This window comes from Phallusia mammillata, chromosome 2 (assembly GCF_965637545.1).
Source record: "Phallusia mammillata chromosome 2, kaPhaMamm4.hap1.1, whole genome shotgun sequence".
Lineage (NCBI taxonomy): Eukaryota > Metazoa > Chordata > Ascidiacea > Phlebobranchia > Ascidiidae > Phallusia > Phallusia mammillata.
Genome location: NC_137253.1, coordinates 18,854,508 through 19,122,973, shown reverse-complemented (window position 1 = coordinate 19,122,973; position 268,466 = coordinate 18,854,508). Strand labels below are relative to the sequence as shown.

General features: G+C 36.5%; 24 protein-coding genes and 1 non-coding gene across 51 annotated transcripts; 10 read left to right on the top strand and 15 right to left on the bottom strand.

Annotated features, from left to right (window-relative positions):
* Positions 1 to 1,600: 1,600 nt before the first annotated feature.
* On the bottom strand, positions 1,601 to 5,484 carry LOC145214033 (melanopsin-like). The gene is made up of 9 exons (XM_080082459.1): positions 5,326 to 5,484; positions 5,087 to 5,253; positions 4,863 to 4,990; positions 4,577 to 4,745; positions 4,287 to 4,515; positions 3,728 to 3,771; positions 2,930 to 2,982; positions 2,161 to 2,222; positions 1,601 to 2,099 (listed from the first exon to the last, which is right to left on the bottom strand). The coding sequence occupies exons 2-9, from the start codon at positions 5,245 to 5,247 to the stop codon at positions 1,677 to 1,679; spliced, it is 1,269 nt and encodes a 422-aa protein (XP_079938585.1). The 5' UTR covers positions 5,248 to 5,253; positions 5,326 to 5,484; the 3' UTR covers positions 1,601 to 1,676.
* Positions 5,485 to 14,744: 9,260 nt separating this feature from the next.
* Positions 14,745 to 18,397, top strand: LOC145212564 (uncharacterized). The gene is made up of 6 exons (XM_080080729.1): positions 14,745 to 15,343; positions 15,413 to 15,518; positions 15,632 to 15,784; positions 15,853 to 16,489; positions 16,631 to 16,775; positions 17,284 to 18,397. The coding sequence occupies exons 1-6, from the start codon at positions 15,226 to 15,228 to the stop codon at positions 18,225 to 18,227; spliced, it is 2,103 nt and encodes a 700-aa protein (XP_079936855.1). The 5' UTR covers positions 14,745 to 15,225; the 3' UTR covers positions 18,228 to 18,397.
* LOC145212563 (uncharacterized) lies at positions 18,344 to 30,827 on the bottom strand. 8 transcript variants are annotated; one of them, XM_080080721.1, is made up of 27 exons: positions 30,723 to 30,827; positions 30,484 to 30,669; positions 30,359 to 30,414; positions 25,928 to 26,047; positions 25,698 to 25,803; positions 25,213 to 25,283; positions 25,099 to 25,155; positions 24,838 to 24,951; positions 24,670 to 24,774; positions 24,485 to 24,595; positions 24,079 to 24,189; positions 23,901 to 24,011; positions 23,288 to 23,398; positions 23,090 to 23,200; positions 22,728 to 22,841; positions 22,431 to 22,544; positions 22,251 to 22,361; positions 22,066 to 22,176; positions 21,438 to 21,548; positions 21,031 to 21,141; positions 20,854 to 20,964; positions 20,587 to 20,697; positions 20,376 to 20,486; positions 20,155 to 20,268; positions 19,290 to 19,397; positions 19,016 to 19,228; positions 18,344 to 18,651 (listed from the first exon to the last, which is right to left on the bottom strand). In XM_080080721.1, the coding sequence occupies exons 2-27, from the start codon at positions 30,642 to 30,644 to the stop codon at positions 18,467 to 18,469; spliced, it is 2,970 nt and encodes a 989-aa protein (XP_079936847.1). In that variant the 5' UTR covers positions 30,645 to 30,669; positions 30,723 to 30,827; the 3' UTR covers positions 18,344 to 18,466. The 8 variants fall into 8 exon arrangements, with proteins under 8 accessions (XP_079936847.1, XP_079936848.1, XP_079936851.1 ...); XM_080080722.1 differs by having other exon boundaries at positions 30,484 to 30,651; XM_080080725.1 differs by lacking the exons at positions 21,438 to 21,548; positions 22,066 to 22,176.
* Positions 30,828 to 40,411: 9,584 nt separating this feature from the next.
* On the bottom strand, positions 40,412 to 75,903 carry LOC145213807 (complement receptor type 1-like). 9 transcript variants are annotated; one of them, XM_080082205.1, is made up of 72 exons: positions 74,986 to 75,903; positions 74,855 to 74,904; positions 74,627 to 74,698; positions 74,476 to 74,550; positions 74,374 to 74,412; positions 74,157 to 74,265; positions 73,955 to 74,025; positions 71,009 to 71,065; positions 70,792 to 70,905; positions 70,519 to 70,698; positions 70,278 to 70,460; positions 70,029 to 70,211; positions 69,757 to 69,930; positions 69,505 to 69,687; positions 69,249 to 69,431; positions 68,982 to 69,164; positions 68,370 to 68,552; positions 68,086 to 68,268; positions 66,893 to 67,075; positions 66,341 to 66,529; positions 66,075 to 66,257; positions 65,796 to 65,978; positions 65,249 to 65,437; positions 64,983 to 65,165; positions 64,432 to 64,620; positions 64,166 to 64,348; positions 63,887 to 64,069; positions 62,041 to 62,223; positions 58,634 to 58,825; positions 58,068 to 58,250; positions 57,789 to 57,971; positions 57,513 to 57,695; positions 57,196 to 57,378; positions 56,764 to 56,946; positions 56,483 to 56,665; positions 55,214 to 55,396; positions 54,842 to 55,018; positions 54,592 to 54,771; positions 54,296 to 54,475; positions 53,771 to 53,953; positions 53,529 to 53,711; positions 53,087 to 53,278; positions 52,545 to 52,733; positions 50,414 to 50,596; positions 50,164 to 50,346; positions 49,916 to 50,098; positions 49,673 to 49,855; positions 48,226 to 48,408; positions 47,907 to 48,089; positions 47,587 to 47,769; positions 47,268 to 47,450; positions 46,946 to 47,128; positions 46,627 to 46,809; positions 46,306 to 46,488; positions 45,987 to 46,169; positions 45,668 to 45,850; positions 45,347 to 45,529; positions 45,028 to 45,210; positions 44,708 to 44,890; positions 44,389 to 44,571; positions 44,070 to 44,252; positions 43,751 to 43,933; positions 43,433 to 43,615; positions 43,114 to 43,296; positions 42,795 to 42,977; positions 42,477 to 42,659; positions 42,158 to 42,340; positions 41,839 to 42,021; positions 41,597 to 41,782; positions 41,129 to 41,224; positions 40,835 to 41,044; positions 40,412 to 40,674 (listed from the first exon to the last, which is right to left on the bottom strand). In XM_080082205.1, the coding sequence occupies exons 1-72, from the start codon at positions 75,126 to 75,128 to the stop codon at positions 40,481 to 40,483; spliced, it is 12,231 nt and encodes a 4,076-aa protein (XP_079938331.1). In that variant the 5' UTR covers positions 75,129 to 75,903; the 3' UTR covers positions 40,412 to 40,480. The 9 variants fall into 9 exon arrangements, with proteins under 9 accessions (XP_079938331.1, XP_079938335.1, XP_079938332.1 ...); XM_080082209.1 differs by lacking the exon at positions 42,158 to 42,340; XM_080082206.1 differs by lacking the exon at positions 43,114 to 43,296.
* A 71-nt stretch (positions 75,904 to 75,974) lies between these two features.
* LOC145213811 (intraflagellar transport protein 57 homolog) lies at positions 75,975 to 81,357 on the bottom strand. The gene is made up of 11 exons (XM_080082218.1): positions 81,172 to 81,357; positions 80,877 to 80,985; positions 80,612 to 80,774; positions 80,434 to 80,552; positions 79,849 to 80,032; positions 79,476 to 79,572; positions 78,048 to 78,142; positions 77,859 to 77,990; positions 77,551 to 77,680; positions 77,000 to 77,097; positions 75,975 to 76,363 (listed from the first exon to the last, which is right to left on the bottom strand). Exons 1-11 carry the CDS (start codon positions 81,221 to 81,223, stop codon positions 76,232 to 76,234), a joined length of 1,311 nt encoding a protein of 436 aa, XP_079938344.1. The 5' UTR covers positions 81,224 to 81,357; the 3' UTR covers positions 75,975 to 76,231.
* Positions 81,358 to 81,420: 63 nt separating this feature from the next.
* Positions 81,421 to 84,172, bottom strand: LOC145213810 (uncharacterized). The gene is made up of 2 exons (XM_080082216.1): positions 82,208 to 84,172; positions 81,421 to 82,036 (listed from the first exon to the last, which is right to left on the bottom strand). Exon 1 carries the CDS (start codon positions 84,158 to 84,160, stop codon positions 82,697 to 82,699), a length of 1,464 nt encoding a protein of 487 aa, XP_079938342.1. The 5' UTR covers positions 84,161 to 84,172; the 3' UTR covers positions 81,421 to 82,036; positions 82,208 to 82,696.
* Positions 84,173 to 84,433: 261 nt separating this feature from the next.
* On the bottom strand, positions 84,434 to 89,350 carry LOC145213809 (uncharacterized). 2 transcript variants are annotated; one of them, XM_080082215.1, is made up of 3 exons: positions 88,775 to 89,350; positions 85,963 to 88,603; positions 84,434 to 85,125 (listed from the first exon to the last, which is right to left on the bottom strand). In XM_080082215.1, exons 2-3 carry the CDS (start codon positions 88,399 to 88,401, stop codon positions 84,436 to 84,438), a joined length of 3,129 nt encoding a protein of 1,042 aa, XP_079938341.1. In that variant the 5' UTR covers positions 88,402 to 88,603; positions 88,775 to 89,350; the 3' UTR covers positions 84,434 to 84,435. The 2 variants fall into 2 exon arrangements, with proteins under 2 accessions (XP_079938341.1, XP_079938340.1); XM_080082214.1 differs by having other exon boundaries at positions 84,434 to 88,603.
* A 1,172-nt stretch (positions 89,351 to 90,522) lies between these two features.
* Positions 90,523 to 91,591, top strand: LOC145214365 (uncharacterized). Its single transcript, XM_080082879.1, has 2 exons — positions 90,523 to 91,162; positions 91,436 to 91,591. The coding sequence occupies exons 1-2, from the start codon at positions 90,754 to 90,756 to the stop codon at positions 91,546 to 91,548; spliced, it is 522 nt and encodes a 173-aa protein (XP_079939005.1). The 5' UTR covers positions 90,523 to 90,753; the 3' UTR covers positions 91,549 to 91,591.
* Positions 91,592 to 92,215: 624 nt separating this feature from the next.
* Positions 92,216 to 96,349, bottom strand: LOC145214364 (beta-2-glycoprotein 1-like). 2 transcript variants are annotated; one of them, XM_080082877.1, is made up of 10 exons: positions 96,163 to 96,348; positions 95,970 to 96,092; positions 95,653 to 95,826; positions 95,411 to 95,596; positions 94,402 to 94,581; positions 94,158 to 94,340; positions 93,639 to 93,821; positions 93,447 to 93,572; positions 93,178 to 93,360; positions 92,216 to 92,444 (listed from the first exon to the last, which is right to left on the bottom strand). In XM_080082877.1, the coding sequence occupies exons 1-10, from the start codon at positions 96,230 to 96,232 to the stop codon at positions 92,302 to 92,304; spliced, it is 1,551 nt and encodes a 516-aa protein (XP_079939003.1). In that variant the 5' UTR covers positions 96,233 to 96,348; the 3' UTR covers positions 92,216 to 92,301. The 2 variants fall into 2 exon arrangements, with proteins under 2 accessions (XP_079939003.1, XP_079939004.1); XM_080082878.1 differs by lacking the exon at positions 94,402 to 94,581 and having other exon boundaries at positions 96,163 to 96,349.
* A 105-nt stretch (positions 96,350 to 96,454) lies between these two features.
* LOC145214360 (RNA polymerase II-associated protein 1-like) lies at positions 96,455 to 114,342 on the bottom strand. Its single transcript, XM_080082872.1, has 24 exons — positions 114,012 to 114,342; positions 112,792 to 112,984; positions 112,530 to 112,658; positions 110,744 to 110,934; positions 110,558 to 110,677; positions 110,294 to 110,411; positions 107,800 to 107,992; positions 106,813 to 106,980; positions 105,285 to 105,439; positions 104,595 to 104,770; positions 104,334 to 104,492; positions 104,153 to 104,258; positions 103,024 to 103,255; positions 102,798 to 102,970; positions 102,574 to 102,732; positions 102,359 to 102,509; positions 102,143 to 102,285; positions 101,964 to 102,080; positions 101,772 to 101,891; positions 97,989 to 98,146; positions 97,333 to 97,459; positions 97,110 to 97,275; positions 96,866 to 97,027; positions 96,455 to 96,805 (listed from the first exon to the last, which is right to left on the bottom strand). Exons 1-24 carry the CDS (start codon positions 114,211 to 114,213, stop codon positions 96,623 to 96,625), a joined length of 3,801 nt encoding a protein of 1,266 aa, XP_079938998.1. The 5' UTR covers positions 114,214 to 114,342; the 3' UTR covers positions 96,455 to 96,622.
* A 7,697-nt stretch (positions 114,343 to 122,039) lies between these two features.
* Positions 122,040 to 127,693, top strand: LOC145214362 (serologically defined colon cancer antigen 8 homolog). Of its 3 annotated transcripts, XM_080082875.1 has the most exons (15): positions 122,045 to 122,160; positions 122,900 to 123,080; positions 123,141 to 123,328; positions 123,578 to 123,626; positions 124,209 to 124,334; positions 124,396 to 124,475; positions 124,602 to 124,746; positions 125,191 to 125,337; positions 125,995 to 126,172; positions 126,236 to 126,297; positions 126,356 to 126,484; positions 126,681 to 126,813; positions 126,873 to 127,047; positions 127,210 to 127,390; positions 127,453 to 127,693. In XM_080082875.1, exons 2-15 carry the CDS (start codon positions 122,952 to 122,954, stop codon positions 127,471 to 127,473), a joined length of 1,743 nt encoding a protein of 580 aa, XP_079939001.1. In that variant the 5' UTR covers positions 122,045 to 122,160; positions 122,900 to 122,951; the 3' UTR covers positions 127,474 to 127,693. The 3 variants fall into 3 exon arrangements, with proteins under 3 accessions (XP_079939002.1, XP_079939001.1, XP_079939000.1); XM_080082876.1 differs by lacking the exon at positions 127,210 to 127,390 and having other exon boundaries at positions 122,040 to 122,160; positions 126,224 to 126,297; XM_080082874.1 differs by lacking the exon at positions 122,045 to 122,160 and having other exon boundaries at positions 126,224 to 126,297.
* Positions 127,049 to 144,571, bottom strand: LOC145214361 (metastasis-associated protein MTA3-like). The gene is made up of 18 exons (XM_080082873.1): positions 144,346 to 144,571; positions 143,782 to 143,849; positions 141,926 to 142,019; positions 141,741 to 141,864; positions 141,624 to 141,687; positions 141,389 to 141,506; positions 141,233 to 141,332; positions 140,178 to 140,277; positions 139,917 to 140,105; positions 139,582 to 139,715; positions 139,438 to 139,511; positions 139,210 to 139,370; positions 132,560 to 132,773; positions 132,363 to 132,497; positions 132,200 to 132,304; positions 131,791 to 131,828; positions 131,629 to 131,720; positions 127,049 to 127,839 (listed from the first exon to the last, which is right to left on the bottom strand). Exons 1-18 carry the CDS (start codon positions 144,374 to 144,376, stop codon positions 127,683 to 127,685), a joined length of 1,998 nt encoding a protein of 665 aa, XP_079938999.1. The 5' UTR covers positions 144,377 to 144,571; the 3' UTR covers positions 127,049 to 127,682.
* Positions 140,361 to 140,433, bottom strand: Trnar-ccu (transfer RNA arginine (anticodon CCU)). Its single transcript has one exon. It is a non-coding gene; the product is annotated as a tRNA-Arg (tRNA).
* A 5,677-nt stretch (positions 144,572 to 150,248) lies between the features above and the next one.
* LOC145212632 (uncharacterized) lies at positions 150,249 to 153,873 on the top strand. The gene is made up of 4 exons (XM_080080819.1): positions 150,249 to 151,412; positions 151,610 to 152,052; positions 152,125 to 152,235; positions 153,125 to 153,873. The coding sequence occupies exons 2-4, from the start codon at positions 151,660 to 151,662 to the stop codon at positions 153,458 to 153,460; spliced, it is 840 nt and encodes a 279-aa protein (XP_079936945.1). The 5' UTR covers positions 150,249 to 151,412; positions 151,610 to 151,659; the 3' UTR covers positions 153,461 to 153,873.
* Positions 153,874 to 154,069: 196 nt separating this feature from the next.
* LOC145212630 (glycogen phosphorylase, brain form-like) lies at positions 154,070 to 164,790 on the top strand. Its single transcript, XM_080080817.1, has 21 exons — positions 154,070 to 154,240; positions 159,315 to 159,454; positions 159,534 to 159,632; positions 159,701 to 159,853; positions 160,025 to 160,172; positions 160,422 to 160,558; positions 160,629 to 160,772; positions 160,834 to 160,945; positions 161,006 to 161,088; positions 161,150 to 161,293; positions 161,366 to 161,605; positions 161,670 to 161,833; positions 161,927 to 162,056; positions 162,121 to 162,222; positions 162,422 to 162,502; positions 162,564 to 162,689; positions 162,757 to 162,878; positions 162,939 to 163,038; positions 163,106 to 163,227; positions 163,325 to 163,532; positions 164,383 to 164,790. Exons 1-21 carry the CDS (start codon positions 154,174 to 154,176, stop codon positions 164,569 to 164,571), a joined length of 2,811 nt encoding a protein of 936 aa, XP_079936943.1. The 5' UTR covers positions 154,070 to 154,173; the 3' UTR covers positions 164,572 to 164,790.
* Positions 164,791 to 166,429: 1,639 nt separating this feature from the next.
* Positions 166,430 to 171,595, bottom strand: LOC145212631 (poly(A)-specific ribonuclease PARN-like). The gene is made up of 11 exons (XM_080080818.1): positions 171,469 to 171,595; positions 171,124 to 171,323; positions 169,928 to 170,033; positions 169,680 to 169,855; positions 168,710 to 168,881; positions 168,295 to 168,486; positions 168,020 to 168,209; positions 167,809 to 167,965; positions 167,637 to 167,746; positions 167,377 to 167,583; positions 166,430 to 167,313 (listed from the first exon to the last, which is right to left on the bottom strand). Exons 2-11 carry the CDS (start codon positions 171,320 to 171,322, stop codon positions 166,831 to 166,833), a joined length of 1,992 nt encoding a protein of 663 aa, XP_079936944.1. The 5' UTR covers position 171,323; positions 171,469 to 171,595; the 3' UTR covers positions 166,430 to 166,830.
* A 275-nt stretch (positions 171,596 to 171,870) lies between these two features.
* Positions 171,871 to 176,069, top strand: LOC145212120 (denticleless protein homolog). Its single transcript, XM_080080154.1, has 10 exons — positions 171,871 to 172,102; positions 173,285 to 173,373; positions 173,504 to 173,540; positions 173,686 to 173,988; positions 174,066 to 174,250; positions 174,310 to 174,421; positions 174,487 to 174,688; positions 174,743 to 174,848; positions 175,184 to 175,418; positions 175,536 to 176,069. The coding sequence occupies exons 1-10, from the start codon at positions 172,048 to 172,050 to the stop codon at positions 175,982 to 175,984; spliced, it is 1,773 nt and encodes a 590-aa protein (XP_079936280.1). The 5' UTR covers positions 171,871 to 172,047; the 3' UTR covers positions 175,985 to 176,069.
* Positions 176,070 to 177,951: 1,882 nt separating this feature from the next.
* LOC145212121 (MYG1 exonuclease-like) lies at positions 177,952 to 185,007 on the bottom strand. Of its 5 annotated transcripts, none has more exons than XM_080080156.1 (8): positions 184,936 to 185,007; positions 183,261 to 183,439; positions 181,957 to 182,069; positions 181,734 to 181,893; positions 180,294 to 180,443; positions 178,570 to 178,692; positions 178,335 to 178,513; positions 177,952 to 178,270 (listed from the first exon to the last, which is right to left on the bottom strand). In XM_080080156.1, the coding sequence occupies exons 1-8, from the start codon at positions 184,988 to 184,990 to the stop codon at positions 178,102 to 178,104; spliced, it is 1,128 nt and encodes a 375-aa protein (XP_079936282.1). In that variant the 5' UTR covers positions 184,991 to 185,007; the 3' UTR covers positions 177,952 to 178,101. The 5 variants fall into 5 exon arrangements, with proteins under 5 accessions (XP_079936282.1, XP_079936281.1, XP_079936285.1 ...); XM_080080155.1 differs by lacking the exon at positions 184,936 to 185,007 and adding an exon at positions 184,595 to 184,865; XM_080080159.1 differs by lacking the exon at positions 184,936 to 185,007 and adding an exon at positions 184,657 to 184,861.
* Positions 185,008 to 185,034: 27 nt separating this feature from the next.
* Positions 185,035 to 196,079, top strand: LOC145212119 (DNA repair protein Ku80-like). 2 transcript variants are annotated; one of them, XM_080080152.1, is made up of 16 exons: positions 185,035 to 185,329; positions 185,390 to 185,503; positions 188,152 to 188,350; positions 188,743 to 188,791; positions 188,859 to 188,987; positions 189,046 to 189,279; positions 189,342 to 189,491; positions 189,563 to 189,666; positions 189,727 to 189,902; positions 191,136 to 191,314; positions 191,429 to 191,530; positions 191,588 to 191,839; positions 192,262 to 192,422; positions 195,317 to 195,429; positions 195,607 to 195,718; positions 195,788 to 196,079. In XM_080080152.1, exons 1-16 carry the CDS (start codon positions 185,312 to 185,314, stop codon positions 195,931 to 195,933), a joined length of 2,238 nt encoding a protein of 745 aa, XP_079936278.1. In that variant the 5' UTR covers positions 185,035 to 185,311; the 3' UTR covers positions 195,934 to 196,079. The 2 variants fall into 2 exon arrangements, with proteins under 2 accessions (XP_079936278.1, XP_079936279.1); XM_080080153.1 differs by lacking the exon at positions 185,390 to 185,503.
* A 649-nt stretch (positions 196,080 to 196,728) lies between these two features.
* On the bottom strand, positions 196,729 to 197,648 carry LOC145212123 (proteasome subunit beta type-1-like). The gene has a single exon (XM_080080161.1). The coding sequence runs from the start codon at positions 197,578 to 197,580 to the stop codon at positions 196,894 to 196,896; it is 687 nt and encodes a 228-aa protein (XP_079936287.1). The 5' UTR covers positions 197,581 to 197,648; the 3' UTR covers positions 196,729 to 196,893.
* A 4,241-nt stretch (positions 197,649 to 201,889) lies between these two features.
* Positions 201,890 to 202,983, bottom strand: LOC145213869 (microtubule nucleation factor SSNA1-like). The gene is made up of 2 exons (XM_080082278.1): positions 202,531 to 202,983; positions 201,890 to 202,334 (listed from the first exon to the last, which is right to left on the bottom strand). The coding sequence occupies exons 1-2, from the start codon at positions 202,707 to 202,709 to the stop codon at positions 202,103 to 202,105; spliced, it is 411 nt and encodes a 136-aa protein (XP_079938404.1). The 5' UTR covers positions 202,710 to 202,983; the 3' UTR covers positions 201,890 to 202,102.
* A 58-nt stretch (positions 202,984 to 203,041) lies between these two features.
* On the bottom strand, positions 203,042 to 213,546 carry LOC145213868 (vam6/Vps39-like protein). Of its 2 annotated transcripts, none has more exons than XM_080082276.1 (22): positions 213,357 to 213,546; positions 212,246 to 212,346; positions 211,902 to 212,126; positions 211,736 to 211,846; positions 211,442 to 211,574; positions 210,924 to 211,067; positions 209,447 to 209,567; positions 209,257 to 209,374; positions 208,864 to 208,996; positions 208,624 to 208,766; positions 208,419 to 208,556; positions 208,194 to 208,335; positions 208,046 to 208,138; positions 207,905 to 207,978; positions 206,916 to 207,014; positions 206,481 to 206,598; positions 206,290 to 206,415; positions 204,417 to 204,565; positions 204,088 to 204,246; positions 203,856 to 203,990; positions 203,695 to 203,786; positions 203,042 to 203,632 (listed from the first exon to the last, which is right to left on the bottom strand). In XM_080082276.1, exons 1-22 carry the CDS (start codon positions 213,427 to 213,429, stop codon positions 203,554 to 203,556), a joined length of 2,706 nt encoding a protein of 901 aa, XP_079938402.1. In that variant the 5' UTR covers positions 213,430 to 213,546; the 3' UTR covers positions 203,042 to 203,553. The 2 variants fall into 2 exon arrangements, with proteins under 2 accessions (XP_079938402.1, XP_079938401.1); XM_080082275.1 differs by having other exon boundaries at positions 212,207 to 212,346; positions 213,357 to 213,534.
* A 14,540-nt stretch (positions 213,547 to 228,086) lies between these two features.
* LOC145212248 (spectrin alpha chain, non-erythrocytic 1-like) lies at positions 228,087 to 248,914 on the top strand. Of its 2 annotated transcripts, XM_080080302.1 has the most exons (50): positions 228,087 to 228,249; positions 228,645 to 228,800; positions 228,884 to 229,009; positions 229,134 to 229,274; positions 229,472 to 229,612; positions 229,690 to 229,832; positions 229,902 to 230,046; positions 230,167 to 230,322; positions 230,504 to 230,632; positions 230,690 to 230,880; positions 231,290 to 231,470; positions 231,740 to 231,931; positions 232,011 to 232,166; positions 232,222 to 232,426; positions 232,499 to 232,680; positions 232,865 to 232,981; positions 233,483 to 233,609; positions 233,668 to 233,790; positions 233,848 to 234,008; positions 235,069 to 235,218; positions 235,283 to 235,414; positions 235,500 to 235,684; positions 235,814 to 236,033; positions 236,148 to 236,330; positions 237,472 to 237,563; positions 237,638 to 237,725; positions 237,833 to 238,006; positions 238,318 to 238,482; positions 238,553 to 238,701; positions 238,858 to 238,982; positions 239,045 to 239,225; positions 239,477 to 239,639; positions 240,964 to 241,095; positions 241,648 to 241,785; positions 241,938 to 242,155; positions 242,244 to 242,351; positions 242,415 to 242,544; positions 243,120 to 243,274; positions 243,490 to 243,679; positions 243,748 to 243,882; positions 243,955 to 244,056; positions 244,407 to 244,543; positions 245,557 to 245,746; positions 246,867 to 247,177; positions 247,273 to 247,290; positions 247,696 to 247,780; positions 247,841 to 248,007; positions 248,075 to 248,275; positions 248,371 to 248,518; positions 248,652 to 248,914. In XM_080080302.1, the coding sequence occupies exons 1-50, from the start codon at positions 228,157 to 228,159 to the stop codon at positions 248,775 to 248,777; spliced, it is 7,563 nt and encodes a 2,520-aa protein (XP_079936428.1). In that variant the 5' UTR covers positions 228,087 to 228,156; the 3' UTR covers positions 248,778 to 248,914. The 2 variants fall into 2 exon arrangements, with proteins under 2 accessions (XP_079936428.1, XP_079936430.1); XM_080080304.1 differs by lacking the exon at positions 247,273 to 247,290.
* Positions 248,915 to 249,181: 267 nt separating this feature from the next.
* Positions 249,182 to 253,526, top strand: LOC145213105 (crystal protein-like). Its single transcript, XM_080081343.1, has 10 exons — positions 249,182 to 249,302; positions 249,374 to 249,585; positions 250,376 to 250,632; positions 250,981 to 251,119; positions 251,196 to 251,404; positions 251,507 to 251,651; positions 251,715 to 251,885; positions 252,052 to 252,204; positions 252,758 to 252,952; positions 253,117 to 253,526. Exons 1-10 carry the CDS (start codon positions 249,182 to 249,184, stop codon positions 253,294 to 253,296), a joined length of 1,782 nt encoding a protein of 593 aa, XP_079937469.1. The 3' UTR covers positions 253,297 to 253,526.
* A 3,815-nt stretch (positions 253,527 to 257,341) lies between these two features.
* Positions 257,342 to 261,699, top strand: LOC145213104 (crystal protein-like). The gene is made up of 10 exons (XM_080081342.1): positions 257,342 to 257,462; positions 257,534 to 257,745; positions 258,549 to 258,805; positions 259,154 to 259,292; positions 259,369 to 259,577; positions 259,680 to 259,824; positions 259,888 to 260,058; positions 260,225 to 260,377; positions 260,931 to 261,125; positions 261,290 to 261,699. The coding sequence occupies exons 1-10, from the start codon at positions 257,342 to 257,344 to the stop codon at positions 261,467 to 261,469; spliced, it is 1,782 nt and encodes a 593-aa protein (XP_079937468.1). The 3' UTR covers positions 261,470 to 261,699.
* The last annotated feature ends 6,767 nt before the right edge of the window (positions 261,700 to 268,466 follow it).

Here is a 268,466-nt window from a genome sequence, read left to right as displayed (position 1 = left end):
ATGCCTACACGACCAAACACAAACAAATCACTTTTCTGTTTTGAACCGGCTACTCTAAAATACGTAATCTACCCAACCTACAGTTGGCAATAGCCTATAGGGCAGAGCGGGCTAAAATGAAGTGATGAGGTAAAATCATGATCCACCAAATGTGTCGTTCACTATTTTGCGCTCCATAACGTTTTAATGTTGCACAGCTATTTCCCGTTTGGTGATTGTTCAGTGCGCAGTAGTGACGCTTATATGTGCCTTTTCAAGCGAAAGAAACTCTTTAACTCAACTTTAACTTTATGAAGTTGGCCTTTTTAAAACGACCTATTTATGTCACCGTGCTCTAAATTAGTTTGTAAGTGGGCATCTGGAGTAATATTTTTGTCAAGGAAATGTTTCGTTTTGGCGTTAATGAGAAATGTTGAGACTAAAAGTATGGAAAATATGTGTTTATTATGTGATTTCATAAATGACAACTAAATTACATTTCCTTGTTGGTTTGGGACACATTCTATAAAAGATAGAAAGAAAATAAAAGCGATTTAATTAACAGGAAGAAAATTATCTATAGTTGTAAACGGTGTCACCCTGATGTTTGTGCCAGTTCAGATGCAAAAAATACAACAAAAGTGAAATTAAAACGCTTCATGAACAGAAATTCATTAGACCTAAATGATACACAACTAAAAATAGAAACCAACTTGAAAATGAGTCTTGCCAAACTGCTTGGCCATAACCAATACTTCCATGGATACAAGCAATAGCATTAGAAAAGAAAGCGCCTCGCCCACAGATGTCGCCTTAATGCGGAAGTGCGAAATATTTAAAAAATGCGTTTCTAAACTTACGATCTAAAAAATCTATATATCTAACAAATGTGTGATGTTTGGATTTTGGTATTGATTTGTTAATCTCTGGAGTCTTCAAACAGTATTTTTAGGCACTGGCCCACGGTGATTAAATCAACGTTTTTTATTGCCCCACAACAACAAAAAAGCTGGACCACGCTGGCTTAGATCAAACTACCTGCCGCACAAGTTTGGATCGAATGCAACCACAGTGGTAACGAAGCTACAACATCGCAAAAAACGGTTTCGGCAAAGATATGCTATTATACTCCACCTTTGTCTATTTTTCAAAGATCAGGTTTCATGTAAACGAAATTAATTGCAGTTTGAATTTCACAAGCGCAGATTACCGATTTTAAATCGATTGCGGAAGAGCGAAACTCATATCCATAGCAATTTTAAATACGTAAATGGCCATTTTTCTAAATTGTGGTTGTCAAACGTTGGTTTATTTTGACCGACGTAATTCCTATGTTTTGTTGGTAAAATATTGCCTTTTTTGCACTGCGGACCGTTTTTAAAACTGAAATTTTATCGCGGACCGGCCTTTAAAAAACTACAAATATTTAACAATGAAAAACAATTAGTTTATCATCCCCGGGATACATGGGCAAAATGTTTTAAACCATTTTACCTGAAAAAGTATACGGCCCGGTAACGAACTCGGCGCGGACCGGTACTGGGCGGTTGTCGACCACTATTCTAGGCTACCTGTAATGATTCGTCTTGTTTTTTTCAAAAAAAACTTTGAAAAGCAAAACACTTTGTATTTACTACAACAGTTTTTTTCAGGCTCAACTTCAAACGATTTACATTCTTTTGCGAACACATTTTTTCTCAGGAGGTCGATGCAAATGAGGTAGTTAATCGATGTGACCAAATCCTTAACATCTTTATTGTTTCTTTGAAATGTGCATTGCTGATGTAAGCTAGTGAACTGTGAATGCATGAAGCCTTTGCGAATATGTAGGTAAAAATAACCAACACGACGTTTATGTCGTAACCCAACGAATTCAATATTGCAACTACAGTGAACGGAAGCCATGAAGAAACAAATAATGCAAGAAGGATTGTTGCAGATTTTAAAATTGCTAGCTCCGAATTGGATTTTTCGCTTGATGACGATGATCTATGTGCAACTTTCTGTTTTGTTTTTCCGTTTGATGACATTCGCTCTAGTTTGGGTGGTACACCTATGGTAGTTGATTCTAGGTCAACAATAAGTTTCCGATGTGTTCTTTCCCCAGCTTGTTTGCATTCCTGCCAATTTTTTATTTATTTTTTGTTAAAGTTTTTAAACCCGATCAGTAACAATCATTACCTCGACCTGATGTTCTTTTGCATGATTCTGCGTCCTGCACGGTGGTTTTGGTGACCCTTTGCCTGTGAACAAAGATATGTTTTAGGTTTTGTTTGTTCACATTGATAATCAAAAAATGACTATGTTGCTTTTGCTGAGATTTTTACGCTTTTCGTTGTGCTGCTAAACTCGATTACAGTAAGTTCAGTGCAGCTTATTACACCTTTTAAGTTAGGACAACTACTTTGCTTGTAATGTGGACCTATTAGTCTGCTCTACTCTATTAAGACCTGGACGAATAGCTGGGATCAACCTTGACGCGTCGATGCAGCGATCACGGCACATTTATATAGAAATCATAGTACGCCAGGCCTATTGAAGGCGTCATACCGAAACAGCCGGTCACCAAGCATTCACCGTATGGCAAGGTGTAGGGTAGAAAAATCTAGCCTGTGGAGGTGATTGGAATCCACGATAGGAGTCTTTCCGGGAGCTGCACACGCTCTGTGGAGAACCTAACGAAAGTTGAATCACAAGCACCGTTGCCTGTCTCTTATGACCGGCTGATATAACGCCTTCAATAGTGTTAATGTCAATCAGTGTGTTTCACCACTAGCGTTCCATGCACCTCAAGTTGAGTACGATTATTTTAACGGATTTGCCAAACAGGCTGGCTCTTTATGAAACTCATATTTAGCCTTCTACCCACCGGGGCACAACAGAACCACGTTTTAACTTAACAATAAAATGACAAAATACAAAGAGGTTAATTTTTTCCTTCATCGCCCACCTTCCGTGCATAGCTCATAAGATTCCGATATTTCCACAATTTGCTTGTTGGACCTACATAGCAACAATTTGTTTGGATATTTAACGTGCACGATTAAACAAGTAGTTATACTTATCAGTAATTCTTACAAAACAGCAGGTAGCAAATCATTTTTTGTCTTACAAGCGACGCTGAAACGAAAACACCAATAGGATGTTGTGCCCTTTGCCACAGGAAACCTTGGTTGGTCGACTTGTTAAAAATACGTTTCTAACGATAAATACATGTTTACCGAAAAAAATTTTTGATTCAGTTTTTATTTCGTGGGTCATACTTAACACTAGTTGCGCTACTACAGCAAAAACAAAGTGCCCAAATTGCTCAACTTTGCAGTGTAAGTTTAATAAAATTCTGAAAAAGTATTCTACCACCAGTCGAACCGGCTTTTGCTTTTACTAAGAAATCATTTGATGTGTATTCGCATATTAAACAAAAAACCCAGGTGCAAGTTAATTAAGCGATGGCAATCGAATTAAACAGCAATAATAAGTGCCGCTTTTTATTGTAATTATTAGCAATGTGTTTGGCGGCTGTTTTGAAAAATAAGCTTTTGGTAACAGTACTCTTTGAGAAAAAACGTATGTTTTGTGAATGAAAACACAAAAATTGCATACTAGCGTCAGGACTAGTCCGTAATAAAACTAGTTAATTATAAAAGATCAGTTAAGTTTGGTTTGAGATGCATATCCCAACATACCTACTACTTATATCTGCCGTTATTTTTTTACAAAAATGGGCTATAAAAAGATTTTACCTTACCGTTTTTGTTGTGGAGTTTCCCTTCCCACAACAATCCGCTTACCCTGAAAATGCGTTTGTATTATTTGTAAGTTTGACGAAAAATAAAATTGTATTTAAAATTGAAGACCAGTTTATACGGGCACAATCCAACAATACATGAAAAACAATACAAAGTGTGTAACCCACCATTCAAGCTAAGCAGTCGATGTCAAGCGCAAATTCATTGTTTATTAAACTATAATCAGGCCTACTTAGTTACATCTACTTCTCGGAGGACATGTCCAGTTTTTTGATAAAATGGAACTTATTATTAGAGGACAGTCAAAAGTCAAAACACTTTAAGGGCCTCATTTTGGCCTTTTTGCGTTTCTAAAATGATTAGGCATTTTGAAACAGTTAAATACTCCACTTATTGCAGCTCACTTTATTGCAGCTTTGTGGCAACAGGCAGCAGAAAATAACGTGAAATAATTGTTAGTTGAAATTGACATAATGCTGACTTCATCCAAAATTAACAAAAAATTTGACTTCAAAACGCCAAAGTGCGTGAGTTGACTATGACAGCTTGTTTTCTTACCTCGTGTTTTGCCAAAGTTTTTCTGCTTTCAGTTACGGTGCAGTAGATTCGAATTAAGCAATAACTAATAAAGATTAGCGGCCCAAAAAAGATGCAAAAGCACATTGATGATATATAGAGCTGATTTGGAACACTCGGAGTAAACCGATCGAAAACACAACATGGCATCAGTGGTTCTTTGATGTAACTTGGGACGTATGGAGTTAGCGGTGGGACAGCCCAAACAATACTGAGAAAATATTACTTGTATATCAGTTTATTTAAAAGCACATTGTGGTACTTTCACTTACCTATACAGCCAAATGACAATCACCATAATGTTCGGATGACGATGAAATACTTTGCAGCAGGTTGTTTTGTGGCAAATCACGTGATACCTTTCAGCCATCATTGCTGTGATTGTAGTTATTACTGATATGTGGACGGATGCGACAAAAAATCCATTTGCAATGCAATTAGCTGAAACGCACGAATGAAAGCAGTAGACATAAACAACAAATTGGTTCGTGTCTCAGCTCATTGTAGTGTTTCTAGTTCTTAATCTTTGGTAAAGTAATTGTTAACTGACTTGCTTACAGTTTAAAATAAAGTTGCCTTTTATAATGTTGACAGATATTGCGCCAGCCACAAATCCCAGAAGAAGGTTTCCCAAGGCGAGATTGATAGTGTAAAGATTAGCAGCCTTTTTGCGAAGGCGGTTGATTCTTAAAACAACAAAAATGTCAAAATTTGAAGATAGTTTCACCAACAAGAATACATGTCCAACATTATCATGAGCAAATTTTCAACAAAATACGAACCTCCAAAAACTGACTATTACTAGGGCATTCCCCGTGATAGAAATTCCACAAGTGATCATAAAGATCCCACACATCACGTACATCATTTCGTCAGCAACGAGGTGAACGGACTGTATCGATTCATTGTGTTGTGAAATGTTTATACTGGTCGTTGCATTCATTGTGTTCTAAAAGCAAAAAAATAGTTATAATTTGGACAAGCTCGGTACACAAATTGAATTAAAAATATTTTCAGTGACCGTTTTAATATCAAAGGGAGAGCGACGAGGCTAAATGGACGATTTTCCAGTTGAACGCAATTAGTTCACAATTTCCCGTTTTACTTTTCGCTTGCACACTTTATGTTTAACATTCATTGCTAATGTAAAGTTAAAAATCAGCACCTTGTAAACTTAACAGACCTGTTAATTAATACTTCTGTGAAGTAAAAAAAGGTGCAAGTAAAAATATGTTTTCTTTAATTAGGCGATTTATAATTAATCGAGTCATGCTTAATATATTAAAAAGTCGTTTGGTCAAAAATTAATATTTCGTGAAAAACGATTGTGCTTCGGAAAAATACGTTGTTGTATTAATACAAAAACAAATGATTAGTAAACGCTTAAATTAAAATAAAGCAAAGAGGCCTTCTAGTTCCAATTAACCTAACTATACCCGCGAGGCATACATGATTAATTTACGCAAACCAAAGACGTACAAATCTGGTCAATAATAAAATCTGTTTGCTGAGTATCACTATACTGTTCTACAAATACTCTTTCGACTACGTGACTGTTACTTAGGCTATAACAATACAACTCCCCTTCACCCAGCAAGGTGACTATAAAATGAACGAGGCCATTGTCAAATTCAGTGGAACAAAATAAAATAAAACGAGAAGCAATTACATGAGATGTTTTGGCATAATCCCCTTCGTCAAGGTTTAGTCTAATACGAATGAATGGCTTTCGCAATCGATCAGCAACAAGGCATAACAGATAACGGAGCGCACATCAAATACTCACTCTAAAGATTTTTCGCTTTTCATCAGTACATTTTAATTAATGTTGAGGTGCTGGCTTTAGTTTAAAACCTCAAACGACGGCATTTGCGTTATTAATTAAGGTTTCACTATTTTCAGATTTACATCAAAAACTTTTTTTTACTCAAACCTTCCTAATTTCCGAGTTAGGCCATACAACAACTCAGTATTAAGTTCGTCTAATTTCTGCAAAAAGAGTTGGGTCGATTAAAACACAAATATTAACATACCCTCCAATAGGACGCTAAATTTAGCATAAAATAAAAACTACATTAAAAAAGCTAAATTTGTTTCTCCTAACTCTTCAACCACTTTTCTGTCTACCTCGTTGTTTCTTCCGTTTACTGAATATTCACTGAAATATGTTTCTTCACAAGTGACTTTGCAACCAATCTTTTGCGTCCGTGATGTGATTCCAGACTACGCTATAGATGTCCAGCAAGTTGAACCAGGATGACACCCCGTAAATCCGATTAATAAGGTGGACAAATTAAATTCTAAATCGCAATATTTTTAATACATTGCTACAATGATGTACAACGTGTGACATGTAAACAATAGCTGCATATGTTTGGTCGAAAATGATCAGTTCTTAAACTTACATCGTTAAAAAAAGCTTTTGAAAACCTTATCAGCCAGGTATAGGACCTGGTAAAAATATAGATAAAATCTATTACCGCATGTGAAAGTCACTAATGGCCCCTCAAGGAGATTTTGGCGATGGCGTTCCAAATTAGTAATTTAATTAAGTTGAACTACAGTGTCACATTTATAGCAAATAAACCTCAGGCCAACTGGCCACTGCGTCTGATTATAGCACGATATGACTTGCTTGTAAGTTTTTTTTAATCGTGCACACCAGAATGGTTTTTTAAATGCATCTGAGACAAAACTAGGCTACTTGTGACAAATACGCTTGGCCTTGAATCGTGACAAGTCACATTCATCAGACCTTTTGCCTATTACTCATATCATTGATGATACGAAATCTTGTGCTACATCACACAAGATTATACGTACGTCAGTCGCAAGATGAAAGCACAAAACAAGATTTATTGTCCATGGAGCAGCTTCTGATTTAAGATAAAAAAACAAGTGATGTATGAACGTTTCATATATGGCCTAATATGCTGTTTGGCCAACTTATTCATTCCTTAATATCATTGCCTTAAGTCTCACTTCGATTAATTACAACGTAACGCTATCTCAAAACACGAGCCAGCAGGTATGTAAATTACTTTGTGCTTTGAGCAATTTGTTTCAGCTTTGAAGTGCTAATTTGGGTTTATACATGCCTTACTACTTGCAGTGTTTTTTAAGGTGTTCAAATTTCTCCAGCAGTTTCCCAAAATTTGGACTTGCAACTACAGTAGAAAAGTAATGGCTATTTTTTGGTATTTAAATGAAACACTTGCGGTCTCTTAAAACTACTTAGCGGTCACCCAAACCAAACCTTAAAAAACCCTGCTTACTAGCATGTGTTTATTTACAAAACATCCATCAAAGTGGTACTTGGTTCATACGGTCACAACGACTTAGAATGTCCGAATATTAATAACAACCATTTGTAACTTAGTTTTGGCTTGGCGAGTATGACAAGTCCCTTAACATTTTTTTCATTAGGAAGAAAACTTAAACGGTAAATAGAAAATTCACATGAAAACCAAATACGACGCCATTTGCCAACGATACTTTTCCAGACGGCTTGGAAAACAGCTTTATGCACCATTTTGCAGGGTCAAAGAATCTGGAAAATAAGCCAAAACATTAGAGAGACGGACAAACACAAATGTCTGTTTTTTAGCCATCTTTTCTGAGGTAAAGCTTCCGCAATGAAGAGTTAATTTGAAAACTAGACCTATCACAAACCCATGGTTAAAAAGAATATTTACTTCCTGTAAACATGACAGGGGTTATTGGTAACACGTTAACAGTACCCAAGCAACTATTGAAACTGACCCGCCATTATAGGCTATTGGAAACGTTTTGAAAGAAAAGAAAAACATTTCAATGAAGCATTGGGTAACAAATAAACATTTAAAACAGAGATAGAAAAGGCTAGACCGAGGGTGTCCAACCTGTTGATCGCGATCGACTGGTCGATCGCGGAGTGATCTCAAGGCGATCGCGAATGAAACCGAAAACAATTTAAAATAGTTGTTTTTTTTCACATGTAACTGTACAGAGATGAATTTATGGTAAGAATTAGTATTGGATCAAGTTTACAGATAGGTTCATTCTACTGAACAAAGAAAATTATACCCACAGCACGATGGAAACGCAAAACGGCTGGGCTTGGAAAAATGAAAGTTGTTCTTTGGTCAAGGATGGCAGTACGGTACGGTACGCTAGGCTACGTAGCAAAAATAAGTAAAAAGTACGGTACGTACCGGTACGAAAAGAAGGAAGAGGTACGGTTACGGTGCGCTCCTCTACGACCCTACCACCGTACCAAAAGCGTAGCTTATACCATACTACCGTACCAAAAGCGTAGCTTATACCATACTACCGTACCAAAAGCGTAGCTTATACCGTACCACCGTACTGGTACGCAAAATCAATGTTGATTAAATGGTCATTTTATAATTTCCATTTGCAGATGATATTGAAACTTGCACCAAAAGTTTATGACAATTTTATCACAATGCTATATGTATCAAGCCAGGGCCTAAAATGTTGATGACGTCACTGCTTTAAAGTTGGTGCTTACGTGGCCGTTCTGCAAAATAAGGATTACACGCAATCTTTGCCCGCAGTTAAAATTGCCAACGATATAACAAAACTGGCGCTTTACCTGGCTAACACAGGTAACCTAATGTCGCTGAACGAGTCCATCGCAGAAAATATCCATTTTTCGTTTCGAATAAGAGAGTTTTGTTGTGAAGTTTCGAATAAGAGAGTTTTGTAGTGAAGTAGCTCGTTTAGACACCTCTCACTTAATTTCAAGTCATAAAACTTGTCTAAATCTGATTCCGATGTTGGTACGCTTTCCACAACGAGGTACGTGGTTAGTCAAGGCAACACGTACCGTACCGTCCTGCTATCCTTGCCTTTGGTAACAAACATTCTTTACATTGGAATCCGTAACCCCCTGAAAGTGGTAACCCCCCTGGGTTACACTAAAGTAATGTTACTGTTTAATTAAAAAACGATCGCCAGCTTGGCAAACATGATATCACTATGCTATCCGCAGTCGAACTTTATCCAAGGGCTATCTTCGAATCATACATGATAGCCTATACCAGAAATATAGTTCGGTTATCACAGAAGTTCTTGTTTAACGAGTACATTTGATTTTCCAGTGTAATTCTAATATATAAGTACGAATTTCTGCGATATTTCAATGAATATTCACAATTGAAATGAACCGCTATTTTCTTCATTGATTTTTGTAAGGGTTATGTAAACAATTCTTCGGTGCTTTTACCGAAGCATTTTTTTTAAATCATTGGTTGCATACGCATTTAAAAGTAAAATGTGGCGCTAGTGTAAGATATAGTGACGAATTGAGTTTTTTTAGTGCGACCACTTGTCGCATTATATCAAAGTTGGTTGCATTTTTTAAATAAGGCCACATGTCGCATTGTATGAAAGTTGTACAGGGAGTATCATTTTCAAAAAAGTCAAAAAAACATATAACTCAAACGTTGATAACAACGTCACAGACGATCCAAGCGATTTGGGATACTTGCGCGTCACCGCACAATGATGTCTGTAATCTCCATCTGTATACGTCCTGTTCCGAGATTTCTTTTGCGAACATTTCTTTCGAACTCTTTTGGCAACAATAACCGAGCGATCGCATGGCAATGACCCGCTGCTATCTCCCGTTCCGACCCCCGAAGACAATGAGAGCGAGAGAAAGACTTCGGCCCGTTTATGAATACAATGAAATCCGCTGTGACGGTTTCTTCAAGCGTAAAAGCGGCGCTAGTGTAAATTAACAGTGTCTTTTTAATTGCGGTTATTACTCTCGGAAAATAATCCCTTTATTTAAAGCAGGATAAAAAAGAAACTAGTAATGAATGGTATTCACAATATATCCCAAGAAAATGCACGAGAAAGTACGCGCGGGGCTAAGGCCAGAAATTGGACACGAATTTATAAAAACTTCAACCGGTTGCGTTAAATGAAAATCATAATTACGTAAATCTTGAAAACTCAAATTATTCAGACTACTTGCAATAACTGCATGTTTTTTACATGACTACATGTATGAAACGTTTGAAACCTGCCACACCTAATCGGTAGAGCTACTTACACTATCTTTCACGTCAGTCGCACATTTAGATAATTTTCGATAGGTGGCGCAAGAGCTGAAATATTTATTTAGCGGCTAAATAGGGGTTGGGTTGGGAGTTAAGTTTTTGAAAATTTTAAATTGAGAACTAATTTTTTTCGTTGGTTTCATTGAATTTTTAGTGATATGCTAATGCCTAATCCCAACCCTAATAGACCTAACCGTAGGCATAGTTTGAGATATACCGTTTTCAATCGGATATGTGTTTTTGTGCCACCTATCGAAAATTAGCTAAATGTGCGACTGACGTGAATTATGGTGTTAGAAGATTTTCCAACCCAATCTGGCGAAAAAGTAACCACCACCCATTGCGCAAAAGATTCGTCGACTCAACTTGAGTATACAGAAGAAAAAAACACGGGTTCTGATTTAAAAAAAATGGTCGGATAGGTTACACATAACTTTAGTTTTTTAGCAAAACTTCTTTACAGAATGCATTAAAAAGAAAATTTGGCGGGTTCATTTTTAGAGCTGCATTAGTTGATAGGGCATGTAGTGAAGTTAAGTGAATTTAGCCTAATTTCTTATGCCTTTTTTGTTTATACTGAAACTGGTCATGTTAAAATGCTGAATTGTCAGTTGTTGAACCTCTCTATAGAGCCGTAGCCGCGTGCTACTGAAGCCCTGGTTACCCAAAAATTGTTACGTTTTATATTCTCATTCAATTTGTGTTTAACGTTAATTAACATGCGCTCAACCTGATCTTATTATAAGTAAGCTTAATTGCTAATTGGAAATAATTTTAATGTACAATGTGATCGATTGATACAGATGTTATTCGAAACTTGTCGGCAGGATAAACTACTCAAACTGCTAAATGTGTAATTGTTGCAGTGACGTCATAATGTATGTGTATGGCTTATGGGACATCGAAACGTTGGCATAGAGGCTGCCGGAAGAGCTAAAAATTTGTTGGTGTATGTATGGCTCATGTTTGCAATATTGTGGTTTGCATAAAAGCCGTTGCGTTGCTATCGACGTTGCCATTGTTATTTTTCTCGTTTTCATTTTGGAAATATTTGTTGCACGAGCAAGAGTGGTCGTTTTGGAAGATCAGGAGGACGGTCGCATTTTTCACATGGGTTATCTGGTGTGCGAACGGAGCGTGGCCAAGCTACACACCCAGTGGCAGTGCAGGATTAAGGGTCTGCTGGCCTGTAGGCACATTTTATAAGTGGCCCGAAAATCAGGGTTGCCAACTAAAAAAATTAGAATTATCAGTGTTGCCACATCATTGTCGCAAAGATCGTTGATGCAAAGTGGCCTGGATTTATTACTTGCCTGTGGGCACGTGCCTACTTTGCCTAATGGTTAATCCGGCACTGCCCAGCGGCCGTCACAGTAGTTTTAAAAAGTTTACTGAAGCATGGCCTCAGCTTGTTGATGTTTTTTGCAAACATTCGAAGAGACGACATCACCCCTTGGAGAACCGAGTGATCTTCAACTCACAAAGTTATATCCACCAACGATGTCGCCCGCCAATACCTTCTTTCGTGCACCAGGCCTTACCAAAAACCTTCTATTCTGAGCCCTTTTTATAACTGGTTTCGGCGATCTTATTGGTTTGATAATAATAGGCAGAAAAAGATAAAACGAAATCTTTAACAAACTCTTTTGCTTAGCATGTAGCCAACACTTAGCTCAACCGAACTTTCAATAACTTAAAGGCATTGTATTACATACTACGCATAAAATAAAGAAATGCACCAAATCTTACACACTGTTGTGGTAACCGGAAAAAATAAACAACACGGAAACTTGACTCGCAGTAATCACCTATACTGACGTCACACACATTCTTACCAAAGCTATGTTGGGCGATAGTGTGAGTGTAGAATTAAGTCACGCTTCACGTGAGGAACAGGAACACTGCGTGAACAAAATGCAACGCACACAGGACAATTATGGTAAAGCAGAATGACGTACAAGGTTACCGAAGTTTAATCCACATCAATTTCATTTTTAATTGACTTTTGGCAGTCGTAAACTATATTTATCAATAGACTTACCAATAACAATCGTTCACAGACTTTACACGATAAAACACACTTTCTAATGTGAGCGACGCAGTACCTTACCCATGGAAGTCTGTAATGAAAAAAAGTGAATCACGTTGCGTTATCACTTATCACACAAAACTGGCAGTTAATTGTCAACGCAATAGATTACAACGCAATAGATTACAAAAGCGGGAATTAATAGATATCAGCAATGACAAATAAGATGTAACTATAAAAGACTATGATGTAACCATACAGCATTGGTTTACACTGGCATGTTACAAATTACAATAAATTGTTATTCTGATGAAAAACTTGTCAAATTGAATCTTTATTGGTTTTAGTTTCGTTGTTTAAATTCTTGAAAGATATGGAGTACATTAAATTGTTCAAACAGTTAACACATGCAGCGGACTGCTGTCGTTATTGGATTATATATATGTATAAATATTATGAAATTAATGTACCAACGGAGAAAGTTTCTGGTAGTTATACCATGAAACGTAAAGACGGAAACTGGCGGCGCGCAGGTTTACGCACAAGGTTACTATTTCGTTTTAGTTGTCTAACAATACGCGTCAAATACAGAAATAAATATCGGCGTCTGAAGAAAACACGGCATTCACTGCTACGTTGGAAGTTTCATTTGCTTTCACTGCTGACGAAAATAGTTTGCCAAGTGTATACCTAATATGCCAGGAACTAACTTTTATTTCAAATTTAAAAAGGTCTTTGTGTCTCCCAGTGTTTTTTTACCATGTAACATTGGTCTGAATGGCTCGTAGAGTGGTAAAGGTAGGCGACCCCTGATATATGTGTTTATTGTTTCAAGGATATGTAGATTAGTGAGATTAGCCTAAAATAGTCAACTAAACAGAAGCCTACGCACAAAGTTAGGCTAATTGACAAGGATCAGAGTATCGTAGCTAACTTTCAAATATTCTGAATTTATCCTGTAATCGTAATGGAAGTGTTTGCGTCGCAAATTTGTCAGGGATTGTGTATCATCAAATATGGTAACCCTATACTATACAAGTTCAAATAAATGTTTTGTTGTGTGTTTAACTAGCCATACTTACCACCTCTTTAATCGCAAAATCAAGTTAATATGACAAAGTGTAAATGTATTTACAATGTTGCTAGATACAAAAATATCCAAAACTATTGGATGCATAAAGAGATTTATGAGGTATGTAATGTTCTTATGTATTGTGTTCAGTCCGTCACAAACGTCATCATGCCAATAACAGGGCTGGCACCGCCGACGTGATCAACCATGCTTCAAATCTCCAATTAGATATGGTCCACCAAGGCTGTTTTAAAAAAAATCTTTAATTGGACGTTCGGTAACCTGTAGCGCTTTTATAGAGGCTCGTACAGCTGGAACCAATTCCACCGGAGTTGCTGGCTAATTTATTACCCACGAAAGTAAGGATCCAGTGTACAGTATTTCGTCCACACAATTGTTTCAAGGTCAGTTCCTTAAAAAATGTTGCGGCATAACATATGCACATTATGCTGTCAGGAATTTAGAACGAGTTGTGTACAGCCTAAATTAGCCTAACGTTTTATTAGAAGTGTACACATGTAGAATGCATTCAGGAAGAAAGCGCTCGAATAGTTTTGCCCTTTGGCACATGATGTAAATAAAAAATCCCATTAATGTTATTAGTCAACTGAAATCATAAATTATTCACGCCAGTCTGAGAAAATGATGGTCTGTTGTAAATAAACTGACGTTTCATTTAATAAGATCAACAAGACAAGTATGTCTTTCTCTACTCTTTAGATAGCATATTATGCTAAACTTTAATATAAATGTTTTGAATGACAATGTAGCCGTAAATCGAAACAAAAAAGAAAGCTAAGTTATAAATAATTAATATCATATTGAAGGGGCACACCAATGTGGATACATTACGCCCAGCTTGGCGAATCTCTGCAAAACTCTATGACCTATTGAGCAAATTAATTATGCAAGAATGACAGGAAGTTCACGCTCTACCTCCTCCAAATGAACGAGTTTTTTGGCAATAAAACACCACGAGCAAAAAGTTACTTAACAAGTCGTGCAACAGTTGCCACCGTGGGCAAAGAGCAAGAGACAATGAAATGACGAATTAAGTGATTTAGGGGTCCATTAATTCATTGATTTTCTTATTTCCCTGTGGGAAAGATGTTTATGTGCATTTCAAATCTAACATGACGTTTATGTTTTAATTAAACGTTAATGTTGCGCAAAGACTCGGTACATCGAAAACATCGAGTGATCGCTCTTAAACAGTAGGCTATAGAGTCTAAGCCTGAACTTTAGTAACAAACTGCCGGTCCGCCGAGCAGTCCGACAATTTGAATGGCAAACTCTACTAATTGCAACTTTAATTAGCATGGAGCACAACGGCACCAGAGTGTACGTGCAGTACCAGGGCAGCAATTGTAGTCAATTAACTGAAAAGAAATAGCATGTAAAATGAAGTATAAATGCAGCATCGATCGCGTCTTGTCAGCTCTAATGCATGTTGGCGGCAATGTTGGGCTGTACACCGGATTACAACATTTTATCGATTGCATCACTCGAAAATTGAGTGTGCATGATGCGCGGCAATCCTACAATTCCGCTAACATCTTTCAAGTATGCGATCAGCACTCAGTGGGTGACGTTTCAAAAGCATTGTGCGAAGGGATGAGAGTATGGGATTTTATGGCGGTTTTAGCACGACAAAAAATGGGTTAGGTTTGACTCGAATCTTGGTTCTTTTTAGGTTTCGTTGTTAAACGTTTTAGAGCACCTGATTGCTAAACTGTTTACAAAAAAAGGATGTCTTGGCACTTTTTGGAAAGGTGGATCGAAAAGGCGAACCAGCATTCAACGCTTATAGGAAAATTTTGGATTACGTTTCTAATTGTTTGTCGAATGGTGATCGTAGCTTCAGTGGGTGAGACTAAGAAAATATGTTAAATACTATTTAAAAATGTTGCAATAATAAAAACAAAACTTCCTACAGGCGATAGAGTGTATAACGACGAGCAAAGTGAATTTAAATGCAACACATTACAACCCGGATGCACTAATGTATGTTTTAACTCGTTTTCACCCATCTCCCATCTTCGGTAAGTTACGCTACATGCAGTGTAGATTGATTTAAAATTTAACTTATGTTGAAATTTAGTTTGTGGAAGTAACAAAATGACTACTGAACTGTAACAAACAATGTAAATTATAGATTCTGGAGCTTTCAAATACTTTTTGTTGCCACACCGTCCGTTATGTTTGTTGTCTACTCCGCACACAAATCAAAAATGAAAAAAGCCGCAAGCAAAAATAAACGAGTATCACACGACGACGAGGATGACGGGAGTGAAAAACAGTTCTCTGGGTAATCTTACGATAAAATTATTCTACGTCCTAGATTGTTTTGTAAAATAGCCCATTCAAATATTTCAGGGCTAAACGGGGAAGAATGAACAACGTGACGTACACGACAGCCAACAGCAAATCACCCAACAATTACCAAGACCTGCGTAAACGGACGTCCCAAGAATCACGTGATAGCAAACGACGCAAAGGGCAAAAAAATCGGGGCAGCAAAAATTACGATATTAACCTTCAGGAAAACAAGCTATTCGATGAAAGCTACCAGGAAACTGGGAAGGATGATCAAGGTGACTCATACCGCAAAAGAATAACGGTTGAACCCCCCTTTCCGATTAGTACCCTGATAAAATTACCCAAGCTGGGGCACAGAAGCAAACAACACGGCGACGGTAGGAGACATAAGAACAACTACCCCTCAAACGATGAACGACGTAGTAGCTCTAACACCAGCGGGTTTGGTACAATCGAACATCCGGGCAAGAACGCTACAAGCAAAAATGCAAACTACTGCAATAATAACAACAACAATAACAACACTGATACTGCCAACGTATTTGTTTGGCGAGAGCCAACCAACACCAATGCACAAGGTAGAGTTGTGTCACCGACAACCGCTGCAAAGCGAGATCACGCAGCTCCAGACAACAACCGAGCGTTAAATGATGTGGTGGTTTGGTTTCCCTCTGCCCCAGAAGACGAAAATTCAGTAAGAGACAAATTGAAATATTTCTAAATATCACCATCGATGTCAGTAGAAAAGAATACCGGCATAGTGAAAAATGTAGCCTTTTATTAAATTTTGTCTCTTGTGATAGGTCCGTCACTGATTTTGTTTGAATTTTTTCAGAACCTGCCACGACTTTCATCTGAAGTAACGTTTGTGAATGACAAAGGGCACGGGCAAAGCCAAAGCAAGCTAAAAAGAGATCAGATAGAAGGCAATAATGATTTTCCCATACGTGCTATGCCGACAGCACCTCCCGAATATCCAGGTAACTCTAAATTGGTGCACTATGGCGCTGGATGGAACACTAGAATTCTATAAAGGTTTAATACTTGTCCGCCCGATGCGAAAGAGCCGGGATTTATTTTATCGATTCTTGCCGACAAAATTGCGACTGCCACACAAGGCTTATTGGCAATGGATGAGCGCAGATATGTGCCTATTGTTCGCAGCACTGTTGTGTGAAAAATTTGATTGCTGCAAACAAAAACAACCCGAGAAAATAATAACATGTTTTCTATCACAAAGGAGTCATTTATCACAAAGGAGTCAAATGATCTAAACAATAGCTTTGCGTTACCAATTAAATGAGTCTAAGCTGAGATTGAGATTTACCCACCTTCACAATTCCCCAGGAAAAGTTTTTATCGATGTTTGTTGGTGGCGTATCATTTGGCTTTAATATCAAACTGACTGATAAACAAATAATTAAAAAAGGAACTTTGGTTTAAATTTGATTCCCGAATATTTTCACAACACGTTGTTTTTGTCTTAAGGTACAGAAGGAGAATTAACAAACAAACCGTGGAATTCTCCGGCTAAAATATCTGCTGAACCAGCTGTGATAAATGATAGCGTAAAGTTGATAGGAAAGACGGATCCAAATTGTTACGACGATCAGCTAAAAATCATGAAACAAAAAGTGAGCATCACAAATATAAAATCTCCATTACCAACATTTGCACAACATTTTCGCTGGTATGTGGCTAGTGTCTTTCTGCGCTTGTGCATGGAGCTTGGATTTGTGTTTTTGCAATTTGTGTTGTTTGGTCTACACGTTCCCGAATTATACAAATGTAGCAGATGGCCATGTCCGAATCAAGTCGACTGTTTTATTTCGAGACCAATGGAGAAGACTATCTTTTTGTGGTTCATGTTTATTTACAGCTGTATATGTGTGGTGCTAAACTTCGCCGAGTTTGTCTATCTCATTTACGCATCGATCACTAAATACTCAAGGAAACGATTGGCCAGCAGTATGTTGGCTAGTGCCAGTGATCGAGTAAAAAGATCCAAGGGGTATCGAGATGAACGAGGTTGGGTGCAACTAAAAGATGGTACCTGGATACTAGGTGGCGATTTGCATCCTGAAGAAATGGACTTGGAAAATCAACAGTATGGTTTTCAGAGTGGCAATTCTGTTCCTTCTCGCTTTCAATACGACGGTTATGGTAATCGGTTACGTGCTGTCAAGTCAGGATGCAAAAAGAAACAAATATCAGGGGAAGCCTACCCTGGTGGTCAGTTTTTATCAGGTCGGGAGAACTTCAACCGCGATTATTTTGCGTTTGTTCTGGATTCCGAAGAAGAAAGGGAGGAACTGGAAATAGAGCTTGACCGCCAAGAGCAAGCAGACTTGAACGACTTTCAAGACATTGGCGGAAACGATCCAAACATGGACGGAAATGCCGATGATGGGGGTGGTGACACTGGAATATAACCTGGATTTTATGAAACAAAAAGTGAAAGACACTACTTTTCATTTTTTAACAAAGGAGTATAGCGGACATGTGCTTGCATGCTTCAATAATCCAGCTAGTTTACATGTAACAGTAGTTGTGCACCTCTTTTGTTCGTGTATTTGCGCACATAAAAAATTGGTACAAAACAGCATTAGAGCAGAAAAGTTCACAAGAAATCTAACAAAAACAGCGCAGTCAAAAATAAATATAAAGACTTTTATGGTGAGAATATTTGGTTGGTGGGTGTGCGCTCGCAGATGTACTGAGCCGTAAAGGTCAAACAAGGCACAGCAACCCACTTTGAATCAATGACTCGCATTACAGCACAGTCACCCCCTCCAGTTAAACTCGCATCAAAGTTGGTGGTTGCTGCGGTGTTCGTGTTGCCATAAACCCAAAGTCCTACCAAAATAAAAACAGTGATAAAACAATCGAATAAATAAAAATCTTGTTTTGGCTTTTGGGGAATGGTTTGTTTGAGTGTTAATCTTTTGTATCGGAACAGCATATAGTATTACAAAATACAATTCTTGAGCACTGGCAAAAACACTTCAAAACTACGGCTTTGTGTTATGATACATAGGCTACATTAGTTGTGTATTGAATATTGATGGATTCCGTCGGGATAGGAGTAGTAATATTAATAAAAGGTTTGACAGCAGCGACAGGGAGCAGTGAGGAACAATAACATGCAGCTACTGATATGAATATATTCATCATTAACTGTAGAAATGTATAGCCCAAAGTATTCAGGAAAAAATCTAACCTGATATCCTGACGACATTGATCCACACAAACTGGACCTGAAACCTCGCGGAATCGGCAATGGCCAAGTTTTGAATTCCAGATAGGTAGAAAGCGCTTGGTTCGCCCAACAAGGATCCCGTGTATAGTTGATTGCAAGCAGACACAGCAAGTACGTATGAGGTGGCCACATCAGTCGGAATGCGAAAGGCTTTATTACTAATCACTGACCATTCTGCAAGTAATTCAACCGCTGTTAAAATTACCGAACTAAAACAATGCACCCAAGCACTTACTACACAATATGCCTTCTTGTACACTTGGTTCGCATACGCAGAAATATGATCCGGGCATATTGTTGCAAACCGTACACTTCGTTTCAGGGTCGGTACATTCGTTGACATCTAAAATTGCGTTCTGTAAGTTACTTCCCAAAGTATGCTTATTATTTAAAACAAAATCAGTCCTGGTAAAACGTTAATTTTAGGTAATATTCTTGACATTAGTAATGTGTGTTAAACTAATTAACAAAAAATCGATATATTTCACACTTGTTTGTAACCAGTTGCATCTTTCTTACTTATCCATGTTTTGTTTGTTTAAATAATATGTAACCACTTTTTACGGTATATGACTGACTGGTTGCAAAAAAAAACACTTTACCAGAGATAGACGGATTATGGACCTGACCCATTATCGGCAGCGATATTCGGCATATTACCGATTATCGTTTTCGGCCCATCGGACAGCCGATAAACGGCACTGACTATGTTACTTTTGCTTGACGCAACTATGTCCCGTCTTCTGCGTTGCCCATTCACTAATCGGTATTAAGGTAAATCAACATCAAAAGCTTTCATGCTTTGACGTGACTTCAGTTAGTTCCGTGTTTACACGGTTACGTTCGTCAAAACGTACAGCAAAGCACGACCTTTGAACTACAATTTTTTGTTACTTTGTCGTGCAACCATACAACCGTTTAACAATGAAGCTTTTTGCCGGTAAAAAGGTACAAATTTAGGCCTTTTAATGCAAACAAAATATCGGCTTCAAATAACGGTTATCGGCCTACTTAACTACCCATTATCGGCCATATCGGCCTTATCTCTACACTTTACACATTGTAAATATCATTTGGGTATCTTCTAAATTTTTACTTGCCTTGATCACAGTTAGTTCCAGTCCACAAAGAAGTGCATTGACAAGTGTAGGAATTAATTCCATCTTGACATACACCACTGTTTTGACAGGGTGAACTGGAGCACTCATTAATGTCTAAACAGTTACTACTATTAACATGATTTGTTGCACAAAAGCATTGCAACCTTTAATGAAGCAAAATTGTGTTTATTTAATACACCATACAACAGAAAGGGCCATACTTGTTTCACAGTTTGTCCCAGCATATCCTGCATCACATGTACAAGCATAGGAGTTTACACCATCAACACAGTCTCCATTAACACAGGGATTGGAGCTGCATTCATTAATATCTAAACAAACAAATACCCCTTTTTACAAATTTGTCATGGCACATACATGTTGTCTATACTAAGCAGTAAATCAGGTTTGTCAAACTACACCTATACCTACTTGTCTCACAGTTGGTTCCAGTATATCCAGTAGTGCACTGACAAGTGTACATGTTAACACCATCAGCACAATTTCCATTAACACATGGATTTGAACTACATTCATTGATATCTGAAAGAAACAGTTTGGCATTCAAACATAGAAAAAATATCTCGTATATTAAAGAAAAATAACTTTTTTCAATGTTTTTACATATTTTTTGTACATTGTCATATTTCTATTTTTTGACAATTAAATATGAAATATTTATTATTTGTTTGTACTTACTAGTTTCACAATTCGTTCCAGTATATCCATCTGTGCATGTACAAGTATACATGTTTACATCATCCACACAGTTGCCATTTATACAAGGATTTGAACTACACTCATTGATATCTAAAGATGTATATATTCAGGTTAAAAAAAATTGTTTGTTTGTTTACAAGCTTTTGGCAATCATACTTATATCACAGTTTGTTCCAGTATATCCTGCATTACAATTGCATAAATATGAATTAATGCCATCCACACAATTTCCATTTTGGCATGGTGATGAACTACATTCGTTGATATCTGAAAGAAACAATTTGGCATTCAAACATATGAAAAAATATCTCTTTTTTAAAAAAAAATATATAAAAATACCTTTACACGTTAATTAATGTTTTTGCATATTTTTTGCAGGTTATCTTGTATTCAATGTACTAAAAACATAATTTTTTACACAAAAAAACATTATCAGTTTCTCAACAAGCAAGAGTTGAAACATTTTTTCCAAAATCCTGTCCACATGGTCTATAAAACACTGGATCACCAGACAGCAAGTTTAATTTAAATTAATCAACCAATTCGCATACACTACAACATACTTGTTTCACAGTTAGTTCCAGTGTACCCGGCTGTACATTGACATGAATATGAGTTAATACCATCTACACAAACCCCATTTACACATGGACTTGAACTGCATTCATTGATGTCTAAAAAACACAACTCATGAATTATTACAGATTAGGTTAAGGTTTAGTTTTTGAGCAGAAAATCAAGTAGATAAAAAAGCTGTGTTTGAACAGAAAATCAAATAGTGAAATAAAAGATTTGCAATCCACTTTGGTTTGTATGTTTATCTAAACATAATTTTGGAACTTCAACACAGGCAAAATCAAAAGAGTTACTTCTCTTATTTACAAAATTTTGTTTAATATTTTTAATTTCAATTCAAGATAGTTGACGCCTGATTAAATGCAACTATTACAGTATAAAAAGTATAGAAATGCGACTTGTGACAAACAAAACATCATGTATTTTTTAAATGACATCTGTTATTTTAACTTTAAATAAAAAAAGTTAGTTACAAAATAGTTACAGAAAAGTATATAGCTTTTCGCATTTTAATATGTTAGTACTGTGCATATAATTTTATTTGAAATGGATAGATGCATGAAAATATAAAGTACTGTAATAGTAAATGCATAAAAGTGTTGTGTATATACACACTTGTATCACAATTCGTTCCAGTGTACCCAGCAATGCAGTTACAAGTGTATGAGTTAATGTTGTCCACACAATTTCCATTCTGGCAAGGTGATGAACTACATTCATTAATATCTGAAATTAAATGCAAGAACATAAGTAGGCAAACAATCCTGTTTTCAATTCTCCAAGTGTACATGCAAATTTACTTGTTTCACAGTTTGTTCCAGTGTAACCAGCAGTACATTGGCAAGTGTACATATTTACACCATCAACACAATTTCCATTAATACATGGATTTGAACTACATTCATTTATGTCTGTATAAAATAAAAATAATAACTGTGTTTTAGTTAAATAGTACACTAATTGGGCAATATAAATCTTACTTGTATCACAGTTAACACCGGACCAGCCAGGTGCACAATTACATGTGTAGGAATTACCAACAACTGTACAGACACCACCATTGTGACAAGGGTTGGGATTGCAATTGGCAACCTCTGAATAAGTAACACATGTTTTGTAAGTGCAATAATGATATAATTTTTATTCCATTGAACACTTTTTAATCTAATAATTTTATATTACCTGCTTACAGTAATTTTAAAACACAAGAGTCACTTTGTACTATATTTTTAAGTACAAATACAAGGTACTGTGCTTGGGTGATTTGAAGAAAATACCTGTTTCACAGTTTGTTCCAGTAAATCCCAAGGGACAGTTGCATTGGTAAGCATTTACTAAATCAACACACACACCATTGTTCACACAAGGATTAGAAGCGCATTCATTGATATCTGCACAAAAATGATGTTTTCTTTTTTGAATTTTTTTTTAAAGAAAAATCAAACACTTCCACTCGTCTTTAAATACATTTGTTTACAACTAAACATTCAGGAAACTATCTGCAAATGCACATCACTAATTTATAAAAGGACTAAAATGTGTTACCGACAATTTTACTACAAATCCAACATATCAAAATCACATGATTTATATTTTATAAGAAGTGGACAGAGTGGTAAAATATTTTTTTAATACATACTTGTTTCACAGTTTGTCCCAGCATATCCTGCATCACATGTACAAGTATAAGAGTTTACACCATCAACACAGTTTCCATTAACACATGGATTGGAGTTGCATTCATTTATATCTAAACACAAACAACATTCTTGTCTTCATACCAAGCAATGTTTTGATATTTTGTTAGTTAGTCAGGAGATTTAAAAATATTACTCACTGTTATCGCAGTTGACACCCGTCCATCCTGCTACACATTCACAAGTATAAGAGTTTACACCATCAACACAGTTTCCATTAACACATGGACCAGAGGCACATTCATTAATATCTGTAATAAAGCGGAAATTTATTTGAATCTATATTATGCAGCACTCCAATACATGATTGTTTTTACAAATATAAACAAATGGGTCCCCAAAAATGTATTGCAACTTGGTAACGTACATGGTGTGACTATTTTTCAGATCCTGAATGATAAACTTACAGAATAGATCAACACAAACAACTTCTTGTCTGTATTTTTATGCATCATTATAATATTATACATTAAGCAGCAGTAAGAACAAGAAAACACTTCCAATCATCTGGGAATTTTATCTCTAGCATTAAAGGTGCTATTTATATCCAGTTCAATCCAGTAATTATAAGTATTACAGACAAGGTGCCAATGAGCAGTAACTTACTTATCAAGAAGTTTGTTTTGTAATAATTAACAAATTGTACCCAAAAGGACCATACTTAATATGTGTTTTGCTTCAGAAGAGGGTACATGACTTTCTAATTTTTTTACACTGTAGGTTATAATAAAAAAATATTACTTTAGTTCTTACTTGTTTCACAGTTTGTCCCAGCATATCCTGCATCACATGTACAACTATAGGAGTTTACACCATCAACACAGTTTCCATTCGGGCAAGGATTCGAGCTACATTCATTAATATCTGCTCAAAGAAAAAGAAAATTTTTTTTTAAGAAAAACAAAATCCTGCAACATTATATTGTACATACTTGTCTCACAGTTGGTTCCAGTATATCCAGTAGTGCACTGACAAGTGTACATGTTAACACCATCAACACAATTTCCATTAACACAAGGATTAGAACTACATTCGTTAATATCTGGAAAAAATGGATCCAGCTATTTTTAAATTTTCATAGTGATAGTTTTAAAAAAATATATATGCTCACTATTATTGAAGTTAATTTTAGCATAACCAGACTACATCATATATTTTTACACAACAAACACAATTTCCGTTGATACAAGGCTTTAGTGTTTTCTAAATTTTTCATGAATGTTTACAAACAAATTAGAAATAATATTAAAAACAGAAAGTTTATCAATATTTTTGAAACACTTTTGAAAACGTGGTAATAAAGTGTTAAAACATAATTTTCACTGTGAAGTACTAACTGGTTTCACAATTGGTTCCAGTCCATCCAACATTACAGATGCAACGGTAAGTATTATCACCATCTATACACACACCATTCTCACAAGGATTGGGGATACAATTATCAATACCTAAAATTGAATAGAACAAATGAAAACTTTATCCAAACAATATTTTGACAAACTTAAACCTTTGTATCACCTACCAGTCTCACAGTTTTTTCCTGTGTACCCAACAGGGCAGAGGCAAGCATATGAATCGTAATAATTTTGACATAGTCCACCATTCAAACACGGTTTTGAGTCACACGCTAAAAAACAATAGTTGGCATTAACACTAAGACAAATATCAACAAACAAACTTTGACTCTTACCCTGCTCACAATTTGGTCCCACTGATGGAAATGGACAATCGCAAGTGTAACTGTTGATGTTATTTTTGCAAGATCCACCATATTTACAGGGGTTTGACAGACATTCATTTATATCTGTAAGTGGGGGCATAAAATTCAAAAAAATGGTTTGTGTAAATTTTTTGACAAAAAGACCAGTCAACAAACTTTATACTTACAACAAGAGAACAATTCCATTGACATGCAAATATTAAAAATAACATCCTAAAACGATTAACTTACCATCACATCTTGGTGGGTTAGTAAATCCTGGAGCACACTTCTCTCGTAGGGATGTAACTAAATTGTGTGAAGTTTTAATTTTGTGGCAAAATAAAATTAAACCAAACAACTTACTGTGGCTTGTTGCCATGTAACAGGTGCGTTCTCTGGAATCCCAACAACAATTTAGCCGACTACATGTCCATCTATGAACAAAAAGTAAATAATTAAACACCTCATGCTTTTTATTTTTATTGGTTTGTGTAAATAATATATTTTTTGTAGTTACGTTTAATTATTTTCTGTAAAAAATCATTATGACATAAAATGTTATTAATATCATCTAAGAGAAATGCGAATCAGAAATACAACAACCAATAGATGTAAAAAGCGACATGCTTCAAAAGCGCTTGGCGACCCCCAGGTTGAGAAACACTGGTCTAACCAATAAAGAATGTTGTTTTTATGTCTGCTTGGGTTGCAACATTCCCTATTAGAGGTTTGTCTCATACTATTAATACAAAAGCAAAAATTTAATTCCAAAAATTTAAAAGTGTTCTTCTCAAAAAGCTTGTTGTTACAATTGTAAAATAATAAAAATCAGTGTAAAATTGTCTAACCTATCCACTCCTTCAGCTGTGCAAGGACTACTTTTTTGTAATGGATCACATATTTTCATAATTTTTGATCCCTGGTAGTTTGGTTGGCCTCCAAAACTTTGCATACCTGTTTTGCACATTTCAATAAAAATCACATAAAAGTACAAAGAATTAGAAAATATTTTTATCATATTACAAAATTTTACAAGTAATGGTTATATAACTTATCCTGACAAACATTTAATACTTACTTTGTCGGGGTTCAAAAAAATACTCATGGTCACCAGAAACTTCATGGTCTATTTTTTTCTGCTGGTTAGTTTCTGTGACTGTGTGAATAGTGGGTTGGAAGGTAAAGGATGGTGTGGTACCTTAAAACAAAATCATCGTGTATGTGCTAACAAAACTTCAAAAATCTTTGTTTGCATTTCCAGTGCACAAAAGTTGGCATCTAACATTGATTTAAAAGGACAAAGGTCTTACAGACAAGTCTGGTTTATTGCATAGGAATTGTGAATCCCAACCATAGCCTATATTTTGTTGAGAAAATCATCCTGTTCACACATATGGGTAAGTAGGTTGAAAAAAAATCTTGTCCAAGTTGGGGTAAAAAATATTACCGCGAACATTTTATTTGTCAACTAAAAGTTTAAAAAATAAAAACAGAAGCCTGAAAAAACATGTACTCAAACCAAAACTGTATAAAATGGCTTTAGTGGATACATCTTTGGAAGTTTTAATAAAAAAATATAACAATAAAAAAGTATAACTGCATGCAGAAACGTACACCACTTGAGTCCAGGCTGTGTAAGAAAAAGTAAAGAAAAATAGGAAATCGTTTAGTTTATGGTAACTCAATCAGTTTATTGCAGAAAATGGAACTTTATTTCAAAAATATTTTAGGTTATATGGCAATCTGGCAAGAAGATGAGCTCCACTTAAACAGTAACTGATAAAAGAGCAAGTTAAAGTAAAAAAAGCAGTGCAAGAGTTATAAAGCCATGGAAAGTCCCAGCACCAATTTGACAGAGTTAAATTCATTCACAAACAGTTTGCTAGCTGCTGCAAGTTTGGTCTGCAATATTTCGAAAACAAAGAAACTGATACACCTTGTGTCTTTTTCATTTCAGAAACTGATACACCTTGTAGCTTAATCATTTTAATTTGTAACAATGCTATTGATGAAATTTCTGTGTTATGTGTGGCTATAAAATGGTTTAAATGGTTCATGTATTTAAACAAAGTTCAACCTCCCACTTTCTTCTTTTAAATGTTCCAAATGTCCACTTGTTTTTTTTTTACCCGACATAGTTTTTCATATCTTTTTCAGGTTTAGAACAAAACGATTTTTGTCAAATAACTTTTTTCTTAAAAAGTCAAAAAGTTTAAAAAATGTTTTTTTACCCTATTTTGCTGAATTTGTTACCAAACCATTAACAAACAATGATTCTGGAACTAAAACTGATTTGCCATTACCAATTTATTTGGCATTTAACTTAATTTCTAATTTTGAAAACGGCGGCTTGGCACATTTTGCCATTGCTCGTACACGATAACCTATTTTGAAACGTTAGCGCATTCCCTATGCTTATTTTATTTATATTGGCCTAATTTATTTTATATTAGCCAATATTTGTAAAACCATAGTCTGTTTCTGCAAGCAGAAACTCATGGGTATCCAAACATGCAATGTTGTAAATAACGCATTTCATGAAATAACAATAAGAAAGTGGGGTGATACAAGGTAAAATACAGTGATCGTTACTCATATTATACAACAGTCCAAATTTCATCAAATCGGACATTGTTAAAAATTCCCCCATATTAGGGGGGCTAGGGTGGTAAATATTGGGGCTACAGGGTAAAACACAACAAACAACACCTATAAATGGCAAATTTAACATACTGCCCAAATTCCATCTCATTCTGCAATTGTTTGAAACATTCACCCATTTTAGGGGGCTAGCGGGGTAAATAATGGGGCTATCAAGTATCTCGTTATCTTCCATCTGTGAAAATTTCTTTCAAATATTTACTACAAATTTTCTTGTTACAATTGCATCATAAACATTTTCGTTTGGTAGTTCGCAAGATAATTTTAATGCAAGTGTTTCGTGGCTTAAAAGAAGTTGATAAAACTGTAATAGAAAGTGTACGTCGACCTTTCCTAAAAACACAGACGATTTTAGAAAGGTATCCTACGTTAAGGCGAGTGCGAGTAGTATTTTTGTCGCCGTATATAAGCGCTATGGTATTGTTTAGCTAGGGAGATATAAATAAACACTTTTTTAAATTACCGCGTACTGTTTATCCGGTCAATCGCATAACAAAAATCTTGGTGAATTGGTTATGTCACTAACAGACAGGGTTGGGTAACGGGTCCTATTAGTCGAGTCTCAAGTCAAGTCAATAGGAGTTCGAGTTTCGAGTCCCAAGTCAAGTCAAGTGATTAGGGGTTCGAGTCAGGCAAGTCTAAAATAGTTATTCTTTTGGAATGGGTCATCGCGACTTTTTATCATAAAACTGACGCAACTTCATTACAGCGAACAAAACCCATCAACGGCGTCCCTTTCTGCGTAGGGTCAACTTTTAATAAAAAACACATTATTTGACACTCGTCAAACAGCGTGGACAAGAACGTTAAACCAATGATACTATACAACGTATACAACTTGGATCACTTGGCCCGCTTGGCCCAGCACTTGACTCGCTTCATGCAATTAAAAAACTGCGGGCCCGCATGGCACGCTTCTCGCAAGTATAAAAACTGCGAGCCCACTATATCTTGTGCTTGTCGCGGCTCTCGCAAGGAAAAACTGCGGGCCCACTATATCCAGTGCTTGTCGCGTCTCTCGCAAGTATAAAAACTGTGGGCCCGCAGTTTTTTCTATTGCATGGGGCGTGCCAACTGCCAAGTGCTGGGCCTAGCGGGCCAAGTGGGCCAAGTGGGCCCGCAGTTTTAGACGTGACCCACCATAGATAGCTGCGTAACGTTTAAACTTCAGAAAAGTTCAAAAGGTCAAAATAATAAAGGTTACAGCCGCAAACATAATCCACTATAGGCTAATACAGTGTTTCTCAACCTTTTTTCTTGCACCGCCCCTTTTACGCGTTCGTAATTAAATGTATAAAATGCATTGTGACATCACCATCCAAATCACGCAGCAAACAAAGTACATAATACAGTGAATATGAAAGAGATATGACAAAAATGACTTTGACGTTTTGTTTCGTTTTACCTGCTCTATCTTTGCGCCTCCCAATCGCCCAATTATTCTCCAGAGCCCCCTTAGTGAGAGCAAACGCCCCCAGGGGGGCGCTGGCGCCCCTTTTGAGAACTACTGGGCTAATAGGTGGTTTATGGTTGCGGCTGTAAACTGTATTAGGCTTTAATCTGCAACAAACGCTAAAATTTTAGCCTCGACGCGGCGCAAATCTGAATATTTATTCAAATTTAGCAAAAAGTTCGGCACGAAAGGAGCCTAAATCTGATTTATTTACCAACCTGGTTAAACTTTTGACAGTAGCTACGCTGACCAAACAATAGGTCTGGAATGCCTATAGTTTTTGCCTCGAAGGTTGTGAGAATTAGGTTAAAATTAGTTGAGTTTTTTTCGATTTATTTGACTTTAGAACCAAACTTTTGTTTCAAGGAAGTCGAGTTCACATGAAAAAATTCTTACTGGTATACGGTTTTACAACCCGAACAACTTATAGTGCGACAAAAAACGTTGTAAACTAGAGTGTCACGAGATCGTTCCAGTAGAAGAAGAATATTGTTTGCCTGACAGCTTTAATTGCATCAAAAACAAACAATGACGCCGCTACCGCAAGACGTCATCACACTACATTGCGATCACGTCGAAATTCGAGCTTTTTAGCCCAACTGTACCGTTTTTCGTTCGTGTAGGCCAGGGGTCACCAAACTACGGCCCGAGGTCATTTCACCCGGCCCGCGATCACATTTTTTTGGTTTGTCAAATCGCATTGATAACTTTGTAACATTTAAAAATTAATCTACTTCTTACGAAAGTTTTCCTGTCGCGATATGTAGAATTGATATTACCTTGTTTTATGGGATTACAACGCCCAGGATTGACCCAAAGCCAGTTTGTTACGTCACAAACAAGACTAAAAGTGTTAATTGTGCGCAAACAATTGCTTTCTTTAGTCACTTGTGACGTAATATGCAAGCGTTGCTTGTAAGATGAGACTAACTATGCAATTTAATAGTCGCATCACAAGATTTTCAATGGGATTATACAAAGACCATGTCTTGGCGCCCCTATCAAAATCGCCTTGCGGGTTAAGTTCGCAAAGACGGCGCTATAGGGCATGTAAACTATCCGGCCCGCGCGAATTATTATTAAACTTATCCGGCCCGCAGTAAAAAAAGTTTGGTGACCCCTGGTGTAGGCGTACTTAATACGTTGGTTACATGATTACATTTGGAGGGTACGACTATAGGTCAAATCTGTTTATTAAAAGGATTCGAGTCAAGCCAGAGACTCGAATCTCCTAAAACCCGAAAAGCAAAACAGATTTATAAACTCTGTTGTGACTTAAATCGTCGCAGTGCCATCAAACTAATAGCAGAAGTTGGCTATTTTCAAACTCAAACAAAATGGCCTTTAAACTGAACAAAAGCTTTATTTGCGATTGTTTATTTTGTACAATCTTACCTTTTTTATAGCATCTAAGAAAGGGATTATCTTCTGACGAATCGTAGCAACATTTCCTGCCATATAAATTTGTATTGTTGTCATAAAAGTTATACAACTAAAAACTCGATTTAAAACTAACTTACATTAAATCACACTGTTTTTTTCGCAGTATGAAAGGCGCGAGACATGCTTGTCTGCCGGTCGAAGAAATCTGGCATGTCGATTCGGTCAATGGAAAAGAAAACAATTGAACGAATCCGATAAAAAATAATCCAAACTTCGTCGAGTAATGCACCGAAGTCATTTTCGCTCTGAAACCGCGAGTCAAACTAAAAACACTTGGTTGTACATTTCAATACTTTTTCTGTACGCAAATACATACCTTTTACGAAGTAATTCTTCTCAGAAGCGATGTATCTACAACCGTATTCCAGGTATAGTAACACATACACACGCCACAATTGGTCCTGCAATATGCGTTGGAAGTCACAAGTTGACCATAAAAAAACAGCAGTGCCCCAAGCCATGCTTGTTCGGTAACGTTTACAGTCCACGTCATGTTTTTGTTTTGTTTTATTTGACAATGTTAGTTGTGTATTGGGTAATATGCCTTGCAGCGACACGTCTCGAGTAAGCGGCAATTAGGACACGTTCGACACACGTGCAAGTGATAATAATTATGGTTTGTCTGTTAAGTTCAACTAAACTCTACCGATTGGGTAATATATGACCCTTAGTATTGAGAAACCCGCGTGTGAATGTCTCAAATGTTGAAATATACTCTGGTAGAGCTTTTCTGCAAAAACGTGTACTAGGAAAAAGTTTCAAAATTGTAAATTTGCAGTCTATTTCATACAAACAAAACTTTTCTGTCGGTGTGTAAGTAAGGTATTACAGACCCTAAAGTAAGAATCGCATTAACATCACACAATCTTGCAAGAGCTAAGATAAAGATGTTTGTCCAAAATTTAATTTATTTACCCGGAAAAGTCAACATGATCTAGGTCAGTGGTTCCCAACCTTTTTTTGTCGGACCCAAATACTTACCAAAATTTTGTTTTGTGGCTTCTCGCGACCCATGGATATGCATTCTTACTATTTGGGTTGTATTTTTGTTTGTAAATCAGGAAAGTTTTTCGAAAATTACTACGCTAGTTTGAAACATAAAAACATCAAACAAAAATTATTCGTTTTTCCGCCAACTTTAGAGCTGGTTCAAAGCATTATGAGCCACACAACGCTTAACAGTGATCTCACACAACCATTATGACGTCACAAACAGAATAATTCACTATCATTCCAAATAGTCATGAAATTGTTATTGGGAAACAATTCATATCCTTGGGAAATAACAAAATAACGCTACGAAACGTAGATGCTCTAATTGTCACAAAAACTGGCGACCCAACAGAATTTACAGGCGACCCAACTTTGGGTCGCGACCCATAGGTTGGGAAACACTGATCTAGGTCTTTTGGGAAATGTACACAAAAAAGTTTCATTTAATATAACGGATTACCACTAGTGTTTGTGATTTTATTTGTATTTATCAGCATGTAAACTGGTGACGTGCCCGCGTTGAAATATAAAAGCTCACCCGAATGGTGTGTAATTACGATTTCGAAGCAAGAGGTTAGGGTAAGGTTTAACATCATTTGCACCATAGTCCGAAAACCAACAGACATCACGGCGTAAACACATTTTAGAGCTTTGCATTCGCATTTTCGTTTTTTAAAACACATGAAAATCAAAATGATCTGATGATTACACTATATTAGTCGTTGTTTTAGCTAAAATTCTTGTCGTTGGTTGTACAATTTCGTGGTTACTTGGTTGTTATATGGGCTTTCCGCCTTCCCTGATGGGGACACATGTTGTTTTTGTCTGTATTTTTTTTCTTTTTTTTCTTCCAACGCTGGCTTGTTATACGCGTTTGGTCAAGAAAGAGTGCTTAATTCATTTTTTTTAATTTACACAGTTTTTAATTATTGATCCAAATTTGATCCTCCTGAAGTTTGACCCTGAATGACCGAGCGGTTTTTCACATATCCCCAAAGCGTTTTTTTAAGCTGTACTGTACTTTTGATTGGATTCACCCATTTTTCATCCCTTAGAAATCAGCTGTTTTTGCGGAGCATAGCCATGTTGTTTCATTAAGTTATCACGCGGATTTTCAGTTTTGGCGAAGGTTTTACACCTTAGACGTGATTTAGAACTCGATAAAGTGCTTCGGTTTCGTATATGTCAAGCAAAACTTGGTTGATTTACATAAAGGTTAAAAATAAACTTTACTTCTGCCAACGCCGCGAAGGTCTATAAATGGTCATCGTCAGCTTGGCCGCCGCATGACGAGAGGTCACTGAAGGTTATCTTGCATTGCAAACACAGTTAAAAACGATGTTTTTACACAACGCAGCGTCCTTATTTTTGACAAATAAATCAATGAGTCAATACTTAAGTCATGTATTAAACAGACAAAACGTTATTGTAGAACACTTAAGGGCTGCGTGCTATTGAAAACTGTGTCAAACGTTCGTTCAGCGTCCGCACCGTTACTACAGAGGTTACCACAGGTCAAAAAGTTTGGGTTAATGCTTTCTAATAATTTGTGCTTAAGAATCTAAAAAAACAGGGCATTTTTTACCGTAAAGTAACTAATCCGCATAAACACGTGTGTAAGCACTAATTGGTTTTTGCCTGCGAAAGGTATCGTATTTGTTCACGTGCACTTGAACCCGAAAAGCATAGTAAAACATGATGGTATACTATAGAGCAGGGGTCACCAACCCTATGCCCGCGGGCACGCGGTCGGCCGTTGGATCCTTTCCAGTCGCCCGCTATAGAGACTGGTTCTGGAAATAACCAGTTGCGCCTCTAGTTTACACAAAATACTGCGCCTTATGTAGATTAAAAGTAATGCAACACGTTTATCTACCATGGGTCATTAATAATGTTATAATGCCCAAAGTGCGACAGATACAATAGTTTCAAAGTGTGATAACCAAAACGTGTGCAAAGTTGGGCAATAGTGCTTTTTTGAAGCGACACAAATGTTATAAGCCTAAAAACACAAATGTTATAAGCCTTATATGTTATTTGCATTCGGAAGATGCTAAAGAAGTTATCAAAATATTTTGTAAACTACTTAACCGACAACCAAATCAACCAGCGACCCACTTTTCAATCGCGATTTAGAGTTGAGAAATACTACTCACGGCTGAAATCGCCATTTTTGGTAAGAATTAGACGTGGTCTTGAGTACTCTTGACTCATTTTTTCAGCAATAACAGAACTGAAAACTTTAATGTAAACAGTGGTTCACAATTAACCCTGCTTTCGTCAAAACTACAATGATTACACGCTACCCACAAAAAATGGCTTGTTTTACCATGCTTATATTTAAAGTTTGAACTGGTAGCCCTCGAGCCATTTGGTTCTCTTAAGGTAGCCCTCGGGTTTCAAAAGGTTGGTGACCCCTGCTATAGAGGAAGGAAGACACAGGACACAGCTGCGAAATCCCAGCGGTTGAAAATACGCTAAAAAGGGAGGGCAACGGTAAAAAACGCAGCAGCTGTAGCCTACCTGGTATTATGGAAAATGTAGGTATTATTATATACATTAGGTTATTGTGGAAACTGTAAAGCAGTAGTTCTCAACGGGGGCGCGTTTGCTCTCACTAATGGATCGCTGGAGAATAATGGGCGATTGGGGGGCGCTGGGAAAAGATAGAGCAGGTAAAACGAAACAAAACGTCAAAATCATTTTTGTCATATCTCTTTCATATTCACTGTATTATGTACTTTGTTTGCTGCGTGATTTGGATGGTGATGTCACAATGCATCACAATGCGCCATTTGTCGGGGCTTGTCTGCGCTTTGATAGCAAAATTTGCAGGTAGCAATTGACTTGTGGTCGGCCGAACCGAGCTAGAACCCGAGTAGGCCTACTTGGTACCGAGCATCACAATTTTTGATGTTTGGGGCTCGGCGACATTAACTAAGCCGTTAGACCAGGGGTCACCAAACTACGGCAAACTACGACGTCATTTCATCCGGTCTGCGAGAGTGTTTGGTCCTAAAATTAAAGCTTGAGTTAAACGTTAAAAGTTAATTTACTGGAAAAATATTTCTGCAACAACATGTGGGTCTAAGTTCACCTAGTTTTACAGAACGCACAAAATGATCCAAAAGTTGTTTGTTTTATCACAGACCAAACTAAAACTATTAATGCCTTCATTATTGTGCGCGAACAAACGGCTTTCTATTGTTAATTGTGACAGAATAAATGATTTTTGCCTGCAGAAGAGATTCCATAATTTCCAAAAACTTTTATTTGGCAGTAGCACGATCTGACTCTAATAAAGATTGCAGTTTTGTTGGTCCCGGAAAGACGCGCGTTAGGGCTTGTAACCTATGTGGCCTTAGCAAGATATTTGTAATGTTATCTGGCCCCCAGCGAAAAATGTTTGGTGATGCCTGTGTTAGACCAGCGCTTCTCAAACTGTGGGTGGCGAAACATAATTTTGGGGTCACAAAACATTATGCGTTATTATGTCATTGTCACAATAAATGGCATACGTGCGTACATTTAATGTTGAAACATCATTCACGTGTATAAGCTATACTAGGAACGCGTTTATTACAATATATGTATAGGCGACCGTGGCGCAAATAAAAACTCTTTTGTGAAATATTCAAACTGCTCTAAACACATTTTTGTGGAACTTAAAAGATTATTACCAGCCTTGTAGCCATATGCGCCAGACGTTTTTATGCGTATTGTATGCAAACAATGCGAAAAACCAGATACCACGAACGTCACAATATAGATTATGACGTGATAAAAACTAAGGTTGTCAATCTGTGTATCGAGTTTGAAACTAATTTAGGCTTTTTAGGCGCCATTAGATGGTATATATATAATAATTTTAAAACACAAGCAAGCAGGCGATTGGCGGCCGTTGGTGAAATAAAGATCTGTAATACGGCCGTCATAGCGAAATGGTTGTGCACCCCTGGACTATACCCATCCAGGGCGCGTAGAAATTTCTGTTTTGAAATGGGGTCGCAGAGCAAGAAAGTTCGAGTAGCCCTGTGTTAGACAATCACTACAAAACCGTACTACGAGTTGATTACTAGCTTATTACACAATAATGTAAAAGGCAAGTCATAAACGGTTTTCGTGATTTGTTTACTGCTGACGCACAGAAGTAGGGTCTCCAAGAATTAAAGTGACTGTTTTTAAAAACGTCAAATAGTGTTAACACTCTCAGTTGCCGTTTGTTGCATAAAAAACGTTGGTGTTTCACTTGGCGTTGGCTTTCCTTACGTGTTATGCAGAAAGGACCTATACATCTTAAATACGTCCCTGGGGCAGGGCCGGATTAACACCATTAGAGGCCCTAAGCACTAAAACAATTTGGTGCCCCTTACACCACTTTTAATTCGAAATATATACGTAAAAACAAAATTATTCATCGAGATTTCGATTTTAACAAAATATACAGCAAGGGTAATAGACTATAAGCCACTCTGCAGAACATGGCAGTTCCCGACGAGATCTCGTGCGTACAGGACCAACATGTCCCGCATGCGTGCGTGCACGACCCGTAAGTTCGCGTGCAAGGCCAATTTCAGCAGGCGCAAAGCAAGTAAAAAAAATCAAGACAGCCCAATTAAATGCCTTTCGTGCGAAATTTCCGCGTGCAACCCCCTAAAATTGGCGTGCAAATTTTTTTTTTAAATAATCGTGCGTGCAGCTGCCACACTCTGCATTACAAAACAAGTATTTTAAATAATTTTCTGAATCCCTCCCTCCCGACTTAATATCAGTCTGAGATCGACCAGCCGATCGCGATCGACAGGTTGGGCACCCATGAGTCTTGACTGTTTTAGGTTTTAACAAACAGAACAACGCAACGTTGTTACGTCATATAGCACGCAATCAATCCCTTTTGTCAGGTATTTTATTTTATTTTCTCGCTTTATAAATAGAACTTATTCATTTTCATTAGATTTTGAATATAGTTGTAGTTTTTTGTTAGATTTAATAATTTACCTAGAAACCATTTCTGTGGTGCCCCTCCTTTACTTGATGCCCTAAGCACGTGCTTATATTGCTTATAGGTTAATCCAACACTGCCTGGGGGCTAAAAATGGGGCAAGTAAAAACATGGAATTGGAAACGTTTCTGACGTCACCATACACCGGGCGTTAACATGAGATGCTCGGTGCTCGACCAAACAAAACAATTGCAGTTTTGGGCCGTCACATGTACCAAGCTAAAAGCACTGTCTGTAGTGAGTGGTATCATGTTGAATTAACCATTAGAACATTTATGATTTAGTGCTAAAACATAGCTAAACATTCGGCTCCCAATTATCGCACTGATATTGTTCGTGAAATAAAATCGCATTTATTTTTGTCAGATTTGGCCACCAATACCATTATGGCTGACCACATAACGCTTCATAATACGGTGTAGCTGCAGCGCGTTGTACCACTATCCCGACAATTTTTTTGCGCTTCGCGCTGCTATTTCCGGCTTGGTGATTGTTTTAGTGCAATTGTGTTACTACGTTGTCTTTCAACAAGCGAAATAAACTCAACAACAACAACCACCAATGCCATTACGCACTATACCTATATCCGTTAAACTTAAAGAGCCCCGGCACCGGAAAATTATTTTTTAATATGTTGTTTGTCGTATTTTTATAAACACGATTTCAGGTTTAAAACCACAAAAATCGAAGTTACTAGTCGAATATTTACGTTTTAAAACTAAAAAACTGACACCTTGCGGATATTTTGTCACACTGACACCTTGCGGATATTTTTGAAAATATGATTGGCAAAACAAACCAATTAAACACAACAAACAATAACAGAGTTAAGTGCCGGGATACCCAATAGGCAACGCTTCAAACAAAGCGATTATAAGTGCACGTAGGTGTGTGAAAATAAAGGAGTTAAATAAAGTGCTAAAAATTCGCCACACAAGTTACAGCAAAAAATACAATTTTTACTCTTGTCTGTGTCGTAATCATATGAGATCAGGGAAAATTAATCCTACATGTCGTTGCAGAAACCTTCGTACGGACTAAATTACAAAGTTATCAATACGAATTGACAAACCCAGAAAATACGTCGGTGGCCCGATGAAATGGCCTGGTTTACACGATGAAACACAGCTCTCCAATGCAACCAACGTAACACCGTGCTCCACGGATGTCAGTACCAAAAGGCAATACTGTAGCGGCCTCTCTCACTACCGTTATCGTGTGCCTTCATACTACAGCGAACCGGACAGATTGCCTTCTTTCTCTGACTCTCGTCTTATGCGGCGTATTCGCTCATTGTGTTATTCTATTACGATGTACCTCGAATAAACACCTCGCTACATTTGGTGACCCCAACTTATGCTTGGAATCTGCACAGCTCCAAAGGAAGACCTGCAGGCTTCATCGGCCGAACTTGTTTACGGCTCTGCCATCACCGTTCCAGGCGATTTTTTCCGCCAAGAACATCACGAGCCTTCACCCCAAACAGTTCTTCCATCGCTGAAGGCCACGGTGCGTCAACTTGTACCGACTCCAATGTCACGCCACGGCCCTGTCCGCACAACGGTCCCCGCAGCATTGGCCTCCACTCCGTACGTTTTCGTACGGAAAGAAGGCCACAGACCCCCGCTTACGCCACCTTACGATGGCCCTTTTCGCGTCATTGATCGAGGCAGCAAGGGTTTCACGCTTGCCATCGGCGAAAGCAACCAGCTCGTTTCCATCGACCGTCTTAAGCCAGCGCATGTCGACCTTACGCAGCCGGTACAAGTGGCCCAACCCCCACGCCGTGGTCGCCCTCCCAATTCCGCGCACCCCACAACGCCGACACAACCGGTGCCATCCGAGAAGGAATCGCATACTTCAGCACCGCCCGATCCGGTTCCACCCGAACCCGTTCCTGCCCTGGCGGATCAACCGGGTCATCAGCCAGAAACTTTACCTTCGGGCCAACATACGCGCACGCGTCAAATTCGCACTCCGTCGCGTTTTATGTGTTAATTTTATTATGTCCGTTTCTGGAGGGGGGTCATGTAGCGGCCTCTCTCACTACCGTTATCGTGTGCCTTCATACTACAGCGAACCGGACAGATTGCCTTCTTTCTCTGACTCTCGTCTTATGCGGCGTATTCGCTCATTGTGTTATTCTATTACGATGTACCTCGAATAAACACCTCGCTACAATACCACATTGCGTTATCCCACACAACTGATAGTTTATTGTTACGTCACAGAACGTAACAGATTGCCGCATAAGTTGGTAGCCTAGTAAAACAACGGGAAGACTTCCATTTCTCGGCCCAGTATCTTACAACATTGCGCGTGAAATGGAGCATTTTGTTCGTCGAACCAGGGCCAGCATCCGCTTGCGCCTTATCCATGAAACGAACAAACTTTTACTGTATTTTCCTGTAAAAGAGCGCCAGGAACATATCAAGAGAACTAACGTTGTTTACCGGTTGGTTTGCAACTGCGGCGCTTCATATATTGGGGAAACGCGACGAAATCTGGCTGTAAGACTCAAAGAACATCGCATGGACCAAAAATCAGAAGTGTGTCGGCACATTTTTTCGAATCCGACACATAAAATTAATTTTGCCGAGCCGGAGATTTTGGACACAAACCAAGACCGCGTAAAACTGTTGTTTCTCGAATCGCTTTCTATTCAAAAGCATGACCCCGAGCTCAACATCGACACAGTTTCCATGCCCTTGCGTCTGTTTAACACCTGACCTATTTCTTCGGTTTTTATCTTTTTCCTACGCCACCGTTCTAAACGCCAGTTCCCTGTTATCGCCTGTGACGTCACTTCACACACCTGGCATTTACCTTTTTTCCTTAGTGCTTTATATACCGTATTCTACAGCTTGATTGACAACCTGCACTGATGATGACAACAGAGATTGTTGAAACGTCTGAACGATGTATTCTATATACACCAGTACTCTGGCAGTAATGTGTATGATCAAAATATTTAAGTTATTTGTAGACTTGAGAGTCTATATGTCAGACCACTATACAAGCAAGGCAATAAAGCGTATTATCTCGTTATGTTTACAAAAGAGTAACTTCTTATTGAAGGCAATGCAAATCACCAAACTTAATGAATAAAGTTTTGATTTTTATTTGGTGTCACTGTAGCAACATTTTATGCATTTTGACTTTTTGTTTTATTGTAGTTGTTCAAGTTTTTTCCTCACCGTTTTTTTGGTTTGTTTTGTTTATGTTTCTTTTTTATATTTTATTGTGGACTCAAAACAACTATTCTGGAATATGCAGGTCTTCACTTCGATTATCTCTCACCCCTGAAAATTTCGGTAAAGTATGTTAACACATGTAATTTCATGGTGCACAATGTAATAAGAATTTGTAAAGTTGATGAAACTAACTAAACAACTTCCTTTATTCCAGTACTGGCCTTGCTATCAAATAAAGTTTTTTAGTAATTGAGTATACATGGACACACGGTACCACGCCCATGGTTTGCGACCGGCCTTGGCGTATTAACGACAGCTGTATGTGACCACCAACTTCACAATAAACTAAAATCATCAGGTTTCAACTATTTTTTTCATGTGTCGCCTACGTGATGGTATTCTTGAATTGATATTTGATTTTTGTCGTACACGGCTATCCTATTGATAGCAGCTGCAGTTTTCTGTTATCAAAAAAAAAAAAAAAAAAAAAAAAAATCCAGGGTAGGCTATTGGATTTTAATACGTCAGTTTAAAAGAAAACGTCATCCACGTGCACCAAATTCGAGGACTTCCAGCATTAGGCATGATAACTTTAAACACTGCAAGTCGGTAAAGCAAGCGCATATTAGGCGTAATTGCTTTCTTCGACTTTTTATTCCGTTACACACGAAAGTATTGACCCTGTATTTCTATGGTTGCTGATGATACTTGAAATTCTTGTAGTAGATTAGTTTATCAAATGTATGAGTATGAGCAAACATATGTATTGTGAAAGCTGCCTACTATTACTTTATCTAAAATACACAAACTAACAAGAAGAATAAAATCTATTTATTGACAGTGATTTTTTGGCCAGAAAAACAAGGCTATGCAAATGAGAATATATTAAAAAAGACAGTTTTCTGTTACACTTGGACGTTCACAGAACACATTCGCGAGAGTACTAGAACAAGATACATCAAACCAGAAAAATGGAGATGTTGTTTCCATAACCACACAACTGTTGGTTAATGAAGCAGTGGGAGAGAAGTTCAATACTGACACTTGTGATCCAGAACTTCCATAAAACCATGCATTCCCTAAACAGAAAATTGATAAGATATATTGTACCAAAATCAATAGCATGTTTATGTACATTTTGTAATTAAAGCCAACCAAAAAAGAAAAGCCAAATAAAACTGTAAGTCAACACTAATGAAATGTAGCCAAATATGTAGAAAACTAAAGTAAAATGCTTACCAATTTTTACAATGTTTAACCACAAGAGCCCAGTACTTAAAACAGTTGGAGTGGAACTAACAGCTGATTGAATGGAAGTTCTCACTGAAACATCAGGTGAAACCAAAGTGGCACTTGAATCCTCCATCAGACAAATTAATGATGCTATGTCATATGAGCTTGCAGTTGTAATCAGAGGTTGGTAGTCAATCACACCAACAGTAATCCATTCTAACATTACAACACATAGTATGTAGAAACAGTATAGTCAGAAATAGATTTTTTTTTAATCACAAAATGATGTCACAAACTTACCACAGAATAGTCCATTGTACTGTGGCTCACACACGCAACAAACAGATTGTCCACTAATGCACAGTCCAAAGTTTTGACATGGATTAAAAGAGCAATCTTAAAAAGGAGAGTGAAGGAAAACTTAGGTAAACACCATAAGTTTAGTCAAAAAAATAAACTCAAAATGCTGATTTTTTATGCTTAGTTTTTCGTGGTTTCACATATTCCTTACCACAGACACGTTTTATAAACTTTTACAGAAGAAAACCAGACCGCATGCATTAAATCAAGTATTTTTTTATAATATACATCAAATCATCAAATCAAATTATGAATCAAATTTTACTGTTCATTGCTAAAAATACACAGGTGCAACGTATCTTTTCAAATAAATGTCAAAACATGTTCAAAAAATATTTTTTTGTTGTAGTAATTTTTTAGATGGTACATAAATAATCAATACCAAATATTCAAGGAACAATAACAAACCTGCTGAACATGTTGCAGACAATGCTGAAAATTGACCATCAGCTTGACATGTGATGGTACTAACTCCATTCAATTGAAATCCTGAATTGCAACTATATGTAACAACAGAATTATAAGAGTATGATGATGGAATGTTAATTGGGGAGAAAACTGCATTCAGCAAATTAGGTGGTGATGAACAGACCACTGCAAAATAAAGAAGCATAAGAAACAAAGAAACCTTCAGATTTTAAAACAAATACCTTCGGTACAAGTTGCAGATAAAGAGGAAAAGTCCCCATTGTTTTGGCAAGTAACTGTGCTGACACCAGATAAAATATATCCAATATCACAGGTGTATGTAACAACTTCATTGATGTCATAAATAAATGGAGTTCGAACAGGAGTGAAGACACCATTTGTGAGAGTCGGTGGTTGGGTGCAAACTGAAAAATCAATTATGGTACGTTTGTTTTACACCAATAAAACAAATAACACAGCAAACTGGTAAATTGATCAGGAACCAACATATTAAACAAGTTCTCCAATTTGACAGGACCAATTAACAAAAACTTCAAATACTTTGTGTGCAAGTTGCAGTCAATGATGAAAATTGACCATCACTCTGACAAGTAACTGTGTCTGAACCATCTAATCGAAATCCACTGTCACATGTGTATGTAACAACTTCATTGATGTCATAAATAAATGGAGTTCGAACAGGAGTGAAGACACCATTTGTGAGAGTTGGTGGTTGGGTGCAAACTGAAAAATCAATTATGGTGAGTTTGTTTTACAAAAATAAAACAAATAATAAAGCAAACAATAAAATTGATCAGGAACCAAAATATTAGACAAATTATTCACTTTGGCAAAACAAAGAAACTAAAACTTCAAATACTTTGTGTGCAAGTTGCAGCCAATGATGAAAATTGACCATCACTCTGACAAGTAACTGTGTCTGAACCATCTAATCGAAATCCACTGTCACATGCGTATGTAACAACTTCATTGATGTCATAAATAAATGGAGTTCGAACAGGAGTGAAGACACCATTTGTGAGAGTTGGTGGTTGGGTGCAAACTGAAAAATCAATTATGGTGAGTTTGTTTTACAAAAATAAGACAAATAATGTAGCAAACTGGTAAATTGATCAGGAACCAACAAATTAGACATTTTTTCCACTTGAGGAAACAAATTAACAAAAACTTCAAATACTTTGTGTGCAAGTTGCAGCCAATGATGAAAATTGACCATCACTCTGACAAGTAACTGTGTCTGAACCATCTAATCGAAATCCACTGTCACATGTGTATGTAACAACTTCATTGATGTCATAAATAAATGGAGTTCGAACAGGAGTGAAGACACCATTTGTGAGAGTTGGTGGTTGGGTGCAAACTGAAAAATCAATTATGGTACGTTTGTTTTACACCAATAAAACAAATAACACAGCAAACTGGTAAATTGATCAGGAACCAACATATTAAACAAGTTCTCCAATTTGACAGGACCAATTAACAAAAACTTCAAATACTTTGTGTGCAAGTTGCAGTCAATGATGAAAATTGACCATCACTCTGACAAGTAACTGTGTCTGAACCATCTAATCGAAATCCACTATCACATGTGTATGTAACAACTTCATTGATGTCATAAATAAATGGAGTTTGAACAGGAGTGAAGACACCATTTGTGAGAGTTGGAGGTTGGGTGCAAACTGAAAAATCAATTATGGTGAGTTTGTTTTACAAAAATAAAACAAATAATAAAGCAAACAATAAAATTGATGAGGAACCAAAATATTAGAAAAATTATTCACTTTGGCAAAACAAAGAAACTAAAACTTCAAATACTTTGTGTGCAAGTTGCAGCCAATGATGAAAATTGACCATCACTCTGACAAGTAACTGTGTCTGAACCATCTAATCGAAATCCACTGTCACATGCGTATGTAACAACTTCATTGATGTCATAAATAAATGGAGTTCGAACAGGAGTGAAGACACCATTTGTGAGAGTTGGTGGTTGGGTGCAAACTGAAAAATCAATTATGGTGAGTTTGTTTTACAAAAATAAGACAAATAATGTAGCAAACTGGTAAATTGATCAGGAACCAACAAATTAGACATTTTTTCCACTTGAGGAAACAAATTAACAAAAACTTCAAATACTTTGTGTGCAAGTTGCAGCCAATGATGAAAATTGACCATCACTCTGACAAGTAACTGTGTCTGAACCATCTAATCGAAATCCACTGTCACATGTGTATGTAACAACTTCATTGATGTCATAAATAAATGGAGTTCGAACAGGAGTGAACACACCATTTGTGAGAGTTTGTGGTTGAGTGCAAACTGAAAAATCAATTATGGTGAGTTTGTTTTACAAAAATAAGACAAACAATGTAGAAAACTGGTAAATTGATCAGGAACCAACATATTAAACAAGTTCTCCAATTTGACATAACAAATTAACTAAAACATTAAATACTTTGTGTGCAAGTTGCAGCCAATGATGAAAATTGACCATCACTCTGACAAGTAACTGTGTCTGAACCATCTAATCGAAATCCACTGTCACATGCGTATGTAACAACTTCATTGATGTCATAAATAAATGGAGTTCGAACAGGAGTGAAGACACCATTTGTGAGAGTTGGTGGTTGGGTGCAAACTGAAAAATCAATTATGGTGAGTTTGTTTTACAAAAATAAAACAAATAATAAAGCAAACAATGAAATTGATCAGGAACCAAAATATTAGACAAATTATTCACTTTGGCAAAACAAAGAAACTAAAACTTCAAATACTTTGTGTGCAAGTTGCAGCCAATGATGAAAATTGACCATCACTCTGACAAGTAACTGTGTCTGAACCATCTAATCGAAATCCACTGTCACATGCGTATGTAACAACTTCATTGATGTCATAAATAAATGGAGTTCGAACAGGAGTGAAGACACCATTTGTGAGAGTCGGTGGTTGGGTGCAAACTGAAAAATCAATTATGGTGAGTTTGTTTTACAAAAATAAAACAAATAACACAGCAAACTGGTAAATTGATCAGGAACCAAAATATTAGACAAATTATTCACTTTGGCAAAACAAATTTACTAAAACTTCAAATACTTTGTGTGCAAGTTGCAGCCAATGATGAAAATTGACCATCACTCTGACAAGTAACTGTGTCTGAACCATCTAATCGAAATCCACTGTCACATGCGTATGTAACAACTTCATTGATGTCATAAATAAATGGAGTTCGAACAGGAGTGAAGACACCATTTGTGAGAGTTGGTGGTTGGGTGCAAACTGAAAAATCAATTATGGTAAGTTTGTTTTACAAAAATAAAACAAATAATGAAGCAAACTGGAAATTGATCAGGAACCAAAATATTAGACAATTTTTTTTCCACATGAGGAAACAAATTAACAAAAACTTGAAATACTTTGTGTGCAAGTTGCAGCCAATGATGAAAATTGACCATCACCCTGACAAGTAACTGTGTCTGAACCATCTAATCGAAATCCACTGTCACATGAGTATGTAACAACTTCATTGGTGTCATAAATAAATGGAGTTCGAACAGGAGTGAAGACACCATTTGTGAGAGTTGGTGGTTGGGTGCAAACTGAAAAATCAATTATGGTGAGTTTGTTTTACAAAAATAAAACAAATAATGAAGCAAACAATAAAATTGATCAGGAACCAAAATATTAGAAAAATTATCCACTTTGGCAAAACAAATTTACTAAAACTTCAAATACTTTGTGTGCAAGTTGCAGCCAATGATGAAAATTGACCATCACTCTGACAAGTAACTGTGTCTGAACCATCTAATCGAAATCCACTGTCACATGCGTATGTAACAACTTCATTGATGTCATAAATAAATGGAGTTCGAACAGGAGTGAAGACACCATTTGTGAGAGTTGGTGGTTGGGTGCAAACTGAAAAATCAATTATGGTAAGTTTGTTTTGCACCAATAAAACAAATAATGAAGCAAACTGGTAAATTGATCAGGAGCCAACAAATTAGACATTTTTTTCCACTTGAGGAAACAAATTAACAAAAACTTCAAATATACTTTGTGTGCAAGTTGCAGCCAATGATGAAAATTGACCATCACTCTGACAAGTAACTGTGTCTGAACCGTCTAATCGAAATCCACTGTCACATGAGTATGTAACAACTTCATTGATGTCATAAATAAATGGAGTTCGAACAGGAGTGAAGACACCATTTGTGAGAGTTGGTGGTTGGGTGCAAACTGAAAAATCAATTATGGTGAGTTTGTTTTACAAAAATAAAACAAATAATAAAGCAAACAATGAAATTGATCAGGAACCAAAATATTAGAAAAATTATTCACTTTGGCAAAACAAAGAAACTAAAACTTCAAATACTTTGTGTGCAAGTTGCAGCCAACGATGAAAATTGACCATCACTCTGACAAGTAACTGTGTCTGAACCATCTAATCGAAATCCACTGTCACATGTGTATGTAACAACTTCATTGATGTCATAAATAAATGGAGTTCGAACAGGAGTGAAGACACCATTTGTGAGAGTTGGTGGTTGGGTGCAAACTGAAAAATCAATTATGGTGAGTTTGTTTTACAAAAATAAGATAAACAATGTAGAAAACTGGTAAATTGATCAGGAACCAACATATTAAACAAGTTCTGCAATTTGACATAACAAATTAACTAAAACATTAAATACTTTGTGTGCAAGTTGCAGCCAATGATGAAAATTGACCATCACTCTGACAAGTAACTGTGTCTGAACCATCTAATCGAAATCCACTGTCACATGTGTATGTAACAACTTCATTGATGTCATAAATAAATGGAGTTCGAACAGGAGTGAACACACCATTTGTGAGAGTTGGTGGTTGGGTGCAAACTGAAAAATCAATTATGGTAGGTTGGTTTTACAAAAATAAAACAAATAATGAAGCAAACTGGTAAATTGATCAGGAACCAACAAATTAGACAATTTTTTTTCCACATGAGGAAACAAATTAACAAAAACTTCAAATACTTTGTGTGCAAGTTGCAGCCAATGATGAAAATTGACCATCACTCTGACAAGTAACTGTGTCTGAACCATCTAATCGAAATCCACTGTCACATGAGTATGTAACAACTTCATTGATGTCATAAATAAATGGAGTTCGAACAGGATTGAAGACACCATTTGTGAGAGTTGGTGGTTGGGTGCAAACTGAAAAATCAATTATGGTGAGTTTGTTTCACAAGAATAAAACAAATAATAAAGCAAACAATAAAATTGATCAGGAACCAAAATATTAGAAAAATTATTCACTTTGGCAAAACAAATTTACTAAAACTTCAAATACTTTGTGTGCAAGTTGCAGCCAATGATGAAAATTGACCATCACTCTGACAAGTAACTGTGTCTGAACCATCTAATCGAAATCCACTGTCACATGCGTATGTAACAACTTCATTGATGTCATAAATAAATGGAGTTCGAACAGGAGTGAAGACACCATTTGTGAGAGTTGGTGGTTGGGTGCAAACTGAAAAATCAATTATGGTAAGTTTGTTTTTCAAAAAATAAAACAAATAATGAAGCAAACTGGTAAATTGATCAGGAACCAACATATTAAACAATTTTTTTTCCACATGAGGAAACAAATTAACAAAAACTTGAAATACTTTGTGTGCAAGTTGCAGCCAATGATGAAAATTGACCATCACTCTGACAAGTAACTGTGTCTGAACCATCTAATCGAAATCCACTGTCACATGAGTATGTAACAACTTCATTGATGTCATAAATAAATGGAGTTCGAACAGGATTGAAGACACCATTTATGAGAGTCGGTGGTTGGGTGCAAACTGAAAAATCAATTATGGTGAGTTTGTTTCACAAGAATAAAACAAATAATAAAGCAAACAATGAAATTGATCAGGAACCAACATATTAGACAAATTATTCACTTTGGCAAAACAAATTTACTAAAACTTCAAATACTTTGTGTGCAAGTTGCAGCCAATGATGAAAATTGACCATCACTCTGACAAGTAACTGTGTCTGAACCATCTAATCGAAATCCACTGTCACATGCGTATGTAACAACTTCATTGATGTCATAAATAAATGGAGTTCGGACAGGAGTGAAGACACCATTTGTGAGAGTTGGTGGTTGGGTGCAAACTGAAAAATCAATTATGGTAAGTTTGTTTTACAAAAATAAAGCAAATAATGAAGCAAACTGGTAAATTGATCAGGAACCAACAAATTAGACAATTTTTTTCCACATGAGGAAACAAATTAACGAAAACTTCAAATACTTTGTGTGCAAGTTGCAGCCAATGATGAAAATTGACCATCACTCTGACAAGTAACTGTGTCTGAACCATCTAATCGAAATCCACTGTCACATGAGTATGTAACAACTTCATTGATGTCATAAATAAATGGAGTTCGAACAGGAGTGAAGACACCATTTGTGAGAGTTGGTGGTTGGGTGCAAACTGAAAAACAAATTTGGGTGAGTTTGTGTTACATCAATATAACAAATAACACAGCAAACTGGTAAATTCATCAGAAATCAACATATTAAACAAGTTCTGCAATTTTATTTTACAAATTAAGTAAAACATTAAATACTTTGTGTGCAAGTTGCAGCCAATGATGAAAATTGACCATCACTCTGACAAGTAACTGTGTCTGGACCATCTAATCGAAATCCACTGTCACATGTGTATGTAACAACTTCATTGATATCATAAATCATAGAATTTCGCACAGGAGTGAAAGCACCATTTGTGAGAGTTGGTGGTTGGGTGCAAACTGGGAAACAAATGTAACATGTTTTTCTTTAATTGACAGAAATAAGGTAGGTTATGAATGTGGAGTTGAAATATGTAAGAGTTGGTACAGGGATGTAAACTGTCATTTCCCAACAATAAAATTTGACAACAAAAATGACAATAATGTAATGGGATTAATAGTATATGAACAACAATGCCCCTGTTAATTAAATATTCAGTCATAGTTATCAGTTAGATTATTGTGTGGTGGCCCCACCACCTTGAACATTTAGGGCGGTGTGGCTGCCACTATGGATTTTTGGTTGGACAAAAACGTTTGTTACAATTTTTTTTAAATAAACTAAATGAGAAACACAAGGGTTCCACATAAAATTTCTGCATATATAATACAATGTGTGGAAAAACATCAATTTTTACTTTTCAACCATCCGTTATTGGTATTGTTAAGACAAAATTGTCAAAATCACTGTAGCCATTTAAACCAAATCAGAGTTAGTACACACTATAGCTGACCAATGCAAGTGACGTTGCAACATGTTGTTGTTCACTAAAAGTGTTGCGCTTATTCCAATTTTTCCGGGGACAAAAAGTACCACAAAAACAAAACACACTTACAGAACATGAAGGTGTGATTTGATTCTGCGGAAGGCATTATATAAAACTAGCTGCCTATGAGGTGAATGCCAATTTCAATTTGTGTGGCACTGGATAATTTCATTTGAATCACACAGTAGCGAATATCAAAGTATTTCTTGCTGTTACAGTACAGCAGTTTTGTTATTACTTGATAAAGATAAGGAAGTATTTTACTGAACAAAAATGCCAGAAAACAAAACAATGTTTAGTTATTGCTTAAAAAAATTAGTAACATTTACCGGATTATAACTTTGAAAAAAAGGAATTGAAGTCAAGTAAATGTGATCATAGGCTAAAATAAAATAATTGATTTACAAGTTTACTATTGTGACAAGACAATGAAGTTAAGACCAACATCGCTTCATCATGATTAGCAGGTTCATCCAGTTATCAGCATGGTCAGTATTTTTGATGATTGGTTTCAAAACATTCTAACATGTCAACAGGTTTTGTAAACTTACCATGTTCAACACTGTAACAGTAGCAAAGACAAACAGATAATTAAACAGACATGCACATTTGAAAAAAGCTTGCAAAATGTGAAATAACAGGCACCCTGTATTTAACAGAAGTTGTAAAAAAATAAGCTAATGGTAATAAACTTTCACACATTCCACATTTGGTTTCTAAATATTCTTTGTTCTCACTTTGTACACAAGATGCAGTTAGGCTTGTAAATGTTCCATCACTTTGACAAGTGACCGTGTCACCTCCAGTCAGTTTGTACCCAGTTTGGCAAGCGTAAGAGACAACATCACCAATTGCATATACCAGTGGATCATGTACAGGAAGATATTGTCCATTTTCAAGTGTAGGAGGATCGAGGCACACTATTTCACAAATACAAATGTTTAAAATAAAAAAATCCTAAAATAAAAACATAATGTTACCTTGGGTACAAGAGGCAGCCAATGCAGAAAATTCACCATTGCTTTCACATGTTACTGTATTGGAACCTTCAAGTTCGAAACCGACATTGCAAGAATAACTTAAGACATCATTAACATCATAAAATGATGGAGAATGTACTGGAGTATAACGTCCATTACTTAAAGTTGGTGGGTTAATGCAACCTATAATACATGAGTATAACTAGTACAGTGCTAGTAATAAAATGAACCATGTCAGATTATATTACCTAATGTGCAAACTGCAGTAAATTGAGAAAACTGGTAAGTAGACAGACAAACAATAGTATCTGATCCATCCAATCGATAACCAGAATCACATGTATATGTAACAACTTCATTCACTTCAAAGTAGGCTGGGTTTCTTACTGGTGATATTTCCCCATTTAAAAGAACTGGTGGATCTGTGCAAACTAAATGTAAAGAAGTGTTATTAGATTTAGTTGTCTTTTTCATGTTCTATATTTGTGCTTTCTATACCTCCTGTGCAAGTTGCAGCTAATGATGAAAATTGACCATCACTCTGACAAGTAACTGTGTCTGAACCATCTAATCGAAATCCACTGTTACATGTGTATGTAACAACTTCATTGATGTCATAAATAAATGGAGTTCGAACAGGAGTGAAGACACCATTTGTGAGAGTTGGTGGTTGGGTGCAAACTAAAAAAATAGTAATAATTGCTGCTGGCTTAAGTACCATATTTGTTGTGTTGAAATTTATTTATAAACATAAATATTAATCCCAAAAATCCTGACATACAGTTGCAGTTAGATTTAAAAAAAAGCACAGACATATTGTGACATTGTAAAATGTTTTAATATTCTTGTGTAAAATGTTTTAATATTCTCAATATTCTTAACGGTGGTTCTCTTACTTTTTAAGCATGCCGCGCATCAAACTATTTCCTTTCACGAACCGCTTTGCAGGTAAACATAACAAAATTTGTTCAAAGAATGTTAATTTTCAACTTTATTGTGGTTAGTAAGGATGTTTTTGATTATGAATACAAAATATGAGCTTTTAAACATTGTCATGCAGACCAGAATTTGTCATGAATCCAAAAATGCCAGGGAATGTTAGCGCTTCAAAAAACAGGGAATATATCACGGCACACAGTTTGAGAATCACTGATCGAAAATAATGATTTCAAACAGTTTCTTTTCTCACAACTTTTGTTCATTTTATGGCTGATTAATAAAGGGGTTGCATCTTATTTATCAAAATTTTTGTTTGAAAAGCGTTAGCACACATAACTAGAAGGGTGGCTTAGCACATATTGCCCTTGCATATACACTATAACCTATTTTAAAACATAAATATATTTCCTATGCTTATTTTGTATTGGGTCCTATATTAGCCATCGTCTTTTATAACTTTAGTCATTTCTGCAGGCAAAAACTCATGGGTCCCCACACGTGCAACGTTGAAAATAATGCAATTCAAGAGATAACCATGAGAAAGTCGGGTGTTGTAAGGTAAAACACAGTGATCGGCACTGGGCTTAAATAATAATACTATGTAGAATACAAACTATAAAATTAGATTCACCCCAGATATTGTTTGAAGTATGTCCTATTTAACGTTTCAAAAAACTGACCCATTTTAGGGGGCTAGTAGGGCAACTAATTGGGTTCGACACACAAACTAAAAAATATATAAAAACCACAATGACTCAATCAATACTACTGCAAAATTTCAGCCCAATCCGCCAATTTTTCGACCACTAGAGGTGTTTTGAGCAACAACCGTTAATGTTTCTGACGTCATAGGGCTGTTAACAAGCCCCTAACTGCCATGGCGCAAAAACGACCACCAAGCAACCCACCAACGAGCAACATACAACTGGTTGCCCTTGTAACACTATTGCTCCAAAGAAATCTTTCGTTTGTGGTGCCCAGTAACATACAAATACGTTTTACACTTTAGGACAGTGATGGGCAACCTGCGGCCCGCGGGCGGCCCTTTGATTAAAGTTGTGCGGCCGCAGAGACACTTGGATTTCAAATGTACTGGCAAACAAGTCCAACTATTATATTTTTTTAAACAGATTAGTGCGCCTGATGCTGTTTTTCTGCAACCTGACAATATGCGAATGTTGAATCAAATGCGAATGTTTCTTGTAGTAAGGTATTTTTGGTATGCAACGAAGTAAAATCACCTTGTGTTATATAAAGGTGCGGCCCGGGATCGAATCATAAACACCCATTTTAGGGGGCGAGCGGGGTAAATACTGGGGTTATCAACAAAAACAAAGTGGGATGCACATCTACATAACTATATCTACCATCTGTGTAAATTTCAGCCAAATCCATCAAACATTTGATGGAAAAACGAGTAGGACAAACTTCGGGGGGAAAATACCCATTTTAGGGGGCTAGCGGGGTAAATACTGGGGTTATCAACAAAAACAAAGTGGGATGCACATCTACATAACTATATCTACCATCTGTGTAAATTTCAGCCAAATCCATCAAACATTTGATGGAAAAACGAGTCGGACAAACTTTGGGAAGAAAAAAAAGAAGAAAAAAAAAGAAAAAACAAAAAACAATTCGAGTAAAATCAATATGAGTCCCCTTCAGGGAAGGGGACCCATAATAACCCTACTTTGTGTGCAGATTGCACCAATGGTTGAAAACTGTCCACTGCTTTCACAGGTGATGGTGCTAGATCCGTCCAATCTGAATCCAGAGTTACAAGTGTAAGTGATAACTTCTCCAACATTGTAGATTAATGGGTCCAGAACAGGTGTAAATTCCCCATTTGGTATTGAGCTTGGATTCTCACACACAGTCACTAAAGATGACAATTAAGCCAAAAAGTAACATTAAAAAATAAATTTCTAATGTATATTTTTTTGTATGAGCGTACTAGACAAATTTTTCAACTTACAGCTAGGGCTGTTACTATTTTTTTTACTCAATTTCAAATGAATTGATAGTTTTACTGTCAAGTAAACCTTAATGTTCAACCAAAATTTCCACAAAGTATTTCCACTAATTCATTATCTGGGAGAAAATAACAGGTTATGTGTACAGCTAATGTTTGATAATTTTAAAATCCCTAGTCAAAACAGTCTTGCAATTACATTACTATTATCATGGTAAATATTTTATATCCCTATTTCCACAACCTTTATAAAATCTTACCTTTTTCACACACAGCACTTAAAGATGTAAATTCTCCACTGTTCTGACAAGTTATAGTATCACTGCCAGACAAACCATATCCAGGGTCACATGTGTATGTTACAGTTTCACCCGATCCATACACTGAAGGATCTCTTACAGGAGAAAACTGCCCATTGGTAAGAATGGGAGGATTAGAACAGGATGTACTTGCTAAAAAACATGGAAATTTTAAATGATTTCATTTGAAAGTACAGTAGAAGTATAATCTTTTTTATAACCAAGGCCCATTTTGCAAAAACAATAACCAAAACTCAGTACTTTACATATCTACTGAGAAAGGTTCTCTTTCAGTGATTATTTCAACATTCAAACATTTTTATTTTACTTTCTCCACTAGCGTTTTTACCATTTTTTCTTAAATCTTACAACACAGGTTTTTCTAAATATAAGATGTTGTTACCTTCAGTACATGTAGCTGAAAAGGCAGAAAATTGACCACTGCTTTCACAAACAACAGTAGATGAACCTGATAAGTCAAATCCAATGTGGCAACTGTAGGTTACAACATCATCAACATAGTAGACATCTTGCACAGGGGACAAATCACCATTAGACAATGAAGGAGGATTTGTACAAACAGTCACTGCAATAGAAGTATTTCAAAAAACTTCTTTCCTATTTGTTAATGATTATGAGTATTACCTTTGGTGCAAGTTGCAGATAAAGATGAAAATTGGCCATCACTTTGGCAAGTGATTGTGTCCGCACCATCTAACCTATATCCACTATTACAAGTGTAGGTAACCACATCATTTATATTATACATGTCTGGGTCGTTGACTGGAGTAAAAGCTCCATTTGTTAAAACAGGAGGACTTGAACAAACTGAAATTAAGCAACAATTCAAAAATTATCAAAACTAGTGGAAGGGATAAAAAATAATGCACTTTCTAAATAAGTACCATTATCAAAATAACCACATGTTTGAAATAGTACATTTTGTAATGGTCCAAATTGGTTCGAAATATAAACAATAAATATTTGTAAATGTTACAGCAATTTATTTTGGCGATTGTAGATCCAAGACCCAAGCTGGATGCAAATGTAAAAAGTGAGTGATACAGAAAAGTTGCCAAGTTTAAATGTCACCAAGTTTGATGTTGGAATGGTATGGACAGCCCCATTCAATGAGGAGGATCCATTAAATTGTTGTAGAAAAAAACTTACCTCTCAAGCACGTTGCAAGCAATGTAGAAAATTGTCCTGATTCACATGTTACTGAATTTAAACCATCCAATGAGTAACCACTATCGCATGTATAAATAACTTGCTCTCCTTCATCATATATTGATGGATCTCTTTTAGGTGAAAAGTTTCCGTTTTCCAGAGGTAGTACAGTTTCACATACTGAAATCAAGCATATTTTACAGAGTGCAGATAAACATGAACAAGTAAACCAGAAGAGGGGCTTTCACCATATTGCCACACTGTGAAAAACAATCATGTAAGGACCTAATGCACACCTTGAAGACATGTAGCAGATAGAGGAGTAAATTGGCCATTATGACAAGTTGTAGTGCTTGCTCCCTCAATTCGATACCCCAAGTTACAGCTGTATGTTATCATCTCATATTCTTCATAAACAGGTGGATCACGAACAGGAGAATAGACCCCATTTGTCAATGTGGCCGGATTCTCACAAACTAATTAAGACAAAAAAATAATAAATAAATATATATAATACAACATTTTGTACAAAAACTTTGTTTTTACCTGTGATGCAAGTTGAAGATAAGTCTGTAAAATCTCCATTATTCTGACAAATACTGGTAGAAGATCCATCCAATTTATAACCATTGTCACATGTGTAAGTGATAACATCACCAATACTATATGTTTCAAGTACAGGTGTGTACTGGCCATTTACCAACTCAGGTGGAACACTGCACACTGTTGTACAAAAATTTTAGAAAATTATTTTACAAGCAACAAACTTGGGAGTTGACTGGTATATTTGAAACCAACTGTGAAAAATATTATGGGAGCAAACATGATTTTACCATGCAACATTTTTGTTTTCTTTAGTTAATAGCAGTTACTAAACATACTGCACACACCTAGTTTATGACAAAATAAAGTAAATACCTTTTAAACATGTTGCTTCCAATGTGGAATAATCCCCACTATTTAAACATGTAACTGTTGCAGAACCGCTAATTTCATATCCAGTTCGACATGAGTAGGTAATAACTTCATCCACTTCATATAGTGCTGGGACATGAACAGGAGAATATTGACCATTGGCAAGAGATGGTGGATCATTACAAACTGCAAATATACAAAAATAAAAAATAAAACGATGCAAATTTTGGTAAATAGACATAAGCCAAATGTAAAACCCAGTCGTGTTTAAACCCATCCCTCTTCCAATCATCCAAATTTTGGTCCAGCTTTATGTGGAACGTCAGCAACTGTATTTTTGTTATTTGCTATGTAAAACTTGATCGAGCAAGATAGATTAACAATGCAACTTAACCTGGTTTTAGTATGTAAAACTGTAATTGTTGTCTAGTTAATTTAAGAAAACCAGTTAATCAGGGTCGTTTGCATAATCCCAAACAGCTGTCTGTCATTTGTCAACAAAAATAACACAGTTAAATGCAATCTGCTTAATTTGAAAATCCAGTTTTTCTGTCATTGTGATATTTTACTCGTTGTTCCCTATCAATTACTGTAAAAAAATATATTAAATAAATGGGTCAAAATGTACTAATAATTTGATCGACCGAATTATTTTGCTTGTTAACCCTGACTGGTTGAACAAACATGTGCTATGTTACTAACTCAAAGACAGTGTAGCAAATGTATTGGCAGCATGCATACAACATTTGCTGTTTTGCACAAGCATTAAATTAATCTTATTTTGACTTGGGAAGTGTAAATCATTGCCAACAATGAGTACTGTTGGGGAAAAGTATGTTGTTGCAACAAACTGCCTGGTAAATATGAAATCCTAACCGGTATTATCTGTAAACGCCTTTCCATTTATCTTCATAGACATTTTACGTTTTACAATTTGCAGCAATATGAAAACTAAACTTTGTTTTAACACCAAACCTTCCATCTTAATGGTGACAAAAACACATCGTAAACAATCTTCACAAAGCATTGTTGCAAGCTTATGTTACATCATAACTTGTTTACATCCAGTTTTCACAAAATCCGCCAAACAACAAAGTTTGATTTTAAGTTACACACAATTTCTACATTTATAGTTTTGTTTCTTGTGAAAACAGATGATCTTAAAACATTTAAGCATTGATGTTTAGGCACTGCAAAATTACAAATCTTGTAATACAATAAATAAATAAAAAATTGTAAATATTGGTCAAATGATATATGAACAGCATGTACCTTGTGTGCAAGTTGCAGATAATGATGAAAATTGACCATCACTATGGCAGGTAACCGTGTCTGAACCATCTAATCGAAATCCACTGTCACATGTGTATGTAACAACTTCATTGATGTCATAAATAACAGGATTTCGAACAGGAGTAAAGACACCATTTGTGAGAGTTGGTGGTTGGGTGCAAACTAAAAACAAGTGAAATTCAAAGGTTTTGCAATAAGAGTTAAACCATAGTATTTAAATATTGCAATTTTATGCAAAGTTCGTTTTTTTTGTTATTTACTTTGTGTGCATGTTGCAGCCAACGATGAAAATTGACCATCGCTCTGGCAAATAACTGTGTCTGAACCATCTAATCGAAATCCACTGTCACATGCGTATGTAACAACTTCATTGATGTCATAAATAACGGGATTTCGAACAGGAGTGAAGACACCATTTGTGAGAGTTGGTGGTTGGCTGCAAACTGAAAAACAAAAGTTTAAGTGTTTAATAAGAAAAAAGCAACACGGTTCACAAACATTGTGGATAAACAGAAAAAAAATTACTAATTAATGCACTTTGTGGGCAAGTTTAGATGTTTTCATGAAAAAACAAACAGCATAATTCACAAACATCGCAGATAAACAGAAAATAGCAAAAGTCGTGCAATAAGAGTTAAACCATAGTATTTAAATATTGCAATTTTATGCAAAGTTAGTTTTTTTTTGTTTACTTTGTGTGCAAGTTGCAGATAATGATGAAAATTGACCATCACTCTGACAAGTAACTGTGTCTGAACCATCTAATCGAAATCCACTGTCACATGTGTATGTAACAACTTCATTGATGTCATAAATAAATGGAGTTCGAACAGGAGTGAAGACACCACTTGTGAGAGTTGGTGGTTGGGTGCAAACTGGAAAAAATATAGGTGAGTTTGTTTCACACAAACAAAACAAATAACACAGCAAACAGCAATATTGATCAGGAATCAACATAATACACAAACTATTCAAATTGACAAGACCAATTAACAAAAACTTCAAATACTTTGTGTGCAAGTTGCAGCCGATGATGAAAATTGACCATCACTCTGACAAGTAACTGTGTCTGAACCATCTAATCGAAATCCACTATCACATGTGTATGTAACAACTTCATTGATGTCATAAATAACTGGATTTCGAACAGGAGTGAAAGCACCATTTGCGAGAGTTGGTGGTTCAGTACAAACTAAAAAACACAAGTTTATGTATTTAATGAGAAAAAACAGCATAGTTCACAAACATTGTAGATAAACAGAGAATAGTTTACAAATTTATATACTTTGTGTGCAAGTTGCAGATAATGATGAAAATTGACCATCACTCTGACAAGTAACTGTGTCTGAACCATCTAATCGAAATCCACTGTCACATGAGTATGTAACAACTTCATTGATGTCATAAATAAATGGAGTTCGAACAGGAGTGAAGACACCATTTGTGAGAGTTGGTGGTTGAGTACAAACTAAAAAAACACACGTTTAGGTGTTTTTATTGAAAAAAAAACAGCAAAAATAACATTCAATATAAATTAACAGAAACAATTTGCAAATTTGTATACTTTGTGTGCAAGTTGCAGATAGGGATGAAAATTGACCATCACTCTGGCAAGTAACTGTGTCTGAACCTTCTAGTCGAAATCCACTGTCACATGTGTATGTAACAACTTCATTGATGTCATAAATAACTGGATTTCGAACAGGAGTGAAAGCACCATTTATGAGAGTCGGTGGTTGGGTGCAAACTACAAAAAAAAATAACTCATTTTTTGACCAAACATAATAACCTGTATTATAACTATAAATAATCGAACTTTGATTGCATGTTGCACTGATACTCGAAAACTCCCCAGTGCTTTCACATGTAATTGTGCTAGATCCATCCAACCTGAACCCAGCATTGCAAGTGTAAGTGATAACTTCTCCAATATTGCACATGGATGGGTCCCATACAGGTGTAAATTCCCCATTTGGTAATGAGATTGGATTTTCACACACGGTAACCGCACAAACACATAGCTACATAAAAAGCCTCTTACTGCAACTTATTTCTCAGAAAAAAAACAAAAAAAACAGTACAACATCTGATTTCAAAATTAACTTTGAAAGTAACCAAAAATGACTTTACCTTGTTCACACACAGCACTTAAAGATGTAAATTCTCCACTGTTCTGACAAGTAATAGTATCACTGCCAGTCAAACCATATCCAGGGTCACATGTGTATGTTACAGTTTCACCCGATCCATACACTGAAGGATCTCTTACAGGAGAAAACTGCCCATTGGTAAGAATGGGAGGATTCGAACAGGATGTACTTGCTGTAAATAAAATACATGGATGTGGAATTGAACTATTTATTAACTCACTGAATATTTTCCATATGTTCAATTATTTGATATACTTTACTAACAATTTTACACATAGTACCCACTTTCCTTTTGGGTGACAAATTCTGCAAAAAACATGAGTCCCTACAATATGCATTTCTGATGACATATTATTATGCCAGAAATTTAATGAAGCAACATAAAACAAACACCAAATGTATTTACTGACTTAGGTGGCCATGTTTTGTATTTCTTTAATCATCTCATTTGCTTTATTTTATCATTTTATGTGATAAAAAGTTGCAATTTCTGACAAAATCTAGCTGGTCTTACTACCACCGACCAACTGATAAGCTATATTGTCATTAAAGGTTTAAAACAATTATGTTACCAGAAAGAAAAGGGTTTTCAATGACATTATGGTAGCAACATCAAACCAACTACTATAATTTTGTGAAACCCTTAGGTAAAACGCCTAAATAAAAATACTTATTTGATATACTGTACTATATTTTGAGGTTTTATGTGGGGAGGGGAGTAATAACTGTAATCACAGTGCAATAAACAACTTTTCAACATAAAAATAAATAAAACTAGAGTAGTGGTTTTACTATATATTGCCAGTTTATATATACTAAATCATTTTTTTCGACATGAGGTTGCACATTGTTTTCAAGAGGTGAAAAATGGATGAGTCCAACTATTTAAACTTTTAACAAAGTTTCAACTTTTTTTTTCCTTAATAGCTCTTTGTTTAAAGAAAATTCAGTGTGAAAAACCACTAAATCTGTCGCTATGTTAATGACCCTGAATCGTCGCAGTCGTTTTACTTGAAAGGAGATTTCAATAATAAGAAAAGAATTACTATGTAGCCCTTTGTTTGTTGAATTATGATTTTTAATCTGCACATAGCATTCCCTGGCTCCGTTAAGAAAAGAAGGAGTAAAAAGTTTCTTAAAGGGGTAAAACAGAAAAATCGACACCTATGAAGAGCAAATTCTACAACCTTCCAATTTTCATTCAATTTGAACATTGGTAAAAAACTGACCCATTTTAGGGGCCAGTTGGTTGAATTGTGTAGCTACAGGGGAAAACATAACAATTGAGGACTTGAAATAGTACGTCCAATACACTTTGTCAATTTCATTTAATTTTTTTATGTTTTTTACATAAAAAAATTTTTTATTTTTTTATTTTTTGTCAATTTCATTTAATTTTTTTTATCCAAAGTTTTTTTTATAAATTCACTTATTTCAAGGGGCTGGTGGGGTAAAGGTTGGAGCTTTAGGGTAAAACACAACAATCCACATTTATAAATAGCAATTCCTACAAGCTATCCAAATTTCATTCAATTTAAATGTTGTCCAGAAAATTTACCCATTTTAAGGGGCTAGTTGAGTAAATGTTTGGGCTACAGGGTAAAACACATCAATCAAAATCTTCAAACAGCATATTGCACATGCTACTATAATTTTAGCCAATTCCAACACTGTTTAATAAACTCACCCATTTTATGGGGCTAGTCGGGGGAAATTGGGGCTACAAGATTGAACGCAACAATCGACACCTAGAAATGGCATACTTTACAAGCTTTCTTTTCTTTTTTTTCAAAATTTCTGACACTGTTTAAAAAACTTACCCATTTTAGGGCTAGTAGGGTAAATACTGGGGTTACCAACACAAACAAAGTAAGACACACATCTACATAACTATATCTACCATCTGTGTCAGTTTTAGCCAAATCCACCAAACATTTGATGGCAAAACAAGTCAGACAAACTTTAAGGGAAAAAAACATTTTAGGGGGCTAACGGGGTAAATACTGGGGTTATCAACATAAACAAAGTGGGATGCACATCTACATAACTATATCTACCATTTATGTAAGTTTCATCTAAATTCATTAAAAAAATTTGAGTAAAATCAATATGTGTCCCCTAATAACAATATGTCCTAAATATCTTTTAATGTTAAAACAGGACAACAATGTCTTCGTTTTAATTTTACAAAGGAAAGAAAACACAATAGTTTAAGATCAGTTTAAATGTACATCGCATATTGTCTTAGCCCGTGTTATTATCTCTCCACTTGAGTTACCCAAGCTTGTGTTGTTTTGTGATGTAACTGCTCATTTAAGAAAATTACATTTGACACTGCTTCTGTTGTCAGTGTTGTTTAATGTAATTCTCCACATGATGCAAGATTTTAAAATAACGAACTCCTAACCTGCTGCAGTTATTTTGTTTGTACTAAGAAACCACCTAAAAATACTTCATTTATCAAACATTTTTTTCGATCACATCTGCAAAAGATTTTATTGTAATGTGAAACTGCTGACACGCTTTTGGGAGGTTTTTTAGGATTATAAGATTGCGTTATTCAAATTTTGCTAATTTTGGCATCTTGCATTTCAAAGTTACAAAATCAGTTGTGGCTTTTCAAGTTATATATATTGGTTAGAATAGTTTGCTTCAAAGTTATTCATTCTAATTTCTTAAATTTTTTTAAACTTGAAGGGCAAATATGATAAATAAAAGCACAATCATACAATGACAAGAGTCACACAAAACCAAGTGGGCAAGAGGCCAATACAGGATTTATTAACTCCTTAAAATGATATACTTTTACGCTGTGGTTTTTACTGCTATTTGCAAGATAATAATTTTTAATTCAAATTTACTGGAAAAACATTTATATCTTGCATTACAAATGCTAGATTACCAACACTGTATGTTGTTGTGAGACTGAAATACACCTCCAGAACACTTACAAAAGGAATAAAAAAGAAAAATTCTTATTCAGTTTTAACAATCAACTTCGTTCATAAAATAGGTAATGTAAAACTATGTTTAGAACATATAAGCTTGCCCATCAGCAGTGGTTCTCTGCCTTTTACTGTCCATGGTACCCTTAAGTAATGCTTAAAACTCGTGCCCCCTTCTGCTCCCCAATAAAATGTAGATGGTAAAAAAGTCAAAGAGACTAAGTAATCAAATGCACATCCACTGATGATCAAACCAAAAAATGTATGTAAAAAATAGTCTCAATTGTTTACATTACAGAAAAAGTTTTTGCTGTTCTTTATTTGTTGGTTGGTGCCAATAATAAAGACCCACTCTTGTTGTAAAAAGCAAAGCAAAAAAAAAACTTGTCACAAAAAATATATATTACAGGGTTTCAAGCTATTGTACAACAAGCATGTTTACCTTCAGTACAAGTTGCTGAAAAAGCAGAAAATTGGCCACTGCTTTCACACACAATTGTTGTTGCACCTGATATTTCAAAACCGATGTGACAACTGTAAGTTACAACATCATCAACATAGTAGACATCTTGCACAGGGGACAAATCACCATTAGATAATAAAGGAGGATTTGTGCAAACAGTCACTGCAAAGAAAGTAAGAATTCAATTGATTTAAAAAATATCTAGCATTCATCAGATAAAAGTACCTTGAAGAAAAAAGAAAAGAAGGAGTAAATAGTGGCATAATGGGGTAAAAGACTTAAAATAGCATGTTCAATAAACTTTGCCAATTTCAAATAATTAGGACTTTAAAAAAAAACACACTTATTTAGGGGGCGAAAGGGGTGAAATTGGGCTATGAATGGTAAATTCTGCAAGTTGTTCACATTTCAGCCAATTCGGACATTGTTTAAAAAATTGACCCATTTTAGGGGGCTAGAAGGGTAACTAATGGGGTTCAACACTGTCACACTCCGTTTTCATGGGTACGTAAAAGATTTGGACTGACTATCGGAAGTTCCTTACCAGCTAACGGATGCGTACTCTGATCGGCAGCAAACCTTTCCTTTTACATTTATTCACGTCCAACAACACGTAATCAAAACAACAAATTCACTAGTCCCGCGCTACTTCAGAGTTATCTCTACTTTATCTTATGTTATTCTCTCCTAAATTGTTAGATGGGGACTGTTATAAAGCTTGGGTTATTCTGGCTGGGGAAAAGGCATTAACTCGCTATGACCATTTCCTGTAGATAAAACAATGAACACTGCAGCGAGTCTCGGCGACATGATAAAACTAGCACACAAAAACAATAACAACACGATTGAGTCTGCAACGATAGATTCGAGACTTACAGAAATTACCCATGATCTGTGGTAACTGGGTGGCGGGATATTGTCATGGGGCGGTCTAGAATATTTGTGACAGACACACAAACCCAAAATATATGAAACCTCAATGACTCAATCAATAGTACTGCATAATTTAAGCCCAATCTGCCAATGTTTAAAATTTCGACCACTAGTGGTGTTTTGAGCAACAACCGTTAATGCTTCTGACGTCATAGGGCTGTTAACAACACCCTAACTACCATGGCAAAAAACGTCCACCAAGCAACCCACAAATGAGTAACATACAACTGGTTGCCCTTGTAACACTATTGTGCCACAGAAATCTTTTTACAAATATGTTTTACACTTTGGGGGCTGTGGGGTAAATGTTGGAGCTACAGGGTTGAACACAACAATCAACACCTATAAATGGCATACTCTACAAGCTATCCGAATTTCAGCCAATTCAGACACTGTTTACAAACTCACCCATTTTAGGGGGCTAGCCGGGTAAATACTGGGGTTATCAGGACAAACAAAGTGGGATGCACATCTACATAACTTTCTCTACCATCTGTATAAATTTCATCCAAATTCATCAAACTTTTGACAGAAAAATGAGTCGGACAAACTTTGGGGAAAAAGCAAAAAACAATTCGAGTAAAATCAATAAAAATGTGTGCCCTTCAGGGAAGGAGACCCATCAATATCGAAAAAATGAAAATATGCTACAGAACCTAATTATCAGTTTTACCTTATGTGCAAGTCAGATAACAAACGAAAATTGACCATCATTTTGCAAATATATGATGAGTTATTTAGTGTTTGGCCCCATGTTCGCCAAGGGTTTTTATGGCATGATTGTTTCCGCACATAAGGGTCCTAACACTTACTTTATTAAACATGCACTTTATGAGACATGCAGGTAAAGGCTGGAGCTATCTGGTCAAATGCTGCAGTTGACACACATTACCTTGAGTGCATGTGGCAGCTAATGATGAAAATTGACCATCACTCTGACAAGTAACTGTGTCTGAACCTTCTAGTCGAAATCCACTGTCACACGTGTATGTAACAACTTCATTGATGTCATAAATAGCTGGATTTCGAACAGGAGTGAAGACACCATTTGTGAGAGTTGGTGGTTGGGTGCAAACTGTATAGAAACAGGATTTTAGTTTACTAATGGCATCCAACACCCTGAAGTACAAAATGGAATCATGTCATGTGAATTGTGTGTTTATAAAGTTACCTTGTGTGCAGGTTGCAGTCAATAGAGAAAATTGACCATCACTTTGACAAGTAACAGTGTCTGAACCATCTAATCGAAATCCACTGTCACATGTGTATGTAACAACTTCATTGATGTCATAAATAAACGGAGTTCGAACAGGAGTGAAAGCACCATTTGTGAGAGCTGGTGGTTGGGTACACACTAAAATTTTAAACAGGAAAAATGCATGAAACAATATCAAAAATATCTGAAAATATGCTACAGGATAGAATTGTCAGTTTTACCTTGTATGCAGGTTGCGGATAACAACGAAAATTGACCATCATTTTGGCAAGTTACTGTATCTGAACCATCTAGTCTATATCCAGCCGTACATGTGTATGTAACAACTTCATCAACATTATAAATTGGTGGGTCCCGAACAGGTGTAAACTCCCCATTTGCTAGAATACTTGGATTCTCACACACAATTTCTACAAATATGATGCCAGTGATTTGTTGTTGTTTTAAAAAACATGTTTGCACAGTAAAATGAACTGAATTATACAAATGCCCTGTCCTCCAATTGAGATATTATTTTATAATCTCCCAATGTTACCTATTACACACACACACACACACACACACACACCTATTCACAAAAGTCTGTGTATATATTTAATAAGTTATTTTTTGTTGGGATCCACGTTTACCAAGTGTTTTTTATAGCATAATCGTTTCTGTGCACAAAAACAGGGGTCATCACATACGCAAATTTGTTAAACATGCATTTTATGAGACATGCAGGTAAAGGCCGGAGCCGTCAGATCACACACTGCAGTCGTAACAAAGTTACCTTGGGTGCATGTTGCAGCCAATGAAGAAAATTGACCATCACTCTGACAAGTAACTGTGTCTGAACCTTCTAGTCGAAATCCACTGTCACATGTGTATGTTACAACTTCATTGATGTCATAAATAGCTGGATTTCGAACAGGAATGAAACCACCATTTGTGAGAGCTGGTGGTTGGGTACACACTAAAATTTTAAACAGGAAAAATGCATGAAACAATATCAAAAATATCTGAAAATATGCTACAGGATAGAATTGTCAGTTTTACCTTGTATGCAGGTTGCGGATAACAACGAAAATTGACCATCATTTTGGCAAGTTACTGTATCTGAACCATCTAGTCTATATCCAGCCATACATGTGTATGTCACAACTTCATCAACATTATAAATTGGTGGGTCCCGAACAGGTGCAAACTCCCCATTTGCTAGAATACTTGGATTCTCACACACAATTTCTACAAATATGATGCCAATGATTTGTTGTTGTTTTAAAAAACATGTTTGCACAGTAAAATGAACTGAATTATACAAATGCCCTGTCCTCCAATTGAGATATTATTTTATAATCTCCCAATGTTACCTATTACACACACACACACACACACACACCTATTCACAAAAGTCTGTGTATATATTTAATAAGTTATTTTTTGTTGGGATCCACGTTTACCAAGTGTTTTTTATAGCATAATCGTTTCTGTGCGCAAAAACAGGGGTCATCACATACGCAAATTTGTTAAACATGCATTTTATGAGACATGCAGGTAAAGGCCGGAGCCGTCAGATCACACACTGCAGTTGTAACAAAGTTACCTTGGGTGCATGTTGCAGCCAATGATGAAAATTGACCATCACTCTGACAAGTAACTGTGTCTGAACCTTCTAGTCGAAATCCACTGTCACATGTGTATGTTACAACTTCATTGATGTCATAAATAGCTGGATTTCGAACAGGAGTAAAAGCACCATTTGTGAGAGTTGGTGGTTGGGTACAAACTGTATGGAAACATAATTTAAGTTTACTAATGGCATCCAACACCCTGAAGTACAAAATGGAATCATGTCATGTGAATTGTGTGTTTATAAAGTTACCTTGTGTGCAGGTTGCAGTCAATAGAGAAAATTGACCATCACTTTGACAAGTAACAGTATCTGAACCATCTAATCGAAATCCACTGTCACATGTGTATGTAACAACTTCATTGATGTCATAAATAAACGGAGTTCGAACAGGAATGAAAGCACCATTTGTGAGAGCTGGTGGTTGGGTACACACTAAAATTTTAAACAGGAATAATGCATGAAACAATATCAAAAATATCTGAAAATATGCTACAGGATAGAATTGTCAGTTTTACCTTGTATGCAGGTTGCGGATAACAACGAAAATTGACCATCATTTTGGCAAGTTACTGTATCTGAACCATCTAGTCTATATCCAGCCATACATGTGTATGTCACAACTTCATCAACATTATAAATTGGTGGGTCCCGAACAGGTGTAAACTCCCCATTTGCTAGAATACTTGGATTCTCACACACAATTTCTACAAATATGATGCCAATGATTTGTTGTTGTTTTAAAAAACATGTTTGCACAGTAAAATGAACTGAATTATACAAATGCCCTGTCCTCCAATTGAGATATTATTTTATAATCTCCCAATGTTACCTATTACACACACACACACACACACACACACACACCTATTCACAAAAGTCTGTGTATATATTTAATAAGTTATTTTTTGTTGGGATCCACTTTACCAAGTGTTTTTTATAGCATAATCGTTTCTGTGTACAAAAACAGGGGTCATCACATACGCAAATTTGTTAAACATGCATTTTATGAGACATGCAGGTAAAGGCCGGAGCCGTCAGATCACACACTGCAGTCGTAACAAAGTTACCTTGGGTGCATGTTGCAGCCAATGATGAAAATTGACCATCACTCTGACAAGTAACTGTGTCTGAACCATCTAGTCGAAATCCACTATCACATGTGTATGTAACAACTTCATTGATGTCATAAATAAATGGAGTTCGAACAGGAGTGAAGGCACCATTTGTGAGAGTTGGTGGTTGGGTGCAAACTTTAAACAACAGTGTAAGTGAAATCGAAAAGGTACAGTTACACAATACTGCAGTTTAACATAAACAAACTAGAAAGGGTGACTTAGCACATTTTGCCATTGCACATACACTATGACCTATTTTGGATAGTTAATATATTCCCTATACTTATTTTTCATTGGGTCCCATATTAGTCTATGCTTTTTAGCACCTTCGTTTGTTTTTGCAGACAGAAACTTGTGAGTCTCCACACATAAAAAGCTGTAAACACTGCATTTCAAGAGATAACCATCAGGAAGTTTGTTGTTGTAAGGTCAAACACTGTGATCAGTACTGTGCTTATATATTGATGGTAAGTACAATACAGACTATCTCAATCTTATTTAAATAAGACATTGTTTAAAGTTTGTCTTATTTTATATTGTATTTTAAAATTTAAAGGAAAGAAGGGGTAAATAGTGGGACTATATGGAAAACATAACAATTGATCTGTGCAAATGGCAAATTCTCCAACCAGTCAAATATCATCAAATTTTGACAAAGTTAAGACAATTTACTCATTTTAGGGGCTATACCGTGAAACTACAGGGTTAAACACAACAATCAACAATTTGGACATTGTTTAAAAAATTCACTCATTTTATGGGGTCAGTGGGATAAATGTTAAAGCTACAAAGTGAAACACAACAATCAACACATGTAAATGGAAAACTCTACAAGCTATCTAAATTTCCTTTAATTCAGGCAATGTTAAGAAATTCACCCATTTTAGGGGGCTAGCGGGGTAAGGCGCTATAGGCTAAATCGCAACAATCAACACCTATAAATTCTACAAGCTATCCAAATTTCATTCAAATCATGAATGATGGAACTATCGAGTCAAACAAAACAAACAGCCCATCTACATTACCGTACCACCTGTGAAAGTTTGGCAAAATAGGTATGACAAACTTTTGAAAAAAAAATAATCATGTAAAATCAAAATGTCTCCCTTTCAGAGAAAGGGAGCCATAAATATTAATTTAAATACTTTGTGTGCATGTTGCAGCTAATGATGAAAATTGACCATCACTCTGACAAGTAACTGTGTCTGAACCATCTAATCGAAATCCACTGTCACATGCGTATGTAACAACTTCATTGATGTCATAAATAGCTGGGTTTCGAACTGGAGTAAAAGCACCATTTGTGAGAGAAGGTGGTTGGGTGCAAACTGAAAAAAAAATGATTTTTAAGTTTCATTACAAGCATACAACACCCTGACTGAAGTATAAAAAAGTCCACATCACATGGCCTTTGAGTTTACAATGTTACCTTGTGTGCAAGTTGCAGTCAATAGAGAAAATTGACCATCACTCTGACAAGTAACTGTGTCTGAACCATCTAATCGAAATCCACTGTTACATGTGTATGTAACAACTTCATTGATGTCATAAATAAATGGAGTTCGAACAGGAGTGAAGACACCATTTGTGAGAGTTGGTGGTTGGGTGCAAACTAAAAACAGATAATAAATGTGCTTTTCAACTAGAAGCATTACAAATGAAACCCTGATCAAGAAATATTTTGGTAAAATCTGAGAATGATTGAAACTGTGATTTGTTTTCTTTTTTTATGTTGGCAAAGCACTTTGGACTCTACACAGCCATGGTTGAAAAGTTGAGAAGGAGTAACATTCGTCCTACATTGATCAAATTCCCATTTACTAAGCTTTAATGAGCTAGTACAAAAAATGATAGACATCGCTAATGTTTGTGGTTTATGTTTTTAACTTCAGGATTTTCTATTCTTTAAATTTTTTTCTAAATGTAATAATTAAACAGGAATTTTTAAGGTGTACGTACACATAAAATCAGAGTTTTATGTTTATATATGTAACTAATTGTAGGCATTAGTAATAAAGAACTGAATATAATACTTTCTTACCAGAAGCACAGGAAGCAAGCAAAACACTAAACTCCCCATTGCTTTGACATGTAACACTGTCCACACCTTCCAGTTTAAATCCACTTTTACATGTATAGGTCACAACATCTCCAATATCGTAAACAGATGGATTATTTACAGGAGAAAACAAACCATTTTGTAACTGTGGTGGTTTAAGACAAACTGTAAAACATAAATACAGATGGGTGAAAAAACAGAAAAAGGCAACCAAACATATGTCATTTAGCATTTTTACTGGCCAATTACCTCGTACACATGTAGCTTTCAATGGAGAAAAAACACCTGTGGTCCTGCATTTGCTGGTGCTTTTTCCAATCAATTTGTATCCTCTTTTGCATTTATATGTAACAACATCTTTTATGTTGTAAATGCCATCTTTTCTGTTAGGCTTATAGACACCATTTTCAAGGGTGGACGGCGGTGAACAAACTGCAAAAAAATGTAGAAATCAAACAAAGTGCACCCAAAACATACAACAATACAGTTAAAAACAAAAACAAACCTTTAGTGCAAAAAGCCTGCAATTTGGTAAAGCGACCTGATGCCAAACACCTAACAAAATCCTGACCATCCAGCCTGTATCCTTCCATACATTGATATGTGATCACAGCATTAATGTCATAAATGGGAGGACTATTGACAGGTGAATAAAATCCATTCCTCAGAATTTTAGGACTGGAGCATACTAAACAAAACATGCTTGGTCTAATTTAAAACAAATAAAAAAATCACACCAAAATCTGTAACAACTTACCCCGTACACACTTGGCCTTAAGACCACTGAATAAACCATTGTCGCGACATCTTATAGTAGCTTTTCCAACCAATTTAAATCCCTCATTGCAGCTATAGGTAACAACGTCATTGACGTAGTAGGTCCCAATTGGTTTAAAACTTCCATTTGGCAGTTTTGGTGGGTTGGAACACACTAAATAGGTTTGGGGAATGGATACATAGTAATAGATAAAGTTATTGCTTTCAATTTATGCAGTACTATTTTTAGCATTAGGGTGAATTGGGTTATACCTTTCACACATGTAGCAGTTAATGCAGTAAATTCTCCATTTGTTTGGCAAACAACTGTATTTGTTCCATCAAGAAAATAACCTTGTATGCAGGTGTACGTAATGACTTGTCCAATATCATAGATAGGTGGATATATAATTGGAGTATACTGTCCATGAAAAAGTGTTGGTGGTTCCAAGCACACTTCGAAAACAGTTTTAACTTTTCATTTCAATCACAAATTAAAAAATACATTTGCCACACATTTACCTTGGGTACAACTAGCTGACAAAGCACTAAATTCTCCATTACTTTGACATACAACTGTTGAAGAACCTTCCAAGACAAACCCACTGTTGCACTGATAAGTTAAAACTTCATCAATATAATATTGTGGTGGTTCTTTTATTGGGCTAAATATTCCATTTAGCAGTTGTACAGGATTGTTGCATACTAAAAACAAGCATTATGTGAAAAAACCTGATGTATGTCTTTATAAAAAACATCTTACCGATTTGTGTGCAAAATGCTGATTTTGTTGTCCAATCACCGCTAACAAGACAAGTGATTTGTGGATCTCCATTTAATTTATACCCACTGTTGCATGCATATGTAACGGTGGAAGATGATTCATAAACTGTATTAACTGGTGTATAATAGCCATTCAGTAAATCAGGTGGGGAATAGCATGCTAAAAAACAAACCAAAATATTTTTAAACGCTGCAAAAGCAAAATAATTATTAATTTTACAACTTGAAGTTTGAATAATGTGTGTCAACTTACATCTTTCACAATTCGGGCCAGCATTTGGAAAGGTACAAGTGCAAGTGTGGCCATTGATAATATCCGTACAAATCCCTCCATTTAGGCATGGGTTTGGTTTGCATTCATTGATCTCTATGTATACCACACACAAAAACAAAAATATTTAATTCCCTTGCCATACCATAAACATTGCTAAATGGAAACTAAAAAAGTTTAACCAACTTTTTGTACATACCGTCACATCTTGGAGGATTGACAAAACCAGGTGGACAATTTCCCCTCAGGTATATAACTAGAAAATTATTGTAAAAATTGTTTACGTTCAATTCATTTTTTGTAAAACTTATAAACTGAAGAAAAATGGTAAATATTTTCTGCGTCATTTTGCATTATGTCCCATACTTTTTAATGTGGCTAGCTGTTTTCATGTAGAAGTTAATGTGGTCACATGTGTAACGTTGTAAAATAAGCTCTTGGGGGTTGAAGGTATGATGGATAACTGTCCAAAACTCTTAAAATTATGATGTTGTTTAAAAATATGCTTTCTGGGCTATTGCAGTAACTGATGAAGCAGGGTGAAATGTAGTAAATAAAACCACAGTTGCATATTCTACAAATAGAGCACATGTTTTACAATTCAGATAATATTTTAAACCTTTACCCATTGTAGAAAAAAACAGTTGGTGCAACAGGGCAAAACACAGCAATTTACTGGTCAAAATAGCGCAAACTTTATATACGGTAATGCATTTTTCTTTTTTGATCTCATTAAGTCAAAAAAATTAGACATAAGAATTTATGTTTGTGGTGATCAGTGGAAAAAACACATATGTAAACATTTCACAGAAAAGATAAAGAATGTGGAGATCTAATCAAACAAAACATATAGAACAAGATGTATCTACTAATTAAAAAGTTTTAACCTAATCTATTGAACACATTTTACCAAAAATGCATTAGGTTTGTAGCCTTTTTCAGGATAATTTGTGCAAAAATGTATACATCTAAAATTAACTATCACAACAAAATAAAACATGGGCAAACATTATTCAAGAGTCAAGACCTCTGTAATTCACAAATTTTGTAATGCAGCAGGTTATATTTTAAGCAAAATTTCTTGCCCCTTATATGCAACCAAAATTGAGCTGTTGATGTGTACTCTTTAGCAAGAGATATATTAACATCATACCAGTGAGAACTAGAGTTCCTTTCTCGTCGAGAAATTCTCAAGAAATCTCGAAAAAATCGAGTCTCGATTCTCAAGAAATAAATAAGAAATTCTCGAGAAAAATTACGCCACGTATTATAAACAAAAAGTAAATGCGACACCTCTTATTACGTGTCTTTTTCGTTTCAACTCGCCCCTAGAGCGCACTGGACACATTACTGTCTTATTTTGCAAACGAAGCAGGGATTTTTAACGTACGTTACCGGTAAACGTTCACCTTTTCTAAGCAGCAGTCACGCTTAGTTGCATTATATTTATAACTCGGACCTGCAGTCGCTTAGGTTTTTGCTGGTTTGCTAGCGAATCACTACTTGCAATCGCTACTAAAAGCGAAAACGTACAATCGGAAAAAGTCGAGAAATAGAGGAACCCTAGTGAGAACCAAAAAGCAAGCCTTTAGTTCAAACTTAATTTTATTCAACTGATTGTTATTATTTGTTAACTCTTATTTCTGGTACATGTCTACAAAAGATGTATGGCTCAAAACACAAAATTTACTTAGCTTTAAACATTTTGTCATTGACAGGCACAAGAAAACCAGGCAATGGCCATGACATTCTATTGTACTTAAACATAGCTTTATTTGTTCAGCACCAATACCAATTAACCAGAAACTCATGCTTATATGTTCTTATTTCTCCTGAGAAGTGGGCCTTCATATGACCAATAACCAACTTTTTACAATGTCAAATATCACCCCAAATTGTAAGTGATATTTTCTCCCAGAGTAAAAAACAACAAAGTACTTAACCCAAAATACGACATTTAGTGCCACACCTGCTACATCTAACAAACATAATTGGTCACTAATCAACATTTAACGTGATTGCACGCTTACTTTAACGTTCAGTGTAAAAATAGTGCGTAGATTTAACTTTCACAACTTGGCCTCTGCACATTTTCGAAAAATGCGCGCATAATTTCAAGCACATGGAGCGAAAAAATGCTGGCCTCTCCGTCTACAAAAGTGGTATAGACAAGAAAGTTGCAGTGACTACAGAAAAATAAAAAAATTAATATCCATTATCTTAAGGAAAATTACCTTTTACGATATTATTGTTGCAATCCCAAATAGGATTGTATCGAAAGGCTGCTTCAGTTCAGAGACTGCGGAGTGAAAAAAATCACCGCAAAAAAGTTTTCATTATGGGACTTCCCCAAAAAAATACTTAAAGTATATTTTTATTTGCAAACAGTTTTTTCGTCCAACCCGTGTAAAACTATATAAGTTACTCGTTTTTTTAGAGAGTAAGAAGTTTTAATTTTGCAAACGTGTTTGTGTTTAAATAGAAGAGATCGAATTTATGTCGCTCTTCGTGCAAACTTTAAAGCAAAAACAAACAAATAGATTGAAAGATTTTTTTCATAAAATCGCTTTTTCATACACTTTGGTCTGATTAATTTGATGATATGGTTAAACAATACGATGTTTGCAAATCGATAAAGCATAGATTAAAGAAAAACGGTTTACACCACGAGTCGACATACCCCTGGCACGCGATGCCGAATGATTTAGTTCATAATGGAGTACATTTTTGATACATCTACAATTAATTTTCGATTGTTTGGCTTCATTTAGTTTTTGATATAACACAACTACAAATGCAGCGTATAACCTACGTACAAATCTGTCCGTCTTCTGATCATCCAACTAAGTTATCAAATCAGCTGACACAAACCTCTAAATAAGTTGACATGCGAATTAAACAAGTTGGTACGTGGCGTTTGAATATTTGTCGACCCATATGTTACATGATATGGCGATTCAAAAAAAGTATCACTTTCTAAAATGTTTTTGTGCATTAGTATAACTACATCTTCTTAGACTCCGGAAACATTTAGTTGAACATTTTTGCATGCAACTATGCGCATTTACATGGTTTATGTTTTGAAACAGCAATTTACGTAATACAATGTTGCAAAACTCAATTAAACTCATTTTTGTCCACTTACTATTGTTTGTTGCGTGATAACATGTATTATTTTCATCGTCCCAGCAACAATTCCATCGCAGGCAATCAGATCTGCAATTAGGCCATACAGTTATAACCAAGTCCAACCAGATGGGTTAAACCCGTTGGTATTAAATCAACATGACATTAACTTTTCCCACAAAACGTAGGTGAAAATCGAATCGGACGAAGTGTAAAATAACCTCGTTGTATTATATCCATCACCACAAGTATTTGAACTCAATGATGGGTCACATCGTGCAACAACCTTCGATCCGGGATAACCAGGTTCACCTCCAAACTGGAGCAGGCCTGGATGGCAAAACAACACATTAACACTTTATGATCTGGTGGCCTGCAGTGGTGATCAAGGTTTGGCGTTTAAACAACACTTATGAGATACTAATTTTTTTTTCTTACTTGGCAAATTTGAAGAATCAGATGGTTTTTGAATTGCACCTGAAAATGAATGCTTGATAAGAAATAAGCTAAATCAAATCGCGTCTTAAAGAACTAACTTACTGAGCATCAAAACGGTATAATAGTTTCGTCCGACTTCTCTGGCCAGTTGAAAATTGGTATAAACTTCGGCTGGGCCTAAAAAAATTAGTCAATGCTTTAAGCAAAGCAACGAAGCAAAACACAGATACTATTTACAAACGGAATGACTTACCGTTCGATTGCTGGTTGTTGTCTGTTTCCTTTCGAGAGTTATGTGGTTCGAAATTTATGTTTAGTGCCGAACCTGAAGTTTAAACATTACTAAAGCTGACAACAAAGGTGTAATGCAAAACAACAAAGTGGCTTGTAAAGCATGCTTAACAAAATCATATGCAACCAGATGACCATGTTTGTTTTCAGTGACTGAATTCTACTTTTAAAAAATTTCATCGCGACTTACCTTTCTCGTAACATCGCAAATCAACTGACGACTCATCAAAACAACAGTTACTGAACAAAAAATAACAGTTAATCACCGATGAGCTCAAAGCTCTACTGCTTAAGTTTATTTCATAAATTAATTCGACTTACTATCGCTCACACTCTGTGCGATCGATTATTCGGGGACCACAACGTCGTCTTGAAGTCAATGATATCGAGCATGTTTGCATTTGCACAGGCTTTATCACAGTGATAAGAAACACAACAGTGCATAACGTAGCAAAAGACAACATCTTATATAAACATAAATTTCTATCAAAGGAATATCGACATTTCGCCTTGAAAAACAATTAAAATGTTTTTATATGTTGTTGCTGTTTTCATTCCTTAAATCTACAATCCTTCAGTGCTTTCAGAGATTTAAACTACGCGTTAAATCCAGCTGGGAAACATCCCATGTCGTGTTCGTACAATAAACACTGAACACGTACACAACCAGAGAGATGTTTAAAAAAGTCGCAACACACAGGTATATTGCAAAACCCTCGCGGGCAAATTTGAAAAGATAACAATGCAAAACAGGGCGTTTGGAATAGCTGAAGGATGATCTGGCAATTTAATACAACGCAAATCTACTTACAATGTATACTGTTCTTACAGTGACGAATTTAGTGAAATATTCTTGTGCATTAATTAAAAAAAAAACTATTAATAAAAAAGGTGAAAGTTTAAAGGTAATAAATTTTTCTGTGGTTCCATAAAACCGTCATCTAGGTGGTAGCCTTGAGGCGTTCCCACATTTTTTCGCATTGGTCTTGCAATCAAGTAGGCAATAAGGTGACGGCCGATTGCGCCACTAATAATAATTTATTGCTAGAGGTTGGACAACTACCGGCCGTGTATTGCGATTGACAAAACAACCTGTTTTGCCAGATTTTAGAGAGTCTGATGTCCTTTCGCGCGACGAACGTGTAAGTTTGTTTACAGTCCGCCTAACAAAACAACACAAACGAACTACGCATGGTATCCACAACGTCCACGGCATGAGATCAACTTGCAATATGCAGTGGGAAATCTGCCATAACACTCACGAGTTTCAGCTTGCACACAAAACTTTCTTGCCAAACGATAGCCTACAGTATATCGAAAATAAATTTATTTGCGCAATGCAAAACTTATTCTATAAATTCCGCTGAAACTAAAGTTCGCAAAAGATCGGTATGACAAAAATCGTTTTTGAAAAATACATACAGCACATAAAAATTTCAATAGTAACCAGCAAACACAGAAACAATGCCTGTAGTGGTGCTCCATATTATTTGAGTCCGTCTTATTGACGGTCGATTTTTCCATATTTTTTTCCCGCAGTATAATATTTGTGGCTTTCACGAAACAACTATATGTTTGCAAAATAGTTCTTTGCAGTGTCGTCGTCACCCTCGGAAAGCGTTGATAAGTGGTTTGACAAACTTGTTCCGTGCTGTTTGTTCATGTCTTTATGCATTAGAGATTTGTCTCTTAACCTGGCCTGAAAAATATGATGCTTTATACATAATGGCTCAGCAAATACACCAAGAAGTGACAAAACAAAATGTTAACTAAAAGAGTGGCTAATTTAGATAATTAACGAATATGCTTGAACTAACGAATATGTAATAAACGAATACACAACGGACTAATCCATATATTGCACATTGCTCCAGTTCGCTGCGAAAAGTTTTCGGTCGTTACGCTTATATCCAATTTTACAGAAGAAATTGTTCCATTTATAAGTTTTTGGCAACACACATTTTCGTGAATGTGCACAATAAAATGTCATATTTCACGATTTTACACATGTACACCATTTAACATACTAACTATCACGATTGCAGGGATTTTTCTCAGAATCTCTGACGTATTGAGTCATGCGCATGACAGATGAAAATTAAACACATATTTTAGACTGTACAGGTAATCCCTAATTAAAAAAAGAAGCACTCTTTCTCAACCAACCAGGTGAAACAAACCAGAGTTAGTTTAAAAAATGAAAAAAGTATGGACGAAAGCAATATTAAGTCCTCTCATAATCCATAATACGAGTGCTATCAATAAATTCAGATTTTGCACTACATTTGTGCACTTGGTATTCATATGCTGTGCAAATTATACTTGTAGTTCTTACCTGCATTAGGACATGCTCTATGACTCCAATTCTAATATCCATTTGGATTGACTCAGTTTTTAGTCGATTTAATGTCTGTTTAATCTTGACTAAGGGAGCTGAAAAGTATTTTTTTAATTAATGTTTTTATGGTATATTGTGGTCAATTGGAACTATGTATCAAGGTTAACCCAAATTGCACAACTAAAGGCAAAAATAAAAACAGAACACATGTTTTTACAGAGTGTAATGTTTTAATATATGTTGATGTAGTCACAAAAAAGTAAGAGTTTCTTAAGTAATTCAATAAACCTGTGATTTAAAAAATAAAATAAAAACAAGACTTGTTGATGACGAATATAACGGCCCAAATAGACATACAAAGCAATATGCTTTTTTACTCAAACATTTCAGCAAATGCTCATGCCATCATCAGTGATATGAGGGGCCATATTAGTTACACACATTTATAACCACTTGAGTCACATAAAAGATTGATAAAAAGGTGTTAAACAAAACTTGTTAGCATGTACAAAACTATTTTGTTGCTAAATAATCCAAAAAAAATCCACCTCCATCTGTCATACTGCTTCCTCTTTCTTCCATTTCCATTTTTACTTTGTCAAGTTCCTCGGTTAATTCAGCAAGCGTTCTAGAATGTTCAGTTACTCCCCCACTTCCCTGCTTGTATTTCTCTTTTGCCTTTAAAATATTAAATAATTGTGTTCAATTCTTATTTGCTGACTTTATTGAAAAGCATACTATTTGTCTAAATGTTTTTAAAGCAAAGATACAAAATCATAAATGGTTTCACAACCTTTTTTTACGTTTGTAATGTATTTAGGGTGTGTATGATTATGGCAACCATCAAAAAAACTACCTGTGCAAGTTGGTCTTGAGCACCACGATATTCCTGAACATGATGTTCAAGCTGACTATTAATGTATTTTTCCCGACTTGAAATCTTTTCCAGTGTGCGACGAATTTCACTGTGAAGTTTGTCCAAATGTGTCTGCAAACTTCTACTGTCATTTTGTTGTTGTTAAACTGTATGTTAGAAGCTGTGTACCTTTGCATCAACAAGAGATGATTCAATGCCTTTTTTGTGTTGATGCATCTGATCAACATGTGTTCTCCAATCTTTGTTATCAGTTCGAATAGTCACTGTAAAATTTAAAGGTGCTTTTTAGTTAACCCAAAGAAAAGACTAAACTAGAAAGGTGTCTTTCCCATTTAATGCCTATTTATGCATTCTAATTTATTGATTTACTATGGTCAGTTGAAAACAGAACTTGGCTATGTCCACTTTATGGGATTTTCACTTTCTTGTACTTATTTTTTATTTTTTGACAAAGCTCTGTCTTCCTTCTATTTCATATCCTTGTATCTTGTAGAATTAAGCAGATAGCACGGTAGCTATGGTCATATTGACTAATTACTTTGAGTACTAAACCGTTTTGTGTTCATTTTTAAGTGGACATAGATTCTGTTTTAAGCAAAGATTATACCTGCACTATATCCAATGATATAGACTTTTTCAATGTAAACTTTAACAAGTTTAATGGTGAAAACAATGGCTCAAATAGACATAAAAAGCGACATGCTTTATTGTTCAAACGTTTCGGCAAATGCTCATGCCATCATCAGTGATATGAAGGCCACATCAGTTACACCCGCTTATATACACTTTAGTCGCATGAAGGAATGTGGCCTTCATATCACTGATGATGGCATGAGCATTTGCCGAAACGTTTGAACAATAAAGCATGTCGCTTTTTATGTCTATTTGGGCCGTTATTTTCACCGTTAAACTTATGAACAGATCCGTATATAGTGTTCCAAACTTTAACAAGGTTTTGGGGTAAATTTGATGATAGTTTAAGTTTTTTGGTATTGGAAGTATATATATGAAAGTGTAGTCTTTTAGCCTAAAGTAATGGTATTTAAAAAAGAGACAGAATCGATGTAAGCAGGAACATGACATAGATTACAATGCTAGTACAATCATGTTTTATTTTATTGTGTTCAGCAAGACCAATTGGGTTAACTTAGTACTTTGAACCAACAAATATACTTCTTTTCAAAAAATACAAATATTTTTTAAGATTATGCATGCAACATACATGTTGCAACCTTCAAAGTAAATCAAGCTATGCCACTTTCTGTCCAGACAAAATTAGATCTAAACTGGTTTATGTCCAATAAGTGGGTGGGTTGTAAAGAATAGGAAACATAGGAAATACTAAGAACCAAAAACGTGCTTTGGCCAAAAAAGAGTGCTATAAACTTATTAACCAGCATTATTAATAAATGCCATAGCCACAAACAACTATTCTCATGAAAAAAAAATACATCCCAATATGCAATATCTACAAAACACCACAACGTCTCCACAATTACTGTTGTAAAGCAATAATTATATTTAAGACTATCATTAAATATATCAACAAAAATCTGCACCATGTAGGAATGTAAGACACAAAATCAAGTGCAAAACCTTTCAGTGATGGGGCAACACGTTCCACTTCCAACTTCCATTCATCAGCATTTGTTGAAGAAACCATAATATCTATAGGTTTGGATGCATCACCAGCCTGTCACAGCAAAAGTCTCAATAAACAAGAAGGCAGGGTTAGCAACTTTTGCCATTGCGTATAGGGCCAGGTAAATACTGGGGTGATCAAGTGAACAAAACAGATTGCAAATCTACATGACTAAATCTACTATCTGCAAAAGTTTCATCCAAATCTAACAAATTTTATGGCAAAAGAGGGTGGATAAACTTCAGGAAAGAAAAAAAAAACAATTAAGTAAAGTGTGTCCCCTTCAATTATTAGCATCAACAGAAGTGGTTTAATTTATTTACATACCGTCATGCTTGATGCTGATTTTGAGCCTAAATCTAGAAAGGGTTCAGCCCCTTCATCATCGTCAGAAGCATTATTGGCGTCATAATCACCAATTTCTTCTTCCAATCTTTCAAGTTTCAATTCCGTTTCATCTTCATCAATAATATTTTCTTCCTCATCCTGCTCTTCATATGGATATACTGGCCTTTACAAACGTCACAGCAGAAAATTTATTATCTTTGTTGAACAAGAAACATTTGTGGGCAGGTCATTAAGTGAAAGCTTTCTGAAACCATGCTACCTGGGGTTTGGCTACAGCCTTTTTTTTTTTTTTTTTACTGAACGAAAACTTTTAAAATAGTAATTCACTAAAGATTCATACAAATTTAGATTCAAACTTCTTATTCATTATAGTAAACTGAAGCTTTTAGTTCCTTAAATCAGTCTGTAGTTTTCATTTTGCAATGTAATATAAATATATAATATCTATTTCGCCCATTTAATCGCATCCTCAGTTTCTGTTATTTGTTTTAGTCAAAAAAAAGTGTGGTTTCAGAGAAGGCAGGCCTGTTACAATTAATTAAAGCATGCAGTAAATATTCTTACCTGTTCCATGAAAACTGATTTGTAAGCAAGGCAGCATCAGCTAGTCTGTCAAGTACAAAGCATGCAAATTCTCCACTTCCAGACTTTAATTTTGATGGAGGAAAATCTGTATTAACACCCTGCAGTGAAAAAAGAAAAAAAAAATGGTGTCCTGTATTGTACATAAGTTAAGTCATACAAATCGCCTGAGGTCTTCTAAAATTCCTGAAACTGTTGCATTTGGATCGTCAAATTCCTGTGGCATCTCAAATGGCCTGCCAGCAACATTAATCAGCCATGCACTTAGTGCAGTAAAAATATAAAATTGTTCTCCTGGATTTGTTGCAATTGCAAAGTAGTGTCTGAAAAATAACTAATATTAATCATTTCTGCCTCCAAAAAGAACACAAATATTAACAACAATTTTTGTTGGACAAGAAAATATATACATACACACAACAAACCTTGAAAAAGGTTTAATGTTGTACTTTTTCAGAAAGTGTTCTTCGTAATTTAAAAGCTTTAGTTTGTCCATCAATTCTGACATAACTTCAAACATCTGATACATGGCAGCTAAACAAAATCAGAACAATAATAGATATGTTACTGAATTTTTGTTTAGCCATACCAGATTGGAAAGTAATTGTTTGCCTAAATAATTAGGTAAAATACGCACAGAAACAAATATTTATTTTCTACGTCCAATTATGAGTCCCTATAATAAAATTGCAAAGTTTTAGGTATTTAGTTTTAGTTCACCTGGGCCTCGATCTTCTTCTTCCCCACCCCCTCTTCTGCCATCGTCTGCCATACTTTGGGAAAGTTTTAACGTAAAATTACTAAATGATCATGAAAATACAGCACATAAACACATAGGCCGGTAATCCGGTATGTTTACGTTTACGAAATGTGAGATCTTTAAAAAAAACCTCTGCTGTATTGGAATTTGTAATCACACTTTAACGAAACCATTAAAATAACCCGTAGTTTCCTATTCCCCTAAAAAGTCACACGTCTAGTCGGGAACTCAATTCATTGATATATTTTTTGTGAATTTTATGTTAATTTACTTGTTCCAAATTTAAGCAGCCTTCAATTTACATTTTACAGGAAAGCTGTACAAAACTCAATTGTACCATTAGCGGTCATGTTAAACTTCTCTACTGGTGTGTACTGTGTACCTTATTTGTAGCTGTTTAATCCACAAAAATCAAAAACATCAATACAATTAAATAAGTTACAAAATTTGATGAAAACTTTGTTCAGTTTTACTTGGGCTCCTCTAAAATACGCAATCTACGCAATCTACTTATAAAACGTATGCAACTTTGAAAAATGTTGACGGTTAGGGTTTATAATAAAAATAACACTATAATTTCATTTTAGGCTTAATATTCACATGTGTGTTGAGAGTGGTACTAAATACCGTATGGTGCCGCATTTTAACACTTGTAAGAAAATTAAGTCCAAAAGGTATCTGTAGCGGCCGTAATTTATTCAAAAATCTGTGCAGCCTGGATCTGCACCGACCGCCGCACTAGGGGGTTTCCTAATTTGTCTTGAACGCAACACTGTCTGCCTGATGGTACAAATTTCTCCTTGGTTGCACAACAGCATTGGTTCTCTGTTAAACGAACAGAAACGTGTCACAATCGGCAATAATACGCACATTCAATATGGCCGATAAACTTACACTTAGGAATATGTCACGTTAAGAAAGGCAATACTCCTTAAATCATACACAAACAGTATTACGACATTTAACTTACACAATTTACACATTCAAATTACGTACCAACTTGTTAGGAGTCCAGGACTGAATTATAGGCACTTTGACGAACTAAGACGTTTCAGCATTTTAATAACTTTAGCTTTCATGTTTTTATAGCTGCACATAATACATTATATTGTTAGCACATAAATATCTACAAAAAACTACATTAGATCCACCACAACTGCAACTACTAAAAAGCCTGCTCACAACACAGAAAGAAACTGTAAAACGTGGCCAAGACAAGATTGCGACACTAATGACATCACACGCATTGTTACGTCTGGAGATTTCTAACCAATCCTGGCAGACGCTTTGTTACGTCATAGTCAATGAAGTCAGGTTACTGACATCGAACTAGAAACAGGGAAAGAAAGCACATACAAGTAATTTCTCGCTGTAACATTCCCGGCCCCGATGTGCGAATCTGTTCGTCACATCCAATAAAACACAACACCACAGCGAGCACATAACAAAACACATTCACTATGTACAATCAAAAACTACGCGACGCTAGTTTTCGCCCGCCTTGCGAATCAGGCACAATTTAGCAATTGGCCTTTTCAAAGTCCCATTTTTGGTTTTGACCAGTACAGTGCGTACCGATCCATCCTCTGCAGGGTAGGTATCCACGACTCTCCCCGTCAGCCATCTGCCTCGCGGGACGGAGTTGTCCGCGAGAAGAACAAGATCATCATGCGCCAGATTGCGCTCTGGAACAGTCCATTTTTGCCGAACTTGTAAAGTCGGCAGGTACTCGTTGACCCATCTAGACCAGAATTGGTTGGCTAGGTATTGCACCTGGCGCCAACGACGTCTAACGTAGTTGTCCTTCTTGTCGAAAACCCCTGGCGGCAGTGTATCACAATGCCCCAGCAACACCAGATGATTTGGCGTTAAAGGTTCGTCACTTTCTGTATCCATAGTAACTGGAGTGAGTGGTCGAGAGTTAAGTATCGCTTCCACTTCAACCATAAACGTGATGAGAGTTTCATCATTTGGCGTTTGCTCAGACATGAGAGCACTCAGTATTTTCCGCACAGACCGAATGAGCCGCTCCCAAACTCCACCCATGTGACTTGCAGTAGGCGGATTGAAAGCCCATTCAATGTCACGCTGCCTGAGACAATCATAAATCTGCGCTTGATTCCAAGCCTTTAACGAGTCGCGCAAAACGCGATTAGCTCCAATAAAGTTGGTCCCGTTGTCGCTGAAGATCTTCTTCGGTTTTCCTCGGCGACCAATGAACCTCCGAAGGGCGTCAATAAAAGAATCCGTTGGCCGCGAGTGCGCAATTTCAATGTGCACAGCACGAACTGTCAGACACGTAAATATACATCCGTAGCGCTTAACCTCGCTCCTGCCTTGCTTTACCAACAAAGGCCCAAAGTAATCCACTCCAACGTATGTGAATGGACGCTCTCCTGGCGTTATTCGCTCACGTGGTAAGTTTGCCATCATCTGTTGACCGATGGGTGCATTGCGTCGACGACAAAATATGCATTGTCCCAACACACGCCTTACTGCAACTCCACCACGAACAACCCAGTACTTCTGTCGTAGCGATGTCCATGTAAGACCCATGCCAGAATGCTGAACGGTATTGTGATGATCCTCGATAATCAGATTTGTCACGTGGTGTTTGTTGGGCAGAATCACCGGATGCTTCAAGTCATATGCCACCGGTGCACGATGCAAGCGACCTCCAACACGTAGAACACCATCAACCAAAATGGGATTCAGCCTCTGCAAAGACCTTCCAGATTTTCTTGATACACGCTTGTTCACAGCATACTTATGATCGCGCTGTGAATGTGCACGAATTTCTTCAGCAAACTCCTGCTGCTGAACGTATTTGATCACTGCAAGCTCTGCCTTTTGCAGTTCCGCAACGCTTATCGGATCGGTAACTTGCAACTTATTTTTCGTTCGAATAAACTTGACAAACCGTAGCAGCCATGCCACAGCCTTCTTCATTCTTTTCCAGGACGAGTATCGATTGATCAACTGATTTATGCAGTCTAATTTTCGGAGAAACGACTTCCTTTCGCTCTTTTAGCACAAACTCCTCGGGTAGAACGTCTGGAATCAAAGGACTTGTAGGCCATTGATCCTCCGACTTGCACAAAAACGGTGGTCCAGCAAACCATCTCTCGCATTTTACCAACGCAGCAACTCTCAAACCCCGCGACGCGTCGTCAGCCGGATTGAGCGCTGTTGGTACATGTTTCCACTGTGAAGCATCAGACCCTTCATCTATCTTCGTCAGCCTGGTCCATTTTCACAGCAAGTGTAGCTGCTGTCAGCTCAAGTCGCGGAATAGAAACGACTTTCAATGGGGCTAGTCTAGCTTTAGCCAACAAAAGGGTACAACACACACGTCTATTTACATCTTCAACCCTCAAGTATGACACGGCACCGTAACCATATGACGATGCATCAGCAAAATGGTGCAACTCGCATACCTTGATTCTTCCCAATCCGCTTGGCTTTAAACGTCTGGGTATTTGAATGGAAGAAAGTTCCGGCAACTGGGAAATCCAACGGCGCCACGCTGTGGCAATATCTTCTGGTACTTCCTCGTCCCATCCAATACCTTGTCTGCACAACTCTTGCAGCAACATTCGCGCCTGCAAGACAACTGGAGCAACAAACCCCAAAGGATCAAAAAGAGAACTCACTACAGACAATATGCCTCGTCTGGTGATCGGCTTTTCCTTTACCTTGACATCAAATTGAAACGTATCGGTACGATAATTCCAGCTCACCCCAAGAACACGTTCCACTTGACCGGTGTCATCTTTCAAAGAAAACGAAGTCTTCGCTGAGTCGCTTTTAGGTACATCATCTAAGACTCTTTCGTCGTTGCTCAACCATTTCCTCAAGTGAAACCCTCCACGCTGCAAAAGCGCGCGAATCTCCTGCACCAACTGCTTGGCTTCCTGTAAAGTAGCGACAGACTTTAAACAGTCGTCCACATAAAAATTGCGTCGCACTGTAGCAACGGTCTCTTCTGAAAATGCATGACAATTGTCGTCTGCGGTACGCCGCAAACTAAAACTTGCACAACACGGCGAAGACGTCGCTCCAAACAAATGGACCAGCATTTGGAAATCTACTGGCTCCCTCGTCATGTTTCCGTCCGGCCACCACACGAATCGCAAACAGTCAATATCCCTAGGATCCACTCTCACTTGGTGGAACATAGCCTCGACATCTGCAACAATGGCAATAGCCTCTTGCCGGAACCGTAAAAGAACGCCAACCAGGCTATTCATCATGTCGGGACCTTGCAACAGCTGCTTGTTCAAGGACGTGTCCCGAAATTTTGCCGCGCAGTCAAACACTACTCTAACCTTCCCTGGCTTCTGCGGGTGCAGAACCGGGTGATGTGGCAAATACCAAATAGACCTCTTTTCTTCCTTTTGATCATCTGCTTTTAGACGCTGCGCGTATCCATTCTTCAGGTAGCCGTTAATCGTCTCCTTGTACTTCTGACACAAGTGACTGTCGTTATTCAAACGACGCTTTAGGTAGCTCAGCCTTTGCACAGCCTGTGTGCGGTTGTTTGGCAGATTGGGCGATCCTGCACGCCACGGCAATCGCAAACAGTAATGGTTATCTTCTAGTTTCACAGAGTCGTTCATTAGTTTCATCGCGTATTTGTCCTCCTTTGACATACCGATACTGGAACCTAGACTGGAATCTTTAAACTCAGTTTCCCACATCTTCTTTACTTGTTGATGCAACAACTCATTAGACAAGTTAACATGATTCACCTGGACGTGTTGTACACTGCATCTACCAGAGCGAGACGAAGCAGTACCGAACAGAGACCAACCGAGAACTGTCTTGACCGCGCTCGGCTCTCCGCGTCGTCCTCTTCTCTCATCTTCGATCCAAAATGCTTCTGGCACATCCAGTCCGATCAGCAGTAGCACTTCATCGTTTAATGGCGTCGCGAATTTAATGTCACGGAGATGCGACCATTTTTTCTCGCATCTATTTGGAACAACAGGTAAATTATCTACCATAATCACATGTCGCAAGTCAACAACTCCTGCGCCATCTAGCGGCCTCGCAGATAAACTAACGACAGAACCACTGTTGTTTTGTGTTTTCCCATTAATCGTTGAAAGCGTAAATTCAATCTTGTCACCTGTCAGGTTAAGCATATCTAGCAGCCGTCTCGAGCACATCGTCGAGTTTGAACCGGAATCCAGAAAGGCGTAGGTTTCAACCTCCTTTCCGTTTTTGCCACTGACCCTTACTGGGACAATATTCATATACACGTTTTGGCCAACCTGAGGTACCGACGACTTGGCTGCACACGAAGTTGAGGTTACCACGGTCTTTGAGGCACTTCCACTCTTTGCTGGACCTGGCCTTTGCTCTCTTCGCTGTGAAAGGTTGTCCGACTCTGGTTCAGGTAAATCATGAGGTAATAGCATGTGATGTCTACGTCGACATCCTTCTAGTGAACAAGAACTCTGCAATGTACAATTCCTAGCGATGTGACCTTTAGCAAAACAGTTGTCACAGAGCCTAGCTCTTCGCACTATTCGCAGTCGTTCGCCGAACTGCTTTCCTTTAAACACTTTACATTGCGCCAAAGCGTGGGGCACATTACAGATTGGACACTCGTCACCTGGCGGCTTGCTTGTCGATGCTTGCCTTCCGTCGTAACCTGTTGACACGGAAGCAGCATGTGACGAGGCTCTGATCATCCTTGGCGGTGGCCTGACCGGTTTCGGTGGTCCGCTGTCCTTCTTAGACGTCATCATTCTTCCAAACAGAGTGTTGGCTATCAGAGCTTCATTCTGTACGAACTCCACCAAATGCGAAAACTGCGGTTCGCTTCCACGCAGCTCGATCTCGCCAGCATGTCGTTTCCAGCTGTGTTGCATGTTTAGTGGCAAACGTCTAGCAATACTTAGGAGATGTTCAAAGTTATTTATATCGGCAAAATAACCCAAATGAGACAAAGTGACATGACATTCATCCAAGTGACGTGCAAGCTCCTGTAGCCCTTCGCTGTCATCAGCTTTTAAATACGGACCCTGGGTCAGACGTTGAACATAGGACCTGGCTATAATAAACGGACGACCATAATGGTCATGCAAAACTTTGCGAGCCTTGCGGTAGCCATCATCGTCCATGCATGAACAAAACAATATCATTTTTTCGGCTTCACCAGAACAATACTGAATAAGATAGTTTAGTTTGGACTTGTCACTCTGCACACGGCTAGCAATGCATTCATCAAACGTTGTCATAAAACGCGTGTAATGTAACGGGTTGCCATCAAAATGCAGCAACTCGGGCTTGGGCAAATCGAGGCCATCTTTCAATAGTGAAGCAACGTGCATTAAATCACTGACCTGTGGTTTGTGCTCACCACTAACCATATTCGGTGCGTCACCATTAGACACATCTAATGCACTGTCGACCGGTAACGGTTCTTGCGTAGCTGGCGTTTCCAAAGCAGTCTTCGATTTCAATTCTTGCCGCAACGGTGATTTCGGCGTTTCCTTCACATGTTCCTCGATTCGACAAGGTACCGATGTCGTAGAAACGTCATCCAGATTCAGCACGTCGCGCATTCCATTGAACGACCGACGCTCCCAGATATCAGCCTCGACCGCTGCAGCTTGTACGTCGTGGTCCGCTTCCAAAAGCTCAAATTTGTCCAACTCCTCACGCCTGCGACGTTCTGCTTCTTCGACTTGCAACTTCGCTCGTTGTTTTTCCTGGAGCTGTTTTTTCTTCAGAACAGCCAGTTCTTTCTTTACGACAGCTTCGGTGCGTTTCGTACTTGAACGGGAACTGGCAATCGATGATCGCACAGTAGCTGGCCTTGACGCATGCGAATTGTGACTTCGCTTGGACTTCACGGTAACATTATCGTCGTGATTCTCTTCAATGCCAGACAGCCACTCTTCGATGCGATTTTCGAATTCTTCTTTGCCCTTGCGTAAGCTGCTAAGCTTCTCCTTAGCCTTAGACTTGGCATTATTACGTTTCAAAGCACTGACGTAATCAAAGTGGTTTTCGACGTACTCTTCGAAAGTTAAAGAGACTTGCTTCTGCTTCTCCTTCAGCACTTTAACATTCTGGTTGCTGACCATCAATTCTTCCGCTTCTAGGTAGAGAGAATTGAGTTTGTCCACAATAGCTTTCAACGTTGCCTTTGTCACAACCATGTTGTAATTATTCATGAAACGTCTTCAATCAAACTTCAGGTCGTCGTATGTCCCAAAGTTGAGAACTTTAATGTAGCGGCCGTAATTTATTCAAAAATCTGTGCAGCCTGGATCTGCACCGTCCGCCGCACTAGGGGGTTTCCTAATTTGTCTTGAACGCAACACTGTCTGCCTGATGGTACAAATTTCTCCTTGGTTGCACAACAGCATTGGTTCTCTGTTAAACGAACAGAAACGTGTCACAATCGGCAATAATACGCACATTCAATATGGCCGATAAACTTACACTTAGGAATATGTCACGTTAAGAAAGTCAATACTCCTTAAATCATACACAAACAGTATTACGACATTTAACTTACACAATTTACACATTCAAATTACGTACCAACTTGTTAGGAGTCCAGGACTCAATTATAGGCACTTTGACGAACTAAGACGTTTCAGCATTTTAATAACTTTAGCTTTCATGTTTTTATAGCTGCACATAATACATTATATTGTTAGCACATAAATATCTACAAAAAACTACATTAGATCCACCACAACTGCAACTACTAAAAAGCCTGCTCACAACACAGAAAGAAACTGTAAAACGTGGCCAAGACAAGATTGCGACACTAATGACATCACACGCATTGTTACGTCTGGAGATTTCTAACCAATCCTGCCAGACGCTTTGTTACGTCATAGTCAATGAAGTCAGGTTACTGACATCGAACTAGAAACAAGGAAAGAAAGCACATACAAGTAATTTCTCGCTGTAACAGTATCTGAGATTAAATTATATAGTTATTTTTGTTATAAACCCTCACCCAGACCCTAATAGCCCTAACCGTCAACATCTCAGTTAGTTTTTTTAGTAGATTGAGTATAGATTGCGTATTTTAGAGTAGCCCGTTTTACTTCACATGGGAGACCATCAATACCTCACATTTGTGCTTTTTGCATTTCCATGTTGTCATCACCACATCATTAAGGAATTTAAACATAAGAAACCGCCCAGCGGGCACCGGGCGTAGTATAAACGTCATTTTCACGTCGAAATTCCATATCGACGTCTTTCTGACAAAAATCGACCATTGTGAAAAAATAGGACGTCGAAATGACGTCAAATTAAGGTCGAAAATTAGTCAAAATTTTTAAGGTCCCAAAACAACCGGTATTCGACGTCAATTTAATGGCATATTAGGCACGTTTAAGTAACGTTGAATTTTTCACGTTTATTCGACGTCGTAATTTAGTATCTTCGCAACTTTGTCGTAATTTGGATTCAATTTCAACGTCTTTCTTTTCACGTTGAAATTATGTACATTTGTCGACGTTGAAATAAAGTCGCCTAAACGTCGTCGATGAAACTATACGTTTGTTGGTTTAATAATCGATCACATTTCAACGTTGAAATCCGACCAAAAACCAAACCAAAGTAAAACTAAAACGTCAAAACCATTAATAAACGTCGATTTTTTGACAAATTAGACACGTTAAAGAAACGTTGATTTTGTCGTGAAAATTCGACGTCGTAATTTAGTGTCTTCGTAACTTTGTTTTAATTTGGATTCAATTTCAACGTCTTTCTTTTCACGTTGAAATCATGTACTTTTATTGATGTTAAAATGAAGTCGATTAAGCGTCGAAGAAGTAAAGGCATTTGTTGGATTAATAATTAACCACATTTCAACGTTCAAAACAGGCCAAAAAGCAAACTCAAGTAAAAATAAAAGTTGAAACCATTTCTGAACGTCGATTTTACGACATGTTTCGAACGTTAAGGAATTTGTCGTTAATATTCGACGTCGTAATTTAGTGCCTTTGCAACTTTGTCGTAATTTGGATTGAATTGCGACGTCTTTCTTTTCACGTTGAAATTATATGTATTAGGGAACGTTAAAACAAAGTAGATTAAATGTCGCGAACGAAAGGGCAGTTACTCAACAAAACAATTAACCACATTTTAACGTCGAAATTTAAACCATTTTGAACATCAATCTAATAGCATATTTTGAAAGATTTTATGTTGGACTTTTCGTGTGTACTTGTCATCGTCATCGTAATTTAAAGCATGTATAACTACGTTTCAACTAAAAAGTTTCAATTATGTCCACATATGAAGAAACGAAGAAAGCACACAGTTTTTGAGTAACTCTTACTTACATGTTGCCAGTTTTCACACGCTGATTTGACAAAAAAAATCGATGTAGCCTATAATATAAAAGCGTGATTGAAAAACATAGTCATTGACGTTTTATTTTAGTCAAACTAATTCTTGAAGAAGATTGTAATGGTAACCAAAACAATACCGGCGCTTCTTTCGTCGATCAGGCTCATATGCCTGTAGTTTCATAAGTCTCGTGATATCGCTCTCCCATGGGATCCAAACAATGGTACGTTATCGGACTGGGCGTTCGAACTCCCGCTGTTAGTCACTTTGATGTCAGTTTTAATAAATTCGATTTTGCGCTAATGCTTTCGCGCCTTTTTAGTTTTGTTCTCCCGCGCAAGGGTCATGTGACCACGGGATCCAATAAGCGCAAAGGGCATGTTCGTCATTTTGGTCGAATCTACGCAAGTTTAGCAGTAGCGCAAAAGACGAGCATGAGCTGCATATTACAGGCTGTCAGGCTTTATAGGATTCTTCGAGTTTTTCAGTATCTGACGACAAAGAAGAATCAAAGTAAACATGTAATGTTTCATGTCAACAATGAACGTGGGACTATTGAAAGGGATTTATTACAAGCTCGCATTGGCTCAACTCATCTCTTCCAAGTTGTGCAAGGTAAAAAAGAGGATCCTTAGTCCTTACCAAAAGTGGTCTATTGTTTTAAAGTCTAACCGTGTTTTCCTCATGTGATTCGAGAAAGTTGGTTTAAATGTTGCAAGTAGAATACACATGTACATGGTCTCATACGATTCTTCTTGTAGAAGTAATTAATTATGTTGAAATTGTATTTCTAAATGTATGGCAAATGGAGTTTGTACGAGTAGCCTACAAGAGAAATGTACTTTTTCCAATGCAACATATTTTTAATTAATGATTTTTTGTACACAGAGAGAAAGAGTTCGTACGAGAAGCAACAAGCAACGCTGATTCATACAGTTGGGAATTATCTCAAACATGGAAAATCCCGAACGTCCCCGGACAACTACAATTTCTTGTTGTGATTTTTGGTAGTTTTTCTTGTAATAAATTCTTTATTCGGTTTAACTTTTGTGTATTGTGCAGGTAATTGGAGGATAATTTAGTTACGTTAGGGTCGTTGTTAGACGTCAAAGTGGAAGGAAATTTGTTGCAGTTTCGACGTAAATATACAAGAAAAAAGACGTCAGTAATAGGCGCGAATATTACGTCAACAAAACTCGTCAAACCAACGTCATTGTTAGACGTCAAAATTCCTAAAATTTGTTGCATATTCGACCTAAATATGTAATGTAAAAAGACGTCAGGAATCAACGGGTTTTTAACGTTAGTAAAAGTCGTCAAATCAACGTCGTTGTTAGACGTCGAAATTCCTAAAAGTTGTTGCATTTTCGACCAAAAAATCTTGGTGCAAACGACGTCTGGTCCGAACCATATATTAACTTCATTTCGACGTCGCGGTGCCTGCTGGGCGGTAAATACATTATTTTGTCAGTGTTTTAATCGGCCAAGTCACGTCACAAGCTTTAACATCTAAACTTTTGCAACCGTAAAAAGTAATAGTGCCTACAAGAGACGAAAAGATTGGTATGGTGGTGGCAATCGCATGTGGCGTAAAGACCTTGTCGTTGTACGACAACACTATTTAGTAGTTGGGACACTGAACCTAATATAACGAGTTATCGACCAACATTGCTGTAGCAGTTTACTTTTATTGGAATGCTGTTTACGAAGATAAAAAGAGACGTGACAATTTTAACAATCCATAAAGTTTCTCTTCAGTGATGATTGCACTGTTTGCCGTAATCTTGACAGCACGGATCACCATACGCATAAGACAATTTGCAACCGGCATGACAATCGCAAGTGTATGGACCAGCTTTATTGTCACCACACCTTCCAGCACAGGACGAGTAGTTGACTACAAATGTATAAGATCGGTTTAGTTCACCTTACCCACGAACGTATCAGAACGCCGATTAATGGAATCATTTATTTTGTATCGATATATATTCCGCTTACCACTTTCGGTTCTGTAAAAGTGTTAAGACTCAGTGCTTGAGATCAGTATTATATACCATTGTTTCTAAATTATCGAAACAAATAAGCAGGGTTGACATCGACACGGACCCCCCAAAAAGGACAAACCAAATAATATTAGCCATGATATATCACATGTCATTTTTTACAGAAACAATCTGTTCCAGCAACTCCTTGTTTGTAGAAAAAACTTCATCTTACGACACCACAGGTCTAGGTTTACGTCTACTTGTAGCAGGGATTTTACTTGCAATTGTTGAAAATAGGACAAAATAGGGACTCAAGTCAAAAACAAGAACATTTCTTAGAAATAAGGACACTGACATCGGTTTTCAAAATAAGGACAAATCTTAGAAATAAAGGCGTTATGGCAACCCTGCATATAAGCCTTCTGGTCCAATAAGACCCTAATCCTGGTGCATTGGACGAACAGACGAACTTTTAAAAATGTGAAGACATAATACAATTTGCCGTAAACGTAAATATTAGTAAAGTGAACTATGCCAATAAGTCATTTATAACTGATTACGTGGTCATTTTTTTAACTCCTTTTGGGAATCTTTATGTGTAAATAGTCTCGAAAATTACGGCCACGCTATGTCCCAAAATCTCACGTTTTGGTTCGCAGACCGGTGGTTCAATGTTCCATTGTCCATTGCGACAAGTTGCCTCGCTCGCCCCCTTCAACAGGAAATTGGGAAAGCAACGATACCATATCACCGATCCTTCCCTATGTGGTGGGTCGGTGCCAACGTAAAAACTATTGGGCTCCGTTATTGGTCGAGGGCAATTAGGAACTGAAACGTAAATTGTTTTGTTAAATTCGAAACCAGTCCGTTTGGTGTAAACATATTTCGAAGGCACGTCATTCAGTCGGTTTTACCATCATGTATTGGACAGATATGAGCATCTGGACAACATGGAAACAAATGATCATCGCAGTTGGATATACACTGACAAGGCAAGTCAAAATCAACCTCTTCGGAACATCGTCCCAAACAGGTTTTGTCTGTTGAAACATACTTATGTAAAATGGTAAATTGGTAAAATGTCAGCTGTTCAGCATAGTGCTTACATATACAAGTGGGAATTTCGTTTGACCATTCTCCATTTTCTTGGCACGATGCTGTCTCGGCACCATTCAATGTGTAATAGTCGTCACATGCGTAATTCACAATATCGTTGACGTACCACGTCGTTTTGTCATCCGGGCTTGCGCTTCCATGTATGGGTGCATTCCGGTGAACACATTCAATTCCTTTAAAGCAGTTTTAGCGTTGGTATTTAATTAATTTCAGTTAAAGTTTCCGTGATGCCATAGCAGTGATTCCCAAAATTGTTATACTGACCTAACAGACCAATATAAATCGAATAAATTAAAATTCAATTTAAAATACAAGCAAAAAATAATTAGACACAAAAATGAACATTGCTAATAAAGTTTATTTATTTTAAATAAAACCTGGATGGCCACCGCAGTATTGCAGACTAACAATCATATCAAATGGAATAAGTACACCTCCAGTACCTTGTCGCAAGCAATATTAAATCAGTTAGGTGGATCAACTTATCGTTACGGTTTTTAGGCACTCACTGACACATTGCGGTAAGGGATGGCTCCATGACCCGTCTGATTGACAATATGAGTAGTTGCTACCAACTAACTCGTATCCGGCAGCACAACTGAACGTAACTTCTTGGTTGTAATTCCATGATGTTTGTTCTGCGGGTTCATAGGAGCCGTGTGCTGGAGCACCACGATGAGGGCATTTAACCGCTGAAAAACATTTTGGATAACAAAGTACTCAACTTATTAGTTTATTAGTTACGATCCTTACGAGAACAATGCGGTTTTCCGTAATTCCAATTTCCACTGGAAAGACAAGTAAGTTTGCTATATCCCTTCAAAACGTATCCTGTACCGCAATAATATGTCACTAAGTCTCGCGCATACCACTTCGTTCTTTTCCTGGGTAAAAATGAGCCATAAGGCAGATCTCCCAAGTGGGCGCATCTAACTGAGGACAAAAAGATTACTGCATTTCAGAGCGATGTATTTGTGAAGACAGTAAACTAGAAACCTTTGTCGCCGGTGCACACAGGGTCAGGTTGTGCACATGTCAAATGCCCTAAGCCAGTGGCTTACAAACATAGCAACACCCCTAGGTACTATAACTTTTGTTTCGTGGCACACTTTGCAGTCTAAAACCACGTTATTCACGGAAATTCATTTGTTTTGTTTTTTTAAACGAGCTTTTGATAAGTGAGATTGGTTTTGGGTGCAAATAAGATCGTAAGTGGTAAAAGTGTTGTCAAGGTCAAGGACAACCTGAAAAATACAAATTGAGAATCAATGCCCTGGTGTTTACGCCATGTTGGAGCTCGTGACAAACAAGGTAGGCGGGTGGCGGTCAAAGCAAGATTTAAGCCTAGAATTATTATTATTTACATTCATCCACGATGGCGCAGGATATTAACTGAATAAATCTTTTAAACACAACTTTTGAAAGTATTTTTGCTGTTCCTTTAGTCTAATGTCTCAGCATGTGCGGGTTGAATTGTTAATCCAGATGCGTGTGCAATGAAAACTACAACTAACATAAGCATACGTTGCACTAGCTGCAAAAGATCTGCATTATTACCAGTCATATAGAAACAATAATCGTTAAAGTGGACCATCTTTAATAACACTGTTAAGCAATACTCGTTTTTAGTATATGGAGACCGAATCGTAACTAATACGATAAAACTGTAGCATTCTTTGCGTATGAAACAGGTAAAAACGAACTAGATTATTTATCACAAAAATATCAACAACAAATGCTTTTCAAAAAACACAAAGCTTACTACGTATGCACACAGGCAGCTTTGTCCAGCCATTCAATGTGCACTTGCGCACCGCCGTTCCCGAAATACGGTATCCTTTGAAACATTTGTAGGTAATTTTACTTCCCAGTAAATATGTTATCTGGCGTGGAGTGTAGCTCAAGCCCTTCTGGAACAAAGGCGGATTGCAAAGCGGAAAGACCCCAACTAAAAAAGGTTATTTAGGTAAGTTTCGGATGTAAACATGTTTATATATTAAATACCTCTGCAGCTTGGAATGTATGACCATTTGCCTTGAGAACACGTTTGAAGCGGTGACGCATTAATTTCAAAACCAGGTAGGCAGCTAAACTTTATGGAATCTCCATCACTGTACCACGACTTATTCGGCAAGTATGTACCATGAGGAAACTTGGGGGAACTGCAACCTCTCTTTTCTTAAACAAAATCAACCGGAGACAATGTCATTAAAAATATCAGGCTGGTAAAATCATCATGTTACAAATAGCATTTGTTTAGGTGTGGCTAGATCTGTAAATCCCTTCACTTAATTTGCCCATGTCCCTTTCTTGCTACGTACCAACACAAGTCCTACTGTAATCCCAACAGCAACCATAAGTGGTATATTTACAAGATGAATCACATCTACACTCGTAGTAGTTTTGGGGTGAACCACATCGTCCTTTGCATGAATTTGGACTCGCTGTTAAACGCAAGCAAGAAATGGTAAGGAAAAAATCACACTGTAAGGAAAACTGCAGACTGTAACTCACACTGATGCGATTCTTCAACAAGCATCAATAGCATTTGAGCCACCAACAGAACCACCAACCGACACTTCATGTTTAGGTTTCAAACACAATATGTAGCAACGCACTAAGAGCTGCAGCCTTAATAAGTATAACTCTGTGCCTGGGGCTAGTAAGGTCCCCGCGATTTTTGCCTGTTGCTTGAAGAAATCGCATACGGCTTTCTTGTTTATTTTACCATGAAGGTGTGATTTTTGTACGCTACGAGAAAATAGGTCGCACTCGTGTCTGAATCTTTTCGTAAACAAAACATGACCCAAATATTGCCGTTTATTAAAAACCGAAACATTTTTCCAGTAAAGCAGTTTACAGAGGTCGAAATATTGTGTTGTGTAGGCAATAGAATCAAAACACGGTAGGCTATGAATGTAATTCCAGGATTTAGTAACCGTAATTCCGGGATTAAAATAAAACTAAGATAAACTCATGACCTCAGATGTTTAAGTACAGTTTCATTCCATGCTGGAAGGTAATTAAGTGATTCAAACCGATTCGGAATTTCGGCGCTTATATCGTAACGCAAAACATGTTTTCTAAACAATTCGTCTTTTACGGATTCAACAACGTTCAGCATCTTGCGCCGAATTGTCATTTCAGTCACAAGGGTCTAAAAAGGCGAATAACGTTAGTAAAAGGAGTGCTTTTGCAAAACAATAAAACACCTTACCCGCTGAAAAATAAAGGAGGCAATGTGGTGAACGGCAATTTGGTAAAGAAACGGATTGCGTTCATATTGACAGTAACCTCCTGCTATTGCATGAATGTAGGCGTAAAGCACTTGGGTGGAACGCTCCAACGGTTGTAAGTAAGCACTTCGCAATAACAGCGTCTGAATTTAAAAGAGAAAAATTTTAGCCCAAGGCAAAAAAAGTACGCACTTTGCAGTTTCTTGGAACCTTGTCATCGCATACCTGATCTGTATTTAGAGTAATTACACGTAACGAGTCACGGTGTTGAGACCACAAAGCTAGCTTATATTTGGCGTAACAACTTTGGGCGAGTGGCAACAACACAACAGATGAAAACAACTTATCCCCGTACGAAACAGCTTCGAATTGTTCAAGCAACGACGTGTAGCTACAAAACAAAAGGTTAAAATAAATCAATTAAAAGATTAAGCAAGCAACTACTTACAAGTCAAAAAACGAAGTTAGTCCAGCTATTGGGGCTTCAAAATCCAGTACTTCACAGTTGCTGCAGTAAAAACCAAAGAGAGTGGATAATAGACCGTGGACAGTTGGTTCAAGAAATATGTCGCTTCCTTTATTTTGCAAACAAAGTTAGTTGCATTAATATTATGAAGTTCTCAACCAGGACTGATTTTGACATACTTTGGGCATAAAAATTTCGTTAGATGTTGCAAATTTTCGTTAGATGTTCACAATTATCGGGCAAATTTCAACGTATTAAATAACTTTAGCGTCATTTTTTCGACACAGTCGCAAGAAAGGATTGTTACATGACTCGAGGTCTATGGAAAATCAATTTGTAGACATGTTTGGGTACCTCCATTTTATACCAGTTTTACAACATTTAAGAAATTAATGTGTACACAACAAAGCACATGTAGCCACAATTCACAGAATGTCGCGGTCCACGTCCAACACCGAAATTTTGCATGGATGGCGGTCCGTAGGTGAATAGCTAGCTATAGTTTACATTTTATTAACAAACCAAAATAGGCATCACATGATACGTTTTCTTAATACGTGAACAAACAACGTAAATCCACTTGAAAATGCAAAATTAACATTTGCATGTTACCATATTTTACAAACTACATGACGCACCTGATAAGAACACACACATCAGTCGAGTAAGTTTTGCTTCCAGGCAAATGTGAGTCATGTAATTAGGATTAGTTTTTTCCACAAGTAAAATGAACTTTAGCACAACACGCGTGGTTCGCAGCACGTGTGATATTTCCCTTGGGTTACTGGTTTCCCCTCTGCAATATAAAAAATAAAGTTGGACCATCACTTACTACACAAAAAAATATTTCTTGATTATTGATAATTTAGTTAAATCAAAAAATCAGTTTTCTAGTTACAGTATTTGCAATTTTAATACACTATGTCACATTATTGATTTATGTCACATTATTGATTCATCAGATACACTATGTCACATTTATTGATTCATCAGATACAGAACCAAATCGTTAAATTAGATGGGTATAATGAATTACAAGCCAGCGCTTATCATTTGCTATGTAAACGTCTGGTTTATGAGCGTTGGTCTGATTTCGAGAGAGTAATTTTGTCTATTCTAGTAAGCCACAAATGGAAAAAAAGCATCTCTGTGTGAATGTAGTAGCTTCTTTTTAGTTGGGGAAATGGAGCTGCATAGTTTACAAGCCCTAACACAGCCATTTCAAAACTGGGACCCGCGAGGCAAACCTGACAAGGTACCCCCAAGACCTGGTGAACTGGGTGGTCTTTTCACTTTCTTGTTTGAAGACTGATGATGTGGCGTTAGATTGTAAATTTATTCACAATGAATATTCCACAAGTAGAAATGAAGGCAATGTTTGTGTAAAATTACTATATCTTAGTCTTGCCTGTGACGCAACAAACCTCCAATCAGGATCATTTCTATGCGTTGTAAACTTGGGACTGTTAGACAATGTGAAATTAATCCTACATGTTATTGTGGGAATACTTGGGAAGTAAATTATTTTTTGATGTTAAATCATGCTCAAGCTTGCATTATACGACCAACAACCAAACAATATTACGAAGATACATTCATCAATTCCAAAATTAGGTCGAGAGACTTATCCAGATAAATTTGTTAGCTAATTTCAAATGGTTTATTTCTTTGCCAGGCATTTAAGAGCAAATTGTTTCTCCAAGCAAAAACGAATGGGTCCCCAGAGACGTGTATATGCAAAATGGCAACTATATTAATTTGGTGTGTTTTACATTTCAAGAACACACAATTTTTAAAAGGAGGTAACGCCTTTCTTAAATTCCTTTCAAACTTTTAAGGATTTCTTTTTCATTGGTTTTCTTTTTCTATTGCTTCTTTATGTTTTTTTTAAGCATTCAAACAGATTAGGAAAAATTATTTTTAGTCATAGGTGTCCAAAACTTTCCCCCAGAAAACCTCAAGTATTAGAGAGATCAACAACTTAAGAAACAGGTACAACAAATCGTTATTAACTGTGTCAATCAATATGTACATGTTGACCTGCAGCAACCTCTCTCCCGAAAAGTGTTTTTAAAGTCAAAACTAGAAGGGTGGCTTAGCACATTTTGTTGTTGCATTTACAATACAACCTTTTAAAACATTAATATATTTCCCATGCTTATTTTGTATTGGGTCCCGTATTAGCTATCGTCTTTTATAACCTTAGTCGTTTTTGCAGGCAGAAACTCATGGGTTCCCACACATGCAAAGTTGAAAATAATGCATTTCAAGAGATATCAGATAACCATGAGAAAGTCGGGTGTTGTGAGGTAAAACACAGTGATTGGCACTGGGCTTAAATAATAATACTATGTAGAGTACAAACTATATAAATTAAGATTTACCCCAGATATTGTTTGAAGTATGTCCTATTTAATGTTCCTTTTCAAAGAAAAGGAGTAAATAGTGGCATAATGGGGTAAAACAAAAAATGGACGCCTATGAATAGCAAATTCTACAAGCTGGCCAATTTTCATTCAATTCGAACATTGTTAAAAGGGTCACCCATTTTAGGGATTAGTTGGTTAAGTTGTGGTGCTACAGGGCAAAACATAACATTTGAGGAATTAGTGTGTTCAATAAACTTTGCAAATTTCATATAATTAGGACGTTTTTTAAAAGTTCATTTATTTTAGGGGGCTAGTTGAGTAAATCTTGGGGCTACAAGGTTAAGCACAAAAATCAGCAATTATGAATGGTAAATTCTGTAAGTTGTCTAAATTTCAGCTAATTCTGACATTGTTTAAAAAACTGACCCATTTTAGGGGGCTAGTAGGGTAAATAATGGGGTCCAACACACAAACTAAAAAAAAAATTGAAACCTCAATCAATAGTACTGCAAAATTTCAGCCCAATCTGCCAATGTATAAAATTTCGACCACTGGAGGTGTTTTGAGCAAACAACCGTTAATGTTTCTAAAGTCATAGGGCAGTTAACAACCCCTAACTGCCATGGCGCAAAAACGTCCACCAAGCAACCCACAAAGTCACAAACGAGTAACATACAACTGGTTGCCTTTTTGACACTATTGTGCCACAGAAATCTTTCGTTTGTGGTGCCCAGCAACATACAAATACGTTTTACACTTTGGGGGCTTGTGTGGTAAATGTTAGGGCTACAAGGTTGAAAACAACAATTGACACCTATAAATAGCATACTCTACAAGCTATCCAAATTTTAGCTAATTCTGACACTGTTTACAAACTTGCCCATTTTAGGGGGCTAGCGGGGTAAATACTAGGGTTATCTGGACAAACAAAGTGGGATGTACATCTACATAACTATTTCTACCATCTGTATAAGTTTCAGTCACATCCATCAAACATTTGATGGCAAAACGAGTCAGACAAACTTTGGGGGAAAATACCCATTTTAGGGTGCTAACAAGGTAAATACTGGGGTTATCAACAAAAACAAAGTGGGATGCACATCTACATAACTATATCTACCATCTGTGTAAATTTCAGCCAAATCCATCAAACATTTGATGGAAAAACGAGTCAGACAAACTTTGGGAAGAAAAAAAAACAAATAAAAAATAAAGAAATAAAAAACAAACAATGTGAGCAAAATCAATATGTGTCCCCTTCAGGGAAGGTGACCCATAATTACAAACACTGACAAAAAGCCACAGGGGCAACAAATCATTCCCAAATATGGTTCAAAATTTGAAGATGTTGACCTGGCATAAACCATCAACTGCAACAGCCAAGTGGATAAATGACCTTGTAGCAGGGTCCCACAGAAATGCACCAAAAATTTTTGTATGACATAAATGTACAGGTATCATTTGAGAAATTTATTTTATGTGAACGTAATAAAATGAGCGACACATATGGAATTCCAGGGTCATAATCTACAGCAAAATAAGATTTTAAAATTTTCTGTTTAGGTGACCTGTGGGTGAGTGTGGGTACATCATAGTCAAACTTTCGTAAAACAACCTCAAATAACTAACTATCATATGATGGAAATTTTGAAAAAGCTTGAAGTACCCTCTATTGACCAAACATATGGAATAAACCAGCACTAGACAGAAAATAAAACAATACAATTGAAAACAATAAGTGTATTCCTGTCCACATTTTAAATTATTAGCACACATCCTGCAAGTAGTAAAAAACAAGAAAATTTAATAAAAAAACATGACCAAAGTTAAGCGTGGGTTATTGAACAACATTCATTTTCCACATTCAAAAAATAATGTTGCTTTATCTGAAATATTATGTCCTAACATACATGATTGTCTCAGTGTGATCCCTTTACCATTTCAAACAATATTTTGTTGGGTAGCAGGCCTATGTTACAGTAGTTCAATTTCAACTGACACAACTGTGCATATTTATTTTCACATGTATTTTGATTTACCACTAGCAAGTACCTTTGAACTGTGGCATCATATGCTTGGATAAGAGGCATGAAAATCCAGTCAAGAGGCAACAAAGGCAAAGAACCGTATGAAACAAGAAATGTATTGATAGATGGGGGGTCTGGTGTACACCTAAAAAAATTAAAGCAAACATATTAACAGATTAGTTATTAAATGATTTTAAGCTATTATGGAAAAATGTACCGGAATTTAGAATTGGCAAGAATATTGTCTGCAATTGTAAAACAAAACATATATCCAGATTGTACAATAGGCAACTCTTCAACTAGAACTTTTTCTTCTAAATTCTGTTTATCCTGGCTAAATAGAAAGTTTATAAATCATGTGTATAAAATCATACAGTCATACACAAAGTGACAAACCTAATCATTTCCTTGTGAAACAGAACCGTACTTAAGAGATCATGGGCATAAAACTCATCACCACTACCAAGCAAGGAAAAACATTGCAGTGCAACAAAATGATACTGGAATTTGAATTCATCCAGATCTTTTACATGAGGAAGCTGTTTAATATTTATGGTTAATCAAGATTTTTCAATTAGTTCGGAAATAATAAAAATGCTGAATAAAACATACCGTAACAACAAAAAGCTTTACAGCCCAGTACATAGAATAAGTGGCATAGCGATTAAAATACCAATGTGCACCTTTGGTATAGTTTGTAGTAAATTTACTTGGAATTATTTTTAGTAAAGAAGATAAGGCTGAACACACTGATCGGCAGCATCTGTTGAAACAAAACTGTAAACATTAAATATGTCATAGAGACAGTAACTTGACCTGTCCATTACTTCGCCATAATAAAACAACATCGCAGATATGAAGACCAAAGCATCTGCACAGCAACAAACTCTAACATTTTGCCCATGTCTTTTTCTGAAATGTGGTTCAGTTGTAGATCAGGTAATGATGGGAGACTGGAGCCATCACTGGCAGCAGAAGGGTTTGACCTATTTAAAAACTAGCTGATTACATTTAATATTTAATACAGACTTTCAGCACATTGTGTACAAACCAACAAATGCTTTGTTCAAAAATGAAGTTTTGTAAGCTTTGTATAAGGGGTAGAACAGATGTCTCCATATTAGTAGCCAGCTGGACAGCATCAATAGCTGAATACTTATGTAATCGGCTGTAAAACGTTCCAATAACATCCAAAGCCAAAGCCAACACCCCCTTAAGGCACTTCTACACAATATATTGAGTAAAAAGAATATAGTTTATTAATTAGGAAAACTGACCTTTAAATCAGTTTTTTTGCAGGACTTTAAAGTTTTAAATGCATCTTTGGCAATTGTAATTGTGACATCAACATATCCACTAAAAGCAATATCATTGGATTCCAAGTTGCATGCAGCAGATGAAACAAGTTTCAAAACATGTTTAAGCCATTTGAGCTGCGCGATATTATATTTTCCAATCAAAATTTTATTACAAGCTTGTAGCTGCAACAAAAGTGAGGTACCCATGTCCCTGATAGATAAAGATACATAAGTGGTTATATTTCAAAAAAACATAGTGCAAACATTCCACACAATAATAAGCCTTGTGAGCAAACACTGAGCAAATCATTATTATGAATTTTGCTGCCACTGTGTTGTATTTACATTCTTTAACCTTTTTACAAAATGCGCAAACACAATTCAAATAGTAGACACTAACATTAGCCGAACCTATTTCTGATTACAAACAGATAATTTGGTTTATTTAACTGTTTGTTATTATTTAAAATAATCCATATTAAATGCAAACAGTTGGTACATCTTTTAAAACAAAACAAAAAAAACTAGAAGGGTGGCTTAGCACATTTTGTCGTTACACATACACTGTAACCTATTTTAAAACATTAATATATTTCCTATGCTTATGTTATATTGGGTCCCATATTTTCCACTGTGTTTTATCTGCATGCAGAAACTCAAGGGTCCCCATCCATGCAAAGTTGAAAATAATGCATTTCAAAAGATAACCATGAGAAAGCCAGGTAAAACACAAATAATGTGGAGTACAAACTATGTAAATCAGATTTACCCCAAATATTGTTTGAAGTAATTAATTTGCATACAATTTCAATTGAAAAACAATGTTTTCCCTGACATAAACTTGGTATCACTAAATAAGTTGCAATTGTTGGAAGACATGGGAATCCACTATACGAGAGGCAGCATAGCAAGGCCAGAAATAAACAGAAAGAACATTAGCCTTCACAGCATGGTATAAACATAGTTTCAACACATATGCAAGACTGAAAAGATAATCGCTTGGCCAATCAGGCTAAAGTTTTTATGAAATCTGATATTTTTCATTCAATTCAGAAAAAGCTTCATTCCTGTGGATTCATACAGTACAATTATAAATTAATATTCATACCTAAATAAGTCAAGCATTTGTCCATACGACAAACCAATTATCCAAAACTTCAGAACATTTAATTCACTTTCCAGTATGCTGGTTTCTAATGTATTGTCATCACCTTCTGAAAAAAACAAAAAACAAACAAATTGTATTGGAAACGAGTTTTAAATTAGACATCTGAATGATCTGAACATACCCTTTCCAGCAAAGCCACCAACTTCGGCAAGAAATTTTGTGACTAATTTGTAAATAGATTCATGTTGTTGAAACAATTTATTACATGCATATCTCCCTGTTAGAGCGATGTTGACAAAAATCCGTGTTACTTGTGGCAGGGCATCTAGATGTTTTAGGTCTATAATAACGAATTGATGAAATATGTGTTTGTGTATAGAATAAGTATTATGCACAATTTAAATGTACAAAGTGAAATTTTGGTTAGTTTTATTCTGTTAACCTGGAAAACTTTCTTTTGCAGGGTTTTCAATATAAGTATTGACAAGAAACTTAATAAGGCGGGGGCAGTCGAGAACTTTCAACGATGCATCAATAGAGTGTGAAGATATCCGTTCCAATATCTGCAAGCAGTTGATCTTCATTTGAGTGTCTGGGTTGCACACTTCAAGAATATATCTTAAAAAAGATACAACAAAATAGAAGGGTGGATTTGCACATATTGCCAGTGCACACACACTAGGATCAGTTTTAAAACGTATGTATACACATATATATATATACTGAAGTTTTTGTGATTGTCCTCATACTTATTGGGTGGCCAAAACGGTCCCCCAAATTTCTCCAGCGGTTTCCCAAAATTTGGACTTGCAAATATATGGCTATTTTTTGGTATTTAAATGAAACACTTGCGGTCTCTTAAAACTACTTAGCGGTCACCCAAACCAAACCTTAAAAAAAAACCTGTTGGGTGGTACAAGTTGGTGTAAACAATTAATGTGAAAGTAAAAAAATATACTTTTGCAATAAGTCAAGGTCATGAATCTTCAAGACTTGACAACCCTTTAATCTAGTCATGTAAATGATCCGGGTTTTAACTCATTCACAGGATTATAAACTTACAGGTCAACAACTTTGAAACACATTGAATGCAAAACCACAAAGTGTATTTGTACAAATTTGACATGCATACCTGATTCGGGGTAACAAATTCATGCTCAATAAACCAAGAATTAAATCCTTTTTCAAAAGTTCCAAAGTTTCCAATTTTTGTGAACGATTGTAAAGCTGAAAGAATGGCTGTTCTAATCCTCTGTGGCTTAAAAAGTTTATCTCAAGAAACTTTCGCTGAAACAAAAAGTATTTTGTTCTTTCAAAAAGACTTTACCATCAAGTTTATAGAGCTCTTCTGGCAAATGTTTTTTATTCCGACGTTTCGACGTCCTATACAAGTCGTCTTCATCAGGGTAAATAACACTGAATGCGACTAGTACAGTACACGATAAACAAAGGAAAAAAGAATAAAACGCAAGCACATCACAACGCAAACACAGCGCGATAACAAATGATCGGGCCTCTAATCTTTGAGCAGGTTCCTGTAGCACGCTGAAAGCATCAAGTCTGTTTTAATGTTCGTTTTATTCTTTTTTCCTTTGTTTATCATGCACTGTACTAGTCACATTAAGTGTTATTTACCCTGATGAAGACGACCTGTATAGGACGTCGAAACGTCAGAATAAAAATACATTTGCCAGAGGAGCTCTATAAACTTGATACTATGCATGTCAGCAATAGCTTATTTATTGAAAGACTTTATCATATATAAAAAAACAGTAACTAGAAAGGTGGCTATATATTGCCATTTTTAACATTCCAATCCTACTTAACAATTTACTAGATACACCATTTGACATACTAAACTGATTGTTATTGCGAGCATAAACGTCCTAACGCCTTTCTACATGCAAATTGGGTACAATTTAAAGTGGCGCGATTATTTTTAGATTCCTAAGGACAAATTAGTAGAAAGCATCAAGCCAAATTGAAACCCCATATTTTTTACACCGTTATAATGCTATATATTACCAATAAAAAAAGGAAAATACTTTGAATCCTCCAATGTATATAATCTTTTACAATTTAACACCTAGTTGACCTACAGTAACCCCTTGTCTAGCCAAGAACCAAGCTGACAATGACTGTTTATTGACCACTTAACAAGGTTTTCGGTGACATGTAGTCTATCTTTTAACCTTTATGTTCATCAACAACTTTTTGGGATACATATAGGAAACCTATTTATCATTTAACGAGTTTATAACTGAAATAAACCAATAGGGTATGAAACATTAAGAATTTAACAACCCAGGCAGCAAAACTTAAAATACACATTTTACCGTAATGGTATTGTAGTGCAAACAGTTGATTTTCATTCACTAAAAGAATACCCAGTATCAGGTCTGTTCATGTGTGAAGCAGAGGACCTTCGGCAATGCATTAAACTGCCACAATATTAAACCAGTGCATCACTCCCTTGGGACTTCTATGTCTGCATGTCCAGGGTACACATATTATGGGCAGCAAAGGCAATGTACTAGTGACGCTAAACCATTTTATTTAACACCCAAGAAACCCCCTATATTTTGGTGTTAAGGAGCAAAAGTGTGTGGATCCAACTCAAAGTTACAAAATCAAAAAATATGGACAAAAACACAATCAACCTGTCCTTCAGAGGTTGAGAGCAGGGCCGACAGGGCTGAGACTGCAGCTTGCATGCAGATATATGACCGATCATCAAGTGCCCATCTCAAAACAAATAAAAGTCCAGCATCAAGCAATACTTGTATAAAATTTGTTGTTGTATTATCTTGGTACTCATACATTTTTTCCTAAAAAAAATAACTGCTTTTTCGATTATATCAGACAAAATATATGGGGGGGGGGGGGGCGTGTTCCGGGGGGCCACAGGTGTAGATTCACCAGAAACACCTACTAAAAGCCTTTTTGTTTTTTGATAACTTTTACTTTATTCCTAATTTAATCAGCTATTTTACACACTATTTGTCTATATTGAGGTTTTCATGATTAAGGATTCTTGTTTACTCTACTCGACCTGTTTAAAGTCGAAATTAGTACCGAATTCCACCAAGAGTTTGCCATTTACACTTTTAAGTGGGCCACAGGTCTTACAGGGATACTTGAAGGGGGGCACGAGGCCAAAAAGTTAATTTTAGGGGGCCACGGTCTACGAAAGGTTGAGAACCACTGGTCTAGACATTGAATAGCATTAAACCTTTCTTACAATATAATATGATGTAACTGATATCAACACAAACTTGTTTCATTTCATTGGGACACATGTGTATGTGTGAAGTGATATTGGCACTAACATGGTGCAATCATCTTCAGATTTAAAAAGACAAAATAGTAAAAGGCATGTAATGCATTTGTTGAGTTTAACCCAACTTCACAATTTCTCTGGTGATCCATACTCTTTGTAAAAAAAACTGAAAAAATATTTGCATTTAATTTCATCTGAGAATTTGCCCTTTGGTTTTAGCTAGGCTTTTTGTGTCCTCAGCCTGTTTTATAGCAGTAAAATCCAAATTTTTATGATAACTGGGCCCACAAAAAAAAAACACAAATTTAAAAATTTCACTTTGTTGTTGAAGCTTAATTTTAAATTATAAAAGTTAAAACTATCAAACCTTGCGGATGATTCTATCAAGGACTTTGAGAGAAATAACTCTTTGCTGCAGAAATTCACTTCTAACCATAGTAAGAAGTTCTTGTAGAGTGTAACCTGCTAAACTAGCCTCCTTCCCATGATGATGAAGTCCAACATAAGTTGGAATATTTTGACTTTTATCCACTGAAAGCAGCTTACCTTCAAAATCAAACCTGAGCAAATCATAATAATGATTAAATATGCGTATAGCCTCAATGCGTATAGAAAACATTTAATTTCACAAGAGGCTACATATACCACAGTTATCAGCTAAATTTAGCTTATTCTTGTGTTAAAATTTTGAGGAAAACTGCTCGAATGGTAAGCAAACAGTTTATAGAGTTAAATTAACTGAGAGCTCACAGTTCAAGCCAGTCAAAAAACTTTGTAACAACCTGTTACTTTCTTTGAACACACAATGTAAGAAAGCTCACACATAGATGCAAACGAATTTAATGTGTCCAAATTTGAACACCATACAAAAATATAGAAAATGGTGCACCTAAGAGTGGAGACCACATACACCCTAACACAGGGGTGCACAACCTGCAGCCCAACGGACATGGAGAAAAGTGTGTGGGCATGAACTGGATCAATTTTTAGGGTTGAAAAACATAATGACCTAGTAGCTACTTACAGGCCTTAGTTGTTTCTGCAAGCAGAAACTCATGGGTCCCCACACATGCAAAGTTGTAAATAATGCATTTCAAGAGATAACAATGAGAAAGTTTGGCATTGTAACATCAAACACAGTGATCGGTACTGTGCTTAAATTAATACGCTGTATGGAGTACAGACTATTCAAATTCATTCCATTCATACATTTATTAAGGTTTTTCTATTTTATGACTATCTGAGAAAAGTGTTAAATAGTGAGAAAATAGGCTAAAACACAACAATCAGCTCCTATTAATGGTGAATTGCACTTGACTGTAGGAGTCTAGTGGAGTAAATGATAGGTACTACAGAGTTTAACACAACAACCTAGTGGGGTAAATGTTGGGGCAACAGGGTCAAACATAACATTATACACCTACAAATGGCACACTCTACAAGCTATGTAAATTTCGTTCAATTCTGACATTGTTTACAAAATGGACCCATTTTGGGGGGCTAGTGGGGTAAATGTTGGGGCAACAGGGTTGAACATAGCAAACAACAACTATAAATAGCACACTCTATAAGCTGTCCAAATTACATCAAATTCAGACAATGTTTTAAAAATTCACCCTTTTTAGGGGGCTAGGAGGTAAATATCCGGGTTACAACAGTTGACACCTATAAATGACAAATTCTGCAAGCTTTTCAAATTTCACTAAATTCCGACACCGTTTAAAAAACTCACCATTTTAGTGGGTCAGTGGGGCAACTGATGGGGTTTAACACCCAAAAGTATAAAATATGAAACCATGATGACCCAATTAACAGTCATGTAAAATTTCATCCAAATCGAACAATGTTTAAACTTCTGACCACTAGAGGTGTTATCAGCAACATTCATCAACGCTTCTGACGTCATAAGGCTGTTCATACCCCTCTGACTGGCATGTGCAAAATCTCCATCAAGTAATGCACAAACACAAGTACCATATGTACTAGTGCCTTTATTATACCATTACACCACAGAAATCTTTCGTTTGTGGTGCGTAGCAACATACCAAAACGTTTTTCACTTTGGGGTCTAGCGGGGTAAATACTGGGGTTATCAAGTCAAACAAAGCAAATGGCACATCTGCATTACTGTATCTACCATCTGTGAAAGTTTCATCCAAGTTCACCAAACATTTCATGCCAAAAGTGCATGGACAAACTTCGGCAGAAAAAAGAAAAAAACAGAGTGATATCAAGATGTGTCCCCTTCAAGGAAGGGGACAATAGACTATTAGCTGAGCCAATACAAAACGATGAACGCACACGGCACTAAGATAACGACTCCCTGTGTCTGGCAAATTTAGCCAATTTTCTGAGGGGGGTGTCAAAACACCAAACACCCCCGTCTAGATCTGCCCCTGGCTACTTGTGACATACTTTATGTCGGATAAGTGCAAACAATGCAAAACATAGATGCAACACTATGTAACATGACAGATGATTCTGTTATAAACAAGAGTGATCAACAAATGGTTTGGTTCAAACTATGGATTAAGTTGAAAATCAATCAAGACGTTTAGGTATCAGTAAATGGGATAGGATGAGATAAATCTAGTTTCCTTCCATCAGTAATTTACATACAAAATACATAAAATACTTGGCAGCAGATGATGGAAGGAGAAACTGTAATAATACATTCAATTAACTACAATGTGAAAATTGTCATAACAGACTGAAGGAGTCAGTCTATGTTACACTGTAGTAAATGACTGACCTGCTTTTACTTATCAGATACCCAAAAGTACTTAAAAGAGAGGCAAATAATCAGCAAAAGTATAATCTTTTAATTCCAAAACAGAAATGAAACACGCCACAATCATTACCTTGTAGGATGATCAATAACTTTGCAGTTGTTTTGGTCAAAAAGTTTCATCCATTCCATTTTTTCATCTTCCACTTTTTCCATTCCCATCCACCTTGCCCTCTGTTTAATTAGTTGCTCTACAAAAAACAGCTTCAGTATAGAACATGGAATAACTGAGTTATGTTGTGAATTAAAATCAAGTAAATACACAGCCATATTAGCAAAAGTTAAGCACACTAAAAAACAACACATAAGTTGGCATAAACATTAAAACCATTTTTACCTGATAGTAATACATCACTTTGTTGCAAAACATTTTTTTCATGAGGAATATCTGCAGTGGATTTATCCTTTTTCTGGGTTGTATTACCCATTAACTTTTCACCAACAGTTGTCTTTTGTTCTAAAAAAAAATTTATTTTGAAGTGAGTTTAAAGTAAGTTTTTATCTTACAAATTAGGAAACCTACTTTTCATATTTATAAGAAAATCAATTGTTTTAGGATTTAACAATGTCCTGATCTTTTGTTGCTCCTGAAGTATCTCTTGCTCTGTCATTCCAGCAATTTGTTTGATATTTTCCTCATGAATCTGACAAACTGGATCAACAGATTGATGTCTGTTGTTGGAAAGTGGTATCAGTCCATCTCCACTTATCACCCTACAAAATATAAACGATGCATAATACCTAACATATTTTTTAAAATATATATATAGGTCTATTGTCACAGTAGTTTGACGGAGTTTCTCCCTCAATACATATTTTTACCTAGAACAGTGGTTCTTAACCTTTTTATAACGGCCGAACCCCTACGATATTCTTCAGCCTTTGGTCGAACCTCAAAGTTACATCCTAGGTTTTTAACCTATTTTGTTTGGTGGGTTACAATTAGTTTTGCTCAAACGGAGTGGCAACAGTTACTGTTTGTTTTTAGTTCTGACATATTAGTACAATCAACTTGTCTCATGATTGCTTTATTTTGGGCGATTTTTAGTTTTTACCAAAATAATTAAGCATTGTATTTTTTAGCATCTGTACACAAACATGAAAAAGATGAAGTAATAAGTTTTTGCTGCCAGCAAAATTTCGTTGTGTTTCTGCTTACGAACAACGCGAACGATGCTCTCTATTACGTCAAAACAAGAAAATAAAACCTTAGTGCAGGGGTGCCCAATCATTTTGCTAGGGCGGCTGCATCGCAGATTCTTATTTCACCAACGGCCGCCATTTACTTGCTTATTTTCGGTTTATATCATGTATTTACCATCTAATCGCGCCCAAAAGCCCAGATTAATTTCTAGCTCGGTGCACAGATTGAGCTGCACAGCGCAGAGATCAGTCTTAACTTAAGACTCTTAAGTGTTTATGATGTCATAATTTTCATTGTGATACTTGTGGTACCTGTTTTGTTCGCATTGTTGGCACACAATAGGCGTTTAAAAGTCTGGCATATGTGGTTATTAAGCTGGTAATACTTCTTTTAGTACCACAAAAACTGTTTAGAGCAGTTTAAAACACCCCTGCCTAAGTCTAACCTTCCAGTGTTTTGATATTTGGCAAATACAAATTGCCGTTTTTAGCGACTATAGACCCTAAAGTTTGACAAAAACGAGTATTTGTATTGTACTTCAAAAATACCTTCGTCGAAGCCCTGGGGTTCGATCGAACCCCAGTTAAGAACCACTGACCTAGAAGGATGACTTGGCACATTTTGGGATTGCACATACACTGTAACCAATTCTAAGACATTAATACATTTCCTATGCTTATTTTAAATTGGGTCCATATTTGCCAACATTTTTTATAACCTTGGTTTGTTTCTGCAAGCAGAAACTCATGGGTACCCAAACACACAATGCTGCAAATAATGGATTTCAGGGTTTATTACTATGCAATATAGACATTTTTATAACTTTTTACCCATTTTAGGAGGCGAGTGGGGTAAATATTGGGGCTACAAGGTGAAACACCACAACTGACACCTGTAAATTGCAAATTCAACAGTCTATTCAAATTTTATTCAATTTGGACATTATTTGTTTACCGATTTTAGGGGGCTAATGGGATAAATATTGGGGCTAACGTTTCAATCAAAACAAATGGCACATCTATATAGCTATTTGTACCAACTGTGAGAGTTTCATCCAAATGCATCAAAGCACAAAGTACATGGACAAACTTCAAGGGAAAAGAAGAAAAACAGAGTGATTCAACATGCGTCCCTTTCCCCTTCAGGGAAGGGGACCCATAATTACCTTGAAGGAGGAAACATTTCCTGCAGGTTTGCAGAAGTGCTTTCTTCTAATGACCCACTTTTGCTGGTAGATTGGTTACACGCTTTTTTCTTTACATCTTGAGCTTGAAATTGTTGTGCAAACATACTTCTGGAAAATGGAAAAAACATTTTTGTTTAGCCTAGCATGTACATAAATTATTTTTTACTCAGTTGATTTTAAGTGATTTGCATTGGACCCCACTTGATTTTTAAAAACACATTGTTTAAAGAAAAAAATGTACTTTTTTACACCAGTGGATCTCTTTTGACATTTGTAGAGTGGTGGAAATGCATGGCTTTGGAAAGCAGGAAACAATATAGGTTTGTTGGGAACATCACGCTCTTTGATTATATTAGACAAAACCTTTGTAACATGAGTGTCATATTTATCCATTTCAATCATCATGTCCTCATTTTCCTTTTTCCCGGTAATTTCTATAAAGTGTAGGGATTAGTGCAAAAACATCAGTTTTATCCATCTTAAAATAATACACCTAAAATGTTTCTTTTCACTATAGTGATGTATTTATTTACATGCAATTAAATATTACTGTATATACTCGCAGATAGGTCGCAACTTTTCCTTATATTTAAAAAAAAATATAGGTGCGACCAATCCGCTCGACATAAGTGCAAATCGCCACCAAGTCGGTTTTCGGCTATTGCAAGTACCGTATTTTCCGGCTAATAAACCGATTTTCAGGACCTTACGTTTTCGACCTAATTTTCTGGGGTCGGCTTATTGGGCGGATGTAACGTATTTATTCGAGTATAACGCGCAAAATTTTATACTAATTTTCTATAAAAAAATTAAGGGTGGGCGTTATAGACGCAAATTGTAGTGGAAATGTGCTATTGCCACTGTGGTTCTATCGAATACGGGTGCATGCGCTCATGCACGCACATACCAATGCGAGACAGTTTCATGAGCGCACACGCACATGCGACCGCTCAGCGTGCGTTGGATTTTCCCGCTTTGTTGAGAAAAAATGTAAACATATTTTGATTATATTAAGCCCTACAAAAAAAACAAAATAGGAAGTTATCTATGCAAAAAAGCTAGGAAAAGGGCCTTTTAAATCCCTAGATTTTCAGTGCGACTTATGTGCGAGTCAACTCTAAATTAAACTTTTTGAACACAAAACTAATAGTGCGACCTATCGACGAGTATATACGGTAGGACCCACATGTTTATTGATTCCCATATATATATTCTTACTTATTAAAAATGACACATGTGCTCTTTTCCTTTTACTTTTTCACTGTTTTTACTACAGTAAAGGACCACGAACGTTATTTTTCTCAAATAAAAATGACCGCCCTTTAAAATTTTTGGATCTGCCCCTGATCTTAAAACACTTTTCTTGACAAAAACATATAACCAACAGAAGTAAATACTGAAGGAAACAGTATCACCTTACAGGGGATTAAACATTTTATAGTGAAATAATTGTGAATATACCTGTTTCACTTTGTTCTGTTGAGTCTCTGGAGATTTCATAGTTTTCTAGCTTGATGAAATCCTTTCCAAATTCTTTTTTGTTTTCCCTGCTACATTTTACAACTTTTGCGGATGGTTTTTTCCCACTGGCTAAAAATTTGTCTTGGAAGGCTAATAAATCTTCTTCACTATCTTTGCAACTTGGTCTTTGTGGAAACATCATTACACTTATATACAACCAACAAAATCTTAGTTGATGTAATACAACTTTGTTGACCCAAATTTATTGTTTTCAACTTTACCGGTCAAAAAATGCAAGAAACCATTGAAAGACTGCAAAGTATAAAAGGAAGGATGGCTTAGCACATTTTGCCATTGCATATACACTAGAACTTATTTGAAATGTTGATATATTCCCTACATTTTATATTGGGTCCCATATTAGCCACCTTCTTTTATAACCTTGGTTGTTTCTGCAGGCAGAAACTGATGGGTCCCCACACATGCAAACTTAAAAATAATGCATTTCCAGAGATAACCATCACTAAGTTTAGTGTTGTAAGGTGGAACACACTAATCAATACTCGGTCTAAATAACCATGCTGTTAAAAGTACAAACTACACAAATCCAATTAAATTCAAACATTTTTTAAAGTATGTCCTATTCAATGTTCTATTTTAAAGAAAAGAAGGGGTAAATAGTTTAAAATAGCACAACTGAGACATATAAATAAAAAGTTTTGCAAGCTGTCCAAATTTTATTTAGTTTGAAAATTGTTATAAAATTCACTTATTTTAGGGGCCACTAGGGTAAATCGTGGTGCTACAGGGTTGAACACAACAGTTGATGACTTAAAATAGCGTGTTTTATAAACTGTCTAAATTTCATTCAATTCAGACATTGTTAAAAAAATTCACTCATTTTAGGAGGCTGGTGAGGTAAATGTGGGGGTAAAGGGTTGAACACAGGGGGGGCTACTGGGGTAACTGATGGGGGTATACACCCATAAATATAGAACACAATGAACCAACTAGAAGAGTGGCTTTCTGATATACTTCCATTTTATATATTCTGTACGATATTTACCAATTTACTATACACATCATTTGATCTACACATATGATTGTTTTTGTAAACAAAAACTAATGGGTCCGTGTTTGCGTGTTTGTGCGGATTTACAGTAAACAAATGTTGCGGAGATTTTTAGATTGTTAAGGACAAATTTTTAGAAAGCATCAACCCAACAATAAAAAAATTTGTTCGTATTCTTTTTGCTCTATTATTGTCATGTAATTACAAAAACATTAAAAAAAAACGTAACAAATACTTTAATTTAATCTCTTGTTTTGACCCAGATATTGTCATAACAAATTGTTTTTCATTTAGCTTTGTTTTGCAAAACGAGTACCATTGACCTGTAGTAACCTCTCATGGTGCACACGCCAAACGACTGTTTGACCTTTTCACACCGTTTTCAATAGCACGCCGTTCTTGAGGTTATACAATACCATTAAGCCTGATTTATACATGCCTTGAGTATTGATTCCTAAATTGAATGTCAAAAAAAACGCTACGTTATGACGAAAGAAAGTTCTGAACTGTGTTTGTAATACCTACTAGCTGACCTTAAGTAACCCGTGATCATGCGGCGGCCAACCTGACAACGAGCATTTAAAAAAACATTTATTTTGCAAAAAAGTCAAGTTTATTTTATCATCTTTACTTTGATTAACAAAGTTTTGCTTGACATATACAAAACCGAAGCACGCTTATTAGGTTTAAATCATGTCATAAGTGTAAAACCTTCGCCAAAACTAAAAATGTGAGTGATAACTTAATAAAACGACATAGCACTGCTGTGCAAAACAGCTGATTTCTAATCACCGAAACGACGTCTCGTAAAACGTCTGTCCGACTTCAAGCTGAGCCCTCCCGCTATCGTAAACCAGTGAGTTACTCTCTTGGTACTTCTGCCCACAGTGTCTTTCTTGACCAAACGAGCGTTAGACACATTTACGTTTCGGAGGCCTGTGGGTAAACCGCTGGGTCATTCGGGGTCAAACTTCTGGAGGATCAAGTTTGGATTAATAACTAACATATGTCCAAATTTGAATAAATTTGAAGCACTTCTTCTTCACCAAACGAGCGTTACAAACCAGCATTAAACATTTTACGTTTCGGGGGCCTGTGGGTGAACCGCTGGATAATTCGGGGTCAAAATTCTTGAGGATCAAGGTTGGATTATTAACTAACATATGTCCAAATTTGAATAAATTTGAAGTACTCTTTCTCTACGAAACCAGCATCAAAAATTTTACGTTTCGGGGGCCTGTGGGTGAGCCGCTGGGTAATTCGGGGTCAAACTTTTGGAGGATCAAGGTTAGATTAATAACTAACATATGTCCAAATTTGAATAAATTTGAAGCACTCTTTCTTCACCAAACGAGCGTTACAAACCAGCGTTTTCTGCCTTAAAACTAAAACCGATTATTTCGGGGTTTAAAGGGTGAAAAATGGGTGAATCCGGTAAAAAGATACAAAATTCTTTAAAAAAACCTTACATTGCACCAAACAACAAAGCATGAAACTCCAAGATGCTGTACTTTAGTCAGTACAGCCGTTTTAAAAAAATTACGTTTTAAAAAAAAAAATACGTAGGGAAGGGGACCCATAACGAACAGTCCTGTAAAATTTTGTCCAAACCGATTCATGTCTGAAATTTTGACCACTATGAGGTGTTTTTTTAGCAACAACCAATAATGCTTCTGACGTCATCAGTCTGTTAACACCCACGAACCAAACAACCCACAAACATTAGTAACATATGTATGGTTGTCTTACAGAAACCTAACGCTTGTGGTGCGCACCAACCATATTTTACACTTTGGGGGATAGCGGGGTAAATACTAGGGTTATCATGACAAACGAGATGGCACATCTACATAACCATATCTACCATCTGTGAAAGTTTCATCCAAATCCATCAAACATTTCAGGGTAAAAGAGGGTGGACAAACTTTCAGGGAAGAAAAAAACAACAAACAAATCGAGTAAAATCAAGATGTGTCCCCTTCAGGGAAGGGGACCCATAATAAACTAGAAGGGTGGCTTAGCACATTTTGTTGTTGCATTTACACTATAACCTATTTTAAAACATAAATATATTTCCTATGCTTATTTTGTATTGGGTCCCATATTAGCCATCGTCTTTTATAACCTTAGATGGGTCCCCACACATGTAAAGTTAAAAATAGTGCATTTCAAGAGATAACCATAGTCCACATGCTACCCAAACTTTAGCCAATTCCGACACTGTTTTATAAACTTACCCATTTTAGGGGGCTAGTAAGGTTACTAATGGGGTTTGACACTAAACTAAAAAAATATGAAACCTCAATGACTCAATCAATACTACTGCAAAATTTCAGCCAATCTGCCAATGTTTAAAAAATTGACCACTAGAGGTGTTCTGAGTAACAGCCGTTAATGCTTCTGACATCATAGAGCTTTAACAAACCCCTAACTGCCATGACGCAAAAATGTCCACCAAGCAACCCACCAATGAGTAACATACAACTGGTTGCCCTTGTAAGACTATTGCGCCACAGAATTTTTTCGTTTGTGGTGCCCAGTAACATACAAATATGTTTTACACTTTGGGGGCTTGTGGGGTAAATGTTGGGGCTAAATGTCATACTCTACAAGCTATCCAAATTTTAGCCAAATCCAACATTGTTTACAAACTTACCCATTTTAGGTGGCTAGTGGGGAAAATACTGGGGTTATCAACAAAAACAAAGTGGGATGCACATCTACATACCTATATCTACCATCTGTGTAAATTTCATCCAAATCCATCAAACATTTGATGGAAAAACGGGTCAGACAAACTTTGTGAAGGAAAACAAACAAAAACAAATTCGAGTAAAAGACCAGGGGTCTTCAAAGTTTTTGGAGCGGAAGATCAGATTTTGGACTATTCCCTAACGCACAAAATTTGATTTGGCTGTTTGAAAAAAAGCTAAAGTTTAGGTCTGTTTAGGTAAGGTTCAGAGTTTTTAAGTAGGATCTAACACACTTTCTCTTCCTTTTTATTATTCCCTGTTTGATGCTTATGCGAAAGTGACCTTAGAGCAGCAATTTTCAAACTTGGGCCACCAGGTGAGGGACCGTGAGGAGCAAAAAGTACTCTACAATCTTATGCAATGTCAAACCTTGCAACTCTATCAGCTAATATCAGGCAGATAAATAATAATGTGACAAGAATTAGCCTTTATTTTATTTTCAACTAATAAAAGAGACGATTGTTCGCGCACGGTTTTATTGTTTTTGTCTCGACATAATAAATTGCCCTTAAAACATTCCCACACAAAGTAATTTTGCGAAACTAAACTAAATTCATCCTGCATGTTGCTGCAGCAAAACTTTGAAAAGAAAGAAATTAACTTTTAGTTGTTGACTACAGGTTTTGTTTCGCTTATATCCAGTTTCATAAATATATTTAGCTTGGACCGCAAGTGCTCAAGAAAATTGCGAATGGGCCATTATGACAAAAAATGCGTTGAGAACCCGCTTCCTTGGACAGTTTGGGAACCACTTTTCAGATTAAAACTGGTGAGAGAAATAAATCAGAAAAAAGTGATTCCGAATCGTTGGATAAACATCAATATTCTCATTTAGTTCGAATTACATAAGTTTCATATCATGTCATTTTTTAGAAATGGTGCTTATTCAAAAATCCTTATTTTTATCGAAGTTTTCAATAACCCAAAGAAAAGAGTCATTTCTGAAAAATGGCATATTCCTTGTTTTCTATAATAAAATGTAATCGTAATCACAGATGTATGTTTTCATGTAGAAAGTGGCTTATCATTGTTAAAAAGCTTGTTTTTGAACAATTTTGTCAATGCATGCATTTTTTAATAATTTGACGGGAGCAGAGCGGGCCAGATTGAAAACATTAGTAAAATGCATCTGGCCCATGGGTTGTGCTTTGAAGACCCCCTGTGTTGCATAAAAACAAACAGATTTATTTGTACCAAACTTAACCCTGCTATAGACAAAAAAAATAACTGATGCAATGAGAATTCCAACACTTTAGCGTCATAGTGACATGCCAAATTGTTTAAATTTGCTTCGGATAAAAACCAAGTATGTGGCAGTTATTGCTAAATTAATTCTGCTACATTGTGCCTTAAATATTAACATTTTTTTACCATTGACAATTAGTGAGTTACTAACTTGAAAGGTTGCATTCCTATACATTTCCATTTTATATTTTTTTATATACATGTCATTTGACCAACTAACATGATTATTTTTGCAAGCAAAAACCACTGGGTCCCCACAGCAGTGTTTGTGCAAATTGGTTGCTGTATAAAAACGGTAAAATCATTTTTAGATTCCTAAGAAAAAAATAGTAGAAAGCAACTGCCAAATTTAAACTTTACAATGTTATACAAACGCAACAAAAACATGGAAAAATACTCAAATTCTCCAATATGCATAATCCCCAACAAAACAATACCTATAAGGTTGATACACAGTAACTTTTTGTCATGCACCATGCAAAGCTAATGATGGCCGATTTTTGACCACATAATGTGGCTTTATGGGCCCTGCAGTTTACAACCTTTATGTCCATAATACACATCTGGTAATCCGCTATGCATTAAACCACCACATTGACATAACAAGTAAATCACTCTCACTTCTGTCTAGTCCAGGGGTCGGCAATCTTTAGCACGCAGCGGGCTAAAACTAAGACATGCCAAGTCGCAGTGGGCCGTTTGATTTTTTACCTTTTAATTGCGTCCAATTCTAGCCATGTTGTTGGAACTCTCGAATACAGCTTGTCTTAATGGGGGTTGTCCCCGTATTTGGCAAAGCAACTGACATCGTAAAAAATGGACGAAAATTCGGTCACTTTCCGTTACCCTCCCAAACCTTTCTTAACACTTATATTACAAAAACTGGATTCAAACCGATAAAGCTGCCCACAATGATGATAAATAAATAACCAGTCACGACCATGGCAGCAAAAGTTTCTGTACTTCGGGTCACGGGGCATTGGACAGTTTTTTGTTGGTTGCACTACAAAGTATTTGCGGACACTTGATTAAGGGCATTTAAATTTAAGTATGTTGAATTGTTTGTTAGAATAACGATTATGATAAAACAATAAGATAAGGTTTAACATAGAGGCACAGGCTCAGCAGCATTAACAACAACATTGTTCCCCGGCATGATGTGGGCAGTTTCTAAAAGGGTTGCAGGCCGGATAATATTGCTTGGCAGGCCAGATCCCGCCCATGGGCCATAGGTTGCCGACCCCTGGTCTACTGACTGTTCAGTGCAAAAGTAACCACTCCGCTGATCAAAAATTTTAGCACATCAGGGCTTGTATTTCTGACCTCAAGGACTGCTAAACCTTAAAACGAGTATATTGGGGTTAAAGGGGTAAAAAATAGGTAAATCCAACAAAAATTATAAAATACTTCATAATCCATCAAAAACCAAAGTATGAAACTACTTGAACATGTACTAGTAGGTATAGTCATGTTTTTAAAAAAATCAGGTTTTGGGGGCCTGCGGGTGAACCACTGGGTCAAAGTTTAGGAAAATTAACTAACTAACATGTGTGCAAATTTGAATACGTTTAAAGCATTTTTTGACCAAAGGCTTGGAACAAACCAGCGTCAGACAAACAAAAAAACAATACATGTCCTCTTCGGGGAAAGAGACCCATAATAACCAGAGTATATTTAAAACATGTTTTATGTAGACTTTGATAATAACCACTTATCATTGTTTCCTTATTAAGTAGAAACGATTCCACTTTCAAGTATGTGAACTCTACTTCTACAGTGTAGTGAGTCTACTCCGTGATGACCAGTGCACTGGTGCACCATGGTCATGGACTCATGGCCACACCAGTCCAGGGAACTCAAACTACTTTCAGGGCCCCAAAAACACTTCAAAGTAAGACAAGCGTCGTTTTGTATTATTTGGTTTCAATTGCACACCTATAAAAATCGCACAACGGAGTTCACTGTGCAGTAATTTATTATGATACTTTTCAGTGGACTGGGCAGCAAAACAAATGTAATTGTCAATACACGCGGCCGGAACGCATGGGTTGTTTTGATTGTCTACTGCCGCGTGTGGTAATATAAAAATAAAGTGTTTAGGCTTAGAAAACGAACTTTCTTTGTTTTTATTTCTCAACTATTGTTTATAGATATTTTTGCATTATTTTTAATCGCAGCCAAAAAACAAAAAAACTACAGTCAGAATCAACGCATGGGAATCACGTGACGTGTGCCGACCACCCGCTTGATTTAAAATAGTAAACAACTTGCCCGTCTCTTGGATCCAAGTTGGATTCGTTTACAGATTGAGATTTCACATCGAAAAAGGACGGTCAATGAGGCCCCTCAAGTTTAACCATGAGCAGTCAGTAAATCACAGGTTTGCGTCATATTTTTATTTAAAATGAGTAAGTTAGGGCTATTTGGGTTGTAATGAGGCTCTGCAATAATACTAATAACAATAAAACTACATTCCTAACTCTGTCCCTTGATAACTGCTTCTGTAATTTAAACTTTTGTTTATTCTGAGATACGACAGATTGGCCACAGTGGTCACCCGCTATTTGCAGGTTGGTCACAGTGGTTACGTAGTTATGTACAGGTTTGAGGTTATAGCAGTCGGGCGGTATGTATGAGTTGGCCACAGTTTTTTTTAATGTTTACATTTTACAGATAGTCAGACGCCAACGCATTGTTTCATTTGGGGCTACTCTAAAATAATCTATGGAAATCTACGTCTACGTAATCTACGCCAGTGGTCTTCAAACTGTGGGTTGCGACCCCAAGTGGTGTCGCCTAAACTTTGTCTGGGGTCGCTATAAATTAAATTCATTGGCGTTTAAATTTATTGCAAAAAAATGATATGTTTTTGTTCTAGTTTGCAACTTTTGCTCATGTTTTGCAGTACAGCTTGGTACATCATGTCACAATGTAATGATTGTGATGCAATAATCTACATAAAACACAAGTTGTCCAATCCCATTGTTACATGATAGAGCCCCATGAATGACATCATGTGTCCAAAATAATAAAGCTGGTACAGGGAAAAATACATAAATTAACTGATTTCTGCAAACTGGTGAGCTTTAACTTGAATTAACAATTATATATTACATTGGCCAAATTAAATAAAACTTTTGGGTCCTAACATTTGAGCATAATAATGCACACTGAATGCAAATATTTAAAGTCTACTTGAAAATTAAGCGGGCATATTACATAAAAATAGTTTCAGTTTCGGCATTACTTGAAACATTTTTCTCCCTCTAGGAAAAAAAATGGGGTTGCATGTAAATACTGATTTAATTTTCTTTTAAATTGGGGTCGCTTTTAAAAAAGGTTGAAGACCACTGATCTATGCAATCTATACACAACCGACTAAAAAAACTAATGAAGATGTTGACTGTTAGTATTTTGGCTGGGGTGAGGGTTTGTAATAAGAATAACATTATAATTTAATCTCAGATACCTTTAAGGCCTGATTTTCTTATATGTGTTAGCTTGCGGTACCATACAGTGTTTAGTACCACTCTCAAAACATGTGAGAATTTTAAGCCCAAACTGGGCATCTAAAACTAAAGTATAGTGTTATTTTATTATAAACCCTCACCCAGACCCTAAAAGTCCCAACCGTCAACATTTTTAAAGTTTTATAAGTAGATTGTGTTTTTTCAGAGGAGCCCTTTCATTTGCGGTTTATCCCAATTTTGCAATTTAATTTTTTGAATTATGTTTTAGGAAAGAAACTAATTCTTTGTTGGTTAACAAACTTTAAAGTGTTCTTTTTTTAATAAAATTTTGATTTTATTTATTTTTAGATTTAAAGTTTACAATAAGGTTACACAAAGAAAGTGTTTATAATCAGATTTGATGGATTTCCAAAAAATCAAACCTGAGCCTGAACATAGATCAAATGACCCACTGGAAAAAATTTTTCAACTAATTTCGCATCAATCTGAATATATTGATAATCTGGAAAATGAAAACAAAACCATTGGGGTTGGTAAATTAAAACATATTAATAGTTTGCTTTATTTTAACTTTTACCTTGTTTTTAAGCTTGAACTGCAAAACCTTAAGCAGAGGTTAACTCAAGTTGTTGACGAAAACCAAGCAGTTCATGATAGTATTAGAAGTGATGTCATTGCAAAAACTCTTCTTGAATCAAACAACATAACGGGCATGACAAGCCTTGCTCAGTCAAACGACGAAAATGAAATGATGCTTCCAAAATTGTCACCAGAAAGGTTGGTACAAAATGTTTGTCTTGTGACATACTTTATAATAACACCCATGCAGAGTCTTTTATCCTGATACATTTAAACAATAAAGCATGTCGCTTTTTACGTCTATTTGGGCCGTTATTTTCACCTTTAAACTTATGAACAGATCCGTATGTAGTGTTCCTGATACATTTACTTTTTTAAATTAAATAGTTTTGTGCATATCCAGTTTTTGTAATAAGTCTCAAATCAGTTTATCACATATTTTTTCAGGAAATCCAGACAACCAAATGAAAAAGAAAATACAATGAAAACAGAGTTGGTAAATATTAGTACAGAAACGTTAAACTGTAAAAGAATGAACTGAAAACCAACCAAACTTAGTTGACTATGTATGATAAAAGTTGTTTATCAAATACAATGTAACCAAAAGGTTTAAGTAAAAGAGGGGTTTCCTGCTTTGGCTACCTTAAAACCCTGGTGTTGCCTGCTAGATACCTCATTCAACATAAAAATTAAACAATTTTAAAGTAATTTTTAAAATTTAATGTTAAAACCGCTTACCAACATTCTTATTGTATCATTGGGATGTTTTACATTATTTAATAAATGTACACTATTTTGATGGGTAACAGGAAAAACAAGTACACAATATTCTGAACCATGCTAATTTAGTAGATGTGCACAAAACCAAAGTATAATTTGACTTGAGTTTATTTCATTTCAAAGTTAAGAACTCATATTGTGATAGAGTGCCAACAAATTCTCTTTACTGTGTTTAACAATAAGTTTTCAGTTACATTGTTTTATTCAACCACAAAGTTTTGCTTGCACTTTTTATGTTAGTGTAGTCGCTAGACATTGTTTTAAAAAGTTTTTGTTAGATAGTATCTATACTTTTTAGGAGCAAGTACAAGCCCTTTATATGGCTAAAATCAGTGGCTTGGAATCACATATTAAAACTTTAGAAAAGAACTTAAAAGATGCTTATGATCAAAATGAAGCCTTAAACAAATGCGACTCCAAAAGGGTAAGTATTGTCCTTTGTGACACAAAAATAGGACTGATGTATATCGCTTTTTGTCTTTCAGAAAGACATTCTGGTAAAATCAAACAATTCCGTAACTACACCAATGCTGCATGCCACGTCCCTGATTGAAAGAGTCACTAGGTTATTATAATTTACTGTCACTTTATATCATTGTTTATTAAAAAATGTGTGCAAGTAGAATAAAAATGTTATTTCTGAATGGTCGCATTTCATTACACAATTTATAATGTTTAATATGTGTATAAGTGAAAGAAATGAGCTTCAGAAAACTGTTTCATCACAACATGCACATATACAACGCATACAAGAGCAAGAAACCCTTCTTCGACAAGACTTACAAAAAAGTTTGGGTGCTTTGGAAGATCTTCAGCTGCAGAAAACAGAAATATTGGTAAGCCTAAAAACTGCTGAAAAGGGTATTCAGCTCAATTCCCCACCATACCTTCTGATCGATATGTTTGAAGTAAATTGTGGGACAGATGATTCATAATACCTTCCTTGTAAAATGTACTACTGATTTGTGTTTATGGTTTATTATACATTACTTACTCACATAGTATTACCATCAGCAAAACTACTTTAAAGTTGAAACTAGTTTATGATCAAAGTGAACATGGGTACATGTGCACTTGCAAGATAGCATATAAAATGTGAGGGTAATTTTTTTGTGAGGGTTAGTATTTTGACTGCTTTAAGTCAAACTAACACATCAATACAGCACAATGGTATGTTTACAAGCTGTCTAAATTTCATGCATCTAAGTGCATAAGAGGTATTTAGCCTTTCTTTGCAAAATTTAGTTAATATTTTCATGCACACGAATAACATTTTTTAGGTGGAAAAGCAACAGCTTCAAAAAGATTTGGAAGCAGCACATATAAAATTAGATGAAGAAATTACAGAGGGTCATAAACGAATATTGGACGTTGCATTCCAACAACAACAGCAAGTATCTGCAGAATTAGATGATAATCAAAGAAAGGTATTAGACTGTTTTTTTTTTCAAAAAAACAACCAGAAGGGATAGTTAGTACAACATTTGTTTGTATATTATTATACTTTATGTGTAACTTATTTGACATTCCACAGTCCCACTATTTTTTAAGGTCAGCGTATACTTCAAAATTGTTTAATTTTTTTCTTCTGGATTTTCTGCAGTTTTAGTTTTAAAGGAAATTCAAATACTAATGGTTACAGTTAGTGATGCATCAAAGTATTTTATCCAATTGGCTTCTTGGCAATACTTTGGTTGTATCCAGAACCTTTTAGCATGTAAAAGCAATTTCTAATGTTTGCAACTAACTAATTTAAATGAAAATCTCCACAATATTCTGGCAACATTTAGCCTACATAGCCACAGCAAAAAATTTGGCTGTCGCAGAAACTTTGAGGTGGGTTTAGTTATGTACCCAGTTGCAATTGCCTACACTCTGTATGCTGTGATACACTTCCATATTTATCATGTATGTTATGTGGAACTTAACTTAGTTGCAAACAATACATGTGTTAACAAAAAAAGCAATGCTTCTTTACACTTGAAGTAAAAAATGGTTGCACACATTACAGGTTTGGGGTCTTTATTCTCTATAAGATGTAACTTTCTTTTATGTTCAAATCCACTTCTTTTTACCCATTGTAGATTGGGGAACTACTTGCAACTTGTTCCCATTATGAAGATGTTATTGAAAAATGTGGAAGGGAGAAAGAGAAACTGTCCCTGCAGCTTGATGAATCTAGGAGTCAAATACTTGCTGCCGAAAAAGACCTTTCTAAATTGCAGATGGAAGTACAGGGAGAAGTAAAAACTGCAATTAAAGGTTGGTAAATAAATTTTGCATGAATTTCAGTGTTAACTGGTTTTATGATAGGCTACACTTCAGCTGAACAAGAACTACGAGAAGCAAGAAACAAACTGGAACAACAACTTACAAAATCAAAACAAGTACATTTGAAGTTTATGTACACTTACACAACATTTTCAAATTATGTACCTTTTTTAGGAGTTGACAAGATGTGAACAACATAACATGGATTTAGAAAAAAGATTGTCAGAGTCTGAACATTTAACGTTAAATTTACAAGAAACCAATGTTCATCTCTGCCAGCAACTTAACAACAGTTTGGCAGAGGTAATTTTTAATTTTATTTGTTAATGCAATTCTTTCAAGTTAAAAACCTTTTTATTTTTTATGAATTCTCGCATAAAAATATTTTAGAATATTGAATAAAAAAAAACACCTTTTTCTCTGATTTTAAACAGTTTTATGAATAAAATGTTTATTCCAAACCATCTTAGTCTTGAGATAGCATTTATTTTTTCTGCAGGTAAATGCAGTGAGACGCGAAACAAATAAAACTTCACAAGCCCTAACAGAGAAGTATGATGATTTGAAAAAGAAATTAACTGGACAGATTGAGGAGTTACAACAAACGTTGCAAACAAATGAAATCAACTACAGTAATTTTTTTCTCTACCTTTTATACTACAGCCACTTTGTAACAATCTATTATGTACAGGTGAACAACTGTCTACTGTTGAAGATGTTAGTGCTAAGCAAGCACAACTAATCAAAAAGTTGAGGATTGAGTGTAAATCACTAAGTGGGGAGCTTGTTAATCTTACAACAAAGTACAGAGAAGAAATAGGATCCCTTGCTCAGAAGAACGAACAGCTGACTATTCAAATGCAAAGGTACAATATTTCTTGTTTTATTTCAGCCAAAACTTGACAAAGTCACCAATGGTACAAAAAACAAAACTTCACGGAAATTGGTGAAAAAGGGTTAAAGTTGTTTCTTGATGTCACCAAAGAATGAAACAACAGCAATAAATAATGAACATTATGCATGTTCAGATTGACTGTGAAAAATAAAGAACTATCAGAACAGTGCGTCCAACATGGGATGACCCATCGAATGATGCAAGAGCGACTTTGTTGCCTGAATTCCCGAGCTTACCTTTCCTTGAACCAAGTATCAGAATTACTTGATAAACAAGCACAATTAGGCAAGAACAAAGAAGTGCTTAGCCAGGAAGTAAGATTCCTGTAATCACATATAGCCAATGTATTTGTGTAATGATAACCTTTTTGTTTTAGGTTGTGCCAAATGCAGATTAAAGGAGTCCAGGTGATTTCTAGAATTAACGAAACACTGTGAACAAGATAAAATTGCATTTGTCAATGTAAGGAAAATTTGACATGTGAGGAAAATTTGACTAAAATGAGTGCACACATGTAATGTCTGGCCACCGATATCACTGTTGTGTGCCCAAACTTGCAGCACCATAGCACTTGCTGGTAAATGTGAATATCATGAATAAACTTTTTTAATCATCTATTACAATGGGTTCAGGATTGACAGTTTTAACAGGCCGAGAAAGTTCAGCAAGCTTTCCCAAAGTTTTAGGCAGTACAATGACTGATTTCGTTGGTCTTCGAGCTGCACTTCTTTGGGATGACGATTTAAGTTGCTTTCTTATTTCTCTGCGATTTGATAAATAATGTTAATATCATCTACATAAATGTTAATCACATAAACTATTTGCCATACTTACAGCAGACATACTTGCTACCTAATTTTAATTTGTCCAGGCATATAAACATGACAACATCACCATTATTAAAAAAGCAACTTGAATCCAAACTTTGAAACTTTTTGTTCATATTCTTTTTAAAAAATTAGCATGTTTTAGACAAAATTCTTCAGAGATTTCAAACACTTTTTAAACAGTTGATCCTTCAGCAATTAGGCCCAAACAATATTGCAGACATTGACAAAGTATAAAACCATAATGTGACAAGGGCAGGGGCGGATGTAGAAAAAAATTAAGGGGCATGTCCAACAATTATTTAAGAAATTCCATGATGCGATACTGACGTTATATAATACGATTTGAGTATTCCCCTTTCTAAAAAAAACTCACGCACCAAAAAAGCTACGGTTGCAAGGTATTACTTTTGTAACTACGCAGCACTTATTGCATAACAGAGATTTGGGGTTGAGAAATACTGTTATACTATCATGGACGCACAAAGCTTGTGATGTTGCATTGTTTATTAATTCAAAACATAACCCATAGTTCCCGCCCTAATCATTTGCGTTTCTTTAAGTAAGTTTAAACCACATTGCTTTAACTCTAAAACAACACAAAATATGTACCGAAAAATTTTCCTGGCGGGCCGCAAAAAGAGGAACTTATTTGTACTTAAACATGAATTTGCTGTTTAATCGTCTCGCAACTTTGGCATGCTGCAAAGGCGAGCAGTATCTTTATCCAATTGACAAAAAAAGAAAAACAACTATTGATTTTAGCGAAATCGTTAAAATTTCGAATTCGGGCTCTTGGCTCTACTATCTATCTTACTCAACAAAGCTGCTGTTGCAAGATAAACGTGACTGTCAGGTAATCAAAATACATTAGTTGTTCAAAAAACCTTTGAAGGACTGAATGCCTTTTGGAAACGATGGTTAACCTTTTAGGTTGCGCAACGTTACGAATGCAATAAAGTCGGTTACTATACAAGGCATAAAAAATGCCAAGCGTTGACAAGTTACCAATTACATGTACCTTAACAATATTGTTCGATTTACATCGATCGAATATTTGTGACAAACAATCACATGTTTGGTAGGTTATAAACAATTTGGCATTAAACGTCATGCGAAAACAGTTGAAAACATTACATTTAGTGCAGTCAGCACTTTTGACTTCCAGGTGTCTGAGACAACGACTCTCTGTTATCATCCAACAGTAAACGGAATGTTTGACCTATTTAATTTACGCGCAACTTTTTTATAATGGGAGTCCGGCAAATTTCACCAATTTTCTGAGGGGGGTGTCATAACACCAAACACCCCCATCTAGATCCGCCCATGGACAAGGGTGTATCAAATGGTTCTTAACCATGTTTTATAATATGTATGTTTACCAGCATAACTGCCTTACAATGCAGTCAAGCTGACAGTGATAAACTGTATTCCTTAGCAAGTTTATTTTGTGTCAAAATTTTAAAATACACAACCACTGCTACAAAAATAGTTTTATTTTACCGGTCTTTATTACTACCTGGATTGCAAATGTAAATTGGTAAAGGACAAATTGCATTGATAAAATATTTTTATTCGGAAAATATAACTAGAAGGGTGGCTTGGCACATTTTGTCATTGCACACACTATAACCTATTGTGAAACTTTAAAATTTCCCCTGCACTTATTTTATATTGGGTCCCATATTATCCACTGTATTTCATAACCTTACTTGTTTCTGCAGGCAGAAACTCACATGTAAAGTTGTAAATAATGCATTTCAAGAGATAACCATGAGAAAGTTTGTGTTGTAAGATAATACACAGTGTTCAGTACTGGGCTTAAATATCCATGCTATGTAAAGTGCAAACTATACAAACGGTGGCTTCCCATATATTTCCATTTTATATATTCTGCACCCTATTTATCAATTTAGTATACACACCATTTGATCTACAAACATGATTGTTTTTGCAAACAAAAACAAATCGGTCCCCACACACATGTTTATGCAAATTAGTCACAGTAAAAAAGTTTTTAAATTCTTTTTTTTGATTTTATTTTTTAGATATTTTGTTACAAAGACAAAATAGTAAGAAGCATCAACCCAAACTTCAAAAGGATTTGTCCATCTCCTGTTTACACTATATTGTCATATATTTACGAAAGTAGTAAAAATAAACATAAAAAATACTCTCCAATCTGAGAATTTAATCTCTTGATTTAGCTGTGCAAGGCCGGTTTTTTGAAACAGTTAAAACTTTACTAGAAAATCTGGACAATATTACAGACACTGACAAATTGGGAACATCTTTTGCAGCAAAGGTATTGATAACGAATTGTTCTTCAGTAGCCTATCGCGGTGTAGTCACCGACTGACCTTTTAATGATCTTTTGACACGGTTTTAAATAGCACACAGTCCTTAGTGATTAACAATAATGTTTCTCCCAATTTATATTTAACTTACTAACTTAATAAAATCACATAGCATTACTGCGCTGACGCTGATGTCTAATCATAAAAAAGACTGCCTCATAAAACGCCCGTCCACTCGTCAAGCAGCAATCTCTCGATATGCATTAAATTGCCGCAATTGTAAACCAATGAATACTCCCTTGGGCTTTCCAGTGTACGCATATTGTAATGGTGTTACCATTTGGCTATTGAGCCAAAATTTAGAGCATTAAATGAGTAACTCACTGCAAACATTTCCGAACTAAAGGATCGGAAAAATTAAAAACAATTATTTTGGGGTTAAATGGGTCAATCCAATTAAAAATTAGATAATTATTTACAATACCTTACATTGTACCAACCAACAAAGCATGAAACTCCTAGACGTTGTACTATGGTCAGTACAGTCGTTTTTTGAAGATTTTACATTTTGGGGGCCTGCGGGTGAACCACTGGGTCATTCAAGGTCAAACTTTAGGAGGATCAAATTTGGATCAATAGCTAACTTCTGTGTAAATTTAAAGCACTCTTTCTTGACCAAACATGTATAACAAACCAGCGTTAGACAGAAAGAAAAAAAAAACGACAAAAACAATGTGTCCCCTTCAAGGAAGCTGTCCAAATGTCAGCCAATTCAAATCCTGTTTAAAAAACTTACCCATTTTAGGGGTATAGTTGGGTAAATATTAGGGTTACAGGGTTTAATACAAAAATTAATATCTATAAACTGCATATTCTACACGCTGTCCAAATTTCATTCACTTACGACACTGTTTTAAAAAGTTAGCCATTTCAGGGGGCTAGTGGGGTAACTCATGGGGTTCTACACCCAAACATCTAAAATATGAAACCACAATAACCCAATCAAAAGTCCTGTGAAATTTTCATATGGGCTACTGTCTAAAATCACTAGAAGTATTTTGAGTAACAACTGTTAATGCTTCTGACGTCATAAGGCTGTTAACAACCCTCTAACTGCCAACTGCAAAAGTGTCCACCAAACAACCCACAAACACAAGTAACATATGTCTGGTTTTGTTTTGCCCTGTACTTTGAGGGCTAGCGGGGTAAATACTCGGGTTATCAAGACGAACAAAGCAGATGGTACATAACTATATCTACCAACTGTAGAAGTATCTTCCAAATCTATCATACATTTCATGACAAAAGAAGGAGGGAAAACAAAGTGTAGGGGGGGAAAACAACAAATTGAGTGAAAAAAACAAAAAACAAATTGAGTAAAATCACATGTGTCCCCTTCAGATATGGGGGCCCATAATAAGCACACACCTGATGTTGTTTGTGCAAACAAAAAGCATGTCATCAGACACATCAGTGGAGTTCATACACCTTTTCTTCTTTTGTGGACCATTGACAACTCGCTGCAATTACAAAGTGATTGTATTCAGAGGCATCTAATACTTTAGGATTTAGTTTTAATGAAATACTTACACCCTGTGATCCAGTCAAAGTTGTTTCGGACTTTGAACCTAACAAAATGTTTGTGTTTTAGCAGAAGCCAATCAAATCGGCTAACTTCAGTGTATTTTACAGTGGGGTCTTGTGCAACGAACTTTATAGTACTGCACATACTCTGGGTCATTAAAATCAATAGCGAAAAACACAAAAATGTCAAAAATTTTCAAGTTGCTAAACAATTTCAAAATACTAAATATGTAAACTCAAGTTGTCACACTTCTTTTCTGCTTGTATGACATCATCCATATATGTTCAAAAATACACATTTAAGCTGGTTACAAGAGCATTTGAGAAGTTTACATGGGGGCCTAGACTTTATGAGGTTATATGAGAAGCCTGTTAACTGCAAAAAAAGTTCGGCAAAAGTGCACTAAGGAAATACCTTCAACTCCATTTTGGTGAGGTCGTTTTGCAGTAGTAAGGCTTTGCTTGTTTAAAATTCGCAATGGAACACTGTTTGATTTGCGATTGTTGCACATCATACCTTCTGTAAAATAGTTATGTTCTCAGAATTTAAGGTAACCAAGTTATGAAAATCATCTTACTTTTTATGCTGGCAGTGGTATTGTTAATTTTTGGTTGAACAGCCGCGATTTGAGTAAGCACTGTACTTAGCGAAGGCCATTTTCTAGCCACAAATTTTGTTGGTACTTGTGGGGCAGAGGCAAGGCGGACTTGGCCTGGCAATCACAATATGTTTAAGCAAATCTGATGAATTACATTACATCATTCCAATACTTACACTCTGCCTTAATTGCAGCAATGCTAATTGCCTCAAAAGGTCTTCGACTAAAATGTCTTACAGCAAGAATGTCTTTACATAGACGGCGGGCAAGTCGTGTCAACTTAGTTGCATTTAAATAAAATGCTTGTTTAGTTTTATGGGATGCCTTAGATGATCGTGGACCAGATATTGGAGAGACACTTAATGATGTTGGTGGTCTGTATCGAAGTTCCTGAAAAACAATGACAGTTTAAACTAAGTGTAGCTTACCTGTATATCTTCAACACATATATTTATAATGTGTGTGTTTTGTAATGATTACCCATATACAGAATTTCTATGCATTTATCGGATGTATATGTGTTCCTAATTAAACTAAAACTTAAAAAATACATTATATATAACATATTGCAATGAACCAACCAATCGTACTTTGGTATGTGTTTTTAGGACAGGGGTGCACAACCTGCGGCCGAATAGACGATTTTGTGCGGCCGTGAACATGTTTATTAAAAGAAATGCACTGGCAGTCGTGACGTAAATAAAACTCGTTTGCTAAATATTTTGACTTTCAAACTGCTTTAAATAGATTTTGTAAGACTGTAAAGAATACTAGAAGGGTGGCTTAGCACATATTGCCCTTGCATATACACTATAACCTATTTTAAAACATAAATATATTTCCTATGCTTATTTTGTATTGGGTCCCATATTAGCCATCGTCTTTTATAACTTTAGTCGTTTCTGCAGGCAAAAACTCATGGGTCCCCACACACGTAAAGTTTAAAATAATGCAATTCAAGAGATAACGATGAGAAAGTCGGGTGTTGTAAGGTAAAACACAGTGATCGGCACTGGGCTTAAATAATAATACTATGTAGAATACAAGCTATAAAATTAGATTCACCCCAGATATTGTTTGAAGTATGTCCTATTTAACGTTTTAAAAAACTGACCCATTTTAGGGGGCTAGTAGGGCAACTAATTGGGTTTGACACACAAACTAAAAAATATATAAAAACCACAATGACTTAATCAATAGTACTGCAAAATTTCAGCCAAATCCGCTAATGTTTAAAATTTCGACCACTAGAGGTATTTTGAGCAACAACCGTTAATGTTTCTGACGTCATAGGGCTGTTAACAACCCCCTAACTGCCATGGCACAAAAACGACCACCAAGCAACCCACCAACGAGCAACATACAACTGGTTGCCCTTGTAACACTATTGCTCAAAAGAAATCTTTCGTTTGTAGTGACCAGTAACATACAAATACGTTTTACACTTTAGGGGCTTGTGGGGTAAATGTTAGGACTACAGGGTTGAACGCAACAATTGACACCTATAAATGGCATACTATACAAGAAATCTAAATTTCAGCCAATTCTGACACTGTTTAAAAACTCACCCATTTTAGGGGGCTAGCGGGGTAAATACTGGGGTTATCAACAAAACAAAGTGGGATGCACATCTACATAACTACATCTACCATCTGTGTAAATTTCAGCTGAATCCATCAAACATTTGATGGTAAAACGAGTCGGACAAACTTCGGGCTAAAAACACCCATTTTAGGGGGTGAGCGGGGTAAATACTGGGGTTATCAACAAAAACAAAGTGGGATGCACATCTACATAACTACATCTACCATTTGTGTAAATTTCAGCCAAATCCATTAAACATTTGATGGAAAAACGAGTCGGACAAACTTCGGGGGAAAAATACCCATTTTAGGGGGCTAGCGGGGTAAATACTGGGGTTATCAACAAAAACAAAGTGGGATGCACATCTACATAACTACATCTACCATCTGTGTAAATTTCATCCAAATCCATCAAACATTTGATGGAAAAACGAGTCGGACAAACTTTGGGGAGAAAAAAAAATGAAAGAAAAAAAACAAAACAATTTGAGCAAAATCAATATGTGTCCCCTTCAGGAAAGGGGACCCATAATTACCAGCCTAATAACCCTGTGCATCACACGTTATATACACCTATTGTGTGCAAATAAACAGTCACTCTTGCATCACAATATAGATTATGCCGTCATAACTAGCTCAGACTGTTTAGCTCAATCTGTGAATCAAGTTTCAAACTAGAAGGGTGGCTTAGCACATATTGCCCTTGCATATACACTATAACCTATTTTAAAACATAAATATATTTCCTATGCTTATTTTGTATTGGGTCCCACATTAGCCATCGTCTTTTTTAACTTTAGTCGCTTCTGCAGGCAAAAACTCATGGGTCCCCACACATGCAAAGTTGAAAATAATGCAATTCAAGAGATAACCATGAGAAAGTCGGGTGTTGTAAGGTAAAACACAGTGATCGGCACTGGGCTTAAATAATAATACTATGTAGAATACAAACTATAAAATTAGATTCACCCCAGATATTGTTTGAAGTATGTCCTATTTAACGTTTTAAAAAACTGACCCATTTTAGGGGGCTAGTAGGGCAACTAATTGAGTTCGACACACAAACTAAAAAATATATAAAAACCACAATGACTTAATCAATAGTACTGCAAAATTTCAGCCCAATCCGCCAATGTTTAACATTTCGACCACTAGAGGTGTTTTGAGCAACAGCTGTTAATGTTTCTGACGTCATAGGGCTGTTAACAAGCCCCTAACTGCCATGGCGCAAAAACGATCACCAAGCAACCCACCAACGAGCAACATACAACTGGTTGCCCTTGTAACACTATCGCTCCAAAGAAATCTTTCGTTTGTGGTGCCCAGTAACATACAAATACGTTTTACACTTTAGGGGCTTGTGGGGTAAATGTTAGGACTACAGGGGTAAATGTTAGGACTACAGGGTTGAACGCAACAATCGACACCTATAAATGGCATACTATACAAGAAATCCAAATTTCAGCCAATTCTGACACTGTTTAAAAACTCACCCATTTTAGGGGGCTAGCGGGGTAAATACTGGGGTTATCAACAAAAACAAAGTGGGATGCACATCGACATAACTACATCTACCATTTGTGTAAATTTCAGCCAAATCCATCAAACATTTGATGGAAAAACGAGTCGGACAAACTTCAGGGTAAAAATACTCATTTTAGGGGGCTAGCGGGGTAAATACTGGGGTTATCAACAAAAACAAAGTGGGATGCACATCTACATAACTATATCTACCATCTGTGTGAATTTCAGCCAAATCCATCAGACATTTGATGGAAAAACGAGTCGGACTAACTTCGGGGTAAAAACACCCATTTTAGGGGGCGAGCGGGGTAAATATTGGGGTTATCAACAAAAACAAAGTGGGATGCACATCTACATAACTACATCTACCATTTGTGTAAATTTCATCCAAATCCATCAAACATTTGATGGAAAAACGAGTCGGACAAACTTTGGGGAGGAAAAAAAAAGAAATAAAAAAAAACAATTTGAGTAAAATCAATATGTGTCCCCTTCAGGGAAGGGGACCCATAATTATCTGGGCTTTTTGACGCCATTAGATAGTTTATGTATGTGGGATAAGCCCTATTTTCACATAATCAACTAGAATGGTGGCTTTCTGATATACTTCCATTTTATATATTCTATACGATATTTACCAATTTACTATACACATCATTTGATCTACACATATGATTGTTTTTGTAAACAAAAACTAATGGGTCCCCACACGCGCGTTTGTACGGATTTACGGTAAACAAATGTTGCGGTGATTTTTTAATTCTTAAGAACAAATTTTTACAAACATTAACCCAACAATAAAAAAAATTGTTTGTATTTTTTTGCACTAATATTGTCGTATAATTACAAAAACATTAAAAAAGAACGAAATAAATACTTTCAATTTAATCTCTTGCTTTGACCCAGATGTTGTCGTCCAAGGTCGGGTTTTAAACACAATTTTTTTCTAGAAAGCTGTAACAGTTGTGTTACAGACACATTAAATTAAAAAGCGATTTGCTGCAAGTGTATACATAACAAATTGTTTTTCATTTAACTTTGTTTCGCAAAACGAGTACCATTGACCTGTAGTAACCTTTTAGGGTGCACACACCAAACGACTGTTTGGCCTTTTGACACCGTTTTCAATAGCACGCCGTCCTTAGTGTTCAACAACACTGTCTGACCTAATTTATACATGCCTTGAGTATTTGATTAAAAAAACGCTACGTTATGACGAAAGAAAGTTCTGAACTGTGTTAGTAATACCTACTAATTGACCTTAAGTAACTCGTGGTCATGCAGCGGCCAACCTGACAACGAGCATTTAAAAAAAATTATCTTCCAAAAAAGTCAAGTTTATTTTTTCATATTTAGTCTGATTAACAAAGTTTTGTTTGACATATACGAAACCGAAGCACGGTTATTAGGTTTAAATCACGTCATAGGTGTGAAACCTTTGCCAAAACTGAAAATGTGAGTGATAACTTAATAAAACGACATAGCATTGCTGTGCAAAACAGCTGATATCTAATCACCGAAACGACCTCTCGTAAAACGTCTGTCCGACGTCAAGCCGAGCCCTCCCGCTCTGCCCTATTATTCGTAAACGTACTCTCTTGGGACTTCTGCCTACAGTGTCTTTCTTGACCAAACGAGCGTTAGACACATTTACGTTTCGGGGGCCTGTGGGTGTACCGCTGGGTCATTCGGGGTCAAACTTTTGGAGGATCAAGTTCAGATTAATAACTAACATCTGTCCAAATTTGAATAAATTTGAAGCACGCTTTCTTGACCAAACGAGCGTTACAAACGAGCGTTTAAACATTTTACGTTTTGGGGGTCTGTGGGTGAACCGCTGGGTCATTTGGGGTCAAATTTCACGGGGACCAAACTAGGATTAATAACTAACATCTGTGCAAATTTGAATAAATTTGAAGCACTCTTTCTTAACCAAACGCGTCTAACAAGCCAGCGTTAGACAGAAAAAAGAAATACGGACAAAAACAATATGTGTCCCCTTCAGGGAAGGGGACCCATAATTTTAAAATAAAAACTAGAATAGTGGTTTTTCTATATATTGCCAGTTTATATATACTATATCATATTTAACGATGTATCACATATACCATTTACTATATTTATAATGGATATATATTTGGCACCTACATTTCATTGGGTCCCTATCTTTTTCCTGGCACTTTATAACATAATTGTTTCTGCAAGCATAATCTAATGGGTCCCCACACATATGCATATGCGAATTGATAACAGTAAAAATAGGCACAATCATTGTTAGATATTTACCAATTTACTATACACATCGTTTGATCTACACATATGATTGTTTTTGCAAGCAAAAATGAATGGGTCCCCACACGCGCGTTTGTGCGGATTTATGGTAAACAAACATCCTGGTTATTTTTAGATTTTTAAGGAAAAAAGTGAAAATGTGTTTGATAACTTAATAAAACGACATAGCATAGCTGCGCAAAAACAGCTAATATCTAATCACCAACACGAATGTCTCGTAAAACGTCCGGCGGACGTCAAGCTGAGCACTCCCGCTGCATTCACACGCCTTAATCGTAAACAACTGAATTACTCCCTTGAGAGTTGAGACTTCTATCTGACTGACAGTGTACACATATTATGGGCTGCAAAAGTAACTATTTGGCCGATTAAGGCAAATTTTTAAATACTAAACGAATAACCTACTGCAAACAATTGTTTAACATTTCAGCACATTAGGGCTTGTATTTCTTGCCTAAAACTTATTATTTTGGGGTTTAAGGGGTAAAAATGGGTGAATCCAATAAAAAGTTACAAAATTATTTAGAATAGCTTACATTGCACCAACCAACAAAGCATGAAACCCTCAGATTATGTACTTGGGTCAATACAGCCGTTTTAATTTTTTTTCGTTTTGGGGGCCTGTGGGTGAACCGCTGGGTTGTTTGGGGTCAAACTTCAGGAGGATCAAATTCGGAACAATAACTAACATCTGTGCAAATTTGAATAAATTTAAAGCACTCTTTCTTGACCAAACGCAATTAACAAACCAGTGTTGGATAGAAACGAATATTTTGGGTGTTTAAGGGGTGAAAATGGGTAAATCTTTTTTTAAGGTACAAAATTCTTTGAAATACCTCATATTGCACCAAAATCCAAAGCATATAACTCCTAAATGAAGTACTTTTGCAAGTATAGCCGTTTTAAAAAAATTACGTTTTGGGGGGCTGTGGGTGAACCGAGGGATCAAACGGGGTCAAAATTCACATGGAACCTCTTTAGACCAATATCTATAATGTGTGTAAATTTGAAAAAGTTTGAACCATTATTTCTTGACCAAAACGTGGGAACAAATCTGCGTTAGAAAGAAGAAAAAAATATGGACAAAAACAATATGTGTCCCCTTCAGGGAAGGGGACCCATAACAAGCAGGTAATTGGCGGCCGTTGGTGAAATAAGGTTCTGCGATGCGGCCGTCTTAGCGAAAAAAAGGTTGTGCACCCCTGGTTTAGGAGGTCAGTGGGTTTACTGGTCGGTCAAACTTTGGACGGGTTTACTTATAACTAACTATAATGTGTGTAAATTTGAGTTTGAAGCACCCATTCATAACCAAACATGTATAACAAACTAACACTGGACAGAAAAAATACACATGAAAACATTACATATTCATTCAGGAAATAGGACCTTTAATAACATTACTCAAGATTTAGTATAATCTGTAATACCTTGTCTGTTCCCTTGATTTTGTGATTTTGCATCCGTTCCAGTCTACTTGATGGTGGCATTTTTAAACCACCATATTTTTTCCAGTACATCCAACATGAAGCACAAAGACGACATCCCATGTTGGGTGGACCCCATGTGTACCACTGATATGAACTTGCACCTGAAACACAAAATGTTTAAAAAGTTAAACACACTTTTTCTAAGTGCTTGAAGACCGGTTTACTTACTAAAACATCCTTCACATGCTTTTCCACCACTGTCTCCATTGACCATTTTTATTTGATTGGGGTTTGGTTTGTTACTGAAATGCAATACATTCTAGCATAAGTCAGTTCTCAAGTTTTTTTTAAAACAAACCATGATTTACTTACTAGTTTGGTATGTAGACCTGTTTCAGTTTGCTTTCAGCTTCATTTGCTTTCAATCGCTTTTGCTGAACATATCGGTCCGATGTTTTCCACATGTAGTAATATTCAACAATGCTTGCTAAAGACTTCCAAGGTAACTTCAAACATAAAAATGTAAAATGTTGCCATTTACATGCACTAAAACTCTTAAATGATTTTTCATATGTACCATTTACCGTAATTATTGTGAGATTCATTACTTACCTATTTTCCCTTGGAGGTCAACCTTCACAACTTATAGCCCCCATACACAACAACTTATAGCCTCCCATTTAAACCAAAACCACATGTTAACTCACAAAATCTTGTTGTATGTCTGCAAAGTCTTTTCCATATTTCTCAAGTGCTTCCTCAAACAAGTTAGCTTCAGAAGAAGACCAATCTTCCATTTCATCTTTACAAAGAAAGGGTCCACCTTTTGGCACAAGCTCACTAATTGCTTCAGTAACATTGTATTTGTTTCTATGAAGGCAGTCCATCGCATGAAACTGTAATAAATGTGTGGTTTGTCGATTTTAGATACATTTAACAAAAAAAGAGAAAAACAATGCCAAAGGTACCAGTGTAATGTCACGGGACGCAGCAGCTGCGCTTATTTGCAATGCTGGCTGGCGAAGTGAACTGCTACCATCTAATGCACGAGCAAACGTCCCCACCGATCTAAAAACAAAACAAACATGAAGAAATTAACCACAATACGCAATGTTGTTGAACAAAAAAGGTTTTGAAAAAAAAAATTAAACCACCCCGGATGGGACTCGAACCCACAATCCCTGGCTTAGGAGGCCAATGCCTTATCCATTAGGCCACCGGGGCGTGCACAAGCGGACGCTTAAAACGATGTTATGACGCGAAAGCTTTACACTACGTTCGTCTAGTAACTTTTTACGTGTATGTTTTTCATTTTTCATTGCAGTGTCTTTGCAGTCAATTTCGTTTGGAAATCCACACAACAATCGCAAAGATATAACTAAAAGAAAACAAAACAATCCAAGCAAGTACAGGCCTAACGCTTTTTGTCGATGGTCACGTCATGTTCATTCCCAAACAAATAAAGCATAAAATTGGCGATGACCTCTCCACCCACACACACAACAGTAACACATCACATAACTATCACTGTATCACACGCGTGTCACGTGACAACCGCCTTTCACGAACAACAAATGGGTTCAGAAACGTCACAAGCAAGTGCGTGCGCGCACACACACGGCCGCGCGCTCAGCTCAGCGAGTTGTTCGAAATCAAATTAGGACTCACGGCGGAAGAACACTAAATCCAGAAAAAAGAAGCATTACAATTCAACAAAACATTTTAATCCAGACGTCAGCTGCAACACATCATAAAGGATTGCGATTTTTAACCGGTGTGGCATTTGTAACTTTAGCCCCATGTGTACATCCTTGCTTTGTTAATAAAGATAAGGTGATCCTTGTTGCTCCTCATACTAAAGTGTGCAACCCTAATTTCGAAAACACAGACACGCCACTGATTTGACTTGACTGCCATTGTTTGCAAGTCACTGTAAAACTGGGGAGTGTGGTGTAGGGTTTAATCTTCTGAGCAGATTAGTGGACAACCACACAATCTTAACATGACATTTAACAAAAAATACCTGGATATGATCAAAAACTGGTCAACTTGTTGACTAGAAAGAGAGTTTTGTGGATTCCAAACTAGTTCCTCCAACTGATCTTGGGGTTTACTTTCCTTCACTACAAATTATGTGTGTTTGATATAAAATCATAACTCATTTACACATGTACCAAACCTTCCAGTGGTTTTTCAGGAACTTCAGCTTGGTATTTTGACCCAACTCTTATTTCTCCCTTGTCTGCCAAAAGTGTTTTCTGTGCAGGGTCATACACCAACGAGTAGAAAAATGTATCCTGCAAGAGTACTCTTAATTTATGTTAATGATATACTTAAGTGCAAAGACAAAACAATTAGGTCTATGTCAAATTCATACTAAGTAAAGATATTTCTCAAACAATTGCTTTCATTACCTGTTTGCTCAAATATGACTTTAAATCTTCAGTTTCATTAAGGAGAGTGACACTGCATTTTCCTCTACAAAAATCATTTGTTACAAAAATACAAAAATCTTTAGTCTCATATTTTACCTGATGTGTGTTGCTGGTAGGGTATCCAGTTGTCTTGACAAATATAGTTCTTTGTGACATAACTGGTGTCGATCATTTTCTGATAAATTTGTGCATGTGTCATCCATATCTTCTTCCATGTCCCCTACAGCGAAGAATATTTGTTCACATGTGCTCAAAAATAAATAAGAAAAAGTGTCGCTTACTTGCATGTTTGTCCGCTAACAACAAAAGACTGTTTGATATGTCTCTTCGTCTGAAAAAACATATCACTTTTGCTTCAACATTTCCACTTGGTGTCTACAAAAACATGCATGAAATGTTATTCTCAGTTCACTTTTGACCAGCATGAAATGTTAATCTAAGTCCCCCCAAAAAATAGAAGTTAGGTTATGCTTTTTTGTATGTGATTTTATCAAAACTGTGCTTGTGTAAGTGCTACTCAACTGTGTCTGTCATTTCGCCGCTGTGAATAATCCAACTATAGGGTAAACTACTGGTGAAAGGCCCCAGGCAATTTGTTAGATATTTTTTTATTAATCTGCATTACCCATGCTTAATTTTTAATTTGTATATTTTTAAAGAAATTCAGATTTCTTTTCAAGCCCAAAATTTCAAAATCCAACAATCTTTAAAAAGTGTTCGCAACATAGGGGTTACAGAACACTTTCAAAGGGTTGGTGAAATTACGAAAGAAAGTGTTTTTGCAAAAATGTTATGAAGACCCTTTATTAAAGCATGGGAACTTATCATTTTTTACAAAAACTATGTGAGACAGTTTTCTTTTCTTTACATAAAATAGACAAGTTTATTGGGACACATGACTGTTTTTTACAAACACAGCATAATAATGACTTTTTACTTTTGGATAGCTGGCTAAGTGTTGAAACCGAACATTGTGCTGGCATACTATTGTGTATTATGTTTATGGCTCTGACAAAAAAACACCTGCATCTTTGCAGAATAAATGTTCAATAACAAACAACATAACTAGTGAAAAAGTGTGAAAACATTACCAGACAACAAAATATCAAATCAGTCCAAGATTATAAGGTAGGTAAAATACAATTCATTTAGAAGTGTTTGTATATTTGTAATGTTATAATCAATCCACAAAATACTCCAATAGTTTTGTTTACAAACGGCAGCAACTGATTTTAACACACATTACCAGAAATCAAATCAGGTTATCATTTTATCAAATACAAGTTTTGTGCCAAAAAATGTTTGTTTAATGCCAACACCCAGATAACAACTGCAACAAACAAATACATAAACATGACTCCATCCAGTTGGCAAAAATGTTTTCTGTGTTTTTTTTAAACCCAATTAACAGTAAATCATTATATGAGATCACATGTTGTAAAAGTTTTACATTTTCTTAATGCCTTACAAGCACTGGGTTCAACTTTTATGAGGCAGCAGCACACCCAAAAACATTTCAAAAACTATTTTAATGTGAGTTCAAGGATAAGAGTCTGAACAAAACGCCAGACCAATTTAGCAGTTTCAAGATATCTTATTGGACTTATTATTTTGAGGTGTTCAAAAATGACCAAAAATTAATTGTCTCTCTAACATGGGACTTGTGTAAATATGATTTACATTACTTGTTTACCATGCGTAGCTAAAGTAGTTTGGTGCAGAAATAAACGAAGAAATATCCAATAAAAAATGAAGACTGGTACATATAAATTAGGTGTGTCCATACACAGTATAAAAGTCAGCTGTTACTTATGAGCAGAAAGGAAAAAAATAGCCAAAACTTTATGCTATCATTCTTTTCCAAGCAAAGAGGGATATTTCATGAATGTGTATACTATGTTAAATTGACTCTCACAAAAAAAAACGTTTCATAACACAATATGCCATATCATACCCAATTTACCCTGCCAAAATATAAGTTTTGATTATAAACTATGTAGTTCAAAAGGCAACAGAGATCAATGATTTATAGAATGAAGCAGAACAAAATAAAAACTGTGTTGAAAGAAGAATTGGACTGCATGGAAAAAATAATATAATATGGCAAAGCAAGGTATAGTGTACTCTTATCATTTACCTTGTTTAGTTCTTCAATTCGGCGAATAAGATATGGATTGCTCGAAGAATTTTCAAAGTAGACATAGTCTTAATACACAAAAAAGTTTATTAGAGAATGAATCAAAAGGTAATAATTATAAGTTCTACTATTACAAAATTAAAATCCCCAAAATAGGTTTTACTGTTTGTGGGATAAAGTGGTGATTTTGTTGAAAGAGTGGTAAGCGCTTTTATGCAAAAAAACGAGTCGTTTGTGCTTCTGGTTTAAATTGTAGAACCGCCGGTCACAAAACGATCGCAAGGAAATATTCATCCGCGTTCACATTACAGATCTGCGTCGACGGTTATCGAAACAAATGTAACCCACATAACGTCGTCGATTCCCAACTTAAAACTATTTACCGATTTTATCCTGAGCAAATAATATGCAACATAAACATTCCAACACAATACCACGGTTTCTGAGCAGGCGTGTTTGTTTTTAGGTAGTACTGTTAACATAGCAAGGAGGTAGACGTATAAAACATATCCTAGTAAAAGTATAAAACTAGCAATTTTGCCAATACAGTAATTTGAAACTCACCTCCGATCCTGTACATGTTACTGGAAGCCATAGTGAAAACAGCACGGTCGAAACAAATTTAGCTTTATAAATATTTGTACTTCAACTTTATCGCATATCCATGTGATCGAGCGGGGATCCACTGCTTCAACCCCCGCCAGAATGCTAACCTGTCTGTCTCGCCTTGCCTGCTTCCTTTAGAAAAAAGCTGATGACGTCAAAGCTTCGTGCACACCATTTCAATCACTGGGGTCTCTGTTACCGTTGTAGGAACGGGTAGTTAAACAAGTAATTAAACGGACCGAAGAAAACCATAAAATTGAAGATTTTTTGCGAAACCCAACACTGTGGTAATGTTTATTGTGAGCAATGCCAAAGTTATCATGCATACGATACCGCATTATTTGCGCGGTGATCCACTATAAGCTAATTATTATTAGTAGTGAATACGTTTTTTTATCTTATGTCCACTTTAATACTGTATGTTGGATTAATATTTTGAGATCATGATTTAACCATGCAAGAATTAACGTCCTTTTGTCGTTTTGTCGCATGTTTGTGACTTTGTCACATAAAAATAGTTAAAGTAAAAAATAACATAGTAAAACTGTTATTCCGAGGTTACAAACCGATTTGACAGCACCGCCAGTCTCAAATTAAATAATTTTGCAACGTGGATCGGAAACACGTGATTGTTTCACTCACGGCATGAAAATTATGGTATAGGAGTCCTATGGGACACAACAACGCATCACATGAATTTGAAATGTGAACTATTGTCGGATCAAAAGTCAGCAAAACGTAAGTGATCATTTCAGTAGGCTGCGTGGACACGAAGCTAACAATCACAATATCCTAAAACCTAAATGGTCATTATTCTGAACAGTATAGCCTTGGCTAGGCCTACAGTATAGGCCTAATTTTTTCTTGCGAGATTCTAGCACACAACGTAGCGTATTGTAGGCTATTGTAGAGCATCAAGTGAAAGTTAATTATTAAATGCGTTTCTTCCGCATTAAACCCAGAACCGTGCATTGATACCAGTAAGAAATATAATGGTGTCAAAACCAAATTATTATTAATAAAAGATCAAACATAGAAGTTAAAGTTCCAAATAGGCTACGTTACAAGTTTACGAAGAAACAGGTAGCCTGGGCTATAATTTTACGGTTTGGACGTTTTACATTGCAATATTGCGCAACCACTACACTGTAACTAACTGCGGATTCTCAAAAGGGAGATCAGAACCGATACGGAGCCACGCGAGAGAAACTAGGCAAAAAAGGCATGTTGTCTTCACTCGCTGTTTAGTTTCAGGTCGGTACTTCGCGGAGTGACACGCAATACCAGCTGAGAAAAACGTGATGATCGCATCGTTGAGATATTCTTCCGCCGGTTATCAAACAATTTAACGTCTCTTCTCCATTCCAGACGAACAACCTGATAAAATCACCAGACGAAAAGTTGCAAATCACAAAGTAGGAACTTCCCAAACATGCGTTACTGTATTTGAAAACAGTCATGTGTTAAACATCAAAGCGACAAATAGACATTAGTTCTCTTTTCGTTACGCAATGTGAAATAATTGTCGTGTAAACACCACTACGTTTACCCTGATGAAGACGAGCTGTATAGGACGTCGAAACGTCGGAATAAAATCACATTTGCCAGAAGAGCTCTTTAAACTTGACCACTACGTTGAGTTTGACTCGTAATGTTAGTAATCATATAGGCCTATGGAAAGGATAAAATTACCATCATGGTAACATATTAATACATTTATTATTTGTGGTGTCTTTTCGTACTGTTATTAGGACTGTAAATCTTTCCTGACAATCTTAACCACTTATGCGTCATTTATACCAAAGTTATAGAAGGGTTGCTATCGACATGGACCCCAAAATAAGGACAACCGAAAATTGAATGTGTATGCGAATCGATGCAAACGTTTCGGAACAAGTCTTTGCATTTATGCGAGCCGTGACATATTAGCCTACATGCCATATTTTTGGACGAAAATAATCTGTTCCAGCAGCTCCCAGTTCGTAGGAAATACTTTGTGCATCTCACGAAAGCTCAGCTCTTAGGTTTACGTTTACATGAACCAAGGACAGACATTTTACTGGGTCTATCCTCGTAAACTTCAACATAACCATATGAAACAGTTCCAACGCAAACCCACATACACACAATAGTTTTGTTGTTGTACGTTACAAAACCTATTCTTAGTAATAAATTAATACTACCAGCGTTTAATTTGAAAACTCTTCAGCTTTAGCCCATAAAAGGTATTAAACGCATATATTGCATCCGGCCGATCAAAAAAAATACGAATTTTTAATACGGTCGCGGGCCGACCAGAAGTTGCTCGCGGGCCGACCAGAAGTTGCTCGCGGGCCGAATTATGTTTATAACACAGCAGTCAGTAATTTGTATCCGCTAGATGTCTCTATAGATATGAGAATGAGTTTATTTCGCTTGGTGAACATAGCGACACAATAGCACTAAAACAATCACCAAGCCGGAAAAAGCTGCGCAACGTTAAACGTTATGGAGCGCAAAACAATGAAAGACACATTTGGTGGATAATGGTTGAACGCGCTGCAGCTACACCGTATCAAGGGGCGTTTTTCGCCCGTGTTAGGGAAAGGGGGGTGGAGTTCGACAGAAAAAGAAACCACCGAAAGAAACCCTGTAGGATAGTTTCAAGCGCCGGAAGAAAGGGCACACAAAATTGCTTACAATTTAATATTACTCTTTGGAGTTATGGTGTTATCAGTTATTTGATTAATGAAGTCATTCATTTTGAATATATTTCAAACAAGGATGAATTTTGTACGCATGTTGTGCATGGCAGGAACTTGACCGATAGACCTACGGACCGGACCCCTGTAAAGACCTAAAAAACCTAAACGGGGTTCGTTTTCTTGAGCGTCCCGGGTTTGAAATCTTTGGGGTGAATATGCATGTTGGTATACGGAACACAGAAAGTTATCGAGTAAGCTCTAATTCTAATCTCATTCACAGTTTTTCCAAAAACGCTAGTTTGTCCAACGGCATTTTTAGGCAAGTGCAAATACGAGCATGTGTTTCGTATCCAAAGCGCATAAAACCACGTAATTAACAAGACCAAACTATATCACTGAAACATGTTTTTCAGTTAAATTTGGCGCTGTGGCGAACAGTACCTATACGGTTTTGATTTATAAATCGTATGCACTACCTCGTTCACTGTTGCGGCATAAAAAATCTATTAGCTTTTCTGTTGCATAATAATTTAAGAAACAAGGCATTTTAAACACTACATTGAGTTGTTTGAAACATTTAGTTTGGGCTTTAAACACCCGAAGTAATCCAACAAATTCGCAACTTGATCCCCGACGCGGAAAGCACGTGAACATCAACAATGCATTTATAAGGGTTGTTTGATCATTGCAACGATACACTATGAAAAAATTCAACTCATTTGGTGCAACATGGAAATAAATGGCTCAATACCATTTAGTGCAAAAATAATTTATTCTTGGAATGCTACAAAGATTGGTTTACAACTGTTTCCTGACATTAAATATGACAGTACACGACGACGAGGTAACACTTATAGCAGGGTGTCGAACCGGAACTGAGCCCGAACCCGGGAACCGGTTTGAGCGGTAAATTTCATTAAACCCGAACCGAACCCGAACCGCTAATTACGATTTTCTAAAAACCCGAACCGGAGTTGAACCCCATATTTTGTTTGGCGTTGGACCCGAACCGGAACCGAACCAGTAAAAAATGCAGTCTGTTTTATATTTAGCGATTTTTTTCAAAACAGCGCACTGAAGAATACAGGAGATAACACTTACAGGGCGTGTCAAACGTAACAGTGCACAGACAAAATTCTTTTGGAGTTTGGTAAGGCCAGGTAGATGATGGGTAGAATTAAATTAAAACGAATAAAAATTTGAACCGGTTTAAAAACCGCAAACCGGTTCGGACCGGATAATTTGCCCAAACCGGAACAAAACCCGAACCCGAAAATATACAGTTTTCAAAACCAGAACCGAACCCGAACCCTTAAAAACAAAACCAAGTGAACCCGAACCGAACCTGAACCCGTATGACAAGCGGTTCGACTCCCTGCTTATAGTGTATACCAACTCTGTAAATTTTAGTCGCAATATGAAATGAAAACAGCACCCCTAAGACTGTCTGCAAAGATTTTGGGCATCAAGATAGCCAAAGGTCGTTTGTAGGCTGCAAAACTGATTTGGCAGCGATCTGCAGCAGCGCGACATCGAAACAGTATACATCAGTGGTTCCCAACCTTTTTTTGTCGCGACCCAAATACTTCCCAAAATTTGTTTTTTTGGATTCTTGCGACCCACAAACATACATTCTTATTTTTGGTTGATTTTTGTTTGTAAACCAGGGAAGCTTTTCGAAAATTTCTGCGCCAATTTGAAAAATCAAACAAATAATATTCGTTTATTTTCTTAGAGCTGGCTCAAAGCATTATCAGCCAGACAACGCTTAATAGTGATCTCACACAAACATTATGACGTCACAATCAGAATTAACCACTACCACGCCAAATTGTCATGAAATTATTATTGGGCAACAATTTATAGCCTTGGGAAATAATAAAATAACGCTACGAAACGAAGTCAAGGAGTATGCTTTTATTGCCACAAAAACAAGCGACCCAACAGAATTGTCAGGCGACCCAACTTTGGGTCGCGACCCATAGGTTGGGAAACACTGGTATACATCACAACACGGCATTTTGCTTAAAAAGGATTATCAATTTTTCATTTTTGCCTTTAATTTTAAAATATTTGAACGAATTGATTGTCCAAACCATACGACAACTTTGGGAAAAAAGATTAAGCAAAAGCAAAACAAAAACGTTTTGCAAGATCCACAGTGATGAAATTTATATACGCATTCAAAATGTTTTGGGGTATCTCATACATGCCTCAAAGATCTGCGAACATTTCACGGTAAAAATGTGCCTCATTAAAAAACATTCATTTGTTAGGTAATGACTGAATATTTGGTCCTATGTTTAGTTTGAGTTCGTGATGTCCATCGAGCCAAGATTTGTTTTGCAAGCTTTATTACATATAAAAGCTTGCAAATCGCTTTATCTGTGCCGTTTCCGAAATTGATAAAAAATGACTTTCAAAAGTCATTGCCTCAGGCTAGTGGTTGTACGTCAGCGTTGATGCACCTACGTCAACGTAGACAAGGTTAAGTGTCGGCTGCACAAATAGGTATTTATACTGGCAAACAAACGCTTTCCATAATAGTTACCGTAAACAACCGCTTTCCACACTTCATAGTTATGTTAAAAATTCCGTTTTTTTCGTTTTGTCTGTTATTTTCGTTTGCTAAAGCAGACCGCTAAAGGAAATTGTCTTTAGAGGAGAATAGCTAAGGATTACTTTTTTGCGGACAGTGCACACCAAGCAAGCGGCCGAATGACGCGGTGAGGTGAAGAGAATTGGTCCTTCGAGCTTTCACGTGCACGTCTATTTACAGCAACGTAGTAACGCCTTAGAAAACATACGAGCACGAAACCAAAAATAAGTTTAACTTGCAGACTTGAAGGTTTCCTGTTCACCTTGGAATAGATCAAAACACCAAATGTTTATATATAACCAGATGAAAAAAAAACATTTTAAAAATACCGTTATCAGTGTCGGTTCTATGTTAGGCGGAACTGTTTTGAGCGCGAGAGCTGTTTGTTTTTGCATGCATGTATGCTGCTGGCGTATAACACGATAAAATAAAGTTAGTCACGTTGTTAATGATGCTGTCAGCAAGTTCCGTGAATCTCGCCCGCAAACTCTAATCCGATAAATCAATCAACGCTCTTTTACCTTTGTTTTACGGCCACAAGAAATGACGTTGCTGACGTACAGACTTCCGAATCTCAGGCGCCGGATTTTTCGCAGTGATGATGAAACCCTTTTTCACTGTTTATACAGGGGGTGCTACGGACTTAAACATTTAGTGTATGGCTATTTGCATCACAAATCTGTTGATGTAAAATGTGAAAGGTTTTAACTGAGTAGAACGACGTCGGATTTTAAAAACCAAAGTTGACTTCGAAAAAGGTTTAAACTGAAAAACTTGTTCGCAGTTGTAGGGGTATAAATTGTGCAAGTATTCCTTGACAGAGACAAATGGGTCATGATATTTTAGAAAGTAAAATTATTTGATTCGTATTATTTTGCGGCACACAGTCAATCAGTCATCGATAAGTATGATAAATGAAGCACCTAGAGGTAGTTACAAATTGAACAACATAAAGAAGTGCAGTATAAATTTATCCTGCGAAAGCGGTTGTGCTACCTGACAAAAAGTTAGACAACAAACGCGCGCATGGCGGGATTTGAAAATTACGATTATTTAAAAAGAACCACGAGGTTATGGGGGCAATAAAAAACAAATAACGAAATAACATTTTTGAGTTTGTTTAATTTCCCACTGACCTGGGCAAAATGTTTTGTCACCGCATTTGTTGGCTTGAAAAAACAAACATTAGTCCAAACATCAAGATTGGATTTAAAAAAGTCCGTTATTGTAGTCGGCTATGTTAGACATGATATCCACGTAACAAATTTGAAATGAAATAACGGTTCCAATTAATGTCATAAAATACAATCTTCCACAGTGGGTGTGTCGTGTATGTTTGTTAACTGTTGTTGCCCCACCAAATGCATCATTAAACAAATATGGGTTGTCATACGTACACTTAAAACGCAAGTAAAGAAAAACACTTTCGAGAACAAAAGACGCAAAAGTATATCAAATGAACGGCCTTTCGAATCTTACGTCATTACGCACTCCAAGCAAACAGTAGAACGTCACGGTTTGATGATCACCTCGTGACGCGAAGGCGCGTCGCACGAAAAAGGCAAATGAAGTCAAGAACTAATTTTAGCCATTACCCTGTATCTTTATCGAGAACCATCGGCGACAATATAAACCTGGCTGTCGGTGACGCAACTGTCGTCAGTTGTGCATTGAACATGCCAAGAGTACGTTTCGAATCGTTTAAGTGAGAAAAAATCTTTGAAAAGATTTATACCATTCAGGTAATTTGTTCAGGGGTTGTTCAACACTAATGATAAATAAAAATATATTAAAAAATAAACCGAGTTTTGTTAACCTGTGAAAATATACGAAGCATTTGAAGAATAGACACTATTTTATACTTTGCCTAACTTTTTTTAACGAATATCTACTTTCAAATGTGTATAGTTGTTTTAACACAAACTGGTTTATATTTTAGATCATTGGCGCTTCTGCATATCTGTTCTAATTTGTTGAAAATAATTTCTGATGAAACTTCAAATGATGACACACGGCCAAACAAGTCCCAGTCAAGAAAGATCCTCTCCTTATTACATCACCAGTTTGCAATGCGACAATGCTGCTAACCAACAAACTGTTTATACTTCTGGTATGACTTATCCAGTGGATTTAAGGCAATTAGGTCGACGAAGTCCTGCTGACAATGAGCATTATTGTCAACAATCATCAAAACAAATTGGAATGCTTAATTCACCGATGCAACAAACAACTTCTTCTGTTACTTCTGATGATCTCATGTTAGTTGAGGAACATATAAGACCTTTAATTAAGCAGGAATTGCGTTACACCATTCAAAGCAAACGAATAGCTCGCGGACTGCCAACAACATTCGAAAATGAAAACAAAGTAAATGACAAAGAAGTAAGTTGGAGAAAAAAATGTCGTAATTTTGTCAGGAACCTTCGCTTTTTATATTCCTAATTTGCAATACAGGATCCAACGCCAGAGACTCTTGTCAAGCGGGCGAGAAGACGAGAAAGAAACAAAGTTGCTGCAGCTAAATGCAGGTTTAAGAAGAAAATGATTTCGGAAAAGTTGCAAGAGGTAAGACTTGTTACCAGTGTCTTTGTATGAAAAATTATGAATTTGCTTAATTTGTGTGTAAACAGCGACATAAGCTATCTCGCAAAATAGGAAAACCTCTATAGTTATTACGACAGACATCGGGGATTCATTTCTCCTAACAATCTCTTGTCTACGCGTTTCATCGGAATGTTGTAGGCTGTAGCAACGTGAAACGCCGCACAACCAGTTTCGGCTTCGTGGTTTCACCGGTTACCCTATTTTGCTGTAACCGGTGTCCAAACCAGCAGAAATTTTAATTCGTTTGTCCTAAATAGTAACCAGTGAGCGCTTATATATGATTCTTTTCACATTGTCAAAGTAGTGATTCCACATAAACTGCTTGCCAAGGTACTTGACAGAAAAATAAGTTGCTGCAAAAATACGAAATGTTAATTAAAATTGCCGAAATAGAAAATATTTGAATCAGCGTCAAACGCGCCGCCTTCTCAGACTTTTTGTGCGACCATTCAAGTATGGTTGAAGTGCCCGATCAGCGTGTCAAATACAGTAGCCTACTGCCTACACGTACTCCGAAGTATCGACAGCTATTAAAAGTTTGAGGGTAAAATCAGCCGTATAGGGTTGTTTTTGTTGTTGTTATTTGTTTTGACATAATACGGCATTAAATGTTCTCATGGTGCCACTCTCTTATTTTCAGCCAGCCATGTCTGATCAAGTGATTTTGACACTTATGCTAATAACAAATTTGTTGTTTGTAACTAAATCAATTATATTTTTTAATGCCACATTGATTTTTCAAAATACGTAAAACTGAAAAACATTTTGTTGTCGTTAAATTTACCAACTTATCCTAACAAAAATTGCTTTCGTTTATTTCCTAAAATTAACACACTTTGTATGTTTGTAGGAATCCGAACATCTAGAACATTTAAATTTGACCTTAAAGCGTGAGATACAGAAGTTGCAAGAAGAGCGACAAAAGCTGATGTATATCCTGAACCTGCACCGCCCTACATGCATCGTTCGTAGCCCAGCCAGCACCAGCAAAAATCCTTCGTTTTTAAATGACGACGAAACCTGTGGGAGTGAAATGCAGGCAGCTTGTTCTTTGGGCAATGACAGAGGAAATTCCCAGGAAAGTTCGTGGGAAACACAAATGGAAAATGAGCAGTATTTGGAAAATTTACTTTGTTCTCAGGGAAATTTAACTACGACGTCTCAAGCCATTAAGTCTATGGATTGAGTAAATATGTTATGTTTGTGTATTTGTCTACTTGCCTTAACTTGAGATTGTTTTTTATTTACTTTTGCCGCTACGACCGTGCGTAAGATTTTTGCTTCATGTTACTTTCTTTTGCATAAAGCTGTCGCCAAATAATCGTGTATAAAACAAGTACTGTGAAATTTTTAAACTTACGCAGAACCGGAAACTTTTATTTTGCAAGCTATTAACTTCCTTGTGTTATCCACTGTTTGTTAAAGAAAATGTTTCGGGTGATTTACCGAAGTCCATAAAATTATAATCAGAATTTATGTTTTTCATATCAAAGTTTATGTGGTCTCGATCTATGCTGCTTTTTATCTTAAAAAAAACATTTTACTAATCCAAAGAAATAAATGCGTATTGCATAATTAAAACACTGGTTTTTGACGTGATCAGACATAAATTATAACTTATATACTGCCCCAAATACTCATTTTTAAAATTTGCAAAAAAATCGGGCAGTTGTTTCGCAAAAGTTTCAGTTGTACCAAATAATTATATTTAGTAAATGGTCATGTAAGATTATTATTAACTTCCCCAGACAAAAACTTTAAATCGATTCCGGTGTCCTTTAATTTCCACGCGGCGAACAAACACGGGTGCCTCAGGCTCAATTGTCTTTATTTTCTGTAACGAAGGTCTACCGGCGAACGCTTGAGCTATTTTGTATCGGTTGGTTTATTTGTCACAAAATGTTTTCAAAGAAAAGTAATAAAAACGCCAAAACAAAGCATGGAAAAGATCAACCTGGTGCAACAAGTAAGTAACAACTATTTTAGCTATTTATTGATAGAGTAATATTTACTAAAGTAATAATTACATAGTAACTATGGTAATAATTACATACCAATAGTATTACTACTTTTAATTCTGAATTAGAAAATCCCAAACAATATAATAATGAGTGTAGGCTACGTTTTGGAAAGCAAAATCGCTCCAATGATGGGGCGATGATCAGCACCGTTTTGCCATTTGAAAAACTTCTAGTCTTTCTTGTGGAAAAACTTCAATATTTAGAAAATCGCGTGGTGGCGTGTCGAGTAAAATGACCTAACCGTTTATAGGGCATAAGCTACGGGACACGATTTTATAAATAAAAGTTCAAATATTTGTCAGTTAGTCAATTAGAAAAATTGTCAATAATTTTGCTAGTAAAAGCATGCGGTTAACCTGCGTTGCCTTTAAATTTATTGCTTTTGCAATCGAAATCAATAAAACAGGGTCCAGAAATACACAAATATTCTGTGGCAACGTATGTTTTATTAAACAACATAAGTTTTTAAAAACGAAAGGCCTACATTAGGCCTACATTAAAAAAATAACTGGAAATTAACAATTACTTAACATTTGTCTTTTTGTGATGTAGCCAAGCCTTTATGCGCAAAATATCTTGTCATCACTTATACGACAGCGTTTTGGTGAACCAAGTGCCTGAGATTGTGGCCAACAAGCGTTTGAAAAAGCACCGATCAATTGTTTTTAACAGGGAACATATAATCCCCTTTATGTTTTTCATTCTGTAGCACAGCGGTTCTCAAACTTTTTTAATGTTTTGTCATAACGGTCCCTTCGTAATTTTTTCGAGCACTCGCGGTCCAAGCTAAATATATTTATAAAACTAAAAATACCTTGGCAAAACAAAGCTGTCTAATCACCAACTAAAAGTTAATGTATTCCTTTTGAAAGTATTATTCCCACAACACCATGTAGAATGAAGTTAGTTTAGATGGTTCTCAACCTTTTTTCTTTTGTGGCCCACTTTAATTGCAAAAAAATTCTGTGGCCCTGTAAGTTTTTAAGATAGAAAGAAAACAACTATAAACTAGGTTCATAACAAAAAACAAAACAAAATCATTCCTTCTCAATTCCTCCCCAAGCCATTATTCTTTTAAAAATTGAGTGCAATGACACAAATGAAAGTAAATTCTAAAAAAAACTTTCTATTTGGTTGGTATGTGTCCCAATCAAAATGCTTCCACGGCCCACCAATTTATTACGTCACAAACAAGACTAAAACAATGTATATATATATTTTATGTGTATAGTACGCGAACAATTTCCCCTGTTTGTTACTTACTATGAAGCAATACCACTTCTAGTAAGAGAAAACTCATTTGGCTGACAACTTTTTGTTGATGCACTTGCAAGATTTGATGTTACATTAGATTGTATAAATATTTTAGGCTCCTCGCGGTCCCTTTGAAATCGCGTGGCGGACCCCAAAGGGACCACGGACCCCAGTTTGAGAACCGCTGACGTAGCATATATCCCGGCTTTAACCGCTGCAGTTTAAATCAGTGACATTCAACCTAATTGGGTGTGACGGATGAGGTCTTGCTTTCGCTCTTTCGGTGTCGTTTTCTTTGTAATTGTACTTGTAAAAACAGTTTTAATTATAATGTTTAGTCCGCGTAACCGACAAGGGGTCACTAGGATTTTCCAGGTAATTGCCTGGTTTACGGGAAAAAGGAAATTTGAGGAAACACTGATAGAGGTGGATCAGCTTAAAAGACCATGCCTATTATTATTATCCGTCGTAATTTAGCAACAGTTTAAATAACGCAGGAAGAAATCTTGTGGAGCCACCGGACTAACTTAAACATGTCGCGTTAAAACATTCAGATTTTTTGTGTACATGCCTCTCATCAGGGGTCAACAAATTAACTTTTGATGCGGACAGCTACTTTATGGGTAAATTAAAAGGACGACTATACCAGCTGCTTGAAATGGCCTTTTGATGTACCAAGGGTTGAACTTTTTTCACAGCGGGCCGGATAACACGGAAAATGACACAGGGCCGGCCACACGGTTTACAAGCCCTAACACAGCGCTGTTTCAAAACTGCGGTCCGCTAATCGCTTTTGCGGAACCATTATTGAAGAGTCCCCTATACTGGCAATACTGATCATTTAGGGCAAATATTTTTTGACTTGTCAAAAAAAGTCAAAATTTTTAGAATAAGTCAAAAATTGTCAAAATTGTTTACAAAGTCAAAATTTTTTGCCAAGTTAAAATTGTTTACAAACTGCATTGTTGTGGTGTTGTAGAGGTTGCACTAAAACAATTAGGTTGATATGGCGTGATGCTCAACACACCTCAAAACGTGCAAAATTTTGGTAGGTCCCAAGTCATTTTACGGCAGCTGCAGGTTAGGTGCAGCTCTTGCTTCGGTTTTGCTTTAGATACTTCATGTATCTTTCGTTTATACAAATGTATTGAATAATTTTCGTTGTGTCTTAGCTGTAGTTTTTTGGCAGTGATTTTTAATTAGCTCATTCCCTTTTCAGAATAGGTTAGGTCTATGTTCAGATTTTTGCCCTTCTGTTAGACTTTTGCACATTCTTTCGCTCTAGTTAGATTAGCCTAGCCATATTTTAACTTTTTGAACGATAATGCGTAATTTAACTACTTAAATTCTTCATTGGTCAAAATTTTGTCAAAAAAAAGTTTTTTAAGGTCAAAATTTTCAATTTGTAGGTCAAAATTTTTCGTTTTTTAGGTCAAAAAATAATTGCCCTACTGATCAATTATTCCATCACAGTTAACAAAATAAAGGTATACGTTCGCGTACAAAAACGAACACTTTAATAATCTGAGTTTTGTCTGTGATTAAACAATTTGAAACATTTCTATGCATCTAGTGCAGGGGTCGCCAACCTTTACCACACAAAGAGCTTTTTGGACCAGTTTTACACAGTAAAAAAACACTGGGAGCCACAAAACCGTTTTAAAATATGAAATAAAATGCCAATGCAAAAGCCCTTTTTTATCTCACGACGTTTGACTTTTTACTGTTAGCTAGTTTCACATATTAGGTACACTGGTAAACCAGTCTCGTCAGAAGTGAAAGCAAACGAATCTATCCACGTGGTACTAAAATGTTCTGTTTGCTTCAGACGCTAATTTTCTTGTTTAATGCGTCTTGTGAGACAACAAACAGATATTGTTGCGTGTGCACATATACTGCAAACCAAAACAGTATCTCACTTTGTGTGTTAACCTGCGCGCCACCAGTTACCAGAAGCGGACACGGTCATGTTATTGCACCGTAATTTTCATTTTAGACTTTTGTGTTCGGCTTAATCGTCACAGAGTGTGCAATAAAATGTTATAAACGTTCGGTAATTTTAAGACCTGAGCCGCATCAGAGGGATCAAAGAGCCGCATGTGGCTCCGGAGCCGCGGGTTGGCGACCCCTGATCTAGTGAAACTGGTTGAAATTAATCCTGCATACTGTTGCGGGAATACTTTCGCAGTAAATTAACTTTCAACGGTTAACTCTTATTTATATGTGTTGTAGATATCTAAGACAAATCTTCGTGGGCCGGATAAATTAACGTCGACTGGATTTGTATGGCGGACCTTAGTTTGATAACCCCTGCAATACACGAATCGTCAACAATCGCATTATACGTTGTCATCGTATGTTATTTAATTTGCGGGTGGTAGCTTTTAATGTCATTCTTATAACTCTGCTTTGGATCATCACCAAACCACGGCCTGCGGGGTGGATCCGGTCCTCCAGGTCATTTCACCCGGCCCGCGGCCGTATTTTTTGGTTTGAATCGTATAGATAACTTTGTTCAAACATCAATTTAGTTCCTACGACAGTTTTCCTACAACGGCATGTAGGATTAATTTTATCCAGTTTCGTTGGATTTCAATGCCCCGAAATGGTTTAAAGCCGGTTTGTTACATCGAAGAAAGGACAACAAGAAGCAAACAATTCCATTGTTTTGCTAACTGTGACGTAATATAGGAGCATTGCCCTAAAGACGAGACTCACTTTACAACCGGCCCGCTGTGAAAAACGTGTGATGACCCGCTTAGACTAAAACAAAATGTCAAAATGCCTTTGCAAAGTTAAAACAATGGGCCGGAAAAGGTGTTGTGTAAATATCTTAAGTTGCAATATTGATTTCGGGGGAATTTGTTCTTAGCTAAATAACCTAAATTAGCCATTATCATTGCGAACAACACGTTCCCTCCTCGCAAAATTAATGCGAACACGTTCCCTTCCGAAACCTTTCGAACCTGAGCAATGAAAGTTGCTTTTTGAGAAATTGTCACACGATATCAACAAAACGTTTATGATGACAAATATGCGGTGGTGGTTTAGTCCATGCATCACATAGTTTTGTTAATCATGCTTCCTTTTTGAGCAAGCCACCGAAAAAAAAAACTGCTTAATTAAATCGCAACATATAAATCACGTGCAATGAATCTCGAATGTTAGTCATTTTGACATTGAATATTTTGTCCGTGGATGTAAGCGGGCGTTTGTTGAAAACCGAAAGGATTAGCAACATACATATAGCTTCTAAGTTTGAAAGCTAGTAAGCAAGTGGCACGAGATACACAAGTTAGCAAATGGTTGGAGAGTCATCCGCAAGCAGTAATCTATTGTATCATTGTATGAAATGTTGGCACCAAACTAGTAACAAATCGTGTAGAAATATATATCCAATCCAACCTTCACTGAAAGTGTATGCATCGAAACATCAGCAATACCAATAAATGCCTTCTTCGGGGTCTGTCGCACTATCGACTGACGGCAGTTTTTTACGGTTGACACAGGTCCAAAGCATAGTTGCCCTGTCTTGTTTATCAAGGACGTGACTGCTATCACGAACTGGGATTTTGCCGGTCATTCAGTAGATGATGCGTGGTCGATGGTGCGGTGTGAACGTGCAGTTTTAATAAATTCAATTCAACGTTTGCAGAAAAATTCTCTAAACCTGTCAACGTGCACATTGCACAATGCACACTTAATGATATTTGTTTAATTAATTAATAGTTTTTTGTGTTACATGTGTGCAAGTGTGCTTTTCAGGTGATACAAAGATATGTGTTAAATCTGAGACCAAACATACTGGTAAAATTAACACAAAATTAACAACTTTAACAACCGAAGTTGACAAAGACAACAGTTGTGCAAGGAAAGAAAAGTCATCAAAACAATCAACCACAGGGGTAAGTTTTGTTTTTAATTATTATTTCGGTGAAGAAAAAACACTAGAACTGTTTTATTGTAAACCAATGCTTGATTAAGGATAATATGACAACCAAACCAGTAACAGATCATGAGAAGCGTAAGCAGATTTCTGTACGGGGTATTGCTTCCTTGGAGGGAGTATCTGATATTAAGAAGGTGGGCCTATATTATCCTGATATTGCAGTTGCTTTGCAATGATAAATAAAAAAATATTTTAATGCCAGTCATTCAATCGACATTTGCATTACACACTTGTAAAAGACAGAAATGTTGCAACACCAAGAGATTACTACTTTGCTTTGGCAAATACTGTCAGAGACCAAATGGTGGGAAGATGGATAAGAACTCAACAATATTATTATGAAAAAGATCCAAAGGTAAATAAATGTACCTTATTTTTTCACTATTTTGGTGTTGTATATTTAATACATGTTTAAAGTCTGGATTGATGTTTAAGCAACTAAATTTAATGGATTGGACCCTACCCTAAAGTTTTATTGATTAGGAAGAGTTTTAAATTTATATTTTAAAAAGATGAACATTTACAGAGGGTTTATTACCTATCATTGGAGTTCTATATGGGACGAGCACTTCAAAATACCATGCTAAATCTAGGCATTCAAAGTTCATGTGATGAGGCAATGTATCAACTTGGATTAGATATAGAAGAACTTGAGGAAATGGAGGAAGATGCAGGTCTGAATGTTATGTTGTTAAAATTAATGCATATTTGTTTATTTTTGCACACAATCTGTTTCTTTCAGTGTTGCAATGACTAAGGTCAGATGCTTAAGCCATAAATGGTAGAGCAAAACGTGTGGTGTAAGGAAATACTAACTGTCAATATTTTGCTTTCAACTAACAGGTCATAATTTAACCGAAACAATAGATTTGTAGTCATTTTTTTGTCAAAATAATCTTCAATTGACTCAAGCTTGTTGTTAGGATTGGGAAATGGTGGACTTGGTCGCTTAGCAGCATGTTTTTTGGATTCTATGGCAACACTTGGTCTTGCTGCATATGGATATGGAATTAGATATGAGTATGGTATATTTAATCAAAAGATCCGAGAAGGATGGCAGGTAATGCTGTAGCGAAAAGTCTGTGAAGAGCTTGTATTACATTACCTGTACACAACTTTGTTGTGTAAAGGTTGAAGAGGCTGATGACTGGTTGAGGTATGGAAATGCTTGGGACAAGGCAAGGCCTGAATACATGATACCAGTACATTTTTATGGTCATGTACATCATGATGACGATGATTGGAGCAAACCAAGCAAATGGAGTGGAACCAGTGTAAGCACATGACCTCTAATATGAATTTAAGTATAATATGTACAAATGCTTATGGGTAAAGGTTGTCTTTGCTATGCCCTATGACACTCCAACACCTGGTTATGGAAACAACACTGTCAACACCTTGAGGTTGTACACAGCAAAGTCACCTAACTCCTTCAATCTTGGTGTCTGTATGTATTTGGCCAAAATTACTTTTGAGCTACAAACAATCACTTGGCTTTTTGTTTCAGTTAACACTGGAGATTACATACAAGCTGTGTGCGACAGGAATGTTGCAGAGAATATTTCCAGGGTTTTGTACCCAAATGACAATGTATGTTTAACAAACTATTTGGTGGTTAGGATTTGACTGATTGCATTGATTTTGTTTTTAGTTTTTTGAGGGAAAAGAGCTGCGCTTAAAACAAGAGTACTTTGTTGTGTGTGCCACTGTGCAGGATATCATTCGTCGTTTTAAGTCATCAATTTTTGGTTGTCGCGATCCCATTCGTACATCATTCGATGCATTTCCTGATAAAGTTTGTAAAATGAATTGAAAATAACCAAATTTTTAGTCAACAGGCACAATTTGTCACATATTTATTTGACAGGTTGCCATTCAGCTTAATGATACCCATCCTGCATTGGCTATCCCAGAGTTGATGCGCTTGTTTATTGATGTTGAAAAAATGCCATGGGATCGTGCCTGGAAAATAGTCACCAATACTTGTGCTTATACAAACCACACAGTGTTACCAGAGGCTTTGGAGAGATGGCCTGTGCATTTACTGGAAAGAATGTTACCAAGGCATTTAGAAATAATTTATGTCATCAATCAAAAGCATTTGGAGGTGGTGCAATTTTTCGTTCAGTTTTGTTACGAATATAATCACAATAATCCCCAAAATAATGTAGAATGTAAGCAAGCATTTTCCGGATGATCCGGATCGCCTCAGACGGATGTCCCTGGTTGAAGAAGAAGGAGAGAAACGCATCAACATGGCTCATCTCTGTATTGTTGGATCCCATGCAGTCAATGGAGTAGCAGCCATTCATTCTGAAATCATTCGAAATTCTGTGTAAGTATGATTGTCTTTATCCTTACAAAAATGTAATTTACAATTAGTGCTGTATATTTGTACATTTTGAAACAACAGAAAACTTTTATGCAGGTTCAAGGATTTTGTTGAATTGTCTGAGAAGATGGGTGAAACCAACAAGTTTCAAAACAAGACAAATGGAATAACCCCACGCAGATGGCTCCTGTTGTGCAATCCTGGCCTTGCTGATTTGATTGCCGAGGTGGAATAGCAAAAGTTCTATCTGTGTGTTTACTCTGAATTACTTTGACACCAATCTATTTTAGAAAATTGGTGAGGAATGGCCAAAACAATTGAGCCAACTTCGAAAGCTGGAGGACCTTATTGAAAACCAGGCATTCATAAGAAGTGTCAACCAAGTTAAACAGGTTTGACTAATAATACGAAGCTAGTAATGGATGACATTGTTTTACACCTTGGGTGTGAAATGTTTTACCAATGGACACCAAACTTTGGTTTTATTTGACTGTATTTATTTTTTATGCATGATAAAAGGCGATATGGCAAAAGCAAAACCAGCATTTATCTTTATTGCATAGAACTTTTTGTTATCTGTTGTGGTTTTAGGAAAACAAGCTGAAACTGACAACTTTCATTGAAAAAGAATGGGGGATAAAAATCAACCCTGCATCAATGTTTGATGTGCAAGTAAATTACTATTTAAGTATTTTTTTGGGCTGAACATGTGTAACAATTTAACCTTTTTTAGGTAAAACGAATTCATGAGTACAAACGTCAACTAATGAATGCTTTGCACATTGTAGTAATGTACAACAAAATCAAGTCTGACCCTAATAAGGACTTTGTTGCAAGAACTGTTATGATCGGTGGTAAGGTAAGGTAACAAAGTTTTATGTTTTGGTAGTAACAAAATGGTTATGCATCTGATTGCTGTTATGTAGGCTGCTCCTGGTTACCACACAGCCAAAATGATCATTAAATTGATAACTAGCATTGCCAATGTGGTCAACAATGACCCTATTGTTGGTGACAAACTGAAGGTTGTATTTCTTGAAAATTACAGGTATGTTACCATGTTTTACAGATGTTGTTGCTATTTACCATATCGTGTTGTTTTGTGCAGAGTTTCATTGGCTGAAAAAGTTATCCCTGCTGCAGATTTATCAGAACAAATCTCCACTGCTGGTACTGAAGCATCTGGCACTGGCAATATGAAATTCATGGTAATGGTCAATTTTAAGTGTTAAAAGCTTTTGTAAAATACAAAAAGGAACAAACTGTTGTTTTTAGTTGAATGGTGCTTTAACGATTGGCACTTTGGATGGGGCAAATGTTGAAATGGCAGAAGAGATGAATGGAAAAAACATCTTTATTTTTGGAATGAAGGTTGATGAAGTGGAAGCATTGGATAGGTAAGCTTGCATTGTTTGTGTTGGAAGGAATACAACAGCTGTACGTTTTTTACAATCTCTGGTGAGTTAATATGTTTATTTTAAACTACATTTACAGAAAGGGATACAATGCACGGGATTTTTATGAAAGTGTACCAGAGCTGAAAACTGCATTGGATCAGATTGCTTCTGGTTATTTCAACCCGAATGAACCAGACCAGTTTACACACTTTGTGGAAAACTTGATCAACCACGATCGCTTTAAGCTGCTTGCTGACTTTAAAGATTATATTGATTGCCAAGAGAAAGTCAGTGAGGCTTACAAGGTAACATAGATTAGTCAAACTTGGTCCTCCATTCTTCTTATGCCTCTGAACATTTTAATATTCCAGTCAAATCTCCGACTGTCATATGCCACTTATCACTCTCACCCAGATTAAATATTTTATTACCCTCGAGACTTGACTAGCTTTTGTTACTATCACACTCACATGGTTTTGTAACTCTTGTTGGATGACCTTGGTCTTTGATGTATCAGCAACTAAGTTTGCCATGGAAAATCAGATGTTTTCACTCTGCTCCAGCTTAAGGATTCAAGGCATTCAAAATTCATTTTGGTCTGGTGAACTCTTAAAGTTGTTGTGACGAACTTATGCACCCTGTTTACTTAAAATCAAAACTGTCGACGTAAACATTTTTGATCAAAAACTTTTGACGTACATTAACGTCAATCTGCACTGTGCGCAAAGCGTCTTTTGAAGTAGATATACGTCGACCGGACTGAAAGTGTTAGACATCAACATTTAAAAAAAAATAAAAGGTTCATTTATACATCAATTGAAACCTACACCCTTTTTCTAATATCCTGAAGGACAAATATGAATGGTTCATTAAAAGTTTGTGATGCACCCTTGTATACCCTTTCGTACTGGTGCACCCCACGCATATTTTGGTGCACCGTGCACACGGTTGAAGAGCACTGTTTTAAACAACGTACTTGGGGAGAGAACCAATTCGATTTGCAAACATCTGGACTGTGAGCGTCAATATACCATAAACTGGCCCGAATAATTTGTGGAAACGTATTGTCTTGTAATTAACTTTAGACGTGAAAAAACACCGCTAAAACATATTATCGCCAACGCTTTTCCCTTAAATCCAAGACACGTTGTTTAGGATTCGTACAAATGGACACAAATGTGCATCATGAACATTGCTGCGTCCGGAAAGTTCTCCAGCGACCGAACCATTGCTCAATATGCCAAGGACATTTGGGGAGTTGAGCCACAGCCAGATCTTAAGATTCCTGCGCCTCACGAGCCCCTCGTCCGTGCAGAAAACAGTGAAGGATACAATGATTTTTGAAAGTTGCAGTCTGTTATACATATTTATAAATATCTAGACCCACTATACTTTATTAAGTTCACAACGAGCTCGTATACTAGCCACTACTTAAAAATGTGCACTGTACAAGACATTTATCCTGTATGAATGTGTGCTATAAACACTTCCAAAATTATTTTGTTTAAATTCTTGCTTTGCTCAAGTGTGTTGAGTTCGTTCAAATAAAGTTAATTTACCCTTTTTCTGACGTGATATAATAAATCCGGATGCAACAAAACCAGCTTAGGAGAGAAATCGTTTTATCTAGTAATGCAACTACACTTTCCTCGATAATGGCTGCTGTCAACAATATATGCACGAGGATCGTGGATTTGATTGCTACTGTTGTGGTTGCAAATGTTGGTCCGGATTACCTTGGCAACTTTTTTACGACGTACAAAAGTGCGTTGAAAAAAAATCTGCTGTGGCAATCAACTTTTCCAGTCCTGGACCATGACAGAAGTTACAACACAAAACAGTTGCTCTTATTAACTTGTAGGTCGCAACTAAAGAAATATAGGAAAAACTTGCTTGATAAATCGTGTTCGCGTCTACGTGCTGCATGTCATAAACTGCAAACCTGTTTAAGCATGGGTCAAACTTTTCACAAGTTGTTTTGGCCGGCATCAGACCACCGGCTAGGCCAGGGGCGGGCAACTTCTCCAGTCGGCGGGCCTGATATGGGAAAATGAAGTACTTGGCGGGCCGGATTCCTGAATCGATACATTAATCACATATTTATCCAATGATTTAAAACGGATTTTTGACCATCTAAACCAGCGGTTCCCAAACTGGGGTCCGCGGTCCTTTAGGGGTCCGTGAGGCAATTTTGGGGGGACCGCGAAGCGGTTGAAGTAATTCTATAATCTTATTTGGCGTCAGTTTGTGCCACTAAATAAGTTTAAATCTAAGTAGAATTTAGAATCGACTGTCTCCATTGCTAAACAATTGCCTTTATTGAATGACAACTATCAAAAAATGCAATTGTTTGCGCACAATCGTAATGTTTTTTTACTGTTTGTGATGTCACATGCTGTCTTTGGATGATTGTTATGCGCAATTTTGCATAACTAGCTAAAATCCTGCAATCAACTTTCGTTTGTGTGAAATGCACATTTAGGCTTAAGGACCGCGAGCCCTCGAGATAATGGCGAAGGGACCGTTTTGAAAAAAATATGAAAAAGTTTGGGAACCACTGATCTAAACCAAATACAATTAAGGACGTCACAATTACAATACAGTCCAAACAATCTAACTGATATAACATAAAATTATTCACCACAGCAAATTTAATGCATACACAACAGACTTAGATACTGCTGAAACACTAACTAGGCTACACGTGTGGAAACAATGAAACCGTGAAAGCAGGCTACACACAAGGTTGGGAGTTATGTCGTAACAATGGACGTATGGTGCAATGGTAACAACGACGGGAAAGTTTTCTACTATTGGGGAACGTTACTGTCCGTTACAACTATAATTTGACATAGCAAGCAAGTAGTGGCGGATTGCAGCAGACTGTAGCCGCGGGCCACATTATCATGTAAGACCGGAAATTGTCTGCGGGCCGCTCAAAACCCCGTCGCGGGCCGGATCCGGCCCGCGGGCCGTATGTTGCCCGCCCCTGGGCTAGGCAATGGTCATCTTATGTACTCATTACATTTTTCGCACGCGAGGGGCAGCTCATTGTATTTTCTTATTTTTCATTTTTACCTGTTGCGTTTTTTAAAAACATTTTATTGGGTTCTTATCTTATTGTGGTACACTTATTTCTAACTAGTCCAATAGTGGGTTACTATGAAGACATCTTATCCACCACTTCAACATGACCTCGGGCCAGGAGACGAAATTTTGTAATACAAAAGTATGCACAATACTTTACGATGCAATACATAACTTCAAGTCGGTTAAAGACTTGAAGTAAGGATCGTGTCATATTTTAAGGAAAAAGTTATTCTTTGTTAAAACGAGGAATGGTTTTCTTCTATTGTGAATTCTTTTACTTTCGAAATGATTAACATTGATCAAACGTCTTAGCGGGACGTAGGTGCCCCTTTCATGTTTTAAATCAATCATTGCCAGAAAAAAAAACAGTCAGAAAAGAAATCCTGCTTGTACATAAACGATTGTTTCACGGTCAAGTACATAAAATCATTGCTGAATGCGTTGCGAAAAGTCCTATATTTGTCACCAAATTTATTCTGAACTTTTAAAGTTTTATTGGAAAAGACAGCACATTTACTCCCACTGATCCGGTACGACAAACAAGCCAGAACTTGCTGCAACGTTCGATACCTCGCCAACTTCCGCCTCGTCTTGTTTCACATGGGTTTCTGGCAAATCTTCTGTACAATTCTCCTGCGATTTTTGTCGTTTTACAAGTGGCTCCACATCATTTTCATCGCAGTCCTTTAAACTACCGTTTGTCGTTTCACGATTTGCAAAACTGCCCTGTCGTTTCCGATATAACGGAGTAGAAACGTCTGCAGTTGGAGGGGTAATACTGGTTTGACCAAGTCCACTGGTAAAAGATAAGGCTGGTTTTGCTCTAGTAGGTGTATTGACCACACTATTTGACGTTGAATTGGACCGCCAAACCATGTTTCTTTGGCTTGTGGGAAGCCAATGTTGTGGCTCTGCCTGGTAATCATCATAGGACTGAATGCAATACAAACCTGGCTCCACAGTTCCTGATTTTACCAAGTTCTTTACATTTTTGGCCTGGCATACAAACAGACAAGACAAGTTTACATACATTTAAGTTTTGGAATAACTAATCCAAACCTGAACTTTGTTGTACAGCCCAACCAAACAGTGGGTTTCATCAATCCAGGATATATTTATTTGTCCAACTGGTGCAAACAATTGTCGAATATCGTTTGACCGCCAAGAAGCAGGAAATTGGACATGAAAGACATGATCTCTACTTGGTGTTAAATCTGTTCCACTAATATTGAGATAGGGGATATCATGGCTCCGCATGAGAAAAATCTTTTAAAATGCAAAGTTACAAATATACACTTTCATGTTAAAATTTAATTTACCTTGTTGACATAAGGGGACACCAAATTGCACAAAGATGAAAAAGAGATAATGGGATTTGAAGTGGATTGGAATGAAGACAAAAAGTTAACCATAGATAAAAATGATGAACCTGTAAAAATAGTTGTTTTTTACTAATTCCACTTCACATAACATCAAGAGTGTAATTTCAACCTGTAATAAACGCATCATAAGCAGCTTCATGAAGGTGGTTGTGTTCATCATTTGTTCCAATGTTGTATTTACCAGGTGTTTCAATTCCCACTGGATTGAATGGAGGTAGTTTTAATCGATTGTGCATGTCTCCTAAAGCAGTGGATTGCAGCTGATCCTAAACATTAAGTCACAAAGTAATTACACAAAATGTTAAAAGTGAGACATTTACCTTAAACGGCAACATGCTTCCCATTAACTTTGTGTCCAGCACTTTAGGAAAGACACAGGAAACTAGGGATTTAAACTCCTCAAGATCATTTGGTAAAGGATGAACAAATTGCTGAATAGTATAAATAACATCCAAAAACATATTGTGCCCAACCACTAACTTTCCACTCTCACTTAGACAGGATATCACTCTGAAAAAATGTATCACCATTAACAACTATTTATGCCCTTCCCATCCATTACCTGAATCTAAAACAAAAAAAGCATATAAAATACTTTGAAAATCCAATAGCGTCTTCAAGCTCAGCTTCTTCCCTGGCTTTGGTTAGCTCTTGGCGGGCCTTTTTAATGTTAGAGCTGGCACCTTTAACAACTACAATGTGGCGCAATTTGGTATGCTCATTAGTGCGAGATTCCACAAGAACTTGATCAGGAAAAGCCAAAGGCAAAGATTCAAACAGAAGTTTTCTGCAGCAAAAGCACATTAGTTCCGAAGGTATTCCCCACAAAAAATGTTGTCAAAATAGAGAACTACGTTTCTGAATAAACACCAATGTTAACTTATTGTGGTATTGTTGTTCTCACATTTCCTGTTGTCACTTTAAAATTGTATAATTCATTGGTAAAAAAATATATATAAATGTGATGTTGTAAACCGTATTTACTCGGCACCAAACAATTTATATCTAACCTAAAATAACTATTGCATGATTCCAAAATGAGTTCTTCCTCCTGATTTGCATCTTCCAAAAATTTTTGAACTTTTTGTTTTGCAGTTTCTACAAATTCTTTTGCTTTTTGGTCCGCTGCAGATGTGGGACTGTCGGTGGAAACCGGACTAGAATTGTTTGAATTATTTTTACCTGGATAAAATTACAAAAACAACTTATTAGAATATGGCAAGTAAGGTTTTATTGGTTTTTAGCAACAATATTGTTCATGCAAGCACCACAAAAGTTCCCCCACTGGCACATCTTGTGTCACAAACTCACTGTTTAGCACTCCACATTTTTTGTACTGCGTAAAAGGGCCCTTTTAAAAATACAGTTTACTGGTGGATTCAGGCGGTTCACATCGGTTCTCTTTTTTTAACAGAACCGACTGAACAATATGACTTTTGTGATAGAACTGGCTGACAAAAATTTGAATTCCACCACTGCATGTAACCAATTTGTCAACATTCTGTTCCATTTATTCTTTATTAACTGGAATAATTTTAATAAAATGGTAGACTGTAGTTTGGGTTTTAAAATATCCATTCAAATAAAGAGAACTTCTGATTAACCACAATAATATTAAATGGGATTGTCCATGCAAAAAAATCCCTATTGCCGTTTACACCATTCTTAAAAATTGTTGTTCAGCAATGCAATGCAAAATAGTTCATTGACAGAAAATCTTGTCAAACAAGCAATACACAACCTGGTTAAACACTAGGACTGGGTATTTTACTGATTAAATAAAACCTGGTAATAGACAGGTCAAATACTTGTTTAGTAGATAAAAAGCGTTATTAAAATGCAACTTCACTTTAAAGTTGGAAGGTAAACCTTCTTATCAGCCAAATTTTGTGGAGATAAAGGTTTTTTCTGCAGCATTAAATCGATCACCATAACAATCGCATCAAATAACTACAAAGTTCAAGCAGGGTGTTTTCTTACGTTTGACAGGAGATCGAAATGCATTTTCTCTAAATGTTTGCTTTTCCTCCAAAGTTGCCCGAACTGTCGCTTCTTCATTTGGCCGCAAATATGGAATTCCATTTTTAAATGCTTTGTTGAAATCGAAACCTTGTTTTGTCAAAAAATCAAGGCTAGAACTCTGACATGAAAAAATCCTTCGTATAGGGTAAAAAAGTTTGTTGTCAAAATTTTGATGCATTTTCTAAACAAGTAGTTACATAATTTACCTGTCTGGAACTCCAGATACTGTAGACTTCAAAGGAAAAATGTAGAAATTAAAAGCCTCAGCCTTATACTTTTGTGATTCATCACTCCACCGAAATGCGCACATTCCTGCATTTCCATAATTTGAATTTTAAACTATAGTTAATATCAAAATTGGTTCAAATGCTTGTTTTCATCTTCAAATTAAACTGTGTCATTTTACTCTGTTATTAGAAACTATTAGTTTACTTAACATGCCAGTGTTTAATATTAAATGTTTATGTAATTGTAGATTTTTGCAAATATTTTCTTTTTGGGAGGCAATCATAAAAATTTGATTCAATCTGGTGTTGCGGTGCCTAAAAAGTGATAGGTGAAAAAGTTTACCCCACAGTTTTCTATGTAAGGGGTACCACAGATGTTTTAGCTCTTACAATACCCACAAAACTAACCCAAGAAAATGGAGAATATTTGATTCCCTATTGTAAAATTATCAATCATTCCGATCATTTCATGTGGGAATGTTTATAGTACAAAAGATGGTGCTTGGTAACTCGCTTGGTAACCTTAAAAATACTGCAGGTAACTCGCTTTGGTACGATTAAACTTGTAATAGGTGCAAAGTGACTAGAAAATACTAACCAGAACCTTAAATGCAGTACCTACAGCATTATTACATTACGTCGCACTAACTACGAGTATACTCACTTCAAAAAAGGTTACCTGCACTATTTACAGGCTTAGTTGCATTAAAACGAGTTACCTGCAGTATACCTAGCGAAGTACCAAGTGAAGTACCTAGCGGACTAAGCCCACGCGCACCAAGCGGAGCTGCAGTATTCGAAGGCACCGCAGTTGAAGCCCTGCTGTCGGTGGTTTTGACCAATTACTAAAACTGTTTTTTTTCAATGTGGTTGTTAAAACCAGCAACCCAAACCAATAACAAGCAAGAACCTTTGTTAAAAGGCATCACTTTCTCAACTTTTCATTTTCTTGTATAATCTTCATTTGTTAAAAACGAAATGTTCAGCAAAAAAATGAGTAAACAAAACTTCCTTTTAAAAAAACAAGTTATTCCATCTTTCCTAAATGTAACAATCACCATTGCAACAATTTGATTTGGATGTCACAGTTTAATGCACAAAACAACTATTGCGTTTTTCCACATGTCACACACCATGATTGACTTTGTTATGGTATTTAAATAATTACAACTTACCAAATTGAATTAACAGAAAGTTATGAGTGTTGCTGTGCAACTTAAGGTATCTCTGTGGTGGTGAGTCATATGCTGTAGTATTAAATGATCCATTGGATAATCCAGTAAACTCTCCATCAATTGCTATAAAACTTGCTTCCTTGATAGCTTGCTTTACCAAAGGCAAAGTTTGCCGAAAATTATCACGCGTAACATCCATTCTACATTAAAAAAAAATGAAGGTTAAGGGGTTAGGTTAATTAAATACTGCTGAGAGGGGCTTGTCAAAATAGATCAGTTTTAAAAGTTGGGAGTTTAGACGATTGTGTATGGTGCACATGCGGTTGAATAAGAATTGGAACTCGCGTCTTATACGGCCGATTAACTACTATTGCCAAACAATTTTAAATAACAAGCTTTTTGACGATTTGTTTACTTCACAAGAAATCTGTACAATGCCAAGACAATTTCTAAAGTGTCATTCATAGTTGATACACAGCAAATTACTAACTAATGCACAATCATTAAAACAAACTATATGAAGGATTTTTTCTGACTCCAAAAGTACTTTTACATAGCAGCAAATTCTAAAAAAAATTGTTATTGTATTTATGTGAAAAGACCCCATGAAATATATATATATATGAAAATACTCCACGAAAAGTGAAGTTCAGTTCTTTATTCGTTTTGTACTTAAATTTATAACCAATAGAAATATTTTCAAACTTTTTAAGTAGCGGTTAATTAGCGTTGTGATACTATGGGTCACTTCAAAGAACTCATTTTTTGGCGGGTAACCTAAAATTTACCGCCGCTTGTGGAATTAGTCAAAGCGAAGGGAATGTATAGTTATTGCATTGGCGAATATTGATTCACAGGGGCAGGACATTTTGCTGTAAGAATACAGTGTCGTCGACGTAATTACAGTAAACACAAGCTGAAAGTATGTTTCACTTGAGGAATCGAGAACTTAATGGATGGAAACGCGACTCTGCAAATGGCAAGTTAAGCATGCTTAATGCTAATACTTCTTAAAATTTAATTGTTTTACTTATACTAGGCCAAATAGAAAAGAACCCCAGCAAAAGATTTAGTACCACCGTTTCTGTTCTATTTTTATTTATTAAATTATGCTTAAATAAATTTGAAAAACAATTTTATTTTCTGTAGGGAGTTGTGACACTGACAGCTATCTTATTCATTCCAAGGCGGCGCAAGGCCAAATAATGTTTTGTAAAAACTGCAAACTTTTTTCACCATTGTTTCATGTTTCGCTAATTGATTTGTAAAAGGCAAAAGCAAATGTGGTTATACACCAGATTGGAAAGTTTTTTTTGCGCGCAGGATGTTTTTTTTTGTCAAAATAATTGTGCGGTGTTTTGTGCGGAATTACAATTTTCTGCGCGTATTGATAGATGTTTGATTGACAAGTGGATTTAACGATTAACATACTTTGCATGTAACGCCTGCAACTGCAACACTATCTGACAAAAAGAACAACAAATAAACACTACGAATATTCAGTTTTGCTCTATTGCGCTCGCAGCTGCTTTGCTAAACTCTACAAATTTTCATATGGATTCAAACTTTTTTTTTACATTTCTTTCTTTTGAAGTAATTTAAGAATGCCAAACTGCTTTTAATTAACAGAAACCATTATTTTATGTAACTTGCCTAGCCGACAGTCACTTTAATGTCATAACTACGTCCTAAAAATACTGATAAATGTACTTTTGACGATTACGTTAGCGTATTACAAATGTTATTGCAAAGGTGACGATCGGTAAGTTACGATTCGCTTGACTGACATACGTGGATTATTCGCGAAATAAGGCTTGTGACGAAATAGAACTTCATTGTGCAACGTAAATCTAAAATTTTACAGAAAGTTTATTGAAGTTATCTATGGAAGCTGTGCTAAGTTGCGCGGACAACATTTTTTTTGTGCGGATTACACGTCAAAAGCCTAAGTTTGCGCGGATTGCAAGGGAAAATCCAAAGTATTGCGCAGGGGATTTATCCTCCAAGCCATTGTTTCCAATCTGGACCAGTCATAACACTAATCTACTTTTTACGAGTGGAGATCTATAATTTTGTAAAGCCAAGTTTGTGAGCAACGAAAATACAATAGTATGGTGGAATGATGCATTTTCTTTAGGTTTACCATTTCAATATATTTTAGATAAAAAGTGGAAAGCGATGTGGAAAGATGAGTTATTTCTTGACTTTCAACACTTTCAAAACAAAGTTTTGTTCACCGATAGACTTGGAGTATGTACTTTTTTGATTTTTTGTATTGTTGCACCAAAAAGTTACAGAAATATTTTTATAGTGTCATTTAATGTGATCACATATTTTTGGATGTGTCAAAACATTTATGGGTAATTGTGTTTTTTTGCAGACTTCAATTCCACCATACGCTTGTGATTTTTCTACAGGTTTGTTACAAAAATTACTACATGAAAAATTGAGCCCAAAGTTGGTAAAAATGTTACTATAAAATACAATTTTATCATTATGCTTAAGTTTGTTATGTGATATTTTTGTTCAAAAATTTAATATTGTGCTTAACACACTTTTTAGTTGAAGGGCAAACAGATAACTGCTTGGTGGTGGATGAAGAGGGCTATGTCTCAGTTGTAGACACTAACCCAAGCCATCTTTTAAATGATATGCCATCCACACTTCCGTTAAAAGAAAAATGGTTGGCACACAATAATGCTGTTTTTGATGTGAAATGGATCCCACAAAGCAATTATTTTGTAACGGCATCTGGAGACACGACTGCTGCATTGTGGGATGTTAGCAATCCTGAAACTAAGTTGACTTCCTTTGTTGGGCACAGCTGCAGCCTAAAGTCTGTTAGTGTTTCGAAAAACAATCCAAGTGAGATTTGAACTCAAATTTAATTGCAACCATAGAAACCGATTTTGTTGAACAAATATTTTATACTTTTTGTTCAGACATTCTTGCCACTGGATCAAGAGATGGAAACATTCTACTTTGGGACAGCAGATGTCGTGGAAGACAAAATTCCAAACAACAACCCGTAGGAAGGATACAAAATGCTCATGTAGTGTATGACAGTTTAACACCACAAAGAAAACGCAAACGATATTTTCAAGAGAGCAACAATCAACTGCTATGTGTATGTACTAAAAAAAATCAAAAGTTGTATGTGCTCTTAACTAAAACATATGGTTTCAGGATTCTCGACAAACAGTTACATCAGTGATTTTTCAAAACAGCAACACACTTGTTTCATCTGGAGCAATGGATGGAACTATAAAAATGTGGGATATCAGAAAAACTTCAAGTGGTTGGTCAATCAATGTATTGTAAAAGCTAGCGGCAATTCTAAAAATTCATATCTTCAAAAAAAAGGTTTCCATCGTAAAAAAACTACAAGCAACTCAGCATCCCTTGTTGAGGGAATTTTGTATCCCGGTGAAAGTGACAGAAGAAGAGGTTACAATTGTCTTTGTTTGGATAGCACTGGAACCAAGCTTTTTGCCTCCTGTACTGATAATATCATTTATGAATATGATTTATCCCATGGGATATCCAGTCGTAAACCTTCAAAAAAGTTTGTAAACAATTTGTGTTACAAACTGCTCATAGTATAAACAAGTGCTTTTAGGTATTCTGGACACTACAGTTCTTCATTTTATGTACGAATTGCTGTAAGCCCGGATGATTTGCACATTTTAAGTGGCTGTGATGACAATATGGCATACATTTGGAATGTAAGATTACACATGCATATGAACATACGGTAGTTTGCTATAAAAAGCGACATTTAATGATATGTTTAAAGTTTGTGTTGGTAATGTGTGAAGCTAGTTTTTATTTAAGCAGAAAAAAATTGCTTCTTACCTGCATTTGGAAACACGGAAGTCTATAAATTTTTGTTTTAGAAGGGGTGATTAAAAATATTTGTGTTCTAATGTAACATTAAAATGATTGCACAAAGTGTTTTATGTGTAACATTACCCAAATTATAATCAGCAAGTTCAGCATACTAGATTGTTATCTTCAATACAATTAAATATTTTTACAAAACATTACCCTTGTTTTGTAGTTAACTTCTGGGGACAGTGAAACCACAATAAGACCTTCACATTGTCTTGAAAGTAACGGAATGCAGCAAGTTACTTCAGTTGCATGGTGTCCCGCAGATTTGGCAAGAATTGCAACATGTTCTGATGATGCAGCCTTGAGAATTTGGAATGTGCCATTTAAGAAGTCCTCAAACAATAATCGAGATGGATTTTGCAGAAAAATGAAAGAGGAAAAAAACAATTCACCTAAAACAGGTAAATGTTTCTTAACATTTGAATGGTTTGTTGTGATGTTGCGACACACACAGTAATGTCACTATTGGTAAGTATAAAAAGCACTGTAGTTTGTAATCTAATATGTGTGTATTATAGATGAATTGGTATCACAGAGGATAGGATTCTTTCAAAGTGAGATAAATCCACAGAAAAGAGTAAAACCTATGGCTTTTGTAGAGGAACTAAAAGATTTTGCAGATAATATAATTCCTGCCTCAAGCAATTCACCCAAGTCAAAAACTCTAAAGCAACAGTCGATTTTTCAATCATTTGTTATCAAAGGAAGTAAAACATTATTGAAAACTGGTCACAAGTCTTCGAAGAATTCAAATCCTTTAAATGACAGCGAAAACAAAGAAAACTGCTGCTCTGTTGTCAATTCAACCGAACTTGGTGAAAACCCAGAAATCATTGCAAAACAAACTGTGGCAAATTGGCAACAACCAACATCAGTTTTAAAGGGAGTCAAGACCCCTGTTCCACTAAAACAAGAAACAAAAAGCTACACAATAAAATCATATTTTAATGTTGCGAGCAAACAATGACAAACCACTTTAAGTTGGTTTGATGGTTGTCATTTTGTTTTAGCAAGCAGTATTTATACCATTGGTAATAAAATTTCAAAACCAATATTGTTTTGAGGATATCAGGTCACAAGCAGTTTACATTTCCAAACATAATTGTTACTGCACTACTTTTGTAAAGATGGGTTCAGACATGGCAGTACTTATGTACCTGTTCCTCCAAATTCACCAAAGTGATTAATATTGGGTGTGGCGACTAAAAACGAACCCTCAACATTCCACCACACTTGTGTAAATACAGCTGCCAAAAATTGCAATTTTGCAGTCTGGAGTATGAATCAATAGCTTTATAACAAAAAAGGCATTAACATGTGTTCACAACATATGCTAGATGGTTTCAAGGTTATATTTAATTGCCACCCCATAGCACAGTGGTTCGCAACCAGGGAGGAAACTTAAGGGAAGGAATTTATTTAGAATTGTACATGTGGTTTGAATAGACACTTTAGCACTGGAAATATAACCTGTAAAGTTGATAAAAGACCTTATTTTAAATGATCTTTGAGGCATATTTGCATTGGCTGCATCTTGAGTTTTATCATACAAAGGCAGTGTATTTATTTTTTAATCATTTGTTAGTTTATATTATTGCACTATTTCTGAATCTGATTCTTCAGAGGAAGATTTTTTACCAAAATAGTAAAACAACTACATACATGACAGTGGTGAACTGCTCGAAAAATTATGGGCCCCGCTCCTGAGTCAGCTTATTTTTCTGTTTTCTCACTGGAAGTTTGTCCATGCCACTTTTGACATGACATGTTTGATGGATTTGGATAAAATTTTAACAAATGGTAGATGTGCACTCTACTTCGTTTGTCTTGATAACCCCAGTATTTACCCCAAAAATTTAAACAGTTTGTCTATTTTGTCATTTTTAGGTGTCAATTGTCATGTTTTTCCTGCAGTCTCATCAGTTACCCCACCACCCCCATAAAATCGGTTTACTTTTTTAAGAATTTTAAGAAATGTTTGTAATATGTGCCATTTTGAGGTGTTGATTTTTAAGTTTTACCATGTAAAATGTGTTTTTTTACAAATAATGGCCGAATTCAATGCAACTTGTAGCTCATGTAGCATGATTTTTTTCGCAGACTTTTTTGCCCTGTTTAAACTCCTAGCACCAAAATTAATCATAAATATTACGTAAAATGCATTATTTACAACTTTGCTGTGTGCAATGGCAATATGTGCCAAGCCACCCTTCTAGTTTAATTGGTACATGTGTTTCTGCACTTGGATGCCTACAGTTTATTGGCTCCTGAAGTACTAGTGTAGTTAAGCTGCAGATAATAGAATGGGTTTTATTAGCAAGGTATGTAAAAGTAGAAATGCAAAGCAGCTACTTACATAGGGGAAAATGACTGCAAGGTAACCTTCATAAATTGGGCAGTAAGCATTTGCGGAAAGTCAATAGTACAGAGATTTATATTTCTTTTAAAAACAGGTTTTAGAGACCAGAAATTTTTTATTTAATGTATGACCATCCTGGATAGGCAAAAAATGCTGTCCTCTTTTTATCAAGCATTGATTGCCCGAACAGTTTCACCACTGCCCCCAAAAAAATTGGTCAAATTTTTATTAAAGTAAAAACTGGCAAATGTGGACAATGATAGAATGTGGCATTGGGGGGTGAGGGAGTTGTTGTTTTACCCTGAAGGGCTGCACTGCCCCTAAGAATGTTAGGGTTATATTACAACTGTACAGTTAGCTTAAAATTTGTCAAAAGTTCCAAGCCCCAATTAGATGAAATTTGGACAGTTTGTAGAATATGTTGGTATGGTGTGTCAATTGTTGTTTTACCCTATAGCACTACCAGTTACTAATGTGTCAAATTTTTAAACAATGTATACTTATCCCTGGGTTTGACCTTAAAGTAATAACTTTCCTTCTGCATAATTAGAAAAAATGTTTTATTAACAATGTACCAGACTAGGCCACCCTTTTGACCGAATTCATTTATTGTTTGATCAATAGTGTGATTAAAATAAACCTGAGCAATAGGACTTGAATTCCCACAAACTACAAGTTGACTTCACACTGAACTGTTTTTAACAGGATTACTACCAGCTGTTTATTCAGGATAGAGTTTGTGCTAGGCATCTCCTTGCCATGTCCAAAACCCCTTTTTGAGTTTTGTTTCCTCCAATAAACCCAGTTGCATGAACAAAAACACAATCTGGAATGCCAGATTTTTTGGACAATTCCTCATCCCGTAAACCTCGCCATTCTTGCACTATCGACAATCTAGACATTTTAACTCGGTTTAGTACAGTACATTTTTATACCAATCATTCAGCATGCAACTAACCGATTCTCAAATGTATTCCGCCCTGCAGGCACACATTGAATTCTCCACTTTCCAGATTTATCACCATAAACCACATACTTTATAGGCTTCACAATTTTTTCTGTATCCTCAAGTTCAAACAGGTGTTCTTTCCATGGACAAGATTGCCTAAGGAGTATGATTTCACCACTTGGATCAATCTAAAATTGTGCAGTGCTTTGGACTTTTGAACATTGTGAAAAAATAACTTTCATACATCACATCTTGAAATTAGAGCATCTTGAACAATTGATCTTGCAGGAAGCCAAACATGCAAAAAATGATGAACTTTGGTCTGAAAGTTCTCCTCAACTATCTTCACAGCTTTCTTGAAGCACTCCTGTAACACAAATTGCTTGAACATTTTTGTGCAAAATGAGCTAGTAGTTAAACTACAAAAAACTAGAAGGGTGGCTTAGCACATTTTGTCATTGCCTATACACTATAACCTATTTTAAAACATTCATATATTTCCTCTGCTTATTTTATATTGGGTCCCACATTATCCAGCGTCTTTTATAACCTTAGTTGTTTCTGCAGGCAGAAACTCATGGGTCCCCACACATGCAAAGTTAAAAATAATGCATTTCAAGAGATAACCATGAGAAAGTCGGGTGTTGTAAGGTAAAACACAGTGATCAGCACTGGGCTTAAATAATAATACTATGAAACCACAATAATTCAATCAATAGTACTACAAAATTTGAGCCCAATCCGCCAATGTTTAAAGGTTTGACCACTAGAGGTGTTTTGAGCAACAACCATTAATGCTTCTGACTACATAGGGCTGTTAACAACCCCCTAACTGCCATGCCACAAAAACGTCCAACAAGCAACCCACAAACACAAGTAACACACAACTGGTTGCCCTTGTAACACTATTGGGCCACAGAAATCTTTCGTTTGTGGTGCCCAATAACATACAAATATGTTTTACACTTTGGGGGCTAGTGGGGTGAATGTTGGGGCTACAGGGTTGAACACAACAATCAACACCTATAAATGGCCTCTTCTTCAAGCTATCCAAATTTCAGCCCATTCCGACACTGTTTAAAACCTCACCCATTTTAAGGGGTTAACAGGGTAAATACTGGGGTTATCAACACAAACAAAGTGGGAAGCACATCTACATAACTATCTTTACCATGTGTGTAAGTTTCATCCGAATCCATTAAACATTTGATGGCAAAACGAGTCGGACAAACTTTGCGGGGTAAAAAAACATTTTAGGGGGCTAGCGGGGTAAGTACTGGGGTTATCAACACAAACAAAGTGGGATGCACATCTACATAACTATATCTACCATCTGTGCAAATTTCACCCAAATCCATCATACATTTGATGGAAAAAAGAGTCGGACAAACTATGGGTGAAAAAAAAAACATTTTAGGGGGCTAGCGGGATAAATAGTGGGGTTATCATCACAAACCAAGTGGGATGCACATCTACATAACTATATCTACCATCTGTGCAAATTTCACCCAAATCCATTAAACATTTGATGGAAAAACGAGTCGGACAAACTTTGGGTGAAAAAAACCATTTTAGGGGGCTAGCGGGGTAAATAGTGGGGTTATCAACACAAACAAAGTGGGATGCACATCTACATAACTATACCTACCATCTGTGTAAGTTTCATCTAAATTCATTAAACATTTGATGGCAAAACGAGTTGGACAAACTTTGGGGTAAAAGGGGGCTAGCGGGGTAAATACTGGGGTTATCAACAAAAACAAAGTGGGATGCACATCTACATAACTATATCTACCATCTGTGTAAATTTCATCGAAATCCATCAAACATTTCATGGAAAAACGAGTCGGACAAACTTTGGGGAGAAAAAAAAAGAAGAAAAAAAAAGAAAAACAAACAAAAACAATTTGAGTAAAATCAATATGTGTCCCCTTCAGGGAAGGGGACCCATAATAAATTTGTTGCTACCATTTCATTTGGCTTTTCATCATTCCAACTTGGGTTGCAATGTCCAACACGAGTGCTCAGGTTAGTTGAAATGTGGTATTTTGGAACACCATCAAATTGGTCAACTCCATTATCTATTGCATCAATTTCTTCCACAAAATTTTCATAAATCTTTAACAATATAAAACTCCACAAATGACAGTGATTTTGCTTTTGCACATATCAAGTGGTTAAATAAAACCATTTTAACGACATTACTTTGGGTTTCCATGCGAAAAATTAGTGCATCCAGCATAAAATTAAAAATATATTCAAATATTTAGCAATGTATAAATCAATGATACTCCTAGGCAGGGGCGTATCCAGAAATTTTTAAAGGGGGGGGTCCAAAAATTTTTTTTGGGGAAATCCCTAATGACGTCGTTATGACGTCACACGACGTTTAAAACGACGCGTTATGCGGCAAAGCACTTTTTCCTAAATTGGCGGTTTCTCTACCCATCTAATTGACAGGAAGAACGGGTAATTTTAGCGAAAGTTTTGTAGTTTTCTGATTTCGCCGCTGCTATCTAGCTTGCTCAGCCAAACTGCAGCTGCAAAATAAGCGTGACTGTCAGGTAATCAAAATCGTTGCGTAAAAACAGGGTCTAATTTCTAAAGAACTAAATCTCTTGCTGAAGCGGTAATCCTACTGTTACGTTGCGCAATGTCACGAATGCACTAAAGGTGATAACTGCAGAAGGCATAAATTGTGCCTGGCAAGTAACAAATTACCCTAATAACATAACTCGATTTACATCGATCTAATGTTTTTGACAAACTACTACGCGTTTGGCGGATCAAAGCAACACAACATTACACGCTTTTAACACTTTTACATTGTTCAAATGCAAAAACAGTTTGATATGTTGCACTTAGTGCAGTTCCCACTTAGCAAGAAACTGCTACCAACGTCCTAGCCGGAACGTAACTTTCCGATTGTTAGCGCATAAACCTCTTTATTAAACCCTTGTTACGTCACAATTGGCGATTAGATAACAAGCGAATACAAGACATTGAAGGCTCGCGTCTTTGAGATAACGACTTCTTGTTATCACGCAGCGGTAAACGGAACGATTTTGGCTTATTTAATTTACGCACGACTTTTTGAAAAGGGGGGGGTCCGAACCCCCAAAACCCCCCCCTTGGATATGCCACTGCTCCTAGGTTATGCACTAATAGAGAAGCTTGGTATCTGTTTGTTTTGTGGTCGATAGGTTACTGCAGCATCAACTTGGTTTATATGTTACAGTGCACAACATTAGATATCTATTATTTAAATAAACTTTAACCTCTTTCCTGACTAAACCCTGAGAACCAACCCAAAGGACTAAAACTGGTAACAAAACAAATTATTCATAATGTTTGCAGGTAATATTACTACCAGCTTATGTATTTTTGTATCAGAAAAATGTACCATACCTTGTCATATATACAGGTCACTACTGATTCATCATCTTTGTATTTTCCGAGAAACGTTTTTAAAACATTTTTTCCAAAATGGCAGTAAATTAATCCAGCACTGCTTAATTTTGTTGACCACTTTTTTCCACAAACACTTTTCATTGTTTCATTAAAACTTCTACAAACATCAACATTTGTTATGACTACATTGCAACCATCGCAACAAAATAAATTGCAAAACCTCTGGTGATGGTCAAACAGATTTTTTTCTGGGTCATAAACACCTCCTACATCCACCACAATGTCACATTCAGCCAAGACTGCTGGATCTCGAGTTCGAATAATTGTAGCATTCTACAAATTGTAAGTGTAAGACTGTTTTTAAAGTTTGTTTTCTATGTTATCTTTAATAAAAGAGTTTTATTTGTCATAGTAGACAGAAGTAGGTAGACACAAATCCTAAACAAATCTAAAATCATTAAATAAATCCATGAAGTCCATGAACAAAATGGGAGACACAAAATGCTACAAACCTTGCACAGTTTTCCTCAACAGCAATCATATCTTAACTATAAACAGTGAGTATGCCCTAATTGTTTGGGGCATCGTTCTGTTTTAGATAAGCAAAACAATCTATATTGGCTTTCCAAATACTTGATTGATACAAAATTATGCCTTACACTATTCTACCTAAGGGCTACTAGAAATGTTTTACAACAACCACAATAAGCCCAAGAAAATTACATATTAGTTACATTTAAAAATAGTATTTGACTGGTTGACTATATTGGGTGGGGGAGACAAAGTAAATGAAAATTAAACCCCACAGACATTGAACCCACAAAAACACAGGTTATTTTGAACAAGCATAATATAAGCTTTATGATAAATTTGTCACTTCCCAACCCATGGCCTATAACAGTGGTTCTTAATGGGGGGTCCACCAAGCGTTTTCAGGGGGTCCGCGACAAACTCTTAATTCCCACAAAACGAGAATAATAAATCGCGATTTGAATAAAACGCTATGGTGTTTTAAGAATAGCATAAAACTTGTTTGAAAACACTCTTCGTAGGCGACAAACCACAGTGCATTATGACATCTAAACCCCATTGTGATGTAACAGACGTAAATTGTCAGTGGAAAACAACGTCACATTACACTGTAATGGCTCTTTCTTGTTGATTCCCTATGTCGCAACCCAGAAAAAGGGATTAAAATTTTGGTCCTGGACCGAATGTGGCTGTAACTTTATGCACCATGTTTTGGTTGCTTGTTAATAAAAAAGGACAAAATTACCTAAAACTTCTAAGGGGTCCGCAATTTGTTTACAGTACCGAAAAGGGTCCGCGAAGGCAAAAAGGTTGAGAACCACTGGCCTATAAGCTGCTGTAACAACTTTTTGAGACCTACTTGACTGCAAAAGAAGGAGCATACACACAGATTCCTGAATTTTTGATCGAAAAATCCACAAATTAAATGTGGAATAAACCACAATATGTAATGGTCACTTATTAGAAATATTTCAAACAAATTCTCTAAACTACCTTGTATTGATCCAATTGCTGTAACATATAACAAGCAAGTACTTCATCACAATGAAATGTTCCATCATGGGTTCCAATTTTTTTCGCAATACCCCCATTGCTGCACAACTTTTTGTCTGGTGGTTGTTCTGCAGTTACACCAGCCATCATCAATGCAAGTCTATGTACCAATGCATATGCTATAAACAAAATGTAATGAATGTTAATAAATAATTTAAACAACTATAGGTTTGATGACAAAAGTTTTCATACATGTAGAAATCATCCCTCTCTATTTGTTGATATGTTTTCTTATTTTCTCATTTAATGTTTGATACATATAATGGTCCCCTATATTTTTTATGCCAACTTTCAATGTATTTATTTCTGAAAAGTGTGGGCCAGGAAAACTGTGACTTGGTTTATGGATTTATTGGGTGATTATTTTTAGAAGTTCCCATTGTTTGAAATTTAATGCTCTATTTTTAGCATCTGCCTGTTTTTGACACCAACCAATTGACAAGATGGATTTCAACAGTAGAAACACAAAAGGTTGATGAGCATTTGGTGCAAAAAAACTAGGGTTGACTATCCAAATAGCAGTTGCCCTAGAAGTTTTTGCTAACCAATATCCCGATGTAATATTGTTGGTTAACCACAAAACAAAAAAGTAGTGTTGCTGTAGCTCCAGGGCTACGCAAATGGCAGACTGAGGTCCATATCCGGACCTTTGAGGCGTTGAATATGGACCTCAATGGTCTTTTGATTACGACTTTATACACTATCATTTATGTGTTAAATACTTGGTCATTGCCAGGTATAGCAGCTTTCAAACTGGGTTCCGCATAGCTATTTCTCAGGGTACTGCGAGGAGCCTAAAAAATCTTATGTGAGGTCAGATTGTATAACTGTAATGAAACAATTATCCAATTGCTTCCCTACACCATTAACAAAACAGAGATTGTTTGTGCACAATTATATCTGTGATCCAATAAACTGAATTTGAATTATTGCCACAGAAGGAGTAAATTCACGTACAGTGCCTAATTCAAGTTTTTGTTTCCCTGAAATAAACATTTAGCTTGAATGTTACTTGGACCGTTGTTTCTTGGACTGTATTCCCATAAGCTACAACCCAAATTGGCTATGACATTTTACACTTGCATTACTGACAGTGTGCGGACTTTATTTTTACCCTTTGTTTCGTAATTTTTACCCCTTGTTTCTGGACAAAGCCCTGCTGTAGCTCATACGTTTTTATGCCATTTTTTGATCTTCACCGTATTTCTGGATATATATTTGGCAACAAGCACCACAGGGTGTAAACAGTAAAAACAATATTATCAAAAAAATACGTTTTTTCCTGAAAAGCTGTGCTGCTATACCATCAGCAGCTAACATAATGGAAGTAGAATACCGCTCGTCGTTTGCTCGCAGTGTGACCATCAGCGGCCAACCAGTCTGCAGAACATGGCAGTTCCCGACGATCTCGTTCGTGCAGGGCCTACTTGTCCCGCGTGCGCGCGTGCGCGCGTGCACGACCCATAATCGCGTGTAAGACCAATTTCAGCAGGCGCAAAGCAAGTAAAAGAGCCCAAGATAGGCCAGTAAAACGCGTTTGGGGCAAAATTTGCGCGTGCAAACCCAAAAAATTGTCGTGCAAAAAAAATTGTTACAAAAAAAATCGTGCGTGCACCTGCCAGCTGCCACATTCTGCAGACTGGGCGGCCAATGCTGGCAAATGCTGGCATTCCTCTTCAGGAACACGTGGAAATTTTTCTCTTTAAGTTTAGTAAAAATTGCAAATAAAAAATCAGATAGGCTTGATATGGTAAAATAAGTATGCATTTAGAAACGGATGCCAATAAAATCTTTATCCAACTTCAAAAAAACAAAAAGGTTTCGATATGGGTAAATACCCTATTGGTTGTAACATATTTAGCGTTCGGTCAGTTTGTTTCTGAATTTTAACAAACAAACAAACATACCAAACTAAAATCTGGTGTATTATTATTTGTAAAAGTTCGCAAGAGTTCAATCCAGATTTAAACAGTGCTGTGAAGAAGGAGTAAATGGCAAGAGCTCCTCGAGTTAGTATGGTTTTTCTGTTTTGTAATTTGTATCCCACGGCTTTAATTATTTTTATGTAGGAGGCTATTGTGTTTTGTGTGGATGTAGGATTGGGAATGCAAGATGCACCTGAAGGCGAATTAAGTTCATTGGATTACGCTTGTACAATTGTGTCAATGCTTATACAAAGAAAGGTAGTGAACAAAAATCCAAACACATGTTTTGTCATAAGAAACTAGAAAGGTGGCTTTCCTATTTATTTTCATTTGTATATTCTATGCCTTATTTACCGACTATAGACACCATTTGATCTACACACATGATTGTTTTTGCAAGCGAATGGGTCCACACAAACATGTTTATGGGAATTTATTATACTATAAAAAGGTGCCAGTTATTTTTAGATTCTTATAGACCAAAATTTAGAAACACTAAAAGTTAAGGAGCCATTTTGCAGCAAAGGTACACAAAACAAATTGTTCTTCACATACCTTTGTTTCGCAAAACGTATATTGATCCGCAGTACCCTCCCCCCATGTGAAATCTAAATGACTGTTAAAGACCATTTTTAATGGGCTCTTCTAAAATACGCAAACTATGCAATCTACTTATAAAACGTATGTAACATTTAATAAGGTTGACGGTTCTGGGTGAAATTTAGAATAAAAATAACACTATAAGTTAGTTTTAGATGCCCAGTTTGTTACACCGTGTGGTACTGCATGTTAACACTTGCAAGAAAATTAGGCCAAAAAGGTTTCTGGGATTAAATTGTAAAGTTATTTTTATTATAAACTAGTGATGGGACGAGTACCTGGTACTCGGTATCGATGGTATCAAACGATTTCAGTGGTATCGATACTCGTACTCGGTATCGAAATATTTTGTCTCAGTTTTCGATACCAACGTGCGAGTACCGATGGCCGATTTACACCGTAAGAATACGGGCAACTTTTGGCCAACATTTGCTTCGGACAGCACAAAAGTGGAAAAAAGTTCCGCCAGGTTACGTATATTTTTTTCGCTATCACATGGTGATTACATTTTTCGGCATCTGTGTGCACGCCTGTACCCCGACCACTGGCGTAGAGTGGCACCCCCGCCCTTGACCTTTGTATAACGCCAAAATCGCATCTTTGGTCAAGTTACATAGGTTTTAAAACGTGTTTCCAACTAAACAAATGCGCTTGAACTCATGCCAATGACATATAGACTAACGTTTGCAAAAAAATAAATATAAAAGCCGAGTGTAATGTCCGTTTGCAAAGCACTGCAACGGCCTAAACTTGATCCAAATAGACCTCAGTTTGGGCGTATACAATACATGGTCGGCTATATTTAAAACATGAATCGCCCGCCGTAACACAGTATTTGAGAACTAAATCGTCGTTAAAGTTGCTGATTCCGCAAATCGTCCTTTCTTTACATCAGACGCACAGCAAACGTCCAAACCACACGAAGAAATTGTGCCAAGTGACTATTTGCAAACAATGTGATAGAAACTATATAGGGATAGGCTAAATCCCGAAGGTATCGGTGTTTGGTCCCATACGGGTACAGATACTGCACATGATATAGGTATCGGCGTCGGTGATCAAAAGTCGCACCCCCGGTATTTTTTAAAACTCTACAGTCTACACCTATGACCCCGACCATGGCAGATAAATTAGACAGTGATATACAACTAAGCACAACACTACACTTAAGTACTCGGTAATCGTACTCGATATCGAAGGTATATATATGTGGTACTCGTACTCGGTATCGGTACTCGCTTCAAAACCTGGTATCGTCCTATCATTATTATAAACCCTCACCCAGAATGTGTAGATTGCATAGATTGTGTATTTTAGAGGAGCCCATTTTTAATAGCACACAGTCCTTGTGCTTACATATTGTTTATCCACTACAAGGAAACCACTACAAACAATTGTCTAAAAAATCCAGCAATTGTTTAAATTTTGGACCTTTAGGACTGATAAACCTAAAAATGCACATTTTGGGTTTAAGGGGTGAAAAATGGGTGTATTCAACTAAAAGTTACAAAATACTTACAGCAGGGGTTTTCAACTCGACCACACCGCCGTGCCAATTTTGGTTTTAAAATTGCGTGCCAACGTTTAGTACTTTTTGGCCAATATGCAGAATCCTATTAAATGGTTAGAAAAAAGTTATGTCGTCAAATGCGAGTAAACTTGTTTATGATACACAAATTCTGTCTATTTGACACAAGATACAAATAGTTTGCAACGGCTTAGGTTTTGTCAAAAAACAGTTTAATTAGTGGGTTGTGTAAATTTACCACTAATAATATTTGCTAAAGTTAGAATAAAGGCCGAGAAGAATCAATAGAAACAAATTTAATTGCATGACAAATCCTAATGTGTACCATCGGAATGTGCAAAACCTTGTGTGACATTTTCAAATGCTCTGCGTGCCACTTTTGGCATGCATGCCACGTGTTGGACACCCCTGACTTACAGTATGCCAACCAACAAAGTATGTACTATAGTACAGACAGCCATTTTGAAAATTTCATGTTTTGGGGACCTGTTGGTGAACTACTGGGTCATTCGACTTCTGGAAGATCAAATATGGATACATAACATGTGTGTAAATTTAAAATGTTTAAAGCACTCTTTCATGACCAAACCGTGGAACAAACCTGACTTAGGCAGAAAAAAGATGGAAAAAAAGAAGGAAGAAAGAAAACAAATACCGACAAAAACAATATGTGTTCCCTTCAGGGAAGGGAACCCATAACTAACTCTAACTAAGAAACTATGTCTGAAAATAAATTTGTTGTGTATGTGAAATGGTTTTATTTTATTCTTCAAAACAGATATTTTCCCAATCTAAAGATGAAGTGGCATTGGTGTTGTTTGGAACAGAAGTGACTGCCAATCAACTGGCTTCAAGTAATGATGCAGATGATGATTCATATTCCAATATTAATGTGGCATTCCCTCTTGGCATTCCAAACTTTGAGCTATTAGCCTTCATTGCAAAGAAAGAACTTGGCAGCACTCATTCCGTTGATTGTATCCTATGTTCATAAATGTAAAATGTTCGCACAGTACCGTAGAGTCGTAGACCAATGTTACCCCTCATTTTTCCTGATTGCTTCTTTGATGGGACAGCAACCAATACCTAAATTACAAACACCCTAATTAAATGCTGACTTCCATATAAGTAACATATATTTTAATCGCAGTTGGAAACCTTTGCACTAGAAAACACATCACTGCACCTTGTTTGTTTATGATAATTAATTTTTAATAATAATATAACAATAATTTACACCAATATAGTCAAACTGGATAACTTTTCATGACACACCAGCCAATAAGCACCAACATACCAGTTACACAGTGGGAAAAAAACTTGTAATGGCCTCACTGTTTCCTTGACTGTCAAATGTTGCAATGTATAGTTTTGGATGCTTTAACAGTAAGCCTTGATGTGCTGTACAAAAATGCAAGGTAAAGATTGCAGTCACTTATAAGACTCACTCTTTGTTACTAATCTGACTCAATGTAATTGCATTAGGGAGAAAAAGTTTTCCACCAGACGTATAGCACTTTTTACGAATTTTGCCCACAATATAAATGATGACAATCTTGATGGTATCATAAATGGGTTTCAAGTGGATGGCATGAATGTTGAGCTCAATATTATGTATGTACAGGGTAAGTATGCTGGTTTACACTCTTACATGTAAACCCCTTTTTTTAAGTGCACCAGCAATGCTAAACACATATGATAATAACCTGTCTGGTGATGATGGAAGTGTGGACAGCAGTGATAATCAACCGAATACTTCAAGACACCAGACAAGAAACGAAAAAAGGTTTTTAAGAAATCATCACAATCAGCTAAGAAAACCCAAAACTACCCAGCAGCAATGTGGAGAAGATATAATTAAACGATGTTTTTCTTCTGGAATTGAAGGAGCATGCTACTCTTTTCAGTAAGTAATAAATGCTTCTAATTTTAAGGTGGACATCCAAGTACCTTTTTTACGTTTTGTAGACAAGCGATGCAGTCGGTTGCAGGCTTTGAAAAGCATTCAGTCAATGCTGCAGCATGGAAGTGCCATTTGCAATTGGGTAACGAGCTTATTATTCCATGTACTGCATATGCCAAAACCAAAGAAGCCAAACTGAAACAAACATGGAAAAAGTATTTTGTGCACATTCCAATTTTTAAAGATTTAAGATTTTTGATTTGACATTTTGTCTTTTTGTTGCTAGGTGCCATGCAAGGACAAACAGGGCTGAAGATGTCACAAGAAACCCATATTACCACATTGATGATGATCAAAGAACTGAAGTGACTAAAGAAAAACTAGCCAAAGGCATGAAACTGTTTGATAAATTTACCCAGGTTTTAGATGTTTTTACCTTTTTGCATGTAGGCTACAAATATGGAAAGGATATAATTCCCTTTAGTACAGATGATGAGAAGCAAATGAATTACAGCACAGAAGGAAAGCGCTTGTCAATTTTAGGTTTTACGGACATGAAAAATGTACCAATTAACTTACATATGGATGATCAGGCACATTTTGTTTTGCCGGAAACTGGTAATCAGGTATATATAATTTTTTACATTACTATGAATTCTCTAACTGGTTACTTTAGCTTTTTAGGCAAAGTAGGTACTTGGTTCTATTTGGGCTGTTTTTCGAAGAAATATCTAGTTTTACCTATCGTACAGGCTTAGCTGCAGCTTTTGGTATAAAATAGCACTGTCCGCATAGTTAAGCAAGCCTGAAAGCTATTTATTGTTGAAAGATTTACATTCTTGACATGTGACCCAACAATGGAAAAACTGGTTATGCCCGTATTACCTTGACGCAATAAACAAGTTCTTACTTTGCATAATAACTAATCTATATAGCCCTTGTTGCAACCTTCAAGTCAGGGCTCTGTAGATCAGTGGTTCCTGATCTTTTTGTAGTCACGGACCCCTTTCAAAAAATTTTATACGCCTGCTGACCCCCAACGTAATTTTACGTAAGTCTTTCTATGTTTTTCGTTTCTTGCATTATACACTATCCTTATATCTCAATAAATTTCTGTACTGTAGCAGTCAATGCAACAAAGAGATAAACTTTCTAGTGCACTTGGCTTGAAACAAAGCACTATAAATTCTGTTGTTTATGTGTGTTATGATGTCACAATGGAGGTAACAGTTACAAAAAAGTATTTTTTCCTGATCCAAAGGTTTGATTACAGTTTGCACTCGTATACAGGATTTAAAATGACCCCCTAAAACCATCTCACCGACCCCTTTAGGGTCCACGAACCCCAGGTTGGGAACCACCGCTGTAGATACATTTCTCATTAGTTAGTTTACTGTTTTTGAACAAATGATAATTGTACGGTTAAAAAAAGAAAATTAGTTGATACAAGCAATTACTTGAACAAATTATGTCATATTAGGTGAGTAGGTGATTATGCAAGAAAATTGTGTTGTTACTTTATTCATGATAATCAATAATTATTACAAAACTGGAACGATTTACTGGTAAAGAATTGTATGTTGGACATCATTAACAAAGTAATAGCTGAATGTAGTTGCAAGTTTTAAATAATATTCATTGTCAGTAATTTTGTTCAAATGCAAAATCTCTCTTGATTACTTACAAACCCACAACAAACAGACCAAAAAATCAACAGTAGCTGCCATCATGCTGTTAGCAAGTATTCCTAAAGCTCAACTGGGAGTAATTAGGTGCTTGTGTAACCGACTGCGCTTAATTTATGTTAAGTATGATGTGACTCTCTATTAACATAAACCACATTTTGAATATTTTTTAAGAATGCAGCAACTAGCATTTCAGCTCTTGCAACTGGAATGCAGAACCAAAATCTTTGTGCTATTGCAACATACATATACAGAAAGGGATCGAATCCAAAGCTTGTGGCACTCATACCACGGATAAAAGAAACTTACCAAGTATTTGTTATGGCTGCACTGCCATTTGCAGAAGATGTTAGGTAGGTGATAACATTACAAATCACGCTATTTTATGCGTTATAAATTAAGATAACTATTCACAACAAGCAACATTATCTGCTTACATGTGCCAACAATAAAGATTGTGTTTGCAGGCAATTGAACTTTCCTTCTTTACAACAAACTCATGACTTAGTTGATCAACAAACATTGGATTGTCTTGACAAGTTTATCTGTGAAATGGATCTGAATCAGTCGTAAATGACATTTAAGTTCTTTACACCTAAAAACACATTTTGATTGTAATTATTTAGGGAAGGGCATGATGAGCAGTTTCTTCCTTCAGAAATACTTAATCCTTTCTTTCAACGAACATATGAGAGTTTGTATCATCGAAAAGCTTGTCCAAATGAACCCTTGTTGGATAACATTTCCCATTTACAGTTGGATCCTCACTCAAATTCCAACACAGATGCATTGGCAGAAAAGCTAAAAATGTTTTTCAAACTAGAAAAAGTGAACACAAATGATGTTCTTTCTAAAGGAAAAAGTTCATGGGCGGATTTGTATGTACTTTTTATAGTTTATGAACATTTGTTTTTAATCGATTTCAAACGCTTTTCTGCATTTACTAATCATTTTTCCTGCCTAGGTATGGGTGTCCGTTTATGATCGACCCCTTTTTATTGGCACTTCTATGTTTTCTTAGATTTTTACTATTAATTTGAACATTTTTGGGAAATAACTGTGTATGACGTACACAAATTCACACACATGATAGATAGATTTATTGTCATTATGTTGTTACTCTTAGCTATGTATTTGTATGTGTTCACTTTTCCCTGTAACTAAATAATGAGAGTGTTTGTATCAAGATGCATGCATGTGAGTTCTTTGCAAAAAAACGTTTGTGTCCTATTTGAAAAAAACAAAAAAAAACATTCAAGGTATTTTTTACAAAAGTAAATGATGTGTATAAAATGTACAGAGATGTGGAAAAGATTAAATCTGAAGCAGAATCAGATGGTCACTCCACATCTTTGTCACAAACAACTTTGGAAAATGTTGTAGATGTGGGCACAGCAACTCCATCGGACGACTTTCTGCACATTTTGAGCTTTGCATCCTCAACGTCAGATGTTAATAATGGTAAGTTGATTACAATCGCTAAATGACGTTTTACCTTAACGTTGTCATTTTTTCAACCTTGTGGGTTTGTGTGTCTCTTTTGAAATTGGATATTTTTGTAATGGGATGAAATTTAGGAAGTTGCAGACTGGATATAAAGCACTTATATCGCTTTCACCCATTTAAGCACTTTTTGTACTTAGGTAACACTGTTTATCAAATGAAGTCCTTGTTTGGCCCCTTGCATGTCCAGAGTCATAAATATTTTTGAAGGAATATTCTGTGTGAAATTTACAATGCTTTGGTCCATTATTCTGCTAATCCCTAAAACAAAACAAGTTTTTTATTGTTTTTGTCCGTATTTTTTTTGTCTAAGCTGGTTTGGTTAAGAAAGAGTGCTTCAAATTTATTCGAATTCACACAGATGTTAGTTATTTATCCCTATTTAATCCTCCTGAAGTTTAGCCCCGAATGACCCAAGGATTCACCCACAGGCCCCCAAAACATAAATTTTTTAAAACAGCTGTACTGACCAAAGTACATGATCTAGGAGTTTTATCCTTTGTTGGTTGGTGCAATGCAAGGTAGTCTAAATTATTTCTAACTTTTAATTGGATTCACCCATTTTCACCCCTTAAACCCTGGAATATTCGTTTCAGTCTAACACTGGTTGGGTAAAAGCGTTTGGTTGAGAAAGAGTGCTTCAAAAGTATTCAAATTTACGCAGATGTTAGCTATTGTTCCAAATTTGATCCTCCTGAAGTTTGACCTTGAATTAACCAGCGGTTCACCCACATTCCCCCAAATCGTAACATTTTTAAAATGAGTGTACTGACCAAAGTACATGATATAGGAGTTTTATGCTTTGTTGGTTGGTGCAATGTAAGGTATTCTAAATATTTTTCTAACTTTTAATTGGTTTCACCCATTTTTGACCCTTTTAACCCCGAAAAATTCGGTTTTAGTTTTTCCAAGCTTATAGGTCAGAAATACTTGTATTTTGGGCTTGTAAGCCCCTTTTATGTGCTAAAATTTAAAAAAAAATGTTTGCAGTTGGTTACTCATTAAGTGTTTAAGATTTTGGCTCAATATCCAAATGGTTACCATTACAGCCCATAATATGTGTGTACTGGAAAGCCCAAGGGAGTAATTTACTGGTTTTCAATTGCAGTGATTTATGCATAGCAGCAGATCGCTGCTTGATGCGTGGACGATTTTTGATGATTAGACATCAGCGCATAAATGCTATGTGGTTTTAATAAGTTAGCATGTGTATTTTCAGTTTCAGCGAAGGTCATATACCTTAGAAGTGATTAAAATGATAAGACGCAATAAAAAGTCATTAAACGGTCATTGACAAGTTGGCCGCCTTATGACGACTGAAGGTCAACTTGTAGGAAACGCAGAACATAGTTGAGAATGATTTTTTGTCACTGCATAGCTTATTTAAGTTTTCCACATATACTCTGGAAGCAATACATAAGTTAAATATAAATTGGGAGAAACACTATTGTGAAGCAAGGACTGTGTGCTATTGAAAACAGTGTCATAAGGTCATTAAACAGTCGTTCAACATCTGCACTGTGAGAGGTTACTACAGGTCAATGGTACTCGTTTTGTGAAACAAAGTTAAGTGAAAAACAAATTATTATGTATACCTTTGTAGCAAACAGCTTTTGTATAATGTCTGTAATACAACTGTTAAGGCTTTCTGGGAAACTTTGTTAAAAACTGACCTTGGATGACAATATCAGGGTCAATGGAAGTGATTAAACTGAAAGTATTTTTCTGTTCTTTTTACTGATTTTGCAATTGTATGACAATAATGAAAATACTGAACAAGCGTTTTGTCCACCAGGTAGCATAATTAACACATTTGTCGTGCAACTGGTGTAATGCTAAACAAAATACTAGTTGTTGTTTCGAGAACTTATATGTTTGCCGACGTTTCGCCCACCAGAACGGTAGAGCTTCTTCAGAGCAATGAATGATATTGCGAGCACACAAGCGAAAATGTACAAGAGCAGCGGGATACAACGAAAAATAATTACACAAGAACAAAAGCTTTCTGTGAGAAGTTGCGTGTGCTACATTGTGACAGTGCGTAACTAATGTCCGATGTTTGGAGGGGAAGTCGGACGCAAAATGTCGCGGAAAACCGGACTTAGGTTTTTGCCATATCATTTATTGCTCTGAAGAAGCCCTGCCGTTCTGGTTGGCGAAACGTCAGCAAAAATACAAGTTCTCAAAACAACAACTAGTATTTTGTTTAGCATTACACCAGTTGCATGACAAATTTGACAATAATGATGCAAAACGAATTCAGACAAAACTTTTTTAAAGTTGGGTTAATGCTTTCTTATAATTTGTCCTTTAAGAAACTAATCATAACCACAACATTTGTTTTCTGTAAGTCAGCACAAATCAGCACATGTGGACCCATTCGTTTTTGTTTGCAAAAACAATCATATGTGTAGATCAAATGATGTGTATAGTCAATTGGTAAAAATAATATAGAATATATAAAATGGAAGTATATCAGACAGCCACCTTTCTAGTTAAGTTGATTGGATGGAATTTTGGATTTATGCTGATATTGACAGAGAAATATTTATTTACCACCTAATGGGCGTAGTTAATCTACTTACCTCTAAAGAAGGCTAAATTTAAAACAATAAAAAACGCTAAATGAATTATCTTTGCACAAGGTGTTTAGTACGCTATTGCTGTATTTACCCCTATAGTCACATATATTGTGGTTTTGAATTGGTTTGCCACTCCACTGTCATGTTTGACTTTGTTAGACTCAAACTCTAGTGTTCTTTGTAGTGTACTTCATGGGCTAAAGTAAATACATTTTTACAGCATTTTACATATCCTGAAAAACCAAGTTATCATATTTTTTCAATTTTTAGCTTTTTCAAAAATGGAGAAGAAGATTACGGAGTTGGCCAATGATCCGTTTGCACTGCAGCTAACAGACAAAATCATTAAAAGTTTAAAGACTTTTATTTGGCAAGGAAAAGAGGTGGGCAAGTCTATGTTTTCATAGTATTGATAGATTAACTGACAATATACTGGCGTATTTTATTTACCTAATGTGTAAGCTATGGTACTTAAACTTAAGCAGCAAATTTGGGTTATTTGGAAAATTAGGACAACTTGTGCTTTGTACAACACTAACAACTGTCATTATTTGTTGCAGAAAAATCAGGTCTCTCAAGTAAACACTTTCTTAAAACAACTAAAGGAAGAAATTATTTTTTCCAACAACAGGCTGTGGAAAATCATTTTGGAAAATGATGTTAATTTAATTGGTAAGGTTTCAAGGCACTTTATCAATACTTAATTTTTACTAATATACAATATTGCCTTTATATTATTAGAAATAAGAGATGACCCACAAGGTGTTACTGAAAGTGAACTGCAACAATACCGATCATCACAAACAGCAATGGACACAAAATTGACCGAAGATGATGAGGTTGAAGACAGAGGAGACAATCCTGAAGACTTACTAGACATGCTCTGATAATAAAAATACATAATTTTTCCTAAATCTTGTGCTTTAGGTCTTTTACTACAGTAACTTAAATGATGTGTAAAAACGTATTGTGCTTAGTGTTCAAGCAATATTGTCTAAAAGTTCAGTTCCCTTTTTTGGGGTTCTTAGTCATAGCACTTGCAGTCTTCTTAAATACACATAAAAAAGGCAGTTAGTTTTTAAGCACCCCTTCAACTGTTTAGTTGGTGTCATGGCAAGATTGTAGCCATATCTGGATTGGTGATAGACAAGCTGAAGTTAACCTAGACATTTCCCGCAAACAAACTAGATGTCTACCTAACCTCTTGAATCTTTCATGTGAACACATTATGTGAGGCTTCTTGGGACTTCACAACCACTGTTGACGAAAAGGGTTGCACCAGCAGTGTTTTTATTATTATTCTGGCAGCACACATCTCTATTATTGATCATGGCAAGGTTTTTTGTTTGAAACAAACTTAACTGGCCCAAAAAAATTTCCAACATTTTTGTGCTGAGTAAAATTTTAATGTGTTTTACTACTGATTAAGTGAAGGGCGTGTCTAAAAAGTCACAGTAGGCCTAATATGTTCCAGTATATACTGCTGGAAATGCAAATAATTTTTGTAAAAATTGAAGTTGATATTTATAGCAGTTTCTTTTGTTATCAAATTTTGAAGGTGATAGCATTTCTGATTCTTGTATAAAGCTGACGCTGGTACACGATTACATGCTATATATATTAACAGCTGTGTGTGAAACTAAGTCACTAGTAATTAACCTGCTTGTATCAAAAAACGTGAGCAAATGTAGTAAATGTATACCCCTTTCAAGTACAAACACATATGTGTAAATGGAAAATCCAATCCTCTACTTAGTTCACTTCTTTCCAAACAACAGCATGGGTCAAATTTGTTAGTTATTTTATCCTTCAAATAACCTTTAAGCAATAATTTCACAAATATGTAACTAATCATGTCGTAAAGGAAAGGTGTGGGTTGTAACTCCAGAACCATCAATAACTTGAATCAATACACAATCGCCAGTAGTAATATCACGTTCAGCAGCGGATATAAAGCAATCAATGCAAAGTTGCATGGCTTTCTCCTTAGTTAGTGAAGGTGCTACCTCATCTCCCATGTTTTTATGTCCAACCTGATTGTCAAGCAGGGGTTGCAAAAGTTCATTTGCAGCCCCTGCTGCACGGTATTGCTCTCGTTCATAACTTCCAACAGGGTCATAACTGTAAACACATCCTTTTCCCTCTCCATCTAAACCAGCTACTATATTGTACACATAGTATGGAAAAAACCTTCTACCATACAACATTTTGGATATCATGGATGCAATGGCCGAAGTACTAGCAGTTTTTCCATGTTCATGCTCATACATTTCAATTCTTGTTTTGATTCTCTTTTTCATTGTTAATACATCACCTTCAAATCCAGATTGGGCAATAACAGTTGATGGTGTCAGTTGAGTTGCCTTTGGATGGTCCCTGGTATGAATCATAAACCCTTGGCTTAGTCTTGTGTCTGATGCTACAATGGAAAAATCATCTCCTGCAATTGCCAATATGTTCCCCCCATTGAATGCATATGGTTCAAATCGGTGTTGATTTGGTTGTAAATGTTCACCATACATACAGGTTTCCATTGTACTACTGTTATCTATGAGACTTTAAAAAAAATGTCAAACTAAAGAACCAAAAATGTACAAAAACATTTAAATTGGGTAAAATTCAGTTCAACTTGTGAATTTTACTAACATGAAAAAACACTGCCTACAGACAGTTTAAAGTAAATCACTATCACACCTACAGACAGAGCTAGTATGTGAGATTGTGAGGTAAGAAATATTATTCCTACTTCCAAATCCTGGGATACCCGAAAATTTTAACAGGGTAAATTAATGCTACTAAAATTTAGAAATTTATCTTTTTAGTTTTTAAATTATGAACACCAGTCCAACTCCAAACATTCACTAACAGCTTAACAAATTTCACCCCTTAGGCTTTCATGACAATTTACTTGTGTGGCCTGGTTAAACGTCCACTTAAGTTTATAGTTGTACAAAAATGAAACACAAATTGCTAAAATTATAGAAAAGCCCAGAATAATGAGTAAGTTTAGAAGTTATATAGGCTTGTATGCTTATTTTATTTTGATATTTGTCACCTATATTCGTAATCGTCACAATCCATACCATTTTACAGTATTATTATTATAATATACTTTGTATGTAAATAGATACCTATAGGTATCTTTACAACTTACAAGTTCACAATTCACATGCAATTTAACCAGTATGTGACTTTGGAAAATTTAGTAAATTTTAAAACTTAAAACCTCATTTCATCAGACGTAACTTAGAATTAAGTGCTTGCGTTTGAGGATTTTGCTTTCATTGTCAGCCAAGCCGGTAGTTTTTTCTCAATTTACTAATCAATCTTCCCATACTACCATGACTCAGGGACCAGCAACATTTTTATTTATCATTCGTTGCATTATTTCACATTGGTTGAAGAAATGAGGTTTGAAGTTTTAAAAATGAATTACCTTACCAGTACTTGGATCGATCTTGTTTATCAAGTCATAGTATAGTCACAACTCACAACTTAAGCTACCATTTTACATACCAAAAAGTATACAGGCTATAAGAGCTTGTAGGATCTCTAAAGGGATTAATCCACCTCTTGTGGTTTGAAGTGCGTGAAATACCTGATATTAAATTCCTCAAGATATATATTCTAGAGCAGTGGTTCCCAACCGCTGGTCCGCGGACCGGTGCCGGTCCGCGTAAATATTTTGCCGGTCCGCAAATTATTTTGTATATTTATACTTTTTAAAGTAGGCCTATTGCAAAGTTGTTGGTACCTATTGCAAAGTTGTTGGCTCTAAAACTGGGGTAGTTTCCACCGTTAATATCCGCAAAATTACTTGAAAAAAGCTTTTGTGACGTTTATGATTGTTTTGTCATAAACTGCGCCTAGCATTCAACATTTCTTTGTAAAACAAAGTTATTCTTCACTTTTAAGATGAGATTCATACTGGCAGCTAAACAACAGCAAACATCCCACTAACATTGACTTTGTATGTAAATAGATTGGCGTTTTGTTGTTTAAGTTGATTGCCGTTTGGTTCACTACGATCTTTTGTTGCCGGTCCGTGGAAATTTTTTAAGTTTTTACCGGTCCAGTGGCGTAGAAAGGTTGGGAACCACTGTTCTAGAGCAGCGGTTCTCAAACTAGGGTCCGCGGTCCTTTAGGGCAGTGTTTCCCAACCTATGGGTCGCGACCCAAAGTTGGGTCGCCTGTTTTTGTGGCAATAAAAGTATCTACTCCTTGCTTCGCTTCGTAGCGTTATTTTACTATTTCCCAAGGCTATAAATTGTTGCCCAATAATAATTTCATGGCAATTTGGCGTGGTAGTGGTTAATTCTGATTGTGACGTCATAATGTTTGTGTGAGATCACTGTTGAGCGTTGTCTGGCTGATAATGCTTTGAGCCAGCTCTAAGTTGGTTAAAAATAAACGAATATTATTCGTTTGATTTTTCAAATTGGCGCAGAAATTTTCGAAAAGCTTCCCTGATTTACAAACAAAAATCAACCAAAAATAGTAAGAATGTATGTTTATGGGTCGCAAGAATCCACAAAACCAAATTTTGGGAAGTATTTGGGTCGCGACAAAAAAAGGTTGGGAACCACTGCTTTAGGGGTCAGTGAGGCAACTTTTTGGGGGGGGGGGGGGCGCGAAAAGGTTGAAGTAATTCTATAATCTTATTTGGTGTCAGTTTGTGCCACTGCATTAGTTTAAATCAAAGTAGAATTAAGAATCCATTGCTAAACAATAGCCTTTATTGCATGCCAACTAAGAAAAATACAATTGTTCGCGCACAATCGTAATGTCTTGGCTTTTCTTTGATGTCACAAGCTGTCTTTGGATCATGTTTTGTTCAATTTGTTGCATAACTAGCTAAAATTCTGCAATAAACTTTCGTTATTCTGAAATACACATTCAGTCTTAAGGACCGCGACCCCTCGAAATAATGGCAAAGGGAACGTTTTGAAAAAAATATGAAAAAGTTTGAGAATCATTGTCCTAGACTCCTAGAGGAAAAAACGAAAAGTTGCAATATTTTTAAATATTCACGAGGTTTTGGGTAATATTTTTTTCACGAGGTTTGAACCCAAGACGCTCACGGGGATGAATCCCGATCAAGTTTTTTATGTCTGTATGTGGGTCAGGCGCGCCAGACCAATGCGAGGGAAATAAATGTGAAGGGGTCGCTGATGTGCTATAGTGCGCTCTATGCGGACAATGCGCTAAACACAAACCCATGGTGCCGGCAACAACAAATTACAGCCAAAATGGAAAAGATCATCCCTTTTCAGCAATTTTTATTTTACATGTCGACTTTGAAATTACAATGACTATAGCCTACATGCAGTGATGTCTTGTATAAAGCCTAGCTTTCGTAACGTATGGTTTTTTTGGTGTATAGTTTTAAAATATTTTTTGGCTTGTTTAGCTAATCGTGAAAGTCTCGCTAAAGTAATATGTTTCTGCGGAGGTTTCTCATTAACGTAAAGAGACTTGTGGAGAGTTTATAGTTATAGCAAAACACCGATTTATATCTGTGAATAATTAAATTGGCCAAAAATGAAATTAGGTAATATTTTTTTGAAGATAGGCCTAGGCTTCTCATGGTTTTTGCAAAGCGGTAAAACAAGAATTTCAAAACTTTTAGCAAATATTAAATACTGCACTTCATTGTGGTGTAGAAATCAAAACAAGCATGATTGGATGCGTTTTTTAACCGAAAAGTAAACATCAGCAGCCCTTAGATTAGAGGGAACATCTATTACGCCCAGTGTTAGTAGGCCTACTACGCCTAGTGCAGGGGCTACTCAAAAAGGTAAAATCAACGTGGTCCTGGCACTTCTGTCAGTGATGCAAACGCCTTTGGTTGTAGTCTTTGGTTTTAGTTAATGGGGAGAATCGCGGTCCAAGAGGACAATCGTAAATATCGTAGATAACACAATCGTAAATAATGAAACCATATCAACAGTATAATACGGAAATGAATGTCAAAGTTTTTTTGAAAGGATTCTTTTGATCGTTACCTTTTCGAGCTCTGGTAGGCTATATACAGTCCATATGTTGCCATGTGAAGAAGATTCGTTTTCGCTCCGAGAAAGTTTCATTTACTGGCGCAGATCCCATGTCGACGACAGTTTCGAACTTTTAGACAAAGGAGTAGTTCAGAGCGCACCGGTAATTGCACTAAGATAAGCTTGTATGTGCTGTGTAGGATGGGAGTGACATTCGCTTGCAAACCCACCATGAAAACGAAACAAATCGCGAACTTGATTGTTTCTGTATCATATTTTAATTGATAAAGTTCTATTGTAGTGTGTTTCGGTTCTGTGCATGATAAGTTATTTAAAAAACATTTGATTTAGGAAACAGCTGCAAAAACGTTTAATCTAAAGTTACAAATACGCTAACAAAAAACAAACATGAGGTACAATGGTAAAAGAGAGCATAGCAGCTGCATTTTTGGGATTAAGTTTACAACTAACACGTGACGGAAGTTGGAAATCTCGCTGGAGGAGGGGCGCTAAGGACAACGCGACTGCGGTTAACCGTCTTAATGTGTTCGTGCCGATTTATTTTCAAAATTTGTTAAAATGTAATTGGTCAATCGTGAAACATTAGGCCTAGACTTTGATTTCGCATAACTACTTGAGTGGCTTCAAACATAACACAGCCTTGATTTAAGTGTGCTATATCCTAAAATCGATTAGGTCTGGTAAAATGATTTTTTTGGTAGATTATACATATTTTTTTATTTCTTTTCTTCGACACGCTAGCTCCCTAATTAATTGTTGTCTTTGTTTTGAAAACTGTTTATGTTTCATGACAAACTTTAAACAACGCTTTTGTATCAAAACTTTGGGATCCCATCAAAACTGCAATCCGCTTTTAATTAGAGGTAATTGTTTTCACACAAAACACCCAAAAACCGTTCAACATAGATAAGCGAAAAACAATAAGTGATCACTTACGAGGCACAGCCAGCTGCATCCAGGAGCACCACCATATTTTTACAATTGTGCCAAAAAGTAGTGAGCTTCTCCACAACCATAACATCGGCAAAATGCAATTTTAATGTTACTTATTATGTGATAAATCACGTCGTACTCCCGTTTTTGGTAATTTGAATTCAGTTGCTGCCTCTGACTCGTTGATCTTTAGCTTAGTCGTGGCCCCATGTAAAGTTTTCAACAAACTTTGGGACGTTTCCATGACGCGGGAGTAAGCAGTTTGTGTTTCGCAAATCGCTCGGTCGAATTCATTCTGAGATGCCATTTTCTGAGCAATTGCCTCATTGATCTTTGCCAATCTGTTAAATTAGCGTTTTTTGTAAAATGTTGAATATGCTATATATGTGTTAGCAAATTCTCAATTATGATAGGCTATAGTTGTGTATGGCGATGGTTCGTGTGAAACCTGTAATCACGCTGGAATTTGCCACAATTCAAGTTCATATTTCGATGGTAGGGACCAAAATAGTCAAAACGGGGAATTATATTACTTACTTGTCAGTAAGAATTCTAACATCGTTGTGAAGTTTGGCCTTTTCTTCTTGGTCCGATTCGATTTGTCGGCGAAGTTCGTCTCGACGCGAACACAAGTCTTCAATGCATTTTACCATTTCGTTGTTATATGTTTGCAGAATAGCGCCATTGTTGCTTACGATTTGCTGGTGTTGTGCCATTTTTGCCCGATCAAAACTTGTTAAGCGCCGCTTGTCAAGAATATACACAACCTGCTGATTTTAACTATTTACACCAAGAACTCAACTAAATTGCTTTTCCCTACAAATTCTGGAACACAATGAACTCTCAAATTGCTACAACACTGACACGATAAAACTGTTACAAGCGCCATGTTTTCGCGTCCCTACACTTTTAAGCACCCTCTGTTAACAATAGGCGAGGGCCGCGCTTGATACTTAAACAATATAATCGTTACGAAAGAATACAGCTCCGATTTCCAAGCCATAGTTTCCATCTTCACTCAAGTTACATTTTTTTGTATCCAACCACATCAATTCGAGAATTTTATTGCACAACGGTTGTCAATGATCACAAAATGTGTTTGCAACAACAAAAACGTGTTAATTAACAAGTGCATGCCAACAACAGTTTCGTCTTAAGGGGGTCGCCAACCTTAGATGTTTGAAGAGTATTTTTTTACAAAAACATAAAAAAACATAGTGTTGTCGGAGCCGCATAACTAGAAATGGTGTCCTGAATAGTGAAATGCGAAAAACTAAATCTGCAAGAATTACTTTAATGGACATGAAGGTATTTAAAGTCGATCCAATGTCTCGAACGAACCACAGACTGGCAGCCCCTGCTCAAGGCTAATTTAATTTTATGTTTATACACACAAAAAAGCCTACCATAAACATATCTCAAATCCAGCATATTAAACAAAATACCTATGGCATTTAAAATGTGTCAAAAATGAATAAGGAAAGTTTGCATAGTTGGTTTTGCCTGTGTAATTTTTACCAATAACATCAAGGGTGATTGCTGATCTAGATTAAGGCAACATCAGGAGACAGGTAGAATTTTACGATCTTTACAGCAAAAGTAATGAACAACCACGTCATTCGGGTATCTGGCAAATGCACTACACATACAACAAAGGTTATTGTCAAGTTTGAAACACAGTAAAAAAACTTATTCACTCACCTCACACCAATTTTCTTCTTACATACACGACACACCCTTTCATCTGTGATAACACATTTGCTATTTTCGTGGAAAATCCGTTGCTCATTTATCTGTTTGTTATTTTAAACAAATCAAGTTCAACATGTTAAATCATTCTGTAATACTGTAGCAATATATACCTGTTGACTTTCTGCTAGAAGTAGACTGTTTAAAACTTGAGCTTCATGCTTTACTTGAGTTTGTGACTCCATAACATTGCGCAAAAATACTTGTACATTTGCGATACTTACAAGTTCTGGTAGAATCCCCAAAACCTACAATGAATTTGCGAGATGTAATTCTGAATTTATTCAGCATGGTTATCAATAACATATGACAGAAATAAAAAAAAATTTACAACTCAGCAGATACCTGTGACGGATCAAGTTTGTTTGAATGTTCATACATGATACGCAAAGCTGCATTCAGGTTTGCTTTTGACAACCTTTCATTTGGCTCTGTTTGAAAGTGGTCAAAGTTGTCATCAAGTGATTCTGGTTTGAGGTACATTTTTAACAAATAAAAAAATACCTGCAAGAATGAAACAGACATAAAAAATATAAATGCTAAACTAACACTTTAAAAAATAAACCTTAACCATAGGACACAGGATAAAAGCTTAAATATAAAAGATTCAATTTAACAAATGCTATTTTCCTGTGGTTAAAAACAATCTGGTGTTTATTTACAAAATGCCTTACATCTTTGTTTAAACTGGGGTCCTGATTATAAATTTTGACACAGTAACTTTCAGCACGAATGGGATCCTTCAAAACGTTTGCATACAGTGCAAGAGCTTGTTGATAATATCCAAGTCGACCAAGCAAAATTGCCCGCTCTTCAAGTAGCCCTTAAACAACATTCATTACACAAATCACCACAATTACACTTGTGTAATGTAAAAAACATAAAAATTGAATGTGTGTTATTACAGTTGCAATGGAGAAGCAATTAATTGTTAATAAATTTTGATTTTATAAGCAAGCATTGTTTAGCAATTGTTAACTAAGGTAGCTTTTCTGTACCTTAGCTATTTTAGGGCTTTGTATTGGTTATCCACGTACACCATTGCCATCCTTACAATAGACATATGTTTGCAACCTAATTTGACATGGGCACACATCTTCACCTGACATGTAACATTGTGCAGGACCGTTTACAAGCAGAGATAATTGGCGCCACACTTGAGTTTGCCATTTATTGAATGTCTTAATATGGTGCAATAATTCATAAATTTAAAAAGACAAATTAGTTGCAGCATGAATTTTGTAGAATTTAACCCAAACTTCAAAACTTGTTTGTCCCTTCTACATGATTAGTATGTTCTGTTTTGTGTTACGTAGAACAGAAGAACAGTAAAACAAATTCTTCCAAAGAAATTATGCTGAGCTATTTTTTTACAAAGAACTTCTCTCTCTAAAAAAAATTAAATAGTATAGAAGCCACAATGTGGTACAGGTATAACATTTTTTTAACTGTGTTTTACAATATATAACAAGGTCTGAACTAGCAGCCTAAAATTTCAGAAGTTTAGCCAATCAGCCTAACCGTTTGTGATGTTATGTTAAGTTGTACACTAAACCAGGGCTACTCAAATGGCGGTCCGTGGTTCTTTTTCAGACCTTTGAGGAGTTGTATGTGGACCCTGATGGTCTTTTGATTACAGCTACATATACTATCAATTCTGTGTTAATTACTTGATCATTGCTATGTAGTATGTAGCAGCAGATTTAATCTGCAGGGATTCGCATAGCGATTTTTCGGGGGTCTATGAGAGCCAAGGCTCTATGTCTTTTCAAAATCTTAAGTAAGAACACAACTGTGATGAAAAAAATGGTCCATTATTTCACTACCCAATTAACAAAACAGCGATGGTTCGTGCGTAATTTGATCTGTGATGTAATAAATTCAATTTTGCATTATTGCCATACGATGTGATCCTGCAACGAGACAATATGTGTTTTGTATGTCATTGTGCCAATATACTAAAAAAACAAGGAGTAAATTAACGTTTAGTGCCTAATACAATCTTTCGTTTTGCTGACATTTATTCGGCTTGAACAAATGTGTTTCTGTTGGAAGGTAATTATTTATTAACAAAATTGGCTAAGACATGTTGCATTTGCATTACTCACAGAAGTGTCCGGACCCCGTTAATTTTGCACTACACTTTCAAACTAATCACATGAGTGTTGCTGGCAGGCACATTTTGGTATTGGTACAGGATAATAGTATTGTGATCTTAGTTAAGTAAGAATAGATTCTGTGGTACAGAGTTAGGCAGTAAACAACCGTTGTGTGCACAAAAGATTTGTTTTGACTCTATAGATTCTGTGGTTTTGACTCGTATAAACATCACTGAGTAGGCCAAATAAAAATCAAACAAAAATTTCTCCCGATTAAGTTGATCAACTTTAACATTCTTTCCCTGCCAAACAGGTGAAACAAACTAGTGTTCGACATAAAAAGAAGGAAAAATATGAATGAAAACAATATGTGTACCCCTCAAGGAAAGGGATGCATAACTAAATTCTTTCATGAATACGCTTTGCAAAAAATGTAACCTAGGCTTACTGTTTGTTGGGAAGTCTGGCAATATTCGCTCCGGTTGATAAGAAGTGGATATTTCTAAAAAGGTCAGTAGTTTTCCTCTAGTTTCTGTAAGTTCAATAGGTCCACAACCCACTTGTAATTGGTCTTCTGCATAAAAACAAACAATTTATCACTTGGGGGTCAAATTACACACAAAAATATAAATTCAATACCTTCAGGCAAGGAGTCATGATGCTCTTTTAGAAGTTGTAGAGTTTTATCTTTGTATGCCGTTGCAAGTCTATTGTGAAACTCAGAAGTTGAATCATCCCAGATAAATATAACATGCTCCTGATAAAATTACACAAAATTATTTTTTATTTATTTATGTTGACTTGATTTACCAGATAGGCAACTACAAAATGACAAAAAACGTGACTTTCCTCTAGTTGCTAAATTTAAACTAAAAAGTTGTCGAATCATGTGATACAATCGTTAAGTTTATCATACCCATTAAGCTATTTGTCCATAATTTGGCAGCAAAAAAATTGACTTTCTTAAATATTGCTAATTTACACATTCCATATGCTATTTAAAGATTTACTATGCACCATTTGAGGGGACCAATAATAATACGTGTCCCTTAAGGGAAGTGGACCCACAATTACCAGATATGCAACAACAAGAGCATGAGATATTGAATCCAGAAAGTCTAAAACTTCTTTTTTGGGAAGGCTTTCCACCTCTGAAGTATCACCAGTAAAAATCTGCAGGACAAAAAAAAATTGTTAAAATGTCTTGTCCTTTATCACAAATTTTTATTTTGACCGAGGCCAAATGACGGACCCACTTTTGAATGCTACAAACCACAGTCAGACAGAAAAAAAGGAAGGAACCTAATACAAAAATGTGAAACTGTCTTTCCGGAAATAGCTTAATTTCTAGTTCTACATTTTAGTATTTTAAGCAACATTTGCTATTCATGTGTGATGTTTTCTTTTTACTTATAAACCAAATCACTTCATTGGGCCACAATGTGAAAAATGTTTTTTTTTTGACATTAATCAATACCCATTGCAGCATTGCCCAACAGCTGTGTTTTCATGTTAAAACATAGTAATAAGCTATGACATGACTTTTGATGAGTGTAATTAAAGTTTAAGGCAGCAATTTATATTTGGTTGTGTAAAAATATATGAAGTAGTTTTTGTTTTTTAAATTTTTCTGTTGGACCAGAGTTTTATGACAGAGGTTCCAACTAGGGATAAACCGAGCCGAGCAAGAACCCGAGTAGTCGGTACCGAGCATCGCTGTTTTTGATTTGGCCCAGCAGTTGCACAAATTGACCCAAACATTAAATTTGCATATTTATGCTCTGCTAACGCACAAAACTAGTGTTTGAAAGGGGATCTAAGAACAAAATTGCATTTTTTAAAATGTGTTCCATGGTTGAAAACGCACACTTATGGGACCTGTACAGCTTAATACCCTGCTGGTGACGTAAGGGACCTTGGAAAGTTAGAAAACTAGAGTTGAATAGGGAATGTTTATCATGTCACAATACACCGAGCATGCTCAGTGGCCGAGCACTGTGCATCTCATGTTAATGCTCGACCAAACAGAACATTTGCAGTTTTGGCCCAACCCTAGTTCCAACCTGTAATCCCTCCAAAGGTTGTGCTTTCAACACAGCAGGAGCAAATTCAAAGATGATTTCAACATTTTCTTTTCCTAAATAGACAACACTTTTTATAGCAGGGTAGCACACAATGCTACAAAAAAAACTCCATACTCATACCTAAATGCTGCATGTATTTGATCATATATTCATAAGCTGACTTGTCCGACTTTTTGGCATTTTTGTTTGATTCATCAAGCAACAGTTTCAATGCTAAAACAAACCATATGCTAAAACCGTACTAAGTAATAAAATCAGGTATTCAAACCTTTCTGATGCAAACCCTTTTTCTTGTATAATTCAATAAGCTCTCTATGTTTTTGGGCACGCTTTAAAACACGTTCAGCTTCTTCAACATGACAGTGGTTGTCAGGCAGTCGAAGCAGTGGGGCAACCAATGCATCATTTGTCTACACAAATTACTTATTTAAGTATACCTATAAAAATATTCCCAAGTAAAATGGAATATTAACTGCATTAAAATTACTTTTACCTTCAGGTAGCACTTCAGAAGAGTTGTATCAATAACTTGTAATATTTGTCTCTTAGAGTGCATTGTTGTGTTTCCCTCCACAATTGCATATGAATCTTTTATTTGAGTCTCTGGATGCTTTATTGTTTCATTCCGTTTCTTAAAGACAAAAAAACATTGTCATTTAAAACCCATATTTAAACATGTCTTGATACAGGTCACATACTTCCGTCAAAAACTCAATTAGCGCAAGCAATCCTTTCTCTAGCTCTGATCCTTTCAAAACTGGAGGGTCATATGGGTAAATCAGCTGCTTTTTGTACTCGGTTGGTAGCAAATCCGGAAACAGACCAATGACTTGAGCAGGATCTACACGGAACAAATATATTTGCCAGAACAAAGCTTTTTAAGCTGGCAGCACATGAAACATAAATACATGATAACCAATAACCTATCATTTAATCACCTGTTTTTAGCTTGAGAAAATTTTCCAAAGACTCCTCAAACTTTTTTTGACAAAAAAGTTCAAATGCCAATAGTGTGTGTATATGCTGAATTTGCTTTGTTTTGACATCTTCCTCATCATCTAATGAGCGTTTCTGCCAAAGTAAGTAAAAAACAATTAAAAACCTACAATGAGAGATAATCTTTTAGCACATGACCCAGTAATAATGTCACCAGCGTGCTTTTCAGTAACCAATTTATATGGCAAAACAGATCAACAAACACATGCTGAATGTAACCTGGTAACAATATACCCATTCAGAGAATGGGGAGGGGCTATAAAGCTAGAAAATACAACACATAATTATCCATGACACTTTCTAATATCTTGAAACAAATGCCATGGCATATTTACTGCAAGTTGTAGGGCGAGCTCGAATTCTCGATCTTTGAGTAGTTGATGTATTTGTTCAGACAGTGGTAGTTGGATAAGTGCCCAAATATGGGTAACAGATGCAATAAACAGCCAATGCCTGAAAGTCAGTAGATAATATGATAAAGAAACAGTGAAAACAACTACCATTTTGATGCTCCATTGCAATTACCTCCAAGCAGTTGAAAATCTTGGTTTGTGCAAATCAATACTTTGTATCAAGTGTCTTGGTTCAACTGTTCGTACTTCAATATACTTTGGTAGAATACCAATTAAATATGGTGGTTGTGAATCTTTAAAAATTCATATGTAGAAAAAAAATGACAAGTTAGTCCATATACATGTATATATATGTAAATATATTTTCTTTACACTTGTTTTATAATGGATTCCATAAAAAAATGTTTTATAGCAGTTGGTTGTTTTTGCGATCAGAATCTCATGGGTTCCCCACACAAACAAAGTTGTATATAATATGAATTCTTAGATAAGCCATCATCAAGTTTGAAGTTGAAAATTAGCAATCAATCTTCAGCTGAAATAACCCTGCTATTTGAGGTACAAACTATCAAAGTCTCATCCAATTCTGTCATTCTTTAAAAAGTTCACACATGTTATGGATTAGTGGGGTAAATAGTGGAGCTACAGGGTAAAATGTAACAATCCACAAACGTCATCCAATTTGGACGTTGTTTACGAATATCACTCATATTAGGGGTTTATAGACTAAATTGATAGGTTAAAGTGTAAAACACAATAATCAACACCACACAATGGTTTAATCTAGAAACTGACTAAATTTCATCTATTTTGAACACTTTACATATCAAACGACACCTCAAAAATTTGCACATTCTATAAACCAGTGTTTCTCAACCTGGAAGTCAAAAGGGTCGCATAGCATGTTTGAGGGGGTCGCAAAGACGCAAAGCAACTCAGAAAGATTTCATACAAACTTTACCCAGTGACTTTGTTTTTATCATAGTAAATCACACCACAGTTTGATTTATAATAGGCGCAACAGAATTTGCAAGCATATACTTCTATGATTGTGTTGTGTTTGTTGATCTGTCACTTTTTTAACATAAAAAGCACAAAACTTTGAACTGGTTTATGGTGACATGAGCCAACTACAAGTTTAAAAGTAAGTGTGTCTTGAGTGACAACAGTTAAGGCTTCTGACATTTTATGCAAGTACATTGCAAACACAAGTAATATGTGTTCAGTTGCCTTTATTACATTGTTAAACCAAATAAACTTTTCGTTTCTGGTGCTATGCAACATATAAAAGTCTTTTACACTGTGGAGGTTAGCGAGGTAAATACTGTGGATATCAAACAATACAGTCAAATAAACTCAGTTGGCACATCTACATAACCAAATCCACCAGCTGTTAAAGTTTCATCCCAATTCATCAAAGATTTCATGCCAAAAAATCAGGGAAGGGGACTCCAAAAAATTATTACAGTAAATTGTTTTTCCCTAAATCCACTGCTGGCTGCTGCATTTTTTGGAAAGCATTGTGGCTATTAAATTATAATAGAAGTTCAAATGTGCCTGTGTACTAGATAATCCTTCAACATATAGCTAGTGATGTATACATATATAATACCAATGATAATAAAAACATTGTGTTCAAACATGCCTACCTATGCCCAGTGGGTTATCCGACCAAGTAAATGCATGTTTGAAAGTGGGGTCTCCATCACTATTAATGAAAATGCTTGTTTCATCTTTCATAAGAACCAACTGCTGTTGATCTAACTTTCCAATAACTGGCTCCATTAATTTTCCTGTAACAAATGTAACCTCCCCCCCATTACAAGAGGTGTCAAGAATATCACAGACACATTGTCTTTTTGCAGTCCAATACATTGACTTTGACTTTATAATGGGGTTATAATGCAGAAGTTATCAGATTTTTACCCCAACAACTTGTGTCTTGATACCACCCTCAAACCAACACCACATATAATACAATAAAAGGTTAGTCACTTTATTATTAAGAAACTGATGTGCCTTTTATTGATAAGTGAGTCAATAAATCCCTCTTGGGGAAAAACTGTTTCTAGTGTTTTACAGACAAATCTAATTGATAGCAATTTGTTCTTATAAAGTCAAACATTAAATTTGTCTTTTTAATAAGTGGTTTTGTTACACTTTTTACCAGTTGGAGACAATTCAATGAATGAAGAACGACCATCCAGTTTGACAAGTCCATATTCTCTTTTAAATCCAACACAGACAGAATCTTTGCACCAACAAATTGTCTTTGGTATATCAGGTAAAGAAACATCCCCCTTAAAAATTCAAATGTTTGTGTAAGTATTTTGCTTTAAAAATATAAGAGAACAAGTGTGGTAACTGTATGGCAAAACAGTAATAACTCCTGGATATACCAATGTCGTAGCTTCATTGTAACCAACACAATCAGAAAATGTATATTTAATGCAGCACTTACATGTAACTCAACAAAGTCTTGATTTTTCCAGAAATAACATTGCAATTTTCTTTTAACAGACACACACAATTTCAATGCAAAAGCAGAATCACCTGTAGATGAGATTTGTTCCTACACAAAATAACCTGGTTTACATAGATTTTGCACCGTCTAGTACCATGCTTACCTCTAAATCTGAAGTAAAGAGTGTAGCTCCTTTTGTCCTTTGTATGCATGTAATCAATTGATATGTGGTAAGGTCAAAAACTGATACAATTCCATCGGACAAGCTTACTATAATGTTAACTTGGGGAGAAACAAACAACTGTTGAATAGGTTTTTTAGAAAAGAATCGATTGGACCGTTCAAGATTAACTTCAATATGCTTTAAGTTTGAAGGATTCTTGAGAACCTAGAAATCAAATTGTTACAGTATTTTTTAATTCTTTACACCTAACCTTACTTTTACAGATTTTGTTAAACATCACTTACTTCAACACAACACACTAACAAACCGAAATATGCAATTACTTTGTATATTAGTAGATGTCCCTCTTTTGTACCAACGAGTACAGTTACACCATCAGTTTTGTTGGCTTTAACTTTCAAATTTCTTTTTGAATTGTAGTCACCTTTAAAACAACATAAAATCTAAGCAAACAATAATGTACTATGGATCAACAATTTTATTTTAAATTCTGGGATTTTTTCATTTTATTTCTGGGTTTTATGATTTTAAATTCTGGGATATAGCATTCAAGTCAACGCAACAGTATCTGCTTTCAGGACATTTTATCATACATGATATTTTTAAAAAATACATTGATTACTAATATCTAAATAGCGGGTGATACTAAAACGCTGAATATTGCGGGACGTCGCAGGAGATGGCGAGAAGTCGTAAAAACCGCTGAATATCGGGTTAAATTGCTGACGGTTAGTACTATTAGGGTTGGGATAAGGTTTTATAATGAAAAATCATTAAACAAAATTCCGCCGGATACATTCCGCAACCGAGGGAAACATTCAGCGGCTGAGGAAAACTTCCCGCCAAAGTATTTTTTCTCAATGTCAGAAAACATCTGAATAAGTTTTAGGCAGGGACATTTTTTTAATCATATACTATTATAAAACCTCAACCCAACCTTAATAGCACTAACCGTCGGGTCACATCTAAAACTGCGGGCCCACTTGGCCCAGCACTTGACCCTCTTGGCCCGCCTCATGCAAGTATAAAAACTGCGGGCCGGCTTGATAAAGCCGTGGGCACGCCTGTCACATGTCATTAAATTTTGATTTCGACAAGATCTGAACGGCAAGCAATGGATGTAGTGGGCCCACAGTTTTTCCTTGCGATAAACGCGACAAGCACAGGATATAGTGGGCCCGCGGTTTTTCGATACGAGAGGCGGGCCAAGCACTGGATATATAGTGGGGCTACAGTTTTTATACCTGCAAGAAGCGGGCCCGAAGTTTTCCAATTGCATGAGGCGGGCCAAGTGGGCCAAGTGATCCAAGCGGGCCCGCAGTTTTAGACGTGACCGCTACCCGTCAGCAATTTAACCCGATATTCAGCGGTTTCGGCGACGTCCCGCTTTTCTTTCAGCGTTTTTACCCTAAATAGCAATAAATGCTCACTCACCATAGCATGCTATACATTGAATGTTGAGTGGCAACTTTTCCAACACTGGTATTGCTGAATAAGCATCATGCATATTGATATTTTATATATTTTCACTACTACCTTTCATAACTTTTCTAACATGACCAGCTCAAACTTAAAACTACTCCGCCGCCTATGTGTAAAAAAACAGTGTTAATAAACAAGAACGAGAGTCAAGAACTCACTTCACAAGAATCACAACAACGGGTTTGCGTTACGCATTCATCCGCGACGCTCACTCGTTATAGTACTTTTTTTCTTTCTATTTGGGCGAAATGCATAATTTAATCGCAGATACCCTTTCCCTTTGGCTTATTATAGGCTTAATATTCTTACAAGCGTTAACAAGTCGTACCATACGGTATTTAGTACCATCCTCAACACGTAGTCGAAGGCTAAAGGAATTAGAGATGTACGAACATTCGGTTTGCCGAATTTATTCGGCCGAATTGCCCACTTTTGCAAAGATTCTGTTTCGGCCGAATAATTTGTTGCGATTCGGCCGAAACTGAATCTTTTACGAACACACATTTAAAGCGTTAAACGTGTCTTTTCTGCTTAGTAGCCTACCAACGAAAATCGCGTCAATCATTGTGTTGTTTAATTTAACCAGAGCATGGGCGTCCGCAGGAAAAAATACAGGGGAGGGCAAACTATCGTCACATCGCCGTTCGATAAACGGTATTTCCGAACAAAAATCATCTGACAGTGATACTCTTTCTTGCCAATCCCAATGTAGCAAAGTAGTGCAATAAACACAATATTAACTATTACTGAAATATGTGGTAGGTTGGCAAACGATTTTTAACGGAAGTAGGATTTACATACACGAACCTTATCAGATGTAACAACAGATACAGTGAAGGTATCAAATAATGGCTTTTTGACACATCCATCAATGACGTGTTAATATGCTTGTTACCGAGCTATTGTTGAGTAATATTGTTCGATTCATTTAATCTGTTGTAAAACCTCATCCTGTTCTGTTACAGTTATAGCTTGTATTCGGTGCGTTTAACGGGGTGGAGACCCACGACGTCTTCAGTTTACGTTCCAGTAAACTGGGGGGGGGGGGGGGGGGGGGAGGACGCCCATGAACCAGAGCCACTGTATTGACCTACGGAAAAAGACGTTATTGATGTGTTTGTAAAAAACATTCCTAAGTACACTTCCTCAAATGTACGGTAATCGCAGACCTGCTGTTCATGCAAAAGCACTTCAATTGTAGCTGCCACACCTATTTTAGTTTGATCACATGTTATAGTCAATGTAACTCGCCATCGGAATGAGGAATATTACACTTTTCCTGCTTACATCCAACTAAAATTCGCAACGTCTTGCAGGCTACATTGTACAGAACCACCTCTCTTTGTAACACAACTCAAGCGTGAAGCGGCAGACGGGTCGAAAAAGAGCGGCGCTTTTAGGAGAAAGAAAGAAACAAAGGGAAAAAAAGAAAAAGGCGATAGTGACCAGGCACGTCAATATAGTGGCTCTGATTCAACCACTGATCTCTGGTTTATGGTCTATAAACTTTAGAGATCAGTGGATTTAACACATTATCGTTTTTCCCACTACAGACAAAAATCAGTAATTCATTTTAGGGTTGGCAATCATGCTTGAAGCAATGTTAAACACCACAGAACTAAAATAAGAACGAAACAAAACCATTCTGAACTGTTTGCCTGTTAAATAAACTTAAGTTTTCATATCAGGTAGTAAACATTTGTCACGCAATTAAATTTGTTTCTATTGATTCTTCTTGGCCTTTATTCTAATCTCTGTAAAGATTAAATTGTTCGTTTTTGACAAAATTTAAAGCCTCCTTGCCATAGGCGTAGAGCTTCAAAAAAATGCCAGGGGTGCGACTTTTGATCAATAGCGCCGATTACCTTCTGTGTTTTAGCCTGGAGTTTCGGTCACATTATATTGTAAATAGTCACTTGATACATTTCTTTTTGTGGTTGGGGTGTTTGCTGTGCGTCCAATAACGTATGCACATACCGAAAGGACGATTAGCCGAATCATTTTAACAACGATTTAGTTTTTAAAGAACTTGTTACGCAGGAAATAAAAGTAAAACCAATTCACGTTTCAAATATAGCTGAATATAGCTGACCGAAACTTAGGTCATCTTGGATCAAGTTTGGGCCGTTGCAGTGCTTGGCAAACGGACATTTAACACGGCTTAGGAATCGGTAATGCAAACGTACATAACAACATCTAAAAGCGGCTATAAACCCCTTGCATTGTTTAATGTTGGCATGGAATTTGTTAACAAAAAAATTATAATTATTTTTATTTCAGAAAGTTATTGCGCCACATAATACTAAAACGTTAGTGAACGTGCCATGTTTATGTCGCAATAAAATGCCCGTTTATTTCGAAACAATTGTAATTGTTGCGTTTCAACCGATGTCTGTTCAATTAATTACGTGACTACAAACGCATTTGTGTTTAGTTGGAAAAACATTTTAAACCGACGTAACTTGAACAAAGATAAGTTTTTGACGCACACAAAGTACTCCAGTGCCCCATTTTTTTCTAACCGTTTAGTAGGGTTCTACATATTGGCCAAATATTCAGATTGAGCCCGTGCCGTTAAGACGTTTGAGACATGGTTTGGAAAACGTACCAAAGGCTGGCACGCGAGTATATTTTGAAACCAAAATTGGCACGGCGGTGTGTTCGAGTTGGACACCCCTGGCTTAGGGTTACGACTTCGCGTGACGTCATAAATGATTCGGTTGATTCGGCCGAATTTATTCGGCAAAACCGCCGAATATTGGGTTTCGTCCGAATCGGGTACATCACTAATAGGAATATTAAGCCCATGGGTATATGAGGTTAAATTTTATTACTTAACCCCACCAAGACCCTGAAAGCCCCAACCGTCAACATTTTCAAAGGTTTCATACGTTTTATAAGTATTTTAGAGAAGCCCCCCAAAAAAGTGCTTCACAAACTTTTTTAGGACTTAAAGACTATGGATTGCAGGTGATGGGTTATCGGAAAGCAGAATTCCTGACTTTGGTAATTGTGTTTTAAAAGAGCATGATTTTGTAATAGTCGAACAGAAAAGGCCTGACTTTCGTTATTGTCGATTGTGAAATGCCTGACTTTTGTAGTTGTCGACTGGGAAAGGCCCTGTTGCTTGACCAAGTTAACGTCTGAATTTCTGCATTGTGATTAGGAAAACCTAACAGACCTGGGAAATTTGACGGCCCGCGGACCACATCTGCCCCGTTGGCGTTGTCGACCAAAAACGAAGTTTTTGACCAGTATCATGCCGCATTCGACTTTCATTTGTCGCAAAATTAACACAAAACTTCAATTATCAAAAAGGGACATAATAAAACGAAATACATAAAAACGTAGCCTTGCTTCGCCAACACTACGAAATCATTTTTACGGATTTAGTGTAGGCTATTCGTCGAAGTATAACCTAGGCCAGTGGTTTTCAACCGGTGCTCCGCGGAACACCAGTGCTCCGTGAAAGATCGTCAGGTGTTCCGCAAGAAATTCAGTAGTTGGACTATAGTCCAGCGGTGGCGAACTTTTTTAGTTGAATGGGTCAAACATGAGATCAAAATTCGGAAATAAAACGAAGTGGGTCACATATTTTATTACATGTCAGTGTCAATGAGAAGCTTTTTGCTGCATCTTCTCTGCAAGTCTTGCAAGTTGCAATCCTAGGTAGTTTTCAGTTTAATACATGCAGCAGTCGGTGCATCTAAAATATACAGGTTCGCTTGGATCACTTGGATCGCTTGGATCGCTTGGAACGCTTGGTTTACTTGGATCGCTTGGTGCAACCTTTATATCGCGTGTTCCACCTTAACACCGCTTGGTGCAACATTATATCGCTTGGTGCACCTTCATATAACTAGGTGTGTCTTTATATCGCTTGGTGCACCTTAACGTCGCTTGGTGCACCTTAACATCGCTTGATGCACCTTAATATCGCTTGGTGCTCCTTTATATCGCTTGGTGCTCCTTTATATCGCTTGGTGCACCTTTATATCGCTGGATGCGCCTTTATATAACTAGGTGTGCCTTTATATCGCTTGGTGCACCTTAGCATGGCTTGGGGGACCTTCATATCACTTGGTGCACCTTTATTTCGCTTGGCACACCTTCATACAACTAGGTGTGCCTTTATTTCGCTTGTTTCACCTTAATATCGCTTGCTTCACTTAATATCGCTGGATGCGCCGTCATACAACTAGGTGTGCCTTTGTTTCGCTTGGTGCTCCTTTATATCGCTGGATGCGCCTTCATGCAACTAGGTTTGCCTTTATTTGGCTTGGTACACCTTTATATCGCTTCATGCGCCTTTAAATAACTAGGTGTGCCTTTATATCGCTTGGTGCACCTTAGCATCACTTGGTGCACCTTTATATCACTTGATGCAACTTTATATCGCTTGGTGCACCGTTATTCAACTAGGTGTGCCTTTATATCGTTTTTTTTGTGCACCTTCATATCGCTTGGTGTACCCTTGCATCGCTTAGTGCACCTTTAAACCACTTTATATAGCTTGTTATATCCTTATGTCGCTTGTTACACCAAAATACTACTTGAATAACCTTTGTATCGTTTTGAAATAAATTATGATCTAATATTTGTACCTTTTTGTGGAAACCCCCACTGGACAATATGACAAGAAACCTTAATTTGTATTCTATGCATTTAATTGCAAAATCTAAAGTTAGGTTATTGTTTCTATTTCGACCTGAACCACGTGCGTTTGCGTTCAAATGCTAGCATATAACCATATGTGTTCTTCCAGATGTGTTTGTGTGATTTTCGTTTTTTATTTCGTTATACTACTTTGCATCAGCTTATCGTAAATACATGGGGGTTTATTTATCAAACAAAAAATTCGTTCATATAAATGGTGCTGCAGTAAAATGCAAATCGTACTGGACGAAAAAGATAGCTAGCGATCCATGTGAATGTGATTGTTTATTTCGATATAAAGGTGTACCGAGCGATACGAAGAAGTGGTATAAACGCGCACCACGTTGCACAAAGGTACATCACGCGATACAAATGTGCATCAAGCGATTGTGCTCTAATTAACAAAATTGTGCACCAAGCGATATTAAGATGCACCAAGCGATATAGAGGTGCACCAAGCGACGTTAAGGTGCACCAGTGCACCTAGTTGTATAAAGCTGCACCAAGCGACATAAAGATGCATCAAGCGATGTAAGGGTGCACCAAGCGGTATAAAGACACATCTAGTTATAAAGACAGTATAAAGACACATCTACACATCTACCGAGCGATGTAAATGATCACCGAGCTACAAAATTGTGCACCGAGCGATATAAAGGTGCACCAAGTGGAATAAAGGTACACCGAGCGATAGAAGGGTGAACCAAGCGATATAAATGTGGTCAAAAGTATGTTAAGATGCACTAAGTGATATAAAGGTGCACCAAGTGAAATAAAGGTGCTCCAAGCTGTGTGAATAATGCACCAAGCGATCCAAGTGATCCAAGCGATCCAAGCGATCCAAGCGATCCAAGCGATCCAAGTGAACCAAGTGATCCTGTATATTTTAGATGCACCCTGCAGCAGTCATATCTGAGCTGAGACCATTCCTGGCACCCGATGTTATGAAATTCATGTGTGAAAACAAAGATATGTGGAACCGAACAGCGTCAACAAAGTTACAACAAATAGTTTCAAGTTATATGTTTAAATAAACATATCTGTTGCCTCACAATTGACTCAATCTATATTTTAAGACAATAGGCAATCTGGCAAAGGGCTTAAAACTTAAAGTTAACTGTTGTGTTGCTTTTTAATCTCGGAAATCTGGTAACCTTACCTATAGAAATCAGTATAAATTTTTAAAAACTACAAGTGGGTCACTTCGTCAGTGGTTCGCCATCTCTGGACTAGTCCATGGAACAGCGGCAGAAATCCTTAGTTTATTCACAATGGGTGTATATAGCTATTTTTTTTAAGAAGGAAATAATCCACTTTCAGCAGTTTTAATGTCCTGTTGCGATTTGCTTCATTTATTTTTGTGTAATAATTATACTCGTTGTGTAATACTAAGATTGCAATTGCGTTGGTGTTTTGCAAGATTATTTTAATACATAAAGCAATGACTTTTAAAATCATTGCATAAAGTGTTCCGCGTCTCAAAAAACGTTGAAAAACACTGGCCTAGGCTACGTTCCCTGCGCCCGACACTGCAGTTGCAGGAGTGTATTTTCACTGCAACTTTGATGCTCGCCAAATGAACGCAATAAAAATAAAATTTCTAAAATTTAGATATTTTAAATACCTTTCAGATGATGTATAGTTTGTTAATAAAAGTAGGAGTTTGAGTGGTGTTTTGGAGGATAAACTGGTGATGAGGAAGACTTTTGAGAATTGATCCCACTCTTGCACCATCTTAACATCTTTGCTCGTACATAAGACTTACATCAAACGAAAGATATTTTAAATACCTTTCAGATGATGTATGGTTTGTTAATAAAAGTAGGAGTTTGAGTGGTGTTTTGGAGGATAAACTGGTGATGAGGAAGACTTTTGAGAATTGATCCCACTCTTGCACCATCTCAACATCTTTGCTCGTACATGAGACATACATCAAACGAAAGATATTTTTAATACCTTTCAGATGATGTATGATTTTATAATAAAAATAGATGTATAGGTGGTATTTTTCTGGTCGGATCATTAATGAGGAGGATATTTTATCAGTTTTCCTGCGTTTTCGCTCTTCTAACGTCTTTGTTCGTGTATGAAACTTACACCAAACAAAAGATATTTGAAATACCTTTTAGTTGATGTATAATTTGTTGTCTAACAAAGAGTTTGATAGGATTCACAAGGGGTTAAAAGACGTAAAGTTCATCTTGCTCCCATTCCTCTTCTGGGAGGATGGTGACTTGGGATTTTTTTAACCGTGTGATTTGAAGGTATTTTTAAACGAAAATCTTGTTTTTACTGTTAGTTAATAATTTTTTTGTTTAAAAAAATACAACATATCCACAGCGCTACAAGGCGCCACTGGTCCAACTGTTTCTTATGACGGAAATCGACAGAGATCATTCTCTATGCATTTCTTATGACGGAAATCGACAGAGATCATTCTCTATGCGTTTTTTATGACGGAAATCGACAGAGATCATTCTCTATGTGTTTCTTATGACGGAAATCGACGCTTAACATTCTCTATGTGTTTCTTATGACGAAAATCGACAGAGATCATTCTCTATGTCAGGGGTTCCCAACCGGGGGTACGAGATACCCCTTGGGGGTACGAGATTGAACATCAAGGGGTACGAAGATCGTTGGGCCACACGGCAGCTTTTTAAACAGATTTCACAGTACAGTTTTATTTTGGTATTGTAAATGATATTGTGCGATTACGGTCTTTGCTTTAAAATAACGATTATCTACAAATAATTGTTTGTTATTTAGTAAGAAGCCTCATTTTCTCATAACAATGCTTTTTACTTGCTGCCAGCAATAAACAACAAAGTTAGGAAGAAACTGCACAGATAAAGGACGCATTCAATGTAGTCTTGCTGTAAATCTTCTACTAACGGTTAATTTATTTTTGTGAATTTTGTGTGAAATACCGGTTTAACGTTTAATTGAGATATATTGCGAAAGCAATTCAATTTAGCAATATATATCTGAAAAATTCCATCACATTTTTTTGGGGGTACGAAGAATGCCCTGACGTGACAAAGGGGTACGAGCAACAAAAAAGGTTGGGAACCCCATGCTCTATGCGGAAATCGACAGAGATCATTCTTTATGCATTTCTTATGACGGAAATCGACAGAAATCATTCTCTATGTGTTTCTTACGACGGAAATCGACAGAGATCATTCTTTATGCATTTCTTATGACGGAAATCGACAGAAATCATTCTCTGTGTGTTTCTTATGACGGAAATCGACAGAGATCATTCTCTATGTATTTCTTATGACGGAAATCGACAGAGATCATTCTCTATGTGTTTCTTATGACGGAAATCGACAGAGATCATTCTCTATGTGTTTCTTATGACGGAAATCGACAGAGATCATTCTCTATGTGTTTCTTATGACGGAAATCGACAGAGATCATTCTCTATGTGTTTCTTATGACGGAAATCGACAGAGATCATTCTCTATGCATTTCTTATGACGGAAATCGACAGAGATCATTCTCTATGCGTTTTTTATGACGGAAATCGACAGAGATCATTCTCTATGTGTTTCTTATGACGGAAATCGACGTTTAACATTCTCTATGTGTTTCTTATGACGGAAATCGACAGAGATCATTCTCTATGTCAGGGGTTCCCAACCGGGGGTACGAGATACCCCTTGGGGGTACGAGATTGAACATCAAGGGGTACGAAGATCATTGGGCCACACGGCAGCTTTTTAAACAGATTTCACAGTATAGTTTTATTTTGGTATTGTAAATGATATTGTGCGATTACGGTCTTTGCTTTAAAATAACGATTATCTACAAATAATTGTTTGTTATTCAGTAAGAAGCCTCATTTTCTCATAACAATGCTTTTTACTTGCTGCCAGCAATAAACAACAAAGTTAGGAAGAAACTGCACAGATAAAGGACGCATTCAATGTAGTCTTGCTGTAAATCTTCTACTAACGGTTAATTTATTTTTGTGAATTTTGTGTGAAATACCGGTTTAACGTTTAATTGAGATATATTGCGAAAGCAATTCAATTTAGCAATATATATCTGAAAAATTCCATCACATTTTTTTGGGGGTACGAAGAATGCCCTGACGTGACAAAGGGGTACGAGCAACAAAAAAGGTTGGGAACCCCATGCTCTATGCGGAAATCGACAGAGATCATTCTTTATGCATTTCTTATGACGGAAATCGACAGAAATCATTCTCTATGTGTTTCTTACGACGGAAATCGGCAGAGATCATTCTCTATGTATTTCTTATGACGGAAATCGACAGAGGTCAATCTCTATGTGTTTCTTATGACGGAAATCGACAGAGGTCAATCTCTATGTGTTTCTTATGACGGAAATCGACAGAGATCATTCTCTATGCATTTCTTATGGCGGAAATCGACAGAGATCATTCTCTATGCATTTCTTATGACGGAAATCCACACTTAACATTCTCTATGTGTTTCTTATGACGGAAATCGACAGAGATTATTCTCTATGTGTTTCTTATGACGGAAATCGACAGAGATCATTCTCTATGCATTTCTTATGACGGAAATCGACAGAGATCATTCTCTATGTGTTTCTTATGACGGAAATCGACAGAGATCATTCTCTATGTGTTTCTTATGACGGAAATCGACAGAGATCATTCTCTATGTGTTTCTTATGACGGAAATCGACAGAGGTCAATCTCTATGTGTTTCTTATGACGGAAATCGACAGAGATTATTCTCTATGTGATTCTTTTGACGGAAATCGACAGAGATCATTCTCTATGTGTTTCTTATGACGGAAACCGACAGAGGTCAATCTCTATGTGTTTCTTATGACGAAAATCGACAGAGATCAATCTTTAAACATTTCTTATGACGGAAATCGACAGAGATCATTCTCTATGTGTTTCTTATGACGGAAATCGACAGAGATTATTCTCTATGTGTTTCTTATGACGAAAATCGACAGAGATCAATCTCTATACATTTCTTATGACGGAAATCGACAGAGATCATTCTCTATGTGTTTCTTGTGACGGAAATCGACAGAGATTATTCTCTATGTGTTTCTTATGACGGAAATCGACAGAGATCATTCTCTATGTGTTTCTTATGACGGAAATCGACAGAGGTCAATCTCTATGTGTTTCTTATGACGGAAATCGACAGAGATCATTCTCTATGTGATTCTTTTGACGGAAATCGACAGAGATCATTCTCTATGTGTTTCTTTTGACGGAAATCGACAGAGGTCAATCTCTATGTGTTTCTTATGACGGAAACCGACAGAGGTCAATCTCTATGTGTTTCTTATGACGAAAATCGACAGAGATCATTCTCTATGTGTTTCTTATGACGGAAATCGACAGAGATTATTCTCTATGTGTTTCTTATGACGGAAATCGACAGAGATCATTCTCTATGTGTTTCTTGTGACGGAAATCGACAGAGATTATTCTCTATGTGTTTCTTATGACGGAAATCGACAGAGAACCGGAATTGATGATTGCCGTTTCTTGCGATGCACCGATGTCCCACTGCAATCAAATTCATTCGATTGTGGCGTACATGTGATTATAAACTGCTACTGCATTATAAATAAACTGCCAATACCTGCCCAAATTACTTCAGAAAATACCAGAAAATGGATAAAACAACTCATACTAAAAACCCCACCCACAACCACCGAACGACAACCCAGAGTCATCTTGGATGAAGCAAAAAAAAAGATTAGGGACAATTTGGAGAAGTCAAGATGATTTTTCTTCAAAAATTGCCATCCAAGATTGTTCTTACAATGAGGTAATTGGCGATATCTCTACGTCAAACCGATGGTCTGTTTGTGAGGCCGAAGATTGTGGCGGCAACAAAACCGAAGATCAACAAATTTTGTGTGTGACTTGCCGAAGGGGGTTCCATAAATCTTGCTTGCCTGGAAAAGTTGCATTTTCGGGAACATACTTTTCATGCACAAAAAAGCCTAATTAAAAATATTTTGTATATATTCAAACTATTGCTTCCACTTTCAGTGTACTTTTACAATTCGTAAATCTTTTTTTTCAAAAATTAAAGAATATTTCGTTCATAATTTGTTTTGTGCCGATTTCCGTCATCAGAAACACATGGAGAATGTTGAGTGTCGATTTCCGTCATAAGAAATACATGCAGAATGATCCCTGTCGATTTCCGTCGTAAGAAACACATAGAGAATGTTGAGTGTCAATTTCCGTCATAAGAAACACATAGAGAATGATCTCTGTCGATTTCCGTCATAAGAAATGTATAGAGAATGATCTCTGTCGATTTCCGTCATAAGAAACACATAGAAAATGATCTCTGTCGATTTCCGTCATAAACACATAGAGAATGTTAAGTGTCGATTTCCGTCATAAGAAATGTATAGAGAATGATCTCTGTCGATTTCCGTCATAAGAAATGTATATAGAATGATCTCTGTCGATTTCCGTCATAAGAAACACATAGAGAATGATCTCTGTCGATTTCCGTCATAAACACATAGAGAATGTTAAGTGTCGATTTCCGTCATAAGAAATGTATAGAGAATGATCTCTGTCGATTTCCGTTGTAAGAAATGTATAGAGAATGATCTCTGTCGATTTCCGTCATAAGAAACACATAGAGAATGATCTCTGTCGATTTCCGTCATAAACACATAGAGAATGATCTCTGTCGATTTCCGTCGTAAGAAACACATAGAGAATGTTGAGTGTCAATTTCCGTCATAAGAAACACATAGAGAATGATCTCTGTCGATTTCCGTCATAAGAAATGCATAGAGAATGATCTCTGTCGATTTCCGTCATAAGAAATGCATAGAGAATGATCCCTGTCGATTTCCGTCATAAGAAACACATGGAGAATGTTGAGTGTCGATTTCCGTCGTAAAAAAACACACAGAGAATGTTGAGTGTCAATTTCCGTCATAAGAAACACATAGAGAATGATCTCTGTCGATTTCCGTCATAAGAAATGTATAGAGAATGATCTCTGTCGATTTCCGTCATAAGAAATGCATAGAGAATGATCTCTGTCGATTTCCGTCATAAGAAATGTATAAAGATTGATCTCTGTCGATTTCCGTCATAAGAAATGCATAGAGAATGATCTCTGTCAATTTCCGTCATAAGAAATACATGCAGAATGATCTCTGTCGATTTCCGTCATCAGAAACACATAGAGAATGTTAAGTGTCGATTTCCGTCATAAGAAACACATACAGAATGATCTCTGTCGATTTCCGTCATAAGAAACACATAGAGAATGATCTCTGTCGATTTCCGTCGTAAGAAATGCATAGAGAATGTTAAGTGTCAATTTCCGTCATAAGAAATACATGCAGAATGATCTCTATCGATTTCCGTCATAAGAAATGTATAGAGAATGATCTCTGTCGATTTCCGTCATAAGAAACACATAGAGAATGATCTCTGTCGATTTCCGTCATAAGAAATGCATAGAGAATGATCTCTGTCGATTTCTGTCATAAGAAACACATAGAGAATAATCTCTGTCGATTTCCGTCATAAGAAACACATAGAGAATGATCTCTGTCGATTTCCGTCATAAGAAACACATAGAGAATGATCTCTGTCGATTTCCGTCATAAGAAACACATGGAGAATGTGGAGTGTCGATTTCCGTCGTAAAAAACACATAGAGAATGTGGAGTGTCGGTTTTCGTCATAAGAAATACATGCAGAATGATCTCTGTCGATTTCCGTAACAAGAAATGCATAGAGAATGTTGAGTGTCGATTTCCGTCATAAGAAACACATAGAGAATGTTGAGTGTCGATTTCCGTCATAAGAAACACATAGAGAATGTTGAGTGTCGATTTCCGTCATAAGAAGCACATAGAGCAGGGATGGCCAACCTTGTTAGTTGAATGGGTCAAACATGATATCAAAATTCGGAAAGAAAACAAAGTGGGTCACATATTTTTTTACATGACAATGTCAAGATGCTTGTTGCTGCATCTTTTCTGCAAGTCTTGTAATCCTAGGTAGTTTTCAGTTTAATACACGCAGCAGTCATATCTGAGCTGAGACGATTCGTGGCACTTGATTTTATGAAATTCATGTGTGTAAACAAAGATTCGCATGAATGTGTGGAACCGAACAGCGTCAACAAAGGTACAACAAATCGTTTTAAGTTCTACGTTTAAATAAACACATATGTTGCCTCACAATTGACTCAACAATTTCACAATTGACTCAAAGTTAACCTCACAATTGACTCAAAGTTAACTGTTGCGTTGGTTTTTAATCTTGGAAATCTGGTAACCCTACCTATAGTAATCAGTATAAATTTTTGAAACTACAAGTGGGTCACTGGAATTCACGTGGTGGGTCACTTTGTGACCCGCGGGTCAATGGTTCGCCATCCCTGACATAGAGAATGATCTCTGTCGATTTCCGTCATAAGAAATGCACAGAGAATGTTGAGTGTCGATTTCCGTCATTTTGAAACTATTTCCTATTTCCGTAAATTAGATTTGAATTATTTCCGTCATTTCCTATTCCCGTAAATTAGAATGTCGTTTCTTTCGTTTCCGTCTTTTCCGTTTTCCGTAAATTGGTATTGTCCGCACCGGCACCGCTTTTGCTGACCTTGGCCCACGTAGCAGATTATCTGCTATCTGCTGCAGATACAGGCACCACGCCCAAGGCATCAACTAAATCAAGTCGGATTTGGGGTGGTGCCGTAACGATGCGAATGCGATTTGGCTTGCAGGTGTTAGGCGTCTGACTGTATTAACATCCAATCGATCGATTATTATTATCGACCGCTACAAACTGCTGCTGCTGCTGTTTATTGCCCTGGAAGTTAAACGTTGGATGCAATGCAAGCGGCAAGCGCATAGGCTACCATTTGAGACAGTCTTCTCAAAAATACGCATTCTAAGCAAAAGTAGCGAACTAGGGCTAGCAATGTTAACGTATTATGTCATGAAAATAACAGATTTAGTCATTGTGTTAGGGTTAGGGGTGCATCTAAAATGTACATAATCACTTGGCACATTATTATCACCGTTTGGTGCACCTAAATATCGCTTTGTGCACATCTATATGACTTAAAACATCATAACATCGCTTCATGCTCATTTATATCATTATATATACAGGTCACAGGTGCACCAAACAAAAAAAGTTGCACCAAGCGAAATAAAGGTGGACCAAGCGATCCAGTATATTTGGGATGGACCTTTGTGCTAGCAATTAGCATAAAACCTATACCTGACAATTCCCATTGTATTGATTTCACATTTTAGAATGGCATGGTATGAAGTAGTACCTTCCATTCTTCACGCAGTTATATATTGTGCAGGTTGCATATTTTAGGAGCCTGTTTGGGTCGGGATGTAGCAGCAGCAGGTTTGCAAACGAATTTTGCTGTCTTGGGTCTGATTGCAATTTGTTTCATTTGAGCCACCTATTTCAGGGGTTAGGGCAGGGGTCTCAAACACACGCGGGCCGCATGCGGCCCTCAAAGAGTTTTTCTGCGGCCCGCGAAGTAACTTTTAGAAGTTATGTGTTTTACTTAAGCGGAATACCCTGTCAGACAAGTGAAATTTACATGATACAATCATTGTCTATTGGTGATATATGCAACGTGCATATAGTTATGTGATTGTTGCGTCATTGTAGGCACAGTTGGTTGACTTATAGCACAGTTGGTTGACTTATTCACTTTGCTACACTGTATATCTGTTTGTTATTTTGGCTACTACAATATTGTTTTTTATGTAGCTAATGGCATAAACGAGCATTTTCATTTTTAATCTTGCAAAAAAAAGTCTATATCGATAGTGCGGCCCACGCTAAGTTTGTTTTTGGCCCCCGCCCCCCAAAGTAGTTTGAGTTTGAGACCCCTGGGTTGGGGGCTACTCTAAAACATGCAATTTAAGCAAATTACATATGCAATTTATGGAAACTGTATTGTTATGTGCAATCAATGCAATGCTTACGCTTCTTTATTCAAACCAAAAAAATGTAATCACAAGATCACCACATTCTAATTATACTGAAGGTGCTTCATATTTTGTGCTATTGCTAAGCATTTAAAGATAGGTGAAAATGGCTTCTGAACTTTCAGCTAATCACAATATTCCTTTGGAAACTGCTGATGACATCAAGGCTAGAAGGGAGCAAATACTTTCACAGTACACGGTATAAGAATACATTATGTAAAGAGCAGTGGTGGGGTTCAAATTTTTTGTCAGCCTCTATCACAAAAGTCATATTTTTCAGTCGGTTCTGGTACAAAAAGTCCATTGTGAGTAACCAGCAATGTTAGCCAGTTCGCTAATCTCATAAAATTTCATGAGACGGTTCTATAGAACCCGTGCAAACCTACTGAATCCCACCACTGGTAAAAGGTGTAATGCACATAAAAAACTAAAGACAATGGTTCAGAGCATTTACCAATATTTTTAAAAATTGGGTGTTGCTTTTTAAATTACCAAAAAGAGACCCCATTTATTCAGTAGTTTGAAATAATGCATAAGTTTAGAGAATCCTAGACTTATCATGTTTTAGTGCTACTTATTTTGTTTGAATTTTAGGCATTTAAAGATGTATTGGTTTCGAGACGTCTGGAGTTACAAAATGCTCTCAGATTTCGTCAGTTTTTACGAGATGCTAATGAACTTGAAAAATGGATTGTGGATAGAACCCAAGCCGCCAGTGATGAAAATTGGATAGACGCTACAAATTTGGAGGTAAAATTAAAATGTTTGTCCAGCCAACATTTTCAATGAAAAAAACATTAACATTATAATTACGTTTTTTCGATTGTCTGTAGGCCAGAATGCAAAAGCACAGTGCCCTTGAAGCTGAAGTTAATGCAAATGCAGCTTCTTTATCGAAACTGGATGATGAAGGTGGACAAATAATTGCAAAAATACCATTCTCAAAGGATGAGATACAGGTGTAGTTGTTGTAACATTTTTCATTTTAGACCCAAACACCATGTCTATATTATGCCTAAACCATGGACATGACATTTAATCGCAACTTATCCCTTACGTTTTGGGTTTTATATTTGCAAACAGACTCGCATCGCTGAGCTGCATGACTTGTGGGATCAGCTACTAAAAGCATTGGAACAGCGAGGAGTGAAACTTCGACAAACCAAATCTTGGGTAGCTTTTTCCAGAAAGTGTGATGAAACATTGTACTGGATTAAAGACAAGGTAAAGCACTTAATACTTATATATATATTATTGCACCACAGACGAGGGCACATAATGCGTATTCTCTTATAAAGAGTGGGGAAATTTTGAACCGAAACTTCGGACAGGCTAGCAACCTTTTTTATTTACTGTTTAAAATTTCAACTTGATCACCTGTCTTCATCTTTGCAGCATTGACATTTTTTTACACTCACTAGGAAATGATTGTGTCTTCGACTGATACTGGAAATGACATTGATCATGTCAATATGCTGCATGGAAAATTTGATGAGTTTTTGAGTGAGCTTCATGGTTTTGGAGATCGGATAAAAGACATAAATGAAGAGGCTGAAAAGATGGTATTTTGATTAACAAACATGACCAAACAACTCTATCAAACAATGTTATCAGCAAACATATCTTCTGCATCTTGTAGGTTGAAATTGAGAAACATCCAGAGTCTGAAAACATCAAAGAAAAGCGGGATGAAACAAATAAAGCATGGGAACATCTGAACAACCAATCTGAGAATCGCAACAACATGTTGAAAACAGCCATTGAAATACATAAATTTAACCGGTAATTAATAAAATAGATGGGATGTTGGTGGGATTCCGTGCAAATGATGACCCATTGTGTCCTTAACAGGGATGTGGATGAAACTATTTCATGGATGAAAGATAAAGAATTAATGCTTCATTCTGATGATGTTGGTAGTGATGTTGCTTCAGTTCAAGCACTTCAGAGAAATCATGAAAGTATTGAACGGGATTTGGCAGCATTAGAAGAAAAAGTAAATTTTAGGTTTTTGTTTGTTTCATAATATATATATATATATATTAAGCAGGAAGCCAATGTTCATGTACATCTCAATTATTGCCCTGTGTTTATTTCTGTTTTTGATGTTGCGAAGGTGGTTGAACTTTCTAATGAGGCTAAACGAATTGAGAATGATCATGAAGGTGTGTCTGTTTTGCCGCAACACAAGGATATGACCGACAACTGGGAGCGTGTAAAGTCTATGGCTAAAGAGAGAAAGCAACGCCTGCAAGAAAGTTATGATTTACAAGTATGCCATAACTAGTATTTTTAGGACGGGATGATTTAAGACAAAAGGTTGAAGACCACTAGTTAAAGTATTGACCTTCCTTCAAATTTCTGGGTATCCCCCTCCTGGTGGTTATTTCAATTTGGCTCTAAGTTTTTCTGTGTTTTAAGATTCGCTTACCATACACATTTACACTTTGCAGAAGTTTTTAGCTGAATGCAAGGAACTCTTGCTGTGGTGTGATGAAATTGAATCACGAATTTTAGTGGACGAACTTGCAACTGATGTCAGTGGAGCTGAGGCACTAGTGGACAAACACCAAGAACACAGGGTAAGTTTTATGGTTAAGTAAACATTCTCAAGCTATACATTTGTGTTTTTGCCCCAGGGTAAAATTGCTGCACAGGAGAGTAGCTTTAGTCATGCAAATGACTTTGGAAATAAATTGGTGGATGAAGATCATCCGGCTGCTACAACGGTGATCGTTGAAGTGATTTTAACATCGAGGAAATCTTCAACATCATCTTCGTCATCAAGTTCAAGTGCAACTTCCAGTGATGAAGAGAAAGTAGAAAAAGGGTAGGTGATAATTATCATTATAATCAACTCATATAAATCATAAAATTCAAATTTAAACGTGAGACATATCTCTACCAGAAGTTGAACCCTATAATTTTAATTCTGGTCGATTGTGAATACATGATTAGTTTTGTTTCACTACTATTCAATTTGGTGTGTACTCCACTGCTTGTCGCTGTTGTTTTTCTCCCAATGGGAAGAAATTTCCAATCTAGTATATTCAAGTACTATTCGAATTGTTTGTCTTTTACAACAGCCGCAGTATCAATTAGAATGAAATTTTAAATACTAGCACTGCGGACTAGTTCTCAAATGTAAAAACCTGATTGATTTTATTTGAAAGAAAACTGGGTGGCTGGTACTTAAAAACTAAGAAATTATTTCTAAAAATAATGTTTTTTTCTTGCAGTGTTGAAACAAAAACATCCCAGGGTCCTGGTGTGATTCCAGAGAAATTGCAAGAACTAGCAGATCGTCATGATCAACTGATTAAAACTTGGGAAGAAAGACAGGCTTTGTATGACCAGTGTCTTCATTTGGCTTTGTACAACAGAGATGCAGACCAAGCTGAATCCTGGCTTACATCGCAGGTGATTGACTGTGCTAATACTATTAGCCTATTAGCCTAATAGGTTGCATGTGGTTCAACTGTTTTGTGTTTGGGATGTGGAAAGAAGACTACTTTTTCTCTTCACATGAGTTGGTTTATTTATTCAACTATCTGCAGGAATTGTGTTTTTGGTTGGACTTGTTGACAATTGTATACCTGTGTTTACTGCATGCTTTTATTTAATTTTCTTGGACATTGTATTTCAATATATTCAAAGGTTATGTGCTTTAAATCTTTTATTTTATATAGGAGGTTTTAATCGCCCAGGATGATCTTGGAGACTCCTTGGATTCCGTACAAACTCTGATAAGAAAACATGAAGATTTTAGCAAATCTGCTGCTGCTCAAGAGGAAAAGATTAATTCGGTGGATGAAGTTGCCACTAAGCTGATTGGAAGAGGCCATTATGCATCTGAAGATATTGGTACCCGCAGAGATAAAGTTGGTTGCATGTTTTATTCTCTTATTTCTAAATGCCCACTATGTCTGTTGCAAATCTTACATTTTATTTTCTGTTTAGTTGCTGAAGAGACATGAATTGTTAAAGCAAAACATTCAAGATCGAACAGTATCACTGAGTGATGCCAATAAACTTCGGCTGTACCAACGTGATGTGCAGAATTTGTGTTCATGGATGGATGAAAAAAGCAAGACTGCTAATGATGAATCTTACAAAGTATGACTTAAGAAATTAAGTTTGGAATGTTTGTCATCCGTTCTTTGTTTTCTAGGATCCTACAAACATTCGTGGAAAGTTGCAACGTCACAAAGTATTTGAAGAGGAAATACTTGCCAGTGAAGAACGTGTTGACCTCTGCTTCCAAGATGCAAAGACCCTGGTTGAGGCTAAACATTATGCTAGTGAAGATATTCAAGCTGATGCTGCTAAAGTTAAAGAGCAGTGGCAGAAATTGCTAGTAGACTGCAGGGAAAGAGGTGTGGTTTATTACACACGCTTTATATGGTAGTTTGTACATGTTTGTCTTATGTACGGTACTTATTTTGTAGGCAATAAGCTTGCTGAAGCTTGTGCAGAGCAACTTTACAATCGTTCTGTGTCTGAGCTCTTGCACTGGATTGATGAAACTAAAACTGCTACTTCTTCAACTGATTTGGGTGTAGATGTATCTTCTGTTGCCACTCTTATAAAAAAACATCAGTTGCTGGAAGTAGATGTTCAAGTGCACAAGGTTTGTGTCAGTAATTTACTAAATTTTCACGTTTGAAACCGAACATAGGAAAGACTGTTAAAAAGATTTAGCTAATTCTAATTGTCTTGGAACATTGGTTTAATATGACAGTTTTTAGTATAGATTTAAGTTTATCCAGCCAAAGCGTTGGGAAATCTTTTTCACTGTTTTTTTTTAAATCCAGGAACGAATAGATGGTGTTGAGATTCAAGCCAAACAATTTTCAGCAAATAACCATTTTAATGCAGAAGAAATTTTAATCAAGCAAGAAGATCTAGCTGTAAAATATGATGGTTTACAAGTATGTGCATAATACAGTGTGTAAATAAGTGCTCCCCAAAACAGTGTGGTAAAAGTTCTATGAACAACTTTTTCTGTTTTTAGCTTTTAAAGTGTGACTGTTTAAATTAGTTTGTTAGTAGCTTAAAAACACAACACTTGGTGTAAACTGTAAACAGTACATACAAAAGGATTAAATCATTTTGAAATGATTTTTGTTTACATAAAAGTATCATCACGGGTCCATGTTATTAGAAGGGGTTTACGTTGTTTTTGTCTGTGTTTTTTTAATCTTTCTGTCTAGAAAAATGTACACACATTACAGTTAGTTATACAAAAATAGTCTTTGCAAAGTTTGCCCTTATATGACCCAGTGGTTCACTAACAAAATGGCAAATACAAGAGTGTATATTTACCTAAGTTTCATAGTTGGTTGAACTAAAAATATGAGTAATTTGGATAACTTTACACCACAATCATATATGATAATTATAGATGTAATTACATTTTGTTTTGTTTGGAGGAACCTGTAAGAAAGAGGAGAGAAAAACTTCTTGAATCACAAAAAAGCAAACAGCTGTTTAGGGATATTCAAGATGAGTTGGAATGGATTCAAGACAAATGGCCAATTGCTACAACTGCTAACATTGGTTTGTAATTGTACTGAAGTGTGCAAGTGGTTTGGGTACATGAACATGTAATTCTTAGGCAAGGATTTTATGAGTGCGAAGAACTTGCTGAGAAAACATAGAATAACGCAGTCGGAAATTTCTGGTCATGAATCTCAAATAGATGATGTTTGTGCTCAGGCCAATAATTTAATTGAACAAGGTATGATTCAACAGTCATTATGTTTTGCACCAAATTAATCTTGTGTTGGGTAAGTAGGTCATTTTGAAGCACAAGAAGCTGATGCATGTTCCCATAAACTCATCAGTGAGTGGAACAAACTTAAGAATGCTGCTGACAGTCGTGAAAAAGACTTACTTAATGCCATTGAAGCTCAAAAATATTTGGCAAATGCTGATGATGCTCGTGTATGGATTGAGGTATAGTTGAAAGTTTCCAATACGCATTTAGCATTTGTGTGGCAAACTAGGGGTGGGCCGAGCCGAGCCAGAACCCGAGTACTCAGTACCGAGCATCGCTGTTTTTAATGCTCTCGGGTTATGACGAACGTTATATTTTATGGGCAGTTGTTGGTGGTGAATGCATTAGTGAAGTCGCAATGAATTTAGTTTCGCCACTTGGCATTTTTGTAAAACTCTGCGCCTAAGTTTGGGGCGCATGCACGTTAGCTGAAAATACCGCAAAGTTTCTCAGCAGGGAAGATCTTTTGAGTAAATTTTTTTTGTCAAGTTAGCCTTTAAACTGGGAGAGAAATGTGGCTCTTTGTGGAAACACAGTAAAAAATGTGGCTCTTAGGCTTTGACCGGTTTGGCCCTGTACTAGATGGTGGAAAAACTTGTAATTTATGGGCATGTACAGCTTATTAAACACCGCCGGTGACGTAAGAGACCTTGAAAGTTTTTTTTTTGTGATGTCATAAAGTGAGTACTTGGTGCTCGACCAAACAGAACATTTGCAGTTTTGGCACATCCCTATGGCAAACCATTTATTTTACTGCAATTTTTGTGTGACATAGGTATAAAGAACACCCAGAGATAATATGCAATTTGACAGTACAATGTTTGGTTGAATGAATATATGTGTTTGTCAATTGTAAATGTCATTGCAATTTTGAAATATAACCAGAAATATCTGTGCATAAAAAAATTGCAATTGGATTGTATTTTTAAGGCAAAGTTTAGGACTAAACCAAAGGATTTTAATTGCTGTACAGTTAAAATATAGTACACATTTCAATTAAACTTTGCTAGTTCAATATCTTAAGCTCATTAGAGAGATTTAAACCTTTCGCCATTGGATGTATCTTATTGTTTTTAAATCCCTCCTTACTTTTAATGAATCAGCTGTGCATTATGTTGTTTGCATTATTGTGTTTTTTTAAATTGCAAACTGCTAAAACTGAATATTGTTTTTATTAAATGTATATGTTGTTACTAGTTGGTTCATTGACAAAAACTAAAGAGACTAATTTGTTTAAAGGAAAAACAATCGATTATTGCATCTCTGGATGTTGGTGCAGATGAGGACTCTGCTGAATCTTTGCTAAGAAAACATGATGTTCTTAAGACTGATATTGAGACTTTTGAGGTGAACATCAAAAAGCTAAGCGTGGAAGCAGAGGGATGCAAGGTTTATTGTCATCATAGTTTGTCGGTTTCACTTTTAATGCTTTACCTACAAGTCACTTGTTTAGCTGCAAAGCCCATGGTCAAAGGAGGAAACTTTGGAGAAGGTTTTTGTTCTTCATGAGTATCACGAAAAGTCCCCTCGTGAACTAACTGTGAAAAAGGGTGAAACTCTATGTTTGATTTCTGCATACAACAAGGTGTTTAACGATTGCTATGTTGACTTTTCTATGTGTAAATTAATTGTTGGTTTGCTTTGTTCGTTACATTTATTGTTTTCTCCAGGATTGGTGGAAAGTAGAGAGAGGTGACCAGCAAGGATTTGTTCCTTCAGTTAATCTAAAAGTTGTTGAGGATGATGAGATGCAGGAAAACAGGGATGAAAGTGATGACGAGGTTGACCATTCTATGACCGAAAAAGATGAAGATAAAAAAACACTCCTCACTACCCAGAATCAAATAGAGGATGAGTAAGTGTTGATACAAACCATGTTGAGTGCTTACTCAATATTTTTACATTATTTTTACATCTCACAAATGATTTTTTAACATATCACAAAATGGTACCAACACTTTTAATTTTGATTATTTTTATTTAGCTATGATAAGCTGAAAGTGAAGTGTGGCATCAGACATACAGCACTTGAACATTCTCGCAGACGACATGCTTTGGCAAGAGAATGTGATGACATGATCAAATGGATGGATGAAAAACGTGTATTGGCAGCATCTTATCAGCTTCAAGAAGATCAGCCTGATGACCAAAGTGGTCTGGAGCATGTGGAAAAAATGCAGAAACGATTGGATGATTTTCAAAAAGTAATGATCTAATATTATGAGTAAATCGTCTTCATACAATACTTGGATCTAAAAGTTGTTCCTTGTTTCAACATTAAAAGCATATAACCCACTTTCAAAAACATTCTGTTTTAGGATTTGAAAGCCCGCGAGAAACGAATTGATGAACTCAACAATGAGGCATGTACCCTTGACCTTCCAATAAAAGAAGTAAAAAGCAGCAAACAATCCACATCATCATCATCATCATCGTCATCAAGTTCTGATGATGAAGTTGACAATATGTCCGATGATTCAGCTGTGGGTGGAAAAGTGCAGGTTGGCCTATTGCTTTTTGTGGATTTGAGGCAGGGGCCATTTTTTTGATAAAATAGTTTGATTTAGAATTTTTAAGATAAATTTGAACAGTATGTAGTAAGTATTGAGTAGTGTTGCCAGGTTAAACTATCAGAAAGCTCAACTAAACGTAGTCAAAACAAGCCCGACTGTCTTTGAACTGCTTGCAAAAACTAATGCATGTAAAATAACAAAAAAATGACTTTTTGACAACCTGCGCAAAAAACTGCTAAGCCACCAATGATATCAAACTGCAACTCGATACCTGAAACCAACTCAATCCACTGGTATTGAGTCTTTCAGTGTATCGCACTCTAAGTTCGTGCATATTTGTACACATAAATTAGTACAGATAGTAATTGTTGAGGTTTTTCTGTTTTACAATTTGCAGCATACTATTTTATATATTAATGTTTTAACTGTCTCCGTGATTTGTCCAAAATTTACTGCACGAGATGATTTTGCCACTCCTTTGTTATTTTTTCTATAAATAATTGATCAAAATTGCAAGAAGTTGTTAATATTTAATAAAGCAACCATCTTGGAGTGCAGTCTGCTGTTCTGAGGTTTCTACCACACCTTGAGCCATTTCAATTTTGAGATAAATAATTTATGGTGCATTGATTATTATTGGGCCCCTTCACTTATTTTTTTCTTTTTTTATTCATATTGGTTTGTCTTAATAGCACTATGCCACAAAAGATTGTTGAAAATGATTCCCTGGTTTATGATTCTTCGGGTTGTTATTCATAGTGGGTACTAAATAGTAAATATATATCTGCTTTACACTTAAATGGGCATGCTACTGGGCAGTCATTTTGGTGATTAAAATAAAGCTGTTTTTGTGTATATGACATAGATATTAAAGACATAGATATATGACATAGATATTATATATATTAAAGGCAAAATATAAAAAGCCACTTTTCTAGTTTTCACATTTTTATAGACTGACACTAAACATACTACATTGTGTTGCTTTAATGAAAGTTAACTTTATCTCAATTGTTTTCAATCATCACATTTTTACTAGAGTCAGTTTACATGCAGATTCCTGGTTTGTTTTTTTAGGATTGGTGTAATTTTGTAACATGTGGATTGTTTAACAACATATTTATTATAGAAACTTAATAAAAATTGGAAGGATCTTCACAATGTTGTGAAAGAACAAAATGACAATTTGGGTTCTGCACATCAAGTTCAACGTTTCTTTAGGTTGGTTTTTGTGTTTTTATAACAGTATCTGTGGAAATCATATGTGTAAGAAATTGTAATTCAAAACCTGTTAGAGATGCAGATGAAACTCATGAGTGGATTGATGAAAAAAGTCAGGCTCTTGATAATGATAATGTGGGATCAGATCTCCCCACAGTTCAGGTAAAAAACTTGCAATTGTTTGTTGAAATTAATGTTATTGAAAACAAATTGCATACTTATCCAAACATGTCAAAAATTACAGAAAGTTTTGCTAATGGTTTTCTCAGGCATTACAGCGAAAGCATGAAGGCTTGGAAAGAGATTTAGCTGCTTTGGGTGAACGCGTTCATTCATTGGATAGTGATGCATCTCGCTTAACTGAACAACATCCTGAACAAGGAGATACAATTCAAATAAAGCGTTCAGAAATAAACCAAGCATGGAATGATTTGGTTGAAAAGGTGACAAATATTTGAGTTAAACACGATCCCCCCTGTATAGTGCGAACTGGTTGCCAGGTTACATGCACTTGTATGAATAGATTACTTAACAGTAACAATGTGTGAAAAAAATCGAATATTTCTAGAATCTAGTCAACTGACTTGTGACTATATTGGGATTTAAAACATTTTATATGGTTGGTGTCTGATGATTATTGAGCAAATACTTTTATGTTGAAACTCATGGTGTAAGAAGAAATCAGCAAAATGTGTGTGGCCAAATGTCTATAAAGTCCTAATCATTGAGTGGTAAACGAAATTTGATCTAACAGGCTGAAAGCAGAAAGCGGTCCCTGTCAGATTCGTTTGATCTTCAACATTTCTTTGCTGACCGTCGGGAATTGCAGAGATGGTTAGATCACATGCAAACACAAGTGGGCTGCAAGGAGGTCGCTGATGATTTCGCTGGTGCAGAAGCTTTACTTCAGCGTCACCAAGTAAGAGCTGACACACTTTTTGAAGCCAGGAAGTTTAGTTGAATTAAATTTCATCGTGCATTTGCTTCAGGAATATCGAGCTGACATGGATGCAAGATCTCCATCATTCCATGCATTAGAACATCAGGCTGACTCACTGGTTCGTGCAGAACATCCTGCAGCAGCCGAAGTGGATGCAGCTGTGCAAGAAACATCCAGAGATAGAGAAGTGTTGGAGAAGTAGGTGGTCATATAACATCTAACTTGGGCACATTTCTGAATTTTTCCTAATTATTGTGCCATTGTCCCCATAAAATACCCCATCATTACATTTGCATTTTTTTCATTTGCATGTATTGACAAAAAACATTCAATGACTCTATGTATTTGTTTTAGAGCATGGGCTGCAAGGCACCTGTTGCTTGAACAGTGTTTAAAATTTCATTTGTTTCTGCTGGATTGTGATAATGCAGAAAATTGGATGCAGGCACGGGAAGACTTTCTTGCAAGTGAAGAGGCTGGTATGATTCATTCATTTATGTCATTGCATTTAGACGTAATGTCGGTTTCTGTTGGTTTGTAGGGGATTCCTTGGATTCTGTTGAGTCACTGATAAAAAAACATGAAGACTTTGACAGAGCCATCGGATTGCAAGAGGCTAAAATATCCAGCCTTCAAGCAACATCTGAGAAATTATTAGAATCTGATCCTCCCCACTACGCCAGCGATAAAATTAAGGACAAAGCAGAAAATGTGTTGATAAGGTATGTGTTGTTTATTTCTCTCAGCAGCTTTTTCAAGGTATGTGTTGTTAAGTTCTCTTAGCATTTGCCTTTGGGTCATTGGGAAACAACATGTAGGCTGAACATAAAGAACAATATGCTGTTGTCGTTGATTAATTTCAGCAAAAGCTTAGGAAGTAGCACCCATTGCTGCAAAATGCACTGAGCAGTTTTTTTATGGGGGTAAAAGGTGTTACTGAAAATAGCATAAGTATCATGCTATTTGTTAATAGGTGGCAGAAGCTAAAATCAGCCTTGATTGACAAACGATCTCGTCTCGGAGAAACACAAACTTTGCAGCAATTTAGTCGTGATGCTGATGAAGCTGAAGCTTGGATTGCCGACAAACTTCAAACAGCATCTGATGACAGTTACAAAGATCCATCAAATATTCAGGTCTTTTGAGAATTGCTTTTATATTTGAAAGCCAAAAAAGCTTTATAACCTGTTTTGTTTTGGTCACAGGGCATTGAAAGTGGCTTGGTACGGTATAAAAAAGTAAAACTGCATAATTTGTCATTCAAACTGCATGTGCGTAGCACAGTCACAGCAAATCTTACTCTCTGAGATAAATCCAATAATTCCACTCAAAAATCATATTCCAATCAAAGCGTATATTCTAATTTCATATCGACTTAGTCATGCTGATTTGTTAGCAAAATATGTTTATTATGGGTCCCCTTCCCTGAAGGGGACACATATTGATTTTACTCGAATTGTTTTTGTTTTGTTTTCTTCCTTTTTTTTTTCTTCCCAAAGTTTGTCCGACTCGTTTTTCCATCAAATGTTTGATGGATTTGGCTGAAATTTACACAGATGGTAGATATAGTTATGTAGATGTGTATCCCACTTTGTTTTTGTTGATAACCCCAGTATTTACCCCGCTTACCCCCTAAAATGGGTGTTTTTACCCGAAGTTTGTCCGACTCGTTTTTCCATCAAATGTTTGATGGATTTGGCTGAAATTTACACAGATAGTAGATATATTCATGTAGATGTGCATCCCACTTTGTTTTTGTTGATAACCCCAGTATTTACCCTGCTAGCCCCCTAAAATGGGTGAGTTTTTAAACAGTGTCAGAATTGGCTGAAATTTGGATTTCTTGTATAGTATGCCATTTATAGGTGTCGATTGTTGTGTTCAACCCTGTAGGCCTAACACGGTTGTTGCTCGAAACACCTCTAGTGGTCGAAATTTTAAACATTGGTGGATTGGGTTGAAATTTTGCAGTACTATTGATTGAGTCATTGCGGTTTTTATATATTTTTTAGTTTGTGTGTCGAACCCAATTAGTTGCCCTACTAGCCCCCTAAAATGGGTCAGTTTTTTTGAACGTTAAATAGGACATACTTCAAACAATATCTGGGGTGAATCTAATTTTATAGTTTGTATTCTACATAGTATTATTATTTAAGCCCAGTGCAGATCACTGTGTTTTACCTTACAACACCCGACTTTCTCATGGTTATCTCTTGAATTGCATTATTTTCAACTTTGCATGTGTGGGGACCCATGAGTTTTTGCCTGCAGAAACGACTAAAGTTATAAAAGACGATTGCTAATATGGGACCCAATACAAAATAAACATAGGAAATATATTTATGTTTTAAAATAAGTTATAGTGTATATGCAAGGGCAATATGTGCTAAGCCACCCTTCTAGTTTGTTTAAAAATCAGATTAATTGATGCGTTTTAAGAAGTAGATTGGAATGTTGCAGAGCAAACATCAAAAACATCAAGCATTTGAAGCAGAATTAGATGCCAACAAGGAAAGGATTCACGGCGTTATGAATGTTGGTCAGCAACTTATTGACACTCATCAGTGTGCTGGTTCCGAAGATGCTGTTCAGGTTAGTTCTGATTTTACACAAAAAATGGGGAAATTAAAAAACATTGACATTGTCACACAATGTTTAACTGTTTTGTACATAACTTAAGAGACTTTATTGACTACCTGGATAACTTTTGTAAACTTATTTTGAAAGTATGAGTGTGCAAATATAGCCACCATCCATGTATTGTGCAGCGTATGTTTGCAGTTTTGGGAATGGATGTGGACAGCTGTTAATGTGATTTTCACCACTTTTACTTGAACACTTCAAATGTAAAACCTTGAGTGGTTATGATAATATTTGTCGTTTCCTGAAACAATTGAGTGGTTGTTACATGTTTGTAATATGTTGCAAAGCACCTTGGGTAGAAAAGATTAACTTTTGTTTTGCATGTAAAAGGAAAATCGCCTTTGGTTGTGTTTAAGGCCATAGGGCTGCAACTTACAATGTACATCTGAAAAAATCTACTGGATACCATGTTTGTCATACTAGTTGTACATTGTATTACATTTGACAAATTTTATTGGTCATATGTGTGTCTTTACAACTACATGTCTTATGTTATTTTAGGGCCGCATCCAAAAATTGGAACAAGATTGGAATAACTTGCTGAACAAATCATCTGAGAAAGGTGACAAGCTAAAGGAGGCAAATCAGCAGCAAAACTTTATCACTGCTGTGAAGGATTTAGAATTTTGGATGTCAGAGGTAATTAAGAATCTTGAAAGAAAATCACAGATAACTGTTAAACCAGACTTAGATTCCAATTCATCCCTCTTAATTGCTTCTTTATGTGTGGTTGTGTTTTTTTGCCTTATGTATACATTAATAAACATCAACATACCCCAAATGAATATCAGGTTGAAGCAGTTTTGGCTTCTGAGGATGTGGGAAAAGATGTCACTTCTGTTTCCAACTTGTTGAAGAAACAAAAATTGTTAGAGGCAGATGTTGATGCCCATGAAGATCGAGCCAAAGAACTGTCACGACATGCAGGTTTGCTCCTGGAAAAGGCAAATGATTCTGATGCTTTGGACAGTGCATCTGTTGAAGCAAAGAGAGAAAGAATTGAGAAGAGGTAACAAAACTTATGTGATAAAAATCTTTTAACATTATTTTGGCCTTTATAATTTGTACAGTGTCTTGTAAAATGCGATTTTCCCCAGGTTTGCCAACATAAAAGATTTGACTCGTATTCGCCGAACTAAGTTACAGGAATCCCTTGCAATTCATCAGTTGTTTTTTGACATTGCTGATGAAGAATCCTGGATAAGGTTTGTTCTTTCAAGCATTTCAAAATTACCTGGAAAAGTTACCAATTGTCTCATTGATTCTAGCGAAAAGAAACTTCTGGTGAGCAGTGAAGATTGTGGAAGAGACCTAACCAGTATCAATAATCTGCGCAAAAAGCAAAAAAGAATTGAGGCTGAAATTTCCTCTCATGAACCTAACATCAACAGATTGATGGTAATTATGGACTCCCTTTTCTTAAGGGGAAACATATTGTTTTTGTATTTTTTCTTTTCCTATGTAACACAGATGTTTTTCCATGTCTTGGTTAGAAAAACATAGTTCAAACTATTCACTATTTTTACTTATTGTGGATAAGATTTAAGTTCATGAAAAACATCAAGTCATTCGTCCGTATATTTTCAGATGTATAAAATTTCAGTGGCATGATGTGTTTATACTTGCTTACAGATACTAATGATGCTGTAAAACCAAAATATATATGTATTAAAATTTTAAGGAATAATTATGTAATGTTTTTCATGGACTTAAACCAATAGACATAACGCTCTGCCAAGCAACGAGCTGAGAGATTTTAAGTTTAAAGTACAAGTATTCTTTTTTAGATATTTTAGGTTGCGCATTGTAAATGTTGACTTTTCCCTGGGACAATGTATGTTTGTTTTTGCCAACAGGAACAACATGCAAAAAATTACATCATGAGGAAACTAAATAAAATGCCTTTTACTGTGTTGTACATTTTTAAGTTAATAAATGAAACACTTTTGGTTTTCACTTAAGTTTTATCACAGATATCTGGAAGTAAAATCAAGGAGGAAGCTTCTTTGTACAATGAGGTCATTCAAGAAAGAATTAACACTTTAAACAACAACTGGGACAGTTTAAAAGAACTGAGTAATCAACGTAGTCTGAGGTTAAAACAGGCTCAAACATTTCAACAATTCAGGTTAGTGGCCAGCCGAGCAAAAAAACTACTTGGATTTATAAGTGCTAAATACATTTTAATAAACACAAGCTAAACCGTTCATGTGATGTATTAGCATGGTGACACAGTTCACTTTTGTTTTGAAAATCTTAAGATGTTGTGCAATACGAAACTTTGTGCAAAAAATAAAACCTGAACCTTCTTAATTGAACTCTGAAAATACTATTGTTTTATAGAGCGGATCTAGAAGAAGAGTCCAGCTGGTTGGGTCAACAACAAACCGTTGCCGAGTCACAACAAGTTCCACAATCACTTGCTGCCACTCAGAGTTTGCTTGCTAAACATGAGGCTTTTGAAACTGACTTGAGCGTACATTGTGATCGTATATCAGCAGTGAAGGCTACTGGCCAATCATTAATTGATGAGGTAATTGATGGCTTTCCAGTAAGTGATCAGATAAACTAAAGTAACCTTTGTTCCTATAACCAATGCAGGAGAACCCACATGCTGAATCAGTGGCTGAAGAACTAAAACTGATTGAGGACAAGTTGATCAAACTGCAAAATGCTGCTTCAAAACGCCGAAGCCAACTTCGTGAAACATCTGCTTTCCTACAGTTTAACTGGAAGGTAAAATGTCTTTGACAAATTAAGAACAAAATCACGCATTTACCCTTTCTTTGCCGCTTTTCAACCATAAAGGCTGATATGGTCGAGTCATGGATTGTTGAGAAGGAGAAGGTGTTAAAATCGGATGACTTCGGTGAAGATCTGTCTTCCGTGCAAGTGCTTCTCGTTAAACAGGTTTGTATCAATTCTGCGTTCAATAACTGCAGAAAGACTAACTGTGAACTTTGTTTGGAAAATGTCTTACCATAACCGGTCTGTTTTTTGTGTTTGTTTGGCGCTTTTGGTTAGATTTGTCGTATTTTTTAGTGTTTCAGATATAAAATCGAATGGGGTAAAGTAAATCGTTTATTAAACGATTATTTTCATTGTTTCTTATAAATATACCTCTTGTGTTCGTATTGTTAGAATTCCTAGCATTGTTTGTGTTTAATGTAATACATATAAAAGCATGTAAAAATAAATATAGTCTATAATTTTCTATGATACATGTAATATTAATGTTGCTGCAATTGTAAAACCAACAGGATACTTTCGACGCTGGGTTAGAAGTTTTCGATCAGGAAGAAATGATGAAAATTTCAGCACTCAAAGATCAACTTGTTGAAGCAAATCATGCTCAGTCTGACGTCATTAACGCAAGGCACAAACTGCTTATGGAAAGGTTAAACTTGTTACAAATCATTATTAAAACTCAAGTATCATAGTACCCCCATTACGCCCATACCGAATCAAGTCACGGTTCCCAAGCATTTCAATGTGGCAAGGCACAGGTAGGCAAAAAATAGCCTGCGGTGGGATTTCAACCAACTGAGCTACACAAGCACGGTGCTTACTTGAAGCACCAATGCCTGCCTTGTATATTGCACAAGTCAGCTTCGTAGTAGGAGATCGCCAGTTCGACTATTGATCAGCTAAATGAATACATTCATACTGAGATCAGACCAGAGACCACGGCATGCTTATCCATAGATCATAGTGTGTCAGGCACATTGAAGGCGTTTTACCGAATCAAACTGGTCTCCCAAGCATTCCCATAAGACAGGGGTGCACAACCTTTTCGCTACGACGGTCGCATCGCAGGACTTTATTTCACAAGCGGCCGCCAATTACCTGCTAGATTTTGTTTTCAAATTGCTGATGTAAAAAATAGTTTTTTCTCACATATATCAACCACCTAATGGCGACCAAAAAGTCCAGATTAATTTCTGACTTGATGCACAGATTGAGCTGAACAGTCTGACGACCACTCTTAGCTATTTATGACGTCACAATCTATATGTCGCGCAAGGGGTGCCTGTTTTTAACATTGTTTGCACACAATAAGCGTATAAAGTCTAATGTATAGGGAGCTACTAGGCTGGTAATACTCTTTACAGTCTTACAAAATCTTTTTAGAGCAGTTTGAAAATCAAAATATGTAGCAAAAGAGTTTTATTTACGTCATGGCCGCCAGTACATAAATTTTAACATACATATTCACGGCCGCACAACTTATCTATTCGGTCGCATGCGGCCGTACGGCCGCAGGTTGTGCACCCCTGCCATAAGACAACGCAAGGTACGCTTTGGGGCTGATCCCAGTATGAATGTATTTATCACAGTTAAACCCGAAGTAGAATTACAAACAGGGAAAATAGTTTACAAATCAATTTCAAATCCGAAGTAAAATTACAGACGAGAAGATTTGAAGAAAGCTGCCACAGCAAGACGCAAGGAGCTGGAACGGAACCAAAATCATCTGCGTGGAATCAACGACCTCTGCCTTCTTTTTGCCAAGAAAGCTTCGGCTTTTAACTCCTGGTTTGAAAACGTAGAGGAAGATCTTACTGACCCTGTGCGATGTCACTCTGTCGCTGAAATCAAGGTTACCGACCACAAAAATTGATAGCCTTATATGTTAGTGACAAAACTTGTGCTCTAAAAATGTTGGCATGAAGTTATTTTTTATAATGTTCATATTGATTTTACTCAAATTGTTTTGTTTTTTTTCTTTTGTTTTTCTTCCTTTTTTTTCTTCCCAAAGTTTGTCCGACTCGTTTTTCCATCAAATGTTTGATGGATTTGGCTGAAATTTACACAGATGGTAGATATAGTTATGTAGATGTGCATCCCACTTTGTTTTTGTTGATAACCCCAGTATTTACCCCGCTAGCCCCCTGAAATGGGTGAGTTTTTAAACAGTGTCAGAATTGGCTGAAATTTGGATTTCTTCTATAGTATGCCATTTATAGGTGTCGATTGTTGTGTTCAACCCTTTAGTCCTAACATTTACCCCACAAGCCCCTAAAGTGTAAAACGTATTTGTATGTTACTGGGCACCACAAACGAAAGATTTCTTTGGCGCAATAGTGTTACAAGGGCAACCAGTTGTTTGTTGCTCGTTGGTGGGTTTCTTGGTGGTCGTTTTTGCGCCATGGCGGTTAGGGGCTTGTTAACAGCCCTATGACGTCAGAAACATTATTGCTTGTTGCTCAAAACACCTCTATTAGGCTGAAATTTTGCAGTACTATTGATTGAGTCATTGTGGTTTTTATATATTTTTTAGTTTGTGTGTCGAACCCAATTAGTTACCCTACTAGCCCCCTTAAATGGGTCAGTTTTTTAAAACGTTAAATAGGACATACTTCAAACAATATCTGGGGTGAATCTAATTTTATAGTTTGTATTCTACATAGTATTATTATTTAAGCCCAGTGTCGATCACTGTGTTTTACCTTACAACACCCGACTTTCGCATGGTTATCTCTTGAAATGCATTATCTACAACTTTGCATGTGTGGGGACCCATGAGTTTTTGCTTGCACAAACGACTAAAGTTATAAAAGACGGTGACTAATATGGGACCCAATACAAAATAAGCATAGGAAATGTATTAATGTTTTAAAATAGGTTATAGTGTATATGGAAGAGCAATATGTGCTAAGCCACCCTTCTAGTTTAATATGGAGTGAAGTACAACTGCGCTTTTTTTTAAATTGCCACAGGCTCTTGTTGCGGAACACGAGACTTTCCGTGAAACACTCTCAGATGCTGAGAATGAATTACGTGAGTTATTTGAAATCGATGACAAACTGAACGAGCTGAAGCCATCTGATGACCCAACGGTGTCCAACAATTCTTATACCTGGTTTAAGCGACAAACCCTTCAGGAGTCGTGGAACTCCGTGCAAAACATGGTTGAATCCCGTGACGCAGATCTTCAGCACGAACTGGAGCGACAAAAAAACAACGACGAAGCAAGAATGAAGTTTGCTCATCATGCAAACGCGTTTCACGACTGGCTAACATCCACTAGGTATACATTGTAACATTTTACGACTACTTCATGTGTGCTGTGAATTGTTAACGATTCAGTACAGTTTACTTTTATGAGTATGCTTTTCTTTCCAGATGCTATCTACTTGACGGGTAACTTTTTCTCTTTTTTTCTTACTTCATTTTCTTTTTACCAATTCTCATACCTTCTTTGCACAGTCTTGGATTTCGTCATGTCATTCGTGTTTTGAAATATTCGGTCATTTATTTACAGCAAGAGGATTCTTTTTCTTCCAGGTTTTGTTTGTTGTGACAGCACACTGCATGAAAAAAAAACGTGCCAGCCTCTTACTCACTACTTTCTTTTAGTAGTAGGTTCTTCTTCTTTACTAACTGTCTTAAACTTCGATACACACTGTTTTACTGGCCATTTTTCGCATCCCACCGCCCCCACTTTTCACTGGCCATTCTTGACACTCTGATAGCATAAATTTATGTCACTAAATCGTTTATTTTGCCCAAAACTGTGCAATTACCCAGTTAATCTCCTTCATTTAGAGCGACGATGATGGAAGAATCGGGTACATTGGAATCTCAGCTGGAAGCAACAAAGCAAAAATCTGTGGAAATTAAGCAAAGAAAGGTTGTACATTGTTTTTAGTTCACATGGGGGTGGATAATGTAGATGTTTTTTTACGAATAGGCCGAGCTTCAGGAAATTGAAGGTCTTGGGGCGGGTTTAGAAAAAGCGTTGATATTGGACAATGCTTACACGGAACATTCGACTGTTGGTCTTGCCCAGCAATGGGATCAACTTGAGCAACTTGGAATGAGGATGCAACATAACCTGGAACAACAAATTCAAGCAAGGTAAGCGAAATGCCTGGTTACTTTTTCCGTAAAATAACGTTTTAACTTTAAACCACTGCTTCTGCAGAAACATGACTGGAGTGACCGAGGAAGCGTTGAAAGAGTTTTCAATGATGTTCAAACATTTCGACAAGGATAAGAGCGGCAGACTTGAGCATCACGAATTTAAATCTTGCCTCCGATCTCTCGGATATGATCTACCTATGGTGGAGGAAGGAGATGAGGATCCAGAATTCCAAGCTATTCTCGATGTAGTGGATCCAAATCGGTAAAAAATATCACCTATGAGCTGTTATTACCAAATTCGCTTGACCTGAAAATAACATCCTGGTTAACGATATCGAAAATACCTTTTTGTTGCAGTGACGGTAAAGTTTCATTGCAAGAATATATGGGTTTCATGATCAGTCGAGAAACGGAAAATGTAAAATCAAGTGAGGAGGTTGAAAGCGCATTTAAAGCACTGAGCGCTGAAGGCAAACCCTATGTGACGAAGGAAGAACTGTACCAGGTTTGTTAACTGACGCTTATGAACAAAACAACTTTAATAGTTTGTGAATAGATTGTAAAACTGGTTCTTTGTAAACTTGCGAAAAGTAAAAATTTCTATTCTTTTGACAAACTCTATTTTGCTTTTTTGGCAGAACTTGAGTCGGGAGCAGGCCGAATACTGTGTAAATAACATGCCTCCGTATTACGATTCACACGGAATAAGTGTTCTTGGTGCATATGACTATGTGGCATTTACGAAGGAGTTGTTCAATAATTAGGCATATATCTGTTTAATCGTAGCAAGTTTGTAGTGTTTTTGATTGTAATCCCTGTCGTCTTTTGATGTCGTAGGTAGCATGGTGCTAATTTACTGTTGTGCTCCAATCACTGCTTGAAAATAAAACTTTCTTCACGACTTGTGGATTTTTCCCAAGGAAAAGGAATGACCGAGTAGTTTTAAATATCTGTGGGTTTTAGGTGGGAGCATAAAATTCGTGCAATGATTAACGTGCTTTGATATTCTGATTGCATCTTTTACATCGTAACACTGTTTGTCGACATAAAGCAAACACTATGCGTGTACAGACAAACCCACTTGTGACTAGCGAAACTATTTGCAGCCAACAAGGTTGAGTCGTTGGTTATTTCTGTAAAACTAAAAAGACTTAAAAATAACAAAACAATGAAAGCAACAACAATCGTGGTTATTGCGGGACTAGGCTTGATAGTAACTTTGGCTATCGTCCTACCTATTGTGCTAATTTTGCCCCAAGACCAGGGAAGCACGGATATCCTAGTAACAGGTGCTGACCCTTCGATTTTCAGATCAACGTGAAATGCGTCGAGTCAGCGTAATATTATTATATTTTGACAGTCAACGAAGGTCCAGTGTTAGGAATAAAGTCGAAGGAGGCCGGAATATTTTGGGGAATACCATTTAGTCAGCCTCCCGTTAATGAATATCGCTGGCGGAATCCACGGGACCCAGTGCCATTTCCAAAGCCCTATTGGGACGCAACGTTCAAAAGACCGGGCTGTCCTCAGTTATGTGACCAACCTGCTTCTGAGTATTCATGTCCGCACGCGGTGAGAGTTAGTCATATTTGCAGCAATCAGTTCGACAGATTATTATAAATGCGACAATGATTATGATTTATAATTCTGACAGTCCCACAAGTCGTGCCTCATCTCGCATGGGTTGCAACAAACAAAAGAGTTATTTTTGGACAGACCGTAAACGCATTTCCTCAAAAATCTTCTTTTGCCGAAACTCATCATGTGTTAGTCCGAGTCTTACCTGTGGTTTCTTGAAGGTGTTTCAAGAGAAGGTTAATTTTTGTCCCCGAAATTCGAGACAGGAATGTGCGCGTTTTTGCACAATGTGCGCGAAAATGTGCAAGCGTAAATGTGCGCACATTTTTCGAAAATGTGCAGGTCAAAATGTAAAACACTGAAGCACTCAAAAACAAAGAAAACGGTAAAAAGAGGGGGGGGGGGGGGGGGGGGGGAAGCCCGAAACAAAATGTAAGATAAGGTAATAAATTTTCTGAAAAAGCTAAAAAGCAGTGGCCATTCTGTATGACATTTTTGCAAAAAATGTAGGCTATATATGTTACTAGATACGACAGACACCATTAAAAATTAAAAATACAGGGGTGTTTGCAACATCTATGCAAATGAGATCCTTGGTGTGAAAGAGACAGAAAAATTGCCTTTGGTGCAATTAGGGCACCTGTAAAACATGGCCTGCACATTTTGGTATCTGCACAGTTTCGAAAAATGTGAGCACAATTTGACCTGGACATTTTTACCCCCCTTATTCAAATATTCGCCATAAGCCCTGTTGCCAAATTATCAATACGGTTGATACTTGCAGACCGACGAAGATTGTTTGTATCTTAACGTGTGGATTCCAGACAAGCTGCTAACAAAGGCAAAATCAAACTCAATCCTTGATCATGAACATTATACAGTTGCCACTCAATATTTAAATGGCGGAAGCCATGAAAAACTACCAGTGATGATTTGGTTTTATGGGGGAAATTTCCTCAATGGGGCAGGTTCATGTGTTTTGTATGATGGCAGAAAAATGGCAAGTTTGGGTGATGTCATAGTTGTTACTACCAATTACCGGTAAGATTAGTTAGTTATGTTTAAAACTTTGAAGCATTTTCATTTCGTTCTTGCTCAAAATAGTATTGTCACGTATTAAAGCAGCATGAAAGTGGATAACTTCTTTCAATATTTGAAATCAAATTTTTCAATCCCTAAGCAATTTATAAATGTAGTCAAAAATCTTCCATGTTAACGTATTATAGGCCTATCTCTTTCCGATTTTGCACGAAAAGAAGCCACTTTTTTCCTTACCAATCATTTATAACGTGGTGCGGTTTTACGCAAATCAAATTGATTAAAACGCGGATGTTCCTCCTGCTGTTAAACTTCATTTTTTGGTTTGAAAGATAATTTTCCGGTTTGCAGGGTCGCCCATTTGGGTTTTTTAGTGCAAGGAAACAGTTCCACTGACGATGGAAAGGGAAATTTTGGAATTTGGGATCAAATAAAAACTATGGAATGGGTTCAAAGGAATATTGAAAACTTTGGTGGCAATCCCTCACAGGTAACAAAATTGAAGTAAGGGAATCTAAGGTTATCGATGCAATGTTGGTAAATTTTGCCATAAATTCAAATGTCAGGTGACACTATTTGGACAAAGTGCGGGAGCTGAATCGGTTGGAGTCCATTTGACCTCAAAATATAGCGACCGTCTATTTCATCAAGCTATTATGCAAAGTAATCCATTCGGTTTGCCGTTTCGCGATTTACCAGATGCACAAGAATTCGGCGGACGTTTCGCAGAGGCATGTAACTGTCCAAGAAATGACATGGTCTGCTTACGGTCCAAGTGAGTTTGCAACTTTTAAATTCCTGTAAAGTTTGTTGTTTTAAGTGTTACTAAATAGATTACACCATGGCAACAGTGTACAAAATATTGTTTCATTTGCAGAACATTGCGAGAGTTAGAGACGGCTTTTAACAAAACAGCGTTAGAGGTGACTGATCCAATGAAAATAATGCTGCTATTTCAACCGTGGGCTCCTGTGATTGACGGTGAACTACTTCCAGATCTTCCAATCAGAATGTTTATGCGGGTACGTTTTGCAGACACAACGTGTGAATTTTGTAAAACGTCCTGAAAAACAACGCCTTTTTAGGGAGAAGAGCAAAAAAAGCCCATGTTGTTAGGTGCAACTGTAGACGAAGGAATGATTTTTGTCGCTGAAGCATTTCCACGGCCCGTTAATGATACTGCATATGAGATTATTTTACGAGCAGTTTTCAAAAGAGGTTTAGCCCAACGTGTTTTAGAACAATATCCACCTACAGTGAGTGAAATGGAGCTTTATAGCCGTTAGGTTCAACTTAACTGCTATCCGCTTTGGAAAACGACTTTTTCAACAAAGTTTCTTCACACTTAAAATAAAGTGACTGTGCACAGTAGAGTGTGTATTTGCTCATTTACACGATGGAAGAAACCGAAATTTGTTTCAGTGCAATGGAAGAGTTGATGGCTGTGATAACCGTGAAATGCTAAACAAATTAGCGACCGATGCATTGTTTGTTTGTCCCCAAAGAAATGCAGCCAACTCGTCAGATGGAATTGATCAGTGGTGGTACATATTTAATCAAACCTGGTCGTTTTACGTAAGTATAAAAACGGTTTTAACAATTTTTCAAAAAAGGGCCAAAGGTGGTGCACTTTCTGGTTTTCTAACATCAGTTACGCAGGTTGAAACAAATGCACCGTGCCTCCCCAAAAAGGTTCGGATCCAAACCGTATATTTGGTCATAGGACTGAATAATTTCCATCGTATCAGGCGGAACTTAAAATCCCTGCTTTAACCAAACCGTCGGTTGTTAAAGCAGGTGAACTCATTTATTACACTCCATAACGACTTTTGTAATACGTATAGGAGGAATAAAACACCTATTATTTTGCAGATAACGTGTTAGGCATGCTAGGCTTTTCTACATACAACACTTGCTTACTTTATGGTCTTTTAACCTGGCGATATTAAAAGCATAGGCATTAATTTCAATATAAAAGTTCGGTTTTACCGACACATCGTCATTACGGCATATTCGACCAGCCAAAATTTCGCTGCAGCGAGTTCAAACAATGAGACGATAGAGTCTCCTTGCATATATTAGTGTTGTCATAGACTGCATACACTTTGGACTGTTATCGTTTTTGCAGGAGCTATGGGAGGAACCATTGTGTTTTGATCGTGTGTGTCATGCTGCCGAACTTGCATATATTTTCAATGTTGAGGAACTAACAACTTACACTTTCACTGCAGACGAAAAAACATTTTCGAACCGTTTAATGTGGTATTGGACTAACTTTGCCAGATACGGAAACCCGAACGGTTCGGGTGGAGGTACAATAAGGGTAAGTAGAACAGAAGTTTGCTAAAAGTTCCATTGTAAACGAAAGATTTAAAAACGAAATTTTTTGTTTCTCGATTTTTTGCTGGCTTTACAGTCCATTTTAAAAATTTGTTCTGATTGCCTGTTGACATGCGTGTGTTATTTGAAAGCAACATTTAAATTCAGAGCTTTCGTTCATCACGAGCAGTTGTGACACCAACTGCTTGGCCCAGTTTTAACCAACCCCCAGCCAAACAACTGTACACAGCTCTTCATCTGCAAGCAGCCGGGGATTCACTGTTAAATGAACCATATGAAGACATATGTAGTTTCTGGGACACTGAAGACGCGTATGGTGAACATTAATGTCAAAATAAAAATGCGACCCAAAATTGGATGGACAACAGTAATTCGTCGTCACATTTTACCAACCTGCTGTGCAAATTCAATTGTAACTAATTGGTTAGCTTCAGTAACTACTACAAATTCCACCTTTTTGCTTAAAAATGAATATATTATTACTGACATTAAAAACAATATAAAATCAGGCTGAAGTGGTTTTTGTCTCAACGGGTTCATGCGAACCTGTTGTTTGTTGAAGGACTTGGGTAAAAACTACTAAAATCAGCAATAGTTATAAAAGTCTATTGACTCCCTTTAAAACCTTATTCATCGGACTGATAACAAATTTAATGAGGTCAAAGGCATTCCAATTTTAAAATCAACATTCAACAGATACCAAATTTGTGGTGTTGCCTAGTTTATTCAAAAACACACGGAAGTATTTTTTACGTCTTTAAAGATAAAGCCCTTGTGGTGCACCCTCGTTCTTACGATAAACAGTTTTTCTTTTGATTTTTTGAAATTCTCGTTGGTAACTTTCATTCTTCGTTCATGTAAAGCAAGAAGATCCGCTTCAGTGCAAATCGCATGGAACAATAGTGACTTGAGTAATGTACTATTGAAATTTATACTTCAAGTTAAAAGTTGCCTAAATGTCCGCACCGGACAAATCGTGTTTTGCTTAACCATGTTCATCAACGTTTACGTCATTTGCAAGCGTCATTCGAGCGGCGTGTGTATTTTTCTATTTTTCGGTGTGTTAAAAATTCGTCGCTTGGTGTTTCATCCAGCATTGAAAATTCAGTTTTACGATCAATTCGCCCCTTCAAAAAGAAAATAAACATGATAGATATCATTTACCGTTCGTCACTCAAAAGAAAAAAGAAACTGCCAACCAGCTCGAATCAGCGAAAGGTCGAGGGACTCGTATCTGTTCCAATAAAAACTAAAGAAAGGTGGCTTTCTTACACGTTTGCAGATTAAATATGTTACACTCTACAAATTGATTAACCACATACACTATTTGCCATGCTTACAAGACATGTACATTTTCTACACAAGCAAATTAAATCACAGGTGTACTCAAAAACACTGAACATTTACAAGACAAAAATCGACTTGACCGGCAATAAATTACGGCCCGTGCTAGGGTAGTAACTATAGTGATGCACCGAACCTACCACCAAAGGTTCGTACGCCATAAGACCGAAAAATTTTAGGCGATTTACACCGACCTGAATTTCTCGTTTTATTAGATGTTTTCAACTGAACTTTGCGTGGTTGATGTAAATGAACCCATGTTCGACATTTCAAAACAATTTTCGCAACACGTCCTATGAACAAAACATCGACTTTTTGCAGTCAACGTGGCTTGTGTTTTGTAGACACAACACAACAGTTAAGACTTGGCGTTTTGAATTGACGATATTAAAAGTTTAGTCAATAACTTCACATCGCAAAAAAGTTCCAAAACCGAAACATAGTCAATATTCAGCCGAACATCACTGGTAGTAACCTCTTAATGATATAGCAGTCGGTACATAGTATTTATACAACAACAATGTTTGGCATGGGGCAGGGCCAGTGGTCCAAAAACTTTTTTACGCCGCATTTAAAAAAAATAGTGATGTGATGAACGTTAAACTTGTAATTCAATGCAGTCTAATTTCTGAGGCTTATTTTTTGGGGCCCTTTTTTTCATGTGTTTTTAACAATGTGTCCTCGTTTTGGGGGATGAAAATATAAGATAGATATGCATCACACATGCAAATTGTAGAGTTTGAAGCACCTTTATTAAAAAAACTGTAAGAGGATCCATAAACACAAGTGTGGTTAAGTGACGTCAATTAATCTAAGTTATCAAGTAAAAAAACTGATTATTTGTTGAAAATGTCGAAAAAAATTTCTGCTAGTAATAAGAATACTTTTTTTTACAAATGTTAGTTTGTAGTTTCCTTGATGCGAAAAACCTACGTAATAATTCGGGCAAAGGCTGAATGCAATGCACATAAAAGCTTGCAAAAATATCTTTCCTATAATATGTGTTAAACTCATGTGGCCACATTTGTAAAACAATCAGGATACCTTTCTGCACTCAACGATCAACTTGATGTCATTAACGCGAGTCACAATTCTGCTGACGGAAAGGTTAACTTGTTGCAATACATTACCAAACTAACAATTATTGTTCTTTTGGTGCTTATGACTATATTGCGTATATCTGTTACATCGTAGCAAGTTTGTGGCGTTTTTGATTGTAATCCCCGACGTCTTTGATGTTGTAGGTAGCATGGTGCTAATTTACTGTTGTGCTCCAATCACTGCTTCAAAATAAAACTTTCTTCACGACTTGTGGATTTTTCCCAAGGAAAAGGAATGACCGAGTAGTTTTAAATATCTGTGGGTTTTAGGTGGGAGCATAAAATTCGTGCAATGATTAACGTGCTTTGATATTTATTTATTTATTTATTTATTTATTTATTATTTTACGACAATCAGACGACAGTCCGAAAACTGAAAACTGTCCTTTGTTGTGTCACCATACGAGAAATAAACGTATTTTCAGATAAAGGGTAGTCGATAATAATAGTAAACAAAAGAGGAAAAGCGAACGAAAGAGGTTAAAATGTCAATAAATCGGCAGCAGAAATCAAAATCTATTACACGCATGCAGATATTTGTGAACGGCATGGAATAATGACAGTGCGTGAGCGTCTGTTAAATCAGGATGACCAAATAGCATGAAACGAATAATTGCACCGGGAGAAAGATTGGAAAGAAATGAAGCGTTAAACTTAGCGTTTTCTGTCAGAATATTCGAAACAGTAGAAAACAAAATTGTGCGAGGACGAATCAATAGTGGACAATTGAGAAACAAATGTTGCGTGGTTTCTACGGCCTGACATGCACAAGGGCGAAAGTGCCGGGGATTGATATTGAGTGGGCTATGGTCAAGTCGAAGCATGCAATGAAGGGCAGTTGTCTTAGGACAAGAGCCATGCAGATGTAAGGTTCTGACTGGATACGTAAAGAAAAGTTTTTTAACTTTATTTTTAAACACTGAAACAGATTTTATCAATCGGATTTCTTTTGGAAGTTTATTCCATAAGCGGATAGTTTTGGGAAAAAATGAGTCATATTTGGTATTTCTGCGGCAGGGGTGTCAATCCAAGGTCCTGTAATATTTTATCATACGAAGTGGTCCCCATACACCCTAAAATTAGTTTAGCCGATTGGTGTTGCACATTTTCTAGTGCTTCACAGTCAGAGAGGTTACAGTTATCGAATAAAATGTCGCCATATTCAAGTGTAGGAAGAACGCAAGACCTATAAAGGGTAAGGATGATATGCCGAGAGACTGTGTTCGATATTTTGCGCAATCGGTTAACTTTGATTTGTGCTTTGTGGCAAATGTAACGAATGTGGTCATGCCAAGAAAGTGTTGGTGCAAATATGAGGCCGAGATATGTACAGGTTTCAGGCAGAGCTACACCTTTGAAAAATATTTGAGGAAGATTGGAACTTTTACAGAGCGATAGTACTTTAGATTTGGAGGGATTAAAGTTAATTGCCCAAGTGGAAGCCCATTTGTCGAGGTGGTTGAGATCTCGCTGTAAAATTTTTTGAAGTTGATTTGGAGATTTATCCGAATAATAAAGGGCAGTGTCGTCAGCAAAAAGTGAAATGTTAGAGGTTAAGTTATTGGAGATGTCATTAACATAAATCAAAAAAAGCAATGGTTCTAAAATTGAACCTTGTGGGACTCCGGCATTTGTAGGTAGTAAGGTTGAAAGGTTGTTGTTCAGGCGAACTTGTTGTACACGACCAGTTAAGTACGATTTTAGTAGAGGAAGCAAATTGCCATTTATCCCAATTTGTTGTAATTTATAATTTAGTGCTTTGATATTCTGATTGCATCTTTTACATCGTAACACTGTTTGTCGACATAAAGCAAACACTATGCGTGTACAGACAAACCCACTTGTGACTAGCGAAACTATTTGCAGCCAACAAGGTTGAGTCGTTGGTTATTTCTGTAAAACTAAAAAGACTTAAAAATAACAAAACAATGAAAGCAACAACAATCGTGGTTATTGCGGGACTAGACTTGATAGTAACTTTGGCTATCGTCCTACCTATTGTGCTAATTTTGCCCCAAGACCAGGGAAGCACGGATATCCTAGTAACAGGTGCTGACCCTTCGATTTTCAGATCAACGTGAAATGCGTCGAGTCAGCGTAATATTATTATATTTTGACAGTCAACGAAGGTCCAGTGTTAGGAATAAAGTCGAAGGAGGCCGGAATATTTTGGGGAATACCATTTAGTCAGCCTCCCGTTAATGAATATCGCTGGCGGAATCCACGGGACCCAGTGCCATTTCCAAAGCCCTATTGGGACGCAACGTTCAAAAGACCGGGCTGTCCTCAGTTATGTGACCAACCTGCTTCTGAGTATTCATGTCCGCACGCGGTGAGAGTTAGTCATATTTGCAGCAATCAGTTCGACAGATTATTATAAATGCGACAATGATTATGATTTATAATTCTGACAGTCCCACAAATCGTGCCTCATCTCGCATGGGTTGCAACAAACAAAAGAGTTATTTTTGGACAGACCGTAAACGCATTTCCTCAAAAATCTTCTTTTGCCGAAACTCATCATGTGTTAGTCCGAGTCTTACCTGTGGTTTCTTGAAGGTGTTTCAAGAGAAGGTTAATTTTTGTCCCCGAAATTCGAGACAGGAATGTGAGCGTTTTTGCACAAGACAGGAATGTGAGCGTGCGCGAAAATGTGCAAGCGTAAATGTGCGCACATTTTTCGAAAATGTGCAGGTCAAAATGTAAAACACTGAAGCACTCAAAAACAAAGAAAACGGTAAAAAGAGGGGGGGGGGGGGGGGGGGGGGAGCCCGAAACAAAATGTAAAATAAGGTAATAAATTTTCTGAAAAAGCTAAAAAGCAGTGGCCATTCTGTATGACATTTTTGCAAAAAATGTAGGCTATATATGTTACTAGATACGACAGACACCATTCAAAATTAAAAATACAGGGGTGTTTGCAACATCTATGCAAATGAGATCCTTGGTGTGAAAGAGACAGAAAAATTGCCTTTGGTGCAATTAGGGCACCTGTAAAACATGGCCTGCACATTTTGGCATCTGCACAGTTTCGAAAAATGTGAGCACAATTTGACCTGGACATTTTTACCCCCCTTATTCAAATATTCGCCATAAGCCCTGTTGCCAAATTATCAATACGGTTGATACTTGCAGACCGACGAAGATTGTTTGTATCTTAACGTGTGGATTCCAGACAAGCTGCTAACAAAGGCAAAATCAAACTCAATCCTTGATCATGAACATTATACAGTTGCCACTCAATATTTAAATGGCGGAAGCCATGAAAAACTGCCAGTGATGATTTGGTTTTATGGGGGAAATTTCCTCAATGGGGCAGGTTCATGTGTTTTGTATGATGGCAGAAAAATGGCAAGTTTGGGTGATGTCATAGTTGTTACTACCAATTACCGGTAAGATTAGTTAGTTATGTTTAAAACTTTGAAGCATTTTCATTTCGTTCTTGCTCAAAATAGTATTGTCACGTATTAAAGCAGCATGAAAGTGGATAACTTCTTTCAATATTTGAAATCAAATTTTTCAATCCCTAAGCAATTTATAAATGTTGTCAAAAATCTTCCATGTTAACGTATTATAGGCCTATCTCTTTCCGATTTTGCACGAAAAGAAGCCACTTTTTTCCTTACCAACCATTTATAACGTGGTGCGGTTTTACGCAAATCAAATTGATTAAAACGCGGATGTTCCTCCTGCTGTTAAACTTCATTTTTTGGTTTGAAAGATAATTTTCCGGTTTGCAGGGTCGCCCATTTGGGTTTTTTAGTGCAAGGAAACAGTTCCACTGACGATGGAAAGGGAAATTTTGGAATTTGGGATCAAATAAAAACTATGGAATGGGTTCAAAGGAATATTGAAAACTTTGGTGGCAATCCCTCACAGGTAACAAAATTGAAGTAAGGGAATCTAAGGTTATCGATGCAATGTTGGTAAATTTTGCCATAAATTCAAATGTCAGGTGACACTATTTGGACAAAGTGCGGGAGCTGAATCGGTTGGAGTCCATTTGACCTCAAAATATAGCGACCGTCTATTTCATCAAGCTATTATGCAAAGTAATCCATTCGGTTTGCCGTTTCGCGATTTACCAGATGCACAAGAATTCGGCGGACGTTTCGCAGAGGCATGTAACTGTCCAAGAAATGACATGGTCTGCTTACGGTCCAAGTGAGTTTGCAACTTTTAAATTCCTGTAAAGTTTGTTGTTTTAAGTGTTACTAAATAGATTACACCATGGCAACAGTGTACAAAATATTGTTTCATTTGCAGAACATTGCGAGAGTTAGAGACGGCTTTTAACAAAACAGCGTTAGAGGTGACTGATCCAATGAAAATAATGCTGCTATTTCAACCGTGGGCTCCTGTGATTGACGGTGAACTACTTCCAGATCTTCCAATCAGAATGTTTATGCGGGTACGTTTTGCAGACACAACGTGTGAATTTTGTAAAACGTCCTGAAAAACAACGCCTTTTTAGGGAGAAGAGCAAAAAAAGCCCATGTTGTTAGGTGCAACTGTAGACGAAGGAATGATTTTTGTCGCTGAAGCATTTCCACGGCCCGTTAATGATACTGCATATGAGATTATTTTACGAGCAGTTTTCAAAAGAGGTTTAGCCCAACGTGTTTTAGAACAATATCCACCTACAGTGAGTGAAATGGAGCTTTATAGCCGTTAGGTTCAACTTAACTGCTATCCGCTTTGGAAAACGACTTTTTCAACAAAGTTTCTTCACACTTAAAATAAAGTGACTGTGCACAGTAGAGTGTGTATTTGCTCATTTACACGATGGAAGAAACCGAAATTTGTTTCAGTGCAATGGAAGAGTTGATGGCTGTGATAACCGTGAAATGCTAAACAAATTAGCGACCGATGGATTGTTTGTTTGTCCCCAAAGAAATGCAGCCAACTCGTCAGATGGAATTGATCAGTGGTGGTACATATTTAATCAAACCTGGTCGTTTTACGTAAGTATAAAAACGGTTTTAACAGTTTTTCAAAAAAGGGCCAAAGGTGGTGCACTTTCTGGTTTTCTAACATCAGTTACGCAGGTTGAAACAAATGCACCGTGCCTCCCCAAAAAGGTTCGGATCCAAACCGTATATTTGGTCATAGGACTGAATAATTTCCATCGTATCAGGCGGAACTTAAAATCCCCGCTTTAACCAAACCGTCGGTTGTTAAAGCAGGTGAACTCATTTATTACACTCCAAAACGACTTTTGTAATACGTATAGGAGGAATAAAACACCTATTATTTTGCAGATAACGTGTTAGGCATGCTAGGCTTTTCTACATACAACACTTGCTTACTTTATGGTCTTTTAACCTGGCGATATTAAAAGCATAGGCATTAATTTCACTATAAAAGTTCGGTTTTACCGACACATCGTCATTACGGCATATTCGACCAGCCAAAATTTCGCTGCAGCGAGTTCAAACAATGAGACGATAGAGTCTCCTTGCATATATTAGTGTTGTCATAGACTGCATACACTTTGGACTGTTATCGTTTTTGCAGGAGCTATGGGAGGAACCATTGTGTTTTGATCGTGTGTGTCATGCTGCCGAACTTGCATATATTTTCAATGTTGAGGAACTAACAACTTACACTTTCACTGCAGACGAAAAAACATTTTCGAACCGTTTAATGTGGTATTGGACTAACTTTGCCAGATACGGAAACCCGAACGGTTCGGGTGGAGGTACAATAAGGGTAAGTAGAACAGAAGTTTGCTAAAAGTTCCATTGTAAACGAAAGATTTAAAAACGAAATTTTTTGTTTCTCGATTTTTTGCTGGCTTTACATTCCATTTTAAAAATTTGTTCTGATTGCCTGTTGACATGCGTGTGTTATTTGAAAGCAACATTTAAATTCAGAGCTTTCGTTCATCACGAGCAGTTGTGACACCAACTGCTTGGCCCAGTTTTAACCAACCCCCAGCCAAACAACTGTACACAGCTCTTCATCTGCAAGCAGCCGGGGATTCACTGTTAAATGAACCATATGAAGACATATGTAGTTTCTGGGACACTGAAGACGCGTATGGTGAACATTAATGTCAAAATAAAAATGCGACCCAAAATTGGATGGACAACAGTAATTCGTCGTCACATTTTACCAACCTGCTGTGCAAATTCAATTGTAACTAATTGGTTAGCTTCAGTAACTACTACAAATTCCACCTTTTTGCTTAAAAATGAATATATTATTACTGACATTAAAAACAATATAAAATCAGGCTGAAGTGGTTTTTGTCTCAACGGGTTCATGCGAACCTGTTGTTTGTTGAAGGACTTGGGTAAAAACTACTAAAATCAGCAATAGTTATAAAAGTCTATTGACTCCCTTTAAAACCTTATTCATCGGACTGATAACAAATTTAATGAGGTCAAAGGCATTCCAATTTTAAAATCAACATTCAACAGATACCAAATTTGTGGTGTTGCCTAGTTTATTCAAAAACACACGGAAGTATTTTTTACGTCTTTAAAGATAAAGCCCTTGTGGTGCACCCTCGTTCTTACGATAAACAGTTTTTCTTTTGATTTTTTGAAATTCTCGTTGGTAACTTTCATTCTTCGTTCATGTAAAGCAAGAAGATCCGCTTCAGTGCAAATCGCATGGAACAATAGTGACTTGAGTAATGTACTATTGAAATTTATACTTCAAGTTAAAAGTTGCCTAAATGTCCGCACCGGACAAATCGTGTTTTGCTTAACCATGTTCATCAACGTTTACGTCATTTGCAAGCGTCATTCGAGCGGCGTGTGTATTTTTCTATTTTTCGGTGTGTTAAAAATTCGTCGCTTGGTGTTTCATCCAGCATTGAAAATTCAGTTTTACGATCAATTCGCCCCTTCAAAAAGAAAATAAACATGATAGATATCATTTACCGTTCGTCACTCAAAAGAAAAAAGAAACTGCCAACCAGCTCGAATCAGCGAAAGGTCGAGGGACTCGTATCTGTTCCAATAAAAACTAAAGAAAGGTGGCTTTCTTACACGTTTGCAGATTAAATATGTTACACTCTACAAATTGATTAACCACATACACTATTTGCCATGCTTACAAGACATGTACATTTTCTACACAAGCAAATTAAATCACAGGTGTACTCAAAAACACTGAACATTTACAAGACAAAAATCGACTTGACCGGCAATAAATTACGGCCCGTGCTAGGGTAGTAACTATAGTGATGCACCGAACCTACCACCAAAGGTTCGTACGCCATAAGACCGAAAAATTTTAGGCGATTTACACCGACCTGAATTTCTCGTTTTATTAGATGTTTTCAACTGAACTTTGCGTGTGTAGACACGCCTGCCTCGATGGCGACTTGTTAAAGGCGGCTACAATGTAAACTATGATGTTCATTGCAAATTGTTTGGTGAGTCTGATCTTTGCATCTCAATAACAGCTGACTGATTAACAGCCACACATATGTCTCTTCTTTCTTTGTATTCTTGAATAACGTTAAAGGCGAACGTTCAAATCAGCTACACATCCACATGGGATAAAACTAGAAGACTCAAAAATAGTCTAAGAATAGACCCAGAATAGACCAAAAATAGACCCAGAAAAGAGCCAGAATTCACCGGCGACAAAGTCGAAAATAAGCTATGTATAGTAGAGCAAAATATTGGCTATTGCGTGAAACCTTTTTTCCTTTAAGTTATAGAATTCATTTTATGGCAAAGGTGCAATTCATAAAGTCATAGCGCTCTCTAACCGAGCTGCTATGCTTCTTCTCAAGTACGAGCGGCTGTGTTCTACTTTAAACTTGAAACGGAAACGACAGTATAAACAAGAGGAAGTATGCGTAATGATGAACAAACACCTTATGTTTGTGCAGAACATTCTAGAATAACAAAATGACTCAAAATATCTTATGACTTGCATGAGAACGGAAATACCAACACTTGCATCCAGTTATAAAGAGGTTAAACACTTCCCCTACATGTTGTGCAACATTATTGCAAACAACATGCTAACGTTAAACATAAACTTTGTGCACATTAATATCATGACCGCTACAAAAGCTCCCCCCCAAAAGGGTGTTAAATGTGTTTGAATGAAAAACACATTTCAAAATCCTACCAAATTTGCGTGCGACACTTTACAAGCGACAAAAAAAAAACACTAAAACGCTGGGTGACGATGGAACGAAACAATTACTTTGCGTTGCAATGATAAATAATGTCATAAATTCTTGTCAAATATGGGTATTGACTCTGCAATTCTTGTAGTAGATATGGTAGCATGAACGAAAACAGCAATCAATATAACCGTTAATATGTCGACAATCATAACATATGCAAATATAAACTATAGAAAAAATGGTATAATAAGTATGATGCGAGATATATATATATATATATATATTGGGTAGCGAGACAACAGGGAAAAGAATGTAATGGTTTCATGCAAACAGTTAATGACATTTAATAAGATATATATTGACTGTTCCCTAAAATTTTGGAAACTAATCTTAACAGAACGATGTATGAAGTTAAGTGAAAGAGCATATGTGAACAAGGTTGCTGTAGGCGTTAATCTATTTACGAGTAAGGGGCTGGCTAAAATGTTAACGCCGTGTGAAAAAGCTCAGTTTGCTGATTGTCGGCAAATTGCTTCCCGTTGATCTTGTAGTTGTTTGACGTCTGAATTCATCTGTTTCTGTGCCGTCACGTGTGTGATGATGTGGCCGGTAAAAAGGTGGTTAATAGCACTGCAAAACTGGTCATGGATATGACGATTGCAAATAATTAAGTTGGTGCCAATTGTTGCACGTTGGTACCCACTTGAGAGAAAATATCGTTCACTCGTGCTGGCTCATAATTTTGTAGGCTTGTAAATAGTAGGAGCTCGTGGCTCGAAATGTTTGTTTGTAGACTTGTGAATAGTTGGAGCTCGTGGCTCGAAATGTCTGTTTGTAGACTTGTGAACAGATGGAGCTCGATGCTCAAAGTGGTATGCACCATGCAGACAAATATGGCGTAGAACGACGTCGTGTTTCGGTTAGGATGCTTGTATTCTTGGGTTTGGGCAATTGTTCCCAGCGTAACTGAGCTCACTTGTTTTTGACAGGTTGGTCGTTTAATTGCATGTAATATTTGAGTGTGGAAAATGTGTGATTCTATTAAACAGCTCAAGCCAGCGAGTTAATACATATCATGCAGCGTTAGTAGCAAAACAAGAACGTTTCCGGCTTGACAAAACCGTTGACATGAAACGTGAAATATAAATTGATGGTGAGACACATCGAAGCACATGCACGTTTACAGTTTGACACTAGCAAAATATTTTCTTATATCAATTTTTACTGAATTATAAGTTATATACACGCACACAGCTTAACATGCAACATACATCGATGAATAAATATAACCAATTTATCTTGAAAAGTGTTATTAAGCGAATAAAATATATATTTTACAACACAGAAAATTGTCAAGTGCAGATTTCACACGAACTTACTTAACAGAGGAAAAGATGTCAGTTGGAGCGACCGCGTGAATTTCATTTTCGTGACCTTGGTAGTCGATTTCTTCCTCCTCTTTTGTTTCTGATTCCATTGGGATGTCAGTGGCGTTGCACATAACTAAAATGTCTGGTTGTGCTCGAAAAGTCTCTAGCAAGTTCGGTCGAGCGTCAGGGCAATCTGTGAGTAACCCTTGTCCAAATGACGACTTGTTCGAACCGTTCGGGGCATCGCTTTGAACGTGCTGTCCGAACCTTGCTCGTAAAGTACCATTTGAAGTGACATCTGCCTGCGCTGGAAGTGAGTTCGGAAGATCTGTAGCAACTCGTGGGCAACACTTTGTTGCCCGACCTGCCTCGATGGCGACTTGTTAAAGGCGGCTACAATGTAAACTATGATGTTCATTGCAAATTGTTTGGTGAGTCTGATCTTTGCATCTCAATAACAGCTGACTGATTAACAGCCACACATATGTCTCTTCTTTCTTTGTATTCTTGAATAACGTTAAAGGCGAACGTTCAAATCAGCTACACATCCACATGGGATAAAACTAGAAGACTCAAAAATAGTCTAAGAATAGACCCAGAATAGACCAAAAATAGACCCAGAAAAGAGCCAGAATTCCCCGGCGACAAAGTCGAAAATAAGCTATGTATAGTAGAGCAAAATATTGGCTATTGCGTGAAACCTTTTTTCCTTTAAGTTATAGAATTCATTTTATGGCAAAGGTGCAATTCATAAAGTCATAGCGCTCTCTAACCGAGCTGCTATGCTTCTTCTCAAGTACGAGCGGCTGTGTTCTACTTTAAACTTGAAACGGAAACGACAGTATAAACAAGAGGAAGTATGCGTAATGATGAACAAACACCTTATGTTTGTGCAGAACATTCTAGAATAACAAAATGACTCAAAATATCTTATGACTTGCATGAGAACGGAAATACCAACACTTGCATCCAGTTATAAAGAGGTTAAACACTTCCCCTACATGTTGTGCAACATTATTGCAAACAACATGCTAACGTTAAACATAAACTTTGTGCACATTAATATCATGACCGCTACACGTGGTTGATGTAAATGAACCCATTTTCGACATTTCAAAACAATTTTCGCAACACGTCCTATGAACAAAACATCGACTTTTTGCAGTCAACGTGGCTTGTGTTTTGTAGACACAACACAACAGTTAAGACTTGGCGTTTTGAATTGACGATATTAAAAGTTTAGTCAATAACTTCACATCGCAAAAAAGTTCCAAAACCGAAACATAGTCAATATTCAGCCGAACATCACTGGTAGTAACCTCTTAATGATATAGCAGTCGGTACATAGTATTTATACAACAACAATGTTTGGCATGGGGCAGGGCCAGTGGTCCAAAAACTTTTTTACGCCGCATTTAAAAAAAATAGTGATGTGATGAACGTTAAACTTGTAATTCAATGCAGTCTAATTTCTGAGGCTTATTTTTTGGGGCCCTTTTTTTCATGTGTTTTTAACAATGTGTCCTCGTTTTGGGGGATGAAAATATAAGATGGATATGCATCACACATGCAAATTGTAGAGTTTGAAGCACCTTTATTAAAAAAACTGTAAGAGGATCCATAAACACAAGTGTGGTTAAGTGACGTCAATTAATCTAAGTTATCAAGTAAAAAAACTGATTATTTGTTGAAAATGTCGAAAAAATTTTCTGCTAGTAATAAGAATACTTTTTTTTACAAATGTTAGTTTGTAGTTTCCTTGATGCGAAAAACCTACGTAATTATTCGGGCAAAGGCTGAATGCAATGCACATAAAAGCTTGCAAAAATATCTTTCCTATAATATGTGTTAAACTCATGTGGCCACATTTGTAAAACAATCAGGATACCTTTCTGCACTCAACGATCAACTTGATGTCATTAACGCGAGTCACAATTCTGCTGACGGAAAGGTTAACTTGTTGCAATACATTACCAAACTAACAATTATTGTTCTTTTGGTGCTTATGACTATATTGCGTATATCTGTTACATCGTAGCAAGTTTGTGGCGTTTTTGATTGTAATCCCCGACGTCTTTGATGTTGTAGGTAGCATGGTGCTAATTTACTGTTGTGCTCCAATCACTGCTTCAAAATAAAACTTTCTTCACGACTTGTGGATTTTTCCCAAGGAAAAGGAATGACCAAGTAGTTTTAAATATCTGTGGGTTTTAGGTGGGAGCATAAAATTCGTGCAATGATTAACGTGCTTTGATATTTATTTATTTATTTATTTATTATTTTACGACAATCAGACGACAGTCCGAAAACTGAAAACTGTCCTTTGTTGTGTCACCATACGAGAAATAAACGTATTTTCAGATAAAGGGTAGTCGATAATAATAGTAAACAAAAGAGGAAAAGCGAACGAAAGAGGTTAAAATGTCAATAAATCGGCAGCAGAAATCAAAATCTATTACACGCATGCAGATATTTGTGAACGGCATGGAATAATGACAGTGCGTGAGCGTCTGTTAAATCAGGATGACCAAATAGCATGAAACGAATAATTGCACCGGGAGAAAGATTGGAAAGAAATGAAGCGTTAAACTTAGCGTTTTCTGTCAGAATATTCGAAACAGTAGAAAACAAAATTGTGCGAGGACGAATCAATAGTGGACAATTGAGAAACAAATGTTGCGTGGTTTCTACGGCCTGACATGCACAAGGGCGAAAGTGCCGGGGATTGATATTGAGTGGGCTATGGTCAAGTCGAAGCATGCAATGAAGGGCAGTTGTCTTAGGACAAGAGCCATGCAGATGTAAGGTTCTGACTGGATACGTAAAGAAAAGTTTTTTAACTTTATTTTTAAACACTGAAACAGATTTTATCAATCGGATTTCTTTTGGAAGTTTATTCCATAAGCGGATAGTTTTGGGAAAAAATGAGTTATATTTGGTATTTCTGCGGCAGGGGTGTCAATCCAAGGTCCTGTAATATTTTATCATACGAAGTGGTCCCCATATACCCTAAAATTAGTTTAGCCGATTGGTGTTGCACATTTTCTAGTGCTTCACAGTCAGAGAGGTTACAGTTATCGAATAAAATGTCGCCATATTCAAGTGTAGGAAGAACGCAAGACCTATAAAGGGTAAGGATGATATGCCGAGAGACTGTGTTCGATATTTTGCGCAATCGGTTAACTTTGATTTGTGCTTTGTGGCAAATGTAACGAATGTGGTCATGCCAAGAAAGTGTTGGTGCAAATATGAGGCCGAGATATGTACGGGTTTCAGGCAGAGCTACACCTTTGAAAAATATTTGAGGAAGATTGGAACTTTTACAGAGCGATAGTACTTTAGATTTGGAGGGATTAAAGTTAATTGCCCAAGTGGAAGCCCATTTGTCGAGGTGGTTGAGATCTCGCTGTAAAATTTTTTGAAGTTGATTTGGAGATTTATCCGAATAATAAAGGGCAGTGTCGTCAGCAAAAAGTGAAATGTTAGAGGTTAAGTTATTGGAGATGTCATTAACATAAATCAAAAAAAGCAATGGTTCTAAAATTGAACCTTGTGGGACTCCGGCATTTGTAGGTAGTAAGG

Coding starts and splice junctions, on each gene's coding strand:
- LOC145214033 (XM_080082459.1), bottom strand. CDS start 5,247: ATGAATGCAACGACCAGTATAAACATTTCACAACACAATGAATCGATA. Junction 4,991..5,086: donor GTAATAGTCAGTTTTTGGAG/GTTCGTATTTTG, acceptor TGTTGTTTTAAG/AATCAACCGCCTTCGCAAAA. Junction 2,983..3,727: donor GAAACTCCACAACAAAAACG/GTAAGGTAAAAT, acceptor GTTGCTATGTAG/GTCCAACAAGCAAATTGTGG.
- LOC145212564 (XM_080080729.1), top strand. CDS start 15,226: ATGTCTTGGCACTTTTTGGAAAGGTGGATCGAAAAGGCGAACCAGCAT. Junction 15,785..15,852: donor AGTGAAAAACAGTTCTCTGG/GTAATCTTACGA, acceptor CAAATATTTCAG/GGCTAAACGGGGAAGAATGA. Junction 16,776..17,283: donor AGCACCTCCCGAATATCCAG/GTAACTCTAAAT, acceptor TTTTGTCTTAAG/GTACAGAAGGAGAATTAACA.
- LOC145212563 (XM_080080721.1), bottom strand. CDS start 30,644: ATGACTTCGGTGCATTACTCGACGAAGTTTGGATTATTTTTTATCGGA. Junction 30,415..30,483: donor AAAAAACAGTGTGATTTAAT/GTAAGTTAGTTT, acceptor TTTATATGGCAG/GAAATGTTGCTACGATTCGT. Junction 24,596..24,669: donor AGGAAAAAACTGTGAGACTG/GTAGGTGATACA, acceptor ATTCAATTTTAG/GTATTGATAATTGTATCCCC.
- LOC145213807 (XM_080082205.1), bottom strand. CDS start 75,128: ATGTTGTCTTTTGCTACGTTATGCACTGTTGTGTTTCTTATCACTGTG. Junction 74,026..74,156: donor GATGGATATAATACAACGAG/GTTATTTTACAC, acceptor GCCTAATTGCAG/ATCTGATTGCCTGCGATGGA. Junction 53,279..53,528: donor TTCAGCTACATGTACTGAAG/GTAACAACATCT, acceptor CATGTTTTTTAG/CAAGTACATCCTGTTCTAAT.
- LOC145213811 (XM_080082218.1), bottom strand. CDS start 81,223: ATGGCAGACGATGGCAGAAGAGGGGGTGGGGAAGAAGAAGATCGAGGC. Junction 80,553..80,611: donor TAGAAGACCTCAGGCGATTT/GTATGACTTAAC, acceptor TTTTCACTGCAG/GGTGTTAATACAGATTTTCC. Junction 77,991..78,047: donor CATCTCTTGTTGATGCAAAG/GTACACAGCTTC, acceptor AGAAGTTTGCAG/ACACATTTGGACAAACTTCA.
- LOC145213810 (XM_080082216.1), bottom strand. CDS start 84,160: ATGAAGAAGGCTGTGGCATGGCTGCTACGGTTTGTCAAGTTTATTCGA.
- LOC145213809 (XM_080082214.1), bottom strand. CDS start 88,401: ATGAATAATTACAACATGGTTGTGACAAAGGCAACGTTGAAAGCTATT.
- LOC145214365 (XM_080082879.1), top strand. CDS start 90,754: ATGGGATCCAAACAATGGTACGTTATCGGACTGGGCGTTCGAACTCCC. Junction 91,163..91,435: donor TCTCTTCCAAGTTGTGCAAG/GTAAAAAAGAGG, acceptor TTTTGTACACAG/AGAGAAAGAGTTCGTACGAG.
- LOC145214364 (XM_080082877.1), bottom strand. CDS start 96,232: ATGAAGTGTCGGTTGGTGGTTCTGTTGGTGGCTCAAATGCTATTGATG. Junction 94,341..94,401: donor CGGAAAACCGCATTGTTCTC/GTAAGGATCGTA, acceptor AATGTTTTTCAG/CGGTTAAATGCCCTCATCGT. Junction 93,573..93,638: donor CGAAATTCCCACTTGTATAT/GTAAGCACTATG, acceptor ATGTTTCAACAG/ACAAAACCTGTTTGGGACGA.
- LOC145214360 (XM_080082872.1), bottom strand. CDS start 114,213: ATGATGTTTCCACAAAGACCAAGTTGCAAAGATAGTGAAGAAGATTTA. Junction 107,993..110,293: donor GTTATTGATCATCCTACAAG/GTAATGATTGTG, acceptor TGATTTGCTCAG/GTTTGATTTTGAAGGTAAGC. Junction 101,892..101,963: donor CTTGCCAATTCTAAATTCCG/GTACATTTTTCC, acceptor TAATTTTTTTAG/GTGTACACCAGACCCCCCAT.
- LOC145214362 (XM_080082874.1), top strand. CDS start 122,952: ATGGATTTCCAAAAAATCAAACCTGAGCCTGAACATAGATCAAATGAC. Junction 123,329..123,577: donor CCAAAATTGTCACCAGAAAG/GTTGGTACAAAA, acceptor ATATTTTTTCAG/GAAATCCAGACAACCAAATG. Junction 126,814..126,872: donor AACAAATGAAATCAACTACA/GTAATTTTTTTC, acceptor TATTATGTACAG/GTGAACAACTGTCTACTGTT.
- LOC145214361 (XM_080082873.1), bottom strand. CDS start 144,376: ATGGCTTCCAGTAACATGTACAGGATCGGAG. Junction 143,850..144,345: donor TAACATGTACAGGATCGGAG/GTGAGTTTCAAA, acceptor TTGTGTATTAAG/ACTATGTCTACTTTGAAAAT. Junction 132,498..132,559: donor TGCTGCAATTAAGGCAGAGT/GTAAGTATTGGA, acceptor TGTGATTGCCAG/GCCAAGTCCGCCTTGCCTCT.
- LOC145212632 (XM_080080819.1), top strand. CDS start 151,660: ATGAAACTTCAAATGATGACACACGGCCAAACAAGTCCCAGTCAAGAA. Junction 152,053..152,124: donor ACAAAGTAAATGACAAAGAA/GTAAGTTGGAGA, acceptor TTTGCAATACAG/GATCCAACGCCAGAGACTCT. Junction 152,236..153,124: donor TTTCGGAAAAGTTGCAAGAG/GTAAGACTTGTT, acceptor GTATGTTTGTAG/GAATCCGAACATCTAGAACA.
- LOC145212630 (XM_080080817.1), top strand. CDS start 154,174: ATGTTTTCAAAGAAAAGTAATAAAAACGCCAAAACAAAGCATGGAAAA. Junction 159,455..159,533: donor CAAAACAATCAACCACAGGG/GTAAGTTTTGTT, acceptor TGCTTGATTAAG/GATAATATGACAACCAAACC. Junction 162,223..162,421: donor GTGTCAACCAAGTTAAACAG/GTTTGACTAATA, acceptor TTGTGGTTTTAG/GAAAACAAGCTGAAACTGAC.
- LOC145212631 (XM_080080818.1), bottom strand. CDS start 171,322: ATGGATGTTACGCGTGATAATTTTCGGCAAACTTTGCCTTTGGTAAAG. Junction 167,966..168,019: donor GAAGCATGTTGCCGTTTAAG/GTAAATGTCTCA, acceptor CTTAATGTTTAG/GATCAGCTGCAATCCACTGC. Junction 167,584..167,636: donor TGTCCCCTTATGTCAACAAG/GTAAATTAAATT, acceptor GCATTTTAAAAG/ATTTTTCTCATGCGGAGCCA.
- LOC145212120 (XM_080080154.1), top strand. CDS start 172,048: ATGTTTCACTTGAGGAATCGAGAACTTAATGGATGGAAACGCGACTCT. Junction 173,989..174,065: donor TGTTTCGAAAAACAATCCAA/GTGAGATTTGAA, acceptor CTTTTTGTTCAG/ACATTCTTGCCACTGGATCA. Junction 174,422..174,486: donor TATCAGAAAAACTTCAAGTG/GTTGGTCAATCA, acceptor TTCAAAAAAAAG/GTTTCCATCGTAAAAAAACT.
- LOC145212121 (XM_080080155.1), bottom strand. CDS start 184,685: ATGGTCACACTGCGAGCAAACGACGAGCGGTATTCTACTTCCATTATG. Junction 182,070..183,260: donor AGCAATTGGATCAATACAAG/GTAGTTTAGAGA, acceptor TACAATTTGTAG/AATGCTACAATTATTCGAAC. Junction 180,444..181,733: donor TGACCTGTATATATGACAAG/GTATGGTACATT, acceptor ATATTGTTAAAG/ATTTATGAAAATTTTGTGGA.
- LOC145212119 (XM_080080152.1), top strand. Junction 189,903..191,135: donor TGCCGGAAACTGGTAATCAG/GTATATATAATT, acceptor ATATTTTTTAAG/AATGCAGCAACTAGCATTTC. Junction 191,840..192,261: donor AAAAGTTCATGGGCGGATTT/GTATGTACTTTT, acceptor TAAAATGTACAG/AGATGTGGAAAAGATTAAAT.
- LOC145212123 (XM_080080161.1), bottom strand. CDS start 197,580: ATGGAAACCTGTATGTATGGTGAACATTTACAACCAAATCAACACCGA.
- LOC145213869 (XM_080082278.1), bottom strand. CDS start 202,709: ATGGCACAACACCAGCAAATCGTAAGCAACAATGGCGCTATTCTGCAA. Junction 202,335..202,530: donor GTTAGAATTCTTACTGACAA/GTAAGTAATATA, acceptor CTAATTTAACAG/ATTGGCAAAGATCAATGAGG.
- LOC145213868 (XM_080082275.1), bottom strand. CDS start 213,429: ATGCATGATGCTTATTCAGCAATACCAGTGTTGGAAAAGTTGCCACTC. Junction 212,347..213,356: donor TCAATGTATAGCATGCTATG/GTGAGTGAGCAT, acceptor GTTGTTTTAAAG/GTGACTACAATTCAAAAAGA. Junction 206,599..206,915: donor CTCTTGTTGTTGCATATCTG/GTAATTGTGGGT, acceptor TAATTTTATCAG/GAGCATGTTATATTTATCTG.
- LOC145212248 (XM_080080302.1), top strand. CDS start 228,157: ATGGCTTCTGAACTTTCAGCTAATCACAATATTCCTTTGGAAACTGCT. Junction 230,323..230,503: donor AAGAAAGTTATGATTTACAA/GTATGCCATAAC, acceptor TACACTTTGCAG/AAGTTTTTAGCTGAATGCAA. Junction 237,726..237,832: donor CAGATCTCCCCACAGTTCAG/GTAAAAAACTTG, acceptor TGGTTTTCTCAG/GCATTACAGCGAAAGCATGA.
- LOC145213105 (XM_080081343.1), top strand. CDS start 249,182: ATGAAAGCAACAACAATCGTGGTTATTGCGGGACTAGGCTTGATAGTA. Junction 249,303..249,373: donor CACGGATATCCTAGTAACAG/GTGCTGACCCTT, acceptor ATATTTTGACAG/TCAACGAAGGTCCAGTGTTA. Junction 252,205..252,757: donor ATCAAACCTGGTCGTTTTAC/GTAAGTATAAAA, acceptor TCGTTTTTGCAG/GAGCTATGGGAGGAACCATT.
- LOC145213104 (XM_080081342.1), top strand. CDS start 257,342: ATGAAAGCAACAACAATCGTGGTTATTGCGGGACTAGACTTGATAGTA. Junction 257,463..257,533: donor CACGGATATCCTAGTAACAG/GTGCTGACCCTT, acceptor ATATTTTGACAG/TCAACGAAGGTCCAGTGTTA. Junction 260,378..260,930: donor ATCAAACCTGGTCGTTTTAC/GTAAGTATAAAA, acceptor TCGTTTTTGCAG/GAGCTATGGGAGGAACCATT.